Raw genomic sequence first — 288358 nt, 5'->3', positions numbered from 1 at the left:
ATTACAGACTGGAATCTAATCGAGGGGCTCAGGAGGTTTATATATAGAATAATGGATACCTGGGAGTGATTACAGACTGGAATCTAATCAAGGGGTTCAGATGGTTTATATATAGCATAATGGATACCTGGGAGTGATTACAGACTGGAATCTAATCGAGGGGTTCAGATGATTTATGTATAGAATAATGGATACCTGGGAGTGATTACAGACTGGAATCTAATCGAGGGGTTCAGATAGTTTATATATAGAATAATGGATACCTGGGAGTGATTACAGACTGGAATCTAATCGAGGGGCTCAGGAGGTTTATATGTAGAATAAAGGATACCTGGGAGTGATTACAGACTGGAATCTAATTGAGGGGTTCAGATGGTTTATATATAGAATAATGGATACCTGGGAGTGATTACAGACTGGAATCTAATTGAGGGGTTCAGATGGTTTATATATAGAATAATGGATACCTGGGAGTGATTACAGACTGGAATCTAATTGAGGGGTTCAGATGGTTTATATATAGAATAATGGATACCTGGGAGTGATTACAGACTGGAATCTAATTGAGGGGTTCAGATGGTTTATATATAGAATAATGGATACCTGGGAGTGATTACAGACTGGAATCTAACTGAGGGGTTCAGATGGTTTATATATAGAATAATGGATACCTGGGAGTGATTACAGACTGGAATCTAATTGAGGGGTTCAGATGGTTTGTATATAGAATAATGGATACCTGGGAGTGATTACACACTGGAATGTGATCGAGGGGTTCAGATGTTCCTGTCCCACGGGAATCACAATGATGTTTTTCAGATTTCATCAATTTCTCTTTGCCGTCCTCACACCATATGACCTTGAATAACTGTGGCAAGTGGAGAGATTTGTTTTGCAAGACAGCCTCTTTTATGCGGGATGCCAAATGTAGGATTAAACACTGAAGGAAAAAAATCATTAACGTGGATTCCAAGAGGACAAAGCTAGTGGAACAAAATCAACAAATGTCTTTGTCCTTTTATACATGACTACGTTGCAGTGTTCTTTTCTCCTGTAATTAAGTCTTCTGTCCTTTATTTGCCTGTAGATTTTGGAAAATTGTTGTAACAGAACTTAGTTAATCAAAATGATCTTCAGAAATAAAAGCAAAATACTGCGGATGCTGGAAATCTGAAACAAAAGGAAAAATACTGAAGAAGAGTCATACGGACTCGAAACATCAACTGTATTCCTCTCTGCAGATGCTGTCAGACCTGCTGAGTTTTTCCATGTATTTTTGTTTTTGATCTTCAGACATGTTTGCAGTGTTAGAGTCCTTCTTCCAGACAAGGGAAACCTCAATTATAATTCATTGGGTTTCTACCAGCAGAGACAGTATGTTTGGCAGATCTGGATGACATATCTCTTCACTTCATGATTCTTCCTACTTTCTAAGCTTTGGAATTCCCTTCCTTAAGCTCTCCACCTCCATACAGCATTCTTCCCTGCTTTAAGACCTTCCTTAAATTCTGCTTCTCGACCAAGATTTTGGCTACAATAAGGAAGAAACTGTCTCCAATGGCAGTCAGGTTTGGTAAACAGAAGGTGCGGATTTGAGGTGAATGTCAAAAGCACAAACAGTAGGGAGACAGTGGCGTAGTGCTAATTTTACTAGACTGGTAACCCAAAGACTTAGGCTGGGGCTATGGGCTCAAAACCCACCACGGCAGCTGGTGGAACTTAAATTAGCTTAATAACTCTGGAATATAAAGCCCCTTCAACTATCATTTAATGTTGCCAAAAACCCATCTGGTTCAATAATGTCCTTTAGGGAAGGAGATCTGCCATCCTTACCTGGTCTGGCCTGCATGTGTCTCAGAACCACAGCAATTTGCATTGACTCTTAACTGCCTCTGAAATGGCCCAGCAAGCTACTCAGTTCAAGGGCAATTAGGGGTGGGCAACATCTCATGAAGGAATAAAGGTTAAAAACATGAAACACTTTGTTTACACAGTGAATTGTTGATATCTGAAATGCACTGATTGAATGTGTGATAGAATCTGATTCAGTAGTAGCTTTCAAAAAGGAATAGGAAGGGAAATAATTGTATGACTGTGGGGGAAAGAGCAAGGGGCATGGAATTAATTGCATACCACTACTAAAGCCTGGCATGTGCTGTATTATTCTATCAGTGCACAATTTCAGGGTTCTTAACTAGCCAATTCTTTAGAACAGGATTACCATTCAGTCTTCATCAGTGACTGAGAACTCAGCTCGATCTGTTCTGTGATGGATGGGGTATGAGGCCCCGAGTTTCACAGCTGCACAGGTGAGGGATCAATCCTCAGAGGTTCCTGATCTGTGCTACACATTCTTACAGCATTTGATGGGTTAATCGGATTCTTCTCCCTTTTTCTTAATATTCTAGTATCCCATACAATCCCTGATGGAGAGAAACAGAACAGCTCACAAGCCTCCACCCTTGTTGCTCTGTGATTAAGAGTTAAATACATTAGTCTACTTTACCACATTAAAACCAATAGTAGCACGTGATAACACATTAGTCTCAGACTAGGGGGCTGGTCATTTTGCATTGAGATGAGGAGTAATTTGCGCTCAAACTGAGCAATGGATGCTCAATTGTTGAGTATATTCAGGTCAGATAGATTGATAGATTTTTGAGTACTTAAAGAAGTCAGGCATCTGGGGATAATGAGGGAAGATGTTCTGTTCGATATCCTAGTTCAATTATATTGTATAACCATGGGGGAGGCGGTGGCATAGTGGTATTGTCACTGGACTGGTATCCCAGAGAGGAATGAGGTAAGGTTGCCTTCAATGCAATGAGATAGAGACTGTTGACAGTAAATAGGGAAAATTTGTTAATGGGAAAAATGATAAAAGATCAGTGGGAGACATTCAAAAAAGAATTTGATGTAATTCAGAACCAGTTTAAACTCCTACTGGGCAAGAGCTCTAATTGACAAAAAAGACAGCCATGGGTGACTAAATAGATAAGAGACAACACAAAACCAACTGAAAAAGCATGCAAAAATGCGAAACACAAAAGGACAGATCCTGGCGATTGGGAAGGTACAAAGAACAGAATAGTAAAAGTTACCAAAAATGAGTATGAAATAAAACTTGCTAATTAAACTTCCTTTCAAAATGAACACAAAATGATTTACAGTTATATTAGGAAAATGACAGTGGTCAGGAGCAATGTGGGGCCCTTGAAAGGTGATGTCAATGAAAATAAGGAGATGGTGGGCTTGTTAAATAATATTTTGCACAAGTATTTGCTGTAGCCAGAGGCCAGACATCCCAAGTAATAGAATCAGGGACAGGGGCTCACTCAAAGTAAGGAAAATAACAGTCTTAAAGAAAATAATGGCACCAAAAAGTGACACATCCTCAGGACCAGATGGAAGTTGGTGAGGACATTGCAGATGCCCCAGCTATAATTTTCCAAAGTCCTCTTAATTTAGGAACCCTTTCTTTAGATTAGAAAACTGTTCATGTCACTCTGCCATTTAAGAGAGGTGAGTGAGAGAATTATAGACCAGTTAGCCTAACATCTGTTGTAGGGAAATTGCTGGAATCTATAATTAAGGATAGGTTTACTGAAAATTTTCAGCTGGTCAGAGAGAGCCAACCTGGATTTGTAAATGGTGGGTCATGCCTAATGAAACTGATTCAATGTTTTGAAGAGGTGATCAAAGTAGTGGAAAGGGGAACTATCTATGGATGTTATTTAAATGGATTTCAGAAGGCATTTAATAAAATCCCTCACAAGCGACTGTTATCTAAATTTGAAGTTCATGGAATTTTAGATCTAGTTAGGGACTTAGTAAGAAATGGAGAGTAGGGTTAATGGACAGCTAATTGGCCCTATATAACTAATGGTGTCCCACAATTATCAGTGCTGGAGCCTCAACTATTGACTCTATTTATTAATGAATTAGATGATGGAATAGAGAGCCACATATCCAACTTTGCTGATGACGCAGCATTTTAATCAGTGAGGTGTAAAATTATAGGGAGCAAGAGTACGTGCATGGGCAACCAGTGGTAAATGAGTTTCAATGCAGGCAAATGTGAGGTCATCCAATCTGGATCCAAAAAAGATAGACTAGGGCACTTTCTAAATGATGAAAAACTAGAAACAGTGGATGCTGAAATAGACTTTGGTGGTGTCCATGTGCATAGATCATTAAAATGTCACAAACAGGTACAGAAGATAGCCAAAAAGACTAATGGAAAGCTGGCTTATAGTATCTAGAGGACTAAAATACAACGGTGTAGAAGACATGCTTCAGCTATGTAAAGCCCTGGTTAGACTACATCTGAAATGCTGTGAGCAGCCCAGGGCATCACACCTTTAGAAAGGATCTAATGACCATGGAGGGAGTGTAGCGTAAATCTACCATAATGGTACCTGGATGAGAATTTTCTCCCCGTCGGGCGGCCCAGTTGGGAGTGGGCGCGTGCGGGTGTGGAAAGAGAAAAGAGAACTCTGCTCCTGGACACTAAGGATTCAATTACAAGGAAAGATTATATAAACTAGGATTGTATTCCATAGAATTTAGAAAGTTAAAGGGTAGTTTTATTGAGGTTCTCAAGCTATGGAGGGGAACTGATAGGGTCAGAAGATAGAAATGATGTTTGTTGGTTGGAGAATCCAGGGTGAGGAGAATAGTAAGAATTAGAGTCAGACCTTGCAGGAATGAAATTAAGAAACACTTCTATGCATAAAAGGTGGTAGAAGCTTGGAACTCTCTCCATCAAAGGGCAACTGATGCTGGATAAATTATTAATCTTAAATTTGAGATTGATTATTTTTGTTAACCAAAGGTATTAAGGGACATGGAGCAAAGGCAAGTATATGGAACTGGGTTTCAGGTAGCCTTGATCACATTCAATGGTGGAACAGTCTCGGGGAGCTCAATTCCCTATTCTTGTTATTATGGTCTTATGTGAACACATTATAACCAAATTAACACATCACAACTTACATGAATACATTATAACCTATATTAAAAAGATATAGGGCGGAATCGTCCGTGTCCGCTGGCACCGCCATGAGTGGGCAATATGGTGGGAAGGTCAAAAATCGATTTCACGCCATTGTGAAACCAGTTTGCAATTGTCCGCTCAGCAGGCCGTGTTTCCCGCAGCCGGACATCATTGCAATTCATCTACCTCTCATTATAAGCCCATCCCGCACACGGTCAATGAGGGGAGACTTCGGCCTTGGTGAGACAGAGACCGAGTGAATATATTTGAGAATTTGGTTTGAAGTGGGAACTCGGTGCATAGGGGGAGAGAGGTGCTTTATGTCAGGTTCACTGCAAGGAGTAAAGTGTGCTGAGTGGGGAATTCGGTGAAGGGCGGGGAGGAGGTGCTTTTCTCCAGTATTTGATTTCCACTTTGGTGCAGCAGAAGGAGCAGGTAAACCAGTAACTGGTATTATTAGTTTTATCAGTATTGTAAGTATTGTATTGTTTTACCAGTATTGTAAAGTTTACTGGCAGTGCTGAAACCTATTCGGAGGTGTAGACTTTATTAATTATAATTAACTAATTAGCAATTATTAATTATTTGGTCCATATTGGAGATGGCAGGGCAGGTGGTGTGCTGCAATTGCAGGATGTGAGGGCTTTTGGATCGGTGTGATCCAGGGCAAACAAATCTGCAGTAAGTTTTTGTAGCTGCAGGAATGTTGGCTCCAAATTATTGAGCTGGAGGCCGATCTGCAGACCTGCAGATCAGCATATCAGAGAGGGAGAAAGTTACCTGGACACTTTATTCCAGGAGGCAGTCACACCCCTTAGGATAGGGTCTTCTGATTTGGTCAGTGGTCAGGAACAGGGGAGTGTGGCTGCAAGTGAGGCAGGTAAGGGGAACCAGAGTGCAGGAATGCAGGAGCCTCGGCCCTTGTAATTGTTCGACAGGTTTGAAGTGTTTTCAGCTTGTTTGGGTGAAGTGGGGGCTGCAGGTTGGATGAGCTAACTGGCCATGGCACCGTGGTACAGGAAGCTATTCAAGCAGGGGGAGTTACAAGGAATGTAGTGGTAGTAGGGGACATAATAGTCAGAGGAATTGACACCGTTCTCTGCAGCAAAGAGTTTGAGTCCAGACGTTTGCATTCGGGACATTTGCCCGGGGCTGGAGAGGAACTTGCAGTGGTGGGGAGGACCCAGTTATCATGTTGGTACCAATGACATAAACAGGACAAAGAAGTAGCCCTGCATAGTCAGTGTGAGGAGTTTGACACCAAATTATGAAGCAGAACCTCAAAGGTCATAATCTTTGGATTATTACCTGAGCCACATGCAAATTGGCATAGGACAAATCAGATTAGGGAGATGAATGCGTGGCTCTAAGACTGGTGTGGGAGAACTGAATTCCTGTTCATGGGGCACTGCCACCAGTACTGGGGAAAGTGGAATCTGTACCGTTGGGACGGTCTACACCCCAACCATGCTGGGACCGGTGTTCTTGTGAGCCACCTAACTAGGGAAGTAGAGAGAGTTTTAAACTAAATAGTGGGGGTAAGGGATCAAATTTGGGAAGGTGCGGTTAAACCAAAGAGTAGAGACATGACAAGAGAGAAGGGTATTATTATGGGAAATGAAAAGCAGAAGTGACGGGAAGGGATAGAGAGTACAAATCTACCAGTAAATCAACAGATGAGACTAGAGGTTACAAAAATAATAAAAGGATAAAACTTAGGGCTCTGTATCTGAATGTACAAAGCATTCAAAACAAAACAGATGAACTGAGAGCGAACATAGAAATAAATAAGTACGGTTTGATAGTCATTACAAAGACATGGCTGCAGGAGGACATGGATTGGGACCTGAATATTAAAAGGTATAAGTTCAGGAAACCAGGATGTGGAAACAGTTTGGGCAAAGATGAGAAATGGTAAAGGCTAGAAGCCACTTGTGGGAGTTGTGTACTGGCCCCCTAATAGTAACTACATGGTAGGATGGAGCATAAAGGAAGAAATAATGGGAGCTTGCCAGAAAGGCATGGCAATAATCATGGGAGATTTTTATCAACATGTAGACTGGAAAAGTCAGCTGGGCAAAGGTAGCCTGGATGAGGAGTTCATAGAATGTTTCCAGGATAGTTTCTTAGAACAGCATGTTCTGGAGCCAACCAGTGAGCAGGCTATACTGGTATGGTGCATTTAGATGGGTTTAATTAATGATCTCATAGTGAAGGCATCCCTAGGTAGCAACGAGCAAAATATGATTGAATTTTACATTCAGTTTGAGGGAGAGAAAAGTGGGTCTGAGACTATATTTTTAAACTTAAATAAGGGCAATTATGAGGGCATGAAAGCAGAGCTGGCTAAAGTGAATTGACAAATTAGGTTAAGGGATAGGTCAATAGAGATGCAGTGGCAAATATTTAAGGGGATATTTCAGAATACACAGAATAGATACATTTCAATGATTAAGAAAAAGTCCAAGGGACGGATACACCATCCATGGTTAACTAGAAAGGTTAAAGATAGTACCAAACTTACTAGTAATCCAGAGACGCAGGGTAATGCTCTGGGGACCTGGGTTTGAATCCCGCCCCGGCAGATGGTGGAATTTGAATTCAATAAACATATGGAATTAAAAGTCTAATGATGACCATGAAATCATTTTTGATTGCTGTAAAAACCCATCTGGTTCACTAATGCCCTTTAGGGAAAAGGAAATCTGCTGTCTTTACCTGGTCTGGCCTACATGTGACTCCAGGCCCACAACAATGTGGTTGACTCTTAAATGCCCTCTGAACAAGGGCAATTAGAGATGGGTAATAAATGTTGGCTTAGCCAGTGACGGACATATTCCATGAATATTTTTTTAAAAACTCAAAGAAAAAGCATATAGGTGTGCAAAGATAGGTGGAAGGTCAGAAGATTGGACAGAATATATGGAACAGCAAAAGATGACTAAAGGATTAATAAGGAAGGAAAAATTAGAGTATGAGAGAAAGTTAGCTAGAAATATAAAACAGATAGTAAGAGATTCTATAAATATTTTAAAAAGAAATGAGTTAACAAAGTAAACATTGGTCCTATAGAAAGTGAGTCTGGAGAATTGATAATGGAAAACAAGGAGATGGTAGAAGAATTGAACAGGTATTTTGCATCAGTTTTCACTATAAAGGATAGAAGCAATGTCCCAAAAGCAGCTATGAATCAGGAAATGGATGGAAGGGAGGAACTCAGGAAAATTACAATCACCAGAGAAGTGGTACTGAGTAAATTGTTAGAGCTGTGGGATGATGACTGCCTGGGTCCAGATGGACTTCATCCTAGGGTATTAAAAGGAGTGGCTAATGAGGTGGTCAATACATTGGTTTTAATTTTCCAAAACTCCCTAGATTCAGGGAAGGTCCCATTAGATGGGATGATAGCAAATGTAACTCCATTATTAAAAAAGGGAGAGAGACAGAAAGTGGGAAACTATAGGCCAGTTAACTTAAAATCTATCTTAGGGAAAATGTTAGAAGCTATTAATAAAGAAGTTATAGCAGGGCACTTGGATAAGTTCAAGGTAATCAGGCAGAGTCAACTTGGTTCTGTGAAAGGGAAATCATGTTTATCTAACTTATTGAAGTCCTTTGAGGAAGTAACGTGCTATGGATAAAGGGGAACCAGTGGATGTACTGTACTTAGATTTCTAGAAGGCATTTGATAAAGTGCCACATCAAAGGCAGTTGCAGAAAAAATAGCTCATGGTATAGGAGGATACATATTGGCATGGATAGAAAATTGGCTGGCTAACAGGAAGCAGAGAGTAGGCATAAACGGGTCTTTTTCAGGTTGGCAAGATGTAATGAGTGGTGTTCCACACGGGTCAGTGCTGGGACCTCAACTGTTTACAATTTATATAAATGACTTGGATGAAGGGATGGATAGGATGGTTGCCAAATTTGCTGATGACACAAAGATAGGTAGGAAAGTAAGTTGTGACGAGGACATAAGGAGGCTATAAAAAGTTATAGATAGGTTAAGTGAGTGGGCAAAGATCTGACAAATGAAGTATAATGTGGGTAAATATGGGTAAATGTGAAATTGAGCACTTTGGCAGGAAGAATAAAAGATAAGGATATTATCTAAACAATGAGAGATTGCAGAACTCTGAGATGCAGAGGGATCTAGGTGTCTTAGTGCACAAATCACAAAAGGCTAGTAAGAAGGTACAGCAAGTAATTAGGAAAGCTAATAGAATGTTATCATTCCTTGTGCGGAGAATTGAACACAAAAGTAGGGAGGTTATGCATCAATTGTACAGAGCACTAGTGAGACTAGGGGTGGTGGTGGCATAGTGGCATAGTGCTAGTGTCACTGGACTAGTGGTAATTCTCTGGGGACCTGGGTTCAAATCCCACCATGGCAGATTGTGAAATTTGAATTCAATACAAAAAAAGTTGAGGTATATAAGATACTAAAGGGGATAGACGAAGTGGAGTGGATGTTTCCCCTTGCAGGGCATTCTAGGACAAGAGGCCATGGTTTTAAGCTAAGGGGTGGTAGATTTAAATCAGAGATGAGGAGGAATTACTTCTCTCAAAGGGTTGTGAATCTGTGGAATTCACTACCTCAGAGTTCAGTGGATGCTGGGACGCTGAATAAATTTAAGGAGGAGATAGACAGATTTTTAATTAGTAATGGGTTGAAAGGTTATTGGGAGAGGGTGGGAAATTGGAGTTGAGGCCAAAATGAGATCAGCCATGATTGTAATGAATGGCAGGGCAGGCTCGAGGGGCTCAATTGCCTACTCCTGCTTCTAGTTCTTATGTTCTAATGTTCTTAAAAGTCTAATGATGACCATGAAACCATTGCTGATTGGTGTGAAAATTCATCTGGTTCACTGATGTCCTTTAGGGAAGGAAATCTGTTGTCCTTACCTGGTTTGGCCTACATGTGACTCAAGACCCACAGCAATTTGGTTGACTCTTAAAATGCCCCTTGAACAAGGGTAGTTAGGGTTGGGCCAATAAAGGCTGGCCAAGCCAGTGATACCCACATCCCACGAATGAATAATAAAAAAAAAAACCACTGGAGTACTGTGTACAGTATTGGTGACTTTATTTAAGGAAGGAAATGTGTTGGAAGCACTTCAGAGAAGGTATACCAGGACTGGGCGTGTTGTATTATGAAGAGAGTTTGGACAGGCTAGGCTTGTGTCTGCTGGAGTTTAGAAGAGTAAGAGACAACTTGATTGAAACATATAAGATCCTGAGGGGCCTTGACATGGTGGATGTGGAGAGGATGTTTCCTCTTGTGGGAGAATCTAGAACTGTTTAAAAATAAAGTGACGCCCATCTAAAACAGAGATGAGGTAACTTTTTATCTCTCAAAGGGTCATGAGTCTTTGGAGCTTTCTTCCTGAAATGGCGGTGGAAGCAGAATCTTTGAATATTTTCAAGGAAGAGGTGGATAGATTCTTGGTCTGCTTTGGGACTTCAGATCATGGCCATGGTCTCCTATGGTTGATCACAAGCGGGTGGAGAGGAAGGTCCAGCTGTAAGTGGGAGAGGAAGATGTACCGACGGTGGGTCGGAGAGGAAGGGCTAGGTTTGACTGGGAGGGGAAGATATATCCATGGAGGGGGGGGTGAAGTTGGGAGGAGGGTAATGATGATGTTGGGGGCATTAAGGTTTGGAGGGGGGGCTCAAAGATGTCGGGTGGTGAGGTTGGGATGGGGGAGCGAAGATATCTGGGGAGTGAGGTTGGGAAGGGGGAGGGAGTACAGGGAGAGGAGAGGGTAATGGGAGAAGAATACACCAATTGGGGAGGTAGATGTAAGCGGGGTGGAAGGTGTAAGGGAAGGAGTTCAGAGGGGGGAAAGAGTAGAGGGGGAGGAAGGAACCCAGGGGAGGAAGGAATCTGGAGGGGGGAAGGAGTAAGGGGGGAGGGAGAAGTAATGGTGAAGGAAGAAATAAGGGTGGAGGAAGGAGTCAGGAAGTGGGGAGGAGTAAGGCTGGTGGAATAGGTAAGGTGGAGAAAGAAGTAATGGTATGGGAAGGAGTGGGGGGAGAAGGAGTTCCGAGGGGGGAAGGAGTTCTTGGGGGGAAGGAGTAAGCGGGGGAGGGGTGGGGGGGGGGGGGGGGGCGATCTCCAGGTGAGTGTGCAAGGGAGGGGTCTGTGGAGTCGATGACTGCCCCCTGGGGAACGAAACAAGAGTAGGTGTGGTATAAGGGAATGGTGAGAATGAGAGAGGGTAGAGTGAGCCAGTAGGGTCAGAGGGTGAGGGTGTGACAGTATTGGTAGAAGGGTTGGCGAGAGGGGTTGGTGGGGACTTGGAGGCAGACATGGATGGGCGTGGGAAGGAGGGACATTAGGAAGAAGGCATATGGGATACTTGCCTTTATTAGCCGAGGCATAGAATGTAAGAGCAGGGAGGCTATGCTGGAACTGTATAAAACACTGGTTAAGCCACAGCTAGAGTATTGCGTGCAGTTCTGGAATCCGCATTATAGGAAGGATGTGATTGCACGAGAGAGAGAGCAGAGGAGATTTACCAGGATGTTGCCTGAGCTGGAGAGTTTTATTTATGAGGAGAGATTGGATAGACTGGAGTTATTTTCCCTGGAGCCGAGGAGATTGAGGGGGGACATGATTGAGGTGTATGAAATTATGAGGGGCATTGATAAGGTAGACAAGAAGGAACTTTTCCCCTTAGTGAAGGGGTCAATAACCAGGGGGCATGGATTTAAGGTAAGGGGCAGGAAGTTTAGAGGGGATGTGAGGAAGAATTTTTTCACCCAGAGGGTGGTGGGAATCTGGAACTCACTGCCTGAAAGGGTGGTAGAGGCAGAAACCCTCATAACATTTAAGAAGTATTTGGATGTGCACTTGTGATGCCATGGCATACAAGGCTATGGGCCTAGTGCTGGAAAATGGGATTAGAATAGTTAGGTACTTGTTTGACCAGTGCAGACTCGATGGGCCGAAGGGCCTTTTTCTGTGCTGTCGACCTCTATGACTCGATGACTCTAGGAGGTCGGTTAGGTTAATGTGGATGGGGGTGGGATTTTTGGGAAAGCAGGCAACGTGGATGTTCACCTGAACATCCCCAAAAGAAAAGGGTTGTGGCTGGTAGGTGACAATGGCGAGGTGGAATGTGATGCCAGGGGTTCGACAGTGGTGGTGGAAAGGACATGGGTGACTGGAGGAGTGGAAAGAATGGGGAACTAAAGAAAAATATTAAACGCACCAGGCTTGCAAATCCGAAAGCGAAAGGAGACTCGTGATGGGCGGGAACAGGTTCTGCATGGGACTGTGATCAGTGGGTGGGCTGAGATGCAGATCAGCTCAGATGGACAACTGAGAGAGAACTCCAGCAGACAGCATTGAAAATGCTCAGGACATTGAGATGAGTGCAATGGGGGAAGGATCCACGTGCATCTGCAGCAGGAGTGAAGACAACCTGTGCAATGGTTAGCCCTGTTGCCTCCGATGACTTTGGCATGGCTTCTCTGGAAAGTGTGCTAGCACAAGGCTCCGAAAGGTCTTGCCACAGACACACACACACTCTCCTTCCAGAATCACTTGTGGGCTGGCTGAGTGCAGCTGAACTGCTTGTGGGGGGAGTGGCAGGGGGAGGACTTGCGAAGCCTGTAAATGAAGCTGAATGACAAATTATTTACTGAAAATGAATATATTTCAGATTACAAAGTGGCAAAATGTGTTCATCCATGCAGCCAACTGTGATCAGAATTTCTTAACCTTTATAGGCCTAACACTTCTAGGTGCTAGGATAAAAGCAAAATACTGCGGACGCGGGAAATCTGAATTAAAAACATAAATAGCTGGAAAAGCTCAGCAGGTAAGAAGCTGGAGAGTCATACAGACTCGAGATGTTAACTCTGACTTCCTCTCCACAGTAGCTGTCAGGCCTGCTGAGCTTTTCCAGCTATTTTTGTTTTTACTTCTAGGTGCTGCCCTGACATCCGCAGCAGGAGTGAAGACAACCTGTGCAATGGTTGGCTCTGTTGCCTCCGATGACTTTGGCATGGGTTCTCTGGAGAGCTGAGGCCTTGAGGGCCCAGGCTTGCTTTGGCTGTCCTCCTATGGGCCAGTTGCTCCCCCTGTGGTGACAGAGGATGAGGTGGAGGGGGTCGCAGGCAAAGGAGATTCTGAGGGAGTGGACAGTCTCTGAGATTCCTGAGTGGATGACCCAGGGGTGTTCAACTGCCGCTTCTCCTCTCTTTGGGTGCCTGAGGGCCCTGGCCTGACTCCTTGAGGGGAGGGAGCACCTGGAGGGACATTGAGGTGCCCTGTTTCCTTCTCACATTGCCACTGCAGGAACTCACCCATGGCTATCGTAATAGACTGCAGGTCTGCGCGCATCTCCACGTTCTCCTGGACCAGGGTCTCCATGGCGTCTGCCGTCCTTCCCATAGAGACCTCCATATGCGCACATTTAGGCACCACTTCATCAGAAAGCAGGATGCACTCCTCCGGATGCACTCCTCCGACTAGCGTGCCACTCTGTTGAGGGTTTCCAACAGGCCTGTGTGATGTTTCCCATCTTCTGCTGACTCTCCATGATGAGTTGAAAGGCCGAATCCAGAGACTCGTCATCTGACTCGGACTTCATGGATGCCTCCTCCCCAGCAGTCCTCCAAGTGCTGGGGAGCTCAGCTGAACTTGCCTCCTCCTGCTGTGGATGCGTGTTCATGCAGTGACCACCGGATTGTGAACCCGAGCCTGCTGTAGATCTAGGTCCCACCAAGGCATGTGTCTCTGCGCTGGTGAAGGTGTGGGTAAGCGCTGCAATGGATCTTCCAGGCTGCTTATTTCCAGCCCTTCAATGGAGGAGGTGTCTTTTTGGCTGGAGGTGAGGACGTGGATGAATCTGCGGGACTCGTTGGCTGAGGGCGTCAGTCATTTGGCAGAGCTCCCAGTGAACCAAAGTAGAGATAATTAGTGCATGGCAGCAGAGTCAAAAGCAGGAGAGAGAGCACTCACAGTACATTGAGAGAGGGATGATGCGGTGCAGGATCCTCACATGGGTGTTCGCCACCAACCTTACCATTGCCACAGGCACAATCCATGGCCTCACCAGTCAGCACGATAGCATGTTCCTCAAAATGAGTGAGAGGCCTAATGTGGGCCATTCCACCCTTGGTCTGGGAGCTCTCCTTGCTGCTTTGAGCCAACTTCTCCTGCACGAAAACAGATGGAGGGAGTGTGAGCAGGCTACATGGCACTGCGGCTACATGGCAGTACGTAGACTGTTTGTGTGGTAAGCGGAGACATAGACGGGATGAGGACGCGAGCTCCAGAGGATATGAGCCTGATGGGAGATGTGAGGGTGTGTGTGAGAGTTAGTGGTGTTGACCCTTGAAGTGTGAGATCCCTGTGGATGTGTGACATATTTGTGTGTGTGTGAGTTGAGAGTGGTGAGATGGTTGTGTAATGACGAGGCAGATGATGTATTCCAGGTGGATCAAATCCACCAGGGAAACTCGATTGCGCTATCACAATGGTTTTGCAATTTGTATTTATTTTGAGATGCGTGTCCTGAATTCAGAAGTAATAAGCCCACCAAGACTTTCAGAGATTTAAAAAAAAATTAAATTAAAATATTTATTAATAAAAGAGAAGATTTCAAGCACATACATAGAACTACAAATTACCACTATAATAAATCCTAAAATCCCTAATTAACCTGTCTCCCAGTTACACCCCCTTTAAGGCAATGGTCCAAAAACAGATTTTAGATTTTTAATGAATCCGGCAAATGAACACAACGCCCCGAACAGCTGGCTTTCTCCAGCTTCGGTTTCTGTAGACAGCAGATTTATGCACCAATACTGGAGTGAGCGAATACTCATTTCTGTTAGACCTTACAATTTCTTCCCCTGGCACATAGCCTCATTCTCCTTTATACATATTTCTGCCTTTTTAATGTAAATTCTATTGTTGCCATATATCTTTGGAGCTTTACCTTTCTCAAAATGTAAATTTTTTCATGTTGCCAATATTCTCATTAACCTCTTTGAAATTCAAACCTGCCTTCAGCTATCTAAAAATGCAAATTCCCGTCACGCCTTAACATGCTAAGACCCCAACCACGTTTACCTATTTAGCATTTCAAAAACACTTCAACACCTCACTTCCTTTGATAATTTCAACTTGGCGTCTGCTTGGCTACAAGATGTAATTAAATCACGTGCGCACAGGCAGAAAAACACAACCCCCAAGGTTGTAAACCTACCTTACAATAAGCCTTGAAAAATATTATAAAAATTATCACACTTTCATAAAAGTTGACTTATCCTGGCGGAACGGATGAGACCATTCATCCTCTTTTCGCACTGGGTGGCTTTCCTCTTTTGCAGGGCATTGGTGCTGACCACCGCTGCCATCTCCCCCCATGCTGGATTGGTGACCTTGCTTGCTGATCTTTGCCTCGAGCAGGAGTAGAGGGCATCATGGTGATTTTCATGGTACCCAGAAGGTGCTCGAGAGACGCGTCACTGAATCGGTGGTGGGGAGGGGGGGTGCAGGATGCTGCAGTCTTCTTCTTCATTTGGGCCATGTCTTCAGTGCAGCAGCCCTGGGCTGGATGCACCGAGAGGTGTACGCGCGGCTGCACTTCAAATATGGCGCACGGCGTGATGCAGCAGTGAAGTGATGGCATGGCGGGTGAATAAGAGCCCGCTTGCTATCAAAACGGTGTGTTTCCCTGGAATGCATGATCAATGAGGCAGGAATGGGATGATACGGCGTGAATAGCCGCCATTGCGGCCAGCGGGTAAAACGTTCTTTTTCCTGCCTGCTACTGCACTTAGTGCAAATCTGGGGCGATTCTGCCCATAATTCACATTAACGTCATAATCATGGAAACTGCATTATCATTTTATAGCCTATATTAACATGGTGTAAGCTATACCAACACTTTATAATCTACATTAACATGGTATATCCTATATTAACACAGTATAACCTATATTAACATGTTGGAACCTATATAACTAAATGTGCCTACAGACCAGCAGCCTTTGCATTTCAAAACCTATTACCGGCTGTGAAGCAGTTTGAGATATATTTTTGAAAGCTGTAATGAGACTCCACATAAATGGAAGTCTTTCTGTCTGTCTATGTGTCTATCTGGGAGCCATTCTGTCTGTCAGACTCTGTGGTCAGAATTTTTTTGCCCCATTGATATCAGGCATCATGGCGGGCGGGGAAGGAGGGACATTATGGTGAGAAGGCCAAATGCTGATTTCACGCCACTTTGAAAGCACAGCAGGATCATCAGATAGTGTCTGCCATGGCAGAACACCATTCCCACTGGATACTGGCATGATCCCCCTTTGCACCCTGCAGGCAGGGTCCAAGTCCTCACCAGTCAGCACGATGGCATGCTCCTCAAAGTGAGTGAGGGGTCTAATGTGGGCCACTCTACTCCCCGGCCTGGGACCTCACCCTGCTGCTGTGAGCAGGCTTCTCCAGCATGAAAACAGATAGAGTGTGAGCAGGACACATGGCACTGCGTGGAATATTTGCATGGTGAGCGGAGCCATGGACAGGATGAGGACGCGACCTCCAGAGGATATGAGCAGATGGAGATGTGACGGAGTGTGTGAGAGAGTTAGCGGTGTCATCCCTGGAGATTCCTGTGGATGTGTGATGGGTTTGCGAGTGTGTGCTGAGTGTGATGAAGTAGTTGACTTCTCTGGCAGAACAGATGAGAGCATTTATCCTCTTCCTGCACTGGCTGGCTGACCTCCTCTGTGCTGATGCTGCCATTGCCTCCCAGGCCGGGTTGGTGACTCTGGTGGACCTCCTACGGACAGAGTAGGGGTGGAGGACACCATGGCAGCCTTCCACTGCGTCCAGCAGGTGCCCCAGAGAGGCGTCACTGAATTTAGGGGCTGCCGTCTTCTTTGCTTTCAGGGTGATCTGTTGCCTGGAGCAGTCCTGGGCTATAGGAATGTGCTCTGGTGCACTTTAAATATTCTGTTGAGGTCATGGCGTGGTGGGAAAATCCGAGCCTGCCCACCAGCGATCTGGCATGTTTCCCATGAATGCATTATTAATGACGTGGGACGCGCTGGGAATGGGACGATACAGCGCGAAAAGCCGCCATTGCGGCCAGCAGGTAAAACGACTTTTTTCCCGTCTGCTACCGCACGTATGTGCAAATCTGGGGCAATTCCACCCTGTGCCTTTCTTTTTTTAAAATTATTCATTCATGGGATGTGGGTGTCGCTGGCTAGGCCAGCATTTACTGCCCATCCCCAATTGCCCTTGATCAGAGGGTATTTAAGAGTCAACCACATTGCTGTAGGTCCGGAGTCACATGTAGGCCAGACCAGGTAAGGACGGCAGATTTCCTAAAGGGCATTAGTGAACCCAGATGGGTTTTTACAACAATGGACAATTGACAATAGTTCCATGGTCATCGTTAGACTTTTAATTCCAGGTTTTTATTGAATTCAAGTTCCACCGTCTGCTGTGGTGGGATTTGAACCCAGGTCCCCAGAGCATTGCCCTGGGTCTCTGGATTAGTAGTCCAGCAACAACAACACCACCATCCCAACCCTGCTCCCTGTTCCCTCTTTGTGCCTTTCTGTCTGTCTGTCTTTTCATATGTCTATGTGTTTTTCTGCCTGTCTGTGTGTGTCTAACTGTGTGTGTGTGCCTGTCTGTATGTCTTTCTGTCTGTGTGTTTTAGAGTGTGTGTGTGTCTGTCTGTGTGTGTGCCTGCCTGTATGTCTTTCTGTCTGTGTGTTTTTCTGTCTGTATGTTTTTGTGTGCGTCTGTCTGCGTGTTTTTTTGTGTGTATGTCTGTCTGTTTGTTTTTCATTCTGTCTGTCTGTGTCTGTTTTTGTTTGTGACTGTCTGTGTACCTATCTATCTATCAAAACCTTCAAGAAAAGCAGCAAGAAAATTGAAGGGGTGCATGGACTTCAAATTAACAGTAACACCAAAGTGCTGTTAGCTTGCACATCGACAGTATGTCCCCATAGGCTGCCCTTGTGACAACACAATGACTTGGTTGATCGAATAAAATAAACTTGTTCTGAGTGGGGTTCATCATTGAATTAAATGGTCGCCGCTTTGCTGCCAACAGCAACCTCGTGTGACGTCAATTTATCTCCTTCTGTGTTCAATTGCACCAAAATGCTGGCCTGATTGTTACTTTTTTAACGAAAGCACATCATTCTTCCACCACCTTCAGTATGTGGCCGAATGTGGAATGTTCCAGAACATGCCATTCACATTTCCTGAATAATGGTGAGGTAGTGGTAGAGGAACTGAGAGCAGCCTACATGCCTGATTTACATGAAGCAGGTGGATTTGGTAACCTAGGAAACAGAAGAGTTGGCAGGATAACAGGTTCCTTAAACCTCGCAACTTAAAATAAGTGGCCCTTGAGCAGGCCGTCTCAATCTGAGGTAAGTGCAGAAGAGAAATGTGGAGAATGGGGCCTGTTTTTTTCTGGCCCAGTGCCCAAGATTTTATTAAAATTCATAATTCTCACCATTGAGAAGGCTTTGATTGAAAGGCACTTTTCATTCATTCAGGGGAGTGAGCTTTGGTAGTGAGTTGTCTTCATGAACCACTGTAGCCCATGGAGTGCCCATTGGCAACGCAAGTGTTTGGTGGCATGAGTGGACAATATGACCATGTCCAAATGTAGCAAGACCTGGACAATACCCAGGCTTGGGCTGACAAGTGGCAAGTAACATTCGCGCCACACAAGTGTCAGGCAATGACCACCTCCAACAAGAGAGAATCCAACCATTGCCCCTTGATGTTCAATGGCATTACCACCACTGAATCCCCCACAATCAACATCCTGGGGGTTACCATTGACCAGAAACTGAACTGGACCAGCCATATAAATACTGTGGCTACAAGAGCTGGTCAGAGGCTAGGAATCGTGCGATGAGTAACTCACCTCCTGGCTCCCCAAAGCCTGTCCAGCATTTACATGGTACAAGTCAGGAGTGTGACGGAATACTCCCCGCTTGCCTGGATGAGTGCAGCTTCTACAACGCTGAAGAAGCTGGACACCGTCCAGGACAAAGCAGCCCGCTTGATTGGCACCACATCCACAAACATTCACTCCCTCCACCACTGACACACAGTAGCAGCATTGCGTACCATCTACAAGATGCACTGCAGGAATTCACCAAGGCTCCTTCCAAACCCACGACCACTACCATCTAGATGGACAAGGGCAGCAGATAGATGGTGATGGAACCCCACCACCTGGAAGTTCCCCTCCAAGCCACTCACCATCCTGACTTGGAACTATATCGCCGTTCCTTCACTGTCGCTGGGTCAAATCCTGGAGCTCCCTTCCTAACAGCACTGTGGATGTACCTACACCACATGTACTGCAGTGGTTCAAGAAGGCAGCTCACCGCCACCTCCTCAAGGGCAACTAGGGATGAGCAATAAATGCTGGCCCAGCCAGCGAAGCCCACTTCCCTTGAATGAATTTTAAAAAAGGTGCTGGATGACGTACCAAACAAGCGGGCTGCTTTATCCTAAATGGTGACGAGCTTCTTGAGTGTTGATGGAGCTGCACTCATCCAGGCAATTGGAGAGTATTCCATCACACTTCTGTCTTGTGTCATGTAGATGGTGAACAGACTTTGGGGAGTCAAGAGGTGAGTTACTTGCTGCAGAATTCCCAGCCTCTGATCTGCTCTTGCCACAGTATTTATATGGCTGGTCCAGTTCAGTTTCTGGTCAATGGTAACCCCCCAGGATGTTGATAGTGGGGGATTCAGTGATGATAATGCCATTGAATGTCAAGGGGAGATGGTTCGATTCTCTCTTGTTGGAGATGGTCATTACTTGGCAGTGGTTTAGCATGAATGTTACTTGCCACTTGTCAGCCCAAGCCTATTGTCTGAACGGGGCTGAGACAGCTCTTTAAAAGAATCAGCACAGGCACAGTGGGCTAACTTTGTTTTTTTTATTCTTTTCTGGAATGTGGACGTCACTGGCAGGGTCAGCATTTGTTCCCCATCCCTAATTGCCCTTCAACTGAGGGGCTTGATCACCCATTTCAGAGGACAGTTAAGAGTTAACCACATTGCTCTTTGGCCTCCTTTCATTCTTGATTCTATGATTCTATGTCAGGAAACACTTCTTCACACAAAGGGTGAAAAGAAAAAGCATCACCTGCTTCCCATGTGTTTGGCAAACCTTCCCTTGGCTTAGGATCCACGCAAGACAGCAGGGATACACATGGCAGGATAGCCAGATGGGTTCAGATCATTTGAACTCAACCATCCAGAATACCAATCCCTAAAAGTTGCTGCAGTTTCTCCCTTAACCATTAACCGTGGGAGTGAATTCCAAAGTCTCACAACTTTCAGTGTGGAGAAGTTTCTCCTGCCCTCTGTAGAAGTCTCTTACATTTAATCTTGTTTCTCTGGCTCCCTTCGTTCTTGCCCCTCACAAACCAGAAACAGCCTGAAATAAAAATCGTAAATGCTGGAAAAACTCAGCAGGTCTGGCACAGCATCTGTGCAGAGAGAAGAGTTAACATTTCGAGTCCGTATGACTCTTCTTCAGAGCTTTTACCAGAAACAGTCTGAATGTTCGCATCTGCCCTGTCCCATCATTTCATACTCTCAAACACTTTTATACTATCACACCACAGTTTGCGTTGTTCCAATAAAGAGAGATCTCGGGCAGACTCTTTTGCCATCTCATGGCTGCCCTGATTAAGTCCATGCTGGGAAGGCCCATGGATGGCTTCTCCCCCCAATCAACCCGCCAACAGATGCCCTTAAGTGGCCAATTCATATCCAGTAATGTGTCAAACCTCGGCTTTGGTGTTGTCATACCAGCAGCAGCCACCGCCTCCCTGCTGGCGCTGCCTTTCAATAGAGCTGCCTGCCTCTGATTGGCCTGCAGCTCTTGACAGGCGAGGCTTCCGCCCCTGGGGTCCTAGATCCTGGGGGAAGGCCCATTGCTGGCCTGTCAAGTGTCTGATTATTGACACTTGATGTGGCAAAAAGAGGTGATGCAGGATCTTGCTGGCTCTCCAGTCGGCGGCCGAGATCCCCATTGCCTCCACAAGATTCCAGCCATCACTGGTTTCTCTATTTGCATTTCCCTCACACCAGGCAGTTTCCTAGCCCTAAACTTGCTCCAGTATCCTAACTCGGTGTCCACTTGTATCGGGGCACCTGAAAGCATTGTGCAAGGTTTACATTATTTGACCAGATGCCAACTGGCTCCACTGATAGTGCAACATGGTGCTTCCTGTCCTACAACCCTATCTCATTGGATAGTTCTGTCAAAGGGCAGACGAGACCATGTGGGCGGAATGGTTTCCTTCTGTGCTATAAAAACTCTATGAACACCATTGTGGGAGCACCATCACCACATGGACTGCAGAAACAGAGGGAGAAGGACCATCAGCACCTTCTGGGGGCTGGGAAAAGGGCGCAGACCCTGTCAGTATGGCTCACATCCAAAGGTCAAATAAATATCTGGATTATTTTCTGCAGGATGCAGCCAAAGACAATATAGCCTCTTTCACTGTGTATTTAAACATTTATTCTGGAGATGTTGGTGACACTGCCAGTATTTATTACCCATCCCTTGAGAAGATGATGCTGGGCCTTCTTATGTGATACAATGGAGCGGCTTGCTAAATTAATTTAGAGGGCAGTTAATAGTCAGCCACATTGATAGGGGTTGGAGCTACAAATAGGCTGGGCTGAGTAAGGACATCAGACTTCCTTTCCTGAAGGACATTAGTGAACCAGACGGGTTTTTAAATGACAATCCAATAGCCTCACAATCACTCTTACCAATGAAAGCTTCAAATTCTCAAATTACTAAAGTGTGGTTTGGATTCACTTTCTTATCAGGATTATTAGCACAGGCCTCTGGATTACCTGGCCAGTAACACAACCATCAAGCCACCATATCCTGAATGGTATTACATTGTGTCTTGCAATCCAATAGAAAAGATGCATCCAACACTTATGCCTGTTAAATTTCATGGGTTGTTCAGTTTACCCACCCTCTGCTTTGCACCAGCCTTGGCCTGTAACATAAAGAAATCACCTCTGTCGGCCTGCTAGCGTCAAAGACTCACATTCGCTTAAGAGGAAGCTAGATAAACACATGAGGGAGAAAGGAATAGAAGAGTGTGCTGTTAAGGTGAGGTGAAAAGGATAGGAGGAGGCTGGTATGAACATAAATAATGGCATGGACCCATTGGGTCAAATGACCTTTTTGCATACAGGACATTCTATGTAATTCTATATAATGCTCTTTTGCATTGCGATCTGCTGTTGGGCCTTCATATTAAACTGGCCCTGAAGATCAAGAGCCCCATCCTAGCTGCTTTGGCAAATGAAGGAGCAAAGCCTCCTTCCAGTAGGTCAGGAGAAGGACCAGCAGAACTGGGTAAATTAAAGAGTAGAAAAGGAACCTTGCCCTGGGGATCTAACCAGGCAAAGGCCCCAAAATATCACAAAGCCAATTTTTGCATATTTGGTGTGGTTGGCTCATTTAAATAGCAACTGGAATTTCAATCACCCAAATCTTGGGAAAAGTGAGTGTAATTTGCTGGTGTAGGGGTGGGGGATAAAGGGGATCCTGGCAACTTGTATCTCATGTTGATGTGGCAGGTATGTGTAGGTATGTAAGGGAGGAAGAGCTCACTAAGGTAGGCTGAAGTATGGCTATGGAACAATTTGTGCAAGAGTTTAAACTCAGCACATTGGGCTGGGGGAGCTAGTGGAGTTAGGTGGAGGAGTTGGGTGGCGGGTGCGCAGGGAGAGGGTCAGGGCTTGGAGGGGAGGTTGGGAGAGGGTTGGGGCCTGTGGTTGAAGGAGCGAGGGGATGTGTTGAGGGGATGTAAGGGCATGAAACTCCTCTTACAATGGCAGCTGAGGGGTTGCTGACGGGAGCCAGAGAGGACAGCATGAGGTCTGCTGAAGTTTAGCTGGTGGAGATTAAAGCCTTTCTGACAAGGCAGCCTTCGGGTCAAGTGAGGTAAAGTCAGTTCACATCAGCAGGAAGATTCTGGCAATGAAGTCAGAGTAGGAGCCTCAGTGCATTGAGAGGTGATTTTAATGTATTGTTCCCCGGAATTCTGGGCCTCTTGTTAACTTGGGCCATTCTCAAAATGGCTTATTTAATATAACATCTCCTGGCATGATTAACTCAATGCTCTGTTTATTTCCATTCCCAGCTCGAGACGCACTATATGTTTCCATCTTAACATCTGCCTTCTGTACCATTTCAAAACATCTTACGTTATATATTTTTTAAAAAGTCAACATTTATCTAGGCCGTCACAGAATGTGGGGCTACCTTGGCTCCTGCGGGGAAGTTTTTCCACAGAGCTGTAGAATCATAGAATGGTTGCAGCACAGAAGGAGTCCATTCGAGCCCGTGTGTTTGCATCAGCTCTCTGTGAGAGCGACTCAGCTCGTCCCACTCCCCTTCCCGTTCCCTGGAGCCCTGCACATATTTTCTCTTCAGGTGCTTACCAATTTTGGTTTGGAAGCCACAATTGAATCTACCTCCAGCACAATCTCAGGCAGAGCATTCCAGGTCCTAACCACTCACTATGTATAAAAGCTTTTCCTCATGTCGACGATGCTTCTTTTGCCTATTCGCCTTACATCAGTTTCTTCTGGTTCTTAATCCTTCCACCAATGGGATGAGTTTCTCTCTACCGACTTTTGTCTAGGCCCCTCAGAATTTGAACAATTCTATCAAGTTTCTTCTCAATCTTCTCTTCTCTAAGGAGAACAACCCCAGCCTCTCCCAATCTATCCATGTAACTGAAGTCCGCCATCCCTAAAACCATTCTCTCAATATTTTCTGCGCCCACTCTGAAGCCTTCACATCTTTCTTAAAGTGTGGTACACAGAATTTGATACAGTACTCCAACTGAGGCCGAACTCCATTATAACATCTTTGTTTTTGTACTCAATGGCCCCGAGTTTCGTGTCGTTTCAGGAAAACGCGAATTCCGTACTTATGTGTCTTCTGAACTGCACCCGACTCATGCATAGCTTTGCCTAAGATTTTGCTATTTTCATACAGGATTCAGGTTTGCAGTGCAGTTTGTGATCCGCAATGGTGTGTGTGAGGAGTGTGGATGCAGAGATGGGCCAGTTAGAAGGCCTGACTCCATTCTCCAGCACAGCATCCCATCTCTCAGCATTATTTAAAGGCCCCATAAACCTTACCCCTCACACCTCCCATGACCCCCAGCCACTTCATGCCCTCTCAGGTCCCCAGTGCCACCTCCATGCTGACCCCTACCCCCCCCATTTGTCTATAGCCACTCACCAAGCATCCAATATACAGTCCTCAGGAGCCAGGGAATTCTTTTAAATGCAGGTGTAAAACAACTAAACCTGTGACAATGTAATAAAGCTCTCATTCAAAGACCCGTCATTATACTGCAAAAAAAACTTCTTCTTTGAAAATAAAGTTGAGTGGCCTTTAATTTGTGTAAACAAAAATAATGTACTCTAAAACCACATCAGAGGCTGTGTATGTTGTTACAACTTTGTAAAACTGGCAGTCATTCCACTGAATAGCTGTGTCAACAGGACTGAGCATGCCATCAGGTTTGGAACTCAGCCAAGCATTCATAATAGCCACAACTTTCAAAACATTATTACAATTGTAGGAGCCTGAAATTAAAAGAACATAGGAAATAGGAACAAGAATAGTTTATTTAGCCCCTCAAATCTGCTCTGCTATTTAACTAGATCATGGCTGATCTTCTAACTCAACGCCATCTTTTCACACTACCTTCCTATCCCTTGATTTGTTTAATATCTAGAAATATGTTGATCTCTGTCTTGAATATATTCAATGACTAAGCCTCCATAGCCCTTTGGGGTAGAGAATTCCAAAGATTCATGACCCTCTGAGTGAAGGAATTCCTCCTCATCACAGCCCTAAATGGCCGACTTCTTATTTTGAGACTGTGTCGCCTGGGTCTAGATACCCGCGCCTGGGGAAAGATCAAGCGTTCTCTCCATTTAAACACAGGTTTGCCTGCTAATCAATGGAAGGAAGCAGGCTCTGGATTTAGTTACCTTTCAAAAGCAAGGATGTATTTTTCACATTCAGAGCTGTCTGTACATTTAAAACCCAATTTCAAATATGGCAAGGAGAGTTTACCAACATGTTTCGACATTTTTGAGTGCATTGTGGCACTTTCTCCAATGGAAAGAGTACTATGATGCATCTTTTGGACCCACATCCTGAAATTAAAAGACATGATGAGCAAAACCTTTTCATAACAACTTTATCCATAACTTCCAATAATACATATAAAACTGAACTATTCACCCTTGTGCATTCCTTTAGTGCCTGTCTTGTGAGCACTTTTGGCCTGCTTAGCGCTCCTACACAGTACTACCCTTGTGATTACAGCATGGCTGGTGGAAGGCTGCTGACTATGGCCTCCAGAACCATATTCAGGATCCTAGGAACCCTCTCCCTGCTCTGCTACTTAATTACCAGCCCAGTGTTCCAGCAGCTGCTGTGTCCTGTGTCCACCACAACACCATGGCTGGCCAGCTATATGGTGTGCAGCCAGTCAGCAGGGCATTTTGCCTGCCTCAACAGGACCAGGTACAGGGTAATCACGGGCTTAATCGGAGCCTTTGTCCCTCCTGTGAGGCTTCAGAGACAGCTAAAGAGCTGCACCTTCAGGCACTTGGTAATACAGCTATCAAACTGGTCCAGTGTCACTGTCACAGGTGCTGAACCAGCCTCGGATTTTTCAGCTCCTGTAGCCCTGACAGTCACTTGCAGATGGGGACTTGGAAGCAGGCCAACGCCAGTCTCAGTGGCCCCCTTAGATTGTCTATCCCTTCAACTCAGTTCCCTTTGCTGGGTTAGAACCCAGGACATGTGATGCGACAAGAAAGAGCATTGATGTGGTCTCTTGGGCTACCAGTCCTTTACTAAAGCCTGCACATGTGAGAGAAGAGGCAGCAAGGCTCCGCTGCACATACAGCTCCATTAGATAATTGTTAGGTAAGGATATACAGCAAAGATGGATAATAACAATTGAGAAATGAATCAGCCTTGATCTGGGTAATGACAGAACTGGTTCTGAATGGACTACTTCAGATGCGGCCTACAGCATGCCCACCTTGGGCTGTACCCACCTCAGTCAACAGCAACTTACATTTTTTTTAAAAATGGTTAGCATAGTAAACATCCCAAGGCGCTTCACAGGAGTGTTCATCAGTGGAAATCAAATCCGAGACAAAGAAAGAGATATAAGGACAGCTGACCAAAAGTTTCATCAATTTGGTGCATTTTGAGGAGCATCATAAACGCCGAGAGGTGGAAAGGCGGGGAGGTTTAGTAGGGCGGGGCAGGATTTAGAATTTCATAGCATGGGGCCCAGGCAGAGAGAGACATGGCTACCAACTGGTAAGCCAAAGGAAGCGGAAGATTTGCAAGAGGTCGGAATTGGAGGAACACTGAGATCTCAGAGAGTTGTCGATTGGACGTTGGTAGAGAAATAAAGAGGGATGCCCTGTTAGAAAATGTCGACCGGCCATCTCCTGCAGAACCTACAACAAGATCAGGAGTATGAGCTCAATCATCACGCAGTGGTTCAAGGGAATCCAGTAGTATGAATGGACTGGCACACAAACTGGGGGCATAGTAAAACCATTGCGCATGCCCAGCACTGTTCTTGGAAAGCTATGGACATTGCTATCTTGCGCTGAATCGGGATGAACTGCAGCAACTCGCCAAAGCTTCTTTGACAGCACCTCCAAAACCTGTATCTTCTACTGCTTAAAAGAACAAGGGCAGTAGAAACATCACTCTTCCCCTTGACGTCACACACCATCCAGACTTGGAAATATATCGCTGTTGCTTCATTGTCATCGGATCAAAATCCTGGATCCAACAGCACTTGGAGTGCACTCTGAATTGCAAAGGTTCAAGATGGCAGTTCACCACCACCTTCTCAAGGGCAGCAAATAGACGCTCACATTCCATGATGCTCCCAAACAAAGGGGGCAGGTGCCTGCTGAAAGTCTACAAGACTCCCCAATCATATTACAAAAACACAAATAGCTGGAAAAGCTCAGCAGGTCTGACAGCATCTGCGGAGAGGAATACAATTAACATTTCGAGTCCGTATGACTCTTCATCAGAACTAAGGAAAAATAGAAATGAGGTGAAATATAAGCTGGTTGGGGGAGGGGGGTGGGACAAGTAGAGCTGAATGGAGGGCCAGTGATAGATGGAGGCAAAGAAGAGATTGCAAAAGATGTCATAGAGAAAAGGACAAAGAGGTGTTGACGGTGGTGATATTAGCTAAGGAATGTGCTAATGGTGACATTAAGGGTAGAAAGCAGGACAAGCAAGATACAGATAGCCCTAGTGGGGTGGGGTGGGGGGAAGGGATCGAAATAGGCTAAAAGGTAGAGATAAAACAATGGATGGAAATACATTTAAAAATAATAGAAATAGGTGGGAAAAGAAAAATATATTTTTAAAAAAGCCAATTTCGATCCCTTCCCTCTACCCCACCTCCACTAGGGCCACCTGCCACTTGCTCATCCTGCTTTCTACCCTTAATGTCACAATTAGCACATTCTATAGCTAATATCACCACCGTCAACACCCTTTTGGCCTTTTGTCTATGACATCCTTGACAATCTCCACCTATCACTGGCCCTCTATCCAGCTCTACCTGTCCCACCCCCCTCAAACAGCTTATATTTAACCTCATTTCTATGTTTCCTTAGTTCTGATGAAGAGTCATACGGACTTGAAACGTTAACTGTGTTCCTCTCCGCAGATGCTGAGTTTTTCCAGCTATTTTTGTTTTTGTTTCAGATTTCCAGCATCCGCAGTATTTTGCTTTTATCCCCTATCATATTATTTGGACCCAGTTCAGTCGGCAACTATAAAGAAATCAGGAGTTCTTTCCCAGGAATTCAGTTGCTCTTTCCTCAGTTGCATCCCTGGGAATTGATGAGCCTCTGACTGTTACGAATGGGATGGTCGATGGAAGCGTTTGGTCAGACTTGCACTGCCATCTATTGGCCAGGCTTGGGAATGGCAACATAGTGAGTTAACTTGCCAGAGAAATTTAAGTAAAATTAATAACTTGAGTATTGCTGAGAAAAGACATGTTGTTGAAGCTTTCCATCTTGCACTTATCAGGACAATGTCAGGGGAAGCAACAACTTTATACAGTGTAAGAAGAAAATGTTGATTGGTTGGCAAATGGACACTGATTGATAGAGCATTGCCAAGGAGAAAGCACCAGTTAATGATGACTGACAATTAACTGCCAAGCATTGTTTAAAATTTAATAGAATGCTTTAATAAAATAATCAATGAAAAATTATACATGTTGGAGACCTGGACCACAAGTGCTGCCAGATTGTGAAAAAAAACTTTGGGTGACTAATGTCCCTCAGGTATGGGAACCTGCCGCTCTTGATTTGGTCTGGGCCTCAGGGTTACCAACTCTGGTTGGATATATTCCAGGAGTTGCCATCACATGACTTCCTGCTTTCAGCCACCCCACTCCCAATTCTGGCATTTATTTGTCCAATATAAGTATGTTCACAGTGCAATATCTTACCAAACAAATTGGAAATCAAATATAGACTTTTGAATAATTCTTGACTGTCAAGTAGCCTTCCATCTATCACCAGTAGGTTAAGAATCAGCTGTGGCTCAGTGGGTAACACTCTTTTCTCTGTGTCAGAAGATTCTGGGTTCATGTCCCAATCCAGGTTTTGAGTGAAAAAACTTAGGCTCTGCATTGTTTAACCAAGGCCCATCTGCCCTCTCAGGTGGACATAAAAAATCCTAGCACACTATTTCAAAGAAGAACAGGGGAGTTACCCCTGGTGTCTTGGCCAATATTTATCCCTTGGTCAAAACCACAAAAACAGATTATCTGGTCACTATCACGTTGTTGTTTTGTGGGAGTTTGCTATATGAAACTTGGCTGCCGCATTTCCTATGTTACAACAGTGACTACACTTCAAAAGTTCTTCATTGGATTGTTCCAAGGGTCAACTCCTGGCTAATCTTTATACGGCCGGCCTATGGTTTGAGCTTTGTTTTGATAATGGCCCAGTGTTCCCTTGAAATGTGTTATGCTGCTTTTACCCCTTTCTTTGTAAGTAACTGCCTCCTCTAGTGGCCAGCAGAGAGCAATAAGTACGCCCAGGCTTCCTGGCCCTGCTTATTGATCATGCACATTGGCGCAGAACTGCTGTAAAATGGAAGTAAGTAGCTGAACCATGTGCAGCCTTTAAAGCAAAACAGTTCAGCCTGCAGCAGATTGGCAAAGTTGCACAGATAAGGGAGAGGAACAATGTTTGACTCTGTCACTTCATTCTCTAACAATGACACTGTAGCGCTGATAGCCTCACCATTAATCTCACTGCAAAATCCAGGCCATGCAGTCTTGTCCATACTTAAGTGCAGTCACAATAATCGAGTCCCTAAAAAATGGAAATGTACAACTTTGCATGTACAACTTTCCATATATAAAGATTTGTGATGTCAGAGTTTAATAATTAACGCCTAGCTACCCCCCTAGAAAATGAATGAATTGCCCACCACCTTTTCCTGTTACTTCTTAAAATGACTCATCACTAGATCAATGTGTACAGGCTAAAAAGGACTTGGTCAGATTTATTTACAGGTAAATTAATACACAGAAGCCAAAAGACAGAGCAAGGCACTCATACAATTCAATGCTTAAAAATAGTAGTGAAACTAGAATCAGCTCATAAGTGGTTAAAAAAAAGTAACAGGACTTCTGGTTTGTTCCAAACCTTCCAAATAGAAAGCTGCTTGTGGATAATGTCAGATCCAGAGAGCTAGGACACCTTAAGCAAGACAAAAACCTGGCGGTCAGAGCTGTGATTTATACCACTCCTTTTATACTTCAAATAACTCCTTACAATTAAACACAATTAGATTTAATCAATGTTCCGAAAGGATAGAATGGTTTCCCTCACCATCTGTCAATCTATTACGAAAACAGGCATTCAACCTAACCAGGTCCCTGCCGATAATCTGCACATGTTAACATTTGGAGGAGATTGTTGAGGGTATCAAAGCAATGTTGCTCCAACTGACTTCAGCCCACGGACGTTTGCCTTCTTTCCCATAAAGATATTGTGATTGTCGTAACGGAGGCTAGCTTTCATTAAAAGCAATTAAATTAGCAATAACCTGCTCACTGATGCCGGGTTTGGGTTCCACCAGGGCCACTAAGCCCCTAACCTCATTACAGCCTTGGTTCAAACATGGACAAAAGAGCTGAAATCCCGAGGTGAGGTGAGAGTGACTGCCCTTGACATCAAGGCAGCATTTGACTGAGTGTGGCATCAAGGAGCCCGAGCAAAACTGGAGTTAATGGGAATCAGGGGGAAAACTCTCCACTGGTTGGAGTCATACCTAGCACAACCTAGATGCTTGTGGTTGTTGGAGGTCAGTCATCTCAGCTCCAGGACATCACCAGTCCGGTGATCCAGACTAGTGTCCTCAGCCCAACCATCTTCAGCTGCTTCATCAATGACCTTCCTTTCATCAAAAGGTCAGAAGTGGGGATGTTCACTGATGATTGCACGATGTTCAGCACCATTCGTGACTCCTCAGGTACTGAAGCAATCTATGTTCAAATGCAGCAAGACCTGGACAATATCCAGGCTTGGGCTGACAAGTGGCAAGTAACATTTATGCCACACAAGTGTGAGGCAATGACCATCAAGAGATAACCCAACCATCGCCCCTTGATGTTCAATGGCATTGCCATCACTGAATCCCCCATTATCAACATCCTGGGGGTTACCATTGACCAGAAACTGAACTGGACTAGCCATATAAATACTGTGGCTACAAGAGCAGGTCAAGGGCTAGGAATCGTGTGCCAAATAACCCACCTCTTGACCTCCCAAAGCCTGTCCACCATCTACAAGGCACAAGTCAGGAGCCTGATGGAATACTCCCCACTTGCCTGGATGACTGCAGCTTCCACAACACTCAAGAAGCTTCACACCATCCAGGACAAAGCAGCCCGCTTGACTGGCATCACATCCACAAACATTCACTTCCTCCATCATCGACGCACATTGGCAGCAGTGTGTACCATCTACAAGATGTACTGCAGGAATTCACCAAGGCTCCTTTGATAGCACCTTGCAAACCTGCGACCACTGCCACCTAGAAGAACAAGGGCAGCAGATAGATGGGAGCACCACCACCTGGAAGTTCCCCTCCAAGCCACTCACCATCCTGACTTGGAAATATATCGCCGTTCCTTCACTGTCACTGAGTCAAAATCCTGGAACTCCCTTCCTAACAGCACTGTGAGTGTACCTACGCCACATGGACTGCAGCGGTCCAAGAAGGCAGCTCACCACCACCTTCTCAAGGGAAACTAGGGATGGGCAGTAAATGCTGGCCCAGCCAGTGAAGCCCATATTCGAGTTATTTTAGTAAATATGGGTGGATCTTTCAGCTTTATGGGCAGGGTGAGGTGGGCCATAAAACCGGAGATGTTGGATCACACTCTGTCTGATCTTGGAGTCAATCTGCTGAGTTATATCATGTGCTCCTGATCCAATACCATCAGTACTGGCCCCAACCAAAGGCGAAAGTTAGGGCCTATCTGAAGTAAAAATACCCAGGCTGACATTTCCCCTTCTCTTCCTCCTGCCCAGGCCTAGAGCAGTGATGTGAATGGTTCCACGCACAGCCTGGGGACTTGACACTGGAGCCTTTGTGCTTTGCTATGCTGTTGAGTCCAATTCAAAGAGGCCACACCACCACAGAGAGGAGGAGAGAAAATGGGCAGAAAAAGATGGGTTAAAAACCACTTCACCATTGTTGTGAGGTGATGCATTTTGGTAGGAAGAACATGGACAGACCATATAAAATAAGGGGTGAAATTTTGAAGGGGGTGCAGGAGGAGGGAGACCTGGGTGTATATGTGCATAGATCATTGAAGGTGGCAGGACAGGTGGAGAGAGCAGTTGATAAAGCATATAGTATCCTGGGCTTTATTAATAGGGGCATATAGTACAAGAGCAGGGAGGTTTTGCTGAATTTATATAGGATACTCATTAGATCTCAGCTGGAGTATTGTGTACAGCTCTGGGTACCACACTATAGGAAGGATGTGAACACATTGGAGAGAGTGCAGAAGGGGTTTACAAGAATGGTTCCAGGGATGAGAAACTTCAGCTATGACGTTAGATTGGCGAGGCTGGGATTTTTCTCCTTGGAGAGAAGAAGGCTAAGAGGAAATTTGATAGAGATGTTCAAAATCATGAGGGGGCTGGATAGAGTAGATATGGAGAAACTGTTCCCACTCGTAAAATGGTCAGGAATGAGAGGGCACAGATTTAAAGTTGTTTGCAAAAGAAGCAAATGTGATGTGAGAAAAAACTTTTTCACACAACGAGTGGCTCGGGTCTGCAATGCACTGCCTGAAAGTGTGGTTCAGGCAGGTTCAATCGAGGCATTGAACAGAGCATTGGATGATTATTTGAATAGAACCAATGTGCAGGGGTACGGGGAAAAGGCATGACAATGGTACCAGGTCATAATGCTCATTTGCAGAGCTGGTGCAGACACGATGGGCTGAATGGCCCCCTTCTGTGCCATTAAAATTCTTTGATTCTGTGATTTAAGTGAATAACCTATGGAACAGTCTCCCTATATAGTGAAAGCAGTTAATGATTCATTCAAGTGAAAGTGGTATTCATTTCTTTCAGTAAACAACATTTAAAGATACTGTATTTGTGTAATTTGAGACATGACCCTGTGGTAAGTGAACCATGTTGAAAATTCTTTCGAGTTATCAACAGTCACAGATTGCAACTCTTTCGAGTACAATCACAGTTCTTGGGTTCTGGGAGTGGGACATGAACCCACAACCCTCTGGTTCAAAGGCGAGGGTGCTATGAACTGAGCCATGTTGAAGAGGAACAAAACAGCCCCACCACTAATCAGATGTTGTAATCCAAGTGATAGATACTAATTGCTATGATAAGTCAACAGCTCCAGTGACATGATCTCCAATTGTCGAATTAAACAACCTTGGTCAAGACATAAAGTGAGACGTGGTATGTGACAGGGTTCATACAATGGCAAAGAACAGTAGAGGTCTGGGAGAGATATAAAGAGCATAACATTTTAAGAGTCACAAAAAGGAAAGAGATGAGAAATCTCCTGAAGGATATCAAAGACAACAATAAAGGTTTCTACAAATATATTTATGAATAAGAGGTTGGTTAGGAGTAATGTGAGTCCCTTAATGACAGACATAGGTAATATTGTGAGCAGGTCTTGCAGAATCTGTGGCGAGAGAAACAGGATAAACAATGCCTTCTTACCTTCTTGCACGTGGTACCTTTTTTCTTTTTTTTGATTCATTCATAGGATGTGGGCCTCACTGGCAAGGCCACCATTTGTTGCCCGTTCCTAATTGTTCTAGAGGGCAGTGAAGAGTCAACCACATTGCTGTGTATCTGGAGTCACATGTGGGCCAGACCAGGTAAGGATGGCAGATTTCCTTCCCTAAAGGACATTAGTGCATCAGATAGGTTTTTAAGGCAATTGGTGGGAGTTTCATAGTCATTATTTTCTTCATTTATTCGTTCATGGGATACAGGCATCCCTGGCTAGACTAGGGTTTATTGCCCATCCCTAATTGTCCTTGAGAAGGTAATGGTGAGCCGGCTTCTTGAACCGTTGCAGACCATGTGTAGTAGGAACACTCAAAGTGCTGTTAGGAAGGGAATTCCAGGGAATTACTGAGATTAGCTTTCAATTCCAGGTTTTCTTTTTAAATTAGTTGGATTTAAATTCCACCACAGCATTAGCCTGAACATCTGGATTACTAGCCCAGTGACGTCATTGCTACACCACTGTCTCCCCTGAAAGCATGCATCTTTACAAGCCTAAGTCCAAATCAAATAGCTCAGTCACAGCACTGTGTGTTAGTGGATGGCCTTGAATCCTGCTGCAAATTTTCACAGGTTTATTAATGGTGCGTATTCAGGAGACAATCCATTAGCTTTAAGTGCTATGCTGCATATGGTCTTTATTGGCGCCTGATCCTCACAGAGACATGTCAGAATGGGTGCAGGCTGCAAGAATCAATGGCCACTTCTGATGCACAGAGGCAGCCTGGCTCCATGTTCCCAGTGCATTGCTCATGGCATTCAAGGCACCAGGTTTGCAGTTAGGACAAAAGTGAAAGGAGGGGATATGCTCAAAGCTTCTTAATTTTCCTAACCCTATCCATACGTCCAGGTGCAGACCTGACATCTGCAGAAGAGGTGGAGGGAGCCTGCTGACTGCTATGCCCTGTTGTCTGAGATGACTTGGCAGGTTTCCTCTGGAGGCCCAAGGCCTAGATGGTCCCGGCCTGTTAAGGGTCTCCTTCTCTGGGGCAGGCGCACCCACTTTGGCTTGACCTGCTGGAGTTGATGGGGTCACAGGAAGAGTGGAGTTGGAGCAGTAAGAGTGTCCTGGGTGGATGCCCTGGGGTGCCTGTGTGGCACTCCTCCTCCCTTTGGATGCCTGAGGACCTCTCCCCGACTCCTTAAGGAAAAGGGGCACCTGGAGGAGGTCGAGGTGCCCCATTCCTCCCTCGCCTAGCCATTGCACAAAGGCATCCATGGCCAGAGCGATGGTATGCAGATCCAAGTGCAAATCCAGCAGAAACTGCTGGACCTAAGTCTCCAAGGCGGCCACTACTCTTCGCATGGAGCCTTCAATGCTCTCACATGCCAGAGCCTGCTAATGGGACTTAAAGTAGATAAATCCCCTGGAGCTGATGAGCTACATCCCAGGGTGTTTAAAGGGGTGGCTGCAGAGATAATAGATGCATTGGTTGTCATTTTTCAAAATTCTATAGACTCTAGAATGGTTCCTGCCAATTGGAATGTGGCAAATATAACCCCAATATTTAAGAAGGGAAGGAGAGAGAAAATGGGGAACTACAGACCTGTTAGCTTGACATCAGTGGAAGGGAAAATGCTAGAATCTATAATAAGGTTTGTGATTATAGGACACATACAAAATAATGGTAGGATTGGGCAGAGTCATGGAATTATGAAAGGAAAATCATGTTTGAGTTTTTTTGAGGATGCAACTAGCAGAATAGATAAGGGGAAACTGGTGGATGTGATATATTTAGATTTTCAGAAAGCTTTTGACAAAGTCTCAAACAAGAGGTTAGTAAACAAATTAGAGCAGATGGGATTGAGGGTAATATACTTGCATGGATTGAGAACTTTTTGATGGACAGAAAACAGAGAATAGGAATAAATGGGCCATTCTCAGGATGGCAGGCTGTAAGTACTGGGGTACCACAAGGATCAGTGTTTGGGCCCTAGCTATTCACAATCTATATCAATGATTTGGATGTGGGGATTAAATGTAATAATTACAAATTTGCAGATGACATAAAACTAGGCGGAAGTGCGAGTTGTAAGGAGGATACAAAGACGCTTCAAGGGGGTTTGGAGAGGCTAAACGAGTGGGCAAACATTTGGCAGATGGAATACAATATGGAGAAATGTGAGAAATGGTAGGATAATCATAAATACAGAGTATTTCTTAAATGGTGAGAGGCTGGGAAGTGTTGAACTTCAAAGGGACTTGGGTGTCCTTGTTCATAATTCACTGAAAGCTAACATGCAGGTACAGCAAGCAATTAAGAAGGCAAATGGTTGGCCTTTACTACAAGAGGGTTTGAGTAAAGATGTCTTACTGCAATTACATAGATATAGAGCCTTGGTGAAAACACATCCAGATTATTTTGCACAATTTTGGTCTCCTTACCTAAGGAAAGATATACATGCCAGAAAGGCAGTGCAATGGAGATTCGCTGAATTAATTACTGGGATAGAGATTGTCCAATGAGGAAATATTAAATAGACTAGGCCTTTATTCTCTGGAATCAAGAAGGATGAGAGGTGATCTCATTGAAACATATAAAATTATTTCCGGAAGGCATTTGATAAGGTGCCACATCAAAGGTTAATACAGAAGATAAAAGCTCATTGTGTAGGGGGTAACATACGTAACAACAATCTTACAACAATAATAGCATCATTCCGTTGGGTGGGATACGCCTCCACTCATCGCAAGAACAAACATATTAGAACTAAAACATAATTAGATCCCATACATTTAGACATTTGTATAAAGTCCATTTGTAGGTGTACAAATGGGCCTCAAGGCTGGGATCCCATACCAGCAGTCACTGTGGGTGTCTTGCCTGGGTTATGTCATTGACATAGGTATGACAGGTATTACTATTACAATGCCTATTAGCATATTACTATTCACTATACATTCAACATTCATTCTACATACACTTGTTAAACCCCTGAGCTGGCAACCGGTCAAGTCATGATTCTTGTCCATAGGTGCTGCATACATCATTTCTGCTCGCTTTGTCTGAAATATCTTTCCCTATTTCAATCAATTTATTGATAGTCCCCAAATGACTTTCGAGCACGGTAGCCAGGCTTTGGATTAACCAATGATTTCCCTATATTGAATATCATAGCGGCATCATTTATCAGGCTGCGCTTAACGTGGTTCCCTCCCAAGTCTGATCGCATCTCGCCATTGAACTGAACTGCTTCAGTCATCAATTGGCACGTCAGAGCCGTATAGAGTGCTTGGGTATGGGTTGAGCACCACTGGGGCAGGACAATTCCGGATATGTTCAAGACTACGGGTACCAGCTCATGGTGTACATTATCATACAAAGCTTCTGATTAACCAGTACCAAACCATTCATTGGTCCTGGATGCATAGTCGGACAAGATGGGTCAGTCGGTGTGGTTTGAGGGGCTTCAATTATCGCTACTCAGACTGTGAAAGTAGAGGTGGGAGGTGGCTGGGTAGTGGCGGACCTCCCATGCCCGATCTGAAGCAAACCCTTACTGCAACTTGAAAGCACTTGTTCTCCTATTGTTACATTTATCATTCCCCGTTACGTGTCGCATTCGGCACTGTCCGTGCTGTACCAAAGTTCCTCCTGCGGTGCGGGATGAGCATTGATGATCCCTGACCTTGTTGCCAGTACTGATAAGCCCACGACCAGGATTGTAGATCTGTGGAGACATTAACATCAGCTCTCGTTCTCATATCTATAAGTACGCATGTATGACCTGTCATAATTACCTTGTATGGTCCATACCTGTTCGCTCCGAGCTCACCTTGACCATCACCTTATTCCCCACTTGGGGGGGTCCGTTGTTGGTCTTTGGATTTGCCAGTTTCCATATCCTTAATCATCTGTCAGTCTCTGACTTCCTTTCTCAACTCATGTAATTGCCTACTTAATTCCCTTACATTGTCCTGTATTTTTCCTTTCAGTGGCCCTACACCTCCTACTACAATGCCTTCAGGTAATTGCATGGCCCTTCCTGTTATCATTTCAAATGGGGTGAACCCGGCGGGTCCTGCTTGGGATAGCCCACAATGCATTAGAATATTGGGCTGTTCCCTGTCTCTTGATTGATTTTTTTTTAAAGTTCAGTTCATCCTTTCCACCATCCCTGGACTCTGGGGGTGGTAAGGAATATAGAATTTCTGTTTAATCTCCATAAGATTACACATTTCTTTAATGACTCTCCCTGTGAAATGAGTTCCCTGTTCTGAATCCATCTGGGTAGGCACCCCCACTCCTTCCAGTTTACTCTTTCCTGCTGCTGTCTCATATCGGACCTCAATTACTTAAACAACTCTACAACGCACCTTCTTATCCTATCTTTCAATGGCTCAGTATTTTCACTTCCTGTGATGGTTCTCTCTGGGAACCAATTAACTCTGCCTGTCATCAAGGTGTTAATCCTGTGGTCTTACTTTTTGTAGCTCGCAGGCACATTAATATAATCAGTAATACATCTATTTAGCCTTTTTCCAGCTTTCCCTTTACCTGTATCCATCTTGTGGAAAATTGTTGTTAAGTATTATTTCTCCTTACGTTTCAATTCCTGAACTATAGATTCCACATAGTTTTACCTCTAAGTTTTTTCCTGACCACGATCATCCTAAGATTCTCTTGATGTCAGTTTCTCTATTGTCTTGATTGTTTAAAATGTTTCCTTACTCTTTAGGCCGTGTTAACTATTCCATTTCAACGTGGATCTCTGTCTCTAGATCTTTGCTTATCTCCCCCTGTGCAGTTCCAATGCCTCAGTTGATGGCCAGATTATCAAATTCATTTCCCTTAAAACAGTTTGTATATTGTGTCCTCTTTCCCGAACTCTTTCTCCTATTTTCCTCATACCATTTTACACATGCAACAGCTACCATCTTATCTTGTTCAGGTTGTCTGGAGAGACTTTACAGTCCAATAAAGTATTCTCATAACAGTTTTAAAACAGAAATCAAGCATTGTAATGTTATGCTTCCTTATCTTCTTCTCAAACAACATCTTATTGTCTCAAAAGTAACCCACTAAATTATGTCTGACTTTTTTTTTTGCATTATCCCAGATTCATTAACTCGGCCAAAAAATGGATTTCTGCCAAACTTTGTCAGGGTCTTGAGCTTAACTTCACATTTTGGGAACAGACTTACAAACAAAAGCTTGCAGCATTTGTATTAGTGCCAATTGTTATCAAAAAGCCTTTTAAAATGAAAATTCCCTTTTGAGAACTTTATCAAGAACCAAACCTCAAATTTTTTAAACTTTGTAAAAACTGTAATTTACACTATCAAAATTAAAACAACCTCTTTTTCATGTGTAATGATTTGTATCCAGATTAGAAGTCCCATATGTTTATCGACACATTCTTTATCTTTGGATAGCATCCTCGTTATTCAAAGTAACCTCTTAAATTACACTGCACTTTACATCTCAAGATTGTCCCAAATTCAAATTCCAGTGCTTTTGGAAAGCAGATTTCCTTTAATATTTAATTCATAAGAAACCCCTTTTTACCCATTGGAACCACCTAGACCTTGTGTTTTTGCCTTTTGGTTTTCCTAGAATCTTTCTGAGTTTCAAGTAATTTTTTTTTTCTCAGGATTTTAGAATACGAACTCGTATGTATTAATCCCAATCAGCTTGGAAGCTGATGATGAGGGTTATTCCCTACTAGTCTGCAAGGGGGTGGTACAAGGGTTGGTTCATCTCAAACATAGGCAAGCCCTGTTTTATCTTTACACTACCTTCAAATTACGATTTTTGGCAGAAATCTCAACTCAAACCTTATACTCAAAACTTTGGAATATTTGAATAAACTTTTCCTTTAATCTAATGTGGGGCTTTAGACTCTAAAGTGCCCAGCTACACACACAAAAGACAATTCAGGGAAGAAAACACATTAAAGCTCACGTACAAATGCTTCATTACACACAGACAAACACATAGATAAAGGTATGTATCGACACTCCTATAATATTGAACTTAACTGTAAACGAAGCTTCGAGTAGCAGTGGGGGAATAAAGGGATCTTGAAGGCTCCACCTATAGGGATCTTCAAACTGACGAAAGCTCACATTTTCTCTGCTGCTGCTTGTCAATTGCTCATTAAGCCCCTAGGGGTACCCTCTCTCTCTCTCTCTCTCTCTTCAGCACAAACAGCTCTTGTAACTTAGATCAATTCATTTTTTTTAAGTTACAGAAAATTCAGTAGCGGACTATCTACCTCCCTTAAAACATATTATAAGCGCTCAATTCTGTCCCGATTAAAAGTTCCAACTGGTGGGAAGCTCTCTCCTTTACCTTGAGTCTATTTAACCCAATCAGAAACATATTGGGCAATTTCAGGACCGTAATGGACATACATATAAGCATTTGGGGTTCCCTTCAAAGGAGGAACCTGGGGTTTCTTTGATGCCATATTTCCCATTTTTACTTAATAAGATATACAAAAAAAACGCAGAAATTACTTAATTTTCACCTCCAAGGGACTCGAACCCCTGGGTATACTACTACTACTTTTTCACCTCCAGGGGACTCGAACCCCTGGGTATACTACTACTACTTTTTCACTAAATTACTGGCCAAATTAATCTCCCAAATATTTAAATAGATGACTTACCCTGAGAGTCAGCCACAGGCAGGTGAAGGCAGATCACAGGTCAACGAACCCCAGAAGCCCAAATGTGGCTGCTGCAGACTGAGGAGTCCTTGAACTGCGAGGTCCTAACGCTGGCGCTCCGTGACTCAATCCCAGGGGTTAGTCATCTCGGTGGAACCTCCAGAAACTGTCGGAGATTAATCACACCGAGGCATCATTTTGTTGTAGAAACCCCATTTATTACTTGTGCACAAGGGAGAACAATACAACGAGAGCTATTGTACGGTCTCAAAGCAGAATACACAAAGACTTGCTTAAAAGCATTTTACAACCAATCAGTAAATTTTGCACATCTCAATCCACTTATTTGCATATGTTAACTGACCAATCCATGTTTTAGTTAATTTCCATTCCTCCACAACAGGTGCAGTGCCTACGCACTTGGTTATCACAACTTTGATTACATTTGGCCCGAGAGACGGACACATGGAATGTCTCCAGGCCCATCCTACTATAGTGGTCAGACAAGATGCTAGGTTCAAGGTTGCAGTATTTTTCTCTTAGGCTCAAGCGTTTAATTCAATTGCTCCATTAACCCTTTCAATACTGAGTGGGGCCCCCCTATAGTTGTCTTTAGGCCACCACAACGAGTCTGAAGGGGTCTGTACTGGGGCCTCAAATTTTTACAATTTACACCAATGACTTAGACGAGGGGGGTGAAGGCATGGTAGCTAAATTTGCAGATGACACAAAGATAGGCAGGAAATAATCATGTGAAGAGGATGTAAGGAGATTGCAGATGGATATAGATCGGTTAAGTGAGTGGGCAAGAATCTGGCAGATGGAATATAATGTGGAAACATGTTCACTTTGACAGGAAGAACAAAAAAGCAGGGTATTACATAAATGGAGAATGACTGCAGAATTCTGAGGTGCAGAGAGGTCTAGGTGTTCTTGTGCATGAGTCACAAAGAAATTGTATGCAAGTAATTAAGAAGGCTAATGAAATGATATTCTTCATTATTAGAGGAATTGAACATAAAAGTAAGGATGTTATGCTTCAGTTACACAGGGCATTGGTGAGACTGCACCTCAAATACTGTATGCAGTTTTGGTCTCCTTATTTAAGGAAGGATGTAAATCCATTGGATGCAGTTCAGAGGAGGTTTACTAGATTGATACCTGGAATAAGCAGATTGTATTACGAGGAAAGATTAGACAGACAGGGCTTGTTTCCACTGGAGTTGAGAAGAGTGAGGGGCGATTTGATTGAAGTATACAAGATCCTGAATGGCCTTGACAAGATGGATGTGGAAGGGATGTTTCCTCTTGTGGGTGAGTCCAGAACTAGGGGGCATTGTTTTAAAATTGGGGGGGTCGTCCTTTTAGGACAGAGATGAGGAGAATGTTTTTCTTTCAGAGGGCTGTGCCACTTTGTAACTCTCTGCCTCAGAGGATGGTGGAGGTGGTGGGAGGAATCGTCCCAAATATGCATTAAGTGCAACAATGGCAGAGGAAAAGCGATGTTTTACCTGCCGGCCGCAATGTGGCTTTTCACCCCACTTCGTCCTAAACCCGCCACATTAATTATGCATTCCCGGGGTACACGCTGTTTCCATGGCGGGCTGGCTCTGATTCGCCTGCCACACCATCACCTCGCTGCTTCATCATGCCAGGCACCACATTTAAAGTACATCCGCACTCAATGCTTCCAGCTCAGGACTGCAGCAAAGAAGACCCGAAAGACAAGAAGACTGCAGTCCTCAAGTGCCTTTTGGATGCTGTGGAGGCTGCTGTGATATCCTCTACTCCCGCTCTGGGCACAGAATGGGCAGCTACTTTACCTTGCCAGCTTGGTAGATGGTGGCAGTGGTGATCAGTGCCAAATCTGCACAGAAGAGGTTGGCCATCCAATGCAGATGGAGGATGAATGAACTCATCAATGCAGCCAGGGTATGGCAACCAGCCCATCACTCTAAACTCACACCCTCAGGCCCATCACACATTCACTGGCACCTCACTCACTGTCAGCTCAAGGAACATCATCACCCATTCTCACACACAGACCCTCATATGTCCATCTGGCCTCATCTGTTCTGGAAACTGCCTCCTCGGCCCTCACCATCTTGAGGCCACTTATATAGATCGACATGTGCCCCCACACAACCCTGGGATACCCTCCTTCCCCAATACAGCTCTTGTCTTGCAGCCTCTTCCCTTGCCTGAGGCCACTTCCCCCTCCCCCTCCCCCTTCCCCAAGCAAACCCTAGACCTGCAGCCATTGAAAAGCCACCCACACATTGCTGATCTGGTAGATCGAGACCTACCCATGAGCCCCACTAAAAGTGATGTGGTGTTGCCCGTGAAGCCTGGTGCTGATGACAGCGAGTGCTGCCCGAAGCAAGGTAGGCAAACAAACCTTAAAGTCCCGAGTGAAGCACAGCCTGCCAGGTACATGCCTTATATATGCTGTTGTGAAACACGTCGGCGTGCTTTCAGCCACCAACGCGGGTGGACGATCCAGCTGGGACAGGGTAAATGATTCCGGCGGGCTGGCCTTATAATGATACGCTGATGTATTACAATGAGGTTCCCGACGCCCGAGGGTGGAAACGCGGCCTGCCATTGGTGGGCTGAGCAGATGATTGCAGACTGGTTTCACGCTGTCATGAAAGTGATCACACTATATTGTCCGATCACCAAACATGCCTGATGCCAGCGGGCATGGAAAATTCCAACAGGTGCCATGGAATATTTTTAAGGTGGAAGTAGATAGATTCTTGTCAGGCAAGGGAATCAAAGGTTATTGAGGGTAGATGGGAATGTGGAATTCAAAATACAAACAGTTCAGCCATGATCTTATTGAAAGGCAAAGCAGGCTCGATGGGCCGAATGGCCTACTGCTGCTCCTATTGCATGTGTTTGTATTCTTACAGGGCTTGACAAGGTAGATGCAGGAAGGATGTTTCCCTTGGCTGGTGGTCTAGAACCAGGGGACACAGTCTCAGAATAGGAGGCAGGCCATTCAAAGCTGAGATGAAGAGGAATTACTTCACTCAGAGGGTGGTGAATCTTTGGAAATCTCTGCCCCACAGGGCTGTGGAAACTCAGTCGTTGAGCATGTTCAAGGCTGAGGTCAATAGATTTCTACATATTAAAAACATCAAGCGATAGGGGGATATTGCAGGAAAATGGTCAGCCATGATTTCACTGAATGCCAGAGCGGGTTCGAAGGGCTGAATGGCCTACTCATGCTCCTATTTCTTATGTCTTTGAGCCATGACATCAGACAGAATGTGGATGGAATCTTCCATATTTCGTTCCAGTCTGATGACGGCCTCTGACAGCTCTGCCTGATGTCTCCCTGCCTGGCTCTGCACCTCCAACATTTCCCTCAGTGCCAATTCCAGAGGCTCATCATCAAACTCAGGCTCAGCAAGGGCCTGGTCTCCAACAGTCCTCCGAGTGGTGGAGACCTCAGCTGCTACTGCCTTTGCCTGCCGTGGACATGTGCCTGTGAGGTGATCACCAGGTTGTGACCCCGAGCCTATTCTATAACTAAGACCCACTGACCTATGGACCTGCGCTGGTGGAGGATGCAGGTGAACGTTGTGAAGGGTCTTCATCTGATGAGCTGCTCTGGCAGTTGGGGCTAAGGTGCTTTCTCGATCCCTTCCTCCGCCTTTTCTTGCTGGTGACTGGAATAGAGAAAAGAGATAATTAGTGATTGACTAAACATTATAAGTCGCTCACAGTCATTGTCCACATGTTGTCAATGAATATTGGATGGAGCCTCACAGGCTTATTGGGGAGGCTAATCTTGCCTTCTGTGAAGGAACGATCTCTGTCCTTGCCAGCCAGCTCTGCAGCTTGCTCTTCATGGGACGTGCCCTCAGCTCGGGGGTACTCCCTCCAGCCTTGGCTCTCTCCCGCCAATTATAAGACCATAAGATCACAAGGCATAGGGGCAGAAATTAGGCCATTCGGCCCATCGAGTCTGCTCCGCCATTCAATCATGGCTGATATGTTTCTCAACCCCATTCTCATGCCTTCTCCCCGTAACCTTTGATCCCCTTACCAATCAAGAAACTATCTATCTCAGTCTTAAATACACTCAATGACCTGGCCTCCACAGCCTTCTGTGGCAAGGAATTCCATAGATTCACCACTCTCTGGCTAAAGAAGTTTCTCCTCATCTCTGTTCTAAAAGGTCTTCCCTTTACTCTGAGGCTGTGCCCTCGGGTCCTAGTCTCTCCTACTAATGGAAACATCTTCCCCATGTCCACTCTATCCAGGCCTTTCAGTATTCTGTAAGTTTCAATCAGATCCCCCCTCATCCTTCTAAACTCCATCGAGCATAGACCCAGAGTCCTCAAACTTTCCTCATATGTTAAGCCTTTCATTCCTGGGATCATTCTCGTGAACCTCCTCTGTTCCCTCTCCAGGGTCAGCACATCCTTCCTGAGATACGGGGCCCAAAATTGCTCACAATATTCTAAATGTGGTCTGACCAGAGCATTATAAAGCCTCAGCAGCACATCCCTGCTTTTATATTCTAGTCCTCTCAAAATAAATGCCAACATTGTATTTGCCTTCCTAACTACCGACTCAACCTGCAGGTTAACCTTAAGAGAATCCTGGACTAGGACTCCCAAGTTCCTTTGCACTCCAGACTTCTGAATTCTCTCCCCATTTAGAAAATAGTCTATGCCTCTATTCTTCCAACCAAAGTGCATGACCTCACACTTCCCCACATTGTATTCCAACTGCCACTTCTTTGCCCATTCTCCTAACCTGTCTAAATCCTTCTGCAGCCTCCCTGCCTCCTCAATACTACCTGTCCCTCCACCTATCTTTGTATCATCTGCAAACTTAGCCAGAATGCCCTCAGTTCCTTCATCTAGATCATTAATGTATAAAGTGAAAAGCTGTGGTCCCAACACTGACCCCTGTGGAACTCCACTAGTCACCGGCCGCCATCCTGAGAAGGACCCCCTTATCCCCATTCTCTGCCTCCTGCCAGACAGCCAATCTTCTATCCATGCTAGTACCTTGCCTCTAACACCATAGGCTCTTATCTTACTGAGCAGCCTCCTGTGTGGCACCTTGTCAAAGGCCTTCTGGAAGTCCAAGTAGATAACATCCATTGGCCCTCCTTTGTCTAACCTACTCGTTACCTCCTCAAAGAATTCTAACAGATTTGTCAGGCATGACCTCCCCTTGATGAAACCATGCTGACTTTGCCCGATTTTACCATGCACTTCCAAGTATTCTGAAATCTCATCCTTAATAATGGACTCTAAAATCTTACCAACGACCGAGGTAAGGCTAATCGGCCTGTAATTTCCCGTCTTTTGCCTCACTCCCTTCTTAAATAGGGGGGTTACATTAGCAATTTTCCAGTCCTCTGGGACCCTCCCTGACTCCAGTGATTCCTGAAAGATCGCCACTAATGCCTCCATTATCTCTTCAGCTATCTCCTTCAGAACTCTGGGGTGTAATCCATCTGGTCCAGGTGATTTATCCACCTTCAGACCTTTCAGTTTTCTTAGCACCTTCTCCTTGGTAATGGCCACCATACTCACCTCTGCCCCCCGACTCTCTTGAACTTTGGGGATGTCACTCGTGTCTTCCACCGTGAAGACTGATGCAAAGTACCTATTCAGTTCCTCCGCCATTTCTTTGTGCCCCACTGCTACTTCTCCAGCATCATTTTCCAGCAGCTCAATGTCCACTTTTGCCTCTCTCTTACCCTTTATATATCTAAAAAAACTCTTGCAATCTTCTTTTATATTACTGGCTAGTTTACCCTCATATTTAATCTTCTCCATCCTTATTTCTTTTTTAGTTGTCCTTTGTTGGTCTTTGTAGGCTTCCCAATCCCCTGGTTTCCCACTGCTCTTCGCCGCAAGTTTGTGGGCAAATTATGGGCAAGTTTGTCCTGGATAAAGACAGACGGATTGACTATGAGCTCTATGGATGAAAGAACAGTTCAGAAGCATGCATATCTGCTGTCTGTGCTGAGCCCTCTTCAGTTAGGGATGAAGAGACCATTTGTGCAGGATCTAACATGAGATGGGATCTTAAAATGGCTGGCTGGCATTCGGTGCTGAGATCCACCTGCTGGCCATGTGTCCCTGTGGACTCTAACCCTTAGACTGCCTGTTGCCCTTAATACAGCATGAGTTTGGAGTGAGGAGAAGGTTCACGTACCTTGATGGAGTGCATAAGAACATTCATTCCCATCCCTCAGAAAGAGGACCTCCCGCCTTTCCTGGACGACCTGGAGGAGAATCCCCAGGGACGCCTCACTGAACCGTGAAGTGGAGGGCATATTCTTTTAGGCACCATTGAGAACCAGAATGAAACAGTGAGTGAATATATGTGCAGGTGCAGCTTAAATATGGTGCCAGGACCTTCAACCCCATCAGCGAGAAGCTTGTCGAATCTCATGGCAGGGCGGGCAGTGATTCGTCCATCCCTCAGGGTTTTATATATTTCAATCAAGTTGCCTCTTACTCTTCTAAACTCCAACAGATACAAACCTAGCCTGTCCAATCTTTCCTCATAAGATAACCTGCCTATTCCTGGGATCAGTTTAGCAAACATTCTCTGAACTATTTTTAACGCATTTACATCCTTCCTTAAATAAGGAGACCATTACTGTGCATAGTACTCCAGATGTGGTCTCACCAGCGCCCTGCACAACTGAAACATAGTCTCCCTACTTTTGCATTTAATTCTCCTTGCAATAAATAATTACACTCTATTAGCTTTCTTAATTACCTGCTGTACTTGTATTCTAACCTTGTGCGATTCAGGCACTAGGACACCCAGATCCCTCTATACCTCAGAGATCTGCAATTCCTCACCATTTAGATAATATGCTCCTGTTTTATTCTCCCTGCCAAAATGGACAAATTCACATTTGCCTACATTGAACTCCATTTGCCAGGTCTTTGCCCACTCACTTAATGTACCTATGAACCTTTGTAGCCTCCTTATGCCCTCTTCATTACTTACTTTTCTATCTATCTTTGTGTCTTCAGCAAACTTAGCAACCATTCCTTCAGTCCCTTCATCCAAGTTATTTATATAAATTGTAAAAGGTTGAGGGCCCAGCACTGATCCCTGTGGCACACCACTACTTACATCCTACCAACCAGAAAAAGACCCATATATTGGTTTCGAAACCTACCTTATAATACTATTCAGGATTGAATGAGGAAGTGTATGATCACCAACTATCTTGAAACATTCAGGACTATCCTCTATTTTCTATTGCCTCTCCTCGGTCTTCATAGCAAATGCGGAATCGTCCCACGTTTGCACTGTGCGGTAGCTGTTGGGAAAAAGGATGTTTTACCTGCTGGCTGCAATGGTGCCTTTTCACGCTGTATTGACCCATTCCCACCTCATTAATTATGCAACCACTGGAAACTTGCTGGCGGGTGGCCTCTGATTGGCCCGCCACGCCATCACCTCACCGCTTCCTCACGCAGGGCGTCATATTTAAATTGCAGCCGCGTGCACACCCCTCAGTGCTTGCAGCCCAGGAAGGCACCGGTGAAGACATGGCCGCAGAAGCCATGAAGAGTGCAGCCCCCAATTCAGTGACGCATCCCTGGGGTGCCTTCTCAACACCATTGAGGCCCGCTGCCATGTCCCCTATCTGTGCTCTGGGTGCAGGAGGCTCATCAGTCTCACCACTCCGGCTTGGGAGGTGATGGCAGCTGTGGTCAGTGCCAATGCTGCACACAGGAGGTTGGTCATCCATTGCAGGAAGAGGATGAATGATCTCATCCGTGCCACCAGGGTAAGGCAACCATCTCATCACTCTAAACTCACACACTCACAAGGCCATCACACATTCACTGGCACTTCACTCACTGCCAGCTCAAAGGACGTCACCACTCTCTCTCACACACATACCCTCACATCACCATCTGGCCTCATCTCCTCTGGAGACTGCCTCCTCTGTCTCCACCAGCTTGAGGTCACTAGCACAGATGAAATGTGTGCCCCTTTTCACGCCTGGGGTACCCCCTTCCCCAGTACAGACCTCGTCCTGCAGCCTCTTCCCTTGCCTGAGGCCACTTCTCCCCCTTCCTCAAGCAAGCCCTAGCCCTGCAGCCATTGAACAGCCACCCCCGCCTTATGGCTAGTCTGGTAGGTAGAGACCTGCCCGTGACCCCCCCTCAAAAGTGATGTGGTGCTGCCTTCGAAGCCTGGTGCTGATGACTGCGGGTGCTGCCTGAAGCAAGGTAGGCAAACAAACCTCAAAGTCCCGGGTGAAGTGCAGCTCGCTAGGTGCACATCGCTTATGTACAGCTGTTAAACACATTGGCGTGTAATCACGCTGATGTGTCCGGATGATCCAGCGTGGGTGGATGATTCTGGTGAGCAGGGCTTACAATGAAATGCTAAAGTATTGAAATTAGGTTCCCAACCTGTGGCAGCGGGAAACGCGGCCCACCATTGACGGACGGAGCAGACGATTGCAAACTGGTTTCCCGAAGGCGTAAAACCTTTTGGTTTTGATTTTTGGCCTTCTCGCCTTATTGTCTGTTCATGCCCGCCATGACGCCCGATGCCAACAGGGGTGGAAAATTCCGGCCCAAATGTATCACTTCACAAGTCTCTGCATTAAATTTCATCTGCCGCATGTCCGCCCAGTCCACCAGCTTGTCTTGTGTCCTCTTAACCACTCACCAGTGCTTTGTTTCCAACTTTGTATCCATGTTGCCACTGTCCTTTTGTAATTCTATGGTCTTTAACTTTGCAGATAAGCCTATTACTGGAGTTAATTTGCATTAAAAGGGAGTTTGTTACCATTAGTCATTATGCACTTGCTGTCAGTTATTTTGAGAGTTTAAAAGCAGTACTTTTTTGTAGAATAGCAGTTGCAGGAGAAGCTTGGGCCATTTAGCTCTTTCAAGCCTAGTCCCTCTAAACACCCTCCTAAACCTATATGCTTACACCTAGCAATTCCTACGCACCTATGAAAAATAAATTGCGCTCATGACCGCAGTGCAGTGTGCCTTTAAGAAGCTGATTATTGATAAGCGTCACAGTGTCAGTAAGTAACCTGACAGCTTCTTATCTTTTATTCTCGATGTGAATTACTGAGGTCGATACATTCAGAGACTCTGAGGCAGGATCAGTTTATCACCAGCTCAGCCAACAAGGTAGGTTAACGTGCTGGCAGTTCACAATAAGAATAACTTGTGTCATTTTAAAACTTGCTGTAAAACTATGTGACAACTGGTAAAATTCTTTAAATTCCATTTACCTCTCACTTCTGGACTCTGAACTCTGCCTACTTCTCTCACTTAGAATAAACAGAAAATGAACATCAAACTTCAGGTTGCCTGTCATTTTTAATTCTCCACTACATTTAATTATCCTACTCGCTGACCTCCTTGGTCTCCTATACCTGCTCCAATGAAGCTCAAGACAAAACACATCGTCTTTTGATTAGGCTCTGTACACTTTTCCAGACTCGACATCGAGTTTAACAGGTATAGATCATAACTTCTGCCCTATTTTTCCGAGCGGCAGCTTTTGGTGATGCTTGTGCCTCTCCCATTTTCCTAAATTTCCCTGAAATTGCTTAAAACCTGTGGTACCTAATTTATTCCTGTTCTGATGGGAGGTCATTGACCTAGGGACACAGGGACAAAGGAAATAGGAGCAGGAGTAGGACTGTTTAACCCCCCTGTTTAAGAAGGGAGTGAGGCAAAAGACGGGAAATTACAGGCCGATTAGCCTGACCTCGGTCGTTGGTAAGAGTTTAGAGTCCATTACTAAGGATGAGATTTCAGAATACTTGGAAGTGCATGGTAAAATCGGGCAAAGTCAGCATAGTTTCATCAAGGGGAGGTCATGCCTGACAAATCTGTTAGAATTCTTTGAGGAGGTAACGAGTAGGTTAGACAAAGGAGAGCCAATGGATGTTATCTACTTGGACTTCCAGAAGGCCTTTGACAGGAGGCAGGAACTGAGGGCATCCTGGCTAAGTTTGCAGATGATACAAAGATAGGTGGAGGGACAGGTAGTATTGAGGAGGCGGGGAGGCTGCAGAAGGATTTGGACAGGTTAGGAGAATGGGCAAAGTAGTGGCAGATGGAATACAACGTGGGGAAGTGTGAAGTCATGCACTTTGGTAGGAAGAATAGAGGCATAGACTATTTTCTAAATGGGGAGAGAATTCAGAAATCTGGAGTGCAAAGGGACTTGGGAGTCCTAGTCCAGGATTCTCTTGAGGTTAACTTGCAGGTTGACGCAGTAGTTAGGAAGGCAAATGCAATGTTGGCATTTATTTTGAGAGGACTAGAATATAAAAGCAGGGATGTGCTGCTGATAAGGCTCTGGTCAGACCACATTTAGAATATTGTGAGCAATTTTGGGCCCCGTATCTCAGGAAGGATATGCTGGCCCTGGAGAGGATCCAGAGGAGGTTCACGAGAATGATCCCAGGAATGAAAGGCTTAATATATGAGGAATGTTTGAGGACTCTGGGTCTATGCTCGATGGAGTTTAGAAGGATGAGGGGGGATCTGATTGAAACTTACAGAATACTGAAAGGCCTGGATAGAGTGGACATGGGGAAGATGTTTCCATTAGTAGGAGAGACTAGGACCCGAGGGCACAGCCTCAGAGTAAAGGGAAGACCTTTTAGAACAGAGATGAGGAGAAACTTCTTTAGCCAGAGAGTGGTGAATCTATGGAATTTATTGCCACAGAAGGCTGTGGAGGCCAGGTCATTGAGTGTATTTAAGACCGAGATAGATAGATTCTTGATTGGTAAGGGGATCAAAGGTTATGGGGAGAAGGCGGGAGAATGGGGTTGAGAAACTTATCAGCCATGATTGAATGGCGGAGCAGACTCGATGGGCCGAATGGCCTAATTTCTGCTCCTATGTCTTCTGGCCTTATGGTCTTATGGTTGGTGCTATTTCGGATTATGTGGGATAGAAATGGAAACACTGAAACTGTTGCACTGCTTGACTGAGGTGAGACAATCAGATATGAGCATCGAGTGAGCGGGCCTGATTTACAACGTTCTTTCATTGGTATGACTGCTGTTTGTGGGACCTTACTGTCCCCATAAATGGACCTCTTGTTTGCCTACGTAATTACAGTTAATACGTTTCATGAAAGCTCCGTCAGTAGCAACTGTAGTTTTCAGCCTTTACTGGGACTGGGCAATTCACCACCAGACCTAATAGTTGAAGCAGAGTCCGTGTCACTAATTACAAAAAGTGGTAATATCTGGAAAGGGACACCCGGGGAAAATAGCAAAGAGCTAGGACAACCGTGGGTAATTTTTAAAGGGAAGGTGAAATTCTTTCAAGAGAAATTACAATCCATTAAAGCAAACTAGCCAAGGAAAAATATAGAGGTAAAGATCAAAGGCTCAACTGATAGCAAATGACAGAAGGGAATTTGAAACGCTTAAGAAAGAGGTTAAAAAGGCAAAGAGCAAATACAAAAAGAAAATATCAAATAATATAAAAAGAAATAGTATGCAATAGGCGCAAAAATAATATAAGGAAGATTATGATGGGGATAGGGTTACTGAGGGATGAGCAAGATAGGATGTGCCCAAGGGTTGTGTCGCCTGCCTGGTGCCAGGGTGAAAGACATCTCCTCGTGGGAAGAACCCAGAGCAGGGGCGGGCTGTTCAGTTGCCGTGGTCCACCTAAAGACCTAGATAGAACTAGGAACCCGGTTCTGCTGAGAGAGTTTCCGGAGCTAAGGTACAAAGTGAAAAGCTGAACCTCAGAGGCAGTAAGACCTGAGGAATTGTGAACAGCTGTTGCAATTCCTATCTACACAAATGAAGAGAAAAGGAATGCAGGAAACAAGAAACTGAGTGGTAGAAACAGCACAAGAGTCTTTGTTAAAAAAATCAACAACAGAATGTCTTGAAATGGGAGACCATAATAAAAATTCAGCATAAATTTCTAAAGGGGAGGCCATGTTGAACTAATCTAATTGAAGTTTTTGAAGAATTAACAGAAAAAGGGCAATGCAGATGTGTAGACTTTCAGAAGAATTTCAATGAGGTACCAACACCAGGCTGGTGATAATGGCGGAGACGGGGGCCAGGTAGGAGATTGGATTGAAAGATGATTTATAAAACAGAAAGCAGATGATAAGAAATAAGAGAAGATGCTCAGACTGATCTTCAAACACTACCTAGAAGGACAAGGGCAGAGGCTCATGGGAACACCATCAGCTCCAAGTTGCCCTCCAAGTCACACACCATTGTGACTGGACAAAATGCTGTCATTCCTTCATCTTCACTAGATCAAAATCCTGGGACTGCCTGCTTAACAGCATATGGTAGTGCTGCACAAACGGCAGCAGTCTAAGATGAAGGTTCACCAACCCCAACCAAGTTCACCAATGCAAAGGCAACAAGCGACGGGCAATAAATTCCTTGAACATGTTGCTGCCTTCTAACTTTCTGCCCACCTTTCCCAGAACTCCTAGTTTGGCTCCCTCTAACCAGGTTTCTGTCTTCACCACAGTAGCAAAATCAAAATCACAAATGACACCCTATGTGATCGTAACAGAGATAAACGTTCCCTCCTCATCCTTCTTGATCTGTCTGCAGCCTTTGACACAGTTGACCACACCATCCACCTCCAACATTTCTCCGCTGTCATCCAGCAGGATGAGACTGTTCTTGCCTGGCTCCATTCATATTTACCTAATCTCTTCCCTCTCCTGCGCTGTTACCTCAGGTGCCCCCCAAGAATCTATCCTTGGCCCCCTCCTATTTCTCATCTACAAGACCCCACTCGCTAACAACATCTGAAAACATAGCACTGGATTTCACCTGTGTGCTGACAACAGCTTACCGTCACTGCTCTCGAGCTCCTCACTGTTGGTTAATTATCACACTGCTTATCTGACAGCCCATACTGGATGAGCAGAAATTTCCTCCAGTGAAATATCAGGAAGGTCGGCGTTATTGGAGCTGTAGTTACTGACTCTACCCCTCCCCCTAGCAGCAGTCTGAGATCCAACCACTCTTCACAACCTCAGGGTTACATTTGACCCTGTAATGATTCTGATCACATATCTGCAACATCTCTGTAACATCGCCTGACCCTGTTGCTGTCTCAGCTCATCTGCTGCTGAAAACCTCACCCATGCCTTTGTCACCTTTGAACGGGACTATTCCAACGCATTCCTGGCTGGTCTCCCACATTCTACCCACCGTAATCTTGAAGTCACCCAGAGCTCTGCTGCCTGCGTCCTTGGGCACGCCAAGTCCCATCACCCCTGTGCTTGCTGACCCACATTCCTTGCCAAACCAACACCTCCATTTTAAAATTTACACCCTTGTTTTCAAATCCCTCCATAGTCTCAATCGCACCCCCCTATCTCTGTAATCATCTGCTGCTGCACTATCTTCCATGTCTCTGCATTCATCTAATTTTATCCCTGTGAGCATCCCCACTTTTAATTGTTCCATCATTGTGTGGCCATACCTTCAGCTGCCATGTCCCTAAGCTCTGGAATTCCCTCGCTAAATCTCTTTGCCTCTCTATCTCTCTTCCCTCCTTTAAGACACTTCAGAAAATCTACCACTTTGACCAAGCTTTTGTCCAGCTACTTTAATATTGCTATATATGACCTGATATCAATTTTTTTTTAAACACTTCAGTCAGGTGCCTTTGAAAGTTCTATTATGTTAAAAATGCTACTTAAATATAAATTGCTGTTACCAGCAATGCCCACATGCCAACAATGAATTAAAACAATGCCTAGATTGATAGTCATTAATCGCAGACCTGACTCCAGGATGCTGTGTTGACTCCCTGGGGCCCGGGTCAAGGATGTCACTGAATGGTTGCAGGGCATTCTGAAGGGGGTGGGGGCTGGGGCGAACCATCAGAGATCATGGTTCACACTGGTGCTAATGACATAGGTAGAAAGAGGGATGAGGTCCTGCAACAAGAATTTAGGGAGCTAGGTGGAAGATTAAAAAGCAGGACCTCAAAGGTTGTAATCTCTGGATTATTCCCAGTGCCACATGCTAGTGAGTATAGAAATAGGCGGATAGAGCAGATGAATGCATGGCTGAAGAGATGGTGCAAGAGGGAGGGCTTTAGTTTCCTGGATCACTGGGTCCATTTTTGGCAAAGGTGGGGCCTGTACAAGTTGGACGGGTTGCACCTGAACTAGAATGGGACCGACATTCGTGCAGGGGGGTTTGCTAGTGCTGTTGGTGGGGTTTTAAACTAATTTGGCAGGGGGATGTATACAGAGTGGAGGTATAGTAGAGGATGATGCACAAACAAGTATAGAGAAAAACCAAGTCATCCTGACAGGCAGAGCATATATGGTCATGTTAAGGCACAAGGGAGCATGGCAACTCTAGATGGTATTTATTTTAATGCAAGGAGTCTTGCGAGTAAGACAGATTCGTTGAGGGTGTTGATTAACAGATGGGGATATGATATCATTGCTATCACAGAGACATGGTTGAGGGAGGGGCAGGACTGGCAGCTCAATATTCCGGGTTATAGCATCTTCTGGCAAGATGGGAGAGGATTGGGGGTTGTAAAAGAGGAGGTGGTGTTACAATATTGATCAAGGAGTCAATTACTGCAATAAGGAGGGATGATATCTTAAATGATTCTGCAAATGAGGCCATATGGGTTGAACTTCAAAATAAAAAGGGGGCAATCACATTGCTGGGCATGTGCTATAGACCCTCAAACAGTCAGGGAGAGGTAGAAAGGCAGATATGTAGGCAAATCTCAGAGAAGTTTAAAAATAATAGAGTAATAATAGTAGAGGGTTTCAACTTCCCCAATATTAACTGGGTAGATAGAGTGTGAAAGGCTTAGAGGGGATATAATTCTTAAAATGTATCCATGAGAGCTTTTAAAGCCAGCACATAGAAAGCCCTACAAGAAAAGGGCTGGTGCTGGTCTTAATTTTAGGGAACAAAGCTGGGCAAGTGGTCAGGTGTCAGTGGGGGAGCATTTTGGTGATAGTGACCACAACTCAGTAAGATTTAAGGTAGTGTTGGAAAAGGACAAAGATAGACTGGAAATAAAGTCTCTGAAGTGGGGAGAAGGCTGATTTTAATATGATAAGGCAAAGTGGACTGGGAACAGCTACTTGTAGGAAAATCTACATCAGAGCAGTGAAAGTAATTCAAAAAGGGAATAGTGAGAGTGCAGAGCCAATATGTCCCCATAAAGGTGAAGGATGGGACCAACAAGTCCAGAAAACCCTGGATGTCGAGAAGTGTACAGAATTGGATAAGGGATAAAAGAGAAGCTTATGGTAGATACTGAGGGATCAAAAGAGTGGAAGCCCTAGAGGAGCATAGAAAATGCAGGGAGTTACTTAAAAAAGAAATTAGGAGAGCGAAGAGGTGGTATGAAAAAACACTGGTGGGTAAAATAAAGGAAAATCCAAAGGAGTCTTATAAGTATATTAGGGGCAAGGGGATAACCAAGGAAAGAGTAGGGCCCATTAGGGACCAAAGTGGCAATCTATGTGAGGAGCTGAAAGACGTAGATGAGGTTTTAAATGAGTACTTTGCATCTGTATTCACTGTACAGAAGGGCGATATAGGTATAGAAATCAAGGAGGGTAACTGTAATATACTTGAACAAATTAGCATTGAGAGGGAGGAGGCATTAGCAGTTTTAACGGGCTTAAGAGTGGATAAAACACCAAGCCCAGATGAGATGTATCCCAGGCGGCTGTGGAAGGCAAGGGAGGAGATTGCAGGGGCCCTGATATTAATTTTCAAATCCCCTCTGGCCACAGGAGAGGTGTCAGAGGACTGGAGCTAATGTAGCACCATCATTCAAGAAGGGTGGTAGGGATAAACCAGGGAACTATAGGCCAGTTAGTTTAACTTCAGTGGTAGGGAAACCTTTGGAAAAAATTCTGAGGGACAGAATTAATCTCCATTTGGAGAGGCAAGGATTAATCAACGATAGTCAGCATGGCTTTGTCAGGGGGAGATCATGTCTAACAAATTTGATTGAATTTTTCGAAAAGGTGACTAGGAGTGTAGATGAGGGTAGTGTAGTTGATGTAGTCTACATGGACTTCAGTAAGGCTTTTGACAAGGTCTTTGTATTGGAGACTGGTCAAGAAGGTAAGAGCCCATAGGATCTAGGGCAATTTGGCAAATTGGATCCAAAATTGGCTTAGTGTCAGGAGGCAGAGGGTGATTGTCGAAGGTTGTTTATGCGCTTGGAAGCCGGTGTCCAGTGGCATACCGTAGGGTTCAATGCCGAATCCCTTGCTGTTTGTAATGTACACTAATGATCTAGACATGAATGTAGGAGGTATGATCAGCAAGTTCACAGATGACACAAAAATTGTGGTGTGGTAAATAACGAGGAGGAAAGCCTTAGACTACAGGACAATATAGATGGGCTAGTCAGATGGGCAGAGCAATGGCAAATGGAATTTCATCCTGAGAAATGTGAGGTGATGCATTTTGGGAGGACTAACAGGGCAAGGGAGTATATGATGAATAGTAGGACCCTAGGAAGTACAGAGGATCAGAGGGACCTTGGTGTGCATGTCCATAGATCCTTGAAAGCAGCAGGACAGGTACATAAGGTGGCTAAGAAGACATATGGGATACTTGCATTTATTAGTCGAGGCATTGAATACATTGCCACATTATAGGAAGAATGTGATTGCACTAGAGAGGAGATTCACCAGGATATTGCCTGGGCTGGAGCTTTTCAGATATGAAGAGAGACTAAATAGGCTGGAGTTGTTTTCCTTAGAGCAGAGGAGGCTGAGGGGGGGACCTGATTTAGGTATACAAAATTATGAGGGGCTTAAATAGGATAGATAGGAAGAAACTTTTCCCCTTAGTGGAGGGGTCGGTAACCAGGGGCGTAGATTTAATGTACGGTGCAGGAGGTTTAGAGGGAATTTGAGGATTTTATTTTTCATCCAGAAGTTGGGGTGTATCTGGAACTCACTGCCTGAAAGGGTGGTAGAAGCGGGAATCCTCAGAACATTTAAGAAGCATTTAGATGAACACTTGAAACACCATAGCATACAGGGCTATGGGCCAGGTGCTGGATAATAGGCTTAGAGTAAATAGGGCCTTGATGATTGGCATGGACATGATGGGCCAAAGAGTCTTTTTCCGTGCTGTAAAACTCTAAAACTCAAAATTACACAGGGAACTCAGGAGAAACATCTTTACCCAGACGCTGGTAAGAATGTGGAACTCGCTAGTTGAGCAGTTGAGGCAACTAGTATAGAAGTATTTGGGGAGAAAGCATTAGAAGGTTATGTGTTTGAGATTAGGTGAAGAAGGCTGGGAGAAGGCTCGTGTGGTGCATAAACATAAACAGCAAAGACCAGTTGGGCTATGCTATAAATATTATGTATCAATGAATTGGGGTACAACAATCAAGCTGTCAGTGAATTAGCGCTCTGCCTGTGCAAGAGCATTAGATGATTATTTGAATAGAAACAATGCGCAGGGGTATGGGGAAAAGGCAGGGCAATGGCACTAAGTCATAATGCTCATTTGGAGAGCCGGTGCAGACACGATGGGCTGAATGGCCTCCTTCTGTGCCATTAAAATTCTGTGATTCTGCCACACAGCAACAGCCTCCACCATTGCCCACAACTTTGAGAATAACATCAGGATTGAACCTGAGGAAACGGAGCACTGAAAGTTCAGAGGGAGGTCGATTAGCGTATTAAGCACAGGGAAACTCACAGCCAACCCCACGCCTTTCAAAATAAAATCTTTCTTATTTTCTCCTCCATTTCCAATTTAAAGCAACAAATTAATTTTTCATGTGGCTAAAACCGAATGGAATTTGAGGAAAATTTGTTTTGTGCCACTGTGCACAGTTAACAATAACCTCAATTTAGTCTACTGCATTTGCTGCTCCCAATGCGATTCTCTACATTGAGAGATCAAACGCAGACTGGGTGACCGCTTTGAGGAACACCTTTGGTCTGTCCGCAAGCATGACCCAGACCTCCCTGTCGCTTGCCATTTCAACACACCACCTTGCTCTCATGCCCACATGTCCTTGGCCTGCTGCAGTGTTCCAGTGAAGCTCAACGCAAACTGGAGGAACAGCACCTCCTATTAGGCACTTTACAGCCTTCCAGACTTACCACTGAGTTCAACAACTTCAGATCATGAACTGTCTCCTCCATCCTCACCCCCTTTTTGATCCCCTTTTTTTCTAATAATATATATATTTTTTATATACATATAGTTTTCTTTTCCCACCTACTTCTATTATTATTTTTAAAATTTATTTCCATCTATTGTTTTATCTCCACCTTTTAGCTTATTTCGATTCCTTCCCCCCACCCCACCTCCACTAGGGCTATCTGTCAGTTGCTCATCCTGCTTCTACCCTTAATGTCACCATTAGCACATCCTTTAGCTAATATCACCACCGTCAACAACCCTTTGACCTTTGCCTGTGACATCTTTTGCAATCTCTCCTTTACCTCCACCTATCACTGGCCCTCTATCCAGCTCCACCTGTCCCACCCCCCCCTTAAACAGCTTTTCTTTCACCACATTTCTATTTCTCTTTAGTTCTGATGAAGAGTCATACGGACTCAAAACGTTGGCTCTGTCTTCCTCTCCACGGATGCTGTCAGACCTGCTGAGTTTTTCCAGCTATTTTTTTGTTTTTGTTTCAGATTTCCAGCATCCACAGTATTTTGCTTTTAACAATAACCTAACCTTTGAGTAAGTGGGATGTTACATCGTACAATCTCCAAATTGCTTTTGCCCTATATTAAAGAGGTAGACCAACCTCCAAGATGAATGAATAAAATAAATGATTTAGCTTGTGAAGAGGCGATGCAGGCTTTACTTCTCCGCTGTCTGCATTTGAAAGGTTTATCTAGGGGCCATGTGTTTCTATAACTGCAGTGACCATTGATCAACATGACAAAGACTATGGCTGAAACTCAATGCTGTGGCTCAGCAATGTTTGAGCAGAAAGAAGGAACATGACTGAGGAGTCATTGGACCCTGAGGCAAAATCCCTGATCACAGAGCGCAAGTGAGCTGCCCTTGGCCAGACAGGAGTAAGACATTCTCAGAGGCTATGTGAAGATCTATGGAGTGTCCTCACTGCATGTTGTCATCATCCTCCTGCAATCAAGTGACTATTAGGGCCTCCGCTGCATCTCCATGACAAGACCATTCTCACAGAGGGTATTTGCACTGCCATACTGGAGTCAAATGCTCACAACTGCGATGTGAGGATCTATGGAGACACCTCCCTGCATGTCGTTATCATCCTCCACAAATCTGGCAGCTATGAGGCACTTGCCCCCGGACACCATTCCACCCTCTCAGCAGTCGCCTGCAGCGCCCTGAGGCCTGTAAACAATGGGGGAGCTGTGGAGAACACTGCTGCTCACTCACCTCAGTTCCCCCAAAGTGAAGGCCGCCAAGTGCACGTCGCCTGTGTGCAGTTGTGAAACAGGTCGGCGTGCTTTCCCACCGACATGAACGGACGATGAGGCGGGGTTCCAAGAGCCTGGCGGGATGGCCTTTTAATTATATGCTAATGTATTACAATTAGTTCCCCAGCGACCGATGGCGGGAAAAGGGGCCCACCATCGGGGGCTGAGTGGACAATCACGACCTGCCTTCATGCCGTTGTGAAGCGGGTCTTGCCATATGTTCTGTGCAAGCCACCCGCCGCCAGTGCGTTTGAAAAATTCCTCCCAATGCTCCAGGTCGGGCCAAATCAGTAAAAGGCTCATTATACCTTCCTTGCTTTTGTACTGTCTATCTATAAAGCCCAGGATCCTTTCAGTCTTTTTTAACCACTTTCTCCATCTGCCCTGTCCGCCTTCAATGATTTGTCCACATATAGCCTCAGCTCTCTCTGTTCATGCACCACTTTCAGAATTGCACCCTTTCTTTTATATTGACTCTCCTTGTTCCTCTTACCAAATGGATCACTTCATCTATCTCTGCATTAACTTTCATCTGCCTTGTGCCCATCCAGCCCAATAGCTCGGTGTCAAATATTATGCAAGAAAACTCCCGTAAGGTGCCTTGGCTCATTATATTACGTTAAAGGCATTACATAAATATGAGTGGTTGATGTTGTTGCCAGAAATGCCCACGTGTCAAGAATGTGTTTTTAAAAAAAGGCCTAGCAAGTGAATTAAAAGATAGTCACAAATAAAACCAGGTAACACAGGAAAAGCTTATTTTCCCAGGGAGTGGTTGGAGTGTAGAGCTCACCACCCCAAGGAATAGTTCAGTTGATTAGTATGGATGCATTTTAGGAGAAACACATGAGGGAGAAAGTAGTAGAAAATATGCTCACGGGGTTGGATGAAGAGGAGTGGGAGGAGGCTCTTGTGGGTCATAAACATTGTCCAGTTGGGCCAAGTGGCCTGTTTCAGTAAATATTGTGTAACCAGGAATTGAGAAACAGCCGCTGGGTTGTTTTCCAAGGGGCGGTAGGAGGAGTTGTCGGAGAATTAGCACTCTGCCTGTGCAAGATAGAGGTCCTCCCGCCGTACAGCAACAGCCCCCACCATTATCCACAGCTTTGAGGATAACATCAGGATTGAACCTGAGAAAACGGAGCACTGAAAGTTCAGAGGGAGGCCTTTTAGCACATACGGCACAGGGAAATTGTCGAGGCCAGCCCCACACCTTTCAAAACAAAACCTTCCTCATGTTCTCCTCGATTTCTGATTTCAGAGAGCAAATTAATTTGTGACGCAGCTAAAATTGATCTGAATTCTAGGAAAATTTATCATGCCAGGTGGAGCATGAGGTTGTACAAACAGTCTCTAAGCTGTTATTGCCCAACATTAAAGAGGCAGACTAAACCCTGAGATAGCTGATGTTGTTTTGAATGCCTCTCCCAAAATAAGATGAACAAATTAGCTTGTGGAAAGTTAGTGCAAGCTTTACTTATCTACTAGCTGCAATGATCTTATCTAGGGGCATGTGTTTCTATAACTTCAGTGATTATTGATTAACTGACAACAACTGTGGATGAGACTCAATGCCACAGCTCAGCATTGCTTGAGCAGAAAGAATGATAATGACCCAGGTGTCATTGGACCCTGGGGCAAAATCTATTCAGCCGTGTGTATTTTTTAATGCCTAAACAAATCCAAATGATGTTTTCGAGTAACCTGTGCACCGTGACAAAGGATATTTTGGAAATCAAGAGCTTGTGTCCCTATACGCAATATTGTGTGGACTCCAGTCTGGAGCTCCGCATGAAATGCTGTTCCTCTCATCACGGGATGGGTACTAATGCCTCTGAGAAGGTAAGACAACCAGCAAAGGTGACTCCAGAATGAACTACACAATGGGGTTAAAGAAACCGGGTTTACATTCCTGAAAAAAAGATGTGACTTTGAGGCAACCAAACAGGAGGTTTCAAAATTATGAACAGGATCGTAAACTTAAAAGTTGAAACACTTGGGAAGGAAATCGGGAAAAAAATATATCTTCCAAAGGGAATTGGAAATCTGGGGCAAAGTTTTTCGTGCCTGACCCGAGCGGGAGTTAAATAGTGCGTAATGACATTGGGCGAGCGTCCCAACATCATCGAGCACGCGTGCGGTATTTCACTCAGTGGGTGCATGCAGGTGCCGGAGCGGCACACACCAATAATTAAGCAGCCACTTAAGACCAACTGACTGATTTTTCCTTGCGCATGTGATTTTCTGTTCAACGCACGGGCAAAACGGGCAGGCGGCCAGCCGACATTTTCACAAACCTCTTCCAAGGGCGGGATAAAAAGGGTCAGCAGCATTGCCAGAGTGAGCAGTGAGCAGTTCTGGAGATAGTTTGCTGCTGGTTGCTTATTGGTACTGGGCAGCTTCATCTCTGTTCAGGGCCTCATTCTTAGCAATTCCTAAATCTCTGGCTCTTTCCAGGGCTCAATGGGGGATCTGTGTGGAGTCTCCCAATCAGCTGACCACAGTTGTGTCAAGCTGGTGACAGAAGCTCTGTTCAGGTGGGTACTGACTCTTATTCTTTACAGTATAGACAAGGCCAGCCAGGCTGAGTGAGTCAGAGGCTTTGCAGCGATTGCTGGGTTCCCCGCATCCAGGGTGCAATCGACTGCACACATGAGGCCATCAAGGCACCAACGGGTCAGCCCGGTGCCTTTGTCAACAGGAAGGGATTCCACTCCATGAACCTGCAGATAGTGTGTGATCACAGGATGCAGATTCTGCAAGTCTGTGCAAGGTACCCAGGCAGCTTCCAAGACACTTACATCCTGAGACCACTCCAAGGTGCCGAGGCTCTTAAATGCTCCAGCTCAGCTGGATGAATGGCTGCTGGGTGACAAGGGCTATCCATTGATGAGGTGGTTCATGATGCCTCTCCCCCACCCAAGAACTGAGGCACTTTCAATATGAGTCATGCCTCCACAAGGGCGGTGGTAGAGAGGACCATAGGACTTCTCAAGATGTGCTTCCGATGCCTGGACTGTTCAGGGGGAGCACTACAATACCCTCCAGAGTGTGTGTCACTGATAGTAGTCACATGCTGCGCTCTCCACAATCTGGTACTGACAAGGGGGGACCCACTGTAGGAAGGGGATCTTGATGCAGCTCCACAGGCCACAGAGGATGAGTCCAGTCGTGAGTCCAAAGAAGAGCACAGTGAGGAGAATGCAGAGGGCATGCAGCCAGACCTCGGTACCCTCCATGGAGGCAGGGACACCAGGGACACTTTGATCCAACGCTCCTTCAGCGCGGCTACCAAAGATCAGCTTCAAATTCATGTCAGGGCTGCCTCCTCCAACCCAGGTGTCTGAAAGGACCCTTTCATTTCAACACAAAGAACACTCAGTGCCTGTGCAAGAAAGTTCAGAGCCAGTTACGTCCAGCATTACATACTGGCGTTCCCTGTGCCAATGAATCAAAAAGGTGGAGCATAGTCAGGCCATGACGACAAAAAATACAATTTATGTCATTCTAACAGTTCAATAATCTTAACAGAAACATTTTTGGTATTCAATATCAGACCAGTAGACATAAAGTAAACAAAAATGAACATAAAATCACCTGTGACTTGTCCCTTTTGTGCTCATGGTGCCTTTAACTTACATCTAGGTGCTCCCCCCTCACTGGTACCGGCATTGGAGGCAACCCGCTGGCTCTGCTGTGTTGTTAGCCTTGATGACCTTGGCGGTCAACCTCTGGCCAGTAGAGCCTGTGCTGGCCCCGCCTGGGAGGGAGCGGCCAGTGCCACAGCTGGCATCTCCCCAGTCGCCACAACCTCATCAGGTGCCATGGTCACTGGCAGAGGGGCGGAGGAGCTGCTGCCTTCATGCAGAGAGCCCTGAGAGAAGCCTACAGAGGCAACAAGCAGCTCATTCATCAACGTGAGGTCGCTCTGGACCTCCCTGCACACCACTGATGGACGGGCACCTAGCTGAAATACTGGGTGCCTCATTCATCTCCCACACTGACACTGACCATCTGAGGTCAGTGTTTGTGTGAGGGCTTGCAAGTCTGAGCACAACCCCGGGAAGCCCTTATTGTGTCCCTGGAGCTGCTTTCCATGAGAGTCGCCACTTTCTCAGTGGAGGAGGAAGTGTGCTAGACCATGACGGTCAACGCAGTCCTCACGCTCCGCATCGACTCCTCCATCATGGAAACCATGGCACGCATGTCCTTATGGGTCTCCGCCAGATCCTCCCACACGTCTCACTGGACATCCAGCATTTGCCACCTAATGAATGATTCCAGAGGCTCATCATCTGTCTTTGACTGAGCATTGCCCTGGTCCCCAGCAGTCCTCTGTCTGCCAGCACCCTGGGCACTCTATGCCTCCGCCTGCACTTCAAGCAATTGTGAAGTGCCCTCACCAATGTGCACTGAGATACTAGCTGCCGCCCTAATGCCCACCGAGGTGCTGGTATCAGTGCTGGGGCCTGCTTCAGAGAGCGGGTGTAGTGCAGGTTCAAATGACGTCCAGTGGTCCTCCAGTGATAGGGGTGGCCCATCGGGGTCTGGAGATCAAACACCTTCTGGTGAATCTAAAAGGGAGAGGAAGGACATGTCATTAGTTAAAGTCACCATGGTGTCACTGTGCCAGGCACCCTGGTGAGACAACAGAGATCTGCATCATGGTGCCCTCGTCTTCCAATGATCAATGGGGACTCCAGGTTCGAGGCTCACATCAATGAAGAGACTGCACTAGAATGGTTGCACAAGCTGAAATTCTCACCTCTGTGCCCTGCACTCTTACCTTCACCTGGCACCCCCGCCTCTCCACACCCGGTTGCATGTGGGGTGTGCCGGCTCTCGAGCTCTAGGGCATCTTGCTCATACCTCGAGAGGATTAGGAGGCTAGCGGAGCCTCCGCCGGTCCGTGGACCTTTCAATATTGTTGTGGGCCATCTTCTCCTGAAACAACAGAGGAGCATTGATGAGTCCACTCTGTACCTGCAGCACCATTGCAGCCTGGCCAACCCCAGCTGAGGAGCACCTGGCAGGGCCCATCCGAGTCATGGCCCTCCAGCCACAAGGCACCCAGTCCAAGCAGCCAGGGCTCAACCCCTCGCCCAGCTCTGGCGTGATTGACAGGTGGCGCTCAGACTCTAGCAGCCACAGGGGGACAGCCAGACCTTAACATGCTAACACGGTACTCACCTTTCCTGAGCGCAGCAGGTCATGGAAGCACTTCCGGCACTGCACCCAGGAGCGGCGCACCACGTCACGGATGCTGACCAGTGCTGTCACCTCCTCCCATGCCCTCTTGGTGAGATGCGGTGACCTCCTCCTCCCATCCCTGGGGACAAGGGTAACGCTCCTGGCAGCCACCTCCTCCAGGAGGACGGTAAGGCACTCAGAGAAGCGGGGTGGCCGGGGGGTGGGGGGTGGGGGAGGGAGTGGGGGGGGGTGGGGGGGCGATGGGGGGAGGTGCCGAGTGCCCACCCGACCTGCCTCCCGCCTGCCGTGTCCAGCTGCACTCTGGTCAATGGTGCCGGCTCAGGGAACGTCCCCAGTGGCAGCCTTCCAGGGGCTGCCTGGGCCGCTTTTAAACTGGCCGCTGGGTCGCCATTGGACTCAGCAGTCGACAGGCCCCCGCCCCTGCTCGGCCCTTCCCGGCCAGCGCCGAGCCGCGTTTCCCGTGTTTAAGGACGGGCCTTCATTGGCCGGTCAGCGTGAAATCAGGGGCGGGGCCCGATCGCGGGCGGAGGTCCTTCTCGTGGCCCCTCCCTGGCCCGCCCGCCACGCCTGCCCGACGAAGGGGAAACCCTGCCCCTGGTCTTCACTCTTCCGAAGGAATGCTACAGTGGCCAATTGATGTTTTCATAGCTGAGTTCAGTAGGGGATCACAGGGTAGGGAGCAAAGGCAGGTAAATGGAGTTAAGGTAGATATCGGTGTTGATCTAAACGAATGCTAGGACAGGATTAAGGAGTAGAATGACTTACTCTTTTTTCCTATAATTGTCTGACACAATTGATCAAGCAGTGTTCGGTGTGGGAAGGTTTAATGGAGATTTTCAACTGGCCTCAAAGTTCTAAGGCAATTCGATGAGATTAGTTAATTTGCTCATTATGATATATCCAAAAGCATAGCCAACAATTTACATAGCTCCTTTAACATACAAGCTGTCCTGAGGAGCTATACAAAGGAATATTAAAAAGAACAGATACTGAACTGTCGGGGGAGCTGTACATAAAAACATAGATTCGCAACACAGAAGGAGGCCATTTGGTCCATGATGTCCATGCCATGTTTAGGAATGGTGACCAGAAGCTAGGCCAGGAAGATGGGTTTTGAATCTTAGACATAGAGGAATAGAAGGATTTACAGAAGGAGTTTCACAGAATAGGGCCAGGTTGACTGAAATCTGAACACTTATAGTGGGGCAAAACAAGAGGAACAAGCACATGAGGACAGATATAAGAGAACTGGAGAAGGCAAGATTTATTTCTAAATGTAAACCTGGAAGTGTTTGGCAGAGGAAGGCTATGGAGAGAGTTAAATTTGAAGTTGAGGATTGTGATGTATTAGGGAATCAGTGGACTGGGTGATAAACATGGGAGACAGGGTGTAGGACTGGTTTGAGTTTTTTTTACTCTTCCATGGCATCGCTGGTAAAGCCAGCATTTGATGCCCATCCTTAATTGCCCTTGAACCGAGTGGCTTGCTAGGCCTTTGCAGAGGGCAGTTAAGAGTCAACCACCCATTGTTGTGGATCTGGAGTCACATGTTTGCCAGACCAAGTAAGGACAGCATATTTCCTTCCCTAAAGGACATTACTGAACCAAATGGGCTTTTACAACAATTGCCACAGGTTGTCATATTCACCATTACTGAGACTAGCTTCATATTCCAGATTTATTAATTGAATTCAAGTTCCACCAGCTGCTGTGGTGGGATTTTAACCCGTGTCCCCAGAGCATTTGCTTGGGTCTCTGAGTTACTTGTCTAACGAAACTATCACCACGCCACCACTTCTCCAGTTTGTGGATGATGGAAAGCCAGGAAAGAGAACATTGGAGTAATCGGTTCTAGGTGTATATTGGTAACAGCACAGGGGGCCTTAAAGTGATTGTCTCCAGAAGAAATTTGATCCCAGGCTGACTTCTGATGGCACCAAGGTGCAGGATGTATAGGGAGGGAAGAACTGTTGATCTTTGCAGGAATCCTGAAGGTGACTGCACAAGAGATGGAGAAGGGGCCAGTGCAGGAAGTGCCTCAGAAAGGTCGCCCAATGGAGCAATGGGGATTGGGAGGTATTATGACACAGCTGATGAGAAAGGCTGAGTTGTTCAAATCCCAGAGGGAAACTTGACCATTTTTGTAATTTCGAGATGCAGGCTTTGAATTCAGTAGGAATAAGATCACTGAGTCTCGTGGGTTTTATATAAAACTAAATTAAATATTTGTTAGTTTAACAACAAATTAAACACATACCCATGGCTACAAATTACTACTATAATAACTTTTAATAAATCCCCAAATTAATCACCCCCAGGCAAATCTCCACTAAAGCAACAGTAACCCATAGATTTTAAATAGACACCGGGCAAAGCACATTGGCCCTTATGAATTCCAAATGAGGTCCCTTTGCAAGTTGGTTGGAGTGTACAGGCTGGTTAGGCCTTAAATGCCTCTGCCTTACACACACAAACTCCTTTCTTTATGTACCTAGCTTTCCCTTTGAATGTAAATTTTCCATTGTATCACTAGGTCTTTTGAACTTAAGCTCTTCTAACAATAAAACCCTTTTCATGGCACCAATTTTATTAGTAAACTGAAAAAATAAACACATTGGCTTCTTCTAACTAGGTGCAAGATTTTACCCGCAGTCTTGAATGGTTTATTCAACAAATGCAAATGAACTCTTTATTACTGTTCTCCTTACTGTTCACCAATCTCAAAACTACGAAACATTAAAGCAAAAACAGAATTACCTGGAAAAACTCAGCAGGTCTGGCAGCATCGGTGGAGAAGAAAAGAGTCGACTTTTCGAGGCCACATGACCCTTCAACAGAACTGAGTATAGTTAGGAGAGGGGTGAAATATAAGCTGGTTTAAGGTGGGGGGGCGGGGGGAGAGAAGTTGAGGGTGGGGTAGTTGTAGGGACAAGCAAGCAGTGATAGGAGCAGATAATCAAAAGATGTCACAGACAAAAGGATCAAAGAGGTGTTGAAGGTGGTGATATTATCTAAGAAAAGTGCTAATTAAGAATGGATGGCAGGACACTCAAGGTACAGCTCTAGTGGGGGTGGGGTGGAAAGACTGACAAGGTATTAGTTGTAGATTTAAAAATAATGGAAAGAGGTGGGAAAAGAAAAATCTATATAAATTATTGAAAAAAACAAAAGGGAGGGGGAAGAAATGGGGTGGGGATGGGGGGAGGGAGTTTAAGATCTAAAGTTGTTGCATTCAATATTCAGCCCGGAAGGCCGTAAAGTGCCTAGTCGGAAGATGAGGTGCTGTTCCTCCAGTTTGCGTTGGGCTTCACTGGAACAATGCAGCAAGCCAAGGACAGACATGTGGGCAAGAGAGCAGGGTGGGGTGTTAAAATGGCAAGCGACAGGGAGGTTTGGGTCTTTCTTGCGGACAGACCGCAGGTGTTCTGCAAAGCGGTCACCCAGTTTGCGTTTGGTCTCTCCAATGTAGAGGAGGCTGCATTGGGAGCAACGAATGCAGTAGACTAAGTTAGGGGAAATGCAAGTGAAATGCTGCTTCACTTGAAAGGAGTGTTTGGGCCCTTGGACGGTGAGGAGAGAGGAAATGAAGGGGCAGGTGTTGCATCTTCTGCGTGGGCATGGGGAGATGCCATAGGTGGGGGTTGAGGAGTAGGGGGTGATGGAGGAGTGGACCAGGGTGTCCCGGAGGGAACGATACCTATGGAATGCCGCCAGGGGGGGTGAAGGGAAGATGTGTTTGGTGGTGGCATCATGCTGGAGTTGGCGGAAATGGCGGAGGATGATCCTTTGAATGAGGAGACTGGTGGGGTGATAAGTGAGGACAAGGGGGACCCTATCATGTTTCTGGGAGGGAGGAGAAGGCGTGAGGGCGGATGCGCGGGAGATGGGCCGGACACGGTTGAGGGCCCTGTCAACGACCGTGGGTGGAAAAACTCGGTTAAGGAAGAAGGAAGACATGTTAGAGGAACTGTTTTTGAAGGTAGCGTCATCAGAACAGATGTGACGGAGGCGAAGGAACTGAGAGAATGGGATGGAGTCCTTACAGGAAGCGGGGTGTGAGGTGCTGTAGTCGAGGTAGCTGTGGGAGTCGGTAGGCTTGTAATGGATATTGGTGGACAGTCTATCACCAGAAATTGAGACAGAGAGGTTAAGGAAGGGAAGAGAAGTGTCAGAGATGGACCATGTGAAAATGATGGAGGGGTGGAGATTGGAAGCAAGATTAATAAATTTTTCCAGGTCCCGACGAGAGCATGAAGCAGCACCGAAGTAATCATCGATGTACCGGAGAAAGAGTTGTGGGAGGGGGCCGGAGTAGGACTGGAACAAGGAATGTTCCACATACCCCATAAAGAGACAGGCAAGCACCCAGACTTTAATCCAGTTAAGACACACACAAACACAGACCTAGACACAGACTCCCACTAGAATTCTAGTTTAAAAAATAATTTCTAGGAACATTGTACACATTAATCTCTTCATGATAGAGGAAGGGGCCTAAATTTACTATTCCTATCAAATTATCTTTCACCAGGGACATTAGCCAGGCTGGTGTACCCCTCCACCTCCTTCGTCCTTCTCTCCCTTGTCCCCCATTCCTTACTCCCTCCTTTTTCACATCCTTCCCTCCCTGTCCCCTTCCCTCACTCCCTCCACTCTCCCATTCTTCCCTCCCCCTCCTCTTCCAACCCTCACTCTCCATCCTCCCCTCCCCCTCCCTTACTCCTCATTCCCTCGCCCACCCCATCCTTCTTTCCCTCTCCCTTCCCCATCCACCCTCCTTCCACATGTCCATACTTCTCTCCCTCACCCTTTCTATCCTTCTCTCACTCAGAGAAGGTTCACTCCATTCATTCCTGGGATGAATGGCTTATCTTATGAAGAAAGGTTGAACAGGTTGGGCCTATGCCAATTGAAGTTTAGGAGAATGGGAGGTGATCTTATTGAAACATGTCAAATCCTGATACGACTTGATAGGGTGGAAATTGGGAGGAGGTTTCATCTTGTGGGGGGAGACTAGAACCAGGGGATACAGTTTAAGAATAAGACAGAAATGAGGAGAAATGTTTTCTCCCAGATAGGCATTAGTACGTGGAATTCTCTTCCCCAGAAAGCAGTGGAGGCTGAGTCATTGAATTTATTCAAGGCTGAGTTAGATAGATTTGTGATTGAGAATGATGCCAGGATTGTACTGGAGAGTCAAGAGAGTCAAGGGTAGTGCGGGGTGGTGGTGGGTGGGGGTGTCAGACAAGGAAGTGGAGTTGAGATGTTTCCACTTGCGGGAAAACCTAGAACAAGGGGTCACGGTTTGAAAATAAAGAGTCGCTCATTAAAGACAGAGAATTTTTTTCTCTCAGAGCATTGTCAGTCCTTGTAACTCTCTTCCTCAAAAGGCAGTGGAAGCAGAGTCTTTGAATATTCTTAAGGCAGAGGTAGATAGATTCTTGATAAGCAAGGGGGTGAAAGGCTACCAGGGATAGGTGGGAGGTTACAACCAGATCAACCATGATCTTATTGAATGGCAGTGCAGGCTCGAGGGGCTGAGTATCTACTCCTGCTCCTAGTATGTATGTTTGTCTGCATTAAGCAAGAAATAATTGTAGTTTGTAACAAAGGCAATGTGATAGTTATGGGGGACTTTAAGCTTTATATAGGCTGGAGCAATCAAATTGGCAAAAATGGCTTGGCAGAGGTGTTTGTAAAATACTTTTGCGACAGTTTCTTGAAACAATATGTGATGTAACCATGAGAGATAAAGCTATTTTAGTCCATATTGTGCAACAAGGCAGGGTTAATTAATAGTGTCACAGTAAAAGATCTACTGGGAAATAATGGTCACAATACAATTGAATTCCATATTAAGTTTGAAAACAACATCCTCTAGTCCCAAACAGGAATCTCAAAACTAAACAATGCCAATTACAAGGTGTAAGGGGAAAGCTGGCTAGGGTTGACCAGGGAAATCAAGTTAAAGGTAGGGAGGTAAATAAATAGTGGGGAACATTTAAAGAAACATTTTGAAATGTTCAACAACAATATATTCCTTTGAAAAAAAAAACTCAGTGAGAAAGATCCATCCGTGACTTACTAAGGAGGTTAAGATAATGTTTGATTAAAAGAAGAGGCTTATAATGTGGCCAAGAATGAAAGAAGTCTGAAGATTAAGAATGTTTCAGAATCTAGCAAAAGGCCACCCAAAAAGTTGATAAAAAGGGAAAACAATAGAATAAGAGAGTAAACTAGCCAGGATTATAGGGCAGGGCTTTAAGCTTGGCATGTGGGTGCGTGCCCAACATGCCCGAGTGTAAAATAGCGTGCGATGATGTCGGGCAAGTGCCCCGACGTCATCGTGCACTTGTGTGATATTTCGGTAGGCGGGCGCATGCGAGAGTCGGCCGTGCACCCACCGGCAATTAAGAGGGCTATTAAGCCCATTAATCAATTAATTAATTTGAATTTTTCGCTGCCCGTCCAACCATATGGTTGGCGGGGGGTGGGGGCGGGGCGAATGGGCCAGGCAGCCTTTGCATTTTTTGCGAAACCTCATCCACAGGGATGAAGCTTCCAACAGTGAATTAAAAAAACAGTAAAAATTCTTTAAACTAATTTTTAACATGTCCCTGGTTCATGTGACAGAGTCACATGCATGGACATGTTTCCCTTAGTTTTCAAATCTTTGTTTTTAATTTTTAGACCCTTCAGCTCCCTGAGGCAGCTCTGTGCCTTCAGGGAGCTTTCAGTGAGTGCACCCCCACAGATACGCAAACTTCAGTGCTTTCATTCCTCTCGCAACACCCCCCACCCTCCCAGCAGCACTGAGGCTCTCAACACACATTTCACACTGGCTGGCCAATAGTTGGGCAGCCAGCATGAAATTGCAGTCGGGCCCGATTGCGGGCGGCCGACTGTTTCACGGCCACTCCCGAATCCACCTGCCGTGCCCACCCAATGAGGGGAAAATGCTCCCCATAAAATAGATTGTAGGAGCTTTTGCCACTATATAAAAGTAGATCGTGCAGTTACACAATAAGTGATCTCCTAGTTAACACAGAGAAGGGGGTGCGGGGTTCCTTCTCTGGGAATAGCTAATCCTTTAGGAGTTGAGGCTACGATCGGACCAGCCATGATCTTATTGAATGGAGTAGCAGGCTCAAAGGTCCAAATGGTCTCCTCCTGCTCCTGTTTCTTGTGCTCTGCAGCATTGGTCCCTTAGAGGGAGAGACAGGAGAAACTATCATGGGGGAATGAGGAAATGGCAGAGATATTGAATAAACAATTTGCCTTCACAATTGTTGTGGTATCTTTGACAGACAGACCACAGGAGTCTCAGGTATGATTGTTTATTCGAGCAATTGCAAGGCAGAGAACCATCTCAATGCAGCTTGAGATAGCACTCTGCTAAATGAAGTGTTCACCATATTTATACATTATTGGTCACGTACAAGAACAGTTTCCAGATTCCGATCTTGTCAACATATAGGTTTACATTAAACAGACATCTCTGGTAACAGGTACATGCATCATATGTCCCTATTTTCACTCAGGCAGAGACCTTCCCTCCTACCTAAACTAGGACCATCTGTCCTTCCCCTATCTGTTGAAGAGCACACTTAATCTTAGTTGTTTTCCAACCGAAGTCTCCAGTCTAACTCCCAGGGCCTTGCTGGTGATTGCAAACCCTGAGGGTATACAAAATTCGAGAGTGTAAAGGTTCATCTGGTTTAACTGTTGATGTACTGGTTTGCGCTGGCCTGCCTGTAGATTCTAATTTAAGTCATTTATTCCCTTATAATGAATTCTCCCTTACCATAAATTCTCACTTACTTTCTTCCCCCTAACGGTCCCCCCTTTTGGCCTAGCCCAAGGTAGCCAACTATAGTGGTACTGTCCGTCCCTTTACGCACCGCCGCCCATTGATGCAGGCCAGTCATCCAGCTTTGGGTTGTAAAAGGTATCGTCAGACCATCTGTATCATTTGGCCCTTCAATTCAGGCCCCTGGCTTACTAAGTTTCTTCGCCACCTGCTAAAACTCCCCCAGCACCACATCTTTTGCCACCTTTGGGTACAATGAATCAAGTATGTTAAATTTATAACTAGTATCAGCTGAATCACAACCAGGGCATGGGAGATAATCTGAATCCACAGATGTATTTGTACATTTGAACCCCAATTCCACCACCATCATGTGGAGGAGACTATTTGCTCAATATCCTTTTTTAAGGCTCTAACCAATTGCTGCAGTGTATAGTAAGTTCTATATATCTGCTGAGCCTGTCTCCGAATCGCAGTTAGGTGCTCTGGTAATAAGGGAATTTCATAGGAGAACTGGTTCAAATACTGTGCCAGGTTATCCTTAAGGTTTTCCATAACCTGAACAGTAGCCTCTCCTCTCTTGCATATTTTGACCAGTTCCACCTTCCCCACCCTTACCGTCACCTGTGTAGACACACCAAATGATTGTGGACGGGGCACATCCCAATGCTCTCGTATTGGATCTTCTGCTGCCACGTGGTAATACAATACTTCCCATTCCCCATATATGCAACATAGGTCAGTTCTTTTGCAGCCCATATAGTTTCCATTGTACAATTTGCTGCTGCTTTAAATCCACACTTTGCTTCTTCCGTCTCATATATTGGATGTGCGAATACTACTGCGGTGGCTCCTATACTACACCCCTCTAATGTGGTGCTAACTATATTTCCTTCTATGTCTACTGCATATGACGGAATGTCATGGTACCTAACATAATAATCCTCCTGTATCACCCCAATATTTTCTACTCCGTGTAATGTTCTGCCTGGTGTTGACATAGGTATAACAGGTATCACTAAGACAATGCCTATTAGCATATTATTATTTATTATACATTCAACATTCATTTTATATACATGTGTTAAACCTCTGAGCTGGCAACCAGTCAAGTCATAATCCTTGTGTCGAGAAAGATTAAATAAATGTTCATTAGTTACCCATAAAGGAACTACCCATTCAATAATCTGCTTAAATTCTCTCGGGTTTGTTCCAGTGCCCAAAATCCATAGGTGCTGCAAACATGATTGCTGCTTGCTTCATCTGAAATATTTTTCCCTATCCCAAACAGTTTATTAATAGTCCCCACATGACCTTCGAGCACGGTAGTCGGGTTTTGAATTAACTGTGTCATGTCCTGGTTTGTATTTAATTAGGCATTGTGAATTCCCTGTCCCTACTCTAAAATTTCCTTAAGCTTAAAGCTCAGGGTACGGACCTTCTGATCTACAGTTGCTAGGTCGATGGAATTAACCATTGATGTCCCTGTATTGAATATCGTGGCAGTGTCATTCATCAGGCTGCGCTTATCCCGGTTTCCTTCTAGACCTGATCGCATCCCGCCGTTAAACTGAACTGCTTCAGTCATCAATTGGCGAGTCAGAGCTGTATAGAGTGCTTGGGTATGGGTTGGGCACCACTGGGGTGGGCAACACCAGATATGTTCAAGACTACGGGTACCATCTCATGGTGTACATTATCATATAAAACTTTATTTTGATTGATCAATATGAGACCATTTGTCAGCCCTGGATGCATGGCTGGACAAGGTGGGTCGGTTGGCGTGGTTTGAGAGGTTTCAATTATCTCTACTCGGACTGTGGAAGTAGACGTGGCAGGTGGCTGGGCAGTGGTACTAATCTTGTCTTTTCAGCAGACCTCCCACGCCTGATCTGAAACAAACCCTTACTACAATTCAAAAGCACTCGTTCTGTTACATTTATCATTCCCCATTGCGTGTCACATTCGGCACTGTCCGTGCTGTACCAAAGTCCCTCCTGTGGAGCGGTACGAACAGTGATGATCCCCGACTTTGTTGCCAGTACTGGCAAGCACACAGTCAGGATTGTAGACCTGTGGAGACAGTAAAACAATCAAGTCAGAGGGAGTACAGCTGCATTAAGTTTCAAGGGAGTAAAGCAAGGCTGGATGGCCTCTACTTTAATGCCGGGAGTATTACAGGTAAAACGGATGAGTTAAGGGTGAGGATTGACACATGGAATTGTGATATAGTAACCATCACTGAGACGTGGTTGAGGGAGGAGCAGGATTGGCAGCTCAACATTCCAGGATACAGAATCTTCAGGCAAGACAGGGGAGGGGGTAAAAGAGGAGGAGGCATTGCATTATTAGTTAAGGAGTCAGTTACTGCAGTAAGGGGAGATGATATCTTGGAGGGGGCATCAAATGAAGCTTTGTGGGTAGAGCTTAGGAATAAAAAAGGGGCAGCCACATTGTTAGGTGTTTGTTATAGACCCCCAGACAGTCAGCGGGGAATTGAGTAGCAAATAGTGCACAATATGTGGAGGTGTGTAAAAACAATAACAATAGAGTAATTATATTAGGTGATTTCAACTTTCCCAACACTAATTGGGATAGACATACTGTTAAGGGGCTTGGATGGAGTGGATTTCTTGAAATCCAGGAGAACTTTTTAGGTCAAAATGTAGAGGGTCCAATAAGGAATGGCGCAGTGCTGGACCTAATTCTGGGGAATGAAGCCGGACAGGTGGCTGAGGTGGTGGTGGGGGAGCATTTTAGCGATAGTGACCACAACATGGTACAATTTAAATTTGTTTTGGACAAAGAAGTAGACAAGTTGCAAAAAAATATTTTGGATTGGGGGAGAGTGGATTTTAGTAAAATAAGGCAGGATCTGGCCAAGGTAGACTGGGAACAGCTACTTGTGGGGAAATCTACAGAGGAGCAGTGGTGGGGGGGGTGGGGTGTTTAAAAAGGAAATAGGGAGGGTACAGGCTCAACATGTTCCCTCTAGGGTGATAGGAAGGAGTAACAAGCCCAGAGAACCATGGATGACCAGAGATATTCAGGTTACGATGAGAAGGAAAAGAGAGGCTTTTAGCAGGTACAAGAGAAGCAAATCAGCGGAGGCATTCGTGGAGTGCAGAAAGTGCAGGGTGGAGCTTAAGAAAGCAATTAGGAGAGCAAAGAGAGGATATGAGAAAGTTCTGGCTGGTAAAAGTAGGGAAAATCCCAAGGTATTCTATTAGTATATCAAGGGGAAGAGGATAACCAGGGAAAGAGTAGGGCCCATAAGGGACCAGGGGGCAATCTATGGGTGGAGCCAGATGACATCGCTAGAGTGTTGAATGAATACTTCACATCCGTCTTCACCCAAGAGAATGAGAATGAAGGTATCGGACTCGGGGAGAGAGACTGCGAGGTTTTTAAGCAAATTGATATAGGGAGTAACAAGGTATTGGAGGTGTTGGCAGGCTTAAAAGTGGACAAATCTCCAGGTCCACATGATTTGTGTCCCGGACTGCTGAGGGAGGCAAGGGAGGAGATCGCAGGGGCTCTGACCCAAATTCTTAATTCCTCTCTGGCCATGGGGGAGGTGCCAGTGGACTGGAGAACAGGTAATGTGGTTCCGCTATTTAAAAAGGGTTGTTGAGATAAGCCAGGGAACTACAGACCAGTGAGCCTCACATCAGTGGTAGGGAAACTATTGGAGAAAATTCTGAAGGAGAGAATCTATCTCCACTTGGAGAGGCAAGGTTTGATCAGGGATAGTCAGCATGGCTTTGTCAGAGGGAAGTCAAGCCTAACAAATTTGATTGAATTTTTTGAGGAGGTGACCAGGTGTGTAGATGAGGGTAGTCCAGTTGATGTAGTTTATATGGATTTCAGTAAAGCCTTTGACAGGGTCCCGCATGGGAGACTTATAAAGAAGGCAAATGCACATGGGATACAGGGTAATTTGATAAGGTGGATTCAAAATTGGCTTAGTTGTAGGAGACAGAGGGTGATGACAGGAGGATGCTTTAGTGACTGGAAGCCAGTGTCCAGTGGCGCACCACAGGGATCTGTGCTGGATCCCCTATTATTTGTCATTTATATAAATGACATAGGTGACTATGTAGGGGGTAGGATTAGTAAGTTTGCGGATGACACAAAGATTGGCTGGGTGGTTAACAGTGAGGTTGAGCGTCTTGGGCTACAGGAAGATATAGACGGGATGGTCAAATGGGCAGATAAGTGGCAGACGGAATTTAACCCTGAAAAGTGTGAGGTGATACACTTTGGAAGAAGTAATTTGACAAGGAAGTTTTCAATGAATGGCATGACACAAGGAAGCTCTAAGGAACAAAGGGACCTTGGCGTGTCCATAGATCTCTGAAGGCGGAGGGGCATGTTAGTGGGGTGGTGAAAAAGGCATATGGGACACTTGCCTTTATCAATCGTGGCATAGATTACAAAAGTAGGGAGGTCATGTTGGAGTTGTATAGAACCTTGGTGAGGCCACAGCTGGAGTACTGTGTGCAGTTCTGGTTGACACATTATAGAAAGGATGTGATTGCACTGGAGGGGGTGCGGAGGAGATTCACCAGGATGTTGCCTGGGATGAAACACTTAAGTTATGAAGGGAGGTTGGATAGACTTAGGTTGTTTTAGTTGGAACAGAGAAGACTGAGGGGCGACCTGATCGAGGTGTACAAGATTATGAGGGGCATGGACAGGGTGGATAGTGAGCAGCTGTTCCCCTTAGTTGAAGAGTCAGTCACAAGGGGACATAAGTTCAAGGTGCGGGGCAGGAGGTTTACGGGGGCGGTATGAGGAAATACTTTTTTACCCAGAGGGTGGTGACGGTCTGGAATGCGCTGCCTGGGAGGGTGGTGGAGGCGGGTTTCCTCACGTCCTTTAAAAAGTACCTGGATGAGCACTTGGCACGTCATAACATTCAAGGCTATGGGCCAAGTGCTGGTAAATGGGATTAGATAGGTCAGGTGTTTCTCACGTGTCGGTGCAGACTCGATGGGCCGAAGGGCCTCTTCTGCACTGTTTGATCCTGTGATTCTGTGATTAACATTGGCTCCCATTGTCCGGGTTACCGCCTGGTCAATTGTCATGTATCTTTAACTGTGTGTAATGCCTCCATTTACTTCCCGTTCTCTTATCTACAAGTGCCCATGTATCACGTGTCATAATTACCTCGTATGGTCCATGCACCTGGGGGCAAACCCTGTTTGCTTCGGGCTCATCTTGACCATCACCTTATTCCCCACTTGGAGTGGGGGTCCATTGTTGCGCTTTGGATTTGCCTGTTTCCATATCCTTAATCACCAGTTGGTCTCTGACTTCCTTCCTTAACTCATGCAATTGCTTACTTATATCCCTCACATAGTCTCGCATCCTTCCTTTTAGTGGTCCTACATCTCCCACTCCTACTATGATTCCCTCGGGTAACTGCATTGCTCTCCTTGTCATTATTTCAAATGGGGTGAACCCGGGTGATCCTGCTTGGGGTAGCCCTAAGGTGCATTAGAATATTGAGCGATTCCCTGTCTTTTGAATTGCTTTTGCTGGTGATGTTTTTTTTTAAGTTCGGTTCATCCTTTCCACCATCCCCGAGCTCTGTGGCTGGTAGGGAATGTGGAATTTCTGTTTATATTTAAATTTATACATTTCTTTAATGACTCTTCCTGTGAAATGAGTTCCCTGATCTGACTCCATCTGGATAGGCACCTTCCATTCCTTCCAGTCTACCGTCTCCTGCTGCTGTCCCACGTCGGACCTCAATTCCTTAATCTGTCTACACAACTCTACTATGCACCTTCTTATCCTATCTTTCAATGGCTCAGTATCTTCACTTCCAGTGATGGTTCTCTCTGGGAACCGCTTAACTCTGTCTGTCATCATAGTGTTAATCCTGTGGCCTTACTTTTTGTAGCTCGCAGGCACATTAATACAATCAGTAATACATCTATTTAGCCTTTTTCTAGCTTTTCCTTTACCTGTATCCATCTTGTGGTATTTCTTCTTACCCTTCAACTGTCTCAACTACAGATTCCACATACTTTTACCTCTAAGTTTTTTTTTTCTGACCATGATCATCCTAAGATTCCCTTGAGGTCAGTTTCCCTGTTGTCTTGATTGTTTAAAATGTTTAGGCCATATTAACTATTCCATGTCAACGAGGATCTCTGCCTCTAGATCTTTGCTCATCTTTCCCTGTGCAGTTCCAATGTCTCAGTCGATGGCCAGATTATCAAATTCACTTCCCTTAAAACAGTTTGTATATTGTGTCCTCTTTCCAGAACTCTTTCTCCTATTTGCCTCATACCATTTTACACATGCAACAGCTACTATCTTTTCTTGTTCAGGTTGCCTGGAGAGACTTTAAAATAAATAAAATATTCTCATAACAGTTTTAAAAACAGAAATCAGGCATTGACACGTTCCTTATCCTCTTCTCAAACAACATTCCATTGTCTCAAAAGTAACCCACTAAATTGACCCTTTTCTTAGAATTATCCCAGATTCATTAACTTGGCCAAAAATGGATTTCTGCCAAACTTTGTCAAGTCTTGAGCTTAGCTTCGTATTTTGGGAACAGACTTACAATTACAAAAGCTTGCAGCATTTGAATTAGTGCCAATTGTTGTCAAACCTTTAAACTGAAAACTCCATTTTGAGAAATTATCAGGAACCAAACCTCAAATTTTAAACTTTGTAAGTAATATAATTTACACTATCAAACTTAAAACAACCTCTTTTTTCATGTGTAATGATTTGTATCCAGATTAGAAGTCCCATATGTTTATCGACATATTCTTTATCTTTGGATAGCATCCTCGTTATTCAAAGTAACCTGTTAAATTACACTGCACTTTACATCTCAAGGTTGTCCCAAATTCAAATTCCAGTGCTTTTGGAATGCAGATTTCCTTTAATATTTAATTCATCTGTTCAAAAGAAACCCCTTTTTATCCATTGGAACCACCTAGACCGTGTGTTTATGCCTTTTGGTTTTCCTAGAATACTTCGAACTTCAGGTAATTTTTTCTCTCAGAATTTTAGAATACTAACTCGTATGAGTTAATGTCCAATCAGCTGGGAAACTGGTGATACTAGTCTGCAAGGGGGTGGTACAAAGGTTGGTTCATCTAACCCTGTTTAGCTTTACGATACCTTCAAATTGCGATTTTTTTTGCCAGAAATCTAAACTCAAACTTTATACTCAAAACTTTGGAATGTTTGAGTATACTTTCCCTTTAATCTAACATGGGGCTTTCAACCCTAAAATGCTGAACTACACACACAAATGACAATTTAAGGAAGGAAACACATTAAAGCTCACATACAAATGCTTCCTTGCACACAAACAAACATAGATTTAGGGGTATGTATTTATATTCCTGTATCCTTAACTTAACAACTTAAAACTCTCATATTCTAAATGAAACTTCAAACAGCAGTGGGGGGAAATAAAGGGATCTTGAAGGCTCCACCTATAGGGACAATTAAACTGACAAAAGTTCACGTTTCCTCTGCTACTGCCTGTCAGTGCTTATTAACCCCCCTAAGGGTACCCCCCTTTTCTCTCTCTCTCTCTCTCTGTCTCTCTCTCTCTCTTCAGCACAAGCAGCTCTTATAACTTAGATCAATTCATTTGTTTAAGTTACAGAACATTGAGTAGCGGACCTTTCGGGTCCCAATCATCCTTCCACATTTTCTTGATTAATTTTGACCGTTGTTCTGCTATGGACCTCATGATGGAGTCCGCGGCTCCCCAGTCGACTTCCATAGCTCTATTCTGTTTTCCTGACGGCACTCTGTTCTTTTATTCCCGTTTGACTCTGCGCGGTAGGTTCGTGCGGCCCTAACAACTTAGTTATTTATGGTGTGTGCGGTCTACTTGTTTCTCTGGGGTCTGGCCTTCCTGCGCGGCTTCGGCTAAGGTTCTGTTTCGAACCATAACCCACCAGCACAGCTCTGCCTCCTATTTTCGGTAGTGGTCTGGCATTCCTGCGTGGCTTCGGCACCACTAGCCTGCTTGCGCAGCTCTGCCTCCTACCCTGGCACCTCCTATCTCCTGTCCTGAGTCCTCCTCCCGACTCTTTTGATACTCGACCAGGCCATTCTTGGATAGACTCACTGCACTAACTACGGGTGGTAAATGAAATATACTCACCCACTTTGCAGAGCCGTCCCGAGGATCCAGTCCGAGTATCCTGCCGACTACTCCAAACTGCTGTGGTATCTTTGACAAACGGACCACAGGAGTCTCAGGTACAGGTCACGATCGTTTATTCGAGCAATTGCAATGAGAGAACCATCTCAATGCAGCTTGAGACAGTACTCTGCTAAATTACAAGTGTTCACCATATTTATACATTATTGGTCACGTACAAGAATAGTTTCCAGATTCCGACCTCGTCAACATATAGGTTTATATTAAACAGACATCTCTGGTAACAGGTACATGCATTGTATGTCCCTATTTTCACCCAGGCAGAGACCTTTCCTTCCATCTAAGCTGGGACCCGAACAGATTCCCTATCTGTTGAAGAGCACACTTAATCTGTTTCACCTCTCTCCTAACTATACTTCAGTTCTGCCGAAGGGTCGTGAGGACTCGAAACGTCAACTGTTTTCTTCTCCACCGATGCTGCCAGACCTGCTGAGTTTTTCCAGGTAATTCTGTTTTTGTTTTGGATTTCCAGCATCCGCAGTAGCTTTTAGCTTTTTGTTTTTATCTCTACACTTAATCTTAGTTGTTTTCCAACTTAACCAGTCTAACTTTTCCAGTCTAACTCCCAGGACCTTGCTGGTGATTGCAAACCTTGAGGGTATACAAAGTTTGGGTGTGTATAAGGTTCATCTGGTTTAACTGTTTAACTGTTGATTTACTGGTTTGCGCTGGCCTGCCTGTAGATCCTAAATTAAGTAATTGATTCCCTCATAATGAATTCTCCCTTACCATAAATTCTCAGTTACTTTCTTCCCCCTAACAACAATAGAAAACTTAAATTACGTACCAGAAAGAGAAGGAAACCAAGGGGCTAAAAGAATGAGGAAATTAAAGTAAGTAATCTCGGCAGAAGAAAAAGCACTGAAGAAACTCAAGAGACTAAAATCCAACACATCTCCAAGACCTGGTGACCTACATCCTAGGGTTCTAAAAGAGTTGGCTGCAGAGATAATGGATTCAGTGGCTATGATTTCCCAAACATTCTAGAATAGTCGCAGTGGATTTGGAGTCAGCAAGTGTGACATCGCTATTCTAAGAAAGGAGGGAGAGGAAAATATCAGGGAATTACAGAGTAGCTGGAATGATGTCAGTCGTCAGGAAAATGCTCCATCTCCTATTAATGAAGTCTTAGCGACGCACTTAGGAAATCACCAATGTAACAACAAAGACAACATCCTCCGTTGGGGGTGGGGCCCGCTTGCCGATGTGTAAAATGATGCGGAGTGACGTCCCGATGTCACCCCGCGTCATTTAGATTTTCAGCCGATTCGGCTGCGCGCCTGCTGAACTGTCAAAGGCCTATTAAGGCCATTAAAAAAGTAACTAACATGATTAATGGACCTGCCCGTCCAACCTTAAGGTTGGCGGGCAGGCCGGGAGCCCAGGCGGGCTTCTGAAAAAACATGAAACCTCACCCATGGGCGGGATGACGTTTCATGAGGGTATTAAAATTTTTACAAAATGTTTAAATAAAAGAAATTGACATGTCCCAGCTCAGGTGATAGTGGCACATGAGTGGACATGTCAGTAATTTTTTTTCCCCTTCTTTACTGAACCTTTCAAACCTGAGCCGATCTCCCTGAGGCAACGCTTTGCCTCAGGGAGATCTGTGCACTCTTTCGCGTGCATGCACGAAAGAGCGCACTTCCGGCTCAGGGAATTCCCCCCCGCCCGCACAAGGAGTGCATATTCCTGGTGGACGTCACACTGGGTGGGCCTTAATTAGACCGCCCACATAAAATGGCAGTGGGCCCCCGATCGGGCCTGCTCCTGCAAAACCCACCCGATGGGGGACGATCCTGCCCATGGTTTTATGAAAGGGAATCATGTTTGACAAATATATTAAAGTTTTTTGAGGATGTAATTAGTGGGCTAGACAAAGGGAATCAATAGATGTAGGATATTCAAATTTCCAAAAGGCATTCGATAAGGTGCCATAAAAAAAGGTAATACATAAGATAAGCGCTCATTGAGTTCACAGTATCACAGTATCTTTGTAGTGCAGAAGGAGGGCATTTGGCCCATTGAGTTTATACTTGCTCTCTGAAAGCGCATTCCACATAGCTCCACTCCTCTGCCTTATCCCTGTAACCTTGCACATTCTTTCTTTTCAGGTAGCAATCCAATTCCATTTTGAATTCCTTGATCAAACCTGCCTCCACCACACTTTCAGGAAGTTTGTTCCAGACTCTAACCACCCACTGGGTGAAAAAAATTTTCCTCACATCACATTTACTCCTTTTGCCAATTATTTTGAATCTGTGCCCTTTAGTTCTTGATAGTCTCTTGAGTGGGAACAGTTTCTCACCATTTACCCTGTCCATACCCCTCAGGATATTGAATATTTTTATCATGTCTCCTCTCAGCCTTCTTTTCTCCAAGGAAAAGAGTCCCAACCACTCCAATCTATCCTCATAGCTACAGTTTTTCATCCCAGGAATCATTCTTGTGAATCTCCTCTGCACTCTCTCCAATGCCTTCACATCCTTCCTCAAGTATGCCGCCCAGGACTGGACACAATACTCCAGATGAGGCCTAACTAGTGCCTTATACAAGTTCAACATGACCTCCCTACTCTTATACTCAATGCCGCTATTAATAAAGCCTAAGATACTATATGCTTTATTAACTGCTCTCTCAACATGCCCTGCCATCTTTAACGATGTACGTATAGACCGAGGTCCTTCTGTTCCTGCACCTCCTTTAGAGGCTCTCCCCTTATTTTATACAGTCTCACCATATCTTTCCTGCCAAAATGAATCACCTCACACTTTTCTGCATCGAACTTCATCTGCCATTTGTCTGCCCAATCCACCAACATGTCTATGTCCTTTTGAAGTTCAAGACTATCCCCATCACAGTTAACAACATTTCCAATCTTTGTATCACCTGCAAATGGTCATTAATATATATCAGGAAGAGCAAGGGTCCCAACACTGAACCCTGAGCAACTCTACTACAAACCTTCCTCCAATCTGAAAAACAACCATTTATCACTACACTCTGTTTTCTGTCACTTAGCAAATTTCTTTTTCCAAGTGCCTACTTTCCAACAAGAGGAAACATCAATTCCGCATCCACCTTGTCAAGACCATTCAGGATCTTATATACTTCAATCAAGTCACCCCTCACTCTTCTAAACTCCAGCGAAAACAAGCCCAGCCTGTCCAACCTTTCTTCGTAAGATAACCCACTCATTCCAGGAATGGCGGAGCAGGCCCAAGTGACCTACTCCTGCTCCACTATTCCTATGTTCGCATGTTCGTGGGTTAACGGACAGAGAGGAAAGAGTAAGGATAAACAGAGCATTTTTGAGTTGGCAGGGTGTGACTCGTAGCTAGGGTGTTTGCAATCACATACTTTTTAATGACTTAGACATAGTGGCCAAGGCCGAGATTTTCCGGCTCCACTGCGACGGGTTCCCCTGTGGCGGATGCAGCGAGTTATTCAAATGTCCATTGACTTCGGTGGGAACAGAGGATCCCATTGGAGGGAGGGGCCGGAAAATTTGGCTCAAGTGTAATGTACCTAAGTTTGCTGACAATACAAACTAGGTTGGACTATAAGCTGTGAGAATAACAAAAGAGGCTTCAAAGAGATATAGACAGGCTAGTTGAGTGGGCAGCAGATGGGGAATAATGTGGGGAAATGTACGGTTATTCATGTTGGTCGAAAGAATAGAAAAATAGAATATTTTTCAAAGGACCTGAAATGCCAGGTTCAGAGAGATTGGATGTACCAGTACAAGGAACACGGAAAGTTAGCATGCACGTACAGCAAACAATTGGGAAGGCAAGTGGCTTTTTAAAAATTAATTCATGGGACGTGAGGAGCATGGACAGGGTGGATAGGGGGCAGCTGTTCCCCTTAGTTGAAGGGTCAGTCATGAGGGGACATAAGTTTGAGGTGAAGGGCAGGAGGTTGAGGGGGGATGTGAGGAAAAAACTTTTTACGCAGAGGGTGTTGACGGTCTGGAATGCACTGCCTGGGAGGGTGGCGGAGGCAGGTTGTCTCACTTCCTTTAAAAAGTACCTGGATGAACACGTGGCACGTCACAACAATCAAGGCTATGGGCCAAGTGCTGATAAATGGGATTAGGTAGGTAGGTCAGGTGTTTCTCATGTGACTCAATGGGTCGAAGGGCCTCTTCTGCACTGTGTGATTCTGTGATTCTGTGATGTGGGCTTCGCTGGCTGGGTGCTGCTTGATAGCACTGTCGATGACCCCTTCCGTTACTTTACTGATGATCGAGAGTAGACTGATGGAGCGACAATTGGCCGGGCTGGATTTGTCTTGCTTTTTGTGTAGAGGCTATACCTGGGCAATTTTCCACATAGCCAGTGTTGTAGCTGTACTGGACCAGTTTGGACAAGGGCGTGGCAAGTTCTGGAGCACAAATCTTCAGTACAGTTGCCGGAATATTGTCAGGGCCAATAGCCTTTGCGCATCCAGTGCCTTCAGCCGTTTATCACGTTGAGTGAATCGGATTGGCTGGAGGCTGGCATCTATGATGCTAGGGATCCCCTTGGTACTCCTGGCTGAAGATTGTAGCAAATGTTTCAGCATTATCTTTTGCACTGATGTGCTGGGCTCCCCCTTCATTGTGGATGGGGATATTTGTGGCACCTCCTCCTCCAGCGACTTGTTTAATTGTCCACCGCCATTCATGACTGGATGTGGCAGGACTGCAAAGCTTAGATCTGATCCGTTGGTTGTGGGATCGCTTAGCTCTATCACTTGCTGCTTATGCTGTTTGGCATGCAAGTAGTCCTTTGTTGTAGCTTCACTAGGTTGACACCTCATTTTTAGGTAGATCTGGTGTTGCTCCTGCCGTGCCCTCCTGCACTCTTCATTGAACCAGGGTTGATCCCTTGGCTTGATGGTAATGGTAGAGTGGGGGATATGCCGGGCAATGAGTTTACAGATTGTGTTCGAGTACAATTCTGCTGCTGCTGATGACCCACAGCATCTCATGGATGCCCAGTCTTGAGATGCTAGATCTGTTCGAAATCTATCCCATTTAGCACGGTGGTAGTGCCACACAACACAATGGAGGGCATCCTCAATGTGAAGATGAGACTTTGTCTCCATGAGGACTGTGCAGTGGTCACTCCTACCGATACTGTCATGGACAGATACATTTGCAGCAGGCATGCTGGTGAGGATGAGGTCAAGTATATTTTTCCCTCTTGTTGGTTTTTCCCTTATCACCTGCCGTGATAGACTATGTCCAGTCTAGCAGTTATGTCCTTTAGGGCTTGGCCAGCTCAGTCAGCAGTGGTGCTACCGAGCCATTCTTGGCGATAGACATTGTACATTCTGTGCCCATGCCACCCTCAGTGCTTCCTCCAAGTATTCCTATTTATTATGTACTTATATTCCTATTCTCCCCTCATGTTTCTTTTTCTCCCATTCTCATCCCACCCTTCTCTCACTTCCAATCTCACACCATCCTTCTGCCTTCCCATTTCCAGTCACTACTATCCCTTTGCCAGCAAAAAAACCTTGAATTTTGCCATATTCTTTGTTTTTATGCATTTTCTGATCATAAAAAGTCTATGTTCCAATTGTTTTGGCATGTCCTAACTCTACTGTTGCTTAGTTCTTTTTTTGGAACTCCTTGCCTGGGTTCAGATTTTTACTGTTCATTCTTTGATACATACTAGAGGGTGTGTGGAACATGGAAAGGGGTGAAGTGTTACCCGTCACCCCTGTGTTTGCTGATACATTGGCTCATGGTCGAGCAAGGCCTCGATTTTAAAGCTCTCATCCATGTTTTCAAATCTTTCCATGGCCTCACCCATCCTGACCTCTATAATCTCCTCCAGCCCCACAGCCTTCCTAGATATCGGTGCTCATCCAATTCTGGGCTATCGGACATCCCCAATTTTAATCACTCCAACATTGTTGGTTGTGCCTTCAACTTCTTGGTAAGCAAGGGAGTGATAAGTTATTGGGGAGTAGGTGGGATGCAGATTTCATGTTACTATCATGACCTTATTAAATGGTGGACCAGGTTCAAGGGGCTGAATGGCCTACTCCTGCTCCTTGTTCATATGTTTGCATGTCTTAGGCCCTATGCTCTGGAATTCCCTCCCTAAACTTCTCTGCCTCTCTACATCTCTCTCTCCTCTCCTTTAAGACACTTCTTAAAACTATAACTTCTTTAAGCTTAAGCTTTTGGTCATCTGTCTGAATGTCTCCTCGGCATCAAATTTTGTGCAAGAATGCTACGGTGAAGCAATGTGGGACGTTTTAGTATGTTAAAGGTGTTATACAAGCACTAGTTTTTGTGGTAGTTGTGCTCACAAATGCATGTTGTCTAATAGCTTTTTGGTCTTGTTTTTTAACAGCTCAGAGGGTGAGAGCAGTGTTAAGTGAAGCTCCGCAATGAAGGAAAGTAATGAGCTTGTTTTCTTCGTCAACGGACACAAGGTATGAGAAAGTAGGACAGAAGCTGGTGACTATCACATAGCAAACAGGGACCTACATTGGTTCCAGCTCAAGCAACTCCTTGATTTTAAAATTCTCATCCTTGTCTTCAAATTCCTCCATGCCCCTGCCCTCCCTATCACTGTAATTTCCTGCAGCCTCACAACCCTTTGGGGTATCTGCGCTCCTCTAATTCTGGCCTCTTAACATAGGAACATTGGAACATGGGAGAAGGAATAGGCCATTTGGCCCATCGAGCCTGCTCCACCATTCAATTTTATTTCATTCGTTCATGTGGCATGGGCGTCACTAGCTGGGCCAGCATTTATTGCCCATCCCTAATTGCCCTTGAGAAGGTGGTGGTGAGCTGCCTTCTTGAACCGCTGCAGTCCATGTGGTGTAGGTACACTCACAGTGCTGTTAGGGAGGGAGTTCCAGGATTTTGACCCAGCGACAGTGAAGGAACGGTGATATACTTCCAAGTCAGGATGGTGAGTGGCTTGGAGAGGAACTTCCATGGTGTTCTCATGTGCCTGCTGCCCTTGTCCTTCTAGATGGTAGAGTTCACGGGTATTGGAAGGTGCTGTTGAAGGAACCTTGGTGAGTTGCTGTTGTGCATCTTGTAGATGTATAGTCCATAGTTGATCATCTCCCTCAACACCACTTTCGTCCACTATCCCCACATTTCTTGATGTCATTAGTATCCAGAATTCTATCGATTTCTGTCTTGAGCATGCTCAATGATTAAACATCCACAGCCCTCTGGGATAATGAATTCCAAAGACTCCCCACCTTGTGAGTGAAGAAATTCCTCCTCATCTCAGTCTTAAATGGCCTGCCCCTTATTGTGTCCTCTGGTTCTCGACTCATCAGCCAGAGGAAGCATCCTATCTACATCTACCTTATCACACCCTGTAAGAATATTGTAAGTTCAATGAGATCACCTTTCATTCTTTGAAACTGTAGAGAATACAGGCCCAGTTGCCTCAATCTCTCCTCATAAGACAATCCCACTATCCCAAGAACCAGCCTGGTGACCCTCCGTTGCACCCCTTCTATGGCAAGTATGGATAAGGAGGCCAAATCTGTATTCTATACTCAAGGAGAAGTCTTGCCAAGACTCTATACAATTGCAACAAGATATCTTTACTCTTGCACTCAAATCCCCTGCAATGAAGGCCAACATATCACTTGCCTTCCTAATTGCTTGCTGCACATGCATGCTAGCTTTTAGTGACTCATGAACAAGGACACCCAGGTCCCTTTGGACATCAACATTTTCCAAACTCTGATGATTTAAGAAATACTCAGCCTTTCTGTTTTCTCTACCAAAGTGGATAACTTCACATTTATTCACATTATATTCCATCTGCCATGTTCCTGCCCATTCACTTAGCCTGTCCAAGTCCTCTTGAAGCCTCCTTGCATCCTCCTGACAACTTACGTTCCCACCTAGTTTTGTGCCATCAGCAAATTTGGAAATATTACATTTGGTCCCCACATCCAAATCATTGATATAGACTGTGAATAGCTGGGGCCCAAACACTGATCCTTGCAGTTGCCCACTAGTAACAGCCTGCCATTCTGAGAATAACCCATTTATTCCTACTCTCTGTTTTCTGTCTGTTAACCAATTCTCAATCCATACCCCCAATCCCATATGCTCTAAATTTGTTTACTAACCTCCTGCGTGGGCCCTTATCAAAAGTCTTCTGAAAATCCAAATGCATGTGGATCCCCGATTTTAACTGCTCCATCATTGGTGGCCACGCCCTCAGCTAACTAGGCCCTCATCTCTGGAACTTCTCTGCCTCCCGACCTCTCCCTCCTCCTTTTAAAATGCACAGCAAGTGAAATCAGGAGTTTGGTGAGTATGGGAGTTTTAAGGGCTAATTTCTCTCTAAAGTCTAATTTTTCCTTTAATTTAGCAATAACTAAATTTAAGTTAAGACGTAAATTAAGTTTATTCCAGTCTTAAACAGGGATATACAAGCTCTCTGAGAGCAGTTGCAGCCAGTTAATTTAGTAGCTAGCTTAAACTAGTTTCTGAACATTAGCAGAGGTTGACTTATTTGTTTTTCTGTGAGTATGAATAGAAGAGTTCTCAGTGCTGCTTGATCTGCACTGAGTGCTGCTTGAGTGTCAAGATGGGAGTTTGCTAAGTGAGGGAACTATAAATTGATTAAGAAAAATAAATTTAATTAACACAACAAAGATGGCAGGATGGGTGATATTTCATGGCTGCAGTATGTGGGACCTCCTGGATGTCCCCGCAATCCATGGCAGCCACATCTGTAGTAAATATCTGCAGCTTGAGGAACTCTGGCTCAGAGTTAAAGAACTGGAGGCTGAGCTGCAGGCACTGCGATTCCAGGGAAGGTAACAGTTATATGGACACTTTGTTCCAGAAGGCAAAGGTTGGTGTTGTCTGATTTGGTCAGTGGTCAGGGACAGGAGGTTGTGACTGTAAGACAGGCAGGTAAGGGGACCGAGAAGGTGGGAGTGGGGAAGCCTCAGTCCTTGCAATTGAACAAGTTCGAGGTTTGAGGACAAGAGCGCAGGCTGCAAAGGTGTCTGAGCAGGTTGTCCATAGCACCACGGTACAGGAAGCCATTCAAGCAGTGGGAGTTAAAAAGTAATGTAGTGGTATTAGGGGAAAGTATAGTCAGGGGGATAGATACTATTTTCTGCAGCTGAGAGCGAGAATCCAAAGAGTCTGTTGTCTGCCCAGTGCCAGGGTTCGGGATATTTGCTCAGAGCTAGAGAGAGAAACTTGCAATGGGAGGGGGAGGATCCAGTTGTCGTGGTCCTTGGAGGTACCAACAACATAGGTAGAACTAGGAAAGAGGTTCTGCATAGGGAGCATGAGGAGCTAGGCACTAAATTAAAAAGCTGAACCTCAAAGGTAATAATCTCTGGATTATTACCTGAGACACGTGCAAATTGACATAGGGCAAATAAGATTAGAGAGATGAATGCATGGCTCAAAGGCTGGTGTGGGAGAAGTGGGTTCTGGTTTGTGGGGCACTGCCACCAGTATTGGGGAAAGTGGGGGCTGTATTGTTGGACAGACTTCATCTGAACCATTCTGGGACCGATGTTCTAGAGAGTCATATAACTGGGGATTTAAACTAAATAAAGGGGGGAAGGGATCATGTCGAGGAAGATTGAATAAATTAAAGGGAAATGACAACGCAATAGGTCAAGGTAGCAATAAAGGTAATGATAATCAGAGTATGGCAGGAAGGGACAGTGATTGCAAATTTAAGTGCCAGTGGATAGGGCCAGAATTTACAAAAACAGTAAAAATAAATGGAATTAAAGTCTCTGTATCTGAATGCCCACAGAATTCACAATAAAACAGATAAAAATTGTCAGCTCAAATAGAAATTTTTATGCATAACCTGATAGCCATTACAGAGACGTGGCTACATATAAATCACAGTGTAAATCAGGAAATTAGAGGCGTGTGTAACAAGAATAATACAAATTTCAATCAAAATATTTTTTTATCCATTTAAGGGATGCAGGTGCTGCTGGCGAGGCCAGCATTTATTGCTCATCCCCAATTACCCATTGCTGTGGATCTGGAGTCACATGTAGGCCAGACCAGGGAAGGACGGCAGATTTCCTTCACTAAAGGACATTAGTGACCCAGATGAGTTTTTACAACAATCAGCAATGGTTTCATGGTCATCATCAGACTTTTCATTCCAGATTTTTATTGTATCTGCCATGGTGGGATTTGAACCCAGGTCTATAGAGCATTACCCTGGGTCTCTTGGAATACGAGCTGCCTCCTTGAACTGCAGCAGTCCATGTGGTGTAGGTACACCCACAGTGCTATTAGGGAAGCAGATCCAGGATTTTGACCCAGCGACAGTGATGGAACGGTGATATATTTCCAAGTCAGAGTGGTGAGTGGCTTGGAGGGGAACTTCCAGGTGGTGGTGTTCCCATGTATCTGCTGCCCTTGTTCTTCGAGATGGTAGCAGTCCTGAGTTTGGAAAGTGCTGCCTAAGGAGCTTTGGTGAGTTTCTGCAGTGCACCTAATAGATGGTACACACTGCTGCCACTGTCTGTCAGTGGTGGAGGGAGTGAATGTTTGTGGAAGGGGTGCCAATCAAGCGGGCTACTTTGTCCTGGATGGTGTCAAGCTTTTTGAGTGTTGTTGGTGCTGCATTCATCCAGGCAAATAGAGAATATTCCATCACACTCCTGAATTGTGTCTTGTAGATGATGGATGGTGTAGTCAGGAGATGATTTACTCACCACAGGATTCCTAGCCTCTGACCTGCTCTTGCAGCCACATATTCATATGGCTAGCCCAGTTCAGTTTCTGGTCAATGGTAACCCCCAGGATATTGATAGTGGGGGATTCAGTGATGGTAATGCCATTGAACATCAAGGGGTGATGGTTGGATTCTCTCTTGTTGGAGATGCAGAGGACTGCAGAGCTCAGATCTGGTCCATTGCTTGTGGAATTGCTTAGCCCTGTCTATCATTTGCTGACTATGTTGTTTGGCACACAAGTAGTCCTGCATTATAGCTTTACCAGGTTGACACCTCATTTTTAGGCATGCCTGGTGCTGCTCCTGGCATGCCCTCCTGCACTCTTCATTGAACCAGGGTTGATCCCCTGCCTTGATGGTAATGGTAGAGTGGGGGATATTCCAGGCAATGAAGTTACAGATTGTGTTTGAATATAATTCTGCTGCTACTATGGCACACTGCACCTCATAGATGCCCAGTCTTGAATTTCTAGGTCTGTTTGAAATCTATCCCATTTAGCACGGTGATAGTGCTACACAATGTGAAGATGGGGCTTCATCTCCACAAGAACTGTGCGATGGTCACTCATACCAATACTGTCATGGAGAGATACAACTGTGGCAAGCAGGTTAGTGGGGATGAGGTCAAGTATATTTTTCCCTCTTGTTGGTTCCCTCACCACCTGCCGCAGACCCAATCTAGCAGCTGTGTCCTTTAAGGACTCGGCCAGTGCTGGTGCTACTGAGCCACTCTTGGCGATGGACATTGAAGTCCCCCAGCCAGAGTACATTCTGCGCCCTTGTCACCCTCAGTGCTCCTCTTAGTGGTGTTCAACATGGAGGAGTACAGATTCATCAGCTGAGGTGGGGGTGCAGTACGTAGTAATCAGCAGGAGGTTTCCTTGCTCATGTTTGTGTGATGCCATGAGAGTTCATGGGCTCCAGCGTCCATGTTGAGGACTCCCAGGGCAACTCCCTCCTGCCTGTACACCACTGTGCTGCCTGCTCTGCTGCGTGTGTCCTGCCAGTAGGACAGGACATACCCAGGGATGGTGATGGTGGTGTCTAGGGTAAGTGTGACTGTCACACTGTTGCTTCACTAGTCTGTGAGACAGCTCTCCCAATTGTGGCACAAGCCCCCAGATGTTATTAAGCAGACCTGGGGTTGCAAGTGTCATTGCCAGTGCCTAGGCCAATGCTAGGCAGTCTATTAAGCTTCATGCTAAGATAAAATTAAAATACTGCGGATGCTGGAAATCTGAAACAATAACAGAAAATGCTGGAAAAACCCAGAAGGTCTGACAGCATTTGTGGAGAGAAAAGAACAAAATTAACACTTTGAGTCCTTATGACTGTGAAGAAAAGTTGTAAGGACTTGAAACTGTTTTTTCCTCTCTCCACAGCTGCTGTCAGACCTGCTGAGTTTTTCCAGCATTCTCTGTTTTTGTCCACTTTCATTCCTTTTCAGTGGCTTGATACAACTGAAGTTAAGAGTCAACCACATTGTTGTGGGTCTGGAGTCACATATAGGCCAGGCAAGGACAGTAGATTTCCTCCAGATAGGTTTTTGCAACAATGGTTTCATGGTCATCATTAGACTTTTAATTCCAGATTTTTATGGCATTCAAATTTGCCATGGTGGGATTTGAACCTGGGTCCTGAAAACATTATGCTAGATTACCAGTCCAGTGATAATACCACTACACCACTGCCTCCCCAATTAGTACTAATGCTGTGGAGGATGAATTCTTGAAATGTGTGCAAGATGGTTTTCTAGAGCAGTACATTGAGGAACCAACTAGGAAACAAGTTATTTTAGATCTAGTACTGTGCAATAAAAAAAGGCTAATTATTAATCATGATGTAGAGGAGCCTTTGGGTAAGAGATAATACGATAGAATTTTACATTAAGCCTGAAAGTGTGTCGTTCAATCAGAGCCTAGGATCTTAAATCTGAACAAAGGAAACTATGAGAGTATGAGGAGCAAATTGGCTATGGTTGATTGGGAAATTACGTTAAAAGGTAACATATGAACATGTGAACAAGGAAAAGGAGTAGGTCATTTCACCCCTTGAGCCTGCTCCATCATTTAATAAGATCATGGCTGATCTGATAGTAACCTCAAATCTGCATCCTGCCTACCCATGATACCTTATCATCCCCTTGCTTACCAAAAATCTATCCACCTATGCCTTAAAAATACTCAGACTCTGCTTCCACCACCTTTTCAAAAAGAGAGTTCTTATGAGACCTATGACACTGAGAGAATTTTTTTTTGTCTCATCTCTGTTTTAAATGGGCTACCCCTTACTTTTAAACAGTGGCCCCTAGTTCTAGATTCCCCCACAAGAGGAAACATCCTCTCCACATCCACCGTGTCAAGTCCCTTCAGGATCTTATATGTTTCAATCAAGTCGCCTCTCACTCTTCTAAACTCCAATGGATACAAGCATAGCCTGTCCAACCTTTCCTCATAAGCCAACCCATCCATTCCAGGTATTAGTCTGGTAAACCTTCTCTGAACTGCTTCCAACGCATTTACATACTTCCTTAAATAAGGTGACTAATACTGTACACAGTATTCCAGATGTGGTCTCACGAGTGTTCTGTATAACTGAAACATAACCTCCCGACTTTTGTATCCAATTCCTCTCGTAATAAATGATATTATTAGCTTTCCTAATTACTTGCTGGACCTTCAGACTAGTCTTTTGTGATTCATGCACTAAGACACCCAGATCACTCTGCATCTCAGAGCTCTGTAATCTCTCACCATTTAGATAATATGCCTCTCTTTTATTCTTCCTGCCAAAATGGACAATTTTACATTTTCCCACATTATACTCCATTTGTCAGATCTTTGCCCACTCACTTAACCTATCTGTGTCTTTTTGTAGCCTCTTTATGCCCTCTTCACAACTCATTTTCCTACCTATCTTTGTGCCATCTGCAAATTTGGCAAACATCCCATCCACCTCTTCATCTAAGTCATTGGTATAAATTGTAAACAGTTGAGGTCCCAGTACTGATCCCTGTGGCACATCACTCATTACATCTTGCCAACCTGAAAAAGATCCATTTATGCCTACTCTCTGCTTCCTGTTAGCCAGCCAACCTTATATCCATGCCAATATCTACCCCTGATACCATGAGCTTTTATTTTCCTCAATAACCTTTGATGTGGCACTTTATCAAATGCTTTCTGGAAATTTAAGTACAGAACATCTGCTGGTTCCCCTTTATCCACAGCACATGTTACTTCCTCAAAGAATTCTAATAAGTTGGTTAAACATGATTTCCCTTTCACAAAACCATGTTGACTCTGCCTGATTACCTTGAACTTATCCAAGTGCCCTGCTACAGCTTCTTTAATAATAGCTTCTAGCATTTTGCCTATGACAGATGTTAAGCTAACTAGTCTGCAGTTTCCCACTCTCTGTCTCCCTCCCTTTTTGCATAATGGAGTTACATTTACTATCTTCCAATCTAATGGAAACGTCCCTGAATCTAGGGAGCTTCAGAAAATTAAAACCAATACATCAACTATCTCACAATACTATCAACTATCTCGCTATCCTGCACCGGCAGTATTTTGCTTTTAGCTTGCATCAACTATCTCACTAGCCACTTCTTTTAAGGCCCTGGGTTGAAGTCCATCAGGATATGGGACTTGTCAGCCCGCAGCTCCAACAATTTATTCCGGACCACTTCTCCAGTGATTGTAATTTTCCTGAGCTCCTCCCTCCCTTCCATTTCCTGATTTTTAGCTGTTACTGGGATGTTACTTGTATCCTCTATAGTGAAGACTGATGAAAAATATCTTTTCAATTCATCTGCCATTTCTTTGTTTTCCATTATTAATTCTCCAGACTCACTTTCTATAGGACCAACGCTCACTTTGTTAGCTCATTTCTTTTTAAAATATTTATAGAAACTCTTACTACCTGTTTTTATATTTCTGGCTAGCTTTCTCTCGCTCCTTATTAATCTTTTAGACATCCTTTGCTGTTCCCTATATTCTGTCCAATCTTCTGGCCTCCCACCTATCTTTGCAAAATTATATACTTTTTCTTTAAGTTTGACATTATCTTTAACCTTTCTAGTTAACCACAGTCCACAGTGTGTCCGTCCTTTGGACTTTTTCTTACTCATTGGAATGTACCTATTCTGTGTATTCTGAAATATCCCCTTAAATGTTTGCCACTGCACCTCTATTGCCCTATTCCCTAACCTAATTTGCTAATTCACTTTAGCTAGCTCTGCTTTAATGCCCTCATAATTGCCCTTATTTAAGTTTTCTTGGACCCTCTCCTCCCTCCCTCAAACTGAATGCTAAATTCAATCATTTTATGGTTGCTGCTACCCATGGGTGCCTTCATTTTGAGGTCATTAATTAATCACATCTTGTTGCACAATACCAGGTCTAGTATAGCCTGCCCTCTCGTTGGCTCTAAGAACATGCTGTTCTAAGAAACTATCCTGGAAACATTCTATGAACTCTTCATCTCGGTTACCTTTGCCCATCAGACTTTTCCAGTCTATATGTTGATTAGAATCTCCCATGATTATCGCTGTGCCTTTCTGACAAGCTCCCTTTATTCCTTCCTTTATGCTCCATTCTACCATGTGGTTACTATTAGGGGGCTTGTACATGACTCCCACATGTGACTTCTTCCCTTTACCATTTCTCATCTCTATCCAAACCATTTCCACATTCTGGTTCCCTGAACTTAGGTCATCTCTCTCTATTGTGCTAATTCCATCATTAACTAATAGGGCCAGCCCTCCACTTTTTCCTTACTTCCTGTCCTTCCTAAATGTCCGATACCCTTTAATATTCAGGTCCCGATTCATATCCTCCTGCAGATGGCTAACATTTAAAGAACTAATACATAGTTTACAACAAAAATATATTCCTTTAATGCATAAAAACCCGGCAAAGAAAGTGTTCCAACTGTGGCTAGTGAAAGAAATCAAGGAAGAAGCATATAAAGTTGCCAAGCAATGGTAAACCTGAGAATTGGGAGCATTTTAGAACTCTGAAAAGGAGGACCAAAGGAATGATTAAGAAAGGGAAAATAGAATATTAGTATAAGCTAGTGAGAAACATAAAGGCGACTGTAAAAGCTTCCATAGGTGTATAAAAAGGATTAGCAAATACAAATGTGGGCCCATTACAAGCGGTGTCAGGAGAACTTATAATGGAAAATAAGGAAATGGCAGGGAAAGTAAATAAATACTTACTGGCTGTCTTCACAGAGCAAAATACTAAAAAAAAATCCAGAAATAATGGATAATCAATGGACTAGTTTAAACAAGCAGTTGCAAGATATTAATATCAGTTAAAAAAAAGTACTAGAAAAATTAATGGGACCTAAAGTAGATAAACCCCCTGGACCTAATGGTCTCTACATCCCAGAGTGTTGAAAGAGGTGGCTATAGAGGTAGTAGATGCAGTGGTGGTAATCTTTCAAAATTCTATTGACTCTGGAATGGTTCCTCCAGATTGGAAGGTGGCAAATGTAACCCCACTATTTAAGAAAAGAGGAGAGGGAAAACTGGGATCTCCAGAACTGTTAGCCTAACATCAGTAGTATGGAAAATGCTAGAGTCTATGAAAAAGGATGTGATAACAGGGCACTTAGAAAATGATGGTAGGATTGGGGAGAGTCAACATAGTTTTATGAAAGGGAACTAGCAGAAGAGATAAGGGGGGACTGGTGGATGTGGTATATTTAGATTTTCAGAAAGCTTTTGATAATGCCCCATTGAAGAAAATAGCAAACAAAATTAGAGCATACAGAATTGGGGGTAATATACAGGCATGGACTGAGAACTGCTTGATGGATAAAAAACAGAGTGTAGGAATAAATGTTTTCAGTGTTATGGACAGGAGGGGGTCAGTTCAAACAGCACTGGTTTCCTCTTACCACCTGTTCATGAATAGAAGGTGTTTTGAATTAGTTTGCTTTAATGAAGGAGCGGTGGAATATTTTTTGAAATTCCAGTTTTTAAAAACGGACATGAAACCTCATCCCGCTAGTGGGTGAGGTTTCATGTATTATCAGAAGTCCGCTGGGGCTCCTGGCCTGCCCGCCAACCTTAAGGTTGGACAGGCAGGGCATTTAACAGGCTTTAACACCTTAATTGGCCATTGACAGGTCGGCGGGTGGACAGCTGATTTCGCTGTCCGCCCGCCTTCCTCAATATTTAAATGGACCGAGATGACGTTGGGGGTTCCTCCCAACATCATCCCACGTCATTTTCTCATTGGCGAGCGGGCCCCACCCCCAAATCGCCGACGAGAAAATTCTGCCCATGTCTTTGTGTTCCATCCGGTTTCGGTACCAGTACAACAGGCAAACTCCAATTACTGCAACTAGACTCGATGATATCACTTTGAAGCATGAAATCAATTTTTTTTGTACTTGTGATAACTGCAGGATTTAATCTATGAGGTTGTTGCCTCACTGAAGATGATATTTCTATAATTTTAATTGCAAATCATTTTTCTGTAACTCCACTAACCTGTTTGAGTTAAACTGAACTGTTCTGCATTCCTTCCTCCTGAACAATGTTATCAAATACAGTGCCAGCAAATTGAATTTCAATACCTTCTTCATGCCTTTGAACTGCCTGCTTATCTTGTTTATTTTGTTCTTCCTGATGGGCCTTTGACCTTGTTATAACACAGAGATAAAAGCAAAGAACTGCGGATGCTAGAAATCCAAAACAAAAACAGAAAAAGAAATACCTGGAAAAACTCAGCAGGTCTGGCAGCATCAGCAGAGAAGAGCACAGTTGATGTTTCGAGTCCTCATGACCCTTCAACAGAACTAAGTAAAAATAGGAAAGGGGTGCTTGCGGACAGACCGAAGGTGTTCTGCAAAGCGGTCACCCAGTCTGCGTTTGGTCTCTCCAATGCAGAGGAAACCGCATTGGGAACAACGAATGCAGTAGACTAAGTTGGGGGAAATGCAAGTGAAATGCTGCTTCACTTGAAAGGAGTGTTTGGGCCCTTGGACGGTGCGGAGAGAGGAAGTGAAGGGGCAGGTGTTGCATCTTCTGTGGTTGCATGGGGAGGTGCCGTGGGAGGGGGTTGAGGAGTAAGGGGTGATGGAGGAGTGGACCAGGGTGTCACGGAGGGACAGGGGGGGTGAAGGGAAGATGTGTTTGGTGGTGGCATCATGCTGGAGTTGGCGGAAATGGCGGAGGATGATCCTTTGAATGCAGAGGCTGGTGGGGTGATAAGTGAGGACAAGGGGACCCTATCATGTTTCTGGGAGGGAGGAGAAGGCGTGAGGGCGGATGCGCGGGAGATGGGCCGGACACGGTTGAGGGCCCTGTCAACCACCGTGGGTAGAAAACCTCGGTTAAGGAAGAAGGAGGACATGTCAGAGGAACTGTTTTTGAAAGTGGCATCATCAGAACAGATGCGACGGAGGCGAAGGAACTGAGAGAATGGGATGGAGTCCTTACAGGAAGCGGGGTGTGAGGAGCTGTAGTCGAGGTAGCTGTGGGAGTCGGTAGGCTTGTAATGGATATTGGTGGACAGTCTATCACCAGAAATTGAGATAGAGAGGTCAAGGAAGGGAAGGGAAGTGTCAGAGATGGATCATGTGAAAATGATGGAGGGGTGGAGATTGGAAGCAAAATTAATAAATATTTCATGGTCCCGACGAGAGCATGAAGCAGCACTGAAGTAACACAATCAGGAAACAATCCAGGATGTTCCTTTTGCAGCACTTCTGTTGAAAACACTTCTGCAGGCTGTTCAACTACCATAGGTATCACTCACATTTGCGATCCAGCTATATCATTACCCAGAATAAATTGAACCTCTGCAATGGGCAATTTTTCCACCACGCCAACTGTAACTTCACCATTATTCCATTTGCTCTTTAAATTTACCTTCCAGAACGGAATAGGTTTAGCATCTCCATGAACCCCACTTATTATTACCTTCTCCTGCAACACTCCCTCTGAACAACAAATATCACAATCCCACATTAAGAATTGACTGGCTCCTGTATCTCTTAATATTTTAACATCTTTACCTACTCCACTCTGGAAATACTTTCCCTCCACATACAAAGTCTTTAAACATTTCTGCAACCTGCTGCTCAGAATTCTCTTGTGTAAACTGTGAACACATTCTCACTTCTTTACCTTTTGCTGATCCTCCCTGTTTCACCTGTACACAAACCACTGGTTTCTCCTGTGCCTGAACCTCAGAACCCACAGTACTTTTACTTCCAGAGCTTTCCTTTACCCCAATAGTTCATACAGATTTTACCTGCAACCTCCAACACACTGACATTGTGTGCCCAACTTTATTACAATGAAAACACCTCAATTTTTGAATGTCACTTCTACCTTCAGCACCTGCCTTTTTATTCTGAGAAAAAACTTCCTGGGAACTTCCAGCTACTCCTTGTCTTCCCTGTGATGGTGGTTAGCTATATCCATAAACCCCTATAGATCTTATGGCGGAGATGCTCCCAAGTGCTGTTAGGTATAGGGAGGTCCAAGTGATGATGGATGAGTGACAGCAAATGTCCAAGTCAGGATAGTGTGCGACTTGGGGAGTGGGGGTAGTTTAGAGGTGTCATGCACTTGTTATCCTTGTGTTTCTAGGCGGTAGGGGTCACGGGTTTGGGAATTGTCTTGGGATGATGTTGCTGAGTCCTTGAATCTCTCCAGCTCCTGGTCGTGTTCCCAAGTTGCTCTTTGGCTGAGGATTCTAGGATTTTTAACCCATGTCTGAGCGGCATATCTTTACAGGTGCTGTGCAACTTAAACTAATGAGGTTGGTGGAAAACCGTTGAAACTGAAGGAACTGTAACCCCCTGCATCCCAATTGGTGTTGCTGCCATTTTGACTAGTCAGCAAGTTGCTTGCTATTCCTGAGCTCATGAGGGGATTGAAGGAGTAACGTCCAGCCTCACAAAACAAGCTGGTCAGTGGCTAAACTTTCCTTCTGTTTTTATTTCTTTGCCTACAGATTGTGGAGAAAAATGTGGATCCTGAATTGAATCTTCTAACCTACCTAAGGAAAAAATGTATCCATGAGACGTGACCCTGGGTTTGGACAAGTGATGACTCCCAGTGTTTGATCTGGAGAGGAAGAAAGGGCTTTGACTCTTGTAACAAATCCCAAACCTGATTAAAGGCCAAATGAAAACTCTGTTCCCTGTGCATGCCCAGCTCTGGAGATTTAAGTTAAATACATCAAATATGTTCCCTTAGATGCCTCACCTCATAATGCAAGGCCACCGTTTTTGCTTATTCAGTATCACCACGCTTTTTAAAACAACCTGTAATAAAAGCCAGAGAAACTGGGGCATAGATTTTCTTCCCATTCTTTGCTGACCAAAATGTTTAATGACTGGAATGGTAGCATGTGATTGAATGTGCAGCAATGTTACACAAGATGGTGTAATAAGCAGAGATATTGGACTATTTTATTAACAGATGTAGGGGGATATGATAGCCTATATTATCATCGACTTATGTTGAATTTACATTACAGAAACAGGACATTCATCCCAACAGCCAGTGTCCACATGAGTCTCCTCTCACCCTAATTCATCTAACTCCTTCAACATAGCTATCTACACCTTCCTCCCTTATTACTTATCCAGCTTCCCCCTAATGGCGTCTATGCTATTCACCTGAACCACCCCCTTGAGTTCCACATTCTAACCACCCTCTGAGCAACAAAGTATTTCCTGAATACTTCATTGAATTTATTAGTGACTTTTATTTATTTGTGACCTCTGGTCTCTCTTCAAGAATGCCTTCACGATGTCTATCAAACCCATCCATTATCTCTACCAAAGAACACAGACTTTGCTTCTCTAGAGAAAAGATTCACAGCATGTTCAATCTTTGCTGATAGTTATAGTCCCAGCCTTGTAAATCTTTATTACACCTTCTCCAGTAATGCTATATAATTTTTATCAGAATGTATAAACTCTGAACTGATTAGATACAGCGTCTATTTTCTAGTTACCTTAGTGAATCTTTGTATTGCTTACCCTGATCTTAGTGCCTATTGTTGCATTCCATAGTAGACAATTACTATGTGGAAACAATCAAGTGTCACAAATCACATGGTTCACTGATCCAGACAGTTCCAGTGTAAATCTATCACTGGCCCAACTGGTTCCACTGTAAACCCATCACTGGCCCAACTGGTTCCACTGTAAACTCCATCACTGGCCCAAATGCTTCCATTGTAAACTCCATCACTGGCCCAACTGGTTCCACTGTAAACTCCATTACTGACCCAAATGCTTCCACTGTAATCCCATCACTGGCCTAATTGGTTCCACCATAAACTCCATCACTGGCCCAAATGCTTCCACTGTAAACCCATCACTGGCCCAACTGGTTCCACAGTAAACTCCATCACTCACCCAAATGCTTCCACTGTAAGCCCATCGCTGGCCCAACTGGTTCCACTGTAAGCCCATCGCTGGCCCAAATGCTTCCACTGTAAGCCCATTGCTGGCCCAACTGGTTCCACTGTAAACTCCATTACTAACCCAAATGCTTCCACTGTAAACTCTATCACTGGCCCAAATGCATCCACTGTAGACCCATCACTGGCCCAACTAGTTCCACTGCAAACCCATCACTGGCCCAACTGGTTCCACTGCAAACTCCATCACTGGCCCAAATGCTTCCACTGTAAACCCATCACTGGCCCAACTGGTTCCACTGTAAACTCCATTACTGACCCAAATGCTTCCACTGTAAACCCATCACTGACCTAACTTGTTCCACCGTAAACTCCATTACTCACCCAAATGCTTCCACTGTAAGCCCATCGCTGGCCCAACTAGTTCCACTGCAAATGCATCACTGGCCCAAATGGTCTCACTGCAAATCCATCTCTGGTCCTACTGGTTTCACTGTAAACTCTTGCTAAACTCCTTTGGTTAGCTTTTTAACAAAAGCATGTCCATCCGATGTGGACAATACTGGCAAATTCCCACTTATTATCCATTCTTTGTTACTCTGGGAAGGTGGTGACAGGCCTTTTCCTTGGAATCCCGCAGTGTTTATGATTGTTGGTGGTCCTGTGTTACTCTCCTACATCTCGAGCAGCAACACCAGGCACAATCATCTAGAGCAGATTTAGATTGGAGTGTGGCTATTTTCTAACAGCTGACCAATGCTTTCCTTAACGTAACTATATGCACCAGTGGGACTAACTGGGACCAAGCTAGGCTGTGGAGAAGGAGGATGTGGCTCCTGCACTGTGATGGTCTCCAAGTATAACTCGTTTCAAAAGAAGATCATGTATCCTTTCGCTAACAATTATATGGAGCACTAAAAAGAATCCATTTTCATTTTGAACATATGAAAAAGGAACGGAAAGATAGTAAGGCTAATCACTATCAGTGGATTCACTATCCACTGGACAGGCCCCTCTCTTTCTCCCTCTAACCACTAGCAACACTAATTCCTGCAGTAGGCCTAAACATGGGTGTTCTTCCTCTGTGTGGAAGTCAGTTACCCTGGTTTGCCTTCCTCCACCAACAGGGAGACATTTTCAAATTATATAGTCATTGTGACCTGTACACTTTTACTTAACTGATGGCTCCTCTTTAAAGCTGGACAGCCCAATGTTCATGGTCCAGGATGTCCTGTTAAGTCCCATTCTACAAGGTGCCATTTTTTTGGTTAGATCTGGAAAATCACACAGCTACCAAGAAGAGTCAACGTTAACTTTTCTGTGAGGGAAGAAACACGGGAGGGTCTTTCTGGACATCACCACCTGGGTGGTCCTCTGGTGAAGCGTATTATCCCTGCTACCTCATCAAACCACTGCAGTCAATGGGCAGCTGATCAAATCTAGGCACCCGGGCAGTCAAGTTGAAAATGATGCATATCGAATTCATCCCTAAAACAATACATTAATTCCTAGATTTGGAGACTTTTTTTTATCTAACTCAAAGAGTTGGATAAAATATTTCCTACTGTAAATAAATCTTTGTTGGACTAGTTGTTTAAACCTTGCAAAGGTATTGGGTTGCCTTACTAATGGCAGGGTCACTTTGACCAATTATTTTCAGTCCTGTCAATTCTGTGATCTCACACTCTGGGTGAGATCTTGTGGAGGTGACAGGGGTCTCGGCGGCTGGCTGGAGAACCAGTGACTGCCCTGTGTTGTCTCGTTGTGAGAAGGCCTGCCTCACCTTGTGCCACTCAGGCACTTATCAAACCAAAGCAGCGGACCTTCCCCGGGTTCAAGGACCCCATAGGGGCGGAACTCCTGCCCCCCTGAGAGCTGCCAGCCAATCAGAGGCTGGCAACTCTTCTGTACTCAGCAACACCACTGGGGAGGTGGTGGCTGCTGCTGGTATGACACCCACCTTGTCTACAGGTTGTGGAGAAAAATGTGGACCCTGAATTGCCTCAGATTGAGGGGGGACCCAGGCACATGTGAGTGATGGCATGGGGAGGGGGAGGGGTCATTGGGTTGAGGACATTGGGGGACAGGTTGGTCAGTAGCAAGAACAGGGGGAAAGGGTTTCAATGGGACCCCCGCCCCCCCACTCCCTGATGCCGGGCCCCTCGATCAGGCACTGAGTGCCTTTGAACAAGACACTGGGAGCCCGTAAGCAAACACACCAAGCTTTGCTTGTCATACTCCCAGATTGCCTAGTTCCCTGCCCGCCAATGGGTAATGCCAGCAGCAGCTGGATAAGGCCCTTAAGTTGCATTAATTGCCCACTTCAGGACCTCAATTGGCCATGGGGCAGGAAGGCCACCCGCAGGCCCTCCCGCCACGGACTTAATCGACTTAATAGGAGACAACATTTCAGAACAATACTCTAATTTCCCAGCTTTTACTGGTGTTCCACTTTAAGGTTTTCATGACCAGTTCAGACCAGTATCCTTATATCCTAGTTTTTACTGTTTTTTTCATTCTGCGGAGGTGGAGGTGGGAAGGTGTTGGGGTGCCCATCCGCTGCCCTCCTACCTGATTACATGCCCTCCCCCTGCCAACAAACTCACCACGGGGGAAGGCACAAGATTCCTTCCTCCCAGTGGAGGGAGCAAGTGAGAAGAAAGTGCAGGTCAGAGGCACAACAATTAGAAGGCATTTGTCCAATGTGAATAACTCATATTTGGAAGTGGGATGGTAATAAGGCACATCTAAACTGTCAGTCCGGCTGTTGTTGACTGTTCATAACAATCAACCTCTGTCAGTTAGTCTACAACTGACCCGGACATGAGGCATGTAAAACCCTGGGTGATGGAGAGCTTTGGGAACAAAAGTCAAGAACATACAAGAGCATAAGAAATAGGAGCAGGAATAGACCACGCGGCCCATCGAGCCTGTTCCACCATCCAAACTGATCATAGCTGATCTTCGACTTCAACTCCATTTTCCCGTCTGCTCCCCATATCCCTTAATTCCCTGAGAGACCACAAGTCTGCCTATCCGCCTTCAGTGTACTGAATGATGCAGCATCCACAATCCTCTGGGATAGGGAATCCCAAATATCCCAAACTCCAAAATCTTCCAAAGTGTGCTACGCTCAGCAACTTTAACCCTGTTGTTTCTCCCTGCTAACCCGCCCCTCCCCCACATCACTCCCCATGTGAATGGACGTTGCTCCATGGAATAGAGACATGCGCTGTTCCTCTTTCTATTAGGTACCGCCATACGGTGACCAGGCCTCCTTAACCACCGTGCCACCACCAGACACATTGCTGTGAATGCCTGCCTGGCGCCGCTCTGCTCCCTGCATCGCACCGCTGTGACTACCGTGGAAGGAATCGGCAGCACCACCACTCGGCTTCACCCGGTCCAGGTAAGCCTTCCAGGTTGTACCGGCTGCATGATTTTGTGCCTCCTTGGAGGAGGATGTAGCAGAAGTTTACCAGGGTTGAGGGGCCTCAGTTATGTGGAGAGGCTGGAAGTTGTTCTCCTTAAAGCACAGAAGGTTAAGAGGGCATTTGATAGAGGTGTTCAAAATCATGAGGGGTCTTAATAAATCAGTCACCTTAAACATATTATTGTTTCTTTCTCCCCTTTCTCATCTCCCCTCCTGCTAGGGCAGGGCTGTGGTGAGGAGCGGTTTTAGACAGAGCAGCAATTTCCTACACTGCATCTTAGCAAGTGATCATTCTTGCTCACACAATGAAGTTGATGGGCCAAATGAACCTGACCCTGATGGTTGCAACTGTCCATTTTTCAGCAAGCGTTACTGGTGATTTTTTTCTGAGCTACGTAACAATATGGGCTCCTCGCGCACAAAGAGTCTGAGAAATAGCTCCTCAGTGATCTAACTGAAACAAACCATCAGTGAGTTCTACAGTCAAGACAAATACCATAGGTTGCAGGCTGTCAGTAACTCTCTGGATATGGCTATAGTGTACAAGCCAAACTGTCAGTAACTCTGGGGACACCGCGTTAGTACCACAGGCCTCAGGCTGCCAGTAACTGTATGCACACAGCTAATACTATAGGCCCCAAGCTATCAGTAACTCTATGGACGCAGCTAATGTACAGACCAAACTGTCAGTAATTCTAGGTACACAGTAAGCTGCAGGCTTTCAGTAATGGGCATGACTAATACTACAGGCTATACTGCCAGTAACTCTATGGACACGGCTAGTACCACAGGCCTTAGGCTGTCAGTATCTCTATGCACACAGTAACACTAAAGGCGCTAGGCTGTTCAGTAACTCTAGGGACATGTCTAGCACCACAGGCTAAACTGTCAGTAACTCCATGGACACAGCTAGTACCACAGGCCTCAGACTGTCAGAAACTGTGGACACGGCTAGTACCATAGGCCCCAAAGGTTGGTATTGAGCTCCATGAATACGTTTAGTTATATTGACGAGTGTAGAGCAACATGTGCTTGACAATAGGCAAAACATTGGCTATCTCTCTAGCAACTAAGATTTGTTAGTGCTCTATTCATTTGTGTGGAAACAACTCGTGAGACTTACACAGAGTGATGGAAAAATGCCATCCCTCAACTTCACCGATGAACAGAGCACTGCCCGTGCCTAGGGAGGCCATCCTATTTAATTATCCTTTCATGACCTTCTTCAAATCAGTAGAAGCCAGGCCATTCAGCTCATCAAGTCTCTTTTGGTGCTTTTCTGTGCAAGAGCTAGTCCAATCTCACTCTTACTCTTTGCCACTGATGTGCCTTCCATAGCTGATCAACTTTCTGCTGCCAACCTTTTCTTTCATTGCTTCACCAGGAACGGATAGCAAAAGCTCATGGCTCCCAATGTGGATTCTGCACCCCTGGAATCGTCATGTCTGTGTACACTTTATTACGGAACAATCCGGAACCCATAATGGAGGAAATTGAAGACACCTTGCAAGGTAAAGTATGTTTGTTGTGACTCAGAAACAATTGGTTCCTGCAAAAGGCTCAGGAGAGTGAAAGACCATTAAAACCAAGGGACTAATACATGGATGGCCCTCGGCACAGACTCAATGGGCTGAATAGCCTTCTTCTGTGCCATAATGACTCTGTGGGCTGGATTTTGTCTGCTGAGATTGAGTTGCCACCTTGTAGCGCTGACTCTCTGACTCCCTATCCCATCAGCTGAGGCTGTCACAGGAAATGTTGGATCAGACGTTTATCTTATAATTCAGTTGCAAAGAGATATTGGTGAGGAAATGTAGGGCCACCAAGGCTCTCAGAACATCCCAGAGGATCCATCAATTAAAGATTCATTCTTTAATCCCCTTAATGCTTCTTCCAGCCCATGCCTTAAGCCTCAAAGAACCCCAATACTCACTGTCTCAACGGACCCACCACTCACTGACTCTCCCAGCTTGTGTGTACAAATTGGCTGTCATGTTTCCTACATTATAATAGTAGGCTATGCTTCAAAAGTACTGCATTGGCTGTGAAGTGTTTGGGATGTCCTGAGTTTGTAAAAGGCGCTATAGAAATTCAGGACTTTCTTTGAATTGCTTATTGCATTAACTATGCGCAATTTAAGAGTTAGACGCAAATCACTAGTTCCCCATACCCCCACCATACCCCAACCCACTACACCGGCGTGCCTCCTGAATTGTGGGGACATTCGGCCCTGACCATTAGCCTGTAGCAGAATATAATCAGTCCGATCGTAATCAACACTGATTATGAGGAGAAGCAATTGGGGGATGAAGCCGGAATATTCTATTTCTCTTTTTTTTTGGCTGACACCTGCTCATTCGCCTGTTCTTCTGCTTACAGGAAACTTGTGTCGATGCACGGGATACAGAGCCATCCTTGAAGGTTTCAGCACCTTTGCCAAAGTAAGGAAGTTCAAATTGCTGAGGGTTAATTTGCTTGCCAACTCCCTGTCCCATGAGGGCCCGTAGCAAAATGCAAAACCATGTAAACATGCAAGGGAAGATTTCACCACTGGAGACCAGTGTGGCTATATCAGTGACTGGCGTATGTTTATCTGGTATGGGGAGATTTAAATATTGTATCAAATTTATAGTTTAACTGGTTAAACTACTGAATATAACTACAAAATAATTGTTGAGTGATATTTCTAAACTTGAACCTTAATTAGTTAAATAAAACATAATAGAGATGGCAGGGCAGGTGATGTGTTGCAACTACAGCCTGTGGAAGCTGGTGGCCACTAGTGTGATCCATGGCAAACACATCCGCAGTAAGTGTCTGCAGCTCGAGGAACTTTGGCTCCGAGCTGATAAGCTGGGGTACAAACCTTGGCACAGCAATGCATCAGGGAAGGTTACCTGGATACTTTTTCCTGGAGGCAGTCACACCCCCTGAGCTTAGGTGCTTCAGATTTGGTCCATGGTCAGGGACAGAAGGGGTGTGACTGCAAGTGAGGCAGGCATGTGAATCCAGAAGGGAGCAATGAACAGGTTTGAAATTATTGCAGCCTGTGTGGACGAGGGCAGGGACAGCAGGGAGATTGAGCAAACTGACCACAGCACCATAGTGCAGGGAGCCATTCAAGTGGGGGCATTAAAAAGGAATGCAGTTGCAATAGGGGACTGTATAGTTAGGGGAGTAGATATTGTCCTCTGCAACCGTGAGTGTGAGTCCCGGAGATAGCGTTGCCTGCTCGGACAGGGTTAAGGACATTTCCTCGGGGCTGGAGAGGAACTTGGGGTGGGAGGGGAAGGGCCCCATTGTCATGGCCCACATGGGTGCCAATGACACAGGTATGACTAAGAAAGACGTTCTGCTGAGGGACTGAGAGCAGCTCGGGGTTAAGTTAAAAAGCAATTAAATTAAATCTTTGGCTTCATGGGGCAATGGCACCAGGCACGGGGAAAGTGAGAGCTGTACCATTGGGAAGGCCATCCCCTGAACCGTGCTGGGACCAGTGTCCTGGCAAGTCATATAGCTAGGGGCACAGAGAGGGCCTTTAACTAAACAATGCAGGGGGAAGGTTCACATAGGGGTAGATCTGGAAAGTTAAAGAGAAAGGGCAAGGAAACAGTGCAGAGTGACAATACGGGTAATGGTAACCAGAGTGTGGCAGAAAGGGACAGAGTGTACAAACTTACATACCAGCAAATATGGTCAGAATAGGGAAAAATGGCTTTAAACTAAGAGCAGGGGAGAAGGGTGAAGGGAGATTTAAAACCCAAAGATAAAAGTTGAAGCAATAGAAAAGTATATCAATGTGGACAAAGAAAAGCTGAGTGAGATAGGAAGCACAGAGAGTTTAATGGTGATAGTACATCAAAGAATAAAGTCCATGCCGGGAATAGTAATAAAAAAAATTGAATTCACTTTATCTGAATGCGTGGCGTATCTGCAATAAGATAGATGAACCCACGGCACTAATACAGATAAATGTATCTCATCACATTATAGATATATGGTTACAAGGTGATCAAGGTTGGGAAATAATTATTCCAGGTTACACAACATTGGCTGAATGGAAAAGGAGTGGTATCCCTGATAATAAAGGATGGAATGAGGACATTCATGAGAAAGGACCTTAGCTCAGAAAATCAGCAAGCAGAATCAGTATGAGTGGAGATTTCAGTCAGCAAGGGTCAGAAAATGCTAGTGGGAGTGGTATATAGGCCCCTTAACCACAGTTATACCAATGGACAGAGTATCAGTCAAGAAATTATCGGAGTTTGTAACAAAGGCAATGTAATAGTTGTGGGGGACTTTAACCTTCATATATACTGGGACAATGAAAATGGCAAAGGTAGCCTGGACGATGAGTTTGTAGGATGCTTTTGTATCAGTTTCCTGGACCAGTATGTTGTGGAACTAACTAGGGATAAAGCTATTTTAGATCTACTATTTTGTAATGAGGCAGGGTTAATCTCAAAGTAAAAGATCCACAGAGGAATAATGATCATAATACAAATGAACTCCACATTAAGTTTGAAAACGTCATACTCCAGTCACAAACAAGGATCTTAAACGTAAACAAAGCCAAAGAATAGTAGTCAGTCTGAGGATCGGGAGTGCTTTAGAACCCAGAAAAGGGCCACGAAAAAATTGATAAAAAGAGAAAAATGGAATATGAGAGTAAACTAGCCAAGGATATCAAAACAGATTGTAAGAGCTTTTGTAAGTATAGATAAAGGAAGAGAGTAGCTAAAGTAAAAGTCGGTCCTTTAGAAGCAAAGAAAGGGGAAATTATCATTGGAAATGAGGAAATGGTAGAAATATTGAACAGATATTTTGTGTCCGCCTTCACACTAGAAGACACAAGTTACATACCAGAAATAAAGGTAACCTAGGGTCTAAGAAGTGTGAGGAAATTAAGGCAATTAATATCAGCATGCAAAAGCACTGGTGAAACTCAAGGGACTAAAATCCAGCAAGACCTCCATCCTAGTTCCTAAAAGAGATGGCTGCAGAGATTATGGATGCGCTGGCTGATTTCTAAAAATTCCCTAGATTCTGGAAAGGTTCCAGCAGATTGGAAGTTAGCAAATGTATTCAAGAAAGGAGAGAGAGAGAACGCTGTTAGCCTGACTGACATCAGTCATTCGGAAAGTGCTGTAATCTATTATTAAGGAAGTCTTAACAATAGACTTTAAAAGGCATTGTATGATTAGAACAACTCAACATGGTTTTACAAAACAGAAATCCTGTTTGACAAGTTTTTTGAGGATGAAATAGTAGGGTAGGTAAAGAGGAACCAGTAGACGCTTCCAAAAGGCATTCATTAAGGTGCCACACAAAAGGTTAATACACAACAGAAGGGCTCATGGATTTGGGGATAATATATCAGCATGAATAGAGGATTAGTTAATGGACAGGGAGCAGAGAGCAGGGGTAAATGGGGCATTATCAAGTTGACAGGCTGTGACTCGTGGAGGGCTGCAAGGATCAGTGTTGGGGCCTCAGCTATTTATAATCTATATTAATGAATTTGACAAAGAGTCAGAAAGTAATGTATTTAAGTTTGCTGATGATACTAAGCTAGGTGGGAATGCAAGCTGTGAGAAGGACACAAAGAGATTATAGACAGGTTAAGTGAGTGGGCAACAAGATGAAGTTTAATGTGGGGTAGTATTAAGTTATTCACTTTGGCTATAAGAATAGAAAAGGAGAATATTTTAAAAATGTATGAAACTTGTAAACATTGATATTTAGAGACGCTTGGATGCACTTGCACAAGGAACACAGAAAGTTAGCCTGCAGGTACAGCAAACAATTAGGAAGGCAAATGGCACATTATTCTTTGTTGCATGGGGATTGGGGTACAAAAATGAAGAGGATTTTCTACAGTTGTAATGTGCTTTGGAGAGACTTACATCGGAGGCAGTACAGCGCATGTTCACTAGATTGGCCCCTGGGATGAGAGGGTTGTCTTATGATGAAAGGTTGAGTAAATTGGGTTTTCATTCTCTGGAGTTGAGAAGAATGAGAAAAAGTCTCACTGAAACAGCCAAGATTATAAAAGGGGCTTGACAGGGTGGACGCTGAGAGGTTGCTCCCCCTGTCTGGGGAACCTAGATCAAGAGGGCACAGTCTCAGGATAAGGGGCCGGTCATTTAGAACCGAGATCAGGAAAAGTTAAAAGCGTTGTGAAACTTTGGAATTCTCTAACCCACAGGGTTGTGGATGTGTCTCCTGTGAATACATTTAAGGCTGGATTGACAGAGTTTTAGGTTCTCAGGGAATTGAGAGATATGGGGAGTGGGCAGGAAAGTGAAGTTGAAGCTGAAGATCAGCTTCAAATCATATTGAATGGTGGGGCAGGCTTGAGGGGCTGTATGGTCTCCCCCGACTCTACTTCTTATGTTAACCTGGTTAAATTGAATGAGTTACCACTTTTCAACTAAAATGGCAGGGAGAGGAATCTCAGACCGACTAACTCTGCTTTCATCTAGTATAATCGTGTAAATCTAGGGCCTTGAGAAGAAGTTCAACATCATCAGGGATTCTCCCACATGCCTGCTTGTGGAAGGGCTGTGGAATCCCCATATTAACCTGGTAACTAACCTCTGTTTATGCCAGATTTTCCAGGCTTTCCTTTGGCTCTTATGCTGATGAATAAGTAGAAAAATCCCAGCGGAACTCTGCCCCTGCCCCCAGTAGAGTTTGGACTCAATCATTATACTAACGCAGTCTCATAAGGCTATTCGTATCAGCAATTTTTAGATGTAGGGTTGCTGTATCAATTTTTTTCCCCTTTCAGCCATCAAGCTGCTGCGGTTGGAATGGGAGCAAAAATGACTGCTGCAAGGGACAGACTGGAGCGAGTCAAGCAAGTGTTAATCCCTCTGATACTCCCAACATCGGTTTACTAGTGCTAATTCTGTACATGTGTTGTTTTACATCTGCTTTTGCTTGTGTGCATTTCTTTCATTGTGTGTATTTGTGTGTATGTGCTGCATGTCTGTGTGTATATACAATGGTAGGCTAGTAGTTACAGTGGGTGGAGTTTGCTGTTAGTCGATCGGATCTTGCCCATTAGCTGGAAGCCTGTCAGGCACTCAACTGGCCAGCAATGGGACTTCCTCAGCATTTAGGACCCAGAGCAATGGAAATCCCACCCCACCTCCCCTAGGGGTGTTGGCCAGTCAGAAGCCGCAAGCACCCCATTACACATCAGCGCCACCGGTTGAGGTGGCAGCTGCCAGTAATGCATCATTTAGATACCTAGGGACCCAGACCACAGTGGGCGCCACCACCCCACTCCCTCACCACCTTTCCCAATACCGTGTCCCTGGATCAGACAATGAGTGCCTTTGAGTGTGGGATCCCACCCCACCCTGAAATTGCCCCACAGGAACTAGCAAGCAAACATGACAGGGTTTGCTTTTCAGGCATTCCACATGGCAGTTCACCTAGTTGAATACCAGCAGCAGCCGGGTGAGGCTCTTACATAGGCATTAATTGCCCACTTTAGGGTCTCAACTAGTGCCCGGGTAGGAAGGCAGTCCATGAGCATTCCTGCTCCAAACTTAATCAGGTGGGCACGGCAGGGTGGCGGAGACCCCACCTCACCCCTCCCATCTGATTAAAAGCCCCCTGCCTCTAAACTCAGTGCCAGATGATACATTAATTTCCATGCTCTGTGTGTGTGCGTGTGCGTATGTGTGTGTGTGTTGTGTGTGTGTGCATGTGTGTGTGGTGTGTGTGTGTGTGTGTGCGTGCATGTGTGTGTTGTGTGTGTGTGTTGTGTGTGCATGTGTGTGTGGTGTGTGTGTGTGCGCTGTGTGTGTGTGTGTGTGTGCGCACGTGTGTGTACAAGGAAAGGAATACAGTAAACTAGTTGTCATAGGACTGCACTAACAGCCTCAATATCCTGAGTTGAAATTCCACCATGGCAGTTGTGAAACTAAGTTTGAGCTATCCAATTAGTCCCACTCCCCTGCTCTCTCTCCATCTTCACCGCTTCAAGTATTTATCCAATTCCCTTTTGAAAGTTATTAATGAATCTGCTTCCACCACTCTTTCAGGCACTGTGTCCCAGGTCATAGCTGCTTGAAAAAGTTTTAGAACAGATTTCAAATGCCCAACCAGCCACATGGAATTGAACTCACGTGCTCTGGATTAGTCCTGTGGTGCAGTGGGTAGCCTCCCTACCTCTGAGTCTGAAGCTCCAGGTTCAAGTCCCACCCAGGTCTTGATGGCCATGGAAGGGCGCGTTCAGAAAGTGACTAAACAGGTTGAGTGTTGACTTGAAACTCCTTCCAGCACACACCAATAGATGGCAGGAAGAGTGGGAGAGATTCCTGGTCAGCCATATGGTGGAAAGAAATTGGAGCCTTGACCATCACCATTCACAGCAACATGTAAAAGTGTATGTGGTCAGAGCAACTCTGTCTTGCTGAGTGAACTGTAACCCACCACCATTTAGTAACTATGTCACCATACTCATATTTACTGGTGACTTTTGGCTGTGTATTGAAGTAGGGTTGATCTATCAGGTTTGAGATTGGACAATAAATAATCCACTTCACCGAGCAAATTAAAATCTGGATTGGTCCTTAAAGGGGCGCTGTCCCCACATTGAGCGCTTTATTAAACGCCTGATGACACTTTCAGTTTGTTTATTCGGTAGCCACGATGACATCATGCAACTGCTCACAATGTTACCTTCTGGTCACCACTGATGACTTTAAAGGTTCATCACCTCAAACGCAATGAATTATTTGGTCAAGCCCCTTCACCGCTTAACCCACGTGACGTGAAGATGCAAGCTATGTCGGGAATGCATCACCTTCTCACTTGCAAGTCATGCCATTGCAATGAAGTTGGTCCACAGCACTGCTGACCCTTCTCCAACCAACAACAACCCCCAACAAAAAAACGTGTTGTCAAACTCTTCTGTCATGAAGAGCTGTCCACTTAAGTAGATGAAGGATTATTTACAGGTAAAAGTTGCTCATGGGGTGGCATCAAGTTCACTGGTCAAAATGCAACCTGGAAGTAATTAATAAAAACTTGCTTTTACTACAGCTATCACCCAGACTCTTTGAACCATCAGAGTTTAAGCCTCTGGACCCCACACAGGAGCCGATCTTTCCCCCAGAACTCCTGGTAGGTACAGGTGAACGCAACATTTCTTCTAAAGAAGGACATATCCCTATTGCTGAAACACGTCATTTCAGATTAACCCTTCCCCCTGGTACTTGCTGACCAACATCGGTTCCCAGTCCAGGAAAAGCTTGATCTTAAATATCCCATCCTTGTTTCCAAGTTACTCCATGGCCTTGCCCTTCCCCATCTCTGTAACGTCCTCCAACGCTACAACCCTTTGAAATTTCCGAACTATTTCCAACTTCGGCCTGTGATGCGTCCACCATTGCCAGACATACCTTCAACCCTCTCGACCCCAAACTTGGCAATTCACTCCCAAAACCTCCCTGCCACTCCCTTCTCCTTTAAGATGCACCTTAAAACCTAACGCTTTGACAAAGTCTTCAGTCACCTTTCCTAAGAGCACCTTATGTGGCGTGGCGACAAATATTTCATGATAATTACGTATATTGTGAAGTGCCCTGGGCAATTTTTCTATATTGAAGAAGCAATATCTATGCAACTTGGGGCAGAATTTTACGCTGATTGGGCGGGCGCACGCCCGACCCAATCGAAAGCCAAATCGCGCGAGATGACACCAGGCGAACATTCCACTGTCATCCCTCGCTCGTGCGATATTTCAGTCCGTGGGTGCGCACAAAAACTGCCAACAATTAAGAGGCCAATTAAGGGTATTAAAGGTGCAATTGTCTCCAAATTGTCATGGTCCGTCCAACCTTACACTTGCCGGACGGGCCAGGCGGCCAGGCGGACTTTGCATTTTTCATGAAACCTCATCCAAGGACTATTAAATGGAAGAAAAATTAACATCTATGGAGAACATTTTTCATCACGTATATGTTCAGGCGACTGATTGTGATGCTTGGACATTTTTTTTCTGATTTTAAAAACGTTATTTAATGTCTTTCAAGTCTTCAGCTCCCTGAAGCAGCTCTCTGACTTCAGGGAGCTTTCTGTCGGCGATAGCCCGCGCCCACGCTGACGTCAGCGCCCACCCTCCTCCCGCCCCCACCCTGGCAGCACTGAGCTTCTCAGTGTGCGCTTCACCCTGGCTGACCATTAATTGGCCAGCCAGCGTGAAATCACGGTCTGGGGCCGATCGCGGTCAGCGTTCCATTCCCCGGCTGATCCCGGAACCGCCGACCGTGCCCGCCCGCCAGCCTAAAAATTGTGCCCTTGGTGTTGTTGCTGTAACTCTTTGAAACCATTTTGCTTTGCCCTGACTCTTTAGAGCAATGTTCCAGCAGACTTCAAAACAAACTGTAGTAAAACGGCCCTATTCCCACTTAGTTAAACTCTCGCCCTCTAGGTTAGGCCATACCTTTTCAAATCACTGGTTGGGCCTCAGCTGGGCTGCAGGTTTTAGGATGGATTGGTCATGGGGACGGAGCATAAAATGAGCAAATGTGAGCAGGATTTTCTGGCGCAGAGAGAGTCCCAGAGCTGGGACATTGTGTAGGCCTCAATCCTGAGCGTGTGGACAGCAGGACTGCGGTGACAATCTTCCCAGTGGCGGCCATTTGAGAGGCCGTTGTTCAGCTTGCCATCCAATTAGGGACAGCGGGCTGACCCTCCACTCTACAGGCCCACTCGGAGGGCTGTCAGCCCTGTAGCTTCGGCAGCACCACCAAGAGAGGTAGCCGCTGCTGAAGTGGCAGCCACTTTGAGGGACCCTCACAGGGGAGATTGTGGTATAAAGGGTTAATGATCAGCGGGCCCGGGAACAGTCGGGAAACAGACCACCGACTGCAATCTGCACCCAACCGCGATTTCACGATGGCTGACCAATTAATGGGTTACGGGCGAGCGCTGAGAGAAAGCTCCCTGAAGGCAGAGAGCTGCCTTAGAGAGCTTCGGACCCAAAGACCATGAAATAAAGTTTAGAAAATCAGGAAAAAAATTTCCAAGCATCACAATCAGGCACCTGAACATATAGATAATGAAAATGCTGCCCGTAGATTTTTATTTTTATTTTATTTAATAACGGAAACCTCATCCCGCCCTTGGATAAGGTTTAATGAAAAATACAGAGTTCGCCTGGCCGATTCGCCCGTCCGCCAACTGCAGGGTTGGACAGACCACAAAAATTGGAGTCAAATGCGCCGTTAAACGGCTTAATTGCTCCTTTAATTTTCGGCGGGCGCGCTTCCAGCTTTTGCATGCATCTGCCCACCGAAATACCATGCAAGCACGGGATGACGTAAGGGCACTCGCCCGACATCTTCTCGCACGATTTTACGCCCGATTGGGTCGGGAGGGTGCCCGCCCGCGGGACCTAAATTTCTGCCCCATGATTTCCCTCACATAAAACCATGTTGACTCTGTCGGATTGTCTTTTAAACTTTTCTAAGTGCCCTGCTATAACATCTTTAGTAATAATCTCTAACATTTTCTTGATGACAGGTGTTAGGCTAACTGGCCTGTCAGTTTCCTGCTTTCTGTCTCCCTCCCTTTTTGAATGACGGAGTTACATTTGCTATTTTCCAACCTAAGGGAATGTTTCCCAAATCCAGGGAATTTTGGAAAATTAAAAGCGATGCATCAACTATTTCAGGAGCCGCTGCTTTCAAGACCCCAGGATGAAGCCCATCAGGAACCAAAGATTGGTCAGCCTGTAGCCCCAACAATTTACTCAGTACCACTTCCCTGGTGATTGTAATTTTCCTCAGTTCCTCCCTCCCTTCCAATTCCTGATTTACAGCTGTTTCTGGGATGTTACTTTGTATCCTCTATAGTGAAAACTGATGCAAAATACCTGTTCAATTCATCTGCCATCTCCTTACTTTCCATTGTTAATTCACAGATTGACTTTCTGTAGGACAAATGCTCACTTTGTTAACTACGCTCACTTTGTTAACTCTTTTCTTATCTAAATATCTATAGAAACTCTTATTATCTGTCTTTATATTTCCAGCTTGTTTTCTCTCATACTTCTAATTTTCCCCTCCTTATTAATCTTTTTGCCTTTCTTTGCTCTTCTTTATATTCTGACCAACTTGGAAGTTTTCTTTCTCTTTGGAATGTATCTATTCTGTGTATTCTGAAATACCCCATTTGAAAGTCTGCCACTGCATCTCTATGGACCTATTCCTTAATCTTATTTGGCCAGTTCACTACAGCTAGCTCTGCTTTCGTGCCCTCATAATTGCCCTTATTTAAGTTTAAAATACTTGCCCTGGATCTACTCTTCCCTCCCTCAAGCTGAATGTAAAATTCAATCATATTACGATCGCCGCTACCTAGAGGTGCTTTCACTATGAGGTTCTCAATTAATCCCATCTCATTACACAATACCAGGCGTAGTAGAGCCTGCTCTCTGGTTGGCCCCTGAATGTGCTGTTCTAAAAAAATGATCCCAAAAACATTCTATAAACTCCTTGTCTACCTTTGCCCATCTGATTTTTCCAGTCTATCTGAAGATTAAAATCCCCCATGATTATCGTTGTACCTTTCTGACAAGCTCCCATTATCTCTTCCTTTATACCTTGCCCTACCATGTAGTTACAATTAGGGGACCTGTACACCACTCCCACAAGTTACTTTTTGCCTTTATTGTTTCTCATCTCAACCCAAACCGCTTCTACATTCTGGTTTCCTGAACTTAGGTCATCCCTCTCTAATGCGCTAATACAATCATTAATTAACAGAGTCATCTCTCCACCTTTTCCTAGCTTCCTGTCCTTCCTGAATGCCACATACCCTTCAACATTCAGGTCCCAATCTATGTCATCCTGCAGCCATGTCTCTGTAATGCCTATCAGATCGTACTTATTTATTTCTATTTTCACTATCAGTTCATCTGTTTTGTTCCCCAGGACCAATGTCTGGGGTAAGCACAAATCTTGTGCAGGCTGTATGATGAGGTGGGAGGGGGGCATACCTGGTCTCTCACCCTACTTTCCTCTTGCTACACCCCAAAGGTACCAAAGCAAAGGGCACCCCCCAAAAAAGACTAGTCACTCGGATTTGCCTCGACGCCCTCTGAAGACTCAAGGCTCTAGGACATTCCTAAAGAAAGGAGGAAGAATTTCCTCCCTGTTGGGGCCAACGTTTGGGGTATCTGGGATCTCACTGTGCACAATTGTGGCCTTTCTGGCCAGCAGTGCTAAAACCTTTCTACCATCGTTCGCCAATTCTAGTGCACGAAAACCTGGGTCGAAATGACCAGGAACATTGGGCACACTCAAGTCGCGAATTCCCAGAGAAGAAGATTGATCATTATTAAACAGCTCAGCGTTTCCCCATTTGTTTTACAGTTACTTCATGAGTCACAGCAGCAGACACTGTTCTTTAAAGGGGAGCATGTCACCTGGATTCAGCCAACAACTTTGAAAGAACTGTTGACCTTAAAGAGCAAGTACCCTGAGGCCAAGCTTGTGGTTGGCAACACTGAAGTGGGTAAGATGCAAACTGCAGACTGGCCAAAATCCCATCCTCTCCTCCCTCCCTCAACAGTGTAAAGAGACTGGATCTGGCGGTGCAGCCGAGTTGAGTGTTTCATGTGCAACATTGTGAAGTGGAGTGAATAGAACTGTTCGCTGTGTGTTTGTAAGAGCCTGAAGTAGAAACTTTTCCCATTAGCAGCTGGATTAAGATTTAAGGTGATTGGCAAAAGAACCAGAGGCAACCATTAGGAAAAACTTTTTTTAAGCAACGCGTGGTTAGGACCTGGAATGTACAGCCTGAGGTTGTGGTGGAGGCATATTCAATCATGGCTTTGAAAAGGGAATTGGATAACTATCTGAACATTAAAAAAAGCTGTCGAGCTAGGGAGAAAAGGCAGGGGAGTGGGTGTTCTGACCGAGCAGTTGGTAAAGTTGAGTTATTAAAAAAACATCCCTGAGGGAAACTATAAACAATTGTCATAACCTATAATTTGAAGTGTTATGTTTGAGATGCAACTCTAAATTCAAGAATCAGACCACCAGTTCTCGAGATGTTTTATATTAAGCTAAGTGAAACATTTTTATTAATTTACACAAGTTAAACACATACACAAGGCTACAAATTACTACATAACTTTTTAACAAATTCCCAAACTAATCTCCATTAAGGCAAAAGCAATCCATAGACTTAACCAAACACCAGGCAAAACATTTTCACCTTACAACTTCAAAATGAGGTTCTTTTCACTTTGGTTCCTGTGGAGCCAGTTAGAGGCTGACAGCTGCTTTTGGTCTCACATTGCCTCTGCTCTGCATACAAAACGGTTGTCTTGTTATACGTAGCACAGCCCATTGAATGTAAATTCTCATTATATCTCCAGCCACTTTGAACTCCACCTCTCTAACAATAAAACCCTTTTCATAGTGCCAATTTTGTTAGTAATATATATTTATATTGCTTGGTTTCTGCTAACTAGGTGCCAGAATTCACCCCATTTCTTGAATGTTCGATTCAAAAGAATGCAAATGCACTCTAAAGCTCTTACATATCAAAACTAGTACACGTCAAAGCACCCCGACTAGCTGGCTTTAATCCAATTAAAACACACCCACAGACTAAACCTTTATTTTAAAAGAAAATGTTTTCCAATAATATTATTATATACATTAATAGCTTCATGACAGTGGGACTAGCTGAGTTTCTCTTGCTGAGGGCTGGCACAGACATGACAGGCCAAATGGCCTCTTCCTGTGCTGTAACTATTCAATGATTCTATGATTTGGGCCATTGTCAACTTTTTTTTCAGTCATCCTCAAGTTCTGAGCACCCCTAACAACAGTTGATATATACTGTCCATCTCTAGCCTGCCTGTTTGCCCCAACCAAGTCACTACTGGACCACTTCATTGAGCAGTTAAGAGTCAACTCCGGTGGTTTAGGACTGGAATCACGTATAAGCCAGACCGAAGTACGGGCAACAGATTTCCTTCCCTAAAGGAAATTGGCGAACCAGCTGGGTTTTTTCAACAATTCAATAGCTTCATGGTCATTTTTACTGATCTGGTGTGGTAGATGATAATTCTAGTCCTTGGGGCTATCGGAGGCCAGGCGTACTTCTTTGATGTTTACTTTCCACTTAAAGTTAAGGTAGCCAAATCCTAAGGACAGTGAATGGGCCTGAAGGTCAGGTCTATAACTCTCCCCAAAGGGAAAGAACACACAAAGAAGATTACCATCCTACAGCTAGAATTTTTAGCAAGTTTGAGCCAGATTATGTTGTCTCAAATACTGTAAAGGTCTGGGAGTCTCTCCTGAGTAATGCATCTCTTCACCAAAAGGTGCATAGAGATGAAATTCGTGAGTAAGCAAAATGGAAGGCTATGGGAGACAATATAAACTATATAGAGGTTTAGGGAAGGATCAAAAGTGCAACCTCCAGCTGGTGAAACTGTTAATTACTACATTAACAGTTCTTAGGAAAAGGTAAAGAAAACAATCTTATTTCTATCAGAGAATCCAACTTTTAATTCCAAATATTGTTACATTAGAATGTTCTTAAAATTGGTAAGCAGTTTCTCCCGTTGATTCCAAGTATGGTTGGTTTACTCTAATTCCAAGTATGTGGAATGCCGAAAGCACTCCAGTTGGTCAATTAGTCGCAATTCAGTCAACTGCGCTTTCAGGCTATCAGCAGATAACCACTGTTTTAAGGGTTACCCTACGGTAAGTACCTGTCACTTCAGGAGGTATGGTTTTCATGCAGTAGTACGGGAGGAAAAGAAGGGCAAGTGAGGGGGAATTGGGACAGGTGTCAGGAGGAGAGGAAGGAGAGCAGGGAGGTGGTTGGTAGGAAGGAGGATAGGGGGTGGTGCATGGAGGGGGAATGGGGTGTGAGTTTTGAGGAAATTTGGGAGGTGGGTGAGGAGAGGGGAAGTGCTTTTCTGAGGTGACAGTTGATGTACATTGAGGGAGCTTCCCTCTATATGAGTGAATTCACAATCTGGCCTTCCTGGATCCTAGACCTGAGGCTGACTCCTGAGCTCTGCTATACTGGGCTTGGAATGGTGGACAATGTTGGATAGCTTAAGTGTTTGTCCACAAATATTTCCTCAAGACTTTTCCAACTTTTCAACAGTAACCTTGGACTGAAAATACACCCACCCCCCCCCACACCCCCCCCACTCAACTCCCCCAGCCCTCAACTTGCTCCATAAACAAATAGTGAAGATCTGAGAGTAGCATTGGTGGCATGGCTGGGGACACAACCGTGGGGTAAATATTTACCATCTCTCTGGTCTGTGCAGGTATCGAAATGAAGATGAAGAACATGTTGTATCCAGTTATCTTGGCTCCAGCTCATATTCCACAGCTCAATATGAGCCAGCGCACTGAGACTGGTAGGTGAAGTGAAACTGTAAGTCCTCAATGATTTTATTTATGAGGTTGACGAGGAGGGTGGGAGTGGTGGAGTTTGAGGAGTCCGCACTGCTGCTTTGGAGGTCAGCCCACTATCACTATCGACTTCAAAAGTTTGTCCTGCTTTTCCTTCTCAGTGGGGAAGCTTTCCCCTCTCAGGGTAACAATTTATTTAACATTTGCTCTCGGGATGTGTGCATCACTGCCAAGGCAGGCAAATATTGGCCATTCCTAGATGCCTGGTGAACTGCCTTCTTTTTCTCATTCGTTCATGGGATGCCTGAATGTTGTCTGAGTCTTTTTGCATTTGGACATGGACTGCTTCAGTATTTGAGGAGTTGCAAATGGTGCCCAACATTATGCAATCATCAGTGAACATTCCCACTTCTGACCTTATGATGGAAGGAAGGTCATTGATGAAGCAGCTGAAGATGGTTGGGCTGAGGACACGACCCTGAGGAACTCCTGCAGTGATGTTCTGAGACATACGAACATAGAAAATAAGAGCAGGAGTAGGTCATTCGGCCCTTGGAGCAGGCTCCACCATTCAATTTGATCATGGCTGATCCTCTACCTCAACGCCATACTCCCGCTCTCTCCCCATACCCCTTGATGTCTTTAGAGTCCAGAAATCTAACTATTTCCTTGGTAGAGAATTCGATAGGTTGATTACCCTCTGAGTGAAGAGGTTTCTCCTCATCTCAGTCCTAAATGGTCTACCCAGTATCCTGAGACTCCGACCCCTTGTTCTAGATCCCCCCAGCCAGAGGAAACATCATCCCTGCATCCAGTCTGTCCAGCCCTGTCAAATTTTATACATTTCAATGAGATCTCCTCTCATTCTTCTAAAGTTCAGTGAATACAGGCTGATCTCTCCTCGTACGACAATCCTGCCATCCCAGGAATCAGTCTGGTGAACCTGTGCTACACTCCCTCTATGGCAAGTATACCCTTTCTTAGGTAAGGAGACCAAAACTGCACACAAGTGTGGTCTCACCAAGACCCTGTGCAGCTCCAGTAAGTCATCCTTGCTCCTGTACTTAAGTCCTCTCGCAAACATATCATTTGCTTTCCTAACTGCTTGATGCACCTGCATCCTAGCTTTCAGCGATTGGTGTACAAGGACACCTAGGTCCCTTTGTACATCAACATTCCCAATCTATCACCATTTAAGTAATACTCTGCCATTCTGTTTTTCCTACCAAAGTAGATGACTACACACTTATCCACATTATACTGCATCTGCCATGTATTTACCCACTCACTCAAGCTATCTAATTCGCCTTGAAGCCTCTTAACACCCTCCTCATTGCTCACATTCCCAACAAGTTTTGTGTCATCACCAACTTGGAAATATTACGTTTGGTTCCCTCATCCAAATCATGGATATATATCGTGAATAGCCGGGGCCCAAGCACTGGTCCCTGCAATACCCCACTAGTCACTGCCGGCCACTCTGAAAAAGACCCATTTCTCCCTACTCTCTGTTTCCTGTCTGCTAACCAATTCTCAATCCATTTCAATACATTATCCCCAATCCCATATGCTTTAATTTTACACACTAAACTCTTATGCGGGACTTTATCAAAAGCTTTCTGAAAATCCAAATAAACCACACCCACTGGTTCTCCCTTATCTATTCTGCTAATTATGTCCTCAAAAAACTCCACTAGATTTGTCAAACATGATTTCCCTTTCATAAATCCATGCTGACTTTCTCTAATTTGTTGATATTTTCTAAGTGTCCTGTTATCGCATCCTTTATAATAGACTCTAGCATTTTCCATACCACTGATGTTAGGCTAACCTGTCTCTAATTCACTGTTTTTTCCATCCCTACTTTTTAAAAAAATAGTGGGGTTACATTTGTCACCCTCCAATCCATTGCGACCGTTCCAGAATCTATAGAATTTTGGAAGATGACAAGCAAGGCATCCACAGTTTCCATGGCCACCTCCTTTGTTGTTTAATTGTTCTGCCATTTCCTTGTTCTCTATTATAAATTCTCCCATTTCGGACTGTAAAGGACCTATATTTGTCTTCACTAATCATTTTCTTTTAACATGCCTATAGAGCTTTTAAAGTTTACTTTTATGTTTCTTGCAAGTTTACTCTCATACTCTATTTTTCCCCTCTTAATCAATCTCTTGGTCCTCCTTTGTTGAATTCTAAACTGCTCCCAATCCTCAGGCTTGCTACTTTTTCTAGCAACTTTATATGACTCCTCTTTGGATCTAATACTTCTTAATTACTTCTTACTACTTCGATCTTAATTTCTTTTGTTAGCCATGGTTGGGTCGCTTTTCCTGTTGTGTTTTGTGCCAGAAGGGAATATCTAACTGTTGCAATGTGTACATTCATTCCTTAAATATTGTCCATTGCCTATCCATCACCATGCCTTTTAATGAAGTTCCCCAATCTATTTTAAGCAACTCACCCTTCATACCTTCATAGTGTTTTTTTGTTTAGATTTAGGACCCTAGTTTCAGATCGGACTACTTCACTTTCCACCCTAATGAAGAATTCTATCATGTTATGGTCACTGTTCCCCAAAGGACCCCCCACAACAAGATTATGAATTAAACCCTTCTCATTGCACAACACCAAATCTAGGATTTTCTGTTCCCTAGTCAGTTCCTCGACACATTGGTCTAAAAACCCATCTCAAACACACTCCAGGAATTCATCCGTCACAGTATTATTGCTAATTTGATTTGCCCAACCTATATGTAGTTTAAAGTCACCCATGATGATTGGAGCACCCTTGTTATATGCATCTCTAATTTCCTGTTTAATGCTGCTTGTTACCTTATCACTACTGTTTGGAGGCCTATAGACAACTCCCACTAATGTTTTCTGCCTCTTGTTGCTTCTTAGCTCCACCCACTGATTCTACATCTAGGTTTTCTGAGCTAATGTCCTCTTAGTACTGCACTGATTTCGACCTTAACTTTCAACACCACCCCACCTCCTTTTCCTTTTTGCTTGTCCTTCCTAAATATTGAATACCCTTGGATGTTCAGTTCCCAGCCTTGGTCACCCTCGCCTCCACAACGACTGTGTGGTGATCACTCCTACCAATATTGTCATGGACAGGTGTATTTGCAGCAGGCATGTTGGTGAGGATGAGGTCAAGCATGTTTTTCCCTCACCACCTGCTGCAGACCCAGTCTAGCAGCTATATCATATGGGATCGGGTCAGCTTGGTCATTGGTGGTGCTACTGAACCACTCTTTGGTGATGGACATTAAAGTCCCCCACCCAGAGTACATTCTGCACTCTTGCCACCCTCAGTGCTTCCTCCAAGTAATGTTCAACATGGAGGAGCTCTGATTCATCAGCTGAGGGAGGGTGGGTACATGCTAATCAGCAGGAGGTTTCCTTGCCCATGTTTGACCTGATGCCATGAGACTTCATGGAGTCCAAAGTCCACGTTGAGGACTCCCAGGGCAACTCCCTCCCAACTGTATACCACTGTGCTGCCACCTCTGCTGGGTCTGTCCTGCCGGTAGGTCAGGACATACCCAGGGATGGTGATGGTGGTGTCTGGGACATTATCTCTAAGGTATGATTCCGTGAGGATGACTATGTCAAGCTATTGCTTGACTTGCCTGTGAGGCAGCTCTCCCAATTTTGGCACTTACCCCCAGATGTTAGTAAGGAGGACTTTGCAGGGTCGACAGGGCTGAGTTTGCCTTTGTCATTTCTGGTGCCAAGGTCGATGCAGGGTGGTCTGTCTGGTTTCATTCCTTTTTTGTGACTTTGTAGCAGTTTGATACAACTGAGTGGCTTGCTAGGCCATTTCAGAGAGCATTTAAGAGTCAGTCACATTGCTGTGGGTCTGGAGTCACATTTAGACCAGACCAGGTAAGGACAACAGATTTCCTTCCCTAAAGGACATTAGTGAACCAGATGGGTTTTTACAACAATTGACAATGGTTTCATGATCATCCTTAGGCTTTTAATTCCAGATTTTTATTGAATTCAAATTCCACCATCTGCCGTGGCGGGATTTGAACCCAAGCCCCTAGAGCATTTACCCTGAGTCTCTGGATTACTCGTCCAGAGACAATACCACTGGAGTTCAACTCTTTTGTCCATATTTAGACCAAGGTTGTAATGAGATCAGGAGCTTAGTGGCCCTGGCGGAATCCAAACTGAGTGCCAGGGAGCAGGTTATTGCTGAGCAAGTGCCGCTTGATAGCATTGTCAACGACACCTTCTGTGATGCAGGGGAGCTCAGGTGGAGGCCAAGGTGGATCATCCATTGGGCACTTCTGGTTGAAGATTGTTGCAAATGCTTCAGCCTTGTCTTTTGCACTGATGTGCTGGACTTCCCCATCATTGGGGATGGGGTAGATGGTTATCAGCAAAAGTTTTCCTTGTCCATGTTTGATGCCATGAGGACAACTCCCCCCACCCCCGGCTGCAAAACACTATGGGCCCCCACCCACCTCTGGCGGATCTGTCCTGCCCATGGGACAGAACATACCCAGGGATAGTGATGAACATGTCTAAGATGTTGTCTGTAAGGTATAATTTGCTGAGTATGATTATGTCAGGCTGTTGCTTGGATTGTCTGCGGGGCAGCTCTCCACAACCCACCACATGTTAGTAAGGAGAACGTTGCCGGGTCAGTAAGGCTGCCATTGTCGTTTCTGGTGCCTAGGTCGATGTCAAGTCATCCATCCGGTTTTATTCCTTTTTGCCCTTATAGCAGTTTGATACAACTGAGTGGCTTGCTCGGCCAATTCTGAGGCCATTAAAGAGTCAACCCTGTTATTGTGGGTCTGGAGTCACACATAGGCCAGACCAGGTAAGGACGGCAGATTTCCTTCTCTAAAGGGCATTAGTGAGCCAGGTGGGTTTTTTTTCGAACGACAATCGATGATTGTCACTATTACTGAGCCTAGCTTTATATTCCAGATTTATTAATTGAATTAAAGTCCACCAGCTGTCGTGGTGGGATTTGAATCCATGTTTCCAGATCATTAGCCTGGGCCTCTGCATTTTAAAAAAAATTCATTCATGGGATGTGGGCATCGCTGGCTAGGCCAGCATTTATTATTGCCCATCCCTAATTGCCCTTGAGAAGATGGTGGTGAGCTGCCTTCGTGAACTGCTGCAGTGACATTACCACTGTGCCACCACCTCCCTGAGCCGCTGGCAGCCGCTTTGATATAACTGAGTGGTTTGCTAGGTCACTTCTGGGGAGCGGTGGGGGTTGGGGTTGGCTCAGGCATTATGAGGCAACTGCAGTGGTGTGGCTCTGGAGTCAGATACAAGCCAGGCTGGGTAAGGACTGCCCATTTCAGTGCCACGAAGACACAAGTGGGTGGCAGTTCAATGACATTCTGGGCCTGGTCCCTCAGGCTTATGATGACCCTCCTGCTCATTTGTCTCTGGCTGCTGTTACCCAAGAAAGATATTACACATTTGACAAAAGAAAATAGATGAGAGTCCAAAATGGGCCCATCTGCTGTCACCAGTTTTGCACCCACCGGCTTTCTTACCCATTTTGTTACAAACAAGTAACATGGCCTAGTCTACCCCAAGTTACTATTGAGGGAGAGACCACAACTTCATTTGAAAAGGAACATTAGGAAGAGCAGGAGCCCTTTGAGCCTGCATCCATTCAAATATATTGTGGCGTATTTGTACCTCAACTCCGGCATCCACTGCCTTTGAGTTAGTGAGTTCCCCATTCACACTACTAATATAGGTATCTGAAAAAGGAAGATAATAAAAGGGTTTAAGGGATTGGAGTGGGTGATTAGAGAGACATCAAAGCAGTCAGTTCCTAGTGGCACCTGCACCAGAGGACACATGTCCTCCTCCTGTGCTGTGATGTTTATGATGCTACACGATAGACGTTCACCTTAATCAAAACCCCCTGAAAGCCCTGGGTTGTCAGAGCACTGCTGTAGAGTCCCGATCTGCTAAATTCTGCAGTGGGGACCAAAAGTGTGCCTCCCGGCCCAGGAAATTTTAACTTGGATGGGTTTCCCAGCACCCCAATGCCATTGCGGCATCAGATCGAAGACTTGCTGACCTACATTGGCTCCCAGTCAAGTGACGCCTCAATTTTAAAATTCTCATCCTTGTGCACAGCACTCCATGGCTTCACTCCTCCTCCTCTCTGTAATTCCCTCCAGCCCTACAACCCTCTGAGATTTCTGCGCTCCTCCAATTTTGGGATCATATGCACCTCTGATTGGAATTTCTCCATCACTGGCAACTGTGCTTTCAGGGGAGGCAATGGTGTGGTGATATTGTTGTTGGACTAGTAATTCAGAGGCCTAGGGTAGTGCTTTAGGGGCCTGTGTTCAAATCCTGCTATGGTCAGATGGTGGAATTTAAGTTCAATAAAAATCTGGAATTAAAAGCCTGATGATAATCATGAAACCATTGTCAATTGTTGTAAAAACCACTAATGAAGGACCTTACCTGGTCTGGCCTACATGTGACTCCAGGCCCACAGCAATGTGGTTGACTCTTAAATGCCCTCTGAACAAGGGCAATTGCTGGCCTAGCCTGTGATGCCCACATCCCATGAATGAATTTTTAAAAAACTGCTCAAACTTGGGAATTCCATCCTCTCTCTTTAAGACACTCCCTAAAACTTTCCTCTTTGACCAAGCTTTAGATCACCTGTTTTATTATCCCCTAATGGGGTCTGGTGCAATTGTTGTTTGATAATTGATCTTGTGAAGTGGCTTGGGAAGTTTTACTATGTTAAAGCTGCCGTATAAATGCAAAATATACCTCTGTTGTTTTGCAGGGATATTGTTCGGGGCAGCCTGTACCCTGACTTACATCGGGACCTTTTTGAAGCAGGCTGTTGATGAACTCCCCAGTTACAGGACTGAGGTTTTCAAGGCTGTGTTGGAGCAGCTGCGTTGGTTTGCCGGGCAACAAATCCGAAATGTCGCAGTGAGTACTTTGCGCACCAACCAGGGTAGGGTGGTAATCGTACGAGCTGTCACACAAGGGCAACACATGTCGGAAATGCTCGGCTCCTCATCAAACCTGCCACTTAATGTTAACCCAATCCAATTTATGGCAAGTCTAGAGGTTTAGCTTCCACTGTTCTCTGAAAGGATTCCTGCCTGTGCAGTTTTCACATAATTATCCGCCCTAGTGGAATACCATCCATTGTTTGGTGGGTGGAAATCTTGCCTCTGAATCAGAAGTTTATATAGAATTATATAGGTCTACAGCACAGAAAAAGGCCCTTCGGCCCATCGAGTCTGCGCCGGTCATTCAAGACCTACTCCGGCAATTTCAGCAGAAGATTTTGGCCGACACTCCAGTGCTTTACTGTAGGAGTGCTGTACTGTCAAATGTGCTGTATTTCAGGTTAAACCGAGGCCAGGCCTGTCCTGAACAATCCCAGCGCAGTAGTTTGAAGAAAAGCAAGGGAGTTGATCCTGTTGTCCTGGTAAATCAGCATCAGATTATCTGCTCATTATCATATTGCTGTTGATGGGAGCATGCTGCGCACAAATTTACGCTTTATTTCTCATAGACTAGACTAGGCTGAAAAGTGCTTTGGAACATCTGGAGGTTGGGTTTTATTTATTCAAGGAAAGAAAAACTTATGTTTCAATACCACTCTTTACAATTAATAAAACATTGCAGGCATTAAGTTCACAAAAGAGGATTTGATGGGAATGTATTATGCACTGTGCCTAAAAATGCTCTGGATTTCACACATTCCAGAGATCTCTCCATGTTCCTGATGGAAATTTCAATGCCCTCTCTGACTCAGATTGAGTAGGTAGTGATGAATCTTGAGGAAGAGGTGAAGGATTTTGAGGAGGTGGTGATGGATCTTGAGGAGGAGGAGGTGATAGATCTTGAGGAGTTGGTGATGGATCTTGATGAGGTGGTGATGGGTCTTGAGAAGGTGTGGATTGATCTTGAGGAAGTAGTGATGAATCTTGAGGAGGTGGTGATGGATCTTGGGAGGTGGTGATGGATCTTGGGGAGGTGGTGATGGATCTTGAGGAGGTGGTGATGGGTCTTGGGTGGTGATGGGTCTTGAGGAAGTGGTGATGGGTTTTGAGGTGGTGATGGGTCTTGAGGAGGTGGTGATGGGTCTTGAGTAAGTAGTGATGGGCCTTGAGGAGGTGAAGGATCTTGAGAAGGTAGTGATGCATCTTGAGAAGGTGGTGATTGATTTTGAGGAAGTAGTGATGGATATTGACGAAGTGGTGATGGGTCTTGAGGTGGCAATGGGTCTTGAGGAGGCAGTGATGGATCTTGAGGAAGCAGTGATGGATCTTGAGGAGGTGGTGATGGATCTTGAGGAGATGGTGAGGGATCTTGAGGAGGTGGTGATGGATCTTGAGGAGGTGGTGATGGATCTTGAGGAGGTGGTGATGGATCTTGAGGAGGTGGCAATGGATCTTGAGGAGGCAGTGAGGGATCTTGAGGAGGTGGTCATGGATCTTGAGGAGGTGGCGATGGATTTTGAGGAGGTGGCAATGGATCTTGAGGAGGTGGTAGTGATTTAGGAGAATGTGGTAGGGGTCCTGAGAAAGTTGTTGGCAGACTTTCTCCTTAACCATTGCAAATTTCTGTCAATCTTTGCAGATTTCTGATACAAACAAGTGCTTTGAGTCTCGAGATCTTAAATGGAAAATGTTGAAATGTCCTTGGGGTCCATCTCTTCTTCCTCTCCTTGGTATCACTGATCAGTAGCTCACCCACCTGACCCCAAGGGATGGATCAGGCTGCCATGTCCGCATTGGCATATTGGGTGGCCAGGAAAATCCAGTCCATCTCTATCTGCATAGCAGGAATGTGGCTTGGTGTGGTTCAGGATGTGGTTGGTAAATTAGTGGACATTTCAAAGTAATGATATTCCTTTGCTCTATGCTTCCAGGCGATCGGTGGGAACATCATGACTGCCAGCCCAATCTCCGACCTCAACCCCGTCTTCCTGGCCTCTGGCTGTCTGCTCACCTTGGCCTCTGAAGGTAGGCTGTATCTCAAACAGGTTGAGCCTAATCGCTGCCTGACTGTGAGTGTTCCTGTACTACCCTTTATTATGAGAGGAAAAGTAAGGATGTTATGCCTCAGTTATACAGGGCATTGATGAGACCACATCTCGAATACCGTGTGGCAGTTTTGGTCTCCTCGTTTAAGGAAGGATGTAAACGCATTGGAGGCAATTCAGGGGAGGTTTACTAGACTGATACCTAGAATGAGCGTGTTGTTCTCATGAGGAAAGGTTAGACAGACTGGGCTTATTTCCGCTGGAGTTTAGAAGAGTGAGGGGTGGCTTGATTGAAGTATATAAGATCCTGAACGGTATTGACAAGATGGACTTGGACGTCCTCTTCTGGGTGAGTCCAGAACTAGGGGGCACTGGTTTGAAATTAGGGGTCACCCTTTTAGGACAGAGACGAGGAGAAATTTTTCTCTCTGAGGGTTGTTCGACTTTGGAACTCTCTGCCTCAGAAGGTGGTGGAGGCGGGGTCATTGAATACTTTTAAGGCAGAGGTAGATAGATTCTTGTTAGGCAAGGGAATCAAAGGCTATCAGGGTTAGATGGGAATGTGGAATTTCAAACACAATCAGATCAGCCATGATCTTATTGAATGGCGTAGCAGGCTCGAGGGGCCAAATAGGCTACTTCTGCTCCTATTTTGTATGTTTGTAACTTTCTCTTTGGCTGTTTACAGGCAACACCCGAGTTGTACGGATGGATGGATGTTTTTTCACTGGCTACAGGAAAACAGTGTTAAAACCGCAAGAAATATTGTTGTCCATTGAGATCCCCTACACAAAGAAGGTGAGAAACTGCCCCCTGGTTATTGTAAAAACACACTCTAACTTGGGGAGGGATCTTAGTTTGAGAATTATATAGGGGGAAATTTTAACCCCATGACTGGTTTAGATCGGTGGGAGGTTAAAGTCGTAAAAACCTAAATGCTGACCCAAACCTGACTCCAACCGCCCAGTTCCAGTTTTACCAACACCAGGGCAGTTGTCAGGCAACCAACCCGCTCCAAGGAAGCTGGTTGATACTTTAAATATCATGATGAGACTCTGGGAAATGTCCCCTTATCTTTTTCTGCTTTAAGAAGAACAATTCCAGCTTCTCTCATCTCTCCAACAATGCAGAAGTCCCTGATCCCTCTAGTGAATATCCTCTGCACCCTCTCCAAGGCCTTGACAACCTCCCTAAAGTGTGGTCGCTATGTCGATCATTGACTTAACCTGTTCCTTTCAAGGGAGAGTATTTCTCAGCGTTCAAGCAAGCCCAGAGACGGGAAGACGACATTGCGATAGTGAACTGTGGGATGAGAGTTGCTTTCAAGGAAGGCACCGATGTTGTGGAAGAGTTGGGGCTGAGTTACGGAGGCATGGGGCCTACCACCATGTCTGCAAAGAAGACATCTGAACAGCTTCTTGGAAAGTAAGTCTCCTCAGATATCGCTCAAACTGACAGGTTTCCCTAGCTCTATGGCCACTGAATTAAGACTCGTCAGTTATGGTGAGGAGGGAAGCGTGTGATGCGTTTCCCATTTTAATATTCATTGGTTAGTCTCATGATAGGTGTGGTAAGATATTCCGCACTTAGTTGGTCAGAGTTTATACTATCAATTCACAGAGTGGGGACAGCGACACTAAGCCCCATGGAGTAGGAACAGGACCGTTGAACCACAAAGAGCAGGACAATATTCAATTCCCGCTGGACATCCACTTAGCTCTGAGTCAAAAGGTTGTGAATTAAAGCTTCTTTGGGATATAACCTGGGTTGGCACTTCAGCACAGTATGTTTTATTCCAGAAAGCCTGATGGTGAAGGACAGAACTAGAGTCCAGTCTTTACACACTTAGAAGCTTTTAATTACAGAGGCACACATGATAAACATGCCCCTCCTATGTCGACATCTACAGGTTCAGTCTGCTCCTTGGTGAGACCACACCTGCAGTATTGCATGCAGTTTTGGTCTCCTTACCTAAGAAAGAGTATATTTGCTATAGATGGAGTACAGCGAAGGAAGGAAGGAAATAGATAGATTTCTAGACACTAAAGACATCAGGGGTATGGGGAGAGCGCGGGAGTACGGTGTTGAGATAGAGGGTCAGCCATGATCATATTGAATGACAGAGCAGGCTTGAAGGACCGAATGGCCTACTCCTGCTCCTAGTTTCTATGTTTCTATGTTTCCTATGTATGTGAAATGCATGTGAATCTCCATTTAATGCCCTCTAACTGATTAAAATTGAATACTCAATTAATATAAAGTTAACATAGTGCCACATTGCCAGCGGGCCTATTTATTATAGTGTGTGCATATATAGCATTTATGGTATCAGACTCATAACTGAGAGGTCGGGGGGTGAAATGTTATGACATGGAATGCAGTGCGGGAAAGGGCAGTGAAAGCAGGTTCACTTTCAAAAGGAAATTAGATAAACACTTGAAAAGAAAAGACTTGCACAGTGACAGGGAAAGACCAGGGGAATGGGACTAATTGGATAGCTCAACTAAAGAGTCAGCATTGGCACAATAAGCTGATTGGCTTCCTTCTATACTGTACTATTCTATGATCCATTGCAGGGCAAAAAAAATGCAGCCTCACCCATGCCCTAAGGAGAAATTAAAGTACGCTAAATACTATCGGCCTGGCTTTAAGCTCTCGTGCACTATGATCTAATATTGATATGGTCTCTGATGTTACCTTCGATTGTTTCCCCGTTTAGAAAGTGGAACAAGGAGCTTCTCCAGGAAGCCTGCTTGCTGCTTGTGGATGAACTGACACTCTCACCATCTGCTCCTGGAGGGATGGTTCAATTTCGGCGCATCCTGAGCCTCAGCTTCTTCTTCAAATTCTACCTCAGCGTACTCCAGAAGCTGGAACAAGACTTCAAGAGCGTATGTAACTGCAAGCGTGGGCCTTCACGCACTGCTGATTTCTCATTGGTTCAAGTATTTTTGCCTTGTTGTAGTGTTTTTGGAAGGATGGGGCCATACAGAGCAACACATTCGGTCTCATTATTGGGATCGAACCACGTGAGGAATGAACAATGCCCTGTCTCTATTGACACCATTGTGTCAACCAGTGAGATGGAGGCTGGGTGGGACTTATTGCAGGGCTCACAGCAAACAGTGTATTTTAAAGCAACATCTATTCGCTCAGCAAATAGAGTCTATTTAAAATGAGTCTCTATGAACTACATCAAATAGAACTCATGAATGAAGTGACAACAGTCTCCCAATAGACGTAAGGTGATGTCTCCAGCAAAATACAGTGTGTGGAGAATAGTTGCACACATGTTGGGTGGAATTGAATGCCTCCCCTCCACTGGGAGTGGGTGGGGAGGTGGAGGGGCCATTTAATTGGGACATTGTGGAAAGCCAACCACCTTCCCAATTTCCCTTGAGTAAGTCAGGGTAGGGAAGGTCGAGGTCACCCCTAGGCCAATTGACACCCTTAAGTGGCCAACTAAGGGCCTCATCCTGCTACCGCTAGTGTTGTACCAGCAGCAAGGGGACCCCCATACCATTCTGGCCGGCTGCCAGATATTCCGAACTGCCCCCCCCTCCCCGGCCCCCAATCCTCGGGCCTACATGACTGGAGCTCTTGCAGGGGGAATCCTTGTCCTGAAGGTCCCAGAGCTCTGAACATAGTCTTACCCACATCCTAAAAATGAACTAAAATATACTAAATCTTATTGGCCTCCCTTTAGGCTCTTGCACACACAAACATGCCTGATTGGGATTTAATCCCATTGGGACGCCTGGGAATGGCTGCGGTATGTTTGCCACCGGCTTTCTGGCTGATGGACAAGACCATTACCCTGGCCATGAATTTCAGGACATCGTGTGCAGGAAAATCAGTACCAGTCTCTTACAGTCTCCAGGCATAACCAACAATGGAATTGTCCAATCCTCTCGATTCCCACCAGGAATAGTGGTGTCAGAACATGCAGCCGAGGAACACCAGTATTCACTTATCGTGCTCAGTGAATTAGCACAAGGATGTTCAGTAATTGTTGACTGGTTTATGAAGGGATACCATCTGGAACTCTGTATGTTATATTGGCCATCAGATTAGAACAAGGCCATTATTGACCTTGACATAAGGCAGCCTAGGTGCCGCAAGCTGACACCAGTCACGAGGGATGTAAGTTGTCAGGAAACGACCAGGACGTTGGCTTTGTCCACATGAAAAAACATGAGACTTTGGGGTGACTTAATTGGAGTTTTTAAAGTTAGCGAAAAGAATGTCATGCAGCTGTACTGGAGAAACTGTTCAAATAAACGGGGGGGCCGGTGTTGGTGTGCAGGTGGGTAGGGCAGGGTGCAGGCCAATCTGCCTCACACTGTAGGATAACAGAAGCTATAGAAACATCACAGTCACTTACACATCAAACCTCTAAAAGGCTTCTCAACATTTATCTTTTCAAGAAAGTTTTCAGTCTCTTCTATGTCCTATTTATGAGTTAACGCAGTCTACTTTAGTTGATGTCAACTCCATACTCTTACTTATTTTCTTTCTTCCGGATCTGTAAAAATCATTTTCTGGTTTGTTTTCTACATAAAAAGTACTATATAAATGCAGGCTGTTGTTGGGAGTGAAGGAGAAGATGGAGGAAAAGTTGGACAGGTTGAGCCTGTATCCATTGGAGTTTAGAAGAATGAGAGGTGATCTTATTGAAACATATAAGATCCTGAGGGAACTTGACAGGGTGAATGCCGAGAAGATGTTTCCCTTTGTGGGAGAGATTTAAATTAGAGGATATAAGGGTTCTCCCATTTACGATGGCGATGAGGAGGATTTTCTTCTCTCGGAGGGTCATTGGTCTGTGGAATTCTCTTCCCCAGGGAGCAGTGTGGGCTGGGTCATTGAATATTTTTAAGGCTAAGATAAATAGATTCTTGATTGCCAAGGGAGTCAATGGGTATCAGGGGTAGGCAGGAAAGTAGAATTGAGGCCACGATCAGATCAGCCATGACCTTACCAAATAGTGAAGCAGGCTCAAGGGACCGAATGGCCTACTCTGCTCCTAATTCGTATGTCTGTATGTACATTTTCAATGTTCCTATTTTACAAATTACAACAGCTTCCTACATTACAACCGTAACTTCACTGCAAAAAATACTTGATTAGCTGTGAAGCTCTTTGGGACATGCTTCCACCAGACATAACACTTGTTTCTATGTGTACAGCATGTTTATTTCCAAAAGTTTTAAAATACCTCCACATTCACAAAATGTCCACACTCATGCTTACAGCTCATCTTTTAGTAGCTTCTGGGGTGTCTGTTCACTTTGCTCTGAGACCACACCCAGACTTAACCAATCAAACACAGTGAGCATGTTACCAGGCCCACATAATCAAATACAGACCAATTGAACAACACCCTGAGGTTGTGAAAGGTGCTTTAGAAATGCAAATTCTTTCTTTCTATATATAACATATAAGAACAGGAAAGCAAGTCATTTAAGCTTACAAGCATGATCCTTTTTGATTGATCAGCCCTGCCTTCTGATCTGACATGCCTTACCCACCCCCTTTTCACATCATACTATCTGAAAAATGTTTCACACCTAGAATTACTTATTGGAACTGCTGTCATGTCAGTAAAATTTGCACGCTGTAATGACTGGCTGTCTGCTTTTTCCTTCCTCTCTCTAGGATTTTCAAGTTGAGTCCATTCCTCCAGAGTATCTCAGTGCCACAGAATTATTCCAGAAGGACCCTCCTTCAGCAGTTCAGCTGTTCCAGGTTAGTGGAACTCAGTGGTTACACCACCCAGCTTCCCAGGTGCACAACTTGACTTCCAAAATAACCAGAACCTTCCCGGCCAATAAAACAGAACAACTTGTGGATCCAGGGATACAATTCCCTCAGCCAGTAGTTTTTAGGGAAAGGAGCGGTTAAGTGAAATTCCCATCTTTCCCATTGCAATTATCAAGAGGAGGATTTTCACCTCATGCTTCCTTTAAATACATCTCCTAAAGGCTCCGCTGAACTATTTAAAAAGAGTCAAGTTGACTTTTTAAAGTTTTGGGCTCAGTGAGTAGAGTGCTCTCGCCTCTGTGTTAGAAGATCGTGGCTTCAAGTCCCAGTCCAGAGACTTGAGCCCAAAATCCAGGCTAATACTCTAGTGCAGTGCTGAGGGAGTGGTGGACAGCTGGATGTGCTGTATTTCAGGTGAGACGTTAAACCAAGGCCCTGTCTGCCCTCTGTGTTGGGTGCAAAAGACCCCATTGCACTATGTCAAAGAGCACAGGAGTGTTGCCGGAGGTTCACTGGTAATGGTTGTTGGCTTAGTACAAAGAGGAGAAGAGTCAATTCTCTCTTAACTCTAAATTCGCTTTATTCATGTCGTTAGATCATCTACATATAGCTCATACATCTGGTTAAATATAGACATGCAGTTTACAGCAGGTTATACAGTTTTATGCCCAAAACTAGGATCTAAATGCACATCCACTAGGTTTCTCTGAAACTCCCTGAGTGTTCACAGAATATAAAAGCTAATACCGGAAAAGGAGAGCTGACGCTGGCCAGGCGTTCCGTTCTCTCTCTTGCGTCTCTACGTTGCTGATGTAGGTTCTTCTGCTTCTGCGATGGTTGGTCTCTGGAGTCTCGCTGCTCCACGCCCGAAATCCTCTCAGTATTATACTGAATCTCATCTCTTCAAGCTGTGCCATCTCTTCCGCGTTGGTTTAGGCCTGCTTGCCTGATCTGTGGCACATTCTCGTTGGCTCTGTTCCAAGACTTGCAGGATCACCTCGTTCCTCCTTTTCTAAATAAGGACTCATCACATTTCCTTTGTCTTCAAGACACTCAGCTACTTTAAAACCGGTTCCAGCCAGCTGAGACCAGTGACTGGAGTCAGGTTTCAAAAGTTGCTCAGGCCAGCAACTAGACTCAGGTTACTCCAGGTCACAAGTTGCTTTTGCCTGTGCCAGCAATTCAGCTGCAGCCCTTGGCCAACGGGAGTTATCCCTCAATCTGCATCAGAAAAACAGATTATCCCATTAATAACACATGGCTACCTGTGGGACCTTGCTGCATGCATTATTAGTTTGATTTTGACTTGGAGCATGATTGGTACGTTTGCGACAAATAGAAGAATGCAATTGGTACCACACCTCAGGAAGACGTCAGGGGCCTGGGTAAATTAAACAGGAGGTTTATAGGATGATAGCAGGGCCTTCCATTGTATGAAAATCTTGGAGAAAATGGGATTGTTCCCCTTAGAGCAGAGAAAGTTAAACTTTATGAGTGCTTTGATATAGCAAGTAGGGAGAAACTGTTTCCTCTAGTGAGTCAGTAACCAAAGGTCATAATTTTAAAATAATTGCAAAATAATTGGAGGGTAAATGGGGAGAAAATGTATCACGCAGGGGGTTGAGATTTAGAACGCACTATCTGAAAGGGCGATGGAAACAGATATTGCGGGAGCTTTCAAAAGGCATAAAGTTGAAGAGGACTAATTCTCATGGTTAGGAGGAAAAAGGTGACCTGTGGGGCTAAGTTAGGCAACCCTTAAAAAGAGCTGCCACAGGTATAATGGGCCAAATGGCCTTCTTCTATGCTGTAAGGGTCTCTGATTCTCTGTGTAGTCAATCAGACAAGTTGCCATTTGTTAACTGGCACCTGGGGCACCACATCAATCTGCGGTACTGACCATGGATGCTCCAACTTATAACCTCATCGCGCTTCCAGTGAACTGATTCCGACTATTGGAATCACAGCCACTTTCTCTCCTTACTCCCCTCAGCAAGTTCCGCCTGGTCAGTCCCCCACGGATGTTGTCGGCCATCCATTGGCGCATCTATCAAGTATCAAGCAGGCTACGGGAGAGGCGATTTACTGCGATGACCTGCCCTGTTTCGAGAGGGAGCTCTACTTGGCTCTGGTGACCAGCACTGAAGCTCATGCCAAGATAAGGTAACTTTGCGTTCACCTTTTCTTATACCATAGAAACCTGGTAAATAAACAATGATCAGCAAGAAGGCTGTAACATGCTTCATTTGGCATGGGGTCCAGTAGTGTTGTGGTCATGCGACAGGATTAGTAATCCAGAGATTGTAAATTCAAGCCTCGCCTTGAGAATTTAAATTCAATTTTAAAAATCTGGAAATAAAAAGCTGATTTCAGGTAATGTGACCATTAATGTTATAAAAGCACTACTCATAATAACCAATTCCAGTACATGTTATACAATGGCACCCTGTATATATTTTACAGATCAATGGAATTTCATACAAAATGCAGATTCCAGTAGACCTTACATTTCCATTCTGTAAATTAAGGAGACCTGCACTTTGCAATGTTTTGTAATTATTTGTATGCTAAAACATTCATAACTCTGCTATTTTATTATTTTATTCTTCATTTTTATTTTAATGATTGTCTATATATATATATGTTATGAATTACGATTACTTGCTTTATTTGTGTCATTGTTACAATTTGGCACCTGCTGCCAAGATGATTTTTCAATAAATCAATTATCTACCTACCTACCCACCTACCCGCCTACCTACCCACATACCTACGCACCCACCCACTCACCTACCTACCCACCTATCCACCTACCCACCCACCCATCCGCCTACCTACCCACCTACCCGCCTAGCTACCCACATACCCACCTACCTACCCACATACCTATGCACCCACCCACTCACCTACCTACCTACCCACCTACCTACCCACATACCTACGCACCCACCCACTCACCTACCTACCTACCCACCTACCTACCTGTCTACCCACCCACCTACTTACCTGTCTGTCTATCTGTCTGTCTGTCTATCTATCTATCTAGCCATCTATCTCACTCTGTTTTCTTGAAATGAAGCATAGAAATGAGCTAAAACAAAAACAAAAATACCTGGAAAAACTCAGCAGGTCTGGCAGCATCTGCGGAGAGGAACACAGTTAACGTTTCGAGTCCGAATGACCCTTCAACAGAACTAAGTAAAAATAGAAGGGAGGTGAAATATAAGCTGGTTTAAGGTGGTGGTGGGGGGCGGGGGGGCGGTGGGGGGTGGATAGAGGGCCAGTGATAGGTGGAGATAACGAAAAGATGTCACAGACAAAAGGAGAAAGAGGTGTTGAAGGTGGTGATATTATCTAAGGAATGTGCTAATTAAGGGTAGAAAGCAGGACAAGCAAGGTACAGATAGTCCTAGTGGGGGTGGGGTGGGGTGAAGGAATCAAAAAAGGCTAAAAGGTAGAGACAAAATAATGGATGGAAATACATTTAAAAATAATGGAAATAGGTGGGAAAAGAAAAATCTGTATAAATTATTGGAAAAAAAAAAGGGGGGGGAAATCGGAAAGGGGGTGGGGATGGAGGAGAGAGTTCATGATCTTAAATTGTTGAACTCAATATTCAGTCCAGAAGGCTGTAAAGTGCCTAGTCGGAAGATGAGGTGCTGTTCCTCCAGTTTGCGTTGAACTTCACTGGAACAATGCAGAAATGAGCTAACTCACTTCTTTCCTTCTTTCCTGCAGTTCAATCGACGCAAGTGAAGCCCTAAAAGTTGCTGGAGTCGCATGCTTCCTCACTGCTAAGGATGTCCCTGGGACCAACAAGACTGGGCAAATTATAATGGATGAGACGGTGTTTGCTGAGGGAGAGGTTAGTCATCACCATTTACACATCACTGGGGTAAACTTTAAGCTTCACTCCTCCTGGTTGGTAAGGTGGGGGAGGGGGCCGGACATCTGATATAGGGCCTGTCTGATCTTTGACCCCTGAAATCAATTGAATGAAAGTCAGAAGGTTTTGTTTTTGCGCCTCATTCTGGGCACCGCACTTTGGGAAGGACGTGAAGATATTAGAGAGGGTGTGGAAAAGATTCTCGAGAATGGTTCCAGGGATGAGGAGCTTCAGCTATGTGGTTAGACTGGAGAAGCTTGGGGCTGCTCTCCTTGGAGAAGGTTGGGAGGAGATTTGATAGAAGTGTTCAAAATCATAAGGGGCCTGGACAGTAAGAACACAAGGACATAAGAACTAGGAGCAAGAGTAGGCAATTCAGTAGATAGAGAACAATTTTTCCCATTGGTGGAAGGACCGAGAACTATAGGACACAGATTTAAGGTGATTGGCAAAAGAAGCAATGGCGACATGAGGAAAAACTTTTTTACATAGCAAGTGGTTAGGATTAGGAATGCACTGCCTGAGAGTGTGGTGGTATGAGTATGATTTTCAAAAAACAATTGGATATTTATCCAAGGAGAAAAGATTTGCAGGCCTACAGGAAAATGGCTGGGGATTGGGACTTGGTGAGTTGCTCTTGCATCGAATCAGCACCGACACAATGGCCAGAATGGTCCCCTTCTGTTCGGTGTCTCTGCACTGCACGTGCCTGCGTTTCCTCAGTACGCACTCCCATGGGCGAGATTCCCCTTGAGCAGCATAAACTCAGAAAATCATTCTTTGAGATTGCATTATTTTCTAACTACCCCTTGTTATTTTTGTACCTTGTGTAGGTCACTTGTGTTGGACATGTTATTGGGGCAATTGTTGCTGACACAGCGGCTCATGCCCAAAAGGCTGCAAAAGCGGTAAAGATCACATATGAAAAGCTTAAGCCCATCATCACCATTCAGGTAATTAACTGCACCTCATTATATCAATTACTATATACTTGTACTCTCTTTTATATTATGATACTGTTAAGGGATGGGTATAATTTACTCTTCCAATTAACCCTGCTTGCCAGATGGCACAGATTTGTTAGACATACAATGATTAAGTATGAACTTGAAGTCCGCTTGTGCTTCAGCTGCAGAGTTCAAATGAGTTACAGCTCCATGGTTGATCAGATATGCATCAGCTTCTAAAGTATCTCTTGTAATACAGACTTCCTATACCTTATTCGTTGCAAGAGAAGTTGCAAGTTTCATGAAGCATTGTTATTAAACACTCAATTGATTATATCCTGTTCTTACAGCCATAGATAGTTAGCTCCCTAACTTGTCCACGTTGCTTAGCTTACCAGAGCTAAGGTATTTCTCAGGCAAGTGCCTATCTTCAAGGTTGCTCTTCCATTGAATAAACAAATGAAACGTTTTCTGTCTGCCCTAAGTCTGTGACTTCTAACAATTTAAGAATCCCGACTTAACAAACAAAGAACAATAGCCAGCATTGCTGCAGAATAAGTATTGGTCCTTTTCTTATATATACAGACCTAGTGTTCCTAGCTGACCTTAATTGAAGAGAGGACTGCAATAGGAGCTCAAAAGTTACATTTGTGACCGGTGCACCACTCAGTTAGTATTACTCTCGAACAGTACCCCAAGAAGATAAAAGCAAAATACTGTGGATGCTGGAAATCTGAAATAAAAACAGAAAATGCTGGAAAAACTCAGCAGGTCTGACAGCATCTGTGGAGAGAGAAACAGAGTTAACGTTTCGAGTCCATATGACTCTTCTTTAGAGCTAAAGAGAAGTAGAAATGTGATGGAATTTATACGGTTTAAGGGTGGTGGAGCAGGCAAAGCTGGATAGAAGGTCAGCGATATGTGGGGACTAAGGAGAGATTAACAAAGATATGTTGGTAGGTTGAGATGAAGTGAGGTGGGCTAAGGTTTGAATGGACTAGCTGGGCCAAATGGCCTGTCTCTGTACTATAATATGACTGACTGTCCTCATGAAACAATGACATGTATGATTTATTTGGAAAGGGACACTTGGGGCATATTTCTGTTACCAATGACATTGTACAAGTTTGCAACAATGCTTGACCCAAGTCCTCTTGTAGTTTAAGAGCTTCTGCACTCACAAGAGAGCATTGACTAAGTAGAAGGGTCGATTTGAAGACCCTTGTGTTGGTTGCCAACATTGACCGGATATTTCTTCAAAAACAGGACGCGATCGCCCACGAATCATTCCACGGTCCTCCAAGGAAACTTGAGAATGGAAACATCGATCTTGGATTTGCACAGGCTGATGACATCGTTGAGGGTCTGTACTTGGTTTTATTTTAAATAGCTAGTCTTTATTTGCTCACAGTGAGAGACAATTGAGTCTTCTGCAGGTTAATCGAGGGACTCAGATGGTTTATATGTAGAATAATGGATACCTGGGAGTGATTACAGACTGGAAACTAATCAAGGGATTCAGATGGTTTATATATAGAATAATGGATACCTGGGAGTGATTACAGACTGGAATCTAATCGAGTGATTCAGATGGTTTATATATAGAATAATGGATACCTGGGAGTGATTACAAATTGGAATCTAATCGAGGGGTTCAGAAGGTTTATATATAGAATAATGGATACCTGGGAGTGATTACAGACTGGAAACTAATTGAGGGGTTCTGATGGTTTATATATAGAATAATGGATACCTGGGAGTGATTACAGACTGGAATCTAATTGAGGGGTTCAGGGGGTTTATATATAGAATAATGGATACCTGGGACTGATTACAGACTGGAATCTAATTGAGGGGTTCAGATGGTTTATATATAAAATAATGGATACCTGGGAGTGATTACAGACTGGAAACTAATTGAGGGGTTCTGATGGTTTATATATATATAAAATAATGGATACCTGGGAGTGATTACAGACTGGAATCTAATCGAGGGATTCATGGGGTTTATATATAGAATAATGGATACCTGGGACTGATTACAGACTGGAATCTAATCGAGGGGTTCAGATGGTTTATATATAGAATAATGGATACCCGGGACTGATTACAGACTGGAATCTAATCGAAGGGTTCAGAAGGTTTCTCAAGATGCAAGGCATCATCTAATTTGTGTCTATGGTGTTCTGCAGGGGAAATGTATATTGGAGGCCAGGAGCACTTTTACCTGGAGACACAGTGCACTGTGGCTATACCCAGGGGTGAGGACGGTGAAATGGAACTCTTTGTATCAACACAGAGCCCTTCGCAAATTCAGGCAGGTGTTTCTGACTGGTCGCTGCGTCAATACCAATGTCATCAGCTGACATTGCACTTCAATGCTATCAGGAGCCTCCATAGGAAAATGTTTGTACTTGTATCACAAGTAGCAGTGATGGTGAACACAAGAGTCAGTTGTCTATGATAACGACTCTGCGGGTCAGTTCCTTTAGGTGATGATGACTCTGTTGATCAGTTCCTGTCTGTGATGATGGACACGATGGGTCAGTTGTTTAACAGACAAGAATCCTCAGTACAACTTAAAATACAGAAGCAGTCTCTGTCCACATGCAGCAAGACCTGGACAACATTCAGGTTTGGGCTAATAAGTGGCAAGTAACATTTATGCCACACATGTGCCAGACAAAGAGTATATCCAAACGGCTGAAGGCACTGGATACTGCAAAGGCTATGGGCCCGGACAACATTCCGGCAATAGTACTGAAGACTTGTGCTCCATACCTAGCCACACCCCTAGCCAAGCTGTTCCAGTACAGCTACAAAACTGGCATCCACTCAGCAATGTGGAAAATTACCCAGGTATGTCCTGCCAACAAAAAGCAGGACAAATCCAACCCGGCCAATTACTGCCCCATCAGTCTACTCTTGATCATCAGCAAAGGGGTCATCAACGGTGCTATCAAGTGCAACTTGGATGAAACAGCTGAAGATGGTCAGGCCTAGGACACTACCCTGAGGAACTCCTGCAGTGATGTCCAGAACATCAAGTGCAACTTACTCAGTAATAACCAGTTTTGGTTCTGCCAGGGCCTCTCAACTCCTGACCTCATTAAAGCATTGGTCCAAACATGGACATAACTGCAGGAGTTCCTCAGGGTAGCGTCATAGGCTCAATCAACTTCAGCTGTTTCATCAATGGCCTTCCCTACATCATAAGGTCAGAAGTGGGTATGTTTGTGGATGATTGCACAATGTTCAGCACCATTCGTCATTCCTCAGATACTGAAGCAGTCCATGTCCAACTGCAGCAAGACCTGGACAATATCCAGGCTTGGGATGATAAATAACAAGTAGCATTCGCACCACACAAGTGGCAACCAATGACCATCTCCAACAAGAGAGAATCTAAACATCTACCCTTGGTATTCAATGGATTACCATCACTGAATCCCCCACTATCAACATCCTGGGGGTTACCATTGACCAGAAAATGAACTAGACTCGCCATATAAATACTGTGACTATAAAAGCAGGTCAGAGGCTGGGAATTCTGTAGAGAGTAACTCACCTTCTGACTCCCCAAAGCCTGTCCACCATCTACAATTCAGGAGTGTGATGGAATACTCCCCACTTGCTTGGATGAGCGCAACTTTAAAACACACAAGAAGCTCAACACCATCCAGGACAAAGCAGTCCACTTGATTGGCACCCCATCTACAAACATTCACTCCTTCCGCCACTGACATACAGTAGCAGCAGTGTGTACCATCTACAAGATGCAGTGCAGAAACTCACCAAGGCTCCTTTGACAGCACCTTCCAAACCCGCGACCTCTAACACCTGGAAGGACAAGGGCAGCTGATGCATGGGAAAACTGTCACCTGTAAGTCACTCTCCATCCTGACTTGGAAGTCTATTGCTGTTTCTTCACTGTTGCTGGATCAAAATCTTAGGACTCCCTACCTAACAGCACTGTGGATGTTGCTACAACACATGCACTACAGTGGTTTAAGAAAGCAACCCACCATCACTTTGTCAAAGCCAATTAGGGATGAGCAATAAATGTTGGCCTAGCCAGTGACGCCCACATCCCATGAACGAATTTTTTAAAATCTTCAATAGGAGGGAATTTAAGCATTTTCTCTTGACATGCAATGGCATTACCATCGTTGAAGCCCCCACCATCCACATCTTGGAGGTTACCATTGATCATAAACATAGCTGGACCAGCCATATATGTAGCTACAAGAGGAGGTCAGATTCTGGAAATTCTGAGGTGAGTAATTCATATTCCAAAGTCTGTCCCCCTTCTACAAGGCACAAGTCAGGAGTGTGATGGAATACTGTCCCTTGCCTGGATGAGTGCAGCTCCAACAACACTCAAGAAGCCCCACACCATACAAAGCATAGCAACCAACTTGTTCAGCAGCCCATCTACCACCTTGAGATGGTGAGATGAGAGTGACTGCCCTTGGCATCAGGGGATCATTAGACCAAGTCTGACATCAACAAGCCCTGGCATCAACAAGAATCAGGGAAAAAAGTCTCCAGTAGTTGGAGTCATACCTAGCACAAAGAAAGATGGTTGTGGTTGTTGGAGGTCAGTCATCTCAGTTCCAGGACATCACTGCAGGAGTTCCTCAGGGTAGTGTCCTAGGCCCAGCCATCTTCAGCTGCTTCATCAATGACCTTCCTGCCATCATCAGGTCAGAAGTGGGGATGTTCGCTGATGATTGCATAATGTTCAGCACTATTCCTGACTCCTCAGATATGGAAGCAGCCCATGTCCAAATGCAGCAAGACCTGGACAATATCCAGGCTTGAGCTGACAAGTGGCAAGTAACATTCACACCACACAAGTGTCAGGCAATGACCATCTCCAACAAGAGAGAATCTAACTATTGCCCCTTGACATTCAATGGTATTACCACCACTGAAACCCCCACTATCAACCCTGGGAGTTACCATTGACCAGAAACTGAACTGGGCTAGCCATATAAATACTGTGGCTGCAAAAACAGGTCAGAGGCTAGGAATCTTGTAGTGAGTAACTCACTTCCTGACTCCTCAAAGCCTGTCCACCATCTACAAGGCACAAGTCAGGAGTGTGATGGAATGCTCCCCACTTTCCTGGATGAGTGCAGCTCCAACAACACTCAAGAAGCTCGAGACCATCCAGGACAGCCCGCTTGACTGGCACCCCTTCCACAAACAATCACTCCCTCCATCACTGACACATAGTAGCAGCAGTGTGTACCAACAACAAGATGCACTGCAGGGACTCACCAAGGCTCCTTAAATAGCACCTTCAAATCCCACGACCACTACCACCTAGGACAAGGGCAGCAGACACATCTGCAAGTACACCTCCAAGCCACTCACCATCCTGACTTGGAAATATATCATTGTTCCTTCACTGTCACTGGGTCAGCATCCTGGAACTCCCTTCCTAACAGTACTGTGGGTATACCTACACCAGATAAACTGCAGCAATTCAAGAAGGATGCTCACCACCACCTTCTCAAGGGCATTTAAGGATGGGCAATAAACGCTTGTCTTGCCAGTGACCATCATTTCCCATGAAACAATAAAAAGAGGAAGCAAGAATAGAATAAATAGGTGCCCCACAGTGTGTGAAAGGGTTGGAAATGGTGGAAACCTTGGCAGAGAAAATGATAAGAGGTTAGTGCAAAATTAAAGCACATAGGATTGGGGATAATATATTGGCATGGATTGAGAATTGGTTACAAGACATGAAATAGAGAGTAAGAATAAATAGGTATTTTTCAGAGTGGCAGGTGGTGACTAGTGGGGTACCTCAGGATTAGTGCTTCCGCCCCAGCTATTCACAATATATATCCATGATTTGGATGAGGGAACCAAATGTTATATTTACAAGTTTACCAATGACATGAAACTTGGTGGGAATATGAGTGGTGAGTAGGGTGTTATGAGGCTTCAAGGCAATTTAGACAGATTGAGTGAGTGGGTAAATATATGGCAGATGCAGTTTAATGTGGATAAGTGTGAAGTTACCCACTTTAGTAGGAAAACAGAATGGCAGAGCATTATTTAAATGGTGATAGATTGGGAAATGTTGATGTACAAAGGGACCTGGGTGTCCTTAACACCAATCACTGAAATCAAGAATGCAAGTGCAGTTAAGAAGGCAAATGGTATGTCGGCCTTCACTGCGAGAGGGTTTGAGTACAGGAGCAAGGATGTCTTACTGCAGCTGTACAGGGCCTTGGTGAGACCACATCTGGAGTATTGTGTGCAGTTTTGGTCTCCTTACCCAAGAAAGGGTATACTTGCCATAGAGGGAGTGCAAAGAAAGTTCACCAGACTGATTCCTGGGATGGAAGGATTGTCGTATGTGGAGAGATTGGGTCGATTAGACCTGTATTCACTGGAGTTTAGAAGAATGAGAGGTGATCTCATTGAAACGTACAAAATTCTGACTGGGCTGGACAGACTGGATGCAGTGATGGTGGTCCCTCTGGCCAGGGGGGTCTAGAACAAGGGGTCACAATATCAGGATGGGGGTAGGCCATTTAAGACTGAGATGAGGAGAAACTTCTTCACTCAGAGGGTGGTAAACTTGTGGAATTCTCTACCACAGAAAGCTGTGGAGGCCAAGTCACTAAATATATTTAAGGAAATAGATAGATTTCTAGACTCTAAAGGCATCCAAGGGTATAGGGAGAGAGCGGGAGTATGGCGTTGAGATAAAGGATCAGCCATGATCATATTGAATGGCAGAGCAGGCTCGAAGGGCTGAATGACCTACTTCTGCTCCTATTAACTATGTTTCTATATCTCCTATCTTTATTTTTCCATGTTGTGGCTCAGTAGTAGAATGTTTATCTGAGTTAGAAGGTCATGGGGGTAAGTCTCTCCCTGGACACTTGAGCACAGAATCTAGACTGACACTCCAGTACTGTGGGAGTTGTCAGAGATGCCGTCTTTTGGATGTGACTTTAAATCAAGGCCTCATTTTCCACAAAGAAGAGCAGAGAAGTTCTTCGTGGTAGCCTGGCCAATATTCACCGCTCAACCAACAGATAAAAACATGTGATCTGCTTATTGTCACATTGCTGTTTCTGCAATGTGCAACTTGACTGCATTTATGGAAGAGTGACTCCACTTTGAAAGTACTTCAGCACTTTGTGAAGTCTTGAGGTCGTGATAGGTGCTGTGTAAATGCAAATTTTACATTATATTTATGCGATAACTAGATAACTCCATGAGGGTGAAAGCAATAGAACGGTGTGCTGATAGGCCGCCACAAAATAAGGGGTGGAGCAAGACTGGGGTGGAGCATTTATCCTGATGGCCTTTTCCTTGCTGTTAAATCCAATGGAATTTTCCATTGCTTCCTTCCACAGTCCCTCGTTGCTAAAGCACTGGGCGTCCCCGCCAACAGAATTGTTTGTCGGGTGAAGAGGTTAGGAGGGGGTTTCGGCGGGAAGGAAACCCGCAGCTCGCTGTTGTCCACGGCAGTAGCAGTCGCAGCTCACAGGTACGTTCAAGGCAGTGAGGGGGGAGCAATATTGGAAACTAATGAAAGTCCTGGACCTTGAGGAAATCAATGACCATGTCAACATACTAGAAATAACGGCTCTAAAAGTGCAACATCAGACCACGCTGGGATGGAACTGTTTGAGCCTGCATTAGATACATACCACATACGCACATACGTGCCCTTAGATCATTACAATTCAAATGAATGTTCCTATTCACTTGACTGTACCTTTTGGATACATTTTAGGTGCATGGAGTTACATTGATATGGTCATAAGTCTCCCCCAGTTCTGGAACCTTCACTAGCTTCTAATGGAATAACAAACCTGAGGTAGTAAATTCGAATCCTACAATGGTCAGTTGTAAAATTAAATTTGTTGGGGGGTAATTTTCACCATTTGTAAAAGTGCGAAGTGTGTGAGATTAATACAGCTAGGAGTAAGTTCAGTGTGATTAGAGAAGCCTCAATAAGTTTTGTGGACTGACAGTAGGACAAAAATGAGCATGGAAGCCACCAGATTGCCATAACAACCCAACCAACTCACTAGTGCCATTTGGAAAGTGGATCTACTACCCCTTAACTGGTTTGGTGTGTAAGTGACTCCAATCCGGGTGCCCTGATCGATATTTATCCCCAAAACCAACATCACGCATCTACAACTGATGATCTGCTCGATATCTCCCTATTGTTTGTAGGACTGTTTCTATTCTGTATATTCTAGGCATTGCAGAAAAGGGACAGACAAAGAGGCAAAACAGCACTGAAACCGAGCACAACCAGTTAAGTTAATGATGACTACTCGGCTCCTCACAAATCTATTTTCAAGACCCAGCCTAAGAGAGACAATAGGGCATGTGGAAGGAGCCTAATGCCTGTTTCAATGTACATGTGAACTTGCCAATAACAAAAAAAGTTTCACTGTTTCTTTCCCCCCCACCCCTCCCCTTCTCCATTTAACAGGATGAAATGTCCCGTTCGATGTGCTCTGAATCGCGACGAGGACATGTTAGTGAGTGGTGGAAGACATCCTTTTTTGGGCCGCTACAAGGTAAAGACTCAAGAACGGTGGAAGGCAAGTGAAGAGAAATGTCGAGAGAACTGTTTGCCCGCTATTCATGGATTCTTTTCTCTTCTCTTCCTTTGTTTTGCTTCAAGGTTGGTTTTCAGAAGAATGGGAAAATTGTAGCTGTGGATCTAAAGCTTTACTGTAATGCAGGAGACAGCCTGGACCTTTCAACCGCAGTACGTGACACTTATGCACTTCTTTACAAAGCAGAAAGGGGGTTTCTTTTGTATTGACTTGAGGGGGCATTCTACTTAGGACAAGTATTGTGGATTTTCCCCCCGCTCTCTCTCCAGCTTGAAGAATGAAGGGCTAGAAGAATATAGTCTCAAGGTAAGGGGCAGCCATTTCAAATTGAGATTTGGAGACATTTATTCAATCAGACGGTTGTGAATCTTTGGAACTCTCTACCCCAGGGCTTCGCAAACTTTCGGTCACAATCCCCAAAGGGGCCTTGAGATGAGATTTTGTGGTTGCAAGTTCTGAGGCAGCAATGCCTGCCATGGAGTTTGGACTGGTTTCTGACAATTGCAAGGCCCCTTTTGATCCTTGCAGTTTTTTTTGTTATTGGTGGGTGTGGCCTAATGGACTGCTCTCTGAGGCACAATTGCTGCTGCAAAAAAAGCCTAAGAATATGTAGATGTTCATTTTTTATTGTAGAAACCCTGCTTTTTCATTAACTGCCCCCACGCTCAGCTCCTGTTGCCCCACCACACCTGCTTGACAACTAAAGATTCCCTCCACTCAGCATTTGAAGCCTCCCCCTCCATCCCATACTTCTCACTCAACAATTCTCATCCATCCCCTAAGTTTTCACACCAGGGTCACACGAAGCCTGGGACGATAAAATGGGAATCACATCGGGAAAAAGTTTAGGAAGCATTGTTCTATCCCACAGCACCGTGGATGCTCAATCATTGGACATATACAAGACTGAGATCGATAAATAGTTTTGGATATTGAGGGAATCAAGCGGATAGGGCAGGAGGTGGAGTTAATGTAGAAGATCAGCCATGATCTTATTGAATGGCGGAGCAAGCTCAAGGGGCCATATGGCTTACTACTGCTCCTATTTCTTAGGTTCTCCTGCTTGTTGTTTGATATTTCTTCAACCAGTGGTTGTCCAATCTCTCAATCTTTCAACAACAAGAATATGTATTTAAACTGATCCTATTGTATAGAAAAGATCCCAAGCCAATTCATAGAGTGTGAGGGGGAGGAGGAAATACATTAATATAATGGGTCAAAGGAACAAAGAAGAAAGGTTGAGGCAAATTTAAAGAGTTGGAAGAAGTAAGGGGAAGCTTGGTCAAAGTTTGGGACTTTGATGTTTTGAAAGGTGACGAGAGAAGTGGAGGGTGTGGAGGGTTTAGGGAAGGGTTTCTATCAGCTGTGACACTGATAATGAGTGAAGAAAGGGCATGAAAGGCCAGAGCAAGAACATCAAAGGGTGTCTGAAAGACATATAAGAGTTCAGCCAGAGTGGAAATAAAATGGAGCAGAGTCACAGAGGGATTTGAAATGGTGGATAAGGGTTTTAAATTAAAAGTCCTGGGGGCAAGAAAGCCAATATTGGTCAATGAGGTTGGGGGGTGATGGGTAAGTAGAAGTTAGTGAGTGACAGGACATGGGCAGCTGAGTTTAGAATAAGTTGGAGTGTATGGATGCTCAAGGATGGTAGACTAAAGGTTAAACTGAAGGAGAATTTCCACGGGACACATTTCACTGCTGTTATGCCAGTGTGCAAAGATTATTACTGAAAAGAAGTATTTACACAAGGATTTCCTGGGTCAGCTCATCTGGTTAGCCTTTGGATTGAACATTGGTGTGAAACAGGTCTAATAGTCTGGACTAGGTTCACATCCAATGGGATAGTCGCACCCAATGGGGGCTGGTTGCCTATCCCCCTCACTATAAGGGATATGGGAGCCTATAAAAGCCTCCTGCCGAATCAGAAGACTGACTCCCATGCTGGCTGGCATTAAGATTGTTCCAACCATGGACGGAGCATTCATGTTGCAGCCTGTCAGACTATCTATCAACTTGTGACTCCTTCCAGCACCTCTTGCCATTCTTCAAGGGGAAGGTACGAAAATAACAACTGCATGCCTTATGAATCTCTTAGTCATACCTTCCAATAGCAATGACGGCTTCCATTTAGTTAGCACCTTTGATACAGTAAAACATTCCAAGGCACTTCATAGGAGCGTCCTCAAACATAATTTGATGCTGAGCCACACAAGGAGATATGAGGACAGATGACCAAAAGTTTGGTCCACAGGAAGATTTAAGGAGCATCTTAAAGGAGGGTGAAAGGGAGAGAGGCCAGGAGTGTGTTGGAATAGTTAAGTCGTTAAGTAATTAACAACGACATGGACTTCAGAGGTCTCAACATCAAGCAGCTGAGAAAGGGACAGAGTTAAACCAGAAAATGGAAATTAAGGCAAGTGGTTTTGCTGATGGAGTGGAGATGTGATTGGAAGTTCGTTCAGGGGTCAAATAAGATGCAAAGGTTGATAATGAATAGAAATCCCTCAGAGATGCTCCTGCTCCATCAGTCAAGTGTAGGGGAAGCCTTATGTACACGTACTTGCAGCTCTGAGGAATCTGCAGGGAAAGTGTTTACGGCAGGAGCTAGACAAGTCAGCAGGTCTGGCACCAAGCCGGAGGAAAACCCAGGACTTTTCATTACTCTGATTCTTCAATCACTCCAGTAGGAGGCACAGACTTCAGTTGGCCAGGAGACCTGTAAGAGGATGGCAGTGGCACTGAGTGCCAAACCACTTGGCCAAAGACCATGAGAATCAGCGACAGAAGAGCCCTGGTGAAGAGTACAGACTGCAGCCCCGGAGGGAATGAGAGTTGGGAGGAAGTGGTAGGGAGGATAGCGATGGAAAACATCATGGCTTCCAGTAAAATGGCTCTCAGGACAGTCATTAAATCAGCCATCCTGCTGATCACGGGACCATAGACCCATGGTTCAGTGAAATGGCAGGTAATCGGATATTGTTGTCTCTCAGGACACATGAGAATCTGCCAGGCCTCCGGCCTTCCACCTCCCAGATTACCTAAGCGTGTGAGTGTGGGAAAGGTGGAGAAACCCTCTCAGTTTCCACCAATTGGAAAGCAATCCCTGGCAATCCTTAATGAAAAGATAGGTGAAAGATCAATGGAAGACCAGAAGATTGGACAGAATATAAGGAACAGCAAAGGATGACCAAAAGATTAATAAGGAGGGAAAAATTAGAGTACGAGAGAAAGCTAGCCAGAAATATAAAAACAGATAGTAAGGGCTTCTATAAATATTTAAAAGAGAAATGAGTTAACAAAGTGAGTGTTGGTCCTATAGAAAGTGAGTCTGAAGAATTGATAATGGAAAACAAGGAAGTGGCAGATGAATTGAACATGTATTTTGCATCAATTTTCACTATAGAGGATACAAGTAACATCACAGAAGCAGTTATAAATCAGGAAATGGAAGAGAGAGAGGAACTCAGGAAAATTACGATCACCAGACCATCAGACCATAAAACGTAAGAGCAGAAGCAGGCCATTTGGCCCATTAAGTCTGCTCCGCTATTCAATGAAATCATGGATGATCTGATAATCCTTAACTCCACTTTCCTGCCTTTTCCCCATAACCTTGATTCACTTACTGATTAAAAATCTGTCTATCTCAGCCTTGAATATACTTAATGATCCTGCTTCTACAGCCCTCTGCAGTAAAGAATTCCACAGATTCACTACCCTCTGAGAGAAGAAATTCCTCCTCATCTCTGTTTTAAATGGGCGGCTCCTTACTCTGAGATTATGCCCTCTGGCACTAGACTCTCCCACAAGAGGAAACAATCTCTCAGCATCTACACTGTCAAGCCCCTAAGAATCTTATAAGTTTCAATCAGGTCGCCTCTCATTCTTAAACTCCAATGAGTACAAGCCTCAAGAGAAAATCCCTCCATACTCGGGATCAACCTAGTGAACCTTCTCTGGGCTGCCTCCATTGCCAGTAAATCTTTCCTTCGATAAGGGGACCAAAACTGTTCACAGTATTCTAGGTGTGGTCGAACTAGTGCCTTGTATAGTTTTAGCAAGACTTCCCTATTTTTGCACTCCATTCCCTGTGAAATAAAGGCCAACATTTCATTTGTCAACCCTGTTACCAGCTGAACTTGAATGTTAGCTTTTTGTTTTTCATGCACGAGGACCCCCAAATCCCTCTGGTCTGCAGCTTTCTGCAGTCTTTCTCCATTTAAATAATATTCAGCTCCTCTTCTTCCTGCCAAAGTGCATAACCTCACATTTTCCCACATTATATTCCAACTGCCAACTTTTTGTCCACTCACTTAACCTGCCTATATCCCTCTGTAGACTCTTTGTGTCATCCTCACCACTTGCCTTCCCACCTATTTTTGTCGGCAAACATGGCGATAGTACATTCACTTCCCTCATCTAAGTCATTAATATATATTGTAAATAATTGTGGCCCCAGCACTGATCCCTGTGGTACTCCACTAGTTACAGGATGTCATCCTGAAAATGCCCCCTTATCCCAACTCTCTGTCTTCTATTAGTTAGCCAATCTTCTATCCATGCTAATATACTACTCCCAACACCATGGATAAGATAAGATAAGAATCTTATTATGTAGCCTTACATGCGGTACCTTATCAAACGCCTTTTGGAAATCCAAATATATTACATCAACTGGTTAGCCTTTATCTATCCTGCTTGTTACCTCCTCAAAGAATTCTAATAATTTTGTCAGGCATGATTTCCCCTTCATGAAGCCATGCTGACCCTGCTCGATTATATTATGTATTTCTAAATGTCCTGCTATTACATAGTTTACAATAGACTCTAACATTTTCCCAATGACAGATGTTAAGCTAACTGGCCTTTAGTTACTAGTTTTTGTCTCCCTCCCTTTTTGAATAAGGGTGTTACGTTGGCAGTTTTCCAATCCCCTGGGGCTTTTCCAGAATCTAATGATTCTTTGAAGATTACTACCAGCGCATCCAATATCTCTGTAGCTACTTCGTTTAATATCCTAGGATGCAACCCAACAGGTCCAGGAGATTTATCGCCCTTTAGCCCCATTAGTTTCCCTAGTACCTTTTCTCTAATGATAGTTATTGTATTTATTTCCTCTCCTCCTTCTGCCCCTTGATTATTTAGTATTTTTGGAATGCTATTAGTGTCTTCTACCATGAAGACTGATGCACAGGATTTATTCAATTCCTCTGCCATTTCCTGGTTCCCCATTAGTACTTCCCCTGCCTCATTCTCTAAGGAGTCTATGTTCACTTTGGCCTCTCTCTTCCTTTTTATATATTTAAAGAAGCTCTTACTGTCCGTTTTTATATTGCTTGCTAGTTTACCCTCACAGTTTATTTTCTCCCTCAGTTTTTTTTTTGGTGATCTTTTCTTGGTTTTAAAAACTTTCCCAATCCTCTGGCTTACCACTAATCTTTGCTACGTTGCATGTTTTTTCTTTCAATTTGATACTATCCTTAACTTCCTTGGTTAACCGTGGTTGGTTTACCCCTTCCTAGAATCCTTCTTCCTCACAGAATCACAGAATCACACAGTGCAGAAGAGGCCCTTCGGCCCATCGAGTCTGCGCCAACACATGAGAAACACCTGACCTACCTACCTAATCCCATTTACCAGCACTTGGCCCATAGCTTTGAATGTTATGATGTGCCAAGTGCTCATCCAGGTACTTTTTAAAGGATGTGAGGCAACCCGCCTCCACCACCCTCCCAGGCAGTGCATTCCAAACCGTCACCACCCTTTGGGTAAAAAGGTTTCTCCTCATATCCCCCTAAACCTCCTGCCCCTCACCTTGAATTTATGTCCCCTCATGACTGACTCTTCAACTAAGGGGAACAACTGCTCCCTATACACCTTGTCCATGCCCCTCATAATCCTGTACACCTCAATCAGGTCGCCCCTCAGTCTTCTTTGCTCCAACAAAAACAACCCAAGTCTACCCAACCTCTCTTCATAACTTAAATGTTTCATCCCAGGCAACATCCTGATGAATCTCCTCTGCACCCCCTCCAGTGCAATCACATCTTTCCTATAATGTGGCGACCAGAACTACACACAGTACTCCAGCAGTGGCCTCACCAAGGTTCTATACAACTCCCACATGACCTCCCTACTTCAGTAATCTATGCCTCAGTTGATAAAGGCAAGTGTCCCATATGCCTTTCTCACCACCCCATTAACATGCCCCTCCACCTTCAGAGACCTATGGACACACACGCCAAGGTCCCTTTGTTCGTCAGAACTTCCTAGGGGACATATCTTTGTTCTAAGTTAAGGACTATTATCTTAAACGTCTGCCATTGTTCATTAACCGTCTTTTCTGCTAAACTCCCTTCCCAGTCCACACCAACTAACTCTGTCCTCATTCCTTTGTAATTGCCCTTATTTAAGTTTAGCAGTTTTTTTTTACCAAATCTAGGGAGCTTCGGAAAATTAAAACCAATGCATCAACTTTCTCTCTAGCCACTTCTTTTAAGACTGTAGGATGAAGTCCATCAGGACCTAGGCAAAAAAAACAGAAAATGCTGGAAAAACTCAGCAGGCCTAGCAGCATCTGTGGAGATAGAGGCCTTCAGGTGGACTTGCCATCTGAACGTGAATTCAGATGTTCTTACACTGCTTTTTGAATATGTTTTTGAATGCATTTCTGCATCACCTGTGGCTCAGTTGGTAGCATTCCGGCATCTGAATTGCAAAGTTGTGGGTTCAAGTCCCAGTCCAGGGGCAGGATTTTGCCCTTGGCGGGGGTGCTTGATGGTGGTGGGCGGGGGCAGCTGGGCAGCTGACTGCTGCCCGCGATAGGTTCAGCTCCGTGATTTTGTGCAGGCGGGCTAATTAAGGCCTGCCCTGCGTGGATCACGAGCGGTAGCGCTCGGTGCTACCTGTGCGGGCGGGAGGAAGAGGGAGAGCCAGGCCTAGCGGGCAGTTCATGCATGCGCACGAAAAAGCACTTCAATCTCCCTGAGGCAGCTCCATGCCTCAGGGAGATTGAAGCACTTCTTTAAAAAATTAATAAAAACTGTAAAAATTTAATAAAACATGTCCCCTCTCATGTGACCCTGTCACGTGAGATGGAACATGTTTTTAATTACAAAATAAAGTTTTTATTTAATGTTTATTTGCTTTAGGAAACCTCATCCCGCTCGTGGATGAGGTTCCCTAAAAAATGTAAAGGCGGTTTGGCCTTTTTGCCTGCCCGCCAACCACAAGGTTGGACGGGCAGCATAAATTTGAATTTAATTAGCTTGTTAATGGCCTTAATAGGTCTTTTAATTATCGGCGGGCACGCAGTCGACTCCAGCGCACACCCACTGAAAGAAATATTGCCTGAGTGCGCATCATTTTACGTTCAAGCATGTCGGGTGTGCGCCCGCATGCTGAGCACAAAGGACTTGTCAGTCCCTGACAAAAACCAAGGCAGATGCTCTGTTGCAGTACTGAAGGAGTCCTGCACTGTTAGACATTCAGTGAAAGCTGAAGCCTTGTCTTCTTTTTCAGGTGAATGTAATTGACTGTAAAGTGCTTTGAGACATCTGGTGGTTGTGAAAGATGCTATAGGAATGCATTTTTCATCCTTTTATTAGGCAAGGACACTAAACGCTGAAACCAAACACAGCTAATTAACTCTGGAATATTTCTTCATTTCAACATTGTGATGGATTTAGAAATTCTTAACCCTCTGAATACCTGCTCCAGGGAGGTCTAAACAAGTGGGCACACCATTTTTAAAAATGATTCCACCCCTCATACTGTGAAGGCTGAGGTTTACTCTCTGGTCAGTGCTGAGCCATCTGATCTCCATCGGCTGACAATTGTAGCACAACCATCAGCTTAAGATTGCTTATCCTGGTTTATGCTATTGAATACCAGCCACTTTTAGTGTTCACTTGTTCTGTATTTAATTATGTGAGTTTGTTTAACATTGATGTTCATTGTGCTTGACTAGCTAAGGCTGGGTGTAAAACTGTAGGAGTTACTGGAAGCTAGAGCTGGAAGCATGGAGCAGACATTTTAAAACACTGAGAATAAATTCCTGTTACAAACATATAAGCTGGTGTGTCATCTTTGCATAGCTCTGAGATATAAAATATGCAACACCACTGATCCCTGTGGTTCCTCCAATCTTCCAAGTTGAACTGCCCTCCCACTGGTGAGCTAGTGAACAGGACAGGAATTCTTCTTGACTACGTGACTATGCTGAAAACATGCCTACATTTATATAGCACCTTTAACCTAGTAAAAGGTCCCATGGTACTTCGCAAGAGCATTTTCAACCAAAATTTCACACTGAACCAAGAAGTGTTAGGGTGGACGACCAAAGGATTGATCAAAGTAGTAGCTCATAAGCAGTGCCTTAAAGGACGGAAGTAGAGAGGCTTAGGGAAGGAATTCCAGAGTTTAGGGCCTAGTTACTAAAGGTACGGCCACCAATGGTAGAGCAATTAACATTGGGGGATGTGCAAGAGGCCAGAATTAGAGGAGCACAGATATCTCACAGGGTTGTAAGGCTGCTGGTAGTTACAGAGTGGGGGAGGAGCGAGACCATGGAGGGTTTAAAAAAAAAATCAGGATTTTAAAATTAAAGTGTTGCCGGACTGAGAACTAACATAGTTCAGTGAGCAATGGAGTGATGGGCAAATTAAACTTAATGGAGTTAGGCGGAATTGCGTCTTAAGATAACCTTTTCAAGGGCAATTAAGGAAGGGCAATAAATGCTGGCCTAGCCAGAGATGCCCACAGTCCCTGAAAGAATAAACAAAAGGACAAAGGCAGCTGAGTTTTGGATGTGCTGAAGTTTATGGAGGGTAGAATGTGGGAGACCATCCAGGGGTGCATTGGAATATTCAAGGCTAGAGATAACAAAAGCATGGATGAGGATTTCAGCAGCAGAATTGTACTCTAACACAATCTGTAACCTCATGGCCCGGCTTATCCCCCACTCTACCATTATCATCAAGCTGGGGGATCAACTGTGGTTCAATGAAGAGGCTGCCAGAAGCAGCACCAGGCATACCTAAAAATGAGGTGTCAGTCTGGTGAAGCTATAACACAGGACTACTTGTGTGCCAAACAGCAGAACCAGTATGCAATAGACAGAGCTAAGCGATGCCACAACCAATGAATCAGATCTAAGCCCTGCAGTCCTGCCACATCGAGTTACGAATAGTGGTGGACAACTAAACAACTCACTGGAGGAGGAGGCTCCACAAATATTCCCACCCTCAACGATGGGGGAGACCAGCACAGCAGTGCAGACGGCAAGGCTGAAGCATTTGCAACAATCTTCAGCTACAAGTGCCAAGTGGATGATCCATCTCAGCCTCCTCCATAGGTCCCCAGCATCTTGGATGCCAGTCTTCAGCCAATACGATTCACTCCACATGATATCAAGAAACAGCTAAAGGCACTGGATACTGCAAAGGCTGTGGGCACTGACAATATTTCGGGCAATTATACTGAAGACTTGTGCTCCAGAATTAGCTGCGCCCCTAGCCAAGTTGTTCCAGTACAGCTACAACACTAGCATCTACCTGGCTATGTAGAAAATTGCTCAGGTATGTCCTGTACACAGAAAGCAGGACAAATCCAACCTGGTCAATTACTGCCCCATCAGTCTACTCTCAGTTATCAGTAAAGTGATGGAAAGGGGCATCAACACTCTGATTGGGTTCTGCCAGGGCCTCTCAGCTCCTGACCTCATTACAGCCTTGGTTCAAACATGGACAAAAGAGCTGAACTCTAGAGATGAGGTGAGGGTGACTGCCCTTGACATCAAGGCAGCATTTGACCAAATATGGCATCAAGGAGCCCTAGCAGACTGGAGTCAATGGGAATCAAGGGGAAAAACTCTCTGATGGTTGGAGTCATACCTAGCACAAAGGAAGATGGTTGTGGTTTTTGGATTTCAATCATCTCATTCCTGGGACATCACTGTGTCCTAGACCCGTCTTCAGCTGCTTCACCAATGCACAATGTTCAGCACCTTTCGTGAGTCCTCAGATACTGAAACAATTTACGTCCATATGCAGAAAGATCTTGACAAGTGGCAAGCAACATTTGCACCACACAAGTGCCAGACAATAAACATCTCCAACAAAAGAGAATCTAACCATTACCCCTTGACATGCAATGGCATTACCATCACTGACTCCCCCACTATCAACATCCTGGGGGTTATAATTGACCAGAAACTGAACTGGACCAGCCATACAAATACTGTGGCTACTAGAGCAGGTCAGAGGCTAGAAATTCTACATAGAGTGACTCACCTCCTGACTCCCTAAAGCCTGTCCATCTACAGGGTTTAAGTCAGGAGTGTGATGGAATTCTCTCCACTTGCTTGGATAGCACCAGCAACACTCAAGAAGCTTGACACCATCCAGGCCGAAGCAGCCCGTCTGATTCGCACTCCATCTATCATCTTCAACACCCACTCTCTCCACCAGCGACGCACAGTAGCAGCAGTGTGTACCACCTACCAGATGCACTGCAGTAACTCACCAAGACTCCTTAGACAGCACCTTCCAAACCCATGACCGCTACCATCTAGAAGGACAAGGGCAGCAGAAACATGGGAACACCACCACCTGGAGGTTCCCCTCCAAGCCATGTACTGTCCTGACTTGGAAATATATCACCGTTCCTTCATTGCCGCTGGCTCAAAATCCTGGAACTCCCTACCTAACAGCACTGTGGGTGTACCTACAACACATGGACTGCAGTGGTTCAAGAAGGCTGCTCACCAGCACCTTCTCAAGGGCAATTAGGGATGGGCAATTAATGTTGGCCTTGCCAGCGATGCCCACATCCCATGAACGAATGCATTAAAAAGATAGGCTGATGGGATGTGTAGTTGGATGATGTTCCAGAGGTGGGAATGGATGGTCTTGGTGAATACTAAAAAGATCCACAGGAAAGCAAAGTTGCAGCAATTGCTTTCACTTACAAAATGCCCCCCTCAGTTAGGTATTCTACTCAGGTTAACCCCATTTTAGAAAGACAGAGCAGCCTAATGGTGGGCCTTAAAGGGAATGTGGAGGTGGAAGAGGAGGGGGAGGAGGGGGCTGATGATAAGGGTTGAGGGAAGGATTATTATTCATTTATCTGTGATGAATCTGTGGTGTTTGCTTGCTAATGTGCACTCCTAAAACTGACACTAAGTTTCAGAGCAGAATCCAGCATGCGCCTCCAGCACATTCTTGTATAGTTACAAAATAATATGAGGCAAAGTATTTTTTTTCAATGACTTCCTTACTTAGGAAACCACAAAGTAAGTTCTTTACACACTGAGCTTCTGTGCATCTCTGAAACCAGGTCATGACTCGGGCCTTGTTCCACATGGACAACGCGTACAAAATCCCGAACATTCGCGCGATCTGCTACATCTGCAAGACCAATCTGCCTTCCAACACGGCGTTCCGTGGATTTGGGGCACCTCAGGCAATGATGCTGGCAGAGTGCTGGATGAACGATGTCGTTGCAAAGTGTGGGCTGCCTTCGGAGCAGGTATGGCCCGGGCGTGGGCTGCTGGGGAGGGGCACAAGTTGTGGACTGTGAGGGCACAAATAATGACACCAGAACCACAGAGTAAATCATAGCCTGCTCCTCCGACAGATTATAGGTCTTGACTTTACCTCAGATACAGGAATTTAATTCCTGCTGCTCCCTGGTTTACAATCCTTGGAGCTGACTCCCGCTCATAAAAGACAAAAATTATTTCAATGATGGCAGGCAGGACACAATATTGGTGGCCGGTAGTGGTGGGTGAGGTTGGTGTTGCTGGGAGGGGGATGTTTCAATAACCCATGGAAACCTGTGCTGGCAAGTTAAGTATAGATTTGTTGGAGTGCTGGGGGCATGGGGGTGGTAATAGTTGAGGGGAGAGTGGGGTAGCGTGGTCGTAAAGTCCAGGATCACAGAAGGTCACACCACTTCAGAGGGTCTGGTCTCTGTGACTCCCATCGCACACCGACGTGGTTAGCTCTTAAATGCCCTCTGAATTGTCCGGGTGAATCTCTCGGCCCTATCCTGACAAATGACAATAAGAGGCCTGAGAGACACAGCCTGAAGTGCTCATCTCCACCTTCCTCAGCTGAGGTCCAGCAATCACCATCAGACTTTCCAGCAATGCCCACATCCCAAGAATGAATCAAAGAGAAGTGGCTAAGAGTTTTCGAGTCAACTCTTGGCTTTCCCTGACAGATATCAAGAATGTGGCACCGAAGGGCTGAATGGCCTCTTACAGGCTGACTGATGTTCCATTCCTGTTGATTTGTTCGATCATTGGGGTGCACAGGCCACCCATACCTGCACTCCTGTGCATGCCTGGAGTGGCCACTTACCCACAATAATCCTGTTCCCTTTCCTGTCCCAAGGTGCAGAAACTGAACCTGTACCAGGAGGGAGACATCACCCACACCAATCAAAAGTTGGAAGAGGTTAACATCAGAAAATGTTGGGACGAATGTTTGGAAAGTTCCTCCTATCACAGCAGGAGAAAAGCTGTGGATGAATTTAACAGGTTGGATATGTAAACGTTCCTGTGTCTTTGCTGTGTGTTCCTTTTAACTTATCAAATTGCTGTTCTCTCCTTTGTCAGTCTCCTTGGTTCTTTGTGGTTCAGTTAGCAGCATTCTCAGCTCTTGAGTTTGAAGTTTGTGGGTTCAAGTCCCTTCCCTGGAGACTTGAGTACAAAATCTAGGGCAATACTCCAGTGCAGTATTGAGGGAGTGCTGCACTGTCAGAGGTGCCATCTTTTGGATGAGGCCCCATCTGCCATTTCATGCAAGAGTTAGCACTATTTTGAAGAAGAGCAGGGGAATTCTCCCTGGTTTCCTGGCCAATATTTATTCCCCCACTAACACGTAAAACAGATAACCTGGTCACTTATCTCCTTGCTGTTTCTGGGAGCTTGCTGTGGTCAAATTGGCTGCCAATTTGCTGCAAATGAGTGTCCCTACATTGCAACAGTGACTACACTTCAAATTCCTTCATTTGCTGTGAAGCACACACTGTGGCTTCCTGAGGCCATAAAGGTGCTGTAGAAATGCAAGGCTGGTCTTTAATGTCAGAGAGGGGATTTAAAGCCTCATATTGTATTGTGTGAGGGTTAACTATTTCTTCACTCATTGTGCCTAGACAACATCGCTGGAAGAAGAGAGGGCTGGCAATTATTCCAACCAAATTCGGGATAAGCTTTAACGCCACATTCATGAATCAGGTAAAATGTGTGGAGGAGGATGCAGCAGGGTGTTGTAGGGAGATGGTAACACAGTAGTAATGAAGCTAGTCTAGTAATCTAAAGGCCTGGGCTAATGCTCTGGAGACATGAGTTCAAATCCTGCCTTGGCAACTACAGGGATTTAAATTCAATTAATTAATATACCTGGATTAAAATGGTGGTCTCATTATTAATGATCACGAAACTATCAGCTTGTCGTTGGGTCAAAATCCTGGAACTCCCTCCCTAACAGCACTGTGGGTGTACCTAAACCACATGGGCTGCAGTGGTTCAAGTAGGCAGCTCACCACCACCTTCTCAAAGGCAATTCGGGATGGGCAATAAATGCTGTCACAGCCAGTGAAGCCCACATCCTGTGAATGAATAAAACAAACCCCATCTGGCTTTTAAGAGAGGAAATCTGCCCTCCTTATCTGGTCTGGCCTACATGTGATTCCAGAATCCCAAACGGCCTCGCAAGATATTCAGCTGCAGGCAGCTCCAAATCTTCTGCTCAAGGGTAATTAAGGATGGCCCATAAATGCTGGCCTTGCCAGTGGTGTTCATATCCCAAGAATAATTTTTTTTAAAAGGTGGGTATATCTGCTATGAAATCTCACTTGAAAGAAGGTGATAAAAAAAAACAGGTATCACTGGTCCATTGCATCTAAAACAGGAAAGTCAGGGTTAACATAGGAACAGGAGAAGGCTCTTATCGGGAAATCTTATTGAGAAATATCGGGAAGGTCAATGCAGCATGAAGATTGTATCCATTGATCTAAAGTAGGCTTACGACCAGGGGGAGGAAGTCTGTAGATGTTCTAGAAGTTGTGGAGCCCCTGAGAAGTATGTACAAGGAGTGTTTGACAAGAATGAGACGCAACGTGGGGGAGAATGTGACCCTGGGAATAACTGAGAGCACTGGGGCTTCAAGAAGTAGCGCAGAGAGTGGGATTTCACTTCGGGAATCCGTGAGAGCAGCAGAGTAACCAACCATCATGGGTTTATGGGATCATCCATATTTGGGGTGGTTGTCCCAGGCTGTCTGCATCCAGGACATTGTTTGACTCATACTTGCGAGGCACTAGCTTCCTGCGTGCTCAGCACACACCCACACTGCACCATGCTCCCCTGCCAGCATGACACCCCTACCCCGCTCTTACAACACCAGCAGCACCCCCTCCCACCAAACTCTTTCAGTTTTGCACCCCCCCCCAACCACTGCACCCCCCCCCTCCCCCGCCCCCCTCCCCGAACAGAGAACAGCCAAGCTTCAAAACTGTCACAGAGAGCAAGAGTTCATTTTGGGAACAAGTTTCCAATCAGAATCCCCCTTCCGCAAGAAAAATCGAGGTGTAAAATCACAAGGAAGCAGTTAAGTGATTAGCTAGTGAGTATTTCCCATTTTTAATTTCAGTCAGGGTAATTAGGGCATTGTTTGAATGATATGAATAAAAGCACACACAGATCTAGAGATATTAGTTAGAAATTTAACCAGTAAAAAAAATTAATTAATTAAAATGCTGTAAAAATGGCAGGAAAGGTGATATGTTGCAGCTGCAGAATGTGGTTCCTCATGGACACCAGTGTGATCCAAGGCAAACACATCTGCAGTCAGTGTCTGTGACTCGAGGAACCGAAGCTCAGAGTGGATGAGCTGGAGTCTGAGCTTCGGTCATTACGATATGTTAGGGAGGGAGAAGGTTACCTGAACACTTTGTCCTCTTAGGATAGGCTCATTTGATTTGGTGCATGCTCATGGACAGGAGGGTGTGTCTGCGAATGAGGCAGGTATAGGGATCGAGAAGGTAGAAGTGTAGGAGCCTCAGCTCTTGCAATTGTCCAACATGCTCAAGGTTCTTGCAGCTTGTATGGACGGGTGGATAAGCAAACTGACCATGGCACCATGGTACAGGAAGTCATACAAGTGGGGTGAGTAAATAGGAATGTGGTGGTAGAAGGGGACAGTATAGTCAGGGAGACAGGCACTGGCCAGAATTTTACGGTGTTGGAGCAGGGGTGCAGTGGTCCTGATCTTGTGTAAAATCACGCAAGAATGCGCCAGGGGAACGTCCCAACCCCATCGTGCCATCACGTGATGCTAAGGTCGGTGGGTGGGCATGGATCTTGGAAGCATGCCTATCGACAAGTAAAGGGACAATTAGGCCAATTAAAAAGGCAATTCAGCAGGATTTTATGTGGTCCATGTAATGTCACACTTGGCACATGGGCCACTCGGACAGGCGGCCATTTTTAATTAAAACTGGATCCGGAGGGTGGGGGAGATAAAAGACAAACAGGATCTTGGCAAGTTGAATAGGTAAGAGTTTGGCTGAGAGTTGGTTGGAGGTGGTTTTCAGACAGTTCATTGCATTTTCTGGAGGACTCTTTGGTTTACCAGCATTTTCAGAGGCTTACTTCCGAGAGTCCTCTTTAGTGCACTATCCCGTGCAATCTGTATTTCAGCAAATAGGGATTGGCTTCTCTGATGGGGGGACCTCCTCAGAAGAGGAGGAGAAGGCTAGAAGGGTGAGGAGGCCAGGTGCACACCGGCAGTGCCCAGAGTGCGACCTGTGGAAAGAGAGGCGCAGCCAGAGGGGGTGCAGGGCCAGCAGGAAGTGCAAGGCAGGAGGGACCACAGAAGACGTCATTATCCTGCGGTCAGAGTTTACAGGCAGCACTCTTGCTACCTGGACATGTCTGAGGTCCAGTACCAAAGGAGGCTCCGCCACTCTAGGGACACTGTGACCTCTATATGTGAAATAATTGACCCAGAGATCACCTCAAGCGATGTAGGTGGTTACCCTATGCCAGTGGCTCTTAACGTTACAGCGGCCCTGAATTTGTTAGCCTCAGGTTACTTCCAGGGCTCAGCAGGAGATCCATGTGGTGTCTCCCACTCTGCTGCCTACAGCTGTGTCATGCTGCTCACTGACGCTCTGTTCAAATGGGTCAGTAACTCCATTCACTTCTCGACCGACAAAGACATCCAAACTGAGCACGCCAGAGTCTTCGCTGCAATTGTTGAGTTTCCCCTCATCCAGGGAGCCAGAGGTTGACCTCGTGGCCATAAAGGCGTCAGTGGGTGAGCCGACTGCCTTTGTCAACAGATAGGGGTTCCACTCCCTGAACATCCAGGTTGTCTGCGACCACAAGGCTCAGATTTTGCAAGTCTGCACTAAATACCCTGGCAGCTGCCATGATGCATACATCCTATGGCACTCCCAGGTCTCTCCAGCTCGCCTGAATGGTTGGTTCCTGGGGGACAAAGGCTATCTCCTAAAAAGGTGGTTCATGACACCGTTCAGACACCCTAGGACAGAAGCAGAGGAGAGGCACAATCGAAGCTGTGCCTCTGTAAGGGTAATAATGGAGAGGACCATTGGCCTGCTCAAGATGAGGTTCCACTGCTTGGACCGATCAGGGGAGCACTGCAATATCCTCCTGAGCATGTCTCTTATTTTCATTGTCTGCTGCGCTCTGCACAATCTGGCTCTGTCAAGGGGGGGACCAATTGGAAGACAAAGACGGCGATCCTGCTCTGCTTGTTGCAGAAGATGACTATAGTGCTGGGTACAAGGAGGAGCCGAAGGAGCCTCTGGGTGAGGAGGAGGAGACCGATGTGCGGATCCCTATGGGAGGCAGGGAGACCAGGGAGGCATTAATTCTGAGAACTTTCAGCTAGGTAAGGAGTCAGGGCAATGGCAAGGCTAGCGCCACCTTAATGATCTTTCCTGATGAGGCAATCCTGTCACCCTGAAGTCAAGGTCTGACCTCTGAAATAAAGTTTGCAGCCCTTCCTCTGTGTCACAGTTGACTCCCAGGCCTATTCCCTTTCCAAAGCATGAAACACACTAATGCCATTGCACATAATGAGACATTTTTATAAGGAAGTCAAATGTACAAATTAACCAGTGCACACATGCCAAGGAAACATAAATCACTCATGACAACCTCTTTTCTGATCGTAGTGACTTAAACCTCCATCTGTGAGTGCTACGTCTTGGTACCCCAACCCCCAACCCCCATTCCCCCCACCCTTCATTAGCAGCTGGATTGGAGGCACTCTGCTGACTCTGAGGCCCCGTCAGCCTTGATGACCTTGGTGGCTGTCCTCTGGTCAGCAGAGCCCTGTGCAGGCCCCATCTGGGCGGGAGAGTCCAGCAGCATGACTGGGCACTCCTCCATCATCGCGCTCTCATCAGATGCGATGGTCACTGGCAGAGGGGCTGAGGAGCTGTTGCCATCATCATAGATACGAGCTACAGCTTGTCTGCCAACATGAGGTTGGTTTAACCTCCCTGTTCACCATTAATGAACAGGTAGCTAGCACAGTGACTCGGTACCTCATCCATATATCACGCTGGCAATGACCTGCCGAGGTTGAACGCAACCCCAGAAACGCCTGGTTGAGTTCCTAGAGCTGCCTCTCCATGAGAGTTGCCACTGTCTCTATGGAGGAGGCAGGGCGTTCAGAGCTCCAGCGCAACCCAGTGCTCACACTCCGCATGGACTTCTCCAAGACAGAGACCATGGCACGCAGAGCCTCAGGGATCTCTGCCAGATCTTCCCACATATCCTGCTGGACATCCAGCACCTGCCGCTTGATGGATGACTCCATGGGCACATCACCTGCCTCCAGCTCAGCATCATCCTGGTCTCCAGCAGTCCTCTGATTGCTGTCGCCCTATGGACTCTCTGCCTCTGCCAGCTTCTTAGGCAAGTGTGATGTGCCCTCACCACTGTGCAGCACCATCTGACCTGACACGCTAATGCCCATCAATGTTTCTGCGCCGGTGCTTGGTGCAAGGGAGGGTGTGACATGGGCACAACTCCTCGGGGGTCAAAGGAGGGTCCTTGGGGTCTGTGAGGATGGCACATCTGAGGCAGGAAGAGAGAATGTCAGTAGCTAACATCATTATGAAGTCACAGTGCATGCACTCTGGTAGCTTCTGACAATGGACAACTGCCTGATAGAGGCATTGTGAATGGACTATTGTTTTAAACATCTCATTCCAGATGCCACTGCCCTACATCCCCTATACCCTCCCACAGTCTCTTCTCTGTCCATTGGACTCTTACCTGATTGGACTCTTACCTTCCTCTGAAACCCCTGCCTCTCCATGACCTGTGGACCTGGCTCCATGCTCGCAGGCCATCTCCAGAGCTGCCTCCTCCACCTGAGTCAAAACCAGGAGGCTGGCCACAGCTCCATCTGTTTGATTTCGTTCCAGAGCATTGACACCTCTTCTCCTGTAAGCAAAAAAGTGCTTTCTTGAGTTTCCCCTCTACATGCCAGACCATGCCAGCATTCCTGCCCACCCCACCCCACCACTGGAAAGAGACATAGGTGCAGGTGCCCACCGACACTGGCACACCACACCCTTGAATACATCCAAGCCAAACGGGTGCATTTTCAGTCTCCCAAGACACAGGAATATGTGCCATTTGGCACTCTGCATTTCACACCTGTGAGTACCAACAAATCCTGCCAGCCACTAAGGTATCTAGAGTTCCAAACTCTCACCCTGGCAGAACACAGAAGGTCATTGAACCTTTTCCTGCACTGGAGCCAAGTCTGGTGCACGACATCATGGCCGCTCACCTGGGCAGCCACCTCCGTCCAGGCCTTCTTGAGTTGGTGAGGAGGGCACTCACTGCCTCCAGAGGGACACATAGGCATCCATCGGTAAAACAGGGAGCAGAGTGACCATGGGCATTGCCCTCCTGCCTGACTTAGGAGGCAGGCCCTGAGGCCATAGTTACTGCTCTGACAGAAAATATCCTTCCAGGCACTGACAGATTCACATACAGCTCCCTGAGGGTCCTGACCACCTCTAGGCAGCCTCTCCACTTTTTAAGTACTAGCCCACAACCCCCAAACTCCATTGGACCTGGTGTCCACTCTGCTCCCACCCTCACCAGCAACACTGAGCCAGTCTCAGCACATTTCACGCTGGCCATTAATTGGCCAGCCAGTGTGAAATCGCGGTCAGGATATCACATCTGCTTCCGTGCCCGCCAATCGCACTCCCACGCCAAGCATAAGATTCAGGCCACACTTCTCTGTAGCCAAGATCAAGAGTCCAGAAGTTGCCAGCCAGGGTTTAGGACATCTGCCCTGGGCTGGAGTGGAACTTTCAGTCAGAGGGGGAGGATTCAGTTGTTGTAGCTCATAGGTAGGACTAGAATAGAAGTTCTGCTTAGGGAGGTGGTGGCATAGTGGCATTGTCACATTGTCACTGGACTAGTAATCTAGAGACCCAGGGTAATGCTCTGGGGACCCAAGTTCAAATCCCACCACGGCAGATGATGGAATTTGAATTCAACAAAAATCTGGAATTAAAAGTCTAATGATAGCCATGAAACCACTGTCGATTGTTATAAAAACCCATCTGGTTCACTAATGCCCTTTAGGGAAGGAAATCTGCTGTCCTTACTTGGCCTGGCCTACATGTGATTCCAGACCCAGAGTTGGTTGGCTCTTAAATGCTCTCTGAACAAGGGCAATTAGGGATGGGCAATAAATGCTGGCCAGGCCAATGACACCCACATCTCATGAACAAACAAAAAAAAAGCAGCTGGGGGCTAAATTAAAAAGCAGAATCTCAAAGGCAATCTTTGAATTATTACCCGAGGGCATGAGCAAATTGGCATAGGGAAAATAAGATTAGAAAGTTGACTCAAAGATTGGCGTGGGAAAAATGGGTTTTGATTCATAGCACAATGGCACCATTGGGGGAAATGGGAGCTGTACCGGTGGGACCATAGTTCTGATGAGTCATATAACTAGGGCAGTAGAGAGGGCTTTAAACTAAATAGTGGAGGAGAAGGATCAAGTGAGGGAAGATGTGATAAAGTAAAGGGAGAGGACAAGGCAAGAGAGCAAGGTAGCAATAAAGGAAATAATGATCAGAGCATGGCAGTAAGGGGCAGGGCATACAAACTTAAGAGTGCACCAGCAGATAAGGCCAGGGGCTGCAAAAATAGTAAGAAGACAGGACTTAAAGGCTCTGTATCTGAATGCACATAGCATTTGTAACAAAATGGATGAATTGTCAGCTCAAATAGAAATAAATATATATGACCTGAAAGCTATTGTGGAGACATGGATACATGATGACAAAGGTTAGGACCTGAATATTCAAGGTTATATGACATTTAGGAGGATTTCTACACAAAATGAGAGCTCACTGTGGAGGCGGGTAACATAGATATAGGATTAGTTAGCAAACAGGAAGCAGATAGTAAGCACCAATGGGTCATTTTCAGGTCGGCAAGATGTAACGAATGGAGTGCCACAGGGATCAATGCTGAAGCTTCAGTTATTTACAATCTATCTCAATGACTTGGACAAAGGGACCGAATGTATAGTTGCTAAATTTGCTGATGCCATAAAGATAGGTAGGAGAGTAAGTTGTGAAGAGGATGTAAAGAGTCTGCAAAGGGGTATAGATAGGTTAAATGAATGGGGAAAAACAATTAGCAGATAGAATATAATATGGGAAAGTTGTTCACTTTGGCAGGAAGAATAGAAAAGCAGTATACTATTTAAATGGAGAGAGACTGCAGAACTTAGTGGTAGAAAGGCGTTTATGATTTGCAGTAAGAATTGCAGGTTAGCATGCAGATACAGCAAGTGATTAGGAAGGCAAATGGAATGTTGTCATTTCTTGCAAAGGGAATGGAATATAAAGGTAGGGATGTTTTGCTACAGTTGCATAGGGTATTGGTGAGACCACATCAGTGTACAGTTTTGATCTCCTTATCTAAAGAAGGACATAATTGCATTAGAAGCATTTCAGAGAAGGTTCACTCAACTGATTCCTGGGATGAAGGGGTTATCCTATGGGGAAAGGTTGGACAGGTTGGCCCTGTATCCATTGGAGTTTAGAAGAATGAGAGGTGATCCTATTAAAACATATAAGATCCTGAGGGAAATTGATAGGGTGGATGCTGAAAGTGTGTTGGGTGTAGGGAGGGTGCTTCCCATTTGGTAACTTATTGCCTTAGCAGCAAATTGAAAATCCTTCTGTGCTTTGTTTCAGGCAGGAGCTTTGGTCCATATTTACACTGATGGCTCAGTCCTACTAACTCACGGTGGGACTGAGATGGGACAAGGCCTCCACACCAAGATGGTGCAGGTATGAATGTAACAGAGACTCCTCAGAATAAAAACCAGAGTCAATATTCAGGGAATATTTGCTGTTTTTTCTTTAATTTATATTTATATTTCATCCCCATTTACAACAAACAATGCAATGGAATGAAATTCACAAATCCTAATTGGCCTGAGTTTTTATCTGCTTTTCTGTCTCTCCAAGGAGATTACCTGGCCTCTCTCTTTTGCCTTGTTCACCTTCATTGCTTTCCATTTCTCTCCTGGTGTTTGACAAGGTGTTTACTAAAACTCGCTTTCACAGCCATATTTCCTTCCTCAGTGACTGTCTCCGTCTCCGAGTTACCCTACGTGGATTTCAACTGAAGTTCTATCCATCATGTTTTGAACCCACCCAGGATTACAGGTAACTCCGGGACATAAAACGTTTCTTGGACTGCTGTTCTCGTCGCATCCTGAGGTCCACACTCAGTGCCATGCGCCGCCATATGAACTCAACCTCTCCCTCCAGCAGCACCGACGCACCCTATTTCTAAGCTGCGCATGGCCCAGTTTCATTTTATTCTTCGTCTCATCCGACGCCTCAACAAGAAACTTTGTCTCTTCCTTTCAGGTGCAAAGGAACGCAAGCTCCAACAACTCATCGACACCAACACTCATCCAGGACCCTCCACCCCTGTCTGTCCCTCTGTCCCGATCCCGTCTTCCAATCCCAGCCCCGGCCGTGTATTCACCATACCCCTTGACCTTCCCCTCTCTGATGCTGCATGTTCAGTGCTCATCAAAGAAGTTAGTTTCATACCCTTATGCCCCCATCTCAATGAATTTCGGGCTCGGCACGATGCTGAACTCTTCTTCTGCCGCCTTCGTCTCCGTGCTCACTTCTTTGAGCAGGAGTCGTCTCCCCGTTTAACGGATCCTTTTACCCACCTCCAATATTCTCCCTCCACCTGGACCCCTCCCCCTAGATTCTTATCTTCTCTTGATCTTTTCATTGAGAACTGTCGGCGTGACATCAGTCGTCTCAATTTCTCTGCTCCTCTCATCCACTCTAACCTGTCTCTCTCTGAACTTGCTGCACTCCGTTCTCTCAGGTCCAACCCCAACATTGTCATCAAACCTGCTGACAAGGGTGGTGCTCTTGTTGTCTGGCGCACTGACCTCTACCTCGCAGAGGCTGAGTGTCAACTCGTAGACACTTCCTCCTGCCTCCCCCTGGACCATGACCCCACCACTGAACATCAAGCCATTGTTTCCAGGACTGTTACTGACCTCATCTCCTCTGGAGATCTTCTTTCCACAGCTTCCAACCTCATAGTATCCCAACCTTGGACCGCCCGCTTCTACCTCCTACCCAAAATCCACCATCAGGACTGTCCCGGCAGAACAATCGTGTCAGCCTGTTCCTGTCCCACGGAACTCATTTCTTGCCATCTTGACTCCATTCTCTCTCCCCTTGTACAGTCCCTTCCCACCTACATCCGCAATTCCTCTGACACCCTACATCATATCAAAAATTTCCAGTTCCCTGTCCCCAACCACCTCCTCTTCACCATGGATGTCCAATCCCTCTACATCTCCATCCCCCACCGAGATGGTCTGACGGCTCTCCGCTTCTTCGTCGAACAGAGGCCCGAACAATCCCCATCTACCACTACTGTCCTCCGTCTGGCTGAACTTGTTCTCCTTAAACTCCTCTCACTTCCTCCAAATAAAAGGTGTGGCTATGGGTACCCGCATGGGCCCCAGTTATGCCTGTCTCTTTATGAGGTATGTGGAACATTCTTTGTTTCAGTCCTACTCAGGCGCCCTCCCACAACTCGTTCTCTGGTACATCGATGATTACTTCAGTGCTGCTTCATGCTCTCGCCTGGACCTGGAAAAATTTATTAATTTTGCTTCCAATTTCCACCCCTCCATCATTTTCACATGGTCCATCTCTGACACTTCCCTTCCTTTCCTTGACCTCTCTGTCTCAATTTCTGGTGATAGACTGTCCACCAATATTCATTACAAGCCTACCGACTCCCACAGCTACCTCAACTACAGCTCCTCACACCCCGCTTCCTGTAAGGACTCCATCCCAGTCTCTCAGTTCCTTCGCCTCTGTTGCATCTGTTCTGATGATGCCACTTTCAAAAACAGTTCCTCTGACATGTCTTCCTTCTTCCTTAACTGAGGTTTTCCAGCCACAGTGGTTGACAGGGCCCTCAACCGTGTCTAGCCCATCTCCCGCGCATCCGCCCTCACACCTTCCTCTTGCTCTCCCTCCCAGAACCATGATAGGGTCCCCCTTGTCTTCACTTATCACCCCACCAGCCTCCGCATTCAAAGGATCATCCTCCGCCATTTCAGCCAACTCCAGCATGATGCCACCACCAAACACATCTTCCCTTCACACCCCCCCCCCCTCCCCCCCCCCATCGGCATTCCACAGGGATCGTTCCCTCCAGGACAGCCTGGTCCACTCCTCCATCACCCCCTACACCTCAACCTCCTCCCACGGCACCTTCTCATGCAACTGCAGAAGGTGCAACACCTGCCCCTTTACTTCGCCTCTCCTCACCGTCCAAGGGCCCAAACACTCCTTTCAAGTGAAGCAGCACTATACTTGCACTTCCCTTGCACCTCCCTCAATTTAGTGTACTGCATTCGCTGCTCCCAATGCGGTTTCCTCTACATTGGAAAGACCAAAAGCAGACTGGCTGACCGCTTTGCAGAACACCTTCGGTCTGTCCGCAAGCATGACCCAGACCTCCCTGTCGCTTGCCATTTCAACACACCACCCTGCTCTCTTGCCCACGTGTCCGTCCTTGGCCTGCTGCAATGTTCCAGTGAAGCTCAACGCAAACTGGAGGAACAGCATCTCATCTTCCGACTAGGCACTTTACAGCCTTCCGGTCTGAATATTGAGTTCAACAACTTTAGATCATGAACTCTCTCCACCATCCCCATCCCCTTTCCGATCCCTCTTTTTTCCAATAATTTATATAGATTTTTCTTTTCCCACCTATTTCCATTATTTTTAAATGTATTTTGATCCATTGTTTTATCTCTACCTTTTAGCCTACTTCGATCCCTTCCCCCAACCCCACCCCCACTAGGGCTATCTGTACCTTGCTCGTCCTGCTTTCTACCCTTAATGTCACCTATTAGCACATTTCTTATCTAATATCATCGCCGTCAACACCTGTTTGGCCTTTTGTCTATGACATCTTTTGGCTATCTCCACCTATCACTGGCCCTCTATCCAGCTCTACTTGCCCCACCCCCCTTTAAACCAGCTTATATTTCACCTCTCTTCTATTTTTCCTTAGTTCTGTTGAAGAGTCATACGGACTCGAAACGTTAACTGTGTTCCTCTCTGCAGATGCTTTCAGACTTGCTGAGTTTTTCCAGGTATTTTTATTTTTGTTTTTGTTTGAGATTACCTGGCTACTGGGTTGGGTGGCGAGTGCATATATTGTGATGCAGAGGACATCCCAATTATATGAAACAAGAGGGTTAGGCCAGTGGGATTTTTCCATTTATCATTGTTTGTATGCTAACAGATTTCCAAAGGTATTCATTTTGTGGCCCTTTCCTTTGGACACGACCCACTGACCTGTCCTAAATTGGCCCCTCTAACATTTCCAAAAAGGAGACACCTTAATACCAGGGCAATTCTCCCCATGCCTTGGCCAACACTGTGGCCTGGATTTTTGGGAAGTTGTGAAGACTCCACGGAGCTTCTAAAATGGAGGCCAGGATCCTGATGCAAACGTCCTGTCCCCATTCCTGAAAAATGTTTACAGTTGAGGAAAGGGGGTGGGTCATGATTCACCGATGACGGAAAACCGAACTCAGCAGAACCATTTGAACTCAGTGCTGTTGCAAAGGCTTTCACCAATGGTGTGGGTGTCATAAATTTAAGGAGTGGACAAAAACAATCTTGAAGAGCAGATAAGGTCTGTATAACTGTCCTGACCTGAGGTTATCTAAACAGCCAGCCCTCTAAAAATAAAAATGCTGCGTGTACCAGTGAGAGATTTTTAAAAAAAACTATTCTAGCAGTTTCAATCGTTGTTTGTTGACGTTTTCCTAAGGGATCTTTATGAATGCTTGGCTGATTTCCAAAATGTATAATTATCTCAGCATGTGATTCTGAGTTCACAGTTTCATTGGCAGCTTAAAGAGGCTTTCTTTGATGTGGGGCGTGAAAATAGAAGTTTGTTTTTATGAAAAATTAGCACTTGTGATTTTTTAACAAACATTTGAATGGGCTTTCACAAGTGGGCATTTTATTACTATCCAGCCTATAAGGTGAAATTTATATTAGAATTTTAGAACTTTATTTAATCTCCACATGGCTCCTGAGGTCTGTCCAGATTGGTTTCTGGTTGAGTTGGCATGAGCTGGTATGGGTGTATAAAGGGCCATGAGAGACTGGTGGGAATGAGGAGGTGTGAGGGATAAGGGATATAGGGCCTAAAACCTTACAACACAACTGGGGCAAAGTCCCAGAGAACGAAGGTGGGCTATGAAACCAGCCCGCTTCAGCACTCGCTCCAGTGGCCGTTGATGTTCTCCTTCCAAAGTTGTTGGACCTTACTCCATTCCGCACCTGCCCCCTACAACCCCATCCCCCACAATCCGGGGAGCCTTATGGGGGGCCTTTTTTCTGAGCCAATTGTGGTGAACCATGAAATTTCATGACACAGGTAGCAAAAATCTGGGCCTCAGTCTCCTAATCAACAGAGGCAAGAATAGATTTATTGGTTATTTAAGTCATTCACTTAGTGGTTGTTCTAGAGGCAAGATAAGGAGGGTATTTTTTTTCACTCAGCGAACTGCTGTGATTTGGAATGCACTGCCTGGAAGATTGCTGGAATTGGATAAATATTTAAAAAGGGAAAATTTTTGAGGGTAAACAGAAAGTGGGACTAACGAATAGCTCTTTCAAAGTGGTGGCATGTGTACAATGGGCCGAATTCCTCTTTCTGTCCTGTATTGTTCTGTGATTCTAACATATTGCCCCCAGCAGAACCTCCCAGATTCACGACTTATAACCGCTATGAACAACAAGGCAGTGATCTGGTGGGCACACCTTCAAGATTCCCTTCCAGATCACACATCCCATCCTGACTTGGACACATTAGACGCTTTGTCCATTCTTGCTGGGCCAAAATGCGGGAATCCCTGATTTAACCATGATGGTGGGAGCAGCAATAAGGCCAGGGAGCACAACATTTTTCTTAAGTTCTTTTCACAGGATGTGGGCGTCACTGGCTAGGCCAGCATTTTATTGCCCATCCCTAATTGCCCTTGAGAAGGTGTTGGTGAGCTGCCTTTTGAACCGCTGCAGTGCGGTTTTTATTTAATTGTGCTGTAGGAACATCCACAGTGCTGTTGGGAAGGGAGCTCCAGGATTTTGACTCAGCGACAGTGGAGGAACGGCGATATATTTCCAAGTCAGGGTGGTGAGTGGCTGGGAGGGGAACTTGTAGATGGTGGTGTTCCCACCTATCTGCTGCCCTTGTCTTCCTAGGTGGAGAGGTAGTGGGTTTGGAACGTGCTGTCAAAGGAGCCTTGGTGAGTTGCTGAGAGGTAACTGCTATCAGAGATGCAAGATCGGTATCTAGCTCATCAGTTCAAGAAGGTCCATCTCTCACACCATCTCAGGGCAACTGGAGATGGGCAATAAATATCTGGTCTACCAGTGATGCCCACATCCCAAGAACAAACAGAGAGAAACATAAAAGCCTACAATAGGTCTAGAGCTGCTATGCTCTGAAATATTTTAGTAAATGATTACCTTTTTGAATATTCTTTGTATTTAGGTTGCCAGTAAAGCTCTGGGAATTCCAATCTCCAAGATTCACATCTCTGAGACAAGCACCAACACTGTCCCAAACACAAGCCCGACAGCTGCTTCTGTAAGCTCCGACCTGAATGGAATGGCTATTCACGTAAGAATTCAACCTTGGAAAACCTCTTGCCTTTATTAAACGAAATTCTTCAGGCTACATGGTTGCACTTGAAGCCCCTCCCCAAAAACAAATAGTGATTCAAGCGCATCTAACAACCCAATGATGACTGTTTGTTTCAGGACGCATGCCAGATCCTTCTGAGCAGACTGGAACCATTTAAGCTCGCCAATCCAAAGGGGACCTGGGAGCAATGGGTAGGTACAACATAATTCGGTGCAATGGCCTTTCATTCTGATTAACGCCTCTCGTTTCTTCGATGACATAATTTGGAATTTCGCAGTTGGGAGAAGCGAGGCTCTATACAGGTAACACTTGCTCCAGGTAATCTCCTGCACTGGTTTTGATTGTTTGAGCAGGTTGTAGAGGAATTTTCCACAATTTTTCCTTACTGCCCCTTGGTTTTTCCTGTACTCTTATCTGAGAGACTTTTTCTTCGTCATCTCTTTTAGCGATTCTAACCTATTCTTTAACCCCTCCCATTACCCATCCTAGATTTCTGACGGTTTTCTATAGTTTTGTTATACATGGGGCAGAATTTGTAGGTCGACGTGTGAGTGTGCACCCGACCCGATCAGACATGTAATCGCGCAGGATGGCGTTGGGCGAACCTCCCGCGTCATCCCGCACTCGCACGATATTTTGGTCAGTGGGCACGCACGACTGTCGGAAGTGCGCCCGCCGACAATTAAGAAGACAATTGAAGTTGTTAAAGCTCCAATTGTCCTCGATTTTTTGTGGTCCGTCCAACCTTATGGTTGGCGGACGGGCGAATCTGCCAGGCAGACTTTACATTTTTGATGAAACTTCATCCAAAGGCAGGATGAGGTTTCTGATATTAAATTTTTAAAAAATATATACATGGGCAGAATTTTCATCATGTTTATATTCAGGTGACTGATTCTGATGCGTGGACATTTTTTTCGTGTTTTAAAAATCTTTATTTAACTGTTTTAAATTCTTCAGCTCCCTGAGGCAGCGCTTTGCCTTCGGGGAACTTTTATTCAGCGCTCGCCCACGCCCACGCTTACGTCAGTGCCCGCCCCCACCCCAGCAGCGCTGAGCGTTTCAGCGCACGTTTCACGCTGGTTGTCCGTTATTTAGCCAGTCAGCTTGAAATCGTGGTCGGGGGCCTTTCGTTCCCTGGCTGCTCCCTGGCCCGCCGATCCCGCCCGCACGCTGACCTAAAACTCCTGCCCCTGGCTTCACCTTGCAATTCCCATTGAAGCCTCAGTTTACTGTAAACTTATTTTTAGGCCCGAAGCTCCATTCTTTGATGTGCCGCCTTTTTTTACCAAATGGGGAACGTGATTGTTTTGTACTCTGTGCATCGCCCCTTTGAAGGATGTCCCACTGCTGATGCCGGAGGTCCAGGAAGGAGGTCCTGGTATGACATGCCCCCTGGTTACACCTTGACCCCTGCAAGCAAACCTCTACCCATGACAGTGTCTAACATGAGGCCCACAAACATTTGGTGTGGCTGAGGTAAACCATGTGGTCCATAAGAACATAAGGAGAGGCCTTACGACCCCTTGTGCCTGCTGCACCATTCAGTAAGATCATGTCAATTTTCAGCTTCAACTCCACTTTCCGTCCTATGCCCATATCCCTTACTTCCCTTAGTGTCCAAAAATCTATTGATCCCAGCCTTGAATAAACTCAACGACTAAGCACGCATGGTTCGAAGGGCAGAGAATTCCAAAGGTTCACAAATAACCCTCTGAGTGAAGAAATGTCTCCTCACCTCAGTCTTAAATGGCCCATCCCTTATCCTGAGACTGTGACTCTGTGTTTTAGGGTATCCAGCCAGGGGAAATGACATTAAGTAAATCATCAGTTCTGTAACACACTGCAGCAAATTGCCTACAAGGCTGACCCATCGCAAGATATACGGCCGACCTGAACTTTAAACCTGAGGGAGAGATCCTTAACTTTCTTATTTGTTTCTGTGTTGTCTTCCCCCAGATCTTTGCAGCTTATATGGACAGAGTGAGCCTGTCAGCGGCCGGATTCTACAAGTAAATACCTATGTCTGCTTACAGTTTGTTGATTTACAGCTGGTCCAGCCCCTGAAATAGACAAATTTATAAAATGGGCAGACATGTATGGCAGATGAATTTTAATGCAGAATACAGTAGTGCAAATTGCAGCATTTTAGGAGATAGAATGAGGAGCAGCAAATGGTACAATTTTAGAGGGGTTGCAGGAAGAGAGAGACCTTGAGGGTATCTGTACACACATCTTTGCAGGAATGGTTGGGAATGAGTAGGTTGTCTTATGAGGAAAGGTTGGACAGACCGGGCTTATTTCCACTGGAGTTTAGAAGAGTGAGGGGTGACTTGATTGAAGCATACAAGATCCTGAACGGCCTTGACAAGGTGGACGTGGAAAGGATGTTTCCTCTTGTGGGTGAGTCCAGAACTAGGGGGCACTGTTTTATAATTAGGGGTCACCCTTTTAGGACAGAGATGAGGAGAATTTTTTTCTCTCAGAGGGTTGTGCAACTTTGGAACTCTCTGCTTCAGAAGATGGTGGAGGTGGGGTCATTGAATATTTTTAAGGCAGAGGTAGATAGATTCCTGTTAGGTAAGGGAATCAAAGGTTATCAGGGGCAGATGGAAACGTGGCACTCAAAACACAAGCAGATCAGCCTTGACCTTATTGAATGGCAGAGCAGGCTCGAGGGGCCGAATGGCCCTATTTCGTATGTTCATATAAGACTTTTTTTAAAAGTACACAAGATCCTCGACTGCATGCATAGAGGCACAGAATATAAAAACTAGAATGCTAAATCTCTATAAATGATGGGTTGGGCCCAGCTGGAGGATTGTATCAAATTTAGGGCTACAGACTTTGGGAGGGATGACGAGACCTTGGAGAGAGGAGATTTACTAGAATAGTACCGGTGAAGAGGAGATTCTGTTATGTGGACACACTAGTGAAGTTGGAATTGTACACTTCGAACAAGGAAGGTCACAAGGAGATTTGATAGAAGTGTTCAATGTTATGAAGAGTTTTGATGGAGTGGATAGGAAGAAACTGTTTCCACTGGCAGGAGGGTTTCTTTTATTCTTTCACGGGACATGGGCGTCGCTGGCCAGGCCAGTATTGCCCATCCTTAATTGCCCTTGAGAAAGTGGTGGGTAAGCAGGCGACACAGATTCAATGTAACTGGCAAGAGGGGGGAGCTTTTTTACACAGCGAGTTGGTGTGATCTGAGTGCACTGCAGCTGGAAAGATGGCGGAAGCAGCAGGCTGATTCACTGAAGTTTGAAAAGCAAATCGAAGAGGAAAAGTGTTTTTGCAGGAGGATGGGGAAAGTGCAGGCAAGTAGCATTAAGGTTGAGAAATCTCTCAGAGAGCCGGCACAGGCACAATGGCCGGGATTTTCCAGCCCCTCCCACCAGTGGGACCTTCCGGTCCCGCCGAGGTGAATGGGAGTTTGAATGGCCTGCCTCACCGGGGCCAGGAAACCCTGGCCAATGAGCCGAATCTTTGCTGTATCATTCTATGAATGCTCCAGTGTTTGACAGAGGTGGCACCTGCACTAAATCTCTGTAGGCAAGTGGAGAGTATTCCACTTGGGCCTTGTAGATGGTGGACAGGCTTTGGGGAGCCAGGACGTGATTTACTCACCGCGGGATTCCAAGCCTCTGATTGATCGGGTGATGAGAAGTCATGTTTTAATAAAGTGTGTGAGTGGTTCTGCTGGGCTTGGCTAAGAGTTCATTGTTGCAAAGGGTCATGATTTGGGAAGGTACTGACACAAGTTGGTGTTTCTCAAACAGGATTCCTGACCTGAACTATGACCCGGAGAAGAACGAAGGAAGAGCTTTCAATTATTATAGCTATGGTGTGGGTTGCTCTGAGGTTGAAATTGACTGCCTCACTGGGGATCACAAGGTAAGGACCCAACAACAAAAATTTGAATTTATATAGCACCTTTAACATAGTAAAATGTCCCAAGGCACTACCACGGAGCATTACCGAACAAACTTTGACGGCAAGCCCCCCAAAGGTTTTGTCAAAGTGGTAGGCTTTAAGGAGTGTTTTTAAGAAAGATAGATAGGTGGAGATGTTTAGGGAGGAAGTTCTGGGGTTTGGGGCCTTGACAGCTGAAGGCAGGACCAACAATGGTGGAACAATGAAAATTGAGGATGCGCAAAAGGCCCGAAGTGCACGAGCGCAGATATCTCTGAGGATTATGGGGCTGGGGGAAGATTACAGGGATAGGGAGGGATGAGGCCATGGTGGGGTTTGAAAACAGTGATGAGAATTTTAAAATCAGTTAACCAGGAGTCAATAAAGGTCAGCGAGTACAACGGTGATAGGTGAATGGCACTTGGTGCAAGTTGGATGACCTCAAGTTCACAGAGGGTAGAAAATGAGAGACCAGCATATTGTGGGTAATGGTGTGGGTAAATTCACCATGACCTGTGGAAAAGAAAGAAACAGAGGCTTGCATTTATATGATGCCATTCACAACCATCAGAGATAGATGGGAATGTGGAATTTGAAACACAAACAGATCAGCCATGATCTTATTGAATGGCGAAGCAGGCTTAAGAGGCCTAATGGCCTACTTCTGCTCCAATTTCGTATGTTCGTATCAGACATCTCAATGTACTTTTGTCAATGAAGTACATTTTTTGAAGCATTGTCATTCTTCTAATATAAGAAATGTGGCAGTCAGTATGGGCACAGCAAGTTCCCACAAACAGCAAGGTAAGAATGACCAGATAATCTGTTTTTGTAATGTCAATTGAGAGATAATTATTGAACTAGCACTGGAAATAGCTCCATCTCTCTTCTTCAGAAGAGTACTGTGGGATCTTTCACATTCACCCGAGAGGGCAGGCAGGGCCTCACTTTAACATGCTATCTGAAAGAGGACACCTCTGACATTGCAGCCTTCCCTCAGTACTGCACTGGAGTGTCTGCCTAGATTTTGTGCTCAAGTCCCTGGTATGGGACTTGAACCCACAACCTCCTGATTCAGAGGCAAATGTTCTACCTAATGAGATACAGCTTATACCTTACCATATAGTTACTTAATATTAGAGCAACTGTCAAATGTACTTGAAGTGAATTTCAATCATATGCGCACAACTGCACACCTGGCCAGTGAACAGGGCAAGGAGCTGCACCAAACAAAATTAAAGTACTTCAGCAACTCACCACGGCTCCTTAGACAGAACCTTCCAAACCCCGAACACTACCATCTAGAAGGACCAGGGCAGCAGATAGATGGGAACACCACCACCTGGAAGTTCCCCTCCAAGCCACTCACCACCCTGATTTGGAAATATATCACCGTTCCTTCACTGTCCCTGGAACTCCCTCCCTAGCAGCACTGTGGGTGTACCTACACCACAGGGACTGCAGCAGTTTAAGAAGGCAGCTCACCACCACCTTCTCAAGAGCAATTAGAGATGGGCAATAAATTCTGGTGTACCCATTGATGCCAGATCCCAAAAAAGAATTATAAAAAAACAATGCTTACCTAGTGTGTGGTAAACACTTCAAGAAACAATGTGTGGATTGGGGCTGTTGAGTTAGGCGCTCTGTGTTATTTAAATTAACCTGTTCACTGTTGCGGGATTTGTAAATGATGTGACTGATGCTGATTAATGTTTCTTTAGCTGTGAGTGACGGGCCTTGACATCAATCTACTCTCTGGGCTGGATTTTCAGGGAGCCATTTTCCCCGACGCTCAACTGAAATGTCAGTCGGGAGCCCACCCACCAATAAGACATCTGTCCCGCAGCCATTTTACACTGGCAGCAGTGTTAATTGACTCAGGGTGAGACTTGCGCCTCCATCTGGTTAGGAAGTTCTGCCTTAGAGAGCTCCCAGCCAATCCAATTGTTTGTGCCCAGTGGTTGTCACCGCTGGGACTGCAGGCGTTCCCTGAAGAAGTGCAGGTTATGGAACCAGAATTCAAGGTAAGCCCAGATATCGGCAGGGCCTGGCTGATGGACCCCGGTGAGGGGGTTGGGGAGCAGAATTTGAGGGGCCAGGGGGAGGGTTAAAGAGGGGTTATACCTGGGGGGAGTGCCTCCAATGGGCACAGAGGGACCTCCAAAGCAGGCCCCCCTCTGCCCCCTTGCCCAGCACCAGCCTATACAGTAAAAGCTGCCAGGCTACTCACCTGGCGTGGGCCTACCATGGGTAAAATAGCGATGGAGGTTGAATGAGGCTCTCAGTTGGTCATGTAATAGGCATAAGGGCAATCAGGTTGCCTGACATCTCCGTTGCCCTCCGTAAAATGGGAGGTCAGGGATGGGTGGGAAGGCAGTGGGAAGGCCATGCACTGCATTTTATGAGCCCCCCACAACCCCCCCTCCACCCCATCCCACTTTCAATCACACCAGCGGGGAGCCATAAAGCCCAGCCTTATATCTCTGTGTAAAGGAGTGTGGGTCCAGGTGGTTTTAGTGTCACATTCGAAGCACAGGTCTTCACTCCTGAATATCCTTGATTTCAGAACCTTCGCACTGACATCGTCATGGACGTGGGGCTTAGCCTGAACCCTGCGGTGGACATTGGGCAGGTGAGGTACCTTGGCATCGTGAGGAATGTTATCCCTGAGCCTGTGACAGGGGCAGTGGGGAAAGAAGAAAAACAAAAGATGGACAGAAAGAAAGAATGACTGACTTGCATTCCTGGAGCACTCTCATGAGATCAGGATGTCCCAAATCATGTCGCAGCCAATGCTTTTTGAAGTATGGTTACTGTTGGTAATGTAGGAAACACAGCAGCCAATTTTTGCACAGCAAGCTCCCACAAAGAGCAATATGATAATGAGCAGATAATAGTAATGTTGGTTGAGAGATAATTATTAGCTCAGGACACCAAAGGGAACTCCCTTGCTCTTCTTCAAAATAGTGGCACAGGATCTCTTACATCCACCAGATAGGGCAAAGGGTTTAACATATATTTTGAAAGATGAAAGGGAGGGTGGATGGGGTTAATGTCAGTGTTTGCAAGGAGACTAATTTAGTGACTCTCTCTCTCTCTCTATTGCTCAGGTGGAAGGAGCCTTCATGCAGGGCCTTGGTTACTTTGCTATGGAGGAACTGCGCTATTCACCAGAAGGTGTCCTGTACACCCGGGGACCAGGAATGTACAAGATCCCATCAGCCAGTGACATCCCAACACAATTCAATGTATCCCTCCTTCGGGAATCTCCGAATAGAAAAGCTATCTATTCGTCCAAGGTAACTCACCCTTTATTCATTGTTTAACAAGTAGAACGAAGGAAGTATTTTTACTCCAGTATCACATCATATGTTGGCTGCACACTTTGCATGCACAGAGGAGACAGCAGCTCTCATCTGAATGCATCAAGGATTTGGAGAGATGAAAGATGCTAGTGTCTCTGGCTTTAGAGGTATTGAGTAAAAAAACAAGGAAGTTATAGTCAGCCTTCCTTCATCTATGCATAGGAGCCTTTAAGGGGAAGCTAGATATGTAAATGAGTGAGGAAGAAATAGAAAGGTATGTTCCTGAAAAGAGAGACATGTTGCTGAGGCTCTTTGTCTTCCACTCATCAGGACAAATGAAAGAATGCCAAATTTCAAACAATCACAATAATTTATACCACAAGAGAAAAAGGTGCTGATTGGTTGGCAAGTCAATTATTGGCTGAGACGTTGCCATGGAGAAAGCAATGGGGAACTACAGACACCCCAAAGCTCCTGGGTAATTCAAAAAAGTCACAAGGCTTGAGCACATTCCTTTTGTTTGCAGAGAATGGTATAAATATATGTTGCTTCCAGCGAACATAAATGAGCCATGTTACAAGCCCACTGTTTTTTTTAAATTATTTGATGGGATGTGGACATCGCTGGCAAGGCCAGCATTTGTTACCCATCCCTGATTGCCCATGAACTGAGTGACTTGCTAGGCCATTTCAGAGGGCAGTTAAGAGTCAACCAGTTTGCTGTTAGTCTGGAGTCACTTGTAGGCCAGGCCAACTGAGTTCAGCAGATTTCCTTCCCTGAAGGACATTTGTGAACCTGATGAGTTTTTACAACAATCCTTGATATTTTCATGGGCCTGAATTTTCAGCTCAGCGGGCAGGTGCGACCAGCGGGCCTGGGAGCGGTCGGGAAACTGACCACCGACCGCGATCGGCCCCCGACCGCGATTTCACGCTGGCTGTCCAATTAACGGCAAACCAGCGTGAAACGCACGCTGAAATGTTCAGCACTGCCGGGTTGGGACGGGAGGATGGTGGGCGGTGACGTTTCCGCGGATGAGCCCTGAGAAAAAACTCCCTGAAGGCAGAGAGCTGCCTCAGGGAGCTGCAGACCCAGAAACCATGAAATAAAGTTTCGAAAATCAGGAAGAAGATGTCCAAGCATCACAATCAGGCACCTGAACATATGGATAATAAAAACGCTGTCCTTCCATAGATTTTTATTTTTATTTTATTTAATAACGGAAACCTCATCCCGCCTTTGGATGAGGTTTCATGAAAAATGCAAAGTGCTGATTCGCCCGTCCGCCAACCATAGGGTTGGACGGATCACAAAAAATCGGAGTCAAATGCTTCATTGATGGGCTTAATTTCCCCCTTAATTGTCGGTGGGCGCGCTTCCAACCAAAATATCGCGCGAGCGTGGGATGACGTTGGGATGCTTGCCCAATGTCATCTCGCGTGACTTCACGTCTGAGCAGGTCGGGCGTGTGCCCGCTCGATCAGTGTAAAATTCTGCCCATCTTAACCATAACTGAGACTAGGTTTCAATTCCAGATTTTGTTTTAAATTAATTGAATTGAAATTCCACCAGCTGCCGTGGTGGCATTTGAACACATGTCCTCAGAGTATTAGCCTGGCTCTCTGGATTACCACAATGCCACCATCTCCTCTCTTAAATTGGTCATTAATATAGCTATTAACACACTCAGGGTTGTTCAGCAAGTGCTGCCCAATCACAGAACCTCCAAGGTATATTGATAGGGTCAATTGAGTTAGGGTGGGAGGAGGTTAATGTGGGAGCATAAACACCAGCAGGGATGATTGACCAAATGAACTGTGTCTGTGGCACATTCTATGTAATAACTTAGCCTTAGCTTGAGTATATGTCCATTTCAGGGCACCGCATTTTAGAAACAATTTCGAGGCCTTGGGGAGAGTGCAATTAAGATTTACTGGAAGGCTACTGGGGATGTCAGAATAGAAGAATACAGAAAATAGGAGCAGGAATAGGATATAGAGCTCCTCGAGCCTGCTCGGCCATTCAGTCAGCTCATAGCTGATCTTCTACCTCGACTCCACTTTCCCGTTCTATCCCCATATTCGTGTGTCCCAAAATTCTATCAATTTTCATCTTGCATGGTAGCATTGGGAGCAATTTAGAACCCAGAAAAGGAGGACCAAGAAACTGATTAAGAAAGGAAAAAGAGAATATGAATGCAAGCTAGCGAGGGACGTAAAGACTTCTTTAGGTGTGTGAAAAGGAAAAGACTACCTGGGACAATTGCAGGCCCATTACAGGTGGGGACAGGAGAATTTGTTGATAAATCCCCTGGACCAGATGAGCTTCATCCCAGAGTGTTGAAGGAGGTGGCTAGAGAGATATTGGATGCATTGGTGGTTATCTTTCCAAATTCTAAAGATTCTAGAAAGGCCCCTGTGGACTGGAAAGTAGCAAATGTAACCCCAATATTTCAGAAGGGAGGAAGGGGGAGAATGGTGAACTATAGGCCTGTTAGTTTGACGTCAGTGGTAGGGAAAATGTTAGAATTTATTATGAAGGATATGATAACTGGACATTTAGAAAAGAATGGTAAAATTGGGCAGGGTCAACATGGATTTATGAAAGGAAAATCATGTTTGATGAACTATTTGGAGATTTTTGAAGATATTACTTGTAGCATAGATATAGGAGAACCCGTGGATGTGGTGTATTTGGATTTTCAGAAGGCTTTTGATAAGGTCACGCACAGGAGGTTAGTAAATAAAATTAGCGCCCATGGGATTGGGGGTAATATACCACTATATATACTAGGCATTGAGAATTGGTTAACAGACAGAAAGCAGAGAGCAGGAATAAACATTCATTCTCAGGATGACAGACTGTTACTAATGGGGTATCACAAGGATCAGTGCTGTGGCCACAGCTGTTCACAATCTGTATAAGTGATTTGGATGTGGGGACAAATGGAATATTTCCCAATTTGCTGATGACTCCAAACTGGGTGGGAAGATAAATTGTGAGAAAAGGCTTCCGGAGGACTTGGACAAGCTAAGTGAATGGGCTAGAACATGGCAGATGCAATATAATGTGAATAAGTGTGAAGTTATTCACTTTGGTAGAAAATACAGAAAGGCAGAATATTTCTTAAATGGTGAGAGGTTGGGGAGTGCAGGTGTCCAAAGGGACCTGGGTGTCCTTGTTCATGAGTCACTAAAAGCTAGCAGGCAGCTGCAGCAAACAATTAGGAAGGTAAATGGTATGTTGGCCTTCATCGCAAGGGGGGTTTGAGTAATGGAGTAAAGATGTCTTGCTGCAGTTATATAGAGTCTTGGTGAGACCGCACCTGCAGTATTGTGTACAGTTTTAGTCTCCTTATCTAAAAAGGGATATACTTGCCATAGAGCAACTGCACTGGAGGTTAACCAGATTAATCCCTGGGATGGTGGGATTGTTTTATCAAGGTAGATTGTGGATCTGGGTCTGTATTCTATAGAGTTTCAAAAAATGAGGGGTGGCTTCATTGAAACCTACAAAATTCTTACAGGGCATGACAGGATGGATGTAGATAAGAAGTTTCCCCTGGCTGGTGAGTCTAAAATAAGGGGACATAATCTTAGGGTTGCAGGTCGGCCATTTAAGACTGAGACGAGGTGGAATTTCTTCACGCAGAGGGTGGTGTACCCTGGAATTCTCTACCCCAGAGGGCTGTGGAAGCTCAATCATTGACCATGTTCAAAACAGAAATCAATAAATTTCTGGAGACTAATGACATCAAGGGATATGGGTGTAGCACGGGAAAGTCAAGTTGAAGTAGAAGATCAACCATGATCTAATTGAATGGCAGAGAAGACTCGATGGGCTGAATGGCCTACCTGTTCCTATGAATGGACTCAATGATTGAGCATCCACAGCTTTCTGTGATAAAGAATTCCAAAGACTCAATCATCTGAGTGAAGAAATTCCTCCGCATATCAGTATTTATTCTGAATCTATGACTCCAAATTCTAGACTCTCCAGCCAGGGTAAACAGCCTCTCATCATCTACTCTGCCAAGCCCTTTTTATCCATTTCAATGAGATGACCTCTCATTCTTCTAAACTCCAGGGAATATAGGCCCTTTCTACACAGGCACGATGGGCTGAATGGCCATCTTCTGTGCTGCATATATCTATGGCTGAAACCACGCAGTGTGGCCGTCCAATTTGTCTGTGTGTTGTTTCACCGAGGGCATTGACCCAATAAAATGACAGGCAAAGGATATCTCGGTAAGAGATAATAAGATTGCTCCACAGGTGTTTTAATAATGGTGACATTGCCACATACATTGCCAGCATCACACGTTGTGGTTCCAACCATTTTAGTTATCCTTACTCAGCAATGTTTCCTGTTGTCATTTCCTCCCCATATCACAATAAAACTGGTTACTTTTGAAAGCAGTAGATGCTTTTATAATCCTCACCATCACTTTGCAAGGTGGCTGCATATCCTTAAGCGACTTGCCTGATTTTCCCTGATCGGGCATCAGGGTATGAAATGGGTGGTGTGGAGGGTTTCCTCAAGAGTTGGTGGCTTAAGACATCACCAGGTGTGTCATGAAACCACACAAGGTACAGGTTTGACTCCTGGTTTATCTATCTTGCCTGTTCGGGTATTACAGTAGGCCTCAGTTCCCTTGGGATAAGGGCGGTGGAGGAGCAGGGGAATGCTGGAAATGATCCAGCGTTCCCAGTCCCGAACAACCTCTGTCGGAAAATGCCTGGGGTCAAAGGGCACAGTCATGTCCCCTGCTGCCTCAGTCAAATTGCTAGTTACTGTTGAATGTGGAGTGTGAGTGTAAGCATTTGTAGTGCAGGCTTCTGGAGCCACTAGGCCACAGCAACAGTCAGTGCCTTCAGGAGAGGCGGGGGAGGTGGGGGGGGGAGGCGTCGAGAGAACATTGAAAGTCACAGTGCCAACTGGGACTATCTTTATTTATTGGCTATGTGTGGACTAGTTTGTGAAACCCTTCAGTAACATTTTTAAAATAATGAAGGGGAGTTATATAACAAAAAATCAAGACTTAAAGATCATCAGCTGGATGCTGGAGCTACAGGGTTAAGCATTGTCTGTTTATTAACTGAATTAGTGTAAGTGATTAACTCTATTCCAGGGCTGTGGGATATAAACAGTGTCTGCTTATTCCAGGCTGTTGGAGAACCCCCGTTATTCCTCGCGGCCTCCATATTCTTCGCCATCAAAGATGCCATTGTTGCTGCCAGGGCAGCATCTAGAAAAACAGGCCTCTTCTGCTTGAACAGCCCAGCAACACCAGACAGGATACGTAACGCCTGCATTGATGACCTGACAGAGATGGTACGTGGGTCTTCCCTTAGCATCAGGGTTGTTGGGAACATCATGACCAAAAATAATAAATTAACTCTTTCTCAGGGTCAGTCTCACCCCTCAAGCCTAATACAGTCTGCTGATAAGAGTTTCAGGAACAGGGTAAAGTCATTAGATCCAAGAGTCAGTTCCTTTTTCATGGATCTTTGCCTAACCATCTTTGCATTATGGAAGATCCTGGTGCCTTCAGCTGCCAAGGCCCCAAGCTCTGGAATTTCCTCGCTAAATTTCTCCACCTCCCTACCTCTCTCCTTGTTCCTTAACATGCACCTTAAAACCAACCCTTTGACCACACTTTTGGTTGCCTGTCTTCTTATTTGTATTAAATTTTGTTTGATATCACTCCTGTGAAATGCCTTGGGATATTTTACGTAAGAATGTAAGAAATAAGAGCAGGAATAGGCCTCTCGAGCTTGCTCTGCCATTCAATACAATTATGGCTGACCTTCAACATTAACTCTACTCTTGTGTTCTATCCCCACATTCCTTAATTTCCCTAGTGTCCAAAAAAATCTCAGTCTTGAATATAATCGATGACTGAGCATCCAAAGCTCTTTGGCTAGAGAGTTCCAAAGATATATAATGTTCTGAGTGTGGAAATTTGTTGTCCTCTCAGTGCTAAATGGTCACCCTCAACCTGAGATTATGACCCCTGCTACTGGCCTCCAATGCCAGCGAAAATAGTGCCTCAGTATCTATCGTATCAAGCCTTCTAAGAATTTTATACATTCCAATGAGATCACCTCTCCTTCTACAAGACTCCAGAGAGGCTGGAGGCCCATTCTGCTCAATTTCTCCTCGTAAGGCAACCCTTTCATCCCATGCAGGAATCATTTAGTGAACCTGGGCTGCACCCAAAGGCAAGCGTATCTTTTCTTAGGTAAGTAGACAAAATCAGGATTTGGACCTCCAGATATGGTCTCACCAAAGCCCTATGTAATTGCACCAAGTCTTCCTTGCGTTTCTCCAATCCACTTGCAACAAAGGCTAGCATGCCTTCCTGCAACACTGCCGTGAAGCATCTTGGGATTTTATGCTGCATTAAAGGTGCTATATAAATGCAAATTGATGTTGTGGAGGAGGCCATTCAGCCCCTAAGCCTGTTGCACTTATTCAATCATAGCTGATCTGCATCTCAAATTACCCACCGTTGATGCGTATCCCTGGATTGTTGTCAGCATCCTTCCCGAGAATGTATTCCACGGCCACACCCTTGGATAATCTGCCGGCCTCCATGAATCAGACCACAATTCTGTGCTCCATCAGCAAGCAGCAACAATACTTGTATTAATATCGCATCTCGTCACCCTCAAAGCACGACACACATTGGATAACTTTCTACATGCAGTCACTGTCCTTATGCCAACAAATGCAGCAGCAGCTATTTTACACAGTGAGCAAAGGAATTAATTAGTTTTTTTGCAATTTAGGTTAAGGGATAAATATCCATCAGCTATATCATTGGGGATAACTCCCCCTGTTCTTCATCGAAATAGTCTGTCACCATATTTTTTATAAACAGCCGAGAGGGCAGATAGGGTTGCAGTTCTGTGCACATCCAAGTAACACCAGCTTAGAGGGTGAAGCACTCGCTCAGTACCGTGTCTCAGCATAGATCAGCAGCTCAGGTCTCCAGAGTGGGGATATCAGCCGATGACTTTTTAAAAACTGTTTGTTTGTGGGAATCACTGGCTAGGCCAGTGTTTATTGCCCATCCCTAAATGCTCCTTGTTCAGAGGGCAGTTAAGAGTCAACCACATTGCTGTGGGGTCACATGTAGGCCAGGGGTGGCAGGTTTCCTTCCCCTTTCATTAGGGAATGATCACCATTAGACATTTATAGAATTCAAATTCCACCATCTGCCCAAGGTGGGATTCAAACCTGGGCCCCCAGAGCATTACCCTGGGTCTCTGGAATACTAGTCAGTGACAATAGCACTGTGCTATGCCATTGCCTCCTCCCCTGCCTACCTAAGCCAAATAGAGCAAATGGCCTTAATGCACAGGCAACACGGCCACATAACATGAAGTTTGTGAATATCAATAGCAGGAAGGGAAGTTAGTGATTAATAAATGACAATTAGTACTCTGGATCCACACAACTGATAGACATGTAACCAAGTGCAGTGTGGAGATTGAGGGCATTGTGGCTCTTTAACTCTATGTTTTTAAACTTTACACTGTAGGGAGCATTAGGGAAAAGTAATAAACTCCTGAGGACCCTTTCATATTCTGACATGCTCCCAGGGAGCCCCTGTAAATACTGACACACTCCCAGGGATCCCCAGTAAATACTGGCACACTCCCAGGACTCCCAAGATTATGAGGGGCATGGATAGGGTGGATAGGGAACAGCTGTTCCCCTTAGTTGAAGGGTCAGTAATGAGGGGACATAAGTTCAAGGAGAGGGGCAAGAGGTTTAGGGGGGATGTGAGGATAAACCTTTTTACCCAGAGGGTGGTGACGGTCTGGAATGCACTGCCTGGGAGGGTGGTGGAGGCGGATTGCCTCACATCCTTTAAAAAGTACCTGGGTGAACACTTGGCACATCATAACATTCAAGGCTATGGGCCCAGTGCTGGTAAATGGGATTAGGTAGGTAGGTCAGGTGTTTCTCACGTGTCGGTGCAGATTCGATGGGCCGAAGGCCTCTTCTGCACTGTGATTCTGTGATTCAGATAATAGCCTCCCTCCTCCCCACCCCCCGTCAATACTGACACACTCCCGAGGACCCCCCTATAAATACTGACACACTCCCGGGGACCCCCTGTAAATACTGTCACACTCCAGTGGATTCCCTGTGAATACTGACACACTCCATGGGGTTCCCTGTAAACACTGACACACTCCCAGAGACCCCCTGTAAATACTGACACACTCCCAGGGACCCCTTGTAAATAATGACACATTCCTAGATATCTTGAGCTGGTGACTAAAATTTGCATTTAAAACATAAAGCCTGGAAATGGAGATATAACTCTTCTTCCTTTAACTGAGATGTAATTTTTGTTTTCTGAAACAAAATAAACTTGGTTTTCATTTTTCTCTAGTGTCCTCCTGCAGACCCAGGGACCTTTATACCCTGGAATATCGAAGTGTAACGTGAGCCCAGCAGACTTCATTTCTGAGGAGTGAGTGAGGGACCGCTTGGCTAAAGAGGTTTTTATTGACCCCTTACTTCTGGGTCACTCGTCAATGGAACACAGTCTAGTGGATCTACGCCACTGCACTCTGGCAACACTCCCCCACCCCCTCCAACACAAACCCCCCACACACCCCAACCTTCAGATCAAGACTCCATGTAGCACCCAAGTCTGACCAACTGGTGGTCTCTTAATGGATAATTTTCCACATCGCACAAAGATGGCAGTTCATTCAATATTTAAATGCAAATGAATGGTCTGAAAACTACTCTAAGTTAATTACTGTCCAAAAAGTGAATATGGTGACTTTGTTGACAGATAATGTGAATCAACTGCAATATGACATAGATAGGATAGCAGAATGGGCAGGCAAGTAGCAGATAGAATTTAATACAGAGAAGTGTGAGATGATGCATTTGGCAGAAGCGATAAGGGAGGCAACATAGACTTAAGGCACAGTTGGAAAGAGTGTGCAGGAAGAGAGAGACCTAGGAGTGTATGTGTATTGGTCTTTGAGGGTGACAGAACTTAATGAGAAAGTAGTTAGCACAGCATGTGGGATCTTGGGCTTCATAAATAGAGGCATTAGGTACAAAAGCAGGGAAGTTATGCTGAACCTTTATAAAGTAGGCCCCAACTCGAGTATTGCATCCAGTTCTGATCATCATACCTCAGGAAGGATGTGAAGGTTCTTGAAAGGGTGCAGAGGAGATTTACCAGAATGGTTCCAGGGATGAGGGATGTTGGCTAGAAAGTTAGGAAAGGCTGGTGTTGTTCTCTTTCAAACTAAGGTGATTAAGGGAAGATTTCATAGAGGTGTACAAGATTGTGACAGGCTTAGATAAGGTAGACAAGCAAAAATTCTTCCCATTAACTCATAAGATTGTAAGAAATAGAGCAGGAGTAGGCCATTCAGCCCATCGAGCGTGTCGCCCTTCATTAAGATCATGGTTCATCTGATTGTGGCCTTAACAACTATTAATGCTCAATTAAGGGCCTCCACCCACTGCCGCTGGGATTTGACTGGTGGTGGGAGAGGCCTACACCAAGCATCCAGCCCAGCAGATATCCCCCTGAACCCAACAGTGAGCATGCCCCTCCCCAACGTACACACCGTCCACTCAAGCCCATGCCCGCCCCAGCCTCTCCACCACTCCTGGCCAAGCTTCTCATAAACACTGATCAAATTCCTCTGCCCCATGCCTCTGTCCCAAAGTGCTGGAGAGCTGGTGACCTTTGATTGGCTGACAGCTCACTGAGGTGGGGCTTCCTGATCCAGAAGGGCGGAAGCCCCGCCTCCAGCCTATTAACAGCCAGTTAGACATTAAATGCCGGCAGAGCAGCCTGTGTTTCACTCGGCAGGCTCCCCCCCCCAACCCTGGATAAAAAGTCAGGCATGGTGGGGAGGGGGGTAGGGAGTGGGGCGGGGAATCAAGCACACCATACAGTTCAGCCCTGAATTGACCCATTACTTGCCCGACATCCAGTACTGGGTGAGCAGAAATTTCCTTTAATTCAATACTTGGAAGATCGAAGTCATTTCCGTTGGGCCCAGCCGCAAAACGCACTCCCGCTCTTCAACATGGTAAAATTTCCTGAGACATTCCATGGAAGCATCATCAGATAAACATGGATCCCAAGCCAAAAAAGGAGAGAGTAGGCCAGTTGGCCAAATGTCTTAATGGATGAGTGAGAAGCAGGGAGATGAAGATATATAGGGGGTGATTTGCAATCTGGTATAAAACCAGCATTGCCGTGATGAAAATAATAATCTGACGGTAGCATACTGGGTCATCCAGCCCCATGGCCTCTTTTACGATAAAGTAGCAGGGCTGAGAAATCTATCTACCCTGTACAGTTTTATTTAAAAATTATAAACGAACAAACAAAAATTACCTCAAAAATTCTCAAAGAGCGATGATTCCATGTTTGCATGTTCAAAAATCCTTCCGCCTTAAAAAACGAATCAGAATGGAAACGTTTTAACAGCACGGAATAAAAGTAACCCCCGTCCTCAATCAGCGCAGTTTTGACAAAGAAAGTGAGAGAACAACATTTTACAGGGCTATGAGGGAAAAGCAGGAAAGTGGGAATAATTGGAGAGGCTCTACCATAGTGCTGGCACAAGCCTGATAGCCTGGATGGCCTACTTCCTATGGCTGGCCTGCTTCCTATGGCTGGCCTACTTCCTGTGGATGGCCTACTTCCTATGGCTGGCCTACTTCCTATGGATGGCCTACTTCCTATGGATGGCCTACTTCCTATGGATGGCCTACTTCCTATGCCGCATCGCTGTTTGATTCTACAATAGTTGTGACAATCACAACTGCTGATGATCTGAGAAACTGCCGGTAGCAGTTTATATCGGAATGATAACCGTTAAGACTCACTTGGAATAAAGCTTTGAGAAATCGCGCCTTTTGGAAAAAGCATAGGAACTCCCTTTTTTTCCAAGTTAATGGGGCTTTCTAATGATGTAGATTCTTTCTAATCTTCAACTCCTGATAATGCAATGATTGTCTGCTAGGAAATTCTGTTAACTGCACATGCTCGGCGTGCATTGACTGGCTGATAGCTCTCGCAACCCAGGCTAAGGGAATGAAGAAAAGATTGCAATAACACGAAAAATTCAATATGTTTAACGCTGTCATTATGAAATATGTATTTTGTTGACTTTTTGTTTAAACTTCATTTTTGAAATCAGAGATTTAAGTGACTGATCAAAACGGTAAATCATTATTTTTCCCCCCCAAAACGGACATTTTGAGTGATTTGATTGGTTAGCTGACATGATAGCGAAAGTGAACATGTTGTTATGGGTTTTTCTGATTCTAATATTCTAAATATGAAACCATTTTCCTGTTATATTTACATCGGCGGTTGATTGCTGATGAAAAAAATAAGATTTGTGATACTGGAAGCAAAATTTGTGACCAAGAATTGTATGTTAGATGTAAGATCTTTAATTGTATATAGATTTACATTAAGCACAATAAGCTACATCCTATTTAATTAAAAATTGTCCTGCAAATCTCCATCTGTTAGGATTAACATTACAATTTAATTTCCTGATCCTCAGATCATTTAGCAGAATTCATATTACAGTCTATCATTACAATTTAATATTGAATCTACATCATAGTTCATACAAAAAATTAACAATATTATAATCAGCATTATAATCTTATATTACAATTCAATTTTGCAGCCTTATGATCATGCTTCAGTTGTAAACTCTAACAGCATAATTTAACACTAACATTTAACATTAAAATCTAACATCATCTTTTCATATTATCATGTAACAATACAACCTAAAGGCTTCAATAGCCAATCATGATAGGATCTATTTCATAGATGATAGCTATACTGTTTACTGTGCTTCTCATTAAGAACTGCGCTGACAATAAACACACACACAGACACACACGTCATAAAGTGTCGAAGATGCACGCTTCTCACTGTGAACTGGCCGTAAATAAGTAATGCTGTGAATAAGTAATGCTGTGAATAAGTAAATATAATGCTTAGATTTTAATGTTCAGGTTATAGTAAAATGTATCAGTGATATCAGTGTATTCTGTCATTCACTTCATTGGAGCATAAGACTTAAGGGTAGGAGTAGGCCATTCGGCCCTTTGAGCCTGCTCCACCATTCAATATGTTCATGGTTGATCTGATTGTGGTCTGAGCTCCACCTTCCTGTCTGGCCCCCATAACCCTTGACTTCCTTGACCATCAAAAATCAATTTAACTCAGCCTTGAATACACCTCCACTACTTTCTGGGCAGAGAATTCCACAGACTAATGACTCGCTAAGGGGAAAAAAAAATCTCCTCATCTCTTTCTTAAAAGGGAGACCACTTATTCTTAAACAATGTCCCCTAGTCTTAGTCTCACCCAAAAGAGGAAACATTCTTCGGGTATCCGCCCTATCAAGTTCCCACAGGATCTAATATTTTTCAATAAGATTACCTCTCATTCTTCTAAACTCCAATGGATATAGGGCTAACCTGTTCAACCTTTCTTCATAAGGTAAGCGCTTCATCCCAGGAATGAATCAAGTAAAGCTTTTCTGTACTGCTAATACAGTTATATACTTTTTAAAATAAGGAGATCAAAACTGTACACAGTATTTCAGATATGGTCTCACCAACACCCAGTACAACTGTGTAAAACTTCCCTACTTTTATATTCCATTCCCCTTGCAATAAACACCAACATTCCATTTGCCTTCCTAATCACTTGCTGTACCTGAGTACTACCTTCTTGTGATTCAAATTCAAATTCAGATTCAAATCTCTGTACTGAGCTTAATTGTTAAATTCCAAATAGACTACACTTTGCCAATTTTTTTTTTTGTTCTTGGGATGTGGGCATCGCTGGCTAAGCCAGCTTTTGTTGCCCATCCCTAGTTGCCCTTGAGAAGGGGGTGGTGAGCTGCCTTCTTGAACGGCTGCAGTCCATGTGGTGTAGGTACACCCATAGTGCTGTTAGGAAGGGAGTTCCAGGATCTGGACCCTGTGACAGTGAAGGAATGGCGATATATTTCCAAGTCAGGACGGTGAGTGACTTGGAGGGAACTTCCAGGCAGTGGTGTTCCCTTTTGTCTGCTGTCCTTGTCCTTCGAGATGGCAGTGGTCATGGATTTGGAAGGTGCTGTCTAAGGAGACTTGGTGAGTTCCTGCAGTGAATCGTGTAGATGGTACACACTTCTGCTACTGTGTGTTGGTGGTGGAGGGAGTGAATGTTTGTGGATGTGGTGCCAATCAAGCGGACTGCTTTGTCCTGGACAGAGTCAAGCTTCTTGAGTGTTGTGGGAGTTGCACTTATCCAGGCAAGTGGAGAATATTCCATCACACTCCTGACTTGTGCCTTGTAGGTGGTGGACAGGCTTTGGGGAGTCAGGAGGTGAGTCACTCACTGCAGGATTCCTAGCCTCTGACCTGCTTTTGTAGCCAGCTGGTCCAGTTCAGTTTCTGGTCAATGGTAACCCCCAGGATGTTGATAATGGGGGATTCAGTGATGCCACTGAATTTTAATGGGCAATGGTTAGATTGTCCCTTGTTGGAGATGGTCGTTGCCTGGTACTTGTGTAGTGCGAATGTTACTAGCCACTTGTCAGCCCAAGCCTGGATATTGCCCAGGTCTTGCTGCATTTGGACATGGACTGCTTCAGTATCTGAGGAGTTGCAAGTGGTGCTGAACATTGCACAATCATCAGCGAAAATCCCCACTTCTGACCTTATTAAGGAAGGAAGGCCATTGACGAAGCAGCTGAAGATGGTTGGGCCAAGGACACTACCCTGAGGAACTCCTGCAGTGATGTCCTGGAGCTGAGATGGTTGACCTCCAACAACCACAACCATCTTCCTTTGCGCTAGGTATGACTCTAACCAGTGGAGAGTTTTCCCCTTGATTCCCATTGACTCCAGTTTTGCTAGGGCTCCTTGGTTCCAAACTCGGTCAAATGCCGCTTTGATATCAAGCGCAGTCACTCTTACTTCACTTCTGGAGTTCAGCTCTTTTGTCCGTATTTGAACCAAGGCTGTAATGACATCAGGAGCTGAGTGACACTGGCGGAACCCAAACTGAGCGTCAGTGAGTAGGTTATTGCTAAGCAAGAGCCACTTGGTAGAACTGTTGATGACACCTTCCATTACTTTACTGATGATGGGGAGTAGAGTGCCTTCAGCCATTTCTTGATATCACGTGGAGTGAATTGAATTGGCTAAAGACGGGCATCTGTGATGCTGGGCACCTCCAGAGGTGGCCGAGATGGATCATCCACTCAGCACTTCTGGCTGAAGATTATTGCTAATGCTTCATCCTTATCTTTTGCACTGATGTGCTGGGCTCCCCCATCACTGAGGATGCAGATATTTGTGGAGCCTCCTCCTCTAGTGAGTTGTTTAATTGTCCACCACCATTCACAACTGGATTTGGCAGGACTGCAGAGCTTGAATCTGATCCATTGATTGTGGAATTTCTTAGCTCTGCCTATCACTTGCTGCTTATGCTGTTTGGCACGCAAGTAGCCCTGTATTATAGCTTCACCAGGTTGACACCTCATTTTTAGGTATGCCTGGTGCTGCTCCTGGCATGCCGTCCTGCACTCTTCATTGAACCAGGGTTGATCCCCTTGCTTGTTTGTAATTGTAGAGTGGGGGATATGCCGGGGAGATTACAGATTGTGTTTGAGAACAATTCTGCTCCTGCTGATGGCCCACAGCGCCTCATGGATGCCCAGTCTTGAGTTGCTAGATCTGTTTGAAATCTATCCCATTTAACATGGTGATAGTGCTACACAACACGATGGTGGGTTTCCTCAATGTGAAGGCTGAACTTCATCTCCACAAGGACTGTGCGGTGGTCACTCCTACCAATACTGTCATGGACAGATGCATCTGTGGCAGGCAGGTTGGTGAGGATGAGGTCAAGTATGTTTTTTCCTCTTGTTGGTTCCCTCACCACCTGCCGCAGAACCAGTCTAGCAGCTATGTCCTCTTGGACTCGACCAGCTTGGTCAGTAGTGGTGTTACTGAGCCACTCTTGGTGATGGACACTGAAGTCCCCCACCCAGAGTATATTCTGCGCCCTTGCCACCCTCTGTGCTTCCTCCAAGTGATGTTCAACATGAAGTCATGAATTACTGATTTATCAGCAGAGGGGTTGGTCAGGGGTCGGTACATGGTAATCAGCAGGATGTGATGCCCATGTTTGATCTGATGCCTTGAGACTTCATAGGGTGCAGAGTCAATGTTGAGGACTCCCAGGGCAACTCCATCCCGATTGTATAACACTGTGCCACCACCTCTGGTGGGTCTGTCCAGCCGGTGAGACTGCACATACCCAGGGATGGTGATGGTGGAGTCTGGGAGTATGAGTAAAGTATGATTCCGTGAGTATGATTATATCAGGCTGTTCCTTGACTAGTCTGTGAAACAACTCCCCCACATTTGCCATTATACCCCAGATGTTAGTAAGGAGGACTTTGCAGGGTTGAGTTTGTTGTTATCATTTCCAGTGCCTAGGGCAATGCTGGGCGGCCCGTCCAGTTTCATCCCTTTTAGACTTTGTAGCAGTTTGATACAACTGAGTGGCTTGCTGGGCCATCTCAGAGGGCAGTTAAGAGCCAACCACATTGCTGTGGGTCTGGAGTCACATGTAGGCCAGACCAGGTAAGGACGGCAGATTTCCTTCCCTAAAGGACATTAGTGAACCAGATGGTATTTTATGACAATCGACAATGGTTTCCTGGTCATCATTAGACTTTTAGTCACACTGTGATGGATCAGGTTTTTGTTGCATTCAAATTTCACCATCTGCCATAACTGGGATTCAAACCCAGGTCCTCAGAGCATTACCCTGGGTCTCTGGATTACTAGTCCAACCATATCACTACACCACCGCCTCCATTTTCTTTTGCTGTGATGACTGAGAGATTTTACAGTCCCAATATCCAACCTTCTGTCACTTCCATCAGAGAAACCAGGCATTTAGATGTTACAGGTGAAATATTAGTACCAATTTTCTTGTCAGTTTTGTACCATAATTGAGGTAAATTTGTCCAAATCCATTTCATGTTGGATTCTTACAGCTTAAACCGGGAGCAGAACTTCAATCCCATAAAGCAAGCTGGTGAGTCACTGTACCACCCAGCTAAAACTGGAAAAGCACAGTATGTGACCCGGTCCCAGGCAACAACCCTTTTATTAACTTAATTTAAAGGTACTGTTTAATGCAGGTTTGCATATGCATCAACTAGCCATGATGATACTTCTTCCTTACTTTACTTTTTTCTCCTCACCTTACATGTAAATCAGGTGAGTACAATTGTTGGAAGGCGTGCACACTGCACAGGCCTGACCCAGGAATCCATTGTACAATTGTGATCACAGCGACAGGGGAAAACTACGGAAGGTCATCCACATTGGGACTGAGAACGACAATTTGAAATAGCACCTTAATGTGGAGAGATGAGAAGCACAATGCAGAGCTGAAGGATTTAGATATCCATGTATATAAAATCACTAAAAGTTATTGAACAGATATAAAAAAAAGTCATTAAAAATGCTAATGGAATATTTATCTCAAGGAGGCTGGCAGACAAAAAGGTGAAAGCTTCCTCACATGTATATAAAGTTCTAGTCAGACTCCAACTGGGGTAAGGTATACAGCCCTGTGCACCATTGATTTCTTGACCTTGGAGTTTCACCACAATAAAACTGATGCCTAGAGACTTAAATTATAAGGACAGGCTGTATCAAAAAAAACAATCCCCTCATGTTTAGCTTGACTCCTTTGTCCACTAGGTAACTTGCCCAGTAACGTGTTGGCCCGTGCTGAGCACAGTAGGGTTGTCATGCTGTTCTGGATTAGAGTGGTTTGAGGTTTGACCCAGCTAAACAGAAATGGCTACAATTCACCAAAATGATATTTATTTTTTAAGCCCCTCTTCCATTTAATTCAGTGCTTCATGATGCAGAAGCGTCATTGGCTTTTCATATTTCAAATAATCTTTCAATCGTATTTTGACCATCCCTCTCACTGCTCCCAGCTCCTGTCTCCCTCTCACTGCTCCCAGCTCCTGTGTCCCTCTCACTGCTCCCTGCTCCTGTGTCCCTCTCACTGCTCCCAGCTCCTGTCTCCCTCTCACTGCTCCCAGCTCCTGTCTCCCTCTCACTGCTCCCCGCTCCCGTGTCCCTCTCGCTGCTCCCCACTCCCGTGTCCCTCTCTCTGCTCCCCGCTCCTGTGTCCCTCTCACTGCTCCCTGCTTCCGTCTCCCTCTCACTGCTCCCCGTTTCCATGTCCCTCTCTCTGCTCCCCGCTCCCATGTCCCTCTCTCTGCTCCCCGCTCCTGTGTCCCTCTCACTGCTCCCCACTCCCGTGTCCCTCTCTCTGCTCCCCGCTCCTGTGTCCCTCTCACTGCTCCCTGCTTCCGTCTCCCTCTCACTGCTCCCCGTTTCCATGTCCCTCTCTCTGCTCCCCGCTCCCGTGTCCCTCTCTCTGCTCCCCGCTCCCATGTCTCTCTCTCTGCTGAGCTGCAGTTTGCACCATGGGAAGAAGCTACCAAACTTACAAGTTAAAAGGCCTCCATTTGTTGAATGTCCATCATCGCCCACCCCACCTAAAGCCACTAGTGGCTCAACCATATTGGGCAATAAGCAAAGGTGCCGAACCAAACCTTAGAACATGAGAAATAGGAGTAGACCATGCAGCCCATCGAGCCCACTCCACCATCCAATGCGATCATGGCTGATCTTCCACATCAACTCCACTTTCCGGCCTGCTCCCCATATTCCTTGATTCTCTGAGAGATCAAAAATCTGCCTATCTCAGCCTTAAATATATTCAATGATGGAGCATCCACAAAACTCTGGGGTAGAAAATTCCAAACATTCACAGCCCTCTGAATTAAGAAATTTCTCCTCATCTCAGACCTATATGATCAATCCCTTATACTGAGACAGTGCCATATTCTAGATTCTCCAGCCAGCGGAAACATACAAATATATGAATTAGGAGCAGGAGGCTATTTGGCCCCTCCAGCCTGCTCCGCCATTTGATAAGATCATGGCTGATCTGATTGCGGCCTCTACTTTCCCATCTATGCCTCCTTGTCAGTCAAGAATCTACCTAACTCAGCATTAAATATATTTAGTGACCCTACCTGCCCAGCTCTGGGGAAGAGAATTCCACAAACTAATCACACTTTGAGAGAAACATTTTCTTCTCATCGCCATCTTAAATGGGAGACCCCTTTATCTTTAAACTGTGCCCCCTAGTTCTATTCTCTACCACAAGGGGAAACATCCTTTCAGCATCTACTCTGCCAAGGCGCCTCAGGACCTTCCATGCATCAAGAAGATCACCTCTCAGCCTTCTAAACTCCAATGGATACAGGCCCAGCCTGTCCATCCTTTCATCAAAGACAACCTCTTCATCGCAGGAATCAGTTGTGTGAACCTTCTCTGAACTGCTTCCAATGCAATTATATCCTTTCTTAAATAATGAGACCAAAGTTATACACAGTACTCCAGACGTGGTCTCACTAACACACTGTATAGCTGTAACAAAACATCCCTTTATATTCTATTCCCTTTGCAATAAGCGACAACATTCTATGTGCCTTCTTAATCACTTGCTGTACTTGCATACTAACTTTTTGTGATTCATGTAAGAGGCAGGAGGTTTAGAGGGGATGTGAGGAAGAATTTTTCACCCAGAGGGTGGTGGGAATCTGGAACTCATTGCGGGAAAGGATGGTAGAGGCAGATACCCTCATAACATTTGAGAAGTACTTGGATGTGTACTTGCGATGCCATGGCATACAAGGCTATGGGCCTAGTGCTGGAAAATGGGATTAGAATAATTAGGTACTTGTTCGACTGGTGCAGACTCGATGGGCCAAAGGGCCTTTTTCTGTGCTGTAGACCTCTATGACTCTTATGTACCAGAACACCCAGATCCTCTGTGCTGCAGAGTTTTGCAATCTCTCCACATTTAAATAACATGCTATTTTTCTATTCTTCATTCCAAAGTGAACAAGTTCACATTTTTATACTGCATCTGTGAATTTTTTGCCCACTCACTTAACCTACCTATATCCCTTTGCAGACTCTTTATGTTCCCCTTGCAATTTACAGTTGAGGACCCAGCACTGATCCCTGTGGCATTCCACTCATTACATCTTACCACCCGAAAATGACCCATTTACCCATAATCTTTGTTTCCTATTAGCTAACTAGTCCTCTATCCATGCTAATGTGTTGCCCCCTGCTCCAAGAGCTCTTATTTTCTGTAGTAACCTTTGATGAGGCACCTTTGTCAAATGTCTTCTGGAAATCTAAGTACACCACATCCACAGGTTCCCCTTTATCCACATTGCTTGTTACTTCCTCAAAAAAGCACTAATAAATTCATCAAACACAATTTCCCTTCTACAAAACCATGTTGACTTTGCCTGATTGCATTAAGATTTTCTAATTGTCCTCCTATAACCTCCTTAATAATAGATTCTAGCATTTTCTCTCTGACAGATGTTAGGCTAACTAACCTGTAGTTTCATGCTTTCTGTCTCCCTCCTTTCTTGAATAATGGAGTTACATTCGCTACTTTCTGATCTGAAAGGACCTTTCCAGAATCTAGGGAATGTTGGAAAATTAAAACCAGTGCATTTACTATCTCAGCAGTGGCTTCTTTTAAGACCCTGGAATGATGTCCATCAGGACCTGGGGACTTGTCAGCTTTGAGTCCTAATAATTTTCTCAGTACCCTTTCACTGGTGATTGTAATTGTTTTTAGTTCATTACTCCCTTTCACCTCTTGATTTACAATTATTTCTGTGATGTTATTTGTGTCTTCCACAGTGAAGCCGGACACAAAATATCCATTCAATGCATCCGCCATTTCCTTATTTTCCATCTTTAATTCCCTAGACTCACTCTCTAGAGGACCATGCTCACTTTAGTTACTCTTTTCCTTTTTAAATACCTGGAGAAACTGTTACTATCTGTTTTTATATTATTAATCATTTGGTCGTACAGAGCTTGAGTATTGCTGAAAAAAGAGACATGTCGAAGCTTTTCGCCTTGCACTCATCAGGACACTTTGCAAGAATACCAATACGGGGGAAAACAACAATTTATACTGTATGGGAAGAGAATGCTGATTGGTTGGCAAGTGGACTATACCTGGTAGTGGTACTGCCATAGAGAATGCACCAGTAATGATGACTGACAGTTAACTGTCAAGCAGTTTGCAATTTAAACCAGGCAGCTTAACCCTGATTGGCCAAGGCATTGCCCTGAGGGATGAGTCGACGAATGGCTGTCACTTATTTTGTTTAGCTGAAAGAGACGCAATGTGCGTACATGTTCTATATGTCTGCAAAGAGTAGCGCCCTGTGTATTAATTTATGTAGTTTTCAGTACATACAAAACTGGGGCATTCTCCATGACAAAGCCTCTACCAATCAAATTCCACTTGCCAACCAATCAGCACTTTCTTCTCATACAGTTTAAATTGTTGTTTTCCCCTTATATTGATATTCTCGAGAAGTGTCCTGATGAGTGCAAGATAAAAAGCTTTGACATGCCTCTGTTTTTATATTTCTAGCTAGCTTTTATCCCTCCTTATTAGGGCCTGTAGATCCCCTTTCAATGAGATCAACTCTCATTCTTCTGAACACCAGAGAATGTAAACTCAATTTATTCAGCCTCTTATCACGGGACAACCATCTCATCACAGGAACTAATCTAGTGAACTCTTTGTGCATCATGACAATTGGTCACCAAACTGCCATTCAGGCCACTGGCTAAGTAATATGATGAAAATATTTGCGTCTTTTATCACATGCCAATTTTCCAGACACCTTGCGCAATGTTGGGGGGAGCTTTCACCCAGCCTTCTGGATGGGAAATGATCAGGCATCAAGTCAGCTGCCTGTTTTAGAGCCTCATCCAATGTTACACTCTGACTTGAACTTGCCTGTCTGGTTAGGTTAAACTTTCCCTCAGCGCATTCCCATTCCCATTCCAGTGACTTGTTTATGTAAAAGTACATTTTGTACTCACAACTTCCGTAGATATGAATATCCAGACAATAGTTTCTGTCTTTCTTTTGACGGTGTTGGTTGTGAGAGGAACGTTGGCCAAGACACCGGAGGAACGTACCCCCTCCTCAACTGGCATTATGCAGGGAGTTTCCTTGCTGCTTATCACAGTGGAGTAAGTTGGCGCTGGGGAATCACGGTCCGCCCCCTTCAGGTGGCCGATGCCTGAAGTGAGCTCATGCAGCTCCAGTGTGGTGCAGCCAGAGTAGAAATAAAAAGTAACCTCACCTCCACACAGGAGTGGCCTCTGCTGTGCCAACGTGACATGTTCTTGCATTTCGCACATCAGTCCCCGCAAACAGTCTCTTCGAGTGAGATTGCCAATGGCCACTGGACCTCTGCGACATGGGACATAAGCTGTCCAAACCCACTTTTTTTTATCATCCATTGATCACTGGGCCAGCATTTATTGCCCATCCCTAATTGCCCTTGAGAACGTGGCGGTGAGCTGCCTGCTTGAACCGCTGCAACTCGCGAGGATTCTTTCATCCCGTTAGTAGCATTTGAATCCACTGATGAAAGGTAAGCATCCATCTCACACCCAACTCCCACTGCTGGAACTTTAAGCTGTATGGGTTTGTGGTGTGTTTTAGGTTTGTGGTGTTCTTTTTTTGGGAGTTGTTTAATTCAAAGTTGAAGCGCTGGTGAAATTGAAGGCGGCAAAGTCACTGTGGTAGAATTGAAACAACTCACCCATCAGCTGTGCCGGGAGCTGGTTGATGTGCTGCTCGGATGATGGGTTCTCTTCCGAATCCTGGAACTCGGGCAGCTCTACCTCCTCTGGGACGCCTATCCGACGCAAAAGGTGTCTCATCTCTTGGTCGAGGAGCCCGTGTGCCACGATGAAGTCGTACCGGATGAGACATGGGTGGCACAACTCAACAAGGGGCTTCCAGCTGGTGGCTGGGCTCAACCCCTGCTCCAACACGCGTTGAACAAATGCCTCGAAGGATTCCTCTGCAGCACCATGGCGACGGTAAGTGGAGAGCAGGCGCCGGAGGGGGTCTCTGATGAAGATAATTTTGGTGTACGATGCCAGCAGGCCACCGATGGTGGTCGCATCATACTGGCTCAGGTCTGTGTGAGGTGCCCGCAATGGCAGACTCTCATTCACTATCTTCTCCGCTTGCCCAGGTGACTCATTCAGGATCTTTACTGCCCGCTCCCAGTTCGCTGGGCCAACATCAGGCACGCTGCAGTACACCAGCTTGAGACGTTCAGTGACTTTTAACCTGGAAAAGTAGTTGGGCTGAAGGAGCCTGTTGATCTTTGGTCCCCGATTGCAGAATAACCTCAGCAGCTTTTTCCTCAGCTGCTGATTGTGAAGGAAGGAGTCAAAGGTCACAGGCATGCTCACTACAGCTGATTCAGGACCTGCAGCAACGAAATAAATAAATCACACCACGTAAGGATAGCATTTAAAAATGTCCTGCATTTTTTAGTCAGCTCTATTCCTTCCATTCTCCATAGTTCAGGAACACACTTGGGCAGAGCTAATACCAATCCAGCCACTTAAGCCTTTGCACATCACAAAGTAGCTGCAGGGCCTCCAACAGAGCATCATTCAAGGCCTAAAGACAAAATACTGCAGCTGGAAATCTGAAACAAAAACAAGAAGTGACGCCCTCACCTCAATGAATTCCGGGCTCGGCTCGATGCTGAACTCTTCTTCTGCCGCCTTCGTCTCCGTGCTCATTTCTTTGGGCAGGAGTCCTCTCTCCGTTCAACGGATCCTTTCACCCACCTCCAGTATTCTCCCTCCACCTGGACTCCTCCCTCTGGCCTCTTCCCTGCCCTTCATCTTTTCATTGCTAATTGTTGGCGTGATATCGGCCGTCTCAATTTCTCTGCTCCTCTCACCCACTCTAACCTGTCTCTCTCTGAACTTGCCGCATTCCGTTCTCTCAGGTCCAACCCTAACTTTGTTATTAAACCTGCTGACAAGGGTGGTGCTGTTGTTGTCTGGCGCACTGACCTCTACCTCGCAGAGGCTGAGCGTCAACTCACAGACACTTCCTCCTACCTCTCCCTGGACCATGACCCCACCACTGAACATCAAGCCATTGTTTCCAGGACTGTCACTGACCTCATCTCCTCTGAAGATCTTCCCTCCACAGCTTTCAACCTCATAGTCTCTCAACCACAGACAGCCCGCTTCTACATCCTCCCCAAAATCCACAAACAGGACTGTCCTGGTAGACCGATCGTGTCAGCCTGTTTCTGCCCCACCAAACTAATTTCTTGCCATCTTGACTCCGTTCTCTCTCCCCTTGTCCAGTCTTTTCCCACCTACATCTGCGATTCCTCTGACACCTTACGTCACATTAACAATTTCCAGTTCCCTGGCCCCAACCACCTCCTCTTCACCATGGATGTCCAATCCCTCTACACCTCTACACCCCACCAGGATGGTCTGATGGCTCTTCACTTCTTCCTTGAACAGAGGCCCAAACAATCACCATCCACCACCACTCTCCTCCGTCTGGCTGAACTTGTTCTCTCACTAAAAGGTGTGGCTATGAGTACCCGCATGGGCCCCAGCTATGCCTGTCTCTTTACAGGGTACGTGGAACATTCCTTATTCCATTCCGACTCAGGCCCTGTCCCACAACTCTTTCTCCGGTACATCGATGATTACTTCGGTGCCGCTTCATGCTCTCGTCTGGACCTGGAAAAATTTAACAATTTTGCTACCAATTTCTGCCCCAATATCACTTTCACATGGTCCATCTCCAACACTTCCCTTCCCCTCCTCGACCTCTCTGTCTCAATTTCTGGTGATAGACTGTCCAACAATATCCATTACAAGCCTACCGACTCCCACAGCTACCTTGACTACAACTCCTCACACTCCGCTTCCTGTAAAGTCTCCATTCCATTCTCTCAGTTCCTTCGCCTCCGTCGCATCTGTTCCCATGATGTCACTTTCCAAAACAGTGCTTTTGACATGTCCTCCTTCTTCCTTAACCGAGGTTTCCCACCCACGGTGGTTGACAGGGCCCTCAACTGTGTCCGACCCACCTACCAGGCCTCTGCCCTCACACCTCCCTCTCCCTCTCAGAACCATGATAGGGTCCCCCTTGTCCTCATTTTTCACCCCACCAGCCTCCACATTCAAAGGATCATCCTCCGCCATCTCTGCCAACTCCAGCATGATGCCACCACCAAACACATCTTCACTTCACTCCCCCTGGTGGCACTCCGTAGGGACTGTTCCCTCCGGGACACCCTGGTCTACTCCTCCATCATCCCCAACACCTCAACCCCCTCCCAGGGCACCTTCCCATGCAATCGCAGAAGGTGCAACATCTGCCCCTTTCCTTTCCCCCTCCTCACCGTCCAAGGGCCCAAACGCTACTTTCAAGTGAAGCAGCATTTCACTTGCACTTCCCTCAATTTGGTCGACTGCATCCACTGCTCCCAATGCGGTCTCCTCTACATTGGAGAGACCAAACGCAGACTGGGTGACCGCTTTGCGGAACACCTTCAGTCTGTCCACAAGCATTACCCAGACCTCCCTGTCACTTGCCATTTCAACACTCCACCCTGCTCTCATGCCCACATGTCCGTCCTTGGCCTGCTGCAATGTTCCAGTGAAGCTCAATGCAAACTGGAGGAACAGCACCTCATCTTCCGATTAGGCACTTTACAGCCTTCCGGACTGAATATCGAGTTCAACAACTTCAGACCACTCCTCCATCCTCACCCCTTTTTGATCCCCTTTTTTCAAATATTCATTTTTATTTTTTTATTTTATATATATTTTTTCCCACCTATTTTTATTAATATTATCATTTTTCTAAATGTATTTCTATTTTTATTAATTGTTTTATCCCCACTTTTTTGCCTATTTCGATCTTTTTTCCTGCCACTCTCCCCTCCCCCCACCCCACCCCCACTAGGGCCATCTGTCACTTGCTCATCCTGTTTTCTACTCTTAATGTCACCATTAGCATCTCCCTTAGCCAGCATCACCACCACCAACACTCCTTTGACCTTTTGTTTAAGACATCTTTTTCAATCTCTCCTTTGCTCCAACTGTTGCTGGCCCTCTATCCAGCTTCACCTGTTCCACTCCCCTTAAACAGTATAAATTTCACCATATTTCTACTTCTGTTTAGTTCTGTAGAAGAGTCATACATACTCAAAATGTTAACTCTGTCTTCCTCTCCACAGATGTTGTCAGACCTGCTGAATCATTTCAGGCCTATTCTGCATAGAATTATATTCCAAGTATTTATTATCCTTTGTGTGTCACAAGTTAGTAGGCAGGTACAGCCAATAACTAGGAAGGAAAATGGAATGTTGGCCTTTATTGCAAGAGGGATGGAGTATGAATGTAGGGAAGTCATGTTACAACTGTGCAGGGCATTTGAGGTCACATCTAGACTACTGTGTACAGTTTTGGTTTCCTTACTTAAGGAGGGATATATCTGCATTGGAGGTAGTTCAGAGAAGGTTCACTCAACTGATTCCTGGGATGCCGAGGTTGTCTTATGAGGAAAGGTTGAGCAGGTTGGGCCTATACTCTTTGGAGTTCTGAAGAATGAGAAATGATCTTATTGAAGCCTATAAGATTCTGAGGGGCGTTGACAGGCTGGATATTCAGAGGATGTTTCCACTTGTGGGGGAGTCTAGAACTAGGGGGCACAGTTTCAAAATAAGGGGTTTCTCAATTAAGAGGGAGATGAGGAGTAATTTATTCTCTCAGAGGGTTGTTAGCCTTTGGAATTCTCTTGCGCAGAAATTAGGCTCGGCCACTAAATATATTCAAAGCTGAGTTAGACAGATTTCTGATTGACAAGGGAGTCGAGGGCAGCAGCAAAGTGGAGCTAAGGCCATAATCAGATCAGCCAATGGCGGAGCAGGCTTGGAGGGCCGAAAGGCCTACCCCCACTCGAATTTTTTTGATCTTATAATCACTTGGCCCAACAATCCCTCTTAGCGTTTACCCTCCTCGTGAGTAATTAGTTCCAATCACCTTTAACCACTCCTGTTCCCATGTTCCTCCAATCGGATTTTCCATTATCCACCTATCTGAGCCAATCTGGGATGTTGACATAATTTCGATCTTCCCGTCATGTAACATAATGTCTCCTGCCCTCTGCTCTAAATCTCTTACACTTAATCTTGTATCCCTCATCCATAACTCCCTTAACTACTGGAATCAGTTTGCTTCTAACTACGCTATCCCATCCTTTCATAATTTTAAACACCTCTGCCCCCACAATCTGCATCGTTGTAATAAAAAAATGGACTCAATTGTTCCAAGTTCTACATAGTCATACCAGCTGGTGAGCTTCTGAGAATGGGCCCCTGTACTAAAGTAGCATCTAAAGTGATACCTTTATCATGAAGAATAGTTTGCAAATGTCAATGCAATTTGTGGCAAAGGATCATGCATCTATTCAACTAATGAGGGAACGCTTGTCAACAACCTCCGAGATTCCTACATTCCTCTAGTTATGGCCTCTCAATGCATCTCCCACTTGCCTGGTCACTGGGTTGGGTGGGTGGGGGCAGTGATGGGAAGATGTGACTTAGCTCTGAAGTTCCCTCTAAAAACCTCTTTGTCTTTCTAACTTTTATGGCCTATCTGAAAACCTAGCTCTTTTACCAGCATTTGGTCAGCCTAGTCTTTACTCTTCCACTGGGTGTGAGTGGACAGGCAGGGCCAGCATTTGCTGCCCACCCCTCACTGAGCTGACTCGCTAGGCCATTTTTAGATTTTCAGAGGGCGGAGTCAACCACATTGCTGGAGTCACATGTAGGCCGGGCCAGGTAAGAACCACATGGGTTTTTACAACAATCAATTATAATTTCATGGTCATCGTTACTGAAACCAGCTTTATATTCCAGATTTATTCTGAATTCAAATTCTACCAGCTGCCCTGGCAGGATTTGAACCCATGTCCCCAGAGCATTAGGTGATACACTTTGGAAGGAGTAACTTGACAAGGAAGTTTTCAATGAACGGCATGGCGCTAGGAAGTTCTGAGGAACAAAGGGACCTTGGCGTGTGTGTCCATAGATCTCTGAAGGTGGAGGGGCACGTTAGTGGGGTGGTGAAAAAGGCATATGGGACACTTGCCTTTATCAATCGAGGCTTAGATTACAAAAGTAGGAAGGTCATGTTGGAGTTGTATACAACCTTGGTGAGGCCACAGCTGGAGTACTGTGTGCAGTTCTGGTCGCCACATTATCAGAAGGACGTGATTGCACTGGAGGAGGTGCAGAGGAGATTCACCAGGATGTTGCCTGGGATGAAACATTTAAGTTATGAAGAGAGGTTGGATAGACTTGGGTTGTTTTCGTTGGAGCAGAGAAGACTGAGGGGCGACCTGATCGAGGTGTACAAGATTATGAGGGGCATGGACAGGGTGGATAAGGAGCCAGCCTTTCCCCTTAGTTGAATGGTCAGTCACGAGGGGACATAAGTTCAAGGTGAGGGGCAGGAGGTTTAGGGGGGATGTGAGGAAAAACTTTTTTACCCAGAGGGTGGTGACGGTCTGGAATGCACTGCCTGGGAGGGTGGTGGAGGTGGGTTGCCTCACATCCTTTAAAAAGTACCTGGATGAGCACTTGGCACATCATAACATTCAAGGCTATGGGCCAAGTGCTGGTAAATGGGATTAGGTAGGTAGGTCAGGTGTTTCTCACGTGTCGATGCAGACTCGATGGGCCAAAGGGCCTCTTCTGCACTGTGTGATTCTGTGATTAGCCTGGGTCACTAGGGGAGGCGATGGTGTATTGGATTTGTCACTAGGCTTAGTAACCTGGGGACCTGGGTTTAAATCCCACCATGGTAGATGGTGGAGTTTGAATTCAATAAAAATCTGGGGATAAAAATCCAATAGTTTAATTATGGTCGGTTGTGGTAAACTTTAGGGAAGGAAATCTGCAGTCCTTACCTGCTCTGGCCTACAAACATTTGGAGGGGCGGGTGCCAAAATTATGAGTGCTGTCTCACAGACTAGTCAAGCAACAGCCTGACATAATCATCCTCACGGAATCAGACCTTACACGTAATGTCCCAGACACCACCATCACCATCCCTGGGTCTGTCCTGCCAGTGGGACAGCAGAGGAGGCAGTACAGATGGGAGGGAGTTGCCCTGGGTGTCCTCAACATCGACTCTGGACCGCATGAAGTCTCATGGCACCAGGTCAAACATGGGCAAGGAAAGCTCCTGCTGATTACCACGCACTGCCACTGATGAATCAGTGCTGCTCCATGTTGAACACCACTAGGGTGCAGAATATACTCTGGGTGGGGAACTTCAATATCCATCACCAACAGTGACCAAGCTGGCCAAGTCCTAAAGGACATTGCTGCTAGACAGGGTCTGCAGCAGGTGTTGAGGGAACAAACAAGAGGGAAAAACATACTTGACCTCATCCTCACCAACTGCCTGCCACTGATGCATCTGTCCATGACAGTATCGGTAGGAGTGACCACCGCACAATCCTTCTGGAGACAAAGTCCCCTATTTACATTGAGGATACCCTCCATGTTATGTGGCACTACCACCGTGCTAAATGGGATAGATTTCGAACGGATCTAGCAACTCAAAACTGGGCATCCATGAGGCACTGTGGGCCATCGGCAGCAGCAGAATTGTACTCGAACACAATCTGTAACCTCATAGCCAAGCATATCCCCCATTCTTCCTTTACCACCAGGCCAGGGGATCAACCCTGGCTCAATGAAGAGGCTGCCAGGAGCAGCACCAGGCATACCTAAAAATGAGGTGTCAACCTGGTGAAGCTATAACACAGACTAGTTGCATGCCAAACAGCATAAGCAGCAAGATATAGACAGAGCTAAGTGATCCCACAACCAACGGATCAGCTCTAAGCTCTGCAATCCTGCCACATCCAGTTGTGAATGGTGATGGACAATTAAACTGGAGGAGGAGGCTCTACAAGTATCCAATCTCAATGATGGGGGAGCCCATCAAAAGATAAGGCTGAAGCATTTTGCTACAATCTTCAGCCAGGAGTGCCAAGTGGATGATCCATCTCGGCCTCCTCCGGAGGTCCCCAGCATCACAGATGCCAGTTTTCAGCCAATTCAATTCACTCCACGTGATATCAAGAAATGGCTGAAGGCACTGGATACTGCAAAGGCTAAGGGCCCTGGCAATATGCCAGCAGTAGGACTGAAGACTTGTTGAAGATAAGCTCCAGAACTTGCTGCGCCCATAGCCAAGCTGTTCCAGTACAGCTGCAACACTGGCATCTACCCGGCTATGTGGAAAATTGCCCAGGTATGTCCTGCACACAAGAAGCAGGACAAATCCAACCCAGCCAATTACTGCCCCATCAGTTCACTTTCGATCATCAGTAAAGTAATGGAAGGGGTCATCATCAGTGCTATCCTTCAGCACTTGCTTAGCAATAACCTTCTCACCGATATCCAGTTTGGGTTCCGCCAGGGCCACTCAGCTCCTGACCTTATTACAGCCTTGGTTCAACCATGGACAAAAGAGCTGAACTCCCGAGGTGAGGTGAGAGTGACTGCCCTTGACATCAAGGCCGCATTTGACCGAGTTTAGCATCAAGGAGCCCTAGCAAAACTGGAGTCAATAGGAACTAGAGGGAAAACTCTCCAGTGGTTGGTGTCATACCGAGCACAAAGGCAGATGGCTGTGGTTGTTGGTGGTCAGTCATCTCAGCTCCCAGGACATCACTGCAGCAGTTCCTTAGGGTAGTGTCCTCGGCCCAACCATCTTCAGCTGTTATATCAATGACCTTCCCTCCATCTGAAGGTCAGATGGGGATGTTCGCTGATGATTGCACAATGTCCAGCACCATTTGCTCCTCAGATACTGAAGCAGTCCATATCCAAATGCAACAAGGCCTGGACATTATCCAGGCTTGGGCTGACAAGTGGCAAGTAACATTCGCATCACATAAGTACCAGACCATGACCATATCCAACAAGAGAGAATATAACCATCGCCCCTTGATGTTCAATGGCATTACCATCACTGAATCCCTCACTATCAACATCCTGGGGGGTTACCATTGACCAGAAACTGAAGTGGACTAGCCATATAAATAGTGTGGCTACAAGAGCAGGTCAGAGGCTAGGAATCCTGTGATGAGTAACTCACCTCCTGACTCCCCAAAGCCTGTCCACCATCTACAAGGCACAAGGCAGGAGTGTGATGGAATACTCCCCACTTGCCTGGATGAGTGCAGCTCCCACGACACTCAAGAAGTTTGACACCGTCCAGGACAAAGCAGCCCGCTTGATTGGCACCACATCCATAAACATTCACTCCCTCCACCACCGACACACAGTAGCAGCAGTGTGCACCATCTACAAGATGTACTGCAGAAGCTCACCAAGGCTCCTTAGACAGCACCTTCCAAACCCATGACAGCTACATCTAGAAGGACAAGGGCAGCAGATAGATGGGAACATCACCACCACCTAGAAGTTCCCCTCCAAGCCACTCAACATCCTGACTTGGAAATATATCGCCGTTTTTTCACTGTCGCTGGGTCAAAACCCTGGAGCTCCCTCCCTAACAGCACTCTGGGTGTACCTACACCACATGGGCCACAGCGGTTCGAGAAGGCAGCTCACCACCACCTTCTCAAAGGCAACTAGGGATGGGCAATAAATGCTGGCCCAGCCAGCGAAGCCCACGTCCCGTGAATGAATAAAAAGATTTCTAGTCTAGTTATGGTACCACTATGCCACTATCTTTCCATGTCAATGTTTGCCTGATTTATGCTCCTGCAACGCGCGTCGAGACATTTTACTACATTAAAGGCACTATATAAATGCAAGTTGTTGTGTTTTTCATGAAAGGCTGAGAGGCATCAGTAACATTCACAATTACACGTGGATTCAGGACTCTACCCGGACCCTTAAAAACAATTTCCCAGCAACATGGCAGAAGCTGTTCTGTAATCTTCAGGGAACCTGCCGATTATAAACTCTCAGCACACAGAAAAGGAGTCACAAGCCATACCTTCTCCAGCAGCAGTTAAAACATCTGATCTCCATTCTTTAGAATAGCGCCATCCCAGATAACCCAGGAGGACTAACGTGATTGAAAGGCGTCCAGGGAAGCCCATTGCTTCTCTACTTTTCACTCTGACAGTAGCCTGAGCCTGTAGCTCCACCAGTTCCATATAGATTCAGCCTCAGGCCTGCATTTTATGGGCAGGCACTTACAAGGCATCGATTCCCACTATCCAAACCCCACAGCTCTCTGCTGTTTGTTATCTCCTCTCATACTGTTTACCTTAGACTGAATCAATACAGCACAAGGATACTGGCTCCATGAACTATAACTTAGTACTTTATATTTGCTTCCTCAATCTCAATTTAACACAGAATCCTACAGCACAAGAAGCCCATTTGGCCCCTCTAGCCTGTTTTGGCTCTTTGAAAGAGCCCCCACTTTGCCACTTGGACCTGCACATGTTGCCTTTTTAAGTGGAGATCCAATATCCTATTGAAATTTCCTGTTGTATCTGTTTCCAGGACCCTTTTGGGCAATGCTTTCCTCATCATAACAACTCGCTGAGTGAAAAAAAACACTCTCCTCATATCCCCTCTGGGTTTTTTTTTGCCTATTAAACCTGTGTCCTCTGGTTAACAAACCTCTTGCCAAAGGAAACAGCTTTGATGGAACTCAGTTGAAACGCCTCATTATTTCTCCTCAACTTTCTCTGCTCTAAGGAAAATAACAACAGCTTCTCCAGTCTCCACACAAAAGTGAACCCCTCCCCATCCCTGGTACCATTCTCAGCAATTTTCTCTGCACCCTCTCCAACTTCTTTTCCAGATTTCTTATCCTGACTATGGCCATATCCGCTTTCTATGTGGGCTCAAGATGTCGCAAAGCACTTTATGGCCACTCGCTTAATTTTTAAGTGTATTCACTGTTGTTAAGTAGGTAAACACAGCAACCAATTTGATGCACAGCAAGGTCCCATAAATAGTAAGTGAGTTAAATGACCAGTTAATTGCTTTTATTTGAGGGAGAGGGTTAAACATGATGCAGGGTGATCTTCTTGCAATTTAACTTCTACCCAAACAGACAGGCAGGGCCTCAGTGTTACTGCCTCACTTCCAAGGTGCAGCACTCTTTCATAGAGCCATAGAGTCATTATAGCACAGGAGGAGGCCATTGAGCCCATCGAATCCCTGCCGCCCATCAAATCCATGCCAGCAATCAACTCAGTCCCATTTCCCATCTCTATCCTCGTAGCCCTGCGAGTTCATTTCCCACAAATACCCATCCAATTTCCTTCTGAAATCATTCATCATCTCTGCTTCCACCACCTTCATGGGCGGTGAGTCCTCAGTCATTGCCACTCGCTGTGTAAAAAGCTCTTGCCCATATCCCGCTGCATCTCTTTCCCAAGACCTTAAATCTGTGACCCCTATACCATCAGCCAATGGGAATAGTTTTTACTTTATCTAAGCCAGTTACAATCGTGTACACCTCTATCAAATCTCCACTCAAATCTCCTTTGCTTCGAGCAAAACAACCCCAGCTTCTCCAACTTAACCTTGTAATTATAATCCCTCATTCCTGGAGCCATTTTGGTAAATCTCCCCTGCACCCTCTCAAGGACCATCACGTCCTTCCAAAAGTGTGTTGACCTCTTTCAAATCTCCACTTTATCTTCTGCAGCCCCAGCTTCTCCAATCTATCCAAGTAACTGAAGTTGCCCCTGTATCTAAAGAGGATTGGAAAATTATGTCCAGTGCCGCATTCATTTCCACACTTGCTTCACTCAGTATCCTTGGGTGCATCTCATCTGGTCCTGGTGCCTCATCAACTTTAAGTACAGACAGCCTATGCAACACCTCCTCCTTATCAATTTTAAACTCTTCAAATGTCTGAACTATTGCCTCTTTCACTATCACCTGGTCAGTATCTTCTTCCTTGGTAAAGACAGATGTAAAGTATTCATTTAATATCTCAGCCATGCCCTCTGCCCCCATGCATTCATCTCCTTTTTAGGTCCCGAACCAGCCCCTTACCACCCTTTTACTATTTATATGCTTTCAAAGACTTTTGGATTCCCTTTTATGTTAGCTTCCCGTCTCTCCTCATACTCTCTCTTTGCCCCTCTTATTTGTTTTTTCACTTCCCCTCTGTCTCTTCTTTCTTGAGCCTGGTTCTCAATTTTATTATCCACCTGATATCTGTACGCTTACCCTTTTTCTGCTTCATTATACTCTCTATCTCTTCCGTCATCCAGGGAGCTCTGGATTGGCTTGCCTGAACTTTCTCCCTCTCGAGAACGTATCTCAACAGTACACAAACTATCTCCTTTAGAAGAATTCACCTGCCAATCTTCGATTTCAGTTTACCTGGGCTAGATGTGTTCTCACCATATTGCCCTCCCCCAATTAATTATTCTTACTCTGGATTGCTAATTGTTCTATTTCATATCCAGCCTAAACGTTATTGTACTATGATCACTGTCCCCTAAATGTTCCCCTACCGGCATTGGATCAACTTGAAGAACAGGGTCCAGCAATGTCTTCTTTCTTGTTGGACTGGAAACATACTGATGTAGAAAATTGTCATGAGCACAGTCCAGAAACGCTTCCCCCTCTCTGCCCTTTACGCTATTACTATCCCAGCTATATTAGGATCATTAAAGTCCCCTATTAGAACTATTCTATAATTGAATATTGCTGACAAGTTGCCAACACTTTTATTCTTCTTATTATGATTTTTCTTTCCACTCTATAATTCTTGCACCTCCCTGGAGTTAGTTCGTGGTCCTCTATAGTTCATTTCTTTGAAACAGTGTCAGAGGATCTTCTACGTCCATTTGAGAGGGCATACTAGGCCTCAGTTTAAAGTTTCATCCAAAAGACAACACCTCTGACAGTGCAGCACTCCTTCAGTACTGCGCTGGAGTGTCAGCCCGGCCTTACCAAAAATATTAACATCGTTTTTGCATTCAAGTGTGTTCAATGCACTCAATTACAATTTTACATCAAATGTTCTAATTTGGAATGAATTTGATATGCGCACAAAACTATCCAGTGTGCTCAGAGCTACCCAATGCACTCAAATCTATATCCAGTGCAATCAATTTATATTCAGTGCACTCAAAGCTATCCAGGATCATGATACGGTCTTGCCCCTGGAATGGGGCAAGAATCCATGACCTTCTAGACTCAGAGACGCGTGCTGTGTAGCTCAGACGGTGAGTTTCAGCAAGCTGTCTTGACCATTAAAGGAGACTTGTAGCCAAGTCTGATCCACTCATGTATAAAAGTGAAACTTGCTTGCCAATGCCACAAGGGGGAGCTATTGTGTGTGTGTGTGTGTGTGTGTGTGTGTGAATTGATTCATGTCCATGCTATGTATACACAGGAATGTCTATCTTTGTATGTACATGTTGCTTCATCATGTTTATGTATACTTCCTTGTAGTGCATGTATAGCCTGGTGACTGTACATACAAATTTGTGTACATGTGTATGTATACACACGTATATATCCACACGTATATATACACACATACACACACACACACAAACAGTAATAAAAACTATAGGAGCTCATCATTCTCAGAGAGCTCCCCAATGTTTCTGAGGTTCTTGTCAAGGTACCCTCACGCTGAAAGCAAAAGCTGAATTATCTGGAGAATTATCTATAGGGCAGCTGTATGAAAACCAACTTTGGTTTAATGGGAGCCTTACAGCCAGATAACAGGAGAAGCCACGCACAAGAATGCCACAAGAGGGAGCTAATGCACATAACTAAGTTCCCTCTGAGTCAGACGGCTTGGATGTTGTGCAGTCCATCACGGTGGGAACTATGGCGACCTGGCCCACTTAATCATGGGAGAGGCCCCAAATCAGCCTCCCAGTGGGTGGGAAAACCTCCGCTGATCAAGTCGGAGGGCGAAAGGGACTGACGTGGGATTCCTGGCTGCCAGGGGGATGTCATTAATGAGCCATGTGACACCCGTCTATCCCTGAGCCCACGGCAATTTAGTGGTGGCTCAGGGGTTAAATGGTCTCCCACAGCATCGGAGCCGCCCAGCAAAACCTTCCGGCCTTGTGGTGGGCGGTGGGTCCCTGGCAATCAGGCACTCTGTGGCCGATCGGGGGACTTGACGTTGGGCAAGGGGGTGGCCACAGGACTCCACCCCTCTCACCCTTGCCCTCGAACCCTCTTCCTCCATCTCCTGCGAACCCATCCCTCCTTCACCCGCCTGTGGCCTGGGGCCCAGCCCCGTTCCTGGGCCTCAGGCGGCTGCTGTCCCGCCAGCAGCCACCCCCCGCCCCCTGCTGGTGGCAATGAAGAGCTGCCGACTTCTGATTGGCCAGCAGCTCATGGCAAGGCAAGGCTTCCACCGCTGGTGTCCTCAATCCTGGGGAGGACCCAACGGTGGCCAATTAAGTGCCTGAAGCTCTGGCGGGCCTCCCCCCCCAACTGAACTGGCCGGGGTTCCTGCTGGCTCTCTGGCCGGTGGACGAGACCCCCATCGGCCTGAAAAAATCCCACCCAGAGTGTCATGGGCTCAAACCCCACTCCAGAGACTTGCGCACAGAATCCAGGCTGCCACTCCAGTGCAGTACTGAGGGAGTGCTGCACTGTCAGAAGTGACATCGTTCAGGTGAGATGTTAAACTGAGGCCCCGTCTCACGTCTCAGGTGGACATAAGGATCTATTACTATTTTGAAGACAGTAGGGGAGTTCTCCTGGCCAACAGTAATCATAGAACCATAGAACCATAGAACACTACAACACAGAAAACAGGCCATTTGGCCCTTCTAGTCTGTGCTGAAATATTATTCTGCTAGTCCCATTGACCTGCACCTAGTCCATAACCCTCCAGACCTTTCCCATCCATGTATCTATCTAATTCATTCTTAAAACTTAAGAGTGAGCCCGCATTTACCACGTCAGATGGTAGCTCGTTCCACACTCCCACCACTCTCTGAGTGAAGAAGTTCCCCCTAATGTTCCCCCTAAACCTTTCCCCTTTCACCCTAAAGCCATGTCCTCTCGTGTTTATTTCTCCTAATCTATGTGGAAAGAGCCTACTCGCATTTACTCTGTCTGTACCCCTCATAATTTTGTAAACTTCTATCATATCTCCCCTCATTCTTCTACGCTTCAGACCAACATCAGAAACGAAGATAATCTAGCCGTTACCTTATTGCTGTATGTGGGAGCTTGCTGTGCACAAACAGGCTGCTGTGATTCCTATATTACCACAGTGACAACATTTCAATACTGAGAGTGTCATCTGTGGGTAAAAGCAAAACTGAAGGCCATTGAGATAAAATAGTAAACAAGAAATCAGGTAGGGAATTCAGAGGAAAACACTTCACCCAGGAAGCGGTGAGAGTGTGGAAGTCGCTACCACAGGAAAAGCAGGTGAGGTGAATAGCTCGGATGCATTTAAGGGGAATCTTGAGAAGCACATGTAGCAGAAAGGAATAGAAAGTTCTGCTGATAGAGATAGATTGGGAAGGGTGGAAGGAGGCTTGAGTGGAGCATAAATGCCAGCAATGACTGTTCGGGCTGAGTGGTCTGTTTCTGTGCAGTAAATTCTATGTTGTTCTGTGTATTTTATAGGCTGTAAAGCACTTTGGGACGTCCTGAGGTTGTGAAAGGCGCTATACAAATGCAAATGCTTTCTCCTTTTTTTTTCCAAGGAGCATTAGCATAGTGGTTATACGATGGGCTAGAATCCCAGCGGCGTGGGTTAATGATCCAGAGACAGGGGGGAGAATATTCCCCATGTCGGGTGGGCCATGCAGGAGCAGGCGCAGGCGGGCCCGGACCCAATCGCCGCCCGTGATCGGGCCCACGCTGCCATTTTACGCGGGTGGGCAGATTAGGTCCACTCAGCGTAGTTCATGACTCCCGTGCATAGAGGGAGTGGGCGGGTGGCGGCAGGAGTGCTCAGAACTCCGGGTCCAATGGTGACCCGACGGCCTGTTTAAATGAAGGCCTGGCAGCCTTGGAAAGTCTGCTCACAATGACTGGGAGAAGGGCTCAGCAGAGGGCAATGTGCCTGATGCAAGTCCAGAGGCTAGGCCTTCGGGGCAGGCCAGGCCGGAGGGTAGGCCATCGGGGCAGACCAGGCCAGAGGGGAGGCCATAGGGAAAGGTCAGGCCGGAGGGTGGGCCAGTGGGGAAGGTCAGGCCGGAGGGGAGGCCATAGGGAAAGGTCAGGCCGGAGGGTGGGCCAGTGGGGCTGGCCAGGCCGGAGGGTAGGTGTGCCCCTTGTCTTTCCGAAGAGTGCCTAGCTGCCCTCCTGGAGGCAGTGGCAGCGCATCTTGAGGCCCTTCTTCCGAGGGACAGGAGGCAGAGGCCTCCCCACCTGACCAAATATGCGTGGGACAAGGTGGCCGAGAGTGTGAGCTCCCGTGATGTGGTGCAGCGCACATGGCTCCAGTGTCGCAAAAGATTCAACGATCTCCTGAGTTCGGGAAGGGTGAGCACCACGTTGCCTCAAGTCACTTAATGCAGCCGTCACCGTTTCCCCCCCTACCCCCACCCCGGCAACTCTGGGTACAGTAACGGTATTGAATCCCTCACAGTATGTATCCCTTGCTGGGTGTGACAGCAGAGATTCCCCATGCCCAGTTCACCCTGACAGGGTTGAGCTAGGATGGGTTCTGCATCCGCAGCATGTGTGACACTGACACCCAGAGTATAGAGTGGGGATGAAAGTCAAGGGTCTGCACCTAGGCAGAGTGCTGGAACTGGGGAGCATGTCAGGGTCAGGGTGCTAATATGCTGGGAGGGAAGCTCCTAGGTGGTGTGGCACCAATCCATCTGCTGGTCTTTACGCTCCACGTGCTTGTGCCTCCTTGCTTAGCAAAGTGACACCTTATGGTGCCACATGTGAAGGAGGCAGCATTTGGGCAATGGGGGGGGTCAGCCCTGGCTTCTTTGAGTGAATGTGGGGCAGCTGCCGGGTGATAAAGAACTGGAGTCCTGCAATGTCCCACTCTGGCTGGGTTGGCAGGGATGCAATGGGAATTCAGGTGCAGGCTGGAATAATCAATGCTCCTCTCTCCTTTTCAGGAAAAGGCTGCGCACAATGCATCAGAACGGATGCGGACTGGCAGAGGCCAGGCCCAGTTGGCCATCCTAACGGCTTTCGAGCAGCAGGCCATGGATCTGGAGAGGGGCCATGCCCCCAGGTTCACCGGTGGCGGTGAGGCTGGGGTGCCACGGGGAGATATGTTTGGTGAACACTCAGGTCACAATGTGTGTCCCAACAGCCATGGCTCTGTTGAATGCTCAGTGATTGAAGTTAGCAACGTGGGTTTACCCTTGATGATGGAAGGATGAGCGCATAATGACCCGGGGGAGCAGCATGCAAGCTGACATTGTCTGCACTGTAACTAATCAAATGTCCTTTTCCTTCCTTTCAGCATCACCGGAGCAGGGCTGGGAGGAGGAGACAGAGGGCCCACCTCTCACCCCTGAAGCCCCCGAGCAAATGCACTCACCAGTGTCACAGCATCTCAGTCAGACAGGCACCAGCCCAGATACAAGCACCTCGGTGGCAATTAGATATTCGGCTAGTGTCCCGGGGCATGGCAGTGAAGGCACTTCACACTCACGTGAGGTGCGGGTAGAGACAGAGGGTGCCCGGGACTGCTGGGGAACAGGAACATGCTCAGTCGGTGGCTGATGATGAGCCTCTGGAGTCGTCCCTGAGGCATCAGGTGGTGGAAGCCCAGCAGGGTGTGCAGGACGATCTGACGGAGATACATGAGGTTATGAGTGGCATGGTGCCCATGCTGGAGGAGTCCACGCGGAGCATCACTGATGCAATGAGCCTCATGGCTGAGTGCCATGCTTCCTCCATGGAGAGAGTGGCGACTCGCATGGAGAGGCTTCTCCAGGAGAACAATCAGGCTGCCTGGGGATGTGCTCGGACCTGCAAGCCCTGACCTCAGCTGATCCGTGCCAGTGTGGGAGATGGTTTGGGCACCAAGCATCCCAGCTCGGTGCCCATCCATCTACAGTGAGCAGGGAGGTCCGAAGCGACCTCACATTGGCGCAGCAGCTGCCTGTCGTCTCTGCGGGCTCCTCTCAGGGCGCTCCGGAGGAGGGCAGCAGCTCCTCCGCCCCTCCGCCAGTGACCATGGCATCCGGTGTGGTTGCAGCGACTGGGGAGAAGCCAGTTCTGGAACTGGCCACTCCCTCCCAGGCAGGGCCAGCACAGGCTCCACGGGCCAGAGGACGTCCGCCAAGGTCATCGAGGCCAACAGGACAGCAGAGTCAGCAGGCTGGCTCAGATGCCAGTGCCAGCGAGGGGACAACACCTAGACGTAGCACCTGTAAGCGTAAATTTAAGGCACCTTAGGCACACCACGGGTTTCTCACTGGTGCTTTTATGTTGGCCTATGGTACTTTGTGGAAGACTTGGTGTGATGTCCAACTCCATTTTTGTTTTGCTTTATGAAGTTAAATTAGTTCACTCAATAAATTTTGATATGTTGCCATGCCTCAGGGTGATTCCTTACTTCTGCATGTGTATGGGAAGCCATGATGTTATGAGTGAGTTGTTTGACATTGAGCTTTATTGACAAGGGCCTTAATTAATGTTAGTATCCAGGCTGATTTTGCACTCAGGTATCGAGTGTGGAGTCTGCAGCCCTGGCGTGTGTTGAAGGTCCATCTGTGGTGGGCTAGTTGAAGGTTCTTTGGATTAAAGCCTCCCGGGTGTCCCTGCCTCCCTGGAGTATGCCCGGGTCAGTGTCTACCCCCTCAGCATTTCCCTGTGCGTGCTCATCCTCGGACTCACTGCTGGACTCATCCTGTACTTCCGGAGTATCTGTGTCTACGCCTCCCTCGTCCACTGCGTCGCCCCTTTCCAGTGCCAGATTGTGGAGAGCGCAGCATACAACCACTATCAGCGACACACGATCTGGGGGGTAACTGGAGTGCGCCCCCTGAGCGGTCCAGGCAACGGAAGCGCATCTTGAGAAGACCGATTGTTCTCTCCACCACAGCCCTTGTGGTGCCCTGGCTCCTATTGTAGCGCTGCTTGGCCCCTGTTCTTGGATGGCGGAGAGGCATCATGAGCCACCTTCGCAGGGGATAGCCCTTATCACCCAGCAGCCAACCATCCAGCCAAGCCAGAGCACTGAAGAGCCCCGGCACCTGGGAGTGTCTGAGGATGTAGGCATCGTGGGAACTGCCTGGGTACCTTGCACAGACTTGCAGTATCTGCATCCTGTGATCACACACTATCTGCACGTTCATGGAGTGGAAACCCTTCCTGTTGACGAAGGCACCGGGCTCACTTGCTAGCGCCTTGATGGCCACATGTGTACAGTCTATTGCATCCTGGACGCGGGGGAAGCCAGCAATGGCCGCGAAGCCTCTGGCTCGCTGTGTCTGGCTTGCCTGGTCCCAACGGAAATGGATGAAGGTCAATACCCATCTGAACAGAGCGTCTGTAACCTGCTTGACACAAGTGTGGACAGCTGATTGGGAGACACTGCAAAGATCACCCACCGAGCCCTGGAAGGAGCCAGAGGTATAGAAGTGGAGGGTAACTGTGACCTTCAGAGCCACTGGCATGGGGTGTCCACCCACACAGTTAGGGGAGATTTCAGGGCCTATCATCTGACAGGTATAGTTGACTGTCTCCCTTGAGAGACGGAGCCTCCTTCGGCACTGCACCTCAGTCATATTGAGGTAGCTGCTTCGCCGCCTGTATACCCTGGCAGCAGGATAGTGGTGTCTTCTGCGGCCCCTTCCACCTTGGACAACCTCTTGGCCCTGCACCCCTTGTGCCTGTGCCTGGCCTCCCAAAGGTGGCTCCCCTGGAGGCTGATTGTGAACTCCTGGCCTCCTTCCCCTTCTGGCCCTCCTTTCCTCCTCAGAGGAGCTGCCTCCAGTGGACAGTTCAGCTCCCATTCCCAGGCTAAGGGAAGGCTTCCTGAAAGCTGCAGGCCCCAGAAATGACCTTTACTGTATGCTGGTATGAGATTGTGTTCCTGCTCACACAGGCAAGTATAAGTAACTTTCACACTGAAACACCTGAGAGATCACATTTGTCACCCCTCTTAGCCCACCCATGGATGAGGTTTACACGAATGTCTCCTACCCGCCTGCCCGTTGCACCCGTGCAATGTCCTGAAGATCTCACGGGCTGTGAAAAATCAAAATTAATTGCTTTTTCAAGGGCCTTAACTGGCCCGTTAATTGATGGCGGGCGCGCATCCGAACTTATAGCACGCCCGCCTTCCCAAATATCGTGATGGCGCGTGGTGATGTCGGGACGCTCGCCCAACGTCACCGCCCGTCATTTTACGCGTGGGTGTGCGGGGTCCGTCCCTGTACACCAACGGGAAAATCCTGCCCATGACTTTAAATCCCAAGAGGACAGCTAGGGAATTTGAATTCACTGAATTAAATATATGTGGGCGTAGTAATCTGATGTGTAATATACCTTTAAGGCAAATGTTGGAATGTAGGATCACATGATCTTGGCACCCAATAGCAGAGTAGTGCAGGCTACCTCTGTAGTCTTGAGTTGGAGTCTGAAGTGTAAAGACAGAGTTTTGAGTTGTAAGCACACAAGTGTAGCTGCTGAGTTCCTTCTGTAAATAAACAGAATGTGTTTCTTCAAAGAACGATCCACTGATCTTCTCTGTCTGTGGTATCAAAACAAGCCTGCAACCTGGATCCTTTAGCCCCAACAACGCAAGGCACTGGATCCAACAGCAGGATAAAATGTTAGTCTCAGTACTGGTGACTGGGAAACTTCTGGATCATCGTTAAAAAAAAAGCATTTGTATCGCTAACCTCCATGAGGGAAGGAAATCTGCCGTCCTTACCTGGCCTGGTAGAGTAGATAGTCAGAAGCTTTTTCCCAGGGTGGAAGAGTCAATTACTAGGGGACATAGATTTAAGGTGAGAGGAGAAAACTCTAGAGGAGATGTGCGGGGCAAGTTTTTTACGCAGAGGGTGGTGAGTGTCTGGAATTCGCTGCCAGAGGAGGTGGTGGAAGCAGGTACGATAGTGGTGTTTAAGAGGCAGCTTGACAAATACATGAATAGGATGGGAATAGAGGGATACGGACCCCGGACGTGCAAAATGTTTTAGTTGACGGGCAATATGATCGGCGCAGGCTTGGAGGGCCGAAGAGCCTGTTCCTGTGCTGTACTTTTCTTTGTTCTTTGTTCTTTGTTCTATATTTGACTCCAGGCCCACAGCAACGTGGTTGCCTTTTGTCTGCCCTCTGAAATGGCCTCCCAAGTGGTATCAAACTCCTACGAGAAGGCCACATGGACTGTGGCGGTTCGAATTGGTGGCTCGCTGTTACGGGATGGACAATTCTGTGACCCTCATGGGTCACCAGACTAGAATTACTGCACCAAAGGCACGATCCTAGCCTTCGAAACTCTGTAACGAAGCTATTAATGAAAATAAATACCCACATACACGTATCATTCCAGCTAGGTGTCAGACATTGACCTAACTTTTGTGGCAGTTGGAAAAACATCGACAACACTGGTCCATGGAGCTGGGTGGAAAAATAGTTCTCCCTTTGACCCAGTTACCCAGCGAGAACTGCGAAATCCAGTGATGGACCTATAACCACACAAGAAGAAACAAAAATAGAACTTGATGTGCTATATTATTATTTTATTTTTCTTAAAAGGCAGGGATACTCCCTATCCCGAAGAATGGAAGAGTGAGGACAGATTCTCAACCTTTAGCCGGCAGTTGATTAATAATAGAAGCGTCTGACCACCCAAGTAGGGCAGAGTTAATTCAACGTGTTAAACAAACATCCTGTCCCCCGGAGACAAGTCAGGTTTGTCTTACAAGCCAATATTCTTTTCCTCAGGCTAGAATGTTAATAACAGCCAGTTAATCATGGCTGGATTCCCTGCCAATTGGAAAACAGGAACTCGGTGCTTTTTATAGCTGTCTAACTGAGCGCAGGTTATTGGGGCAAAGAATCATTGTGCTTTTCCACACAGTCCTCCCCTTATCCTGGTTTTCTCTACGCAGAGGAATCCAAAACTAGAGGCCGTAAATGTAAGATGGCGACGGATAAATCGAAAAGGGAATTCAGAAGACAAAGCTTTAGCCAGAGAGTGTGGAACTCACCACCACAAGGAGTAATTGAGGTGAATATCATAGGTGCATTTAAGGGAAAGCGTTATGGCTATACGAGGGAGAAAGGAATAGAAGGATATGCTTTTGAGGTTAGATGAAAAAGGGATAGGAGGAGGCTCGCATGGAGCCTAAGCGATGGCATGGACCAGTTGGGCTGAATAGCCTGTTTCTGCAGTGTACACGCTATGTCATTCTACGCATTGGCAAAAAGATAAGGGATAAAATTTACTCTTCCCAGTCAGTGGAAACAGAGAGAGTGAAGCTGTTAAGATGAAGTGGCTCCATTTTCTGCTCCGTTACTGCCACCCTGCGTTGGTTTTGACAATGGATGAGCCTCCTGCTGAATTCATTAATAAATGTATATCAGGGTTACCATGACGTACGTAGGACCCTGATGGAATTTTAACTGGCTCTTGAGTCTGGAAGTCTGGGGATGGCTGCCAAAATAGGCAAGGGCAAGAGAATGGAGGGGTTTGTGGGCAGGGGGGAGGATTTTGCTGAGGCACAGGGGCGATTGGATGTCAGCAACTTTAAGGGTGATAGATGAACAGTGTTATATGACATTGTATGTGCCTGCATGCCATTGTCATGTAATGGTGCTCGGCAGAGCAAGGGTCAACATGAGCCTGGCGAATAGCACTGCCCACGCTATGATGCATAGAGTCACATGGTAATAGACTGAGAAAACAGTCTAGAAAGAACACTCTGGAATCAGCCTGCATGGAGGTAACAGCACCATGCATGACAGTAACCTGGGATCTGTAAATAGTTCAAGGCTACCAATAAGGGGTTCGTGTTTAAATATAAAAGCCTCAAGATCTCATTGTTGAGCACCATTAGTATATTAAAGCTTTCCAAGGCATTTCACAGGAGGATTATAAAATAAAATTTGACCCTGACAAACATAAAGAGATATTAGATCAGTTGACCAAAAGCCTAACCAAAGATGTAGTTTCTAAGGAGCAACTTAAAGGAGGAAAGCAAGGTAGAGAGGTGGAGAGGTGCTGGGAGGGAATTCCAGAGCTTGGGCCTGGGCAGCTGAAGGCACAGCCACCAGTGTTGGAGCAATTAAAATCAGGATGCCCAGGAGGCCAGAACTAAGTATCTTGGAAGGTTGTAAGGATGGGAGGAGTTTGCAGAGATAGGGAAGGGCGTAGCCACGGACAGATTTGAAAACAAAGATGAGATTTTAAAAACTGAGCTTCAACTAAGGTTGCCAACTCTGGCTGGATATGTTCCTGGAGATTTCACCCCATGATCGTGCTCCTGTAACGGTCCCACCCAGCCAAACAGCTTTGTTCCCCACCTGCAATATCTTTACAACTAACGTGAAAACATTTTCCAAGAAAATGAACAGTGTACTGGAGATTAATCTTAAATTCCCAGAGGCTCCAGGACATTCCTTGTGTGGCGACAGCCCTAACTCTACCACTGTGGGTGTACCTACACCACATGGACTGCAGCGGTTCAAGAAGGCAGCTCACCACCACCTTCAAAAGGGTGATAAGGAACGGACAATAAATGCTGGCCGTACCCATGTTATAGATAGGGGAAAGAGATAGACTGCAATGCCCATTTCTCTTTCCCTTCTGTCCATATTCAGTGTAGTTTAATTTTGATAAAGCTGATGTGTATTCTTAAACACCAAACAGAATAATTAGTAGTTCACGTGTCTTTGAGATGTCCAGTGAAGTGGGGAGCTTTCTCCCACTCTGGAATTGAAAATTCAGATGGCTGGGGTCAAACCGGATTAACTTTTAAAACATTCTTTCATGGGATTTGACCATCTCTGGCTAGGCCAGCATTTATTGCCCACCCTTAATTGCCCTTGAGAAGGTGGTGGTGAGCTGCTGCCTTGAGCCACTGCAGTCCATATGGTGTAAGTACACCCTTAGTGCTGTTAGGAAGGGAGTTCCAGGATTTTGACCCAGTGACTGTGAAGGAACAGCGATATATTTCCAAGCCAGGATGGTGATTGACCTGGAGGGGAACTTTCAGGTGGTGGTGTTCCCATCTATCTGCTGCCCTTGTCCTTCTAGATGGTAGTGGTCATGGGTTTGGAAGGTGCTGTCTGAGGAGCCTTGGTGAATTCCTACAGTGCATCTTGTAGATGGTACACATTGCTGCTACCCTGCGTCAATGGTGGAGGGAGTGAATGTTTGCGGATGTGGTCCCAATCAAGTGGGCTGCTTTGTCCTGGATGGTGTCGAGCTTCTTGAGTGTTGTGAGTGCTGCACTCATCCAGGCCAGTGGAGAGTATTCCATCACACTCCTAATCTGTGCCTTGTAGATAGTGGATAGGGTTTGGGGAGTTAGGAGTTGAGTTACTCGCTGCAGGATTCCCAGCTTCTGACTTGCTCTTGTAGCTGCAGTGTTTATATGGTTAGTCCAGTTCAGTTTCTGGTCAATGGTAACCCCCAGGATGTTGATAGTGGGGGATTCAGTGATGGTAGTGCCATTGAACATCAAGGGGCGATGGTTGGATTCTCTCTTGTTGGAGATGGTCATTGCCTGGCACTTGTGTGGTGCGAATGTTACTTGCAACTTGTCAGCCCAAACCTGGATATTATCCAGGTCTTGCTGCATTCGGAGTGCCTATAACTGATAAATTTGCAATAGAGCCAATGCCTTCTGAAAGTTCAATGGTCTAGATTCATATCTTTTGCTCAGGCCTATTGTGTTGAACTGGAAGTATCATAGAAAATGCCCCTTGGTGATAGGGGTGTCCAATCATTGGGTTTTGGTTTAGTTCTCACCAGCAGTTTTACAACAGGGCCTGTATTAATGGATAAGAAGGAGCAAACTTTTTTTTGGTGACCTTGTCATTGTTTCGGTTCACCTTCTGTGGCAAACCCACCTACCGTTGATAGGTTAAGTGAGCGGGCAAAAATTTGGCAGATGGAGTACAATGTGGAAATAAGTGAACTTGTCCACTTTGGCAGAAAGAGTAGAAAAGCAATGTATTATTTAAATGGGGAGAGATTGCAATACTCGGTGTTGCAGAGAGGTCTGTGTGTCCTGGTGCACAAATCACAAAATATTAGTACGCAGGTGCAGCAAGTTGTTAGGAAGGTGAATGGAATGTTGGTGTTTTTTGCAAGGTGACTGGAATATAAAAGTAGGGATGTTTTGCCAAAATTATACAGGGCGTTGGTGAGACCACATCTGGAGTACTGTGTACATTTCTGGTCTCCTTATTTAAGAAAGGATATAACTGCATTAGAAGACTGATACCTGGGATGGAGGGGGCGTGGGAGGTGGTTACCTTATGAGGTAAGGTTGGACAGGCTGGGCCTGTATCCATTGGTGGTTAGAAGAATCTTATTGGGACATATAAGATCTTCTTGGAACTTGGCAGGGTGGATGCTGAAAGGATGTTTGCCCTTGTTGGGAGAGACTAGAACCAGGGGACACAGTTTAAAAATAAGGGGTCTCCCATTTAAGACGGAGATGAGGAGAATTTTTTTCTCTCAGGGAAATCATGAGTCTTTGGAGTTCTCTTCCCCTGAGAGCAGTAGAGGCAGGGTCATAGGGCAGAGGTAGATCGACTCCCTTATGAGTCAAGAATCTAAGGTTATTGGAGGTAGGCAGGAATGTGGAGTTGAGGCCACAATCAGACCAGCCATGATCTTATTGAATGGCGGAGGAGGCTCGAGAGGCCGAATGCCCTACTCCTGTTCCTGATTCATATGTTCATATAAAGCCAAATAAAAAATGGCAGATATGTGGAAGTGAAGTTAAGTAAACATTGTGAAAGATCCGCCAAGCTTGAAACCACAGTTTAGATATATTGTGTTGCCTTCAGATCTCAGACCTGGACATATTTTCTGTGCCTGCAGCTGGGACTGAGTATAACATTAGTGATGATATTTCTGATGCTTGCTTAGGACAACAAGATAGAGGGTGGGATTTCCCATCCCGCCTGCTGCGCGTTTTGAGGCGGGTGGGAGCGGAGAATCCAGCGGCAGGCAATAAGTTGCAAATCTGCCCTCCTAAAAACGGGTTGCAGTTCTCCCGAGGGTGTGTTGATCTCGCCGACGAGTGGTGTGAACTCCATTTACATTCGTTAACATGTCATGAATGCCCATTAAAACAGCTGCTCGCTGGAAACTTGTCAGGCCTTCCAATCTTGTGTCTCGCCAGCAGGAAATTACGTCAGCCTCAAACCCATTTGAAAAGGGGCGGGGTACACAAGTCGGACCTCAGTTCCCTGGTAACATCGAGGTGAGTGGAACATACACAACCTACCAGCCATAGCGCTGCGCCGGTCTTGATGCAATGAACGCCACTGTGCTGGGGCTGTAGGGTAGGACTGCTCCTGCTCTTTGCCTACACTGTCCCGAGGAACATCACTGTGCTGTGGCACTCATGCAGGCCTCCACTTTCAGAAATCAGAACTTTAACCAGGGGTGGGCATTGAGGCGAGGGTTGATGAACGCGAGGGGGGCAAAAGGGAAGGAAGGCTGTGGAATGGCAGTGAGGGGCAAGGGCAAACATGAGGGGGGCCTTTCTGATGTCGGCCTCTAACCTCTTGTTGCCGCTGGAGTGAGCAGGAATCTGCTTAGAAAGAAAAGAGGAAGACCTCCTTGCGATGAAAGCCACTGAGAGCCAATGGCTTCATTAGCCAATGTTAAAAGGCTGCTCAGAACTCAGTGGCTTCACATCACAGTCGCTGCATCTCAAAGATAACACATAGGAATGTAGAATTTGGGAATGCAGGTAATAGTGAGGGAGGCACAGCTGTATCATCCATGGCATCCCATCAATGAAGGCCTGTCACATATTCACCAGATTTGAAACTCCTCACAGGCCAAAGGGCATCCACTCATTGCCCATGAGCAGCTGATTGGTAATTAATATGTCATATCAGCGACTGGAGCACAGAGCAAGGTTGGGTCACTCATCTCAATTAAACTTTAGCATCCCACGCAGGGCTCAAGATGTATCATATCTGCGAAGCCACCTTGGTCATCTCGATGTGTGTGCTAGTGTCTCAGGGACAAGGCAGCATCAGCCACCATGCCAATAGGGCAGGAAAAACTATGGACCCTTACAGTCTCCAAAAATGTGTTATCTTCTAAGCTTCACTTTCTTGCCCCTTGAATCACTAATGTCTTCAATGTTTCCTTTCAGAGAGAAGGCAAAAGCAGATATGGATCCAGGGCTCAATGCTGCCTTTGTCAGGCCCCTAATACAATGGAGGAGGCGAAGGAGGGAGAAGTGACTCCACACACAGCTCCAGCAAGAGGGACATGGTCAAGAGGAGCCAGAGCATGAACAGGAGGGTCAGGACGAGAGACCCAGACAACCAGGGCGACTCACCAGACCTAGGGTTTATCGTAGAAGAGTCTCCTATTTACAAATGAGTGAGAGGCAATTTCAAGTATGTCTGCGCTTGTCCCGAGCTCTGGTATATCACATATGTCACCTTGTTCGTGAAAACCTGATGCCACGTGGAGTTGGAGGGTATCCCCTGCCAGTGGCTTTGAAGGTGACCACAGCACTCAATTTCTTGGCCTCTGGTTCTTTCCAAGGATCAACAGGCGACCTCTCAGTCCGCAACACATCGATGCATAAAGGATGTCGCAGGTGCCCTTTACAGGAAGGCCTATCATTACGCCAGGTTTGTTCTGGACGAAGATAGCCAGGTTGTGAGATTCACTGGCTTTGCTGCCATTTCAGGCTTCCCAAGAGTGCAGGGTGCAATAGATTCTGTGGCTATCCGGGCTCCATGGCAGCAGCCCCTAATGTTTATAAACTGCAAGGGCTCTCATTCCATCAATGTACAACTGGTGTGTGATGGCCGGCAGCAAATACTGCGGAGTTGCCATAACTCCTAAATCCTGAGTCACTCCCAGGGCCTGAGATTTTCAAAGGGCCATTATGTCTGCAGGGATGGTTGCTTGGGGATACGGGGTACCCACTGAAATGCTGGCTGATGACACTGGTGCGTCGCCCTCAGAGTCGTTCCAAGCAGAGATACAACGCTGCTCACAGCTCCACATGCTCCCTTAGAGAGCAGACCGTAGGGCTTCTGAAGATACGCTTCAGATGCTTGGACCGCTCATGTGGCTCACTCCAATACACTCCCGACAGGGTTCCCCGCATCATCACTGTGCGTTGTGCCCTTCATAATCTGGCAATGCAAAGAGGTGAACTCCTGCCAGAGGATGAACCGGAGAAGGATGAGAGCTCACCAGAGGATGAAGATCCGGAGGCCCAGGAACCTCAGGGAGCCGCTGAGGATCAGTTTGAGCGCGATCACGCCATGTGGGAGGGAAGACGTGGGAGATGTGCCCATGATACGTTAATTGCTGACAGGTTCCAGGAGGAGTAAATTTAAGTGGGGGAATATGGCCACATCTCTCCGAGCCCTCAATGCCATCTTCTTTCATCTCAGGGGATGTCCAGATGTCCACCCACTTGCAGCGAGGACGAGTCCCACGAGGACGAGTCCCACATTCACACTTGCACGTTCTGACCTCATGAATCCCCAGGCCATGCTCTCTGCTTTGGTCCATGGGGCCCTGTGAGTGAGCTCACTCTGGGAACTGAGAGTCCACTGAGGAACAAGAGCGATGTGAGAGAAAACTTGAAGCCTTCACCACCTAATGATGTAAACACTGCTACGACTGAGATGTGGACATGCCCAGGGATCTCCTTCTCCCGTGTTTGTCTTTTATTCTGCCACTACCACTGAGGAGACACACATGCCACTGGAATATCAATGCTGATGAGCTGCCCTCACTCAATGGCGTTCCTTGAGGAAGAAGGGTTAGAAACGCTTACATCACACATTTCCAGCAAAGATTTAAACAAATCTTCCTGACATCACACAAGGGTGCGGAGACTAGTTCAACTGAGGTTAACATCACAGGAATGTGAATCTCACAGTGGGACACTAACACAGGGCAGGATTTTCCCCTTGGCGATTTGGGGGTGGGGCCCACTCTCCGAGGGGAAAATGACACAAGATGACGTTGGGAGAAATCCCCGACGTCATTCCGGTCCCTTTAAATCTTTAGGAAGGTGGGAGGACAGCGAAATCAGCTGTCCGCCCACCGACCTGTCAATGGCCAATTGAGGCCATTGACAGGCTAATTAAGATAATTAAAGACCTGCCCGTCCGAGCTTAAGGCTGGCGGGCAGGCCAGGAGCCCCAGCGGGCTCCAGATTATTCATGAAACTTCATCCACTGGCGGGATGAAGTTTCATGTCCGTTTTTTAAACATTTAATAAATTTTATATGTTTATTATTAACATGTCCCATCTCGTGAGACATTGTCACATGAGGGGGACGTTAATAATTTCAATATTAATCTATTTTTAGACTTTACTTACCTGTCACTAGTCTCCCTGAGACAAGACTTTGCCTCAGGGAGCAGTGTACTTTGACAGATGGGGATTCCCTCCCCCCCTGCACAGGAAGCACATAGCGTTTCCCATCGGGCAGGCCGCTGGGAGGGCCTTAATTGGCCCGCCCACTCAAAATGGCGGCGGGCCTTGTTTCGGTGGCGGGGGTCAGCTGTCCGCCTGCTGCAGAGCCGGTGGGACCCGCTCACCATCCGAGGGCCAAATTCTGCCCACTGAGTGGGAGCAAGGCTGAACCTCGAAATGAGAGGATTCCAAAGTGCAAAATCACAACGCCTTCAGTTGACAGGAACACTCACATAACCACCAAATGTATGAACAAAAGTGCAATTTATTTACATGTCTAGCACACCTGTGACCCAAAAGTGTAATCAATTTTTCTTAACTTTCCTAACTCTACCGCCAAGCCTGGGTGCAGCCCCGACATCTGCAGCAGAGGTGGAGGCAGCCTGCTGACTGCTACGTCCTGATGTCTGCAATGACCATGGTGGACGTCCTCTGGTGCCCGAGGCCTGGAGGGCCCCGGCCTGATAAGGTTCACTTGCCCGGGGTCAGAAGCGTCCTTGGCAGCCTGAGAAGCTGGAGTGGATGAGGTCACAGTCAGAGGGGACTAGGAGCGGCAGCACAGCCTTGGAGTTTCCTGAGAGGAGGCCCCTGGGGTGTCCGGCTGACGCTCATCCTCCCTGTCTGTGCCTGAGGGCCCTGATTCCTGCAGGAGTTGGTGCGCCTGGAGGGAGGTCAAAGTGCCTCATCCCCCATGTGGCCTACACCTTGATGGTGCCCACTAGGGTGTGTGGCCATGGAGTGCAGGACCAAGCGCAAATCCGGCAAGTGCTGCTGGAGCAAGGTGCCCATGGTGGTCACCAGCCTTCCCATGGTGACCTTGGGATGCTCGCATGTTGGAGCCATGACATCAGACAGAACGCGGACAGACTCCTCCATCGTTCACTCTAGTCTGCCGAGCAACTGTTGAATCTCTGCCTGATGTTCTGCCGCCTGTCATTGCATCTCCAGCATTGAGTTGGTGGCCTCTTCCAGAGGCTCATCATCTGACTCAGACCGAGCAGGTGGCTGTTCCCCAGGAGCTCTCCGAGTGCCGGAGACCTGACCCTGCCTCCGACTGCTGCGGGGACGTGTCAGTGAGGTGTTCCCCGGAAAGTGAGCCTGAGCCTAATCTGCAGCTGTGGCCCATCGACATGTGTGTCTCTGAGCTGGTGGAGGGTGCGTGTGAGCGCCGTGATAGTTCTTCCGGAACCTCCTCCTTGGATGAAGTCTGTGGGCTCGCACTGGTGGTGCTGGAGTGGCTTGGGGGCCTCGATCAGCTGGTGCCTAGAAAATAGAAAATAGAGTTTCAGTTAATGAGCATGAGCTAGATAAGACTGCATGTGACTCACTGTGAATGTCAGGATTTGATGAAGTGATGGAGCTGTGATCCGTACTAGGTTGCTGGGAGAGGCCGATCTCCCCTTCCCCACAGGAGCGATCCCTGTCCTTCCCAGCCAGCTCAGCTGCAGCCTCCTCAAACTCAGTGAGGGTGAGGATGGCGGCCGACCCTCTCCCAGTCTGCGATCTCTTGCACCTGTTGTGCACCAGCTTGGCCTGTATGAAGAAGAGAGAAAGACATGTGATGAGAAGGGAGGGAGCAGAGCTTGGGTGAGATGCATGTCCCCTGTGTGTGTGGTGAGCCCTCCCCAGAGGGGCCAGGGATGGATTGTGAGCAACCTGATAAGATGGGATAGTGGTGATGTGAAAGTCTTGGTGAGAGAGTGAGTGTTGGTATGTGTCCCCCGCTAATGGCTGCATGCGATCCCTGAAGAGAGTAGCCGTCAGAGAGCATGTTGCCATGATGAGAGTTTGATACTGGAGGGTGCTGAAGGATGACTTACCCTGGCGGAGTGAATGAGATCATTCATCCTCTTCCTGCACTGGGTGACATTTCGGGCGTGGTTTCCAGCTGCATTGACTTGCTCCACAACAGCCTCCCAGGCCGGAGAGGTGAGGCTGCTGTGCTTCCTGTAGCCACCCCTGAGATAGAGAACGTGCCTGTGCGCCTGCACCCTTCCGATCAGGGCCTGGTGCATGAAGCCGGGTGCTGCCTTCTTCCTCAGGCTCTCGGCCTTCCTCTTCTGGCTGCCAGATATCTCTGGTGGGCTGGAGAGAGTGAGATTGTGTGCTGGGCTGGTGGTTAAATATGGCGGCCAGACCTTTGAACCTGCCAGCTGATGGTGGGTGGACGACTAAGCACCGATACGAGACTTTGCATAATTAATGACCCTCCAAGCGCAGAATTGGGCGCGGATTCCCACCATTCCGGACATCGGGGTGGGCGCTGCCGAAACAGCCCACCAACGCACTCAGTCTCATTGATGGAAAATTCCACCCAGTTTGTCTAAGCTAGCGTTAACTCTGTTGGCCACACTCGCTCTGTCCCAAGTCCTATCAATTAGTTCCTTTATGCTGGGCAACGCACAGCTTAGGGAAACTTTTCCATCGGGAACAGGAGGAGCCACTTCAGCCTCCCGAGTCTGTTTCCACCATTCAATCTGATCATGACTGATGTGTAACCCCACTCCATTTTCTCACTTCCAATCCAAAATCTTTGATGCCGTTTGCCTAATTCAAAAAAAGTCAACCCCAGCCTTGAAAATTTCAATTATTTAGGGGCACAGTGAGACAGCTATTTACAAGGTGGGAGGGGGATGGTGGTGTAAAGGTAAATCAGCCAGAAGCCTCGGCTAATGGGTTCAAATGTCACTACGGTAGCTAGTGGGCTTCAAAGTTAATGAATAAATTTGGAATATAAAGCTAGTCTCAGTAACGCTGACCATGAAACCATCATCGATTGTTTTAAAAACCCATCTGGTTCACTAATGCCCTTTAGGGAAGGAAATCTGCCATCCTTACCCGGTCTGGCCTACATATGACTCCAGAACCATGGCAATGTGGTTGACTCTTCACTACCCTCCAAAATGGCCTAGCAAGTTCAAGGGCAATTAGGGATGGGCAACAAGCGCTGGCCTTGCCAGCGATACCCACGAAAGAATACATTTTTAAAAATCTACCAAGTTTTGTGCGAAAAGCGTCTCTGAATTTCGTTCCTTAATGGGCTGGCTCTAGTTTTTAGATCTGCCTGGTAAAGGATCCAAATTTTAAGTGGAATTCATCGGAACAAAGCTTCAATCAGAAAAAAAATCAGGATTCAGCTTGATTTTTCTTTCCAAAAAGCAACGCTCGATTCTGTCTCAGGGCTTTTAAGTGGATCTTCTAGCAAGATCCATATTTACCCTCACAGCATTAGGTCAGGTATGTGATCCAACTTGTTTTGAGATATTCTACCAGCCTGCCACACAATGAGACAGAGGTGAATGCAGTTCAATGATATATCAGTTTGAAATGAGAATTTCAATGATGACATAATGCTGCTCAGTGCTGTTGCAACATTATAATTAGGCAATTTGGTTAAAGCCAGACAGGGCAAGACAGTCAGTCTGCAATTTGGAATGTGTAACCTAACCTAGCAGTGAGATGCTGACAGTGAAGTTTATTAAAACCTTAATGGATTTAGTTGCTTTTGCTTCAATGCTCTATTATTAAAGGACTGGGAAAACCAATCTAAGCTTAAGAACACTGGAGGCAAATGTAAACTTTGGTTAGGTTGCAGACAGGGGTCCTTAGAAATCACAAGCAGGAATAAGTGTTGACATTCAAGTGTTCACGAGAGCTTTGCTCTTAAGTTTAGATTTCTTCTGCATATGTGGTAGCACTGGTATCAATCTGTGTTGGATTGTGGCTCCCAACTCCACCCTAACCCACCACTGAGAGTGCGGGTTGGAGGATTTAACCCCACTTAACTCATTTGAACTTGTAGTTGGATAGGAGCAATCTAACAATGTTCCAATTCGATGAGCTGTTGCAGGTTAATGGGGAATGAGAACGTGGAGCTCGCTTCCACATGGAATCGGTTGAGGCATGGATGTATTTAAGGGAAGCTGGATAAACACACGAGAAAGGAATAGAAAGAGATGATGGGGTTAGCTAAAGCAAGGTGGGAGAAAGCTCGTGACAGCATAGACCAGCTGGGCTGAATGGTTCCTATGCTGCATATTCTATGTAATGTGATTATATGGTTAACCATGGGTTCAATATACTGAGGGCCTAGTTCTACTTGCACAATCTCTCTTATTCAGCCTGGGACTTCTCCTCCTTCGGCTGCCATGGTGACTACACTTCAAAAGCATTCGATTGCTGTTAGGCATTGTGGGACATTGAGGTGGTGAATGGTACTTTTACAAATTCAGTTCTTTCTTTCTTTGGATGTATAGCTGCTGGGCAGGGCTGGAGAGGGTAACAGGAGGGTGGTTACAGAGAGGTGGTGGTAGGTAACATGCCGTGGGATGTGGTCGAGGGCATTCATGTCGAGGACCGAGTTTCGGTTGAGGAGATCCTCGAAGTGTTCCTTCCAACAAGTGCTGACTGCCTCTCTGGCCTTGATGAGTGCAATTCTGAGCTCTCGGTGGGGTAGGTCCTTGGGTCGTAATTGGTCTTGGCTGCACTGAAGAATCCATGCATGTCATGGCTGTCAGCAAGTTGCTATGTTTCCTGCATTCTTTCTACCCACCATCTGTTCTTTAGGCCATGGTTTTTTTGTTGGACCTCAGCCTCCATTGGACCTGTTTTCTTTCCTCTCGAATTTTGGTGGCGCTTCCAGTTCGCGCTTGTGATTTCGTAGCTCTTGGATCTCCTGGTCATTCTCACCAAACTAGTCTTGATGTTTCTTGGTGGAGAAACCAAGAGTATCCTTGCAGGTGCTACTTATGGTGGACTTAAGGGCAGACCAGGCGCTGTGGACATTCTGTGGTTCCTGTTCGTTGAGTGTCTCCAGGCTGCTTGTGAGGTGCTGTCTGAGTACGTCCTTCTTCGTACAGTCCTTGAGTCCTCAACGGAGTGCCCTCAACCACATCCCACAGCATGCTATCCGCCACCGCCTCATCCTAACCGCAGCCCGACATGAGATTGAAAAGTCCATTCGACAGCAAAGAACCAACAAGGCCACTGGCGCAGATGGAATCCCCACTGAAATACTAAAATAGGGCAGGGAAGTACTTTTGGCATGAATATACAACCTCATCTCCAAGGTGGAGAGCAGGCCTGGGGATCCCTGAGATGTCAGAGTTGTGACCACCTTCAATAAAGGAGACCAGACTGGTAACTATGGAGGGGTATCTCTGCTGTCCAACACAGGGAAGGTCACTGCAAGAGTCCTTCTCAATTGCCCTCTCCCTGTAGCTGAAGAGCTCCTACGAGAGTCACAATGCAGATTCCATCCATCAAGAGGCACAGTGGACATGATTTTCACAGCAAGACAAGTCCAAGAAAAATGCAGAGAGCAGCAGCAGCCTTTATTCATGACTTTCTTAGAGTCAAAGGCCTTTGTGAGGTCAATCAATCAGGAGGGAATATGATGCACCCTCCACAAATTTGGCTGCCCAGAGATTTGTCACCATCCTCCGCCTGCTGCATGATGACATGCAAGCTGTGATCCTTACCAACGGATCTGCCACACGCTCAATTCGAGTGCCAACTGGGGCCAAGCAAGGCTGTGTCATTGCACCAACACTCTTTTCCATCTTCCTTGCGCAACACTCTACCCCCATCTACCTGAAGCTCCCCGCCAGAGTGGAGCTACCCTACAGGACGAGCGGGAAGCTACTCAACCTATGAAGCCTCCATTCCTGACCCAAGGTCACCCAAACCTATATTATTGAGCCGCGGTATGCTGACAATGCTTGCGCATGCGCATACTCAGAAGACGAGCTCCAAACTATCGTCGACGTATTCACAGAGGTGTATGAAAGAATGGGCCTTAGGCTAAACATGTGAAGACAAAGGTCATCTACCAGCCTGCTCCCGCTGCACAACAGTGGCCCCAAATATCAAGATCCAGGGCGAACCATTGGAAAATGTTGATCATTTCTCATACTCTCAGCGAGGGCAGACATCGACGGCAAAACTCAACGTCACCTCCAATAAGCCAACGCAGCCTTGGGCCATCTGAGGAAAAGAGTGTTCAAACCTGGCATCAAGCTCATGGTCTACAGGGCTGCAGCAGTGCCTAACCTCCTGCATGTGTCAGAGACACGGACAATGCACAGCAGACACCTTAAATCCTTGGAGAAATATCACCAGCTATTCCACCGCAAAATCCTGCAAATTCAATGGCAGGATAGGCGCTCAAGTATCGTGTCCTCTCTCAGGCCAACATCCCCAGTACTGAGGTACTGGTTATGGTTAATCAGCTACATTGGGTGGGCCACATCGTCCGCATGCCTGACACAAGACTCCCAAGACAAGCTCTCTACTCCAAGCTTCGTCATGGCAAATGGTCACCAGGAGGGCAGAGGAAATGTTTCAGGGTCGTCCTTAAAGCTTCCCTGAAAAAAATGCAACATCCCCACCAATGTGTGGGAATCTCTAACTCAAGACCACCCAAAGTGGAGGAGAAGCACCCGCGAAGGTGCAGACCATTTCGAACGTCTCCGACAGGCCCAGGTGGAGGCCAAGCGCAAACAGCGGAAGGAGTGGACCAAAATCCCAGCTTCCCACTCACACACCCCATCCAACACTACCTGCCCCACCTGTGGCAGAGTGAGCGGATCCAGCATTGGATTTTTCAAGTCACCTCGGGGCCCACAACCCCCGAGTGGCAGAAAGTCGTCTGGAGTCCCGAGGGACTGGCTAAGAAGAAGGAGAGGAAGACGACAGTGAAAGGACACACTGCTGGCAAACATGATTCACTGTGTTCTACAGCATCCCAGCTACTTACATAATCAGGCCATTTTTCAATAGGCCCCATGATTTAATCATTGAAATTTTTACAGTATTAATTCTCAGGATGTGCAAGAAGACTGGTGTTCATCGCCCATCCCTACTTACTCTTGAGAAGGTCTCAATTACTGGGCCACATCAGAGGGCAGCTAAATATCAATCACATTGCTTTGGGACTGTAGTCATATAGAGACCCAGACTGGGTAAGGATGACAGTTTTCCTTCCCTAACAGGACACGAGCGACCAGTTAAGTTTTGATGACAATCTGACGGCTTCATGGTCGGTATCTACTGACTCAGCATTTTAGCTCCAGATTCTTAAAAACTGAATTCTAAGTCTCCAGCTGCTGTTGTTGGATGTGAACTCATTTTAGCTGGATTATCACTCCAACTACGTAATTGTCAACTGTACACTATAACTTTGATCAGGTGAATATTTATGATCCTCACCGAGTATGTCACAAAGTACTGGCGGCAGCCTATTCTGAAGCTATGTCTAGAATCAGCTCATCTCCTGTAATTATACCTCAGCTGCCAAAATCAATCACATTCGCTTAAAACCCATTATTACCTGAACAAAAAAGACTTGCATTTATATAGCGTCATTCATAATTTCAGCACTGTACAGCCAATGAAGTAATTCTGAATTGTAATCACCATTGTAATGAAGAAATGGAACAGCCGATTTTGTGCCCAGCTAGGATTCACAAACAGCAATGAGATAAATGGCCAGGTCATCCATTTTTGGTGATGTTGGGTTGAGGGATGAATAGAGACCCTTTTGTTTTCTCCAAATGGACATTTTTCAAATATTGAGAGATGAAAGATGTAACGCATCTGAAAATAAAGGAACTGAGGATAAAAAGCTGCTAAAATGGGGCCTTTTCTATCAGGAGTGAATTTTAGAGCAGACTAATTCCATGGAGCATGTCTTTGTGGGCAATCCCAAATTGCTGCAGGGGTTTAACATTACTGGGTGGTACAAAAATAATTAACCAGTTATTGAAGGGGGTGCATCTAATTAACTTTAATCACACTTTATTTTTCAAACAGTTGGGTGGCGTACACACTTCATTAGAAGTCACCTTCACATTATTCTGTAATCTCTGTGCCTTTGCAAGGAATCAGCAGTGAGAACAGAACGTACTGGAGGTTGTACCTATCTTTGGGGCAGTTTGTCCCTTGAGACCATAAGGCCATAAGACGTAGGAACAGAAGTAGGCCATTCGGCCCATCAAGTCTGCTCCGCCATTCAATGAGATCATGGCTGATCTGATAATCCTCAACTCCACTTTCCTGCCTTTTCCCCATAACTCTTTATTCCCTTACTAATTAAAAATTGGTCTATCTCAGCCTTGAATATACTTAACCCAGCCTCTGCAGTAAAGAATTCCACAGATTCACTACTCTGAGGGAAGAAATTCCGCCTCATCTCTATTTTTAATGGGCATCCCCTTAGTCTGAGATTATGACCTCTGGTCCTAGACTCTCCCACAAGGGGAAAACAACCTCTCAGCATCTACCCTGTCAAGCCCCCTAAGAATCTTACATGCTTCAATAAGGTCACCTCTCATTCTTCTAAGTACAGGCCCAACCTACTCAACCTCTCCTCAAGAAAATCCCTCTCTACCTGGGATCAACCTAATGAACCTTCTCTGGACTGCCTCTAATGCCAATATATCTTTCCTCAGATAAGGGGACCAAAACTGTTCAGTGTTCTAGGTGTGGTCTAACTAGTGCCTTGTATAGTTTTAGCAAGACTTCACTATTTTTATACTACATTCCCTTTGAAATAAGGGCCAACATTCCATTTGCCTTCCCTATTACCTATTGAATTTCTATGTTAGTTTTTTTGGGATTCAAAAGGTATTAAATGCCCAGGAGGTTCAAGCACATAAAATAGTGTGTCTATTGACACCAACGTGTCAGCCAAAGAGTTGGAAGCAGGGTGGGTCTTAGGGCAGGACTCGCAGCAAACAATCTAATTTACAGCAGAGTCTATATACTCATCCAGCAGAGTCTACTTATAAAGCACACCACAGCAAAGACTTCACTCAACAAAATACTTACATCACAAACAAGAGGAACGCAACCCGTGACCAAAACTACAGCAACATCTCCAATAAAAGCAGATAAAAGCAAAATACTACGGACGCTGGAAATCTGAAATAAAAACAGAAAGTGCTGGAAAAACTCAGCAGGTCTGGCAACATCTGTGGAGAGAGAAACAGAGTTAACATTTCGAGTCTGTATGACTCTTCTTCAGAACTGAAGAGAAGTAGAATAGTGATGGATTTTAATACAGTTTAAGCAGGGGTGGGCAACTGGAAGTGCCTTAACAGACTTAGGACTGGTGTAGGTCGTTCAAAGGTGTCACTAAGCAAATGGGGATTATACAACCAGCCCGACAATATGTGAATGTGGAACTGAGCCACAGACTATGTAACATCTCCTGCAATGCCTATCGCTAGAGGAACCCTGCACTGTTGCAAATCTTGCCGAATTCAACAACAAAGCGCAAAAATGTGTCCAGTTCTGGCTGGGCCACGTATAGACTGTCCGTGGACACGATAAGAAGAAGAAGTGGGAGTGGAGCAGGTGGAGCAAAATAAAATGATAGAAGTCAGGGATAGGTGGGAGCTCAGGAGAGATTTGACAAAGATGTCAAGGACAGAGGACAAAGGGACTGTTAATGGTAATGGCAAGGTGTTAATGGCCAATAAAAGCAGAGTGATTTCTCTAACAAACTGCAGTGAGTGGAGATTAATTACATCGTACAAATTGACTAGTTCTCCAGAGAATTGCAGTAAGTGGAGGGTAGTTTGTTACAAATTATGTGCATTAAATCAAAACCGGTACATGCAGCATGCAGTCTCCAGGTCTGAGTGATGGCCAGATCACCCAATCAGCTTCAACCTGGCTGGGAATGGCAGTGTCATTCACTGTACTTGGCCTCCTAGAAAAAAACCATCAAGGCAAGATCTCATGCTACAGAAAAAGCTCTGAATGTTCTACTTAGCCTTAAAGAGCAGCAGTTGTATAGAATGGGAATCAGACTGTGCAGGGAGGGTTCAACACAGAATTATGTTAAAGTTAAAACCAGAAATTGGATAAGTTTCTACTCACCAGTAAAACATGCCAGTCATCCTTCAAATCACACATGACCGTGACTTGAACAGAAAATTGCATTTATATAGCGCCTTTCATGACCACCAGATGTCCCAGAACATGTTACAGTCAATGAAGTACTATTGAAGTATAATTACTATTGGAATTAGGGAAATGTGGCAGCCGATTTGCACACAGCAAACTCCCACAAACCAACATTGTAATGATGAATAGATAATTAGATAATAATAAATAGATAATCACTTTTTGTTACGTTGACTGAGGTTTAAATATTGGCCAGGACACTGGGGATAACACCCCTGCTCTTCTTCAAAGTAGTGTCATTGAATCTTTTATATCAACCTGAGAGGGCAGACCCAGGGTCTCTGTTTAAAATCAAAAATAGCTGAGAAAAACTCAGCAGGTCTGACAGCATCTGCGGAGAGGAATACAGTTAACATTTCGAGTCCGTATGACTCTTCATCAGAACTGAGGAAATATAGAAATGAGGTGAAATATAAGCTGGTAGAGTGGGGTGGGACAGGTGGAGCTGGTTAGAGGGCCAGTGATACGTGGAGGCAAAGAAGAGATTATCAAAGATGTCATAGACAAAAGGACAAAGGGGTGTTGATGGTGGTGATATTATATAAGCAATGTGCTAATGGTGACATTAAGGGTAGAAAGCAGGATAAGCAAGTGGCAGATGGCCCTAGCCGGTGGGGGGAGGGGGAGGGGGGGGTGGGGTGGAGGGATCGAAATAGGCTAAAAGGTGGAGATAAAACGATAGATCAAAATAAATTTTAAAATAGGTGGGAACGGAAATATATATTTTAAAAATATAAATTATTGGAAAAATGGGGATCGGAAAGGGGGTGGGGATGGAGGAGAGAGTTCATGATCTGAAGTTGTTGAACTCAATATTCAGTCCGGAAGGCTGTAAAGTGCCTAATCGGAAGATGAGGTGCTGTTCCTCCAGTTTGCGTTGAGCTTCACTGGAACATTGCGGCAGGCCAAGGATGGACATGTGGGCATGAGAGCAGGGTGGGGTGTTGAAATGGCAAGCGACAGGGAGGTCTGGGTCATTCTTGCGGACAGACCGAAGGTGTTCCGCAAAGCAGTCACCCAGTCTGCGTTTGGTCTCCCCAATGTAGAGGAAACCGCATTGGGAGCAGCGAATGCCGTAGACTAAATTGAGGGAAGTGCAAGTGAAATGCTGATTCACTTGAAAGGAGTGTTAGGGCCCTTGGATGGTGAGGAGGGGGGAAGTAAAGGGGCAGGTGTCGCACCTTCTGCGGTTGCATGGGAAGTGCCGTGGGAGGGGGTTGAGGTGTTGGGGTGATGGAGGAGTGGACCAGGGTGACCCGGAGGGAACAGTCCCTACGGAATGCCGACAGAGGGGGTGAAGGGAAGATGTGTTTGGTGGTGACATCATGCTGGAGTTGGCGGAAATGGCGGAGGATGATCCTTTGAATGCGGAGGCTAGTGGGGTGATAAATGAGGACAAGGGGAACCCTATCATGGTTCTAGGAGGGAGAGGAAGGTGTGAGGGCGGATGCATGGGAGATGGGCCGGACATGGTTGAGGGCCCTGTCAACCACCGTGGGTGGAAAACCTCGGTTAAGGAAGAAGGAGGACATGTCAGAAGAACTGTTTTTGAAAGTGGCAACTGAGAGAATGGGATGGAGTCCTTACAGGGACCAGGGTGTGAGAGCTGTAGTCGAGGTGGCCATCTGCCACTTGCTTGTCCTGCTTTCTACCCTTATTGTCACCATTAGCACATTGCTTAGATAATATCACCACCGTCAACACCCCTTTGTCCTTTTGTCTATGACATCTTTGGCAATCTCTTCTTTGCCTCCATCTATCACTAGCCCTCTATCCAGCTCTACCTGTCCCACAGAACAAAAAGGATAGAAGGGGGGATACAAATGGGGATAAAACCACTGATAAATAAATTAAAAATAATAATAAAAATAAGTGGATAAAATATAAAAATGAATGTAGCAAAAAGGGAATAAGAAAAGGGGCGGGGGGGTGGGGGGTGAGGATCGAGGAAAGAGTTCATGGTCTGAAGCTGTTGAATTCAATATTCAGTCCGGAAGGCTGTAAAGTGCCTAGTTGGAAGATGAGGTGCTGTTCCTCCAGTTTGCATTGGGCTTCACTGGAACATTGCAGCAGGCCAAGGACGGACATGTGGGCCTGAGAGCAGGATGGTGTGTTGAAATGGCAAGCGACAGGAAGGTCTGGGTCATGCTTGCGGACAGACTGAAGGTGTTCCGCAAAGCGGTCATCAAGTCTGCGTTTGGTTTCCCTGGTGTAGAGGAGGCCGCATTGGGAGCAGTGAATGCATTAAACCAAATTGAAGGAAGTGCAAGTGAAGCACTGCTTCACCTGAAAGGAGTGTTTGGGCTCATGGATGGTGAGGAGGGAGGAGGTAAAGGGGCAGGTGTTGCACCTTCTGCGATTGCATGAGAAGGTGCTAAGGGAACGGAATGAGGTGTTGGGGATGATGGAGGAGTGGACCAGGCTGTCCCGAAGAGAACGGTCCCTACGGAATGCGGAATGTTGAAGGGAAGATGTGTTTGGTGGTGGCATCATGCTGGAGTTGGTGGAAATGGATGAATGCGAAGGCTGGTGTCCCCTCTTCTATCCCATTTTCTATACTTTTTTTTCCCCAGTACCACCCAATCCCCGCACCCCATTCCCTACAGGGCCATCTGTTACTTGTTCCATGTTGTTCTTTCACACAATGCTACCCTTGTTCTGCTACTATCACATTCTGCTTTCTTACCTTTATGCCACTATCAGCACCTTTTTTAGCACTAACCACTAGCATTAACACTCCCTTTGTCCTTTAGTTCATGACAACTTTGTCAATCCTTCCCTTGTCTCCACCTATTGCTGGCCTTCTATCCAGACCTGCCTGCCCCACCCCCTCTTAAACAGTATAAATAGCATCACATCTCCACTTCTCTTCAGCTCTGAAGAAGAGTCATACAGACTCGAAACATTAACTCGGTTTCTCTCTCCACAGATGCTGCCAGACCTGCTGAGCTTTTCCAGCATTTTCTGTTTTTGTTTCAGATTTTCAGCATCCGCTGTATTTTTCTTTTACCTTAATGCTCTGGGGACCCGGGTTTCACCACGGCAGGTGGTGAAATTTGAATTCAATAAAAATCTGGAACGAAACCACTGAGGAAGGATGTTCTTGCTATAGAGGGGGTGCAGCGAAGGTTTACCAGGCTGATTCCTGGGATGGCGGGACTGACATATGAGGAGAAATTGAGTCAGTTAGGATTATATTCGCTGGAGTTCAGAAGAATGAGGGGGGATCTCATAGAAACCTATAAAATTCTAACAGGACTAGACCAGGGTAGATGCAGGAAGGATGTTCCCGATGGTGGGGGAGTCCAGAACCAAGGGTCACAGTCTGAGGATATGGGGTAGACCATTTAGGACTGAGATGGGGAGAAATTTCTTCACCCAGAGAGTGGTGAGCCTGTGGAATTCGCTACCACAGAAAGTAGTTGAGGCCAAAACATTGTATGTTTTCAAGAAGTTATAGCTCTTGGGCCGAAAGGGATCAAAGGATACAGGGAGAAAGCGGGAACAGGCTATTGAGTTGGATGATCAGCCATGATCATGATGAATGGTGGAGCAGGCTCGAGGGGCCGAATGGCCTACTCCTGCTCCTATTTTCTATGTATGTTTCTACGTATTGCTGATTTTCGTAAAATCCCATCTGGGTCACTAATGTCCTTTAGGGTAGGAAGTCTGCCGTCCTTACCTGGTCTGGCCTACATGTGACTCCAGTGTGGTTGACTCTTAAATGTCCTCTGAACAAGGGTAATTAATGGGCAATAAATGCTGATCTAGCCAATGATGCCCACATCCCATGAACAAATAAAAAAAACATACAGCCTTGTGACTCAGAGGTGAGTGCGCTACCAACTGAGCCACAGTTGACACTATATTCTTGAAGGTCACTGGGTATAACTGGTGAGTAGAAACTTATCCAATTAATTCCTGCATTTAAATAGCACTTTTCATAGCCTCAGGGCATTCAATAACAGTCAATGTAAAAATATGGGTAAAATTAGAGAATCATAGAATGGTTACAACACAGGAGGACATCATCCCATCCCGATGCCTTTTCTCCATAGCTGTGCAATTCTTTTATGTTCAGATAATTATTAAATTCTCCTTTGAAAGCCACAATAGAATCTGTCCCCACCATACCCTCAGGCAAAGCAGTCCAGGTCCTAACCACGCACTGCGTAAGATTTTCGTCATGTCATCTCTGCCTCTTTTGCCAGTCACTTTAAATCAATGCCCATTGGTTCTCCATTTGCTTTAGGGAACAGTTTCTCCCTATCCACTTTGTCCAAGCCCCTCAGGATTTTGGATACCCCTATCAAATCTCCTCTCAACTCTCCCTTACTGTCTTAGTCTCTGGTGCAACAGCAGGAATGTTTTTGGGTTTGGAACCTAAATCCTCCATGCCTGGGCTTTACAGTTGTTCTTTTCCAGGGCAAACCAATGAAGCCGCCACTTCCGGGGCAAGATGATGCGGCCAGTCTGTGAAAGGCAGTGTTTCTGTTGAAAGGGACCACATCATGTGTCAGAAAAGCTCATCAGCCCTGGGGTATTTCAGGCTGTAGCATCCACAGGAATGAAGAGAGATGCACCAGGCCTTTTTACTCTTGCCTGGAGGGCCTGCTGAAGGACCTGACAGGCTGCAGTGAGGTGAGCCCACCCAAGGACAGGAGGAAGCGGACATACAAACATACAAACAAAGAGCAGAAGTAGGACCTTCGGCCTCTCGAACCTGCTTCGCCATTTAATAAGATCATGGCTGATCTGATAGTAACCTCAAATCTGCATTCTGCCTGCCCCCGATAACCCATCACCCCTTCGATTACCAAGAATCTATCCACCTCTGCCTTAAAAATATTCAAAGTCTCTGCTCTCTTCACCTTTCCAGGAAGAGAGTTCCAAAGACTCATGTCCCTCTGAGAGAAAAAGTTTCACCACATCTCCGCTTTAAATGGGCAGCCCCCTATTTTTAAACAGTGACCCCCCTAGTTCCAGATTCTCCCACAAGAGGGACCATCGTCTCCACATCCGCTGTGACAAGACCCCTCAGGATCTTATATGTTTCAATCAAGTTGCCTGTTACTCATCTAAACTACAGTGGATACAAGCCTAACCTGTCCAGCCTTTTCTCATTAGACAGCCGCCCATTCCTGGTATTAGTCTAGTAAACCTTCTCTGACCTGCTTCCAACACATTTACATCCTTCCTTAAATGAGGTGATTAATACTGTGCACAATATTCCAGATGTGGTCTCACTAGTGTCCTGTATAACTGAAGCATGACCTCCCTACTTTTGTATTCAATTCCTCTCACAATAAATGATAACATTCTATTCGCTTTCCTAATTACCTGCTGTAGCTACATACTAGCCTTTTGCGATCCATATACGGACATGCCCAGATCCCTCTGCATCTCAGAGCTCTGCAATCTCTCACCATTTAGATAATATGCTTCTCTTTTATCCTTCCTGTCAAAATGGACAACTTCACATTTTCTCACATTATACACCATTTGCCAGATCTTTGCCCACTCACTTAGCCTGTCTATATCTTTTTGTAGCTGCCTGACGTCCTCTTCACAAATTACCTATCTTTGTGTCATCATCAAATTTGGCAACCATCCCTTCATCCCTTCATCCAAGTCATTTATATAAATTGTAAACAGCTGAGGTCCCAGCACTGATCCCGGTGGCACACCACTCATTACATTTTGCCAACCTGAAAAAGACCTATTTATGCCTATGATAAAAGCAAAAAACTGCGGATGCTGGAAATCCAAAACAAAAATACCTGGAAAAACTCAGCAGGTCTGACAGCATTTGCGGAGAGGAACACAGTTAACGTTTCGAGTCCGTATACAGACTCGAAACGTTAACTGTGTTCCTCTCCGCAGATGCTGTCAGACCTGCTGAGTTTTTCCAGGTATTTTTGTTTTTATTTATGCCTACTCTCTGCTTCCTGTTAACCAGCCAATCTTCTGTCCATGCCAATATGTTACCCCATACCACATTCCCCATTATAGTCACTCAGTTTTTGTCTCACTCAGACAAATCCTCCCTCGCTAACCGTGTGCCCTCACTGATCCCAACCTCCAACCAAGCAGGCGTGGATGCAAGCGCCCGAAGAGGTCAGCAGCCGTAGTCTGGTCCCTTCAAACTGCAGACATTGCACCAAGAGGGTCGAGGGCCTCAGGAAGGCCTGACATGTCAGCCAGGTGCCAAGCCCCACACTCTGACTTGCCAGCTAACGTACATCACACCTCAACCCATACAGTTCCTCTTATTCTCTCTCTGCAGAAGCCTCACATCCCATCCGAGCAGCCAACCCGCTCACCCTCAGCCTATTGCCCTCTCAAACCTATGTCTCACAGTCACCCTCCACAAATGATGTCCTTATCTCCTCTGCACACAAGCCATTACAAGAACTCAAAATTCTCTGCTTTCTGTCCATGCAGGAGAAGGGAGCGTACAGCTTGGTGAGAATCAGAGATGAGGGGTGGGGAAGGGAGGGGGTATGTGCTGGGCCTCCAGTGACAGGAATGTGTCAGCCTCTAGCGATACCTGAGGATCTTTTATATCCACCTGTGAGAGCAAACAGGGGCTCAGTTTAAAGTCTCAACTGAAGGCAGCGTCTCCAACAGAGTAACTCTCCCTCAGCGCTGGAGTGTTAGCCTTAAGTTTTGTGCTCAAGTCTCTGGGGTGTGACTTGAACCCACAGCTTCAGACTCAGAGGGTGGAATTTTCCCAAATTTGCACTAAGTGCGGTAGCAGACGGGCAAAACGATGTTTTACCCACCGGTCGCGATGGCGGGTTTTCACGCTGTATCGTCCTGAACCCGCCTCATTATTTAGCAATCCTGGGAAACGTGCCGTTTCCATGGCGGGCGGGCTCTCATTCGCCCGCCCACCATCACCCCACCGCTGCATCACGCCGGGCGCCATATTTAAAGTCCAGCCACAAGCACACATCTCAGCACTTCCAGCTCACCACTGCGGCACAGAGGACATGGCCCTGAAACTGAAGAAGACTGCAGCACCCAGGTTCAGCGACACGCCTCTTGAGCGACTTTTGGAAGCCGTGGAGGCCCGCCAGGATGTCCTCTACCCCCAGCTCTGGCCGCAGGGTGGGCAGCGACTGCACTAACCCAGCTTGGGAGGCGGTGGCAGGGGTGGTCAGTGCCAACGCCCTTCAACGGAGGACAGCCACCCAGTGCCGCAAGAGAATGAATGATCTCCTCCATTCCACCCGGGTAAGTCACTCTCTCATCACTGTCAAACCACACACTCACAAACCCATCACACATCCACAGGGCCCGCACTCACTGTCGGTTCAAGGGACATCACCATTCACTCTCTCACACTCACCCTCATTGTCCCCATCTTGTCTATGGGACTACTCATCACCTACACATGCCAGGCATACTTGTCATCTGGCCTGGCAGGTGTCCAGCTTACACTTTCTCCACCTCTATCCATGCAAGATAAGCTGGAACACAACAAGGGAGAGAGGTCGCAGAGCTCATATAGATCTAAAGGCAAGAACTCTTACGTAAACAGGTTTTTCCTGCTGCCTATTTCCCAGTGCTGATTTGTTTTTAGTAGATGTGGTCTCGATCTGGTTGTGTATATACTGCTATTGAAATGGCCATGAGGAGCCTGAGGGTTATGAAATAGTCATCCATTGTCTGACTTATTTTCTGTCATTGCAAGTGTTCCTCCTATTGTTATTTTGAATGACACATCAAACTTGCATGGCAATCTCATCTTTTCAGACAGGTTTTTTACCGTCAATGAGCACTAAAAAGAAATCCAAATATACATTTGCGATGACTGATATATATTCAAAGTTCAATCCAGACTGTTATCCTTACCTGTTTTGCTGAGTTGGGAGGCTGGCTGCAGGAAATTGGAAGTTATCGTAAGTTCAGTGAAGAATGACCTCCTGTACGTCAAGAACAGGAATGATCTCAGGGATGAATGTCTTCTCCGATATCCTGAGAAATACACAGGAAATGTCGGGGCACAGTGTCCGTTATAGAGATTAAACAAGAAAACGTAATAATACCATTTAGTTAAGTGAATTCACAATGTAACAGATAAGAAAGAGGTGACTTCCAATATTCAGTTGGTCGCAGGTTATCCATTGAAAAACAAAGAAGTGGATTCTCCATTCAGTGCCTACAACCAGTGGCAGGTAGGGTTGCCAACTCTGGCTGGGTGGATCCTTGGAAGTTTGGTCAGGTGATCCCATGCCTTCCCCCATGCCTCCTGCCATTGGTCTGTCTCCAGGTGCCCAGTCTTCCCAAGGCCAATTGGAACAGACCCTTGGTGACCCAATTGGATTTAACCTCCCCATCTCTCAATCTCCCTCTCCTTCTTTAAAATGGTCCTCAAAACCTGCCTCTTTGACTAAGCTTTTGGCTGCCTTTTCTTTCGACAGCACCTTCCAAACCCGCGGCTGCTACCACCTGGAAGAATAAGAGCAGCAGGTGCATGGGAACACCAGCACCTGGAAGCCACTCACCATCCTGACTTGGAAATATATCTCCGTTCCTCCACTGTCACCGGGTCAAAATCCTGGAACTCCCTTCCTAACAGCACTGTGGGTGTACCTACACCACATGGACTACAGGGGTTCAAGAAGGCAGATCACCACCACCTTCTCAAGGGCAACTAGGGATGGGCAATAAACGCTGGTCTTACCAGAGACACTCACACCCCATGAATGAATAAAAAACAAAACCTGTCGTAATATCTCCTTATGTGTCAAAATTTGCTCGATAATGGTGCTGTGGAATACTTTGGGTCATTTTACGAAAAAGAAAAGAAAGAAAGACTTGCCGTAATGTGGAGCTTTTCCTGATTACCAAAAATTGGTAATCAATTGGTATTGCAGCCAATGACAAATTTTCGAAGTGTTATAATTATTGTAACAGAATTACCTGGAAAAACTCAGCAGGTCTGGCCGCATCGGCGGAGAAGAAAAGAGTTGACGTTTCGAGTCCTCATGACCCCTCAGCAGAACTGAGTAAAGTTAGGAGAGGGGTGAAATATAAGCTGGTTTAAGGTGGGTGGTGGGGTGGGGGGAGAGAAGTTGGAGGTGGAGGGGGGGTGGTAGTAGGAACAAGTAAGCAGTGATAGGAGCAGATAATCAAAAGATGTCACAGACAAAGGAACAAAGACGTGTTAAAGGTGGTGATATGTGACAACTTTTGATTATCTGCACCTATCACTGCTTGCTTGTCCCTACTACCAACCTCCACCTCCAACTTCTCTCCCCCCACCCCACCCCCCACCTTAAACCAGCTTATATTTCACCGCTCTCCTAACTTTACTCAGTTCTGCTGAAGGGTCATGAGGACTTGAAACGTCAATTCTTTTCTTCTCCGCCCCGATGCGGCCAGACCTGCTGAGTTTTTCCAGGTAATTCTGTTTTTGTTTTGGATTTCCAGCATCCGCAGTAGTTTTTTGTAATTATTGTAATGTGGGATATGCTGCAGCCAGATTTTTCACACAGCAAGTTCCCACAAACAGCAATGTGATATGATCAGTTGATCTGTTCTACTGTGATTTTGAATGAGGAAGGATATCAGTAAGATTGAGAGAGTGCAGAGAAGATTTACTAGGATGTTGCCAGGTCTTCAGGAGTTGAGTTACAAGGAAAGATTAAAAAAGGTTAGGACTTTATTCCTTGGAGCGTAGAAGAATGAGGGGAGATTTGATAGAAGTTTACAAAATTATGAGGGGTATAGACAGAGTAAATGCGAGTAGGCTCTTTCCACTTAGATTAGGAGAGATAAATACGAGAGGACATGGCTTTAGGGTGAAAGGGGAAAGGTTTAGGGGGAACATTAGGGGGAACTTCTTCACTCAGAGTGGTGGGAGTGTGGAATGAGCTGCCATCTGACGTGGTAAATGTGGGCTCACTCTTAAGTTTTAAGAATAAATTGGATAGATACATGGATGGGAGAGGTCTGGAGGGTTATGGACTGGGTGCAGGTCAATGGGACTAGCGGAATAACATTTCGGCACAGACTAGAAGGGCCGAATGGCCTGTTTTTCTGTGCTGTAGTGTTCTACGGTTCTATGGATGAATATTGGCCAGGACACTTGGGTATTCCACTGCTCTTCTTTGAATAGTGCCATGGGATCCTTTACATCTCCCCTAAGCAGGCAGATAGGGCCTTGAGGGATCACCTTCAACAATGTTGCACGCCCACAAGGCTGTTGCTGTTGGTCTTGGTTTTTGTGCCTAAGCCCTGGGGAGTGAATTGAACCCAGAACCTTGTGGCTCAGAGAGGGAGTGCTCCTGAGCTACAGCCGACTCTTCACAGCAAAGGCACTATATAAATACAAATTGTTGCTGTTGACTGTCAATCAAATAGCCTTTTATCACTTTATCACTTTCTCCAGTATTTTAAGAGCTAACGAATGTAAGTGGTTAAAGAAACTGAGAAAGAAACATTTTTTTTAGTTTTTTTGGGGGGCAGTGTCCTTGATATTAATTTTATATTCCTGGAGAATGCAGATCAATCCTGGAGAATCCCAGTGGAAGGGGTAACAGGAATCAAATTGCTGACTCAGGCGTAACCTCTGCTCCGATCGCATTTCAGTAAGTCTGGTGAGATTCTGCTTCACCTTGAGCCTGGCAATGGGAATTTGACTGTGGGGTAAAATAAATGAAAGTGCAAAAATGACAGAGAGGAAACAATCGATCCTGCCCCACATTCACGATGCCTGGAGCATCAAGACTAGACACTTCCTACTGCCTCTTGTCACAGAATCACAGAATCACAGTGTAGAAGAGGCCCTTCAGCCCATCAAGTCTGCACCGCCACTTGAGAGACACCTGACCTACCTACCTAACCCCATTTACCAGCACTTGGCCCATAGCCTTGAATGTTATGACGTGCCAAGTGCTCATCCAGGTACTTTTTAAAGGATGTGAGGCAACCCGTCTCCACCACCCTCCCAGGCAGAACATTCCAGACCGTCACCACCCTCTGGGTAAAAAAGTTTTTCCTCACATCCCCCCTAAACCACCTGCCCCTCACCTTGAAATTATGTCCCTTCGTGACTGACCATTCAACTAAAGGGAACAGCTGCTCTCTATCCACCCTGTCCATGCCCCTCATAATCTTGTACACCTCGATCAGGTCGCCCCTCAGTCTTCTCTGCTCCAACTAAAACAACCCAAGTCTATCCAACCTCTCTTCATTACTTAAATGTTTCATCCCGGCAACATCCTGGTGAATCTCCTCTGCACCCACTCCAGTGCAATCACATCCTTTCTATAATGTGGCGACCAGAACTGCACACAGTGCTCCAGCTGTGGCCTCACCAAGGTTCTATACAACTCCAACATGAGCTCCCTACTTTTGTAAACTATGCCTCGATTGATAAAGGCAAGTGTCCCATATGCCTTTTTCACCACCCCATTAACATGCCCCTCCGCCTTCAGAGATCTATGGACACGCCAAGGTCCCTTTGTTCCTCAGAACTTCCTAGTGTCATGCCGTTCATTGAATACTTCCTTGTCAAATTACTCCTTCCAAAGTGTATCACCTCACACTTTTCAGGGTTAAATTCCATCTGCCACTTATCTGCCCATTTGACCATCCCGTCTATATCTTCCTGTAGCCCAAGACACTCAGCCTCACTATTAACCACCCGGCCAATCTTTGTGTCATCCTCAAACTTACTAATCCTACCCCCTACATAGTCATCTATGTCGTTTATATAAATGACAAATAATAGGGGACCAAGCACAAATGCCTGTGGTATGCCACTGGACACTGGCTTCCAGTCACTAAAGCATCCTTCTGTCATCACCCTCAGTCTCCTACAACTAAGCCAATTTTGAATCCACCTTATCAAATTACCCTGTATCCCATGTGCATTTGCCTTTTTTATAAGTCTCCCATGTGGGACCTTGTCAAAGGCTTTGCTGAAATCCATATAAACTACATCAACTGCACCACCCTCATCTACACACCTGGTCACCTCCTCAAAAAATTCAATCAAATTTGTTAGGCATAACCTCCCTCTGACAAAGCCATGCTGACTATCCCTGATCAAACCTTACCTCTCCATGTGGAGATAGATTCTCTCCTTCAGAATTTTCTCCAATAGTTTCCCGATGACTGACGTGAGACTCACTGGCTTGTAGTTTCCTGACTTCTCTCTACAATGCTTCTTAAATAGAGGAACCACATTAGCTGTTCTCCAGTCCTCTGGCACCTCCCCCGTGGCCAGAGAGGAATTAAAAATTTGGGTCAGAGCCCCTGCAATCTCCTCCCTTGCCTCCTTCAGCAGTCTGGGACACAAATCATTCAGACCCGGAGATTTGTCCACTTTTAAGCCTGCCAACACCTCCAATACCTTGTCACTCCCTATATCAATTTGCTTAAGAATCTTGCAGTCTCTCTCCCCGAGTTCAATGCCTTCATCCTCATTCTCTTGGGTGAAGAAAGATGTGAAGTATTCGTTCAACACTCTACCCATGTCCTCTGGTTCCACCCATAGATTCCCCCCTTGGTCCCTTATGGGCCCTACCTTTTCCCCTGGTTATTCTCTTCTCATTGATATACTTATAGAATATCTTGGGATTTTCCCTACTTTTAACAACCAGAGCTTTCTCATATCCCCTCTTTGCTCTCCTAATTGCTTTCTTAAGCTTCACCCTGCACTTTCTGTACTCCACTAATGCCCCCACTGATTTGCTTCCCTTGTACCTGCTAAAAGCCTCTCTTTCTCTTCTTATCGTAACCTGAATATCTCTGCTCATCCATGGTTCTCTGGGCTACCTGCTCCTTCCTATCACCCTAGCGGGAACATGTTGAGCCCGTACCCTCCCCATTTCCTTTTTGAAAGCCCCCCCACTGCTCCTTTGTAGATTTCCCCACAAGTAGCTGTTCCCAGTCTACCTTGGCCAGATCCTGCCTTATTTTACTAATCCACTCTCCCCCGACCCTAAACATTTTTTTGCAACTTGTCTATTTCTTTGTCCATAACAAACTTAAACTGTACCATGTTGTGTTTGCTATCAAGGATGTTAGTCCCGCTCTGGTTCAGATGTGGACCGTCCCTCTTGTACAGGTCCCACCTTCCCCAGAAATGGTCCCAGTGATCCAGGAATCTAAAACCCTCTCTCCTGCACCAACTCTTAAGCCACGTATTCATTTGCGCTATTCTCCTATTTCTGAGCTCGCTAGCACGTGGCACTGGGAGTGATCCAGAGATTACAACCCCAGAGGTCTTGATTTTTAGTCTACTGCCTAACTCACTGAATTCTTGATGCAACACCTCGGCAACTTTGCAGTTTCCTGAGGCTTACCTGTAAGGCCATTGGAAGCAGATTCAGTAACTTTCAGAAGGGAATTAGATACTTGAAAAGGAAAAATGGCAGTGCTTTGGGGAAAGAGCAGGGGACAGTAACTAATTGGGTAGCTCTTCCAAGGAGCTTCCATAGGCAGGATGGGCTGAATGGGCTCCTTCAGTGCTGTATCATTCTGCAATTCTAGGATTCTAATTGGTGGACTTCACTTTCACTGCATCAGAGAGCTGACAAAGTGGGAGGCACTGATTTAGACTAGTGCCAGAGACTTTCACTCATTGTTTCTCCAGGACATCCTCCCCAGAAAACAACATAGTAATAATAACTAGTGTCATTATATTACATGTTTCACATGGAAAAAATAACAAGGCGCTCCTCCCGGTGTAATGGGGACAAGGCAATGGAATGATACTAAATGAGTTGCTCATTTGGAGAGCCGGTGCAGACACAATGGGCCAATTTGTTTTTCTTAGTTGTTCATGGGGTGTGGGTGTTGCTGGCTGGGCCAGCATTTATTGCCCAACCCTATTTGCCCTTGAGAAGGTGGTGGTGAGCTGCCTTCTTGAACTGCTGCAGTCCATGTGGTGTAGGTACACCCACAGTGCTGTTAGGAAGGGAGTTCCAGGATTCTGACCCAGCGACAGTGAAGGAACAGTGATATATTTCCAAGTCAGGATGGAGAGTGACTTGGAAGGGAACTTCGAGGTGACGGTGTTCCCATGTGTCTGCTGCCCTTGTCTTTCTAAATAGTAGTGGTCGTGTGTTTGGAAGGTGCTGCCTAAGGAGCGTTGGTGAGTTTCTGCAACGTGTCTTGTAAATGATACACACTGCTACTACTGTGTAGCGGTGGAGGGAATGAATGTTTCTGGAAAGGGTGCCAATCAAGCGAGCTGCTTTGTCCTGGATGGTGTCAAGCTTCTTGAGTGTTGTGGGAGCTGCACTTGTCCAGGCAAGTAGAGAATATTCCATCACACTCCTGGCTTGTGTCTTGTAGGTGGTGGACAGGCTTTGCGGAGTCAGGAGGTGAGTTACCCGCTGCAGGATTCACCACTGACCTGCTCTTGTAGCCACAGTATTTATATGGCTAGTCCAGTTCAGTTTATGGTCAATGGTAACCCCCAGGATGTTGATAGTGGGGAATTCCATTGAATGTCAAGGGGCGATGGTTAGGTTCTCTCTTCTTTGAGATGGTCATTGACTGGCACTTGTGTGGCACGCATGTTACTTGCCACTTGTTAGCCCAAGCCTGCATATTGTCCAGGTCTTGCTGCATTTGGACATGGACTGCTTCAGTACCTGAGGAGTTACGCATGGTGCTGAACATTGTGCAATCATCAGCGAATGGGTATATTTGTGGAGCCTCCTCCTCCTATGAGTTGTTTAATTGCCCACCACCATTCACAACTAGATGTGGCAGGACTGCAAAGCTTAGCTCTGTCTATCACTCGTTGCTTATGCTGTTTGGCACGCAAGTAGTCATCTGTTGTAGCTTCACTAGGTTGACACCTCATTTTTAGGTAAGGCTGGTACTTCCCCTGGCATGCCCTCCTGCACTCTTCATTGAACCAGTGTTGACCCCCTGGCTTGATGGTAATGGTCGAGTGGGGGATATGACGGGCCATGAGGTTACAGATTGTGTTTGAGTACAATTCTGCTGCTGCTGATGGCCCACAGTGCCTCGTGGATGCCCAGTCTTGAGTTGCTAGATCTGTCTGAAATCTATCCCATTTAGCACGGTGGTAGTGCCACACAACACAATGGAGGGTATCCTCAATGTGAAGATGGAACTTCGTCTCCACAATGACTGTGTGGTGGTCACTCCTACCAATACTGTCATGGACAGATGCATCTGTGGCAGGCAGGTTAGGAGGATGAGGTCAAGTTTTGCCTCTTGTTGGTTGCCTCCTTCTGCGCTGTAACGAATCTGTGATTCTCTAATCGGACAAAATGTGACACCGAGCCGATTGGGAGAGATGGTTAGGTGCTGTCTTGTTGGAGATGGTCATGGCCTGGCACTTCTTTGGCACAAATGTTACTTGCAAATTATCAGGCCCAGTCTGAATGTGTCCAGGTCTTGCTGCAAATGGACATGGACTGTTTCAGTATCTGAGGAGTCACAAAATGCTGATGAACATTGAGTAATCATCAGTGAACATCCCCACTTCTGACCTTATGATGGAAGGAAGATCATTGATGAAACAGCTGAAGATGGTTGGGATGAGGACACTACCCTGAGGAGCTCCTGCAGTGGTGCTGTGGGCCTGAGGTGATTGACCTCCAACAACCACAACCACCTTCCATTGTGCTAAGTATGACTCCAACAAGCAGAGAGTTTTCCCCATTATTCCCATTGACTCCAGTTTTGTTAGGGCTACTTGATGCCACACTCGGTCAAATGCTGCATTGATGTCAAAGGCAGTGACAGTCACCTCATCTCTTGAGTTCAGCTCTTTTGTCCAAGTTTGGGGCAAAGCTGTAATGAGGTCAGGTGCTGAATGGCCCTGGTGTAACCCAAACTGAGCATCAGTGAGCAGGTTATTGCTGTGTAAGTGCCACTTGGTAGCACTGTTGACAGCACCTTCCAGTTGCTGATGATTGAGAGTAGACTAATGGGATAAAATTGGCCAGATTAGATTTGTCCTACTTTTTGCGGATAGGACATGCTTTGGCAATTTTCCACATTGCTGAGTGGATGTCAGTGCTGTAGCTGCACTGGAACAGGTTAGCTAAGGGCACAGCTAGTTCTGGAGCCAAGGCTTCAACACCAGTGCCAGAATATTGTCAGCCTATAGCCTTTGGAGTATCCAGTGCCTTCAGCTTTTTCTTGATATCAAATTTGACCTAGGACTGGATGCTGGTGGATGATGAGTATGGAGTCTTAATTTTAAAAAATCTTTTCTTTTTAATATAATTTTGTTTGTAGTTAGCATTTAACTGAAATCTACAGATTAAATTCTAAAGTTCCCAGCCCTACGCTGGGTTTTAACAAGGTCTCCAATGGGTGAGCAGTTGGGCTTAGTTAGTTAAGGAAGCAGCTGAAACTGGTTCCTCTGTGACTGGGTCAGCTACCCTTTATCCTAGGAGCATGTAACGCCAGCCAACTTAGTGCGACTCAGTATCTGAATGTGACTTAGTCTAGAGTGCTGGGAGTTGGGTGATTAAGGGAGTTAGTGGAGGAAGGGAAAGAGGTGATCCTTTCCTTTTGCCTTTGGTATTTGATAATGTGGGAGGAGCAGCGGCCTTAAAGAGTGAGAGGAACCAGGCCCGAGACCAGAGCAGGACCAGTGTGGGAGGGGCAGCGGTCTTGGTAGGCAAAAATTGGTCTTTAGTTTAGATTAAGTAGTGTTTAAAGTTTAAGAGGGAAGGTCCCTAGTATATAATAGAGGAAGTAAAAGTAAAGGGAGTAATTTAAGGGTAAGTCACGGCAGGGCAGCTCGGCCACATGGAATGCTCCTCCTGTGTCATGTGGGAAATCAGGGACACTTCCAGTGTCCAGGGCGTCCACATGTGCAGGAAGTGTTTCCAGCTGCAGCTACTCGAAATCCGTGTTTCGGAGCTGGAGCCGCAGCTGGAGTCACTGTGGAGCATCCTCAAGGCTGAGATCCTCATGGATAGCACGTACAGTGAGGTGGACACACTGCAGGTAATGAGTGCACAGGCAGAAAGGGAATGGGTGACCGCCAAACAGAGTAAAAGCACTAGGCAGGTAGTGCAGGTGTCCCCTGGGTCCATCTCCCTCTCTAACAGACTTGCTGTTTGGGATACTGCCGGGGAAGATGGTTTTTCAGGGGAATGCAGCAAAAGCCAAGTCCGTGGCACCATGAGTGGCTCAGCTGCACAGCGGGGGCAGAAAAAAGAGTGGGAGAGCAATAGTGTTAGGGGATTACATCATAAGGAGAACAGATAGATGTTTCTGCGGCTGCAGGCATGACATGAGGATGATATGTTGCCTCCCTGGTGCCAGGGTCAAGGATGTCACTGAGCAGCAGAGGACATTCTGAAGGGGTAGGCTGAACAGCCAGAGGTTGTGGTCTTTATCGGAACCAACGACATAGGTAAAAAGAAGGATGAGGTCTTGAAAGCAGAAGATAGGAAGCTAGGAAATAAATTAAAAAGGAGGTAGTAATCAGGTACTCAGAGGTAGTAATCTCAGGATTACTCCCAGTGCCACATGCTAGGAAAATAAGGAATAGGAAAATAGACCAGATGATTGCGTGGCTGGAGAGATGGTGTAGGAGGGTTGGGATTTAGATTCCTGAGGCGTTGCAACTGATTCTGGGGAAGATGGGACCTGTACAAGCTGGACGGGTTGCACCCCAGCAGGACTGGGACCAATATCCATGTAGGAGTATTCGCTAGCACTATGGGGGAGGGCTTAAACTAGAGTGGCAGGGGGATGGGAACCTGAGTGGGGAGACACGAGAGAGGGAAACAAGGACAGAAATGAAAGACAGAAAAGTAGAAAGTAAAAATGGAAGGCAGAGGAAACAAAGGCTAGCAACACATAGGGTCATAGTAAAAAAAAATGTGTAAAAATGTTAACAAGACAAGTCTAGAGGCACTGTATCTGAATGCATGGAGCATTCACAATAAGGTAGATGAATTAACAGTGCAAATAGATGTTAATGGGTATGATATAATGACGATTGCAGAGACATAGCTGCAGGGTGACCAACGCTGGGAACTGAATATCCAAGAGTATTCAATACTTAGGAAGGACAGGCAAAAAGGGAAGGGAGGTGGCGCGGCGTTGTTAGTTAAGGATGAAATCAATGCAGTAGTGAGGGAGGATATTAGCTCAGAAAATCTAGATGTAGAATCAGTCTGGGTGGAGCTAAGATGCAACAAGGAGTGGAAAACTTTAGTGGGAGTTGTCTGTAGACCTCCAAAAGTAGTGATAGGTAGGGGATGGCATTAAACAAGAAACTAGAGTTTCACGTAACAAGGGTACTACAGTAATCATGGGTGACTTTAATCTATATATAGACTGGCAAACCAAATTAGCAATAATACTGTGGCAAATGAATTCCTGGAGTGTGAAAGAGATGGGTTTTAGACCAGTACATTGAGGAACCAATTAGGGAACAGGCTATCCTAGATTTGGTACTGTGCAATGAGAAGGGTTTAATTAATAACCATGTTGTGTGGGGGCCTTAAGGGAACAGTGACCTTAACATGATAGATTTCTTCATCAGGATGGAAAGTGAAGTAGTCCAATCCAAAACTAGGGTCCTAAATCTAAACAAAGGAAATCATGGAGGTATGAGGGGTGCGTTGGCTACAATAGATTGGGGAACTTCATTAAAAGGCATGATGGTGGATAGGTAATGGCTAATATTTAAGGAATGAATGCAGGCATTGCAACAATTACACATTCCTTTCTAGCGCAAAAACACAACAGGAAAAGTGGCCCAACCATGGCTAACAAAGGAAATTAAGGATAGTATTAGATCCAAAGAGCAGTCATATAAAGTTGCTAGAAAAAGTAGCAAGCCTGAGGATTGGGAGCAGTTTAGAATTCAGCAAAGGAGGACCAAGAGATTGAATAAGAGGGGAAAAATAGAGTATAAGAGTAAACTTACAAGGAACATAAAAGCAGACTGTAAAAGCTTCAATAAGTATGTACAAAGAAAAAGATTAGTGAAAGCAAATGTAGGTCCCTTACAGTCTGAAAGGGGAGAATTTATAATAGAGAACAAGGAACTGCCAGAGGAATTAAACAACTTATTTAGTTCTGTCTTCACGAAGGAAGACACAAATAACTTCCCAGGAATACTAGGGAACCAAAGGTCTGGCGAGGAGGAGGGATTGAAGGAAATTAGTATTACTAAAACAATGGTGCTGGAGAAATTAATGGGGCTGAAAGCTGATAAATCGCCAGGGTCTGATAATCTACATTCCAGGATACTAAAGGAGGTGGCCATGGAAATAATGGATGCGTTGAACATCATCTTCCAAAATTAGATTCTGGAACAGTCCCGGCAGATTGGAACGTGGCAAATGTAACCCCACTATTTAAAAACAGAGGGGGGGAGAAACAGTGTATTACAGACCGGTTAGCCTAACATCAGTGGTATGGAAAATGCTAGAGTCCATGGTAAAGGATGTGATAACAGGACACTTAGAAAATATCAACAGGGTTAGACAAAGTCAGCATGGATTTCTGAAAGAGAAACCAGGTTTGACAAACCTACTGGAGTTTTTTGAGGACATCACTCGCAGAATAGATAAGGGAGAACCAGTGGGTGTGGTTTATTTGGATTTTCAGAAGGCTTTTGATAAAGTCCCACATAAGAGGTTAGTGTGCAAAATTAAAGCACATGGGATTGGGGTAATATATTGGCATGGATTGAGAATTGGTTAGCAGACAGGAAACAGAGAGTAGGAATAAATGGGTCTTTCGAAGAGTGGCAAATGGTGATTAGTGGGGTTAGCACAGGGATCAGTGCTTGGGCCGCAGCTATTCTCAAAATATATTGATGATTTGGATGTGGGAAGCAAATGTAATATTTCCAAGTTTGCTGATGACACAAAACTAGGTGAGAATGTGAGTGTTGAGGATGTTAAGAGGCTTCAAGGTGATTTAGACAGGCTGAGTGAGTGGGCTAATACATGGCGGATGAGTATAACATGGGTAAGTGTGAAGTTATCCACTTTAGTAGGAAAACAGAATGGCAGAGAATTATTTAAATGGTGATAGATTGGGAAATGTTGATGTACAAAGGGACCTGGGTGTCCTTGTACACCAATCACTGAAAGCAAGAGCGCAGGTGCAGCAAGCAGTTAAGAATCCAAATGGTATGTTGGCCTTCATTGCGAGAGGATTTGCGTACAGAAGCAAGGATGTCTTACTGCAGTTGTACAAAGCCTTTGGGAGACCCTGCCTGGAGTATTGTGTGCAGTTTTCAGTCTCCGTACCCAAGAAAGGATATATTTGGTATAGAGGGAGTGCAGCGAGGGTTCACTAGACTGATACTGGGGATGGCGGGGTTGTCATATGGGGAGAGATTGGGTCGTTCACCAGAGTTTAGAAGAGTGAGAGGGCATCTCATTGAAACATATAAAATTTTGACAGGGCTGGACAGACTGGATGTAGGGATGATGTTTCCTCTGGCTGGGTCTAAACAAGGGTTCACGGTCTCAGGATACAGGGTCGCACATTTAGGACTGAGATGAGGAGAGATTCATTCACTTAGAGTGTGGTGAACCTGTGGAATTCTCTACCACAGAAAGCTGTGGAGGCCAAGTCACTGAATATATTTAGAAAGGAAATAGATAGATTTCTAGACTCTAAAGGCATCAAGGGGTATGGGGGAGAGAGCGGGAGTAGAGGATCAGCCATGATCATATTGAATGGTGGAGCAGGCTCGAAGGGCCGAATGACCCACTCCTGCTCCTATTTTCTATGTTTCTATTATCATGTGGAGTGGATTGAACTGGCAGAAGTCTGGCATCTGTGATGCTGGCAACCTCAGGAGGAGGCCTTCTGGGGAAGGCAACCAAAAGCTTGTTTAATGCGGTACGTTTTAAATAGGGCCTTAATAGGGAGAGGTGAAGAGATTATATGGGATTACATAGAAAAAACGGCACAGAAACAGGCCATTGGCCCAACCAGTCCTTGAGGGACTTTATATTCCACTTGAGCCTCCTCCCGTTTTTCCTCATCCAAATCTGTCATCGGAACTGTCTATTCCCTTCTCCTTCTTATGCTTGTCTAGCTTTCCCTTAAATGCATCTATAAAATTTTTTAAAAAAAACTAGTTTTGGTAGTGAGATCCACATTGTCACCACTTTTTGGGTAAATAAGTTTCTTCAGGATTCCCTATTGGATTTCTTGGTGACTATCTTAAATAAAAACAGAAAATGCTGGAAAAACTCAGCAGGTCTGACAGCATCTGTGGAGACGTATGACTCTTCTTCAAAGCGCTGCATTGACTTCTGGTATGAGCCTTGTAAATCTTGTCTGCGCCCTCTCCAGTGCCCATAGCCTTTTTATAACATCCTGACCAGAACTGCAGTCAGTAGTCCAAGTATTTAGTCAGGGAGCTTGGGGCCTAGTCACTGAAGGCCACGGCCAATGGTCAGGTGGAGGGAATGGGACATTTCCATGCTAGACCCCAGGTTTGCAAGGACGCAGGGATCTCAGAGATATGAACTTCTGTGACACTGATAGGATGAGCCTCAGAAGATAGAAAAGGTATCACAATGTGACTGTACTTTCCCGGCACCCTGTTATTTGACAGCTTTTTCAAAAATGCGGGCTGAGTCCTGAGGGCATGGCTCAACTGGAAGTTTTTACCTACGGGGGTACATTATAACAAAACAGGAATATCTTATCAGTTTAAAGAGGAAATTCTATTCTTGGCTGAAAGTGTTACACCAGTGTTGTTTCTTTTTTTAGGAAGAGGTTTGTGTGCAATTTATGCCATTGCCTAGGGGTTGGAGCAAGGCCCAAGGGAAGGGGGAGAGGCTGGCAGGAAGAAAACGTGGATGGAAATGGATATCTTATCTACGAATAGAACAAAATTCATCATTTAGAATTTGAGGTCAGGCCCCTCCTCACTTCTTCCTTCTAGGTTTGATCCATCAGGGAGGGGATTGAGGGACCGACTGGTGTCTACACTGGCTGCGGCCATCTCTTGTTTGCATGCACACATCAGGAAACAAAAATGTAAAGCAGTATTAAAGTTAAGGTTTCCCTCCATGTGAATCACTCAAAGAGACCAAAGTACTCTGTGGCTCAGTGGGTAGTACACTTTACTGTAAGTCAAAGGTTGTGGGTTCAACTTCCCTTTTAGGGACTTGAGTATAAAAAAACTAGGTTACCACTCTGGTGTGGTACTGAGGGAACACTACACTACTGGAGGAGCTATCTTCTGGTTTAAGGTTTGGTTTTGGGATCTTTTCCATTCCAGTGGAGAGATCTTAGTCTGACACCTCAATAGAAACACAGCACTTCCAACAATGCAGCACTCCTTCTGTACAGCATCTCTAAAACATTATCGCATTTTTGGTACCTTGCTACGCACAAATACAGCATTTCCTGCAATGCCTGTATGGAATTTAATTGGCTGTGAAGCGCTTTAGGATTGCCCTCAGGTCATGAAAGGTGCTCTAGGAATGGCAGTCTTTCTTTACTGTGTCTAGCTCTGGACCCAGACACAGGGGAGATATTTGCCTGACAACCCAGAGACAGTAGAGAGGGAGACACCATAACATGTACTTGGCTTATTTTGTGTGAGTGACTCTTTGGCGACAACTGTGCCTTTAGCTGCCTTGGCCTTAAGCCCTGAACATTTTCACCTCTCTATCTCTCTCTCCTTCTTTAAGACGCTCCTTAAAACCTGCATCTTTGAACAGGCTGTTGGTCATCTGTCCGAGTAGCTCTCATATGTGGCTGGGTGTCAAATTTTGTTTGAGAATGATGCTCCTGCAAAGCACCTTGGGATGTTTTACTATGTTAAATGCGCGACATGAATGCAAGCTGCTGTTGCTGTTTGACTCCCGTGGAGAGGTAAAAACCGGCATGATCTGGCTGGGCCAGGTGGCCCTGTTTCACATGCCGCAATGTTCACCTACCTGTACCCGTTATCTATGAATTTGTAACACCCGTGTTTTGCTCACATCCAGAGCCTGGTGAATGAGCTTGGCTTGTTGCTGGCACAGATTCAGAAACAATTAAGGTTATTCACTGGTTAAAGTAAACAAAAATGATTCCATGTTCTGTCTAATTGAAAGGGATGACTGCAATTTTTCCCAGGAATATTCCACTGCTTTGGAAAATTCCAAGGAGGGTCAAAGTCAGAATAGCATCTGGATAAAGACAGTTCTGTGTTTCCCTGTTGGTGCGTATATCTTTGGAGGTCATCATCCCACTAGTTCCAACCACCTGCAGCTCTAAGATGAGCTAATAAGGCAAAACATGTACAATTCGGAACAGATCAGGCAACATACAAATGTTGCCATGGGCAGAACACACTTCAGTTCGGTGTCCAGAAAGAGACACAGTGAGGACATTCAATTCCTAAAGGCAGTTGGGAGAAAGGGCACAAGACTGTTCCCAGGACCTGTTTATATAAGTGGGGTTTGGGGTTACGGGTACAGCCCTGAAATGGAAAACCCAGGGAAGTGGGGTCCTAGGCCCATCTTTGCAGCGCAGGCCCATCTTTGTGGCCCGTACTAAGCCCTGAATTTGGAGGCAGGAGGCTACAGCTGTGGATCCAAGTAAGTGGTGAGAGGGGAGCTCGGGACATGACCATGGAAGGAGTCTAGCGGAGGGTTGGGTGCTGAAGCTTGGCCCACCCCCACCCCCACCCCCACCCTCCCCCATTCCCCCGGCTTCCCTCTCCGCAGATGCTGTCAGATCGGCTGCGCATTTCCAGCACCTTTTCTGCTTTATTTCAGATTTCCAGCATCTTCAGTACCCAGCATTTTGCTTTTGTCAAGAAAGCCTTGTATTTCTAGCTGTGCCATTCCTGACCAGCTGACATTGCAAAGTGCTTTACAGCCAATGAAGTACTTTGTGACGTGTAGTCACTGTTGTAATGTAGGAAGAACAGCAGTCAATGTGCGCACAGCAAGCTCCCACAAACAGCCATGTAATTTTGACAAGATAATCAGTTTTAGTGATGTTGGGCAAAGGATAAATTTTGACCACTGGGCAAAACATCCCAGCTATTCGATGAAATAGTGCCATGGGACCATTCATGTTCACTCAAGGGAACTGTTTCAACACATCATCATGGGATGGACTTCTGGGCAGGGTACTGGGAACAATGTTCCCTTATGATGTTTGGATGCTGCAACAGGGAAGGGTGTGGGGATGTTAAACTGAAGGATTTGAGGTGATGGGAGGTAAGGCATCTTTTGGGATAAGTAACGCACCCTTTGGGATAAGTAAGGCACCCTTTGGGATAAGTAAGGCACCCTTTGGGCTTGTTAAAAGTGAACATGATTATGCACTTTTCACATGTAAACTCATTGGAACTGTCAAGCTGTCAAGGAGCTGTCAATGGATGCTAGGTGATTTGGCATGGAGGTGGTAAGGGCAAAGGGTGGTGGGTGGGGAGCATGAGTTGGCACTAAGTTGGCGTGGGGGCTATAAAGGATCGTGGGGATGTGGGAGGCATAGGGGGTATGAAAGGTCATGGGATGGGTAGAGCGGCATGGGTTAGCACAGTGGGTGTGAGGGGCGATGGGGTGGGGGCATAAGGTGGCATAGGTTGGCATGGATGGGCATAGGGAGAGTGTGAGGGGGGTGTGAGGAGTGAGACGTGGTTACAGGGAGAACAGGTTTGGGAGTTGAATATCCAAGGGTACTCAATATTTCGGAAGGATAGGCAGGAAAGAAAAGGAGGTGGTGTAGCTTTGTTAGTAAAGGAAGAGATCAGTGCTGTAGTGAGGAATGATATAGGCACTGGAGAACAAGATGTAGAGTCAGTCTGGGTAGAAATAAGAAATAGTAAGGGATAGAAGTCCCTGGTGGGAGTAATCTATAGGTCCCCAATCAGTAGTTTAGCAGTAGGGCACAGTATAAATCAGGAAATACTGGGAGCATGTAAGAAAGGCACAGCAATAATCATGGATGATTTTAATATGCATATAGACTGGACTAATCAAATTGGCAAGGATAGCCTCGAGGGAGAGTTCATAGAGTGTATTAGAGATTGTTTCTTGGAGCAATATGTTGTGGAACCAACCAGGGAGCAGGCTATTCTAGATTTGGTTTTGTGTATTGAGATGGGATTAATTAATAATCTCATAGTAAAGGATCTTATAGGGAAGAGTGATCATAGCATGCTAGAATTTCAAGTTCAGTTTGAGAGTGAGAAGCTTGAGTCCCACACTAGTGTTCTGGAGTTAAACTAAGGTAACTACGTAGGCATGAGGGCAGACTTGGCCCTAGTGGACTGGGCAGGAAAACTACAAGGTAGGACAGTTGATGAACAGTGGCAGATATTTAAGGAGATATTCAATTCCTCCCAAGTAAAATATATTCCAAAGAGGAAGAAAGATGGTAAGTGGGGGAAAAAGCATCCATGGCTAAGCAAGGAAGTTAAAGATAACTTAAAGGCTAAAACAAAGGCATACCAAATTGCAAAGGCAGACTGGAAGGTTGGGAAACTTTTAAAGATCAACAAAAGGTTACTAAAAAAATAATAAAAAGAGCAAAGGTAAATTATGAAAGAAAACTAGCGCAAAATGTAAAAACTGATAGCAAAAGCTTCCACAAGTATATAAAAGGAAAGAGAGTAGCTAAAGTGAATGTTGGTCCCTTGGAGGACGAGACTGGGGAGTTAGTAGTGGGAAACGTAGAAATTGCAGAGACGCCTAATCAATATTTTGCCTCAGTTTTCACAGTGGAGGACACTAGTACCACCCCAATAGGAACAGGTAGTGCAGAGGATATAGAGAAGGAGGAACTTAGAACAATCACCATCACTAGAGAAAAAGTACTGAGCAAAGTATAGGGATTAAAGGGTGACAAGTCCCCAGGAACTGATGGCCTACATCCCAGGTCTTAAAGGAAGTGGCAGCGGAGATAGTGGATTCATTGGCTATAATGTTCCAAAATTCCCTGGATTCTGGAAAGGTTCCAGTGGATTGGAAAAATGCTAATATAATGCCCTTATTCAAAAAGGGGGGGAGGCAGAAAGTAGGAAATTATAGATTAGTCAGTTTAATGTCTGTCATTGGAAAATTGTTGGAATCCATTATTAAGTAAGTAGTAAAGGGGCATTTGGAAAGTTAAAATGCAATCCATCAGAGTCAGCATGGTTTTATGAAGAGTAAATCATGTTTGACTAATTTGCTAGAGTTCTTTGAAGATGTGACAAGCAAAGTGGATAATGGGGATCCTGTAGATGTAGTATATCGGGACTTCCAGGAGGCCTTTGATAAGGTGGTGCACAAAAGATTAATACACAAGATAAGATTACATGGAGTTAGGGGTAATATATTAGCTTGGATAGAGCATTGGCTAACCAACAGAAAGCAGAGAGTTGGGATAAATGGGTCTTTTTCTGGATGACAAGCTGTAACTAGTGGGGTGCCACAGGGTTCAGTCCTTGGACCCCAGCTATTTACAATCTATATTAATGACTTGGATTCAGGGACAGAAGGTACTATGGTTAAATTTGCAGATGATACCAAAATAGGTGGGAAAGTAAGTTGCAATGAAGAAATAAGAAATTTACAAATGAATATGGACAGGTTCAGTGAATGGGTCAAAATTTGGCTGATGGAGTTTAACGTGGATAATTGTGAGGTTATCCATTTTGGTCGGAAGAATAAAAAGGCTACTTATTATTTAAATGGAGAGAAACTTCAGAATGCTTCAGTGCAGAGGGATCTGGGTGTCCTTGTGCATGAATCACTGAAAGCTAGTATGCAGGTACAGCAGGTAATAAGGAAGGCAAATGGAATTTTGGCATTTATTGCTAAAGGAATAGAGTATAAAAATAGGGAAGTGTTGTTGCAATTGTACAAGGCATTGGTGAGACCGCACCTGGAGTACTGTGCACAGTTTTGGTCCCCATACTTGAGGAAGGATGTATTTGCACTGGAGGCGGTTCAGAGGAGGTTCACTAGACTTATTCCAGAGGAGTCTTATGAGGAGAGATTGAGCAGTTTAGGCCTATACTTGCTAGACTTTAGAAGGATGAGAGGAGATCTAATTGAGGTATATAAGATGCTAAAGGGGATAGACAAAGTAGACATGGGGCAGATATTTCCCCTTGCAGGGCATTCTAGAACGAGAGGCCATAGTTTTACGCTAAGGGGTGGAAGATTTAAATCAGAGATGAGGAGGAATTACTTTTCTCAAAGGCTCATGAATCTGTGGAATTCACTACCTCAGAGTGCAGTGGATGCCGGGACGCTGAATAAATTTAAGGAGGAGATAGACAGATTTTTAATTAGTAATGGGTTGAAAGGTTATGGGGAGAGGGCGGGAAATTGGAGTTGAGGCCGAAATCAGATCAGCCATGATCGTAATGAATGGCTGGGCAGGCTCGAGGGGCTGAATTGCCTACTCCTGCTCCGAGTTCTTATGTTATGTTATGACTGCAGGGATGTATTTTGATTTATTCTTTTGTATTTATTTCAACACAGTGCCTGAGCACAGAGGCAGGCCTGCCCAGCCTGCCTCTGCACCCTACAGCCTCCTTACATGTTCTTGGGGAGGGGGGGGCGCGCGGTAGGCCTGCCTTCCCATCTAGCCCAAAACCTCCCCCACCCCCACCCTGGAACAAAAATCTGACCCGCAGGCGCCCATTTTTAAAAAGGTCGGTTTCGCAGAGCCGGGGAATTCGCCCATCTCCACATTCCCGACCCAGGAACGAAAATTTGGGCCCAGGAGTCTTTTCACTTGGGCAGATGAGGTTAAGAAGGGATCTTGATGCAGTTTGGATGAGGTTGTACTACACTGCACGTTGCTCTGGTCAGACCGCACTCTCTCCCGCTACCACATCGCAGTGGATATTTTTAAATCCTGGAGGGAGTTGAGAAGTGCCATGAGCATGTTTGGTATTGTTGACCAAGTTTCCTTATTTGCCTTATCAAACCTTCTCACAATTCAGAATGAATTTTGATAAGGTATATCAGGAAAATGATTTCCTCATGTCAAGGATTCAGTAACCGGAGGATGTAAATTTAACCTAATCGGCAAAGCAACAAAAGGAGAGATTAGGAAAATGTATTTTTACGCAGAAGGTTTTTAGGACATGGAATGCTCCACAGGAAACTGGAGTGGAAGCCGGATTCACAACAGCTTGTAAAAGGAAATGTGATAAATACTTGGAAAAGTCAAATTTAAAGGGACTTGGGGAATGAGCAGGGGAATGAGACTGATTGAATAATTCTTTCAGAGAGCTAGTTTGGATATGATGGGTTGAATGGCCTACTTCAGTGCAATAACATTTTCTGATTCTTCGTGGATGGATGAACAAATATGTGGAGGGAGATTAGGCACTTTGATGTTTCATTGCAAAACCTGGCTGGTTTTCTAAATGTCCTTTGATGTGATTTGACACAAATTACTTTTTCTTCCTGGTCAAGGCTTCAGCCTTGGCTCAGTTTTAGCAATAGCCAATTTTAATGCTGTGCGTGTTTAATATGGCCATCGCTACATACGTACATACCACAATATCAATCACATCCACAAATACGTATCAAAGATAAAGATGCTTCATTTTCGTTGCAACCTCATTGGGTCAGATCTTGCTGGAGTGGGACATCTCACAGAGTCATCATCTTCATGTATTCATTCATGGGTGTTGCTGGCTTGGCCAACATTTATTGCTCATCCCTAATTGCCCTTGAGAGGGTGGTGATGTTGCCTAGGGTTGACAACTGCGATTAAATGTATTCCTGGAGGTTTCATCACATGACTTGCCCCCATGCTTCAACCAGTGGTAGGCCAACACATCCATCCTTGTGACACACTGACTTCCGACTACAATTGGAAAGCAAGAAGACTTATTACCCAATTTGAAGATGCTTGACTGTCAGTCAAACAGCCATTTTACCCCCATTTTCAATATTATTATATCCGATAAAGAGAAATATTCAAAGAAAATGACAAAAGAACCAATCTTCTTTAATGTCCTGATGATTTGTCTGCAGGGTTGCACATAACAGTGTCCTGGAGATTGATCTTTGATTCCCAGATACTCCAGGCCAATCCAGGAGGGTTGGCAAGCCTAAGTGAGCCACCTTCTTGAACCACTGCAGTCCCTGTGGTGTAGGTACACCCACAGTGCTGTTAGGGAGAGAGTTCCAGGATTTTGACCCACTGACAGTGAAGGAATGGTGATATATTTCCAAGTCAGGATAATGTATGGCTCGGAAAGGAACTTGCAGGTGGTGGTGTTCCAATGTATCTGCTGCCCTTGTCCATCTCATAAAACCAGATCAGCCATGATCTTATTGAAAGGAGGAGCATGCTCGAAGGGCTGAATGGCCTGCTCCTGTTCCAAAGTCATGTGTTCCTATGTTCTTATGTTATTGATTGTCATAAAAACACATTGGGTTCACGAATGCCCTTTGGGGAAAGAAATCTGCCATCCTTACCTGCTCTGGCCTACATGTGACTCCAGACCCACAGCAATGTGGCTGACTCTTAACTACCCTCTGAAATGGCCTAGCAAGCCATTCAGTTCAAGGGCAATGAGGGGTGGGTAACAAATGCTGGCCTTGCCAGTGACACCCACATCCAATGAACAAATAAAATAATCCACACCCCATGGAAGAATAAATAAAACTCATGGAGGATTTATGTTAGCTGTGGAACATAGGAAATAGGAGCAGGATTAGGCCATTTGGCCCCTTGAGCCTGCTCCACTATTCAACTCGGTTATGCCTGATCTTCCACCTCAACGCCATTTTCCCGCACTATCCCCCATCCCTTGATGTCTTTAATATCTAGAAATCCACAGCTCTCTGGGGTAGAGAATTCCAAAGGTTCACCCTATGAGTGAAGAAATTCCTCCTCTTCTCAGTCCTAAATGGCCTGCCCCTTATTTTGAGATTGTGTCCCCCTGGTTCTAACATCCTTCCTGCATCTACCCTGTCGAGCCCTGTAAGAATTTTGTGTGCTTCAATGAGATCACCACCCTTTCTTCTAAACTCTAAAGAATATAGGCCCAGTCTCCTCAATCTTTCCCCACAGTATAATCCTGCCAACCCAAGGATCAGTCTGGCAAGCCTTTGTTGCACTCCCTCTGTGGCAAGTGTATATCCTGGTAAGGAGACCAAAATTGTACACACTACCCCAGGTGCAGTCTCACCGAGACTCTATGCAATTGCAGCAAGACATCCTTATTCTTTTGAGCAACAAATTAAGCTAAATTAAGAAAACGAGGGACAAATTAAAAGAGCAACCTCTTAAAGGGACACTGCAAAATGAAAAAACTAATCTTAAAGGAAACTTACAAGCATCAAATTAAAATGTGGTCAAAAGGGTCAATAAAACACTCCAGATCCCGCAGTGGCCACTGTGCACAGAAGGCAAGACATCTTTACTCCTGTACTCCGAGCCCCTTGCGATGAAGTGCAACATACTATTAGCCTTCCTAATTGCTTGCTGCGCCTGCATGTTAGCTTTCAGTGACTCATGAACAAGGACATCCGGGTCCCTTTGGACATCAACACTTCCCAACCTCTCACCATTTAAGAAATACCCAGCATTTCTGTTTTTCCTACCAAAGTGGATAACTTCACATTTTTCCACACTATATTGCTCCTGCCATCCCTCGAAGCCTCTTTGCATCCTCTTCACAACTTACATTCCCACCTAGTTTTGCGTCATCAGCAAACTTGGAAATATTACATTTGGCCCCCAAATCTAAATCGTTGATGTAGATTGCAGATAGCTGGAGCGCAAGCACTGATCCTTGGTGTGTTGTCCTTCCTGCATGAAGTATTTAACATTTACCATCCACTAGTTAGTACTTAGTCCAGCTCATAGTCAGGGGAAGCTCGATAGATGCACATGGGAGAAACTTTGATAGGGCAGGATGAATAAGGATGGGAAGGAACTTGTGTGGAGTGCCAACACCTGCATAGAACTGTTGAGACAAATGGCTTGTTTCTGTACTGTGTGTAATTTTAAGCAATATTACAGTTCCCCTGCTGACACCTTAGAATAAACTCCCTCACATTCCAGATTAGAATTATTCTTCAAACATAATCCAGTTTCAGGACTCTAACCACTCTATATCCAGAACCATCACCAGTATTGCCCTCAACTCTAGCACAGAGCAAAACCTGCCAAGTGTAATTTTAGTCTTGATTTAATTTTGAGTGAGACATTAAAGTTTGTTGATTAGTGATCGTTTTGTACCATCCTCACCAGGGTGTGTTCAACAGAGAGCGATGCATTGAAATTTCCCCCACCTTAGCTCCTTTTTCTCTCTATTTTCTTCTCCCACTTTAAGGCTCAGTTCAAGAATTTGAATCGTTTAAAAAAAGAGATCTGAAAATTAAAAAGCTGGTCTCAGCAAAAATGTCCACAAAAGCTGGTGGATACTTCATTTTTTTAGGAAAGGAATCATGTCATCCTTACCTGGAGTTGCCTAAGAAATGATTCCAGTCCCACACCGCTTCCTTCTGAAGCGGCCTAACAAAACCATTCAATTGTTGTAAACCATTAACTTGGGGCAACTGGGCATGGGCAATAAATGCCAGCCTTGCCAATGACACTAACGTCCTGAGAATGAATAAAGAAACGCACAATTTAACCTGAAGTGATACTTACCATGGTGTAATCTTATTTGCACTGTGTAGTTTAACCTGAATTAACATTGCAGTATACAAGTTAACATAAGCACATCAGGAACAGGAGTAGGCCATTCTGTTAGATCATGGTTGATCTACGCATCAACTCCATTTTCCCTCCTTTGCTCCATATCCCTTGATATTCTTAACTAACAAAAATGCAGGGATCTGTCTTGAAAGCTCCATTTGATCCAATATTAGCAACCTTTTCAGACAGAGTGTTCCAGATTTACACTACTATTTGGGTGACAAACTGCTTCCTGATTCCCTCCTGAATGCCCTGGCTCAAATATTAACATATGTCCCATTATTTTTGACTTTACCAACAGAGAAAACAAATATCCATTTATAGCCTGTCAAATCCTTTTAAACATCTTGATCAGATCATCTCTCAGTCTATACCCAAGGGAGTACAAGACACAGTTATGCAACCGGTCTTCATAGTGTAATCCTTTAAGACTTGGTATCGTTCTGATGAATCTTCACTCCATCTTTGTCAAAGCCAAGATATCTTCCCTGGCGTACAGCGCCCAAAGCACAACACACTGTTCTAAATGGGTAAAAGCACAAAACTGCGGATGCTGGAAATCCAAAACAAAAATAAAAATACCTGGAAAAACTCAGCAGGTCTGACAGCATCTGCGGAGAGGAACACAGTTAACGTTTCAAGTCCGTATGACTCTTCAACAGAACTAAGGAAAAATAGAAAAGAGGTGAAATATATGCTGGTTTAAGGGGGGGGTGGTGGGACAAGTAGAGCTGGATAGAGGGTCAGTGATAGGTGGAGATAACCAAAAGATGTCATAGACAAAAGGACAAAGAGATGTTGAAGGTGATGATATTATCTAAGGGATGTGCTAATAGGTGACATTAAGGGTAGAAAGCAGGATGAGCAAGGTGCAGATAGTCCTGGTGGGGGGAAGGGATTGAAATAGGCTAAAAGGTAGAGATAAAACAATGGCTGGAAATACATTTAAAAATAATGGAAATAGGTGGGAAATGAAAAATCTATATAAATTATTGGGAAAAAGGGGGATCGGAAAGGGGGTGGGGATGGAGGAGAGAGTTCATGATCTAAAATTGTTGCACTCAATATTCAGTCCGGAAGGCTGTAATGTAAATAGTCGGAAGATGAGGTGCTGTTCCTCCAGTTTGCGTTGAGCTTCACTGGAACAATGCAGCAGGCCAAGGACGGACATGTGGGCATGAGAGCAGGGTGGAGTGTTGAAATGGCAAGCGACAGGGAGGTCTGGGTCATGCTTGTGGACAGACCGAAGGTGTTCCGCAAAGCGGTCACCCAGTCTGCGTTTGGTCTCTCCAATGTAGAGGAAACCGCATTGGGAGCAGCGAATGCAGTAGACTAAATTGAGGGAAGTGCAAGTGAAATGCTGCTTCACTTGGGCCCTTGGATGCTGAGGAGAGGGGAAGTAAAGGGGCAGGTGTTGCATCTTCTGCGGTTGCATGGGAAGGTGCTGTGGGAGGGGGTTGAGGTGTAGGGGGTGATGGAGGAGTGGACCAGGGTGTCCTGGAGTGAACGATCCCTGCGGAATGCCGCCAGGGGGGTGAAGGGAAGATGTATTTGGTGGTGGCGTCATGCTGGAGTTGGCGTAAATGGCGGAGGATGGTCCTTTGAATGCGGAGGCTGGTGGGGTGTTAAGTGAGGACAAGGGGGACCCTATCATGGTTCTGGGAGGAAGAGGAAGGTGTGAGGGCGGATGCGTGGGAGATGGGCCGGACACGTTTGAGGGCCCTGTCAACCACCGTGGGTGGAAAACCTCGGTTAAGGAAGAAGGAAGACATGTCAGAGGAACTGTTTTTGAAGGTAGCATCATCAGAACAGATGCGACGGAGGCGAAGGAACTGAGAGAATGGGATGGAGTCCTTACAGGAAGCGGGGTGTGAGGAGCTGTAGCCGAGGTAGCTGTGGGAGTCGGTAGGCTTGTAATGAATATTGGTGGACAGTCTATCACCAGAAATAGAGACAGAGAGGTCAAGGAAGGGAAGGGAAGTGTCAGAGATGGACCATGTGAAAATGATGGAGGGGTGGAAATTGGAAGCAAAATTAATAAATTTTTCCAGGTCCAGATGAGAGCACGAAGCAGCACCGAAGCAATCATCGATGTACCGGAGAAGGAGTTGTGGGAGGGGGCCATAGGGACTCATACGGACTCGAAACATCAACTGTATTCCTCTCCACACATGCTGTCAGACCTGCTGAGTTCTCTCATAGTGCTACTTTCAAGCATCTTGGGACATATTACGATGTTACAGGCACTCTATAAAAGCTTGTTATTGGGGTATTCATTCTCTAAATCTACTTCATTGTATCAGGTCTTAGGAATTTATTGAAAAAAACAACAATCTCCTGAAATAGGCTACGCAATGAAGGAATTTTGTTTGAAAGCTCCACAGGAAACAATTTAAGTGAGTAAAGTCCATTTTCTCTTCCTCACGCACATTCCAACAACAGGACGACAAACACCTTTAAAGTCAGGGACCACCCTGGCGTCAGTGTTTCCAAGGGACAACAGCTAAATCATGACCTGTGGCTTTCTCAATGAAAGGAAATGGCTACTTTGTTCAGAACAGAGGCAAATCCAGACTTCTAGGCTTGCGTGAATTCCTTCTCAGATAAGCAGGTATTGTTACTATCAAACCAACAGTAATAAAACATGTGTATTACGTTGAATGAGGAAAGGGCAGACACCATCGCTTTTCATGACTACTTGCTACAATAAATAAACGTTCAATTACTCAGCTTCCTCTCAATTTTGAGTTAGATCAGCTGCACGGTGTTGACCAGAAAACCTTCCAGTCAATCCTAAATTTGCACGACATTTCTTTCAACCTGTACCCCCTTGACTTGTGTCACAGTTCAGTTGGAAGCCGTGTTTTGTATATATCTTATCTATACCATTTCGAACAGGAAGAGACCATTTGAGCCCTCGGGTATGTTCCAACATTCAATGAAACCATGGCTGATCTATTACCTAACTCCACATACCTTCCTTTATCCCACATCCCTTAATATCTTTGGTCAACAAAATCTATCAATCTCATATTTAAAATGAACAAATGATCTGGCATCAAACGCCATCTGTGGAAGAGTGTTCCTAACTTTTACCATTTCTTGAGTGTAGAAGTGTTTCTTAATTTCACTCTTGAAAGGTCTGGCTCCAACTTTTAGGCTATTCCCCCTTGTTCTGGACTTCCCAACCAACAAAAATAGCTTCTACCTACCTTATTTGTACCCCCTTAATATTTTCAAAACTTACATCAAATCACTTCTTAAATTTCTAAATTCCAGAAAAAACAACTCTAGTTTGTGTAATGGTTGCTCATACTTTAACCCTTAGGGATCAAGTGTCAAGTCTGGTAAATATATAATGCATTCCTACCAAGGCTATTATAACCTTCTTAAGATGTGGTGCCAAAACTGAAAACAGTACTCCATATTATAATTTTATGATCTTCAATAAAATCACTTCTCAGGAGAAACCTTTCATTTCTGAGAAGCCCAACTTTCCCCAATCCCTCAGATAACTGGCGAATATGTATCCCTCAACAGCACCTCTGACATGGTAGTTCTCCCTCAGAACTGCACTTGTTAGGAACTAGAGTTAGTTTTAAGTGAAACAAAAACAAAAAATGCTGGAAAGGCTCAGCAGGTCGGACAGCACCTGTGGAGAGAAAGATAGAGTTAACGTTTCGAGTCCGTCTGACTCTTCTTCAGAGCTAACGGGCAGTAGAAATCTGGTGAAATATATACTGTTTAAGGGGGCAGAACAGATGAAGCTGGATAGAAGGCTCCAGAGGAGATGAGCTCAGTGACAGCCCTGGAAACAATGGCTTGATGTTCGGTGGTGGGATCATGGTCCAGGGGGAGGTAAGAGAAAGTGTCTGAGAGTTGGCGCTCAGCCTCTGTGAGGTAGAGGTCAGTACGCCAGGCAACATCAGCACCACCTTTGTTGGCAGGTTTAATAACAAAGTCAGGGTTGGATCTGAGAGAACGGAGTGCGGCAAGTTCAGAAGGAGACAGGTTAGATTGGGTGAGAGGAGCAGAGAAATTGAGACGGCCGATGTCACGCCGACAGTTCTCAATGAAAAGATGAAGGGCAGGTAAGAGGTCAGAGAGAGGGATCCAGGTGGAGGGAGATTACTGGAGGCGGGTGAAAAGATCCATTGAATAGAGGGAGGACCCCTGCCCAAAGAAGTGAGCACGGAGACGAAGGGGGTGGTCCAAGGTCCAACCCTGACTTTGTTATTAAACCTGCCAACAAGGGTGGTGCTGTTGTTGTCTGGCGTACTGACCTCTACCTCGCAGATGCTGAGTGCCAACTCTCAGACACTTCCTCCTACCTCCCCCTGGACCATGACCCCACTACCGAACATTAAGCCATTGTTTCCAGGACTGTCACTGACCTCATCTCCTCTGGAGATCTTCCTTCCACAGCTTCCAACCTCATGGTCTCCCAACCTCGGACAGCCCACTCCTACCTCCTCCCCAAAATCCACAAACACTTTCCCAGTAGATCGATCGTGTCAGCCTGTTTCTGCCCCATGGAGCTCATTTCTTCCTATTTTGACTCCATTCTCTCTCCCTTTGTCCAGTCCCTTCCCACCTACATCCGCGATTCCTCTGATGCCCTACATCATATCAACAATTTCTAGTTCCCTGGCCCCAACCGCCTCCTCTTCACCATGGACGTCCAATCCCTCCACACCGCCATCCCCCACCGGGATGGTCTGAGGGCTCTCTGCTTCTTCCTTGAACAGAGGCCTGAACAATCCCCATCCACTACTACTCTCCTCCGTCTGACTGAACTTGTTCTCACGCTGAACAATTTCTCCTTAAGCTTGTCTCACGTCCTCCAAACAAAAGGTGTGGCTATGGGCTCCCACATGGGCCTCAGTTATGCCTGTCTCTTTATGGAGTATGTGGAATATTCCTTGTTCCAGTCCTATTCAGGCCCCCTCCCACAACTCTTTCTCCAGTACATCGATGACTGTTTCAGTGCCATTTCATGCTCGCATCTGGACCTGGAAAAATGTATCAATTTTGCTCCCCATTTCCACCCCTCCATCACTTTCACATAGTCCATCTCCGACACTTCCCTTCCCTTCCTTGACCTCTCTGTCTCCACTTCTGGTGATAGGCTGTCCACCAATATTCATTACAAGCCTACCGACTCTCACAGCTACCTCGACTACAGCTCCTCACACCCCGCTTCCTGTAAGGACTCCATCCCATTCTCTCAGTTCCTTTGCCTCCGTCGCATCTGTTCCGATGATGTCACTTTCCAAAACAGTTCTTCTGACATGTCTTCTTTCTTCCTTAACTGAGGTTTTCCACCCACGGTGGTTGACAGGGCCCTCAACCGTGTCCGGCCCATCTCCCGCATATCCGCCCTCACACCTTCCTCTCCCTCCCAGAACCATGATAGGGTCCCCTTTGTCCTCACTTATCACCCCACCAGCCTTCGCATTCAAAGGATCATCCTCTGTCATTTCTGCCAACTCCCAACACATCTTCCCTTCACTGCCCTTGTCAGCATTCCATAGGGACTGTTCCCTCTGGGACACCCTGGTTCAGTCCTTCATCATCCCCAGCACCTCAACCCCCTGCCACGGCACCTTCCCATGCAATCGCAGAAGGTGCAATACCTGCCCCCTTACTTCCCACTCCTCACTGTCCAAGGGCCCAAACACTCCTTTTAAGTGAAGCAGCGCTTCACTTGCACTTCCCTCAATTTGGTCTATTGCATTCAATGCTCCCAATGTGGTCTCCTCTACATTGGAGAGACCAAATGCAGACTGGGTGACCACTTTGCGGAACACCTTCGGTCTGTCCGCAAGCATGACCCAGACCTCCCTGTCACTTGCCATTTCAACACCCCACCCTGCTCTCAGGCCCACATATTCGTCCTTGGCCTGCTGCATTGTTCCAGTGAAGCTCAGCGCAAACTGGAGGAACAGCAGCTCATCTTCCAATTAGGCACTTTACAGCCTTCTGGACTTAATCTTAACTTAACAACTGCAGACCATGAACTCTCTCCTCCATCTCCATCCCCTTTTCGTTCCCCCCCTTTTTTCTTATTCATTTTTATTTTGTATTTTTTATTTACTTCCACACTTATTTTCACTTTTATTATTTTTAAGATTTATTTCCATTTTTATTCATTGTTTTATCCCCAGGTTTTAGCCTTTTCGATCTTTTTTCCCGCCACCATCCGCTCCCCCCACCCCATCCCCACTAGGGCCATCTGTCGCTTTCCAGAGCGCTTACCCTGGTCCTGTCATTATCACATTCTGCTTTCCACTAATAGCACCTCCTTTAGCCAGCATTGCCACTATTAACAACCCTTTGACCTTTTGTTTCTGACATCTTTCGCAATCTCTCCTTTGCCTCCACCCATCGCTGGCCTTCTATCTAGTTTCACCTGTTCCGCCCCCTCCCCGCTTAAACAGTATATATTTCTACTGCCCTTTAGCTCGTAAGAAGTCATATGGACTTGAATCGTTAACTCTGTCTTTCTCTCCACAGATGCTATCAAACCTGCTGAGTTTTTCCAGCATTTTTTGTTCTTATTTCAGATTTCCAGCATCTGCAGTATTTTGCTTTTATCTTAGTTTTAAGTGAGTTATATTTGTCTTGGTAGGTGTTAGGAATAAGCTGTAGCCTTAAGTTTAAGTTAAATGTATATTTTTCTATTTGTGGGTTAAAAAGGCAAAAACCTGGGATCGAGTTTCATTTTAGAATGTTGCCTGTAAGTCTGTGGGTTTGTTTGTATACCTGCATTTTAATAAAGTTTTACAACCCTTGAAGTAGTTTAGAGAAGTTAAAACACAATACAAAAAAAACTTTGCTGTTGCCTAGCAACAGGAGGCCTTCAGAGAGTAACAAAAAAGTAGTTTGAGTTCAGTTGGTCTGTGGATACCACAGGGTGAGGAAGCTAGACAGGAGAGGGAACTGCAGAGAGCAGATTTCCCAAAAGAACATAAGGAAGTCCCAGAAACCAGGGAATAGGGACAAAAGAAAGTCCCAGGAAGATAGGTAAGTCAAAGAGCAAGAAGAGGAATTGGGAACAGTCCTGTTCAGTGGAAGTGAAAGTTAGGAGCAGAGGGATAGGCTATGGATTAAAGAGAGAAAGCTACAGGGAGCAGAATGAAGGCAAAGTGGGCTTGCAAGAAGCCAGAAGATCTGAGGAGACAGCCGCAAATTGGTGACTCTTTACTATGGGCATGTGATGCAGTGTCCTGTTGCTGTGGCTGAGTATGAGAGAGAGTGCATGGAAGGTGAAGCTTGAATGCACATGGCAATCCAGGGGAGAGGAACATTGGAAGGAAAGATCAAAACCTTATGGAAGGTATCCGAGAGAAAGAGTCTTTTGGGAGAAGATTCTAAAGAGAGTTCTTCGAGAATGGAGATGGGAAACCCTTGAGTGAAAGACTGAGTTCAGTGAGATCTGTTGGCTGACGGTGTGACAAGCATGTGGTGGAGGGGATGGAAGGGGGTGTTGGGGGGAGGGTGGTTGATAAGAGATCCATAACAATTGTTTGGGATGGTATCTGTCACTTGGTTTCAGTGTGGTATGTCTGGTCACAGGTCACCTATTGGTTTACAAGGACTGTATATTTACTGTGAACATTAGAGTATAAGATAGCTTTTGTGACTTATGTTATCCTTACCAATTTGTATATATCTGTAAAAGTATATTTTTGGGTGAAGGGGTATTGTAATATAGTTCATGTTTTGTTTAATAATTGTTTTATTCTTTAGTTAAAAGCTCACGAGCTGACTCCTGTGACTCTGTTCAGTAGCTAAACAAAATATATTTCTACTGCCCTTTAGCTCGTAAGAAGTCATATGGACTTGAACAGTTAACTGTCTTTCTCTCCACAGATGCTATCAAACCTGCTGAGTTTTTCCAGCATTTTTTGTTCTTGTTTCAGATTTCCAGCATCTGCAGTATTTTGCTTTTATCTTAGTTTTAAGTGAGTTATATTTGTCTAAACAAAAAGTTAGGATCCATCAAGCCGGGTTCCACCCTGGCATCTGACTTGTCCAGTAGTAACATCAGCTGGCATCATAACTCATTGAAATGACTGCCTGGATTTTGTGCTCAAGTCCCTGGAATGGAACTTAAACTGGCAAACCTTCTACCTCAAGAGCATTAATAAAAACAGAAAATGCTGGAAAAATTCAGCAGGTCTGACAGCGTCTGTGAAGGGAGTAAAAGAGTTAACATTTTGAGCCCACATGACTCTTCTTTGGTTCCAAGGAGAGGATGAAAATTCCTCATGAAAATGCCTGGACCCTCAGTTCCTGATACAGGGGGGGACATTCAGCCTATTTTCTGGACCACTTAGGGCAGTCATTTCCTGTTGACAATGGATTTATTAGTGTCCAAATTTGTTGTGCTGATTACACACACACAACACAATGAGCCATGTTCCTTGTCCAAGTCCTGGAGTTTGCTAAGTTTCTTTAGGCTTCCCAACAGTGGATGTGAAAGCAAAGGAAGAGCAGAGCCAAAAGTGGCTATTCGCTTATTATTGGTTTCAACACATTTCAGTCACCCTAAATCTCCCTGCCACACGACTTCAAAGTAAACACTTCAGGCAGAGTTGAGTAGGAGGCCTCCATTTCAAGATAATAGGTATCTTGATCATAGCACCTCTGGCCATTGGACTTGGCTATGTTTGGGAAGTGCAGAGGAGTTGAAAACATAACCAAAGTCATGTCTCAAAACATTTCAGCCCTCATGCGGAGCTCTCTAATAGGAGTTTTACTGCCACCCCAAGATCATTTTCACCCCTTCCACCAGCCTTTTCTTTGAAGTAGTGCCCTGGAATATTTTATGTCCACCAGAAGGAAGAGGGACCTTGGTTTAGTGTCGCAGCCAAAATCAGGCACCTCTGACAGGGTAGCACTCCCTCAGTTTTGGAATGCCAGCCTACATGGTACTCCTGGAATGAGAAGATTCTCCTATGAGGAGAGATTGAGTAGACAAGGCCTACAATCCCTAGGATTTACAAGAATGAGGGGTGATCTAAATGAAACACAAAATCTTAAGGGGCTTGACATGGTAGATGCTGCAAGGATGCTTCCCTTGATTAGGAGTGTAGATCTAGGGGTCTCAGCCTCAGATTAAGGGGCTATCATTTAGGACTGAGAGGAGAAATTCCTTGACTCAAAGGATTGAGGATCTTTGGAATTCTTTACCCAAGAGAGTTGTGGATGCTCAACTGTTGAGTATATTCAGGAGATCAATAGATAGCTGGCAATAAAGGGAATTAAGAGATGGGGAGAAATAGTACAGGACGACGAGGCTGAGGTACAGCATCAGCCATGATCTTATTGAATGACAGAGTAAGCTTGAAGGGCCGAATGACTTATACCTTCTCCCATTACATTCTAGGCTGAGTAGTAAAGCCAGTTTAAAAAAAATGCAAATTGGATTCTATGTTTAAAGAAGGAACTTGCACAACCTCTAGCTTTGAAAGCACTTTGGGACATCCCTCTTTTAAGTGTAGTCACTGCTGTAATGTAAACACAATTCAATTTGCATACAACAAGCTTCCACAAACAGAAATGTGGGGAAAAGATTCTGGTCATTCATTGATGGTGATAGAGCCAATATTTGTCCCACATTCTCAGATAAATTTCTATAATATATCCACATTAAACTGATAGGTCTGCAGTTTCCTGGTTTCTTTCTCCTTTTGTTAAATAATGGAGTAACATTTGCAATTTTCCAATTTGGGCACAAATTTAAGATCAAAGCAGTTGCAATTTCTGCACCCATTTTTTTTTTCCAAAGTGGAAGTAGTCAGGTCCTGCTCAAGTCCCATTATTTTCACCATTACCACTTTTATGTATTAAGTCAAATAAGTTCCAACCTCTTGATTTTCTTTTTAGGTTCCTTGTACTGCCAGTATTTTATCCTTTTCCTCTGCAGTGCAAAAGGCTAACAAGAATTCACTTAACAAGTCTGCCGTTTCCTTTGCATGCATAACGGTATCACCCCTCCTGTCCTTATTGTGCCTACATTGCCCCTTTGCACTCAAATTTTTATAAAAACTTTTGTTGTTAGCTTTGACATCATTGCAAGTTTTTTTTGTCCTATACTCCTTTTCTCCATTTGTTAATTCTTAGGATGAATAAGAACATGCAGGAAGACAGAATGAGTTTAGAGTAGTCAGCCCTAGTTAACAGCTAGCAGTCAAGGTGAACCAAAAATGGTGTACTTTGCTGTCATTTCCCTTATATCAAACAGCCAGGAAGAGAAACGACTATAGTTTTACCCTGCCTGACCTGGATTCATGCCAGATCTCATGATGTGCAACCATAATAATTTGAGTTCCTCAGGGTAGTGTTGTCAGCCCAACCATCTTCACCTTCAATGATCTTCCCACCATCATGAAGGTCAGAAGTGGGGATATTCGCTGATGATTGCACAATGTTCAGCAGCACTCGTGACTCCTCAGATACTGAAGCAGTCCATATCCAAATGCAGCAAGACCTGGACAATATCCAGGCTTGGGTTGACAAATGGCAAGTAACATTTGCGCTCACACAAGTGCCAGGCAATGACCAACTCCAACAAGAGAGAATTTAACCATCCCACCCTCGACATTCAATGGCATTATCATCACTGAATCCCCCACTATCAGCATCCTGGGGTTACCATTGAACAGAAACTGAACTGGCCATATAAATACAGTGCCTACAAAAGCAGGTCACAGGCTAGGAATCCTGCAGTGAGTAACTCACCTGACTCTCCAAAGCCTGTCCACCATGTACAAGGCACAGGTTAGGTGCAATGGAATGCTGTCCACTTGCCTGGATGAATGCAGCTCCAAGAACACAAGCAGCTTGACACCATCCAGGACAATGCAGCCCACTTGATTGGCACCACATACCCAAACATTCACTCCCTCCACCACCGACACAGGAGTAGCAGTGTGCACCATCTACTCACCAAGGCTCCTTAGATAGCACTTTCCAAACCCATGACTGCTACCATCTAGAAGGACAAGGGCAGCAGACACATGGGAACTCCCCTCCAAATCACTCACCATCCTGACTTGGAAATATATCACCGTTCCTTCACTGTCGCTGGGTCAAAATCCTGGAACTCCCTCCCTAACAGCACTGTGGGTGTACCTACACCATATAGGCTGCAGTGGTTCAAGGTGGCAGCTCACCACCGCCTTCGAGGGAAGCTAGGGATGGGCAATAAATGCTGGCCCAGCCAGCAACACTCTCACCCCATAAATGAATAAAATTAAAAATCAACACCCTCCCCCTACCAAAAACAAACAAAAAAAAAATTAAAAAAATCACACTAATAGTAGACCCATGATAGCAAATGTAGTTTGTGAAGCTCCTACAATTCCCAAAATTACATATTTAAAAAATCTTCCTGAATAAACTGGAGGATGGCCAAGCTTATTCCTCCTGCTGGCTAATCTCTAGTTAGCTTGCATGTGTGTATATAATTTCTTCCTGAATTAATGTTAAAAAATGGATGCAAGAAGTTGAGTGTTTTTATT

The 288358-nt window shown here is 45.5% G+C and overlaps 2 protein-coding genes and 1 long non-coding RNA gene across 3 annotated transcripts; 1 reads left to right on the top strand and 2 right to left on the bottom strand.

Annotated features, from left to right (window-relative positions):
- Window positions 1-61215: 61215 nt before the first annotated feature.
- xdh (xanthine dehydrogenase) lies at window positions 61216-195259 on the top strand. Its single transcript, XM_078542721.1, has 37 exons — window positions 61216-61372; window positions 87120-87201; window positions 100475-100532; window positions 102684-102780; window positions 105197-105305; window positions 106714-106840; window positions 107709-107770; window positions 112123-112191; window positions 114393-114473; window positions 118730-118871; window positions 121663-121755; window positions 128556-128707; window positions 130665-130758; window positions 131467-131576; window positions 132019-132203; window positions 133498-133669; window positions 136437-136526; window positions 138535-138704; window positions 140280-140406; window positions 141261-141380; window positions 142641-142737; window positions 143567-143691; window positions 148763-148896; window positions 149860-149947; window positions 150055-150141; window positions 161330-161521; window positions 162391-162536; window positions 163154-163235; window positions 171284-171379; window positions 177174-177302; window positions 177443-177517; window positions 179286-179338; window positions 181109-181223; window positions 183808-183873; window positions 184352-184540; window positions 189713-189880; window positions 192960-195259. Exons 2-37 carry the CDS (start codon window positions 87157-87159, stop codon window positions 193008-193010), a joined length of 3996 nt encoding a protein of 1331 aa, XP_078398847.1. The 5' UTR covers window positions 61216-61372; window positions 87120-87156; the 3' UTR covers window positions 193011-195259.
- Window positions 195103-205178, bottom strand: LOC144681038 (uncharacterized). Its single transcript, XR_013576672.1, has 3 exons — window positions 204749-205178; window positions 195253-197078; window positions 195103-195216 (listed from the first exon to the last, which is right to left on the bottom strand). It is a non-coding gene; the product is annotated as an uncharacterized LOC144681038 (long non-coding RNA).
- Window positions 205179-206047: 869 nt separating this feature from the next.
- On the bottom strand, window positions 206048-215870 carry LOC144681037 (carbohydrate sulfotransferase 9-like). Its single transcript, XM_078542722.1, has 2 exons — window positions 215657-215870; window positions 206048-207042 (listed from the first exon to the last, which is right to left on the bottom strand). The coding sequence occupies exons 1-2, from the start codon at window positions 215817-215819 to the stop codon at window positions 206291-206293; spliced, it is 915 nt and encodes a 304-aa protein (XP_078398848.1). The 5' UTR covers window positions 215820-215870; the 3' UTR covers window positions 206048-206290.
- Window positions 215871-288358: the final 72488 nt, after the last annotated feature.

This window comes from Cetorhinus maximus, chromosome 5 (assembly GCF_964194155.1).
Source record: "Cetorhinus maximus chromosome 5, sCetMax3.hap1.1, whole genome shotgun sequence".
Taxonomy (NCBI): Eukaryota; Metazoa; Chordata; class Chondrichthyes; order Lamniformes; family Cetorhinidae; genus Cetorhinus; species Cetorhinus maximus.
This window is presented reverse-complemented; position numbering and strand designations above follow the sequence as displayed.

What these genes read in the sequence shown, in the direction of transcription:
- xdh (XM_078542721.1), top strand. Translation starts at nt 87,157, where the DNA reads ATGAAGGAAAGTAATGAGCTTGTTTTCTTCGTCAACGGACACAAG. An exon ending in AATTGAAGACACCTTGCAAG is followed by an intron (nt 106,841 to 107,708) that starts GTAAAGTATGTT and finishes TTCTGCTTACAG; the next exon opens with GAAACTTGTGTCGATGCACG. An exon ending in TTGATGACCTGACAGAGATG is followed by an intron (nt 189,881 to 192,959) that starts GTACGTGGGTCT and finishes ATTTTTCTCTAG; the next exon opens with TGTCCTCCTGCAGACCCAGG.
- LOC144681037 (XM_078542722.1), bottom strand. Translation starts at nt 215,819, where the DNA reads ATGGAACTGGTGGAGCTACAGGCTCAGGCTACTGTCAGAGTGAAAAGT. An exon ending in TTTAACTGCTGCTGGAGAAG is followed by an intron (nt 207,043 to 215,656) that starts GTATGGCTTGTG and finishes TCGTTGCTGCAG; the next exon opens with GTCCTGAATCAGCTGTAGTG.